General features: G+C 36.6%; 1 protein-coding gene across 1 annotated transcript; it reads right to left on the bottom strand.

Moving 5' to 3' along the window:
* Window positions 1–32538: 32538 nt before the first annotated feature.
* On the bottom strand, window positions 32539–189507 carry Ufd1 (ubiquitin fusion-degradation 1-like). The gene is made up of 12 exons (XM_090391558.1): window positions 189227–189507; window positions 174585–174699; window positions 166281–166313; window positions 151531–151652; window positions 138451–138581; window positions 129174–129246; window positions 123975–124043; window positions 89071–89139; window positions 62285–62344; window positions 52776–52864; window positions 39715–39793; window positions 32539–32806 (listed from the first exon to the last, which is right to left on the bottom strand). The coding sequence occupies exons 1-12, from the start codon at window positions 189227–189229 to the stop codon at window positions 32732–32734; spliced, it is 918 nt and encodes a 305-aa protein (XP_090247684.1). The 5' UTR covers window positions 189230–189507; the 3' UTR covers window positions 32539–32731.
* Window positions 189508–204739: the final 15232 nt, after the last annotated feature.

Below are 204739 nucleotides of genomic sequence, written 5' to 3' on the forward strand. Positions count from 1 at the left end.
CTCTCTCTGATAATTTTAAAAAATATATATAATAACAATGATAAAGAAATATAATTTAAAATATTACAAAACTTTCTTCAAATATGTTTTAGGAAGAATTCACTTTTGATATGAAAGTACTTGTATTCTAACAGCAGGCTGAAACATGTCATTTTACGTGAGTCAATTTGAATCGCTTTGTAAGGGCAGTGAGTCACTTGGAACTATTTGGAGTTTCTACGAATTAGCGCAGTGATTCATGATGCATTTGTAATGCTCCAATTTATTTATTAATCCTCTTATTTTGATGTATTTATGCAAAGCGCTTTCCATAAGCCATTTTGAACGCAAAATGGCTTTTTGCTACAACTACAAACATAGCTAAGAATGTACGAGCTTTGCACTTTGTTCTAAACAGAAATGCCCCTGCGATCCGAAAATGCAAAATTTATTTTAAGTGCTCTGAACATTCAAAAAAGTGTTCAGTTCTAGTTAAAGCGTGATAGCATACATGTTCGTACCGTTTAGTGTAGTAAAAAATATATGTGCAGTTTTAAACCATAAACTAGTCTTCAACTAGCACATCCCTTTGTCGCGTAACAATGTAACGATTTTTCGATTCAGCACAGCATACTCAAGCTATGTTACTTCATCCAAATACTAATTTCTGTCGAAAAACCGAACATTCATATGAATGTTCAGAACTGCTTCTCTGTATTCACTGGAACTAGCACTTTCGGCTGAATGGAAGATATTTCATAGGTGAGTAGGAAAAAGTGTGTGTGTGTGTGTGTGTGTGTGTGTGTGTGTGTGTGTGTGAGTGAGAGAGAGAGAGAGAGAGAACGTTTAATAATAATTAATAATATTAATTAATTTCACGTCTTAAGGGAAATCAAATTCTTTGTCAATCCCCAAATCTGGCTGAAGATTTTGTGTTTGCCTTCATCAATGCAGCAATCGGAGACAAAGGAACAACCTCGAAGATTTCTTCCTATGTAGATATTAATGCAATCTAATGTGATGTACAACAAAGTTGTGCTCCGTAGTTCTGGCAGGAGCAAATAACGGGGAATGCTGTTAAGATGTAATTTCTGAGTTTTTGAGATGATGTCAGTTTGTTTGCAAAGCTTTGCTATAAATAAACCTAAAAGGAAGTCGCAAATTTCGATGAAGGCGAGTTAATATGGGTGATCTTGACACAGTTAAAGTCGGTGAAAAAAAGGGTTAAAAGTTCATCAATAATTCAAGAGATGTTTGCTATGTGATGTGCACATTAAAACTTTAATTTCAATATCAATGCAATCACGATGGTTGGTAGAAAGGATCGGCAAACATTTTTGGCGGAGAATGTCGCCATCGTGTGCATGCTGCTGCTAACTGTACTCGTGATGAGTGTGGTAAATGCCGAAATGGCCGCCGTAACTATATTTACGAAAACGGAATTCATAGATAAAAATACAAATCGCAAGAACAAAATGCAATTCTTCATGCAATATTAGGGAGTCCTACGTGTTCTACCCAAGTGAGAACAGTATTGGCGAGTTTTGCGAGGGGTATGCTACATAAGATAGCTTTCGTAAATATTAGCTATTCGCCACGGTCTAGACTGCTGTATACGATAACCTGTGTTCAGGATCCGTCCCATTTCCAGCATGTAGAGGCTGGTGGAGTTACTGTTGCACAGAGACTGTACACATTGATGTCATACAGGTGATGGTGCTGACAAATTCATATCTTGGAACTGCTCAATGTCGCTGTGCGTTGGGTTCCCAGGCATCCTTCCGAGATGTGGAAGCTGTACTTTTATAGCCAGTGACAACCATGGAGGAACCGTAGTTTTACAGCGATTCGTTCCATGTTTTCTCACCTTACTGCCTTAAGTGTGTGTATGTGCACCACTTGTTCTGCTTTATCAGTGAACAATCTCACAGTGTTAACGGTACTTTACGATCGTCATACATAATGTATAGCCTAAATATTTAACCATCTTGGTTTATTTTAGTAAGTTGCCTTCTCACACCCCGAAAAGTGATCTAAATTCAAATACACACACCATCTATAATAAGAGGGGATTTGAAGCTGTCAGTCGCACAGCTGCTTATTATCAGCTGTGTGACTGACAACACCCGCCAGTGGCTAGCAAAATAAATATCAAAACGTTATAATCTACCTACACAAGTGGGAAATGAATCATGAAAGATGAGATTAGTTTCTTTTAATACACAGGCAAATTACATCATGCTATTACTGAAAAAGTTGGAAGACCTTTACCATAATAGCATATTTAAAGTCTCCGGTGTTGTTCTGCATAAGTCAGAAAATACTGAACTCATCTTGGAGCATCAGCGAGGATCTTTTGAGTTACGAATCGACGAAAGGTGCAAGGTTCGCAGCTGAAAGGACAATCGGAGACCAATGCCTTGGGTATGGATTTTGAACTCTCATGATTCTAATCTCCTGCTGGGAGTTATTTACCCATTATTCCCAGCTAGAGGATTACGCTATTAATGCAAGGAGTTTTCTACAAGGGCATTTTATTATGATTTAGGATGAAATATCAATGGTCGGTTCAAAGGAAGAATAGATCAATCTCAAGTACTGTTTCATCTATTTGTGTGCGTGCGTGCGTGCGTGTGTGTGTGTGTGTGTGTGTGTGTGTGTGTGTGTGTGTGTGTGTGTGTGTGTGTGTGTGTGTGTGTGTGTGTGTGTGTGTGTGTGTGTGTGTGTGTGTGTGTGTGTGTGTGTGTGTGTGTGTGTGTGTGAGAGAGAGAGAGAGAGAGAGAGAGAGATTGCGTTGGATCTACAGTATTGCATGATTTTTTGTTGGTTGTTGGAGTCATCGTCTGCAACGTAAACAAGAATATGATTTCTTGTCAAGTTTAATACAGTAGTAGACTTCTTGTTCATAACCAATGGGAGATGTTGCAGAACTTCGAAAGGCAGTGTAAGGACTGACGCTCACTCAAACAACAAAATTATACGAAGACCCTTTTGTACTTCCCGAAAAATATATTTTGATCAGTGGTTCCAACGTCACCTGAAACGATGGGCAAAATATGCTGTTTTTCAGGACTTCGAAGAAGCAAAAGCAACGAATGGATATGCAAGTCTTTTATTCTTTTCTCAGCCACATCAATCCCGATGGTTTGGCCATACATTACGAGACTACATTATTGACGTAGCCAGTGTGTTACTATGTTAAGGAAGGAAGGGGGGGGGGAATTTGGGCCATACAGTCATTTGCTGGAATTAATACATAGTAGGAAGCTGTCGCCAAAAAATTGTCCTACCACACAGCTTACAGAAGAAATTCCTTCCTTCTCTTTGCTATGCCACAGGAGGACGCAGCAGTTGTTCAGTCATTTGCTGAGGTATACAATCTTATGCTTTTGTTTTGTTTTTTAAAATTAATCTCCTGCATGAAAGATTGCAGAATCTTCAGCACTTTAATTCCGTTGGTGTGCATGTAAATCAAGCAATTGATTTACACTTGGTATCAGAGGCTCACGTTGGAATATTTGCTTTTAATTTATTCTTTTCCTTATACATCCCCCCGCCACTTAATATTTATCAAAACTCATCACGAATTTATGTAGGCTAACCTTGCTGACCACTTCCTCAATCAATTTGGGAAATGAAAAGGATCATGCAATAATATGGAAGTTTCCTATACACCCAGTTTGCTAGGCTGAGTAGACAGTTCAAATGGTTTTGTTTACTCACCCAACAGCTCGTCTGTGAAAAGTTATTGCTGTTACTTTATCAAGTATATTGACTATTAGCTTTATGAAAGAATCAGAAGTAATGGGTTTTATACTCGTAGTAACTATATTTTCGTAAATTCAGAAATATTTGCTACGCTGTTCGATTTTAAAAGCGAGATTTTTCTTTTCAGATTGAATATGATTCGGTTTATTCATAAACTTGCACACGCGAGTCATATCCTTCGGAAATGTTCAGTTTCCAATAATGGCAACACGAAGGGAAGACCTTTCGCCTTTAGCCATGCCCTCAATTGCAGTTACTCAAATCAACATCCTTCTTGTAATGAGGTTTTCGTACTTGGGTGCATTTTGTCGCTCCAATGCTAAGTTTCTTTTCAAAGGTTGACAAGTCGCTCATGGCCACAATATCTGACTATCGCACAAAAATGAACGAAGAAAAAAAAACTTTCTTATTCTAAAGAAAAAAAATATACAAACTATAGTTTGCGTTTGTATTATATATTTGTATACGTTTGTATTTGCCACATTATACAGCTTCATCTATTATGACACTTGCGGGAATTTTTTATACGAAATTGGTTTAATGTAGAGGGCGTTGCTGTTGTGTCTATTAGTGTGTTTTTTTTGTTGCTTCTGGCATGTGGAATGGAAAGATACGTGCTGTTTTTTAAACGACGTAGCTTAGCTAAGGGCAGTCTCTAAATATTGAGTAGGAAAAAAAAACAACCATTTTTTATATCAGGATGCAAAACTTCTGTAATGATAATTAGTTATAATAGTATTATTATTATTATTATTATTATTATTATTATTATAAAATTCTTCTTGTTTAGCCGTATCGGCACTTAGAAACCAAAATTTCAGACTACTTTGTTAAGCCACTACAAAAATGAGCACAGTGAATAACAATACTTGTCCTAGTAGACTTCATGACCCCTTTATGAAGTCTACTAGGATAACTATTGTTATACTTTTTTTTTCCTCTTCAGTTTGTCAGACACTCTTTGATGCGACGGTCTTTTATCCATCTTTAGTTGCGTTTTGGCATCAATCCGTCAGAATTTATTAGAATTATTTACTCATGCAAAATAGTTTTTCCGGTGCTTGTAACGAAAACACACTAAACTGACTGGACAGATTTTGATGAAATTTAGTCCATTCGGGATTTATCTTAAATTTTCTCAGGTCGTTTCTTCTGGACAAGTTTAGACTTATATTATGTGCTGAAGTATTCTGATAGTGAGCATGAAAGGGAAGCGCAATTGAACAGTGATTATGGAATGAAAATTAACATAAGAAAAACGAAGGTAATGAAAATAGCAAGGAAAGAGGCAAATATGGAGATCAGAATAAATGGGGAAAAAGTAAATCAAGTAAAGACATTTAAATATCCGCGTGGTTAGCCGAGTGGTTACGCGCTCCGCAACCATATGCCTGAGAAAGGAGTGTCCTGCGTTCGATTCTCGTCGCTGACGTGAGGAGCTAAGGATCTTTCTCAGACATAGCCAAGTTAGCCGGTCTTGGGAGTGGGCTGCAGGGTTTTTCTGTCCAGTTTATCTGGAATTTTTCCTCCCGCAAAGTAGGTAAACCAGTCTTAAGAACACAACGCTTCACAGACAAGGTTGAGCGTGGGGGTAACGACCCCACCTCGTAGTGAGTTATGAAACCCAAAAATGAGAGGCCAAGGCACTACATGGGGCTGTAGTGCCAAAGAAGAAGAAGAAGAAGAAAAAACGTTTAAATATCTAGGAAGTGTTATTAGCAGTAATGGAAGATGTAAAAACGACATAAAAGCAAGAATAGCGATGGGGAGAGATGTCTTTAATATAAAATGGAATTTATTCAGAAGTAAAATGGACAGAAACCTGAAGAAAAGACTAATAAAATGTTATGTGTGGAGTGTTGTCCTCTATGCAGCTAAACTTGGACATTGAAGAAAGAAGAAATTAACATTTCGGAAAGCTTTGAGATGTAGATTTGGAGAAGGATGAAAAAAATCAAATGGACAGATAAAGTAACTGATGAAGAGGTCTCAAAAAGAGTAGAAGAAGTCTATTAAGGAGGATCTTCTTCTTCTTCTTCTTCTTCGTCTATGATCTCTTATGCTTTTAAGCGTCGAGATTTTTCCAAAGAGATTTCCATGCCGTCCTGTCCAAGGTTTGTTGTTTTGCTTCTTTCCAGTTAATTCCCTTCTTTTCCAATTTTTCTATAATTTCCTTTGCCAACCTTTCCTGGGTCTGCCTATGTATCTTTTTTTCCTATTTTCTGGCTTTCGTATACAGTTTTTGCTATTCTTCCTTCTTCCATTCGATTGAGCTGTCCAAACCATCTCATTTGGGCTTGTGTTATGAATTGATTCAGAGGTGCAACTTGAAGGCTGTCTCTTATGGTTTGATTTCTTATTCGGTCTAGTCTTGTTTTTTGTGTGCCACTTTCCTGAGATATTTCATTTCAATTGTTTGTAGTTTATTTGTGTTTCCTGTTGTTAAACACCAAGACTCACAACTGTATGTTAATGTTGGTAGAAACACTGAACGGTACACTGCCATTTTGGTATTTTGGGTGACTTCTTTCTTATCTAGGAGTGGGCCTTTCATTGCATAGAATAGCTTTGTTCCCCCATCTTATCCTGTTGTTAATTTCTGTGTCTAGTCTACCATCTTCTTGTATATATGATCCCAAGTATTTAAAGGAGCGGACTTGTTCCAGTTGGTGATTCTCTATTTTTATTATGTGTTTCTGTTGGTTTCTAGATATGATCATTGTTTTAGTTTTATTTATATTTATGGTCATATTCCTTTTCTTTGTTTCTTCATACCAAATGTTGATATTGTACTGCAGATCTTCAGCTGTATTTGCTAGAATCACTACATCATCTGCAAAAGCCATATGTGAAATCCTGGTTTCTTTCAGTTTCCTGTATCCTAAGTGGAACTTTTTTGTTTTTGTTTGGCATGCCTTTAAAATTTCATCCATTACTACGATGAAGAGAAGAGGACTGAGGATACAGCCTTGCCTCACTCCTACATTTGTTTCAAATTCTTTTGATCTATTATTACAGGTTCTTACATAATTTCTATTACTTTTGTAGAGGCTTTGTATGCTGCTATTAAGTTATCTTGTATCTGGTTTTTCTTTAATGTTTGCCATATTAAGTGTCTGGGAACTCGGTCAAAGGCCTTTTCAAAATCTATAAAACACGAATGTAGTTCTTTTCCATATTCCAATGTTTTCTCTGATATTTGTCTAAGACTGAAGATAAGATCCTGTGTGCTTCTATTTTTTCGAAAGCCATATTGCATTTCATCCAGTGTGTCCTCTATTTGATTCCTAAGCCTCGCTTCTAAAATGCAGGTGTATAATTTTCCTGGAACGCTTAAAAGGGAAAATCCTCTGGTTTTCACATTTGCGGTTGTCTCCTTTCTTAAATATAGGGATTATTATAGCTACTTCCCAGTCTTTGGGAATAATTTTCTTTTTCCATACAACATTGAATAGGTGTAAAAGAAATTTTATGGCTTTCGTTCCTAAATTCTTTACCAATTCTGATGTTATTTGGTCATGGCCTGCTGATTTTCCCAGTTTTATTTTATTTATTGCTGCTAACAGTTCATTTGCATGAATTTCTTCACTCTGATCTTCTATTTTGCTTGTGTGTCTTGCTCTTAGGGTTCTATTTTTTCCGTGTCCTGCATCTTCCAATAATTCTTGAAAGTACTGTTTCCATCTTTCCATGATGTCTTCGGAATTTGTGAGTAATTTTCCATCCTTATTTTTGATAAACTTTATGGGGCATTCTTTCTCTGACCTCATTCTTCTTAAAACATTATAGAAGAGTTTTTGGTTTCCTTTAAAATTTTGTTCTAAAGTATGTCCGAAATCTTCCCAGCATTTTCTTTTCTCTGCTTTCACTAAGGTTTTAACTTTATTTCTTTGGTTGTTGTATAGTTCTCTATCAACTTGCAGCTTTGATGTTATATATCTCTTCCATAATTGCTTTTTCTTTTTAATTTCTTCTTTTAGTTCTTCAGTCCGCCAGGGTGTTTTATGTTTCTTCTGTTTATTATTTAATGATACACCACAAATTTCTTTGCTTGTTTCTAGAAGTGTTTTGAACCTGTACCATAGGTTTTCTTCATCTTGGTCTTCATATATCTCTTTTTCTACTTCTTTCATCTTCTCTTCTATTTTACTTTTATACTCAATGGCTGTTTCTTCTTTCTTTAGTTTGTAGTTCTTTATCTTAACATTTATTTCCTTGCTACTTTTTCTACATTTTTCAACTTTTATTTTATGGATTGTTTCCAATACTAATAAGTAGTGGTCACTGCCTATTTCAGGACCTCTGTAGACTTTTGCATTTTATGTATACTTCCAGTACGATCTGCTTATGATGGCGTAGTCGATTATAGATTTTTCGTTTCTATTGGGCTCTTCCCTGGTAAACTTATGGATTTCTTTATGCTTGAACATAATATTCGCTGTTACTAAATTATTTGTAAGGCAAAGATTTATTATTCTTTCTCCATTATTATTCCGGGTTATTTCTCCTTGTGATCCCAACACTTGTTTCGTTTCTTCATCTACCTGATTCCCTACCCGGCCATTACGGTCTGATAGTAGTATGATATGCCCTTGAACTTCTTCAGTTGTTTTTTGTAAGAGTTCGAAGAATTCATCTTTAATTTCTTTATTGGCATTATCGTTTTGGCCATAAGCAACAATTACAGTGAATACTTGGTTGTCTGATTTAAAACCACGCTACCGGCCAAGACGTCTATAGACGTTCACGTTATCATGGATGCGAAGTGCTTATTAAAATTATAATACCATTGTTACAACAATGAAATATATGATGGATACGAAGCGTATGCGGATGCGTATTTGATCCATAACGGCCGGTAAGGTGGTTAAAATCTATAGTAACTGTCAACAACCTTTCGTTTATTAGTTGCCATTTAGTAATATATTCTTTGAGATCTGGTTTAATTATGCAAGCTACCCCTTGTTTTCCCCATTCTCTTGGGTTTACCCCTGAATAGAAAAGTATATACCCATCTTTCATTTTCTGGCAACCTTGACCTTTCTTTTTTGTTTCTGTGACTGTTAGCAGATCCAATCTTGATTTTTTAAATTCATCTATTAATTCATTTTCTTTTCTATGTAGACTTTTAACATTCCATATTCCGTATCTCATGTACCTTTTTCCTCTCTTTGTCGTTAACCATTTAGGCAGTTCGGCTATCTCTTTGTTATTTCTTTTAATGGGTGAAATTTTAAGGTGTGCAGGGGATTAGCCTTCAGCACCCGAGTCTGATGGTAGGGCCGCCACCTTCGAGGGCCCCCAGATCGGCCTATGAGGGAAGTGCTATCCTGTTGGTCCGCGGGAGGTATTTTATTTCCCTCCTACCCTTCATAGTAAACTATGACGAGCATTCCCCGATCCGCCACCAGGGGACGCGCCCATGGGGATTACAGGTGTCCCCACACGGAGTTAAGGAGGATAAAAAGAAGAAAGGGAAACTGGATCGGACATATTCTGAGACGGAATGGAATCATCAGAGATGCCATCGAAGGAAAAATAGACGGAAAAAGGAAGAGTAAGGAAAACAATGCTAGATGACATGCTGAATGGAGACAGGTACACAATCTTGGAAGAGAAGGCTCAGAACAGAAGAGAGTGGAAGGAAAGTTTTTTCTACTAAGAGAAGAACCTGCTCAATTGCAGAATACTTAAGAGGAAGAAACCTACCAAGTCACCTAGAGTCGGAAACGACTGAAAGGGAAAAACCACCACCACCTGGTACTGAATCATAGTGAGAATTGCTGCACATTATTATTGTTATGACTGCAATCTCACTGAGGCTACGAGATTCTACGAGAAAGGACAACGAAGTTCCCTCATTCACATACTTCGGGACACTAACAATAATAATGTGCAGTAATTCTCACTATGATTCAGTATCAGGTGGTGGTGGTTTTTCCCTTTCAGTCGTTTCCCACTGTAAGTGACTTCGTAAGCATTGCCGACAAAGTGTTCCTGGTGAGATTTTTACAGGGTAGTTCACCAGTGCTTTCCGCAACCTCCCATTTTATCCGGGCTCGGGACCGGCATAAGGTTAGGACGTCTTCATGACTGTAATCCATGTGTATGTGTTCACGGGGAGGGTTTGCCTGTTCTGGGGGACGAAAAACCCGAGTTTTCGGGTGAAAAAACCCCTACCACGTATGAGACCGGCTAACTCACCTTTAGTCGAAAAAGACCAGATAAAAGATTCCTCACGTCACCAATTGGAATCGAACCCTGTCTTTCAGACCAAAGGGCTTCTTCTATACTAACTGATCTACAGAGGCTCCCTTAGTACCAGGACTTAAATGTTAATCCATAACAAAACAAATCGCATTTTTCTTTATGATTCTTGTGGATCATTTCCTTACTAGCAAATTAAAGTGACATTTAAATTAAAGATACCAAGAAATGTACTTGGTTTAATCCTTTATCCAAGTGTAAGCAAACAATTTTTCGCCTGAACTATTTTGAGGACTGGAACAACTTGTATATATTGAAGCCTATGACTTTTGCTATGAAAGTGACATTTGCTATCTTTCGGTCTGTAGTTTAATGAGCCCCATGATCATGACTAAAGTCTTCAGTGCTTCATCATCTTTGAGTCCTCTTGGGAAGATTCCATTGTTTCTAGATCATTGTTTAATTTCGTATGTTTAATATTAATCAAAATGAAGCAAGCTGCGCTCTCGGGTTGAACTGTTCACCAGCAAATGAGAACAGTGGATGCTCTTCACAAAAAAGAACACAATGTGTCATTGATGCTCGTGGAAAAATTTATTTGCATACAATGAAGAAACAAATGACAGATTTCCGTAAATTTTTGCATATCATGGATGATAACGCCATCTTTCTAGAGGTGTAATCTGAATGAAGTCCATCTTTGACCTTACAAAGTGATTTCAGCCTGAACAAAGGGTACAGGCTGAAATGTTCGAATTCATCTGGGAATAATCACCATAATTCTTATTTGAAAGATTTGTGCTTTGAGTTATTTTGCTTGTAAACGGAAGAATAACTTGGGTGCTTGCAGTAAGGAAACGGCAACAGAATTGAATTTCGGGATAATTCTGTCGAGCGAGTTATCCTTCTGAATGTGTTGGGAAAGATGAGCACAAAATTACTTTCAGGGTTTGTGAGATATCTGTTTTGCATTCAAAATGAATCCCGCTCTCCTCCTTTGGTATTTACTTCCTGTATTATCGTTTTCATAATTTATTGCATATCACTTTACACCAAAATATCTCATCGTTTCAACTTTTCACCACAACGCAACGTTGTCTTGAATTATGGCCGAGCAACTAAGCTACGAAACGAGTGTATTCTATCTGCTAACCTATTTTCCGAGAAGAAGTCTGTTATCTTCGTAACTGGCGAAGGTCACCTGCATTTCGAGAGTCCTTATAAAATTTGCCACGAATTTTAGGTTTGACGCAAACATTTACCAGATATTTTATGTTTAGTCCTTTTCTGCAGTTGCAAAAGCAAGTAATTCGTGCATGTACTTGCGACTTCATTAAAATTTCTTCCTGTTGCATTTTAGAATAATTCTAACTCAATTAGAACAGTTTGTCTTTTGCATATCTCAGACGTGCGCAAAAAAACATCGGAACAGAGTGACATTTGTTTTCACGAGTGAAAGTCGATATATATTTAGTCGATATGAATGATTTCACTATTGCTCCTATTGCAAGACATAAAACAGTCTGATCAAGTTGACCACAAAGACTAAATTTTACCTAAGTTGTGATCAAATATGCTCTAATTTAAATGTCGAGCCAAAATTTTAGAAAAAGTTGACCCACATTTTTTTCTTCCTGCATAAATTTCATTTTCCTGACTTCACACGTTCTTTGATTTCTACATTTAATTCCAAGCATTCCCCTTTAGTTGTTTGCCATTCCAAGTGTGTTTCGTCACGCAATGTTGGGTTGTGAGATTATTGCATCTCATCCTGACTGGTCTTCAAACAACACATCTTTCAAGCAAGACACCAGGGGCGAATTCTCCATGCTTGCTGCGCAAGCTCATTACTTGGAAAGAAGTATTATTCATTTGTTAATAAATGCATGCATTTATAAGCATTCCATTTAGGCTTTTATTTTTGTAGACAGAAGACTCGACTTTTAAGCTTGCGAGGCAATAATTGAGCGTTACGTTGTGTATCGAAGGCCGATGCTTGCTCATCTAGTCAAAGCTACTTTGGCTTGCGCAGTTGTAGGAGCTTCCAGGTCCTCGCTACAGCAGTGTGATTTCATGCGCGCGCATAGCCATTTACGCTCCCTTCAGTCGTCATAAACACAGTCAAAGTAGCTCTAGCCAGTGAGCTTCAGCCAGCCTTTACAAGTGTGCGTGTTGCTTGGGAAAATTAAGTTGCAACCAACTTTTTATGACGATGTTATTGACCAGTTCATAAAGAAGAACCGTAGGGTAGAATTTGTATTCAAGTAGCTAAATTGAAAAAGATAGAATATCATTTGTAAAATAAATGTTGTATTTGTATGATTAAATGTACATACATTTCTAAATATATAGTTTTAAATGGTCAGTAATTCATTATTCCGCTAATCAGACTTCAATCACACCTCTCATTCCCTGAATGATAACAAGAGCAAGCGTGAATTTCAAGACCAGCATTCGCCCTTGCAAGAGACTGAGGTATTCGATTTCTCTTCTGTCTTATACTTCTCCTGAGTATTCCAATTTGTTTGATAGGATTTTGGTCAAGAAATGGGAAACAAACCCACGCTCATGTTTTGTTAACCATTTTTTGACTTGATGCTATCCGTGCAGCATTATGAGTGTCGAAGACTCCATAATGTGCGTGAGAGTGATATCATGAATAACACTCGCACAAACACTTGCGAGAAGAAACGACCACGAAATGACACCGTAATTCAGGTTAAGGAAACACTTTCCGGATGATGGAGAGATCTGCTACTCATTTGAACCGCATAGTTTTAAATGGTCACATAGAGGCAGATGATCAGATTCCAATTGTTATGTAGTTGTTTTCACTCAACGAGTTTACCTCATTGTGGATTACCAGGAATTTCTATTTACAGGTGGTGTCTATTTACAAGGATTTGGTGGTTCAAATCTAGTCGCCGACTAGAGGAAATTTTTCTAAGCCTTTTTTCGGCCGGTTCCCGAGCTAGTCGATCTCTGGCATGGGCTAGCCGGTTTTTTCTCCCGGAAACTCGGGTTTTTCGTCTCGTAAACTCAAGAAAATCGACCGTAGAACCCACACTATTTTCAGACATTAAAAATATTGTGTTAGGGTTAGAGACCACGAGATGGCGGCACTAGCTTGCCGCCTTCTTCACTGCGTACTGATGAATCAGTGATAGCCTTGGGCCAGCTATCTCTCTGATTGGCTACCAGTGGAGATTGAACTGCCCACTCAGTCTCCAAAAGTTAGATAGGATAAACGGCCCCGCCTACTCCCTATACGGGAACAACATAGGCGTTAGCTTATTTTCTTTTTTCTATTTACAGATCAAACCTTTTTATACTGGGCGGCAGTCCAAATTTGTACTCCTGTATTACCCATGGCTTTACGTTAAGAAATTGAGCTTTTCTGAACAGGCAGATAGCTGAAAATACTCAAGTTTAAGGCTGTTCTGGACGTAATCAGTTTGTTGAAACAGACACTTGGCAATCTGTGTTGCATCTTACATATTTACAGAAGCGATTTAACTAAGATGACCATACCACCATGCCTGTCATTTCGGCTCTCAGTCAGAATTTCTTAATTTCAGGGTGTCCAGAAAGATAAGCTTCCTTCATTGGCATTTTCTGGTGTTCTATCAGATACCTTGCATCTGCTGTTCATCTTGCTTTGGCTTTAACCTATAATTTTAATCACCGCGGTGTGCATGGCCGACTTTAAGCCTATTGGAACGACTGGGCTCTGAAGCATGCAATTTAAAGTTTGATAAAATTTTGGAAGGTTTTGGCAAAAAATTAAGAAAAAAATTGGCTTTATTTTTTCAAAAGTATAATCAATAAGCATATTAATTTTTAATATTAATAGCATACATTCCTGATACCCAAATATCTTAAGTATATAGGGATCAAAATCCCAATAGAATTCCACATGTGCTATAGCCGGGAATGCACGAATGCGAAGTCTCCATTAAACATTTGAATACCATTGAAATGTTGATATTCTTCTTCTTATTATGCGACACCTCCAAACTTGATGAGTCCAAAGACTCATCAAGGGAAGGCATCTGTTCTACAATTCTCCGTTTCCACTACAATCCACAAACTGCAACTATGCCAACGCCGTCTGCCACCCACCACTACCACTGGTATTTTCACAGACAATCACAAACATCCATGCCCACGGCGGGATTCGAACCTGCAGCCTTTTGGCTGGAGAGCAGATACGCTAACCACTCGGCCAACCAGGCCGGCAGTTATATAAAGCATAAATTATCTCACATTTTATTCATATGGCCATTTGGATAGTTAATGTGGCTTAACTGTCATTTGGATTTATGGTAGGTGTAAGTAAGGCCATAAGGCAAATATATTATCGTTGTTAATTATGCAGTGGTCCATTTGTCTGTTTTGTGCGATCTTTTCATTTCACAAAACAGGCAAACTCAAGTTTTCTGGAGATAGTAAAACAGTAAGAGTAGCTGTTTACGGGAGGAATGTAATAAATGCAGGCACCATAAACTGCAAGTCTCACGCTGCAGAGCATGTATCGCTCCGTTAATAGAAAAGGAATAGAATTCGCATATAAGATCAGGATCTGCAGGGAAAGACAGTTGAATGAGACGAGCTCTGGAGCATCACTACATCGTTCAAGTCTGAACGGATCTGATGGACGTCTATCTATTTTATTTATTACTTAACAAATCCTGATCAATATTTTTTTAATTTTTTATAAGTTTTACTAAATCTTATTAGGAATTCAACGGTTATAATTAACACATATATATATATATATGTGTTAATTATAACCGTAATATATATATATATATCTTAAATTAGGGTTATATATATATATATAACCGAGCCACTGGGGAGGCAAGTTAGCCCATCTCAGTGCCAGTCCCAAGCCCGGATAAATGGAGAGGGTTGGCGTCAGGAAGGGCATCCGACCGATCCAAAACCAGGAATGAAATGTCGAATAACAGAGAAAGGACAACGGCTAGGGCGTCTCTCGTAAGCGACGCGCAGTTCTGTCGCCCGAGGACTGCGAAAAGTGGACTTGGGCTACCGCACCAAGAACGGATTCGGCTAAAGAAGCGAGTCCAACAGAAAGAGAGAGTGTGTAAAGTAAGAATCGGGTCGCTGAATGTGGGTACGATGAATGAGAAGAGTAGGGAGATAGTAGACAGGCTGAGAAGAAGGAAGCTGAAGATCTTGCGCGTGCAGGAGACAAGGTGAAAGGTCAATAAAACAAAGGAGCTGGCGGAAGGATATAAACTGTTTTACAGCGGGGTGAATGAGAATGGAAGAAACGGAGTTGGAATTATCATCGACAAGGAGCTGAAGGGTGGAGTCTGCGAGGTGTGCCGGAAGAACGAAACGATCGGATTATGAGTGTTAAGCTTGAGATTGGAGGAAGCGTGGCTGTGATAGTGTGTGTGGATACGCTCCACAAGTAAGTTGTGATGAGGAGGAGAAAGAGGCATTCTGGAGAGAACTAGACCAGGCAGTAATGGGAATCGCTGATGGTGAGAGAGTGATCGTCGGAGCAGACCTGAATGGGCATGTAGGAAGGCGACGAAGTGGTGAAGAAAGGGTGCTCGGGGGGTTGGAGTAGTGGTGAAAGAAATGAAGAAGGTAAAAGAATCGTAGAGCATGCTGTGGCCTTCGGCCTGGCTATAGCTAACACGTGGTTTAAGAAGAGAGTTGGACACGTGGTAACTTATAAGAGCGGGGATGGGATGAGTCAGATTGACTATATTATGTGCAGAAGGAAACATCTGAAGGAGGTGAAAAACTGTAAAGTGATTAACGGAGAAAGTGTAGCGGCACAGCACAGGTTGGTCGTAGAAGACTGTGATATAAATGGGGAAAAGAAGAATAGACGGAAGTGGGGGAAAGATAGGAAAATAAAGTGGTGGAAATTGGAAGAGGAAGATCCAAGGAATGAGTTTAAAGAAAAGTTATTGGAAGAAATGGAGTTATCAGAGGATGTGGAAGAATGGTGGGACGTAAATAGTCAGAATATTAGAAAAATTGGAGAAGAGGTGCTCGGTATAACATCAGGAAAGGGGTCGCCCGAGGATAAGGAGGTATGGTAGTGGAATGAGGAAGTGCAGTTAGAGATCAAGGAAAAGAAAGAGGCAAAGAAAAATGGGACATGACTGGAACCAGAGAAGACAAGGAGGCATAGAGATTAGCGAAGAAAAGTGCAAAGAGAACTGTGGCAAGGGCGAAGGCGAGGGCAGTTGAAGAGGTTTATGAAGTACTGGAGAGAAACGGTGGTGAAGCTAAGTTGTTGAGAATAGCGAAGGCTAGAGATAACGCCTCGAAAGACATATCAGTTAAGCAGATAAAGGACGCCACAGATAAAGGACGCCACTGTAGTACTACAAGAGGAGGACAAAATCAAAGGAAGATGGGAAGAATATTTTCGTAATCTACTAAATGAGGAGAATCCAAGAGAGAGGTATAAGGATGGAGAGGCAAACGAAGGATCGGTGCTGGACATAAGCAGAGAGGAAGTGTATTGGGCGCTGAGAAAAACGAAGAATGAAAAGGCTGTGAGGGGAGGACCAGATACCTGGAGAAGTGTGGAGAAGCTTGGGCAGCGAGGGCGTAGACATGTTATGGGATCTGATGAGGAAAATATACCAGAGGAATGGAGGAAAAGCATTCTCGTCCCAATCTACAAGGGAAAAGGAGATGTTCAAGATTGTGGCAACTATAGAGAGATCAAGCTGATGTCACACACGTTGAAGATATGGGAAAGAGTAATTGAAGGAAGGATATGGTGGGAAACAAAAATTGGTGAGGAGCAGTTTGGATTTATGCCAGGAAGAGGGACAACGGATGCAATATTTGCGCTAAGGCGATTGATGGAGAAATATAGGGAGACGCAGGCGGAGCTACATATGGTGTTAATAGACCTGGAAAAGGCGTACAACAGAGTGGCCAGACAGGAGGTATGGAGGTGTATGAGGAAGAAGAGGGTGTCGGAAAATTACGTGAGGTTGGTGAAGGAGATGTATGAGGGAGCGAAACCTCAGGTCAGGTCTAGTGTCGGCATGACAGAGGGGTTCCCCATTGTCGTAGGGCTCCATCAGGGATCAACTCTGAGCCCCTACCTCTTTGATCTGGTCATGGATGTACTAATGGAGGACGTCAAGAAGGAGGAGCCAGGGAGCATGATGTTTGCCAATGATATTGTTCTCTGCGAATCATCCCGAGAGAAGCTTGAAAAGACCCGCGAAGAGTGGAGAATGGTATTGGAGGAGAGAGGCATGAAAATTAAACGGGTAAAGACCGAATATATGTCAATGGGGAGTGACGAGAATATGATCATATGACTCCAGGGTGAAAGGTTAACTTCAGGGAAGAAATTCAAGTACCGCGGGTCGGTCGTCGAGAGGAATGGTGACCTGGATGAGAAAATACAGCACCGAATAACATGCGGGTGGATGAACTGGAGAAAGATGAGCAGGGTCCTGTGCGACAAGAGAGTGAATTGTAAGATTAAAGGAAAGCTGTATAAGATGGTGGTGAGGCCGGCGATGGCACAGGAACAAAGGCACAGGAGAGGAAGATGGAGGTGGCAGAGATTGAGATGGATGAGTGGTGTGACAAAGAAGGTCAGGATAAGGAATGACTACATCAGAGGGACGGTCAAGGTGGGGCCGATCGGTAAGAAGGTACAAGAAAGTAGGCTGAGGTGGTTTGGACATGTTGAGAGAAGGAGTGAGGAGTATGTTGGTAAACGAGTGGAGCGTGTGGAGATGGAGGGAAGGAGGAAAAGAGCAGGCCTAAACTCAGATGGAGGGATGAGGTGGCAGAGGATCTTAGGGAGAAAGGATGGAGTCAGGAAGATGTCCTGGACCGGAGAATCTGGAAGAAGAAGAAGATTAAAGATGGGAACGTCGACCTCGTTTAACACTGGATAAGGCATAGCGAAAGAAGAAGAATTAGCCTATGCTACTCTACTGCAGCTCGTGATAGTATCTGAACTGTTAATTCTGTCATTTTCGTTTCCATCTTCTAGTTCAACCATGCTGAAGTCGGTCGCACATTGAGCGAAAATTCTAACAGAATACAAAATTTTTTTATGTAATTTTTATTATGAGCCTTAGAAGGTTTTTCTTTTGCAGACACAGCGTCAACAAAAGAGCTCCAATAATAGAATAAAAAAAAGGGTTCAAAATATGAGTAATTAAAATGATTTAAGATCTCAGTGTTACAACAAATATGTCTATATTAGCTAGGATATTAATATTAAGGGAAAATGAAACGGCTTTGTTAACTTGACTGTTGTCATCCATACATTGTTTCAATTAAAGCTGAATTTTAATCTATTTTATTTGCAATTCATAAAATTTGATCTTTCAATTTTGTCTCTTAATACACGCGTCCAGCTGGTTTCATTTCATATTATAACTGTATTACTATTACGTCACACCTCATGGCCACCTGTAGGGAGGGTATGCTGCTCTTCTACACGCGACTCACCGTCTCCATTATTTATATAATCTATCAATTACAAACGTCATGTTTCCTTCTCTACTAGTATTGTTGTCTGTAAATGGCGTGTGTTCTCTTGGCCGATTTTCTTGTATGCTCGAATGAAAACCCCGAGTTTCTCGAAGGAAAAACCACACTGCCTCCCTGTATCAATTTCAAAATACATCGCGAAATATGAATGTTAAATTTATCCCACAAAATACGGTGTATACATCTTTATGTATAGGGTGTTTCAAATTAAATCATTCCTATCCAGAGCAATCTCTAGAGCGAACCAATAGAAGAAATATCCTCAAAACTTGGTGGGTACACTAACCAGATCATGGGGAAGAGATTTTATCAATAAAAAAATATTTAAAAAATGACCGATATGGGAAATATGGTGCTGTGAATGGAAGAAAATTACGTTAATGTGAACCGGATGGTATGTGATAGTGAAATGATTCAGAGTCAAGGACAAAAGAAATTATTCGATGATGTTTATTTCGCTCATTTCATAATATGATTAAAAAAAAAAAAAAAAAAAAAAAACGCGGTTTGTCCGGGAAATTCCCCAACCTAAAAGTTTTCTTGTCTGACTTAGCTCTCTGGCCGGCCTTGTCGCCTTCCAAGTACTCTCCTCCACTTTGTACACACCGCTGCCAGCGTTTCTCCCATCCTTTGAAACATGATGGTGTGCAGTTCCGCTAGCGCTTTTTTTTCTTCTTTATCGAGTCAATCGACTCAAAACGTCAATTTCAATTCGAGAAATAAAAAAAAAATAAAAAAGTCTGCTGTGCGAGGTGGCGAATAAGCAGGCTGTAGAACACCGTTGCTTCGTGTTCCGCCAAAAATTGAAGGATTAGTAAGGACACGTGTGCGAGCGCATTATCATGATGAAGCATCCATGGGTTTTTCTCTCCAAGCATCAGGCCTTTTTTGTTTCTTCTGATAGCTCCACGAAGACGTTGCATTACCTCAAGATAATGCTGCTTGTTGATTGTCTTGCCTTCTGGAAGAATTCATGGTGAACAATGTCCTCCGAATCGAAAAAACTGTCATAATCACTTTGACCGCATTTGTCTCGCTTTTTTTGAGTCGTGGCACTCAAAAACATCTACTATGACGATTGAACTTTTGTTTCGTAAACCCACGTCTCATCTCTGGTTATGACGTTTATTTTTTTAAAAAAGTTTTCATTCTCGTAAGCTCGACAAAGAGCTCTTGGCTCACGTCAACGCGAATTTGTGTTTGATTGTCAGTCTATTAAAAGGCGAGGCACAAATTTGGCTGCAATGCGATGCGTGCCTAAACTTGGCATAAAAACTGTCTGTCTCATGATAGACAGTTTTTGAAATGTTTACTTCTTCACAGTTAAACGGCGGTTAGAACGAATGACTTCACGAACTTTCGCAACATTTTTGTCAATTTTCGATGTTGACCGTCTTCCTGAACGGAAGACGGTCAACATCGTCGTCTGAAGTTCGGCCATCTTTGAAACGTTTCTACCACTCGTACGTTTGAAACTGACCTAAAGCCTCATTCCTAAATTCTGTTTTTAACATTTCGAACGTCTTCGTGAAAGATTTTCCCAATTGGACGCAAAATTTCATACAAATTCCTTGATCATGAAAATCGTTCATTTTAAATGCAACAGAAAATCGCCAGACGCACAGAACAAGTTGACACAAACAGAGATGTGCGATTTTGTCTTTCAAATCTGAAAAACTTTGCTCCAATACACCAAGCTTTTCAGGTAATCCCAAGTGAACAGTCACAGGGATTAAGGTATGGTGAACGAAGTGGCCATTTCATAGAAAATGAGCGACTGATTACTTTATCTTCTGTGAAATGTGTTGATGCAATAATTGTTGAACTTCACACCCGATGTGGGGAGGTGCTGCATCTTGAATCAATACCACTGTTCAGGCATCCTCTTCGCTGCAGTTGTGGGAAGACGAATCTACTTAACATGTCCTGATAATGAGCAGCCGTGCCAGGGCAAGTTACAAGTCCTGTTCAATGATTTCTTCGAAGAAAAACGGAGTGATGACGAACTTGACCTTAACCCCTATCCATTGTGACCTTTAGCGAATGTAACGGGACGTTGAAATGGACGGGGATTACCTGTAACCCAGATGCTGCAGTTTATTACACAATCATGAAAAACCGCTTCAACATTCCATAGGATGTTCCAAGTCCAGCGCAAACATTCTTGGACCCCTGCATCTCCTGTTTGCGATGGCTGAGTTTATACGGATAACATTGCTACGGCACGTACGTCTTCAGTCATTTGCGGAATTTCAGATTTACGCCCTCTTCCTGGTAGAACCGTCAAACTGCTTGTCTCTTCAAATTGACGAATCATGCGTCGCACTGCATTTGGTGTCTTTGGACCTTTTCGTCAAATCTTTGGACGACTGTACTCGCGAAGTGATGCTGGAGCATTTTCTCAATTCCTGAACGTCACAATTAAGGGACGTACAGGCAGAGTGAGACTCAGCACCCGCTTTTATACCGCCTTACGGCTCACTTGGAATGCAAAATTCTCTATATTTTGTCGTTCACAGCGTTATATTTCCCATTTTTGAACTTTTTTTTTTTTTGTCAAATCACTTCCCCGAGGGTAGTTCGTTTGCTGGTTCTCTTTATAGGTTGCTCTGAACAAGGGTACTTGAATTCGAAACATCTTACAATGTGACTATTATTTAATTGATGTTTTGTATATTGAGATGGCGGCGACGGGGACTAAACTCGGGTGTGGAACTGGCTTACAGTCAGCTTTGGAAAGGGTTCAAATGCAAAAAATTAAGTTATTAGTCTTTATTGTGATCATGTATAAGCACCTGCAATACATGATCACAATTTGCGCGTTGCGTTGCTTCCGGAAGGTAATATGACATTTCAGTTCAACCCATGTCTGGCTTACTTCAGACATCACTAAGGGTATAGTTTGCCCACCGTTTGTAGGTCCCTGCTTCGCGTCTTTCCAAGAATAGTCGATTCATGCTGAAGGGGAGAAAGAAATGAAGGACGTCCGAACTGGTCGCCAACACGCGAAATCACGTGCTTTATAGGTAACATTTTCCAACTGTTATACAAGCAACATAGTTAACTACAATAATCATAAAAGAGAAGTTAATTTTCCGACCGGTAATAATAAACAACTCATCCCACAATACGGACTGATTACCCTATTATCGGAATGGATTCTCCTTTTTCTGAGATGCGCAGAAGTGTCGAGGGACCTCTAATCGGTGGGCGAACTAATAGTAGCTCTACCGCAACAAACGTAAAGGAATGCACATATTACTTTCAGTCTAACAATCGTTTTGGTTTTACTTTTGCTCTTTATTTTATTTCTAGGCTTACACACACACATACATACCTATATATATATATATATAACAAATGATTGGAGAACATTTTGCTTTTTTTTTTTTCAGAGCTAATAACAGCTTCGGAGGTGTCATGTTAAAAATAGCTCTCACGAGTGTGATGAAGAAAAGAGCCACCAGGTCATTCAACCTTAATCAGAATTACTAATAAAAAAATAAACTTATCGACTCCCAAAGAATTATTTTAAAATAAATAAATAAATATAACGCCTAAGGTTTGTATTTTCATAGGCTCGCTCAATCGCTTTAAAAAATTTTAAACCTCCCGAGAAAAATATTGTTCATCTACTATTATAAGATCCTCCGTAGCTGAGTCAGTATAGCCGAAACCCTTTGGTTAGAAAGACCTGGGTTCGATTCCAGTCGGTGACGTGAGAAACCTTTATCAGGTCTCTTTCGACTAAAGGTGAGTTAGCCGGTCTCATACGGATGTTTTTTTTTTTCACCCGGAAACTCGGGTTTTTTCCGGGTGAAACACGCCGGTTTGCCTGTTCTCCCAGAATAGGCAAACCGGTCATGAATACATCCTAGCCATATGCCAGTCCCGAGCCCGGATAAAATTGAGGGGGAGAGAAAGGGCAATATGGTCACTGCTGATATCAGTGATGGTGCGGCCTACTGCTCGAAGAACATCTTGCACATCACGAAACCACAGATCTACGAGGAGTTCTTTCATTTTGGGTTTGATTAGTAAAATTGCTTTCTTCTGGACAGCATTAAATCTTTAAAGATTTTTTGGTGCACCACTTCAAATGAAAGAACAGTATTATAAAGGTTGGGTGGATTTGGGAATTTTACAGTTTTGCAAATGAAAAGTAATTTAGCAAAATGTATTAATGTATGCCTACTTTCTCCTAACCTATTCAGTATGTATGCTGAGGACATCATGCACGTAGCACTGGATGAGCTTACAACAGGAATTAGGATAGGTGACAAATGGATCAATAATATGAGGTATACTGATGAGACCAGCAAGAACAGAGGACTTATTTCAATCCTCACAAGATGAAGATGTTCTCAAAGAAAATATATACAGGGAAGCCTCTGAGAAACAAATTTACCTTAACAGAGAAAGAACTGAGGAAGTCAGCAAATTTGAGTACCTAGGATACATCATTAATGTAAAGAATTGGTGTTCAGAAGATATAAGATTCGAAATGACTAAAACAACAATCAGACTTGTCTAAAATTTGGAAGGTTGGATCTATCTTTACGGGAACAAACCTGAAAATTATGGATGTGAACCTTGTAAACTAAAGAATTCCGATAGGAAAAGGATAGCAGCATTTGAGATGTGATGTTACAAAAGACTGTTGAGGATTTCATATACTGAAAGGTGGACAAACGGATGGGTTCTAGAAAGGATCGGCAGAACTTTAAGAGTCTATGGGTAATGACAGACGAAAGCTGAAATACAAAATGTATGGAAGGGGTAGACCCTCAATGAGCTGACTGGATGGTGTGTCTGTACTAATTTTCAGAGAATTGAAGCCTCCAAAAAAAAAAAAGCATACAACAGGACCACCTGCAGAGGTCACTGAGGAGTGGAGTGACCATATTGCATCTGTGATGGCCAATGGATCTATGAATGTAAATTAAAGATGCCAAGAAATTATATTCTTGGTTTAATCCTTTATCCAAGTGTAAGCAAATAAATATTTGCACATGACTGGGCTATTGTCTTAGTATCCCATAATGCAATGCATATATCCTTAAGATGGATAATGCTCTGCATTATGGGAAAGCCCAGACCACTACCCAGACCTTTTTTTGACCTTTATTGAGGTCTCATCAGTGGGAGCAAAACCCAGAAGTGACACCAAGGTTGAAGTAATGTAGAAGTCGTATTTCCATATACAAGTAGTCAAAAGGTGTAACACCTTATATCAACCTTGGTTATCATTTCTGGATCTGGCTCCCACTCAATAAAGGTTGAAACCAGTCTGGGTAATTGCAATTAATGTGAAGTAATTAGCCTCTATATATCATACACGTAATCAAATTGTGATGTTACTTCACACGCAAATTTTTATTTGCTTACACTTGAATAAATGATTAAACCGAGAATATAATTTCTTGGCATCTTTAATTTATAATATAACCAAGTGAAAAAAACTTTCAATGGATCTATGGATGATTTAGTATTGAAAAAAATAACTTTGCTTTTTGAACCTTGTTTTTATTTATTTATTTTTTAAATTCTTTTTCTAATTTAACTGAAAATCAGACAGACCTAAGTCTATGTATGCATGTGTGTAGCAAAAAAATGAGTTTTATTTTTATTTTTTAATGTCAAATATTTTGGCAAAGGATTACATACTACTATCCGTAATGAGAGCAACTAAATATTTAAATCATGTTAATTACAGTTAGTCAACCTAGTAGTATTTATTCTGTTTAATCAGTGACAGCTACCATTCAAGACTGCTAGGATATATTTTATTTATTTTGTAACCACTATAAACTTCTGGGTAGATAATTTTTTCCCATTAATTGAATATGTATTTTGTTGTGACGGTCATCTTCTAATGGAGAATAGGTACTCAAGTACCCATATTTGTATATTATTTATCCCATCCCCCCACCCGTCATGGTTTAAGCATGAGTGAGGCATAATAAGCTGGTTTGAATACTACATTATGGAGAAAGAACATGTCTGTTAACTATACCACTGAAAATGAAATCATGCAAATATGTTTATTTTCATGCATTAGAAATTTGGAACTAATTTTATGAAATTAAACAGTAAACAATAGGCTATCATATTAATTCAGTAAAGCTAAATATTTTATTAAACTTTAAACATTATACATTTTTATAGGCTGTAATGTAGAAATAAATGTAACTTTCAGATCAGGATTTTTCAACTTTTGTTGGAAATTTGCTAAAATACCCAATCTATGGAAGCAAACAAAAGTAATGCCTATCCTGAAACTGGGTCAACCTGCTGAAGATCCAAAGAGCTACAGGCCTATAGCTCTCCTATGCTCAATATGAGAGGTTAATCTTGAACAGATTAAGACCACAAATAGAGAAAGCGCTGATAAAAGAACAGGCCGGATTAAGATCAGGAAGATCATGCACTGGACAAGTATTAAACTTAGTACAGCTTATTGAGGATGGCTTCGAAAGGGAGGTTAGCAACAGGAGCTGTATTCATAGATTTGACAGCAGCATATGACACACTAAATCTCAGAAAGCTTATAGTCAAAATTTATAGCATGACAAACAGCTATCAGTTAGTGGAGGTATTTAGGTTGCTGCTGTTTAGCAGGAGATTCTTTGTCCAGTACATGATCTTCCTGATCTAAATCCGGCCTGTTCTTTTATCAGCGCTTTCTCTATTTGTGGTCTTAATCTGCTGAAGATTAACCTCTAATATTGAGCATAGGAGAGCAGGGTAAAAGGACAGATGGCATATCGAGAAAAATGGTCTACTCCAAAGAAGTGTGCTTCCCCCCCTCCTCTTCAATATATATACTGACGACCAACCTATAAACCCACAGTCAAGAACCTTCTTATATTCAGATGAGTGGGCAATAGCTCATCAAGCAAAATCCTTTGATAACATTGAGAAGCAGCTCACACAAGAATTAAAAGCCCTTACAGTTAACTATAAGGGAAAACCAACTGAAACCAAATCCTAGTAAAACCCAAATGGGTCTTTTCCATCTAAATAATAGGGAGGCAAGGATCTCTCCTTGTTGAATACAGAATGGAATGTGTGAAATTGGTCAATTACCCATATTCAACTTACCTAGATGTTACGCTAGATAGGATTTTAAATTATAAGTGACACAGAGAAGACAGCAGCTAATACTCAAACACGTAATAATATTTTGCGCATTAACATCATCTTGGTGGGGTGCAAGTCCACAAGTACTGCACATCTCTGCACTGGCACTTTGCTTTTTGACAGCTGAGTATGCTAGCCCTGTTTGAGAAAGATCATCACATGTCAAAATTATTGACAAGGTTCTTAACAAAAACATGTCGGCACATTGCTGGCTGCCTTAAGTCTACAAAAATTGACCATCTATACTCACTGTCTGGTATTGCACCTCCTCACATTAGAAAGACAACACAGAGCAGATATGAGTGGAAACAACAACTAAATGATGAATGGCATCCTTTGCATGGACATGTTACAGTACATAGAAGGCTAAGATCAAGAAAAAGTTTTACTCACTCGGTGCAACTGTTGGTTGATTCCATAAAAGCAATGTGGCAAGAACAATCTCCAGAGACTCTGAACTTAAACGAATTCTTCTTTCTGGCTTACATCTAGACAGGCAAAGATGGAAGACACTGCATAGACTTCATTCCAGAATGGGCAGATCAAAGCAGAACATGGTCAGATGGAGCTACACAGACAATGATAGCTGCTCATGTAGATGAAACCAACCATGGAACATCTTCTGCAATGCTGCCTAATACACATTAATATGTACCCGAGAAGATTTAATGCAGTGTAACGAAACAGCAGAATAATAATAATAATTATTATTATCATTATTATGCAGCACTTAAATTTAACTGCAGATAGAAAATTATCCGAAAGGAGTTCACAATATCCTGCTCACACCGATACGCTGAAACTGGAAAATTTAAGAGAAATGGCTAATTTATTGAATTAATTTACTTAAATAAAAGAGCCAATAGGCTTCACTTCGGCGATATAACATTATTTAAATTAAGGGGATATTAAATCCCACATTATTTCAAAGCCGAATAAGAAACTCAAAGATCGAAATCAAAGAGTTTCACGCCGAATATAGTAAACTTGTGCTACAATCCGCCGGAATTTTTATAGTTAACTATATTCTACATGAAACTCTTTGATTCCGATCTTAGAGTTTCTTATTCGGCTTTGAAATAATGTGGGATTTAATATCCCCTTAATTTAAATAATGTTACATCACCGAAGTGAAGCCTATTGGCTCTTTTATTATTATTATTATTATTATTATTATTATTATTAAACAAGACCTCGGAGTCAAAGACTCATCTGGGAGGTCCTTTTATCACACACACATCTCATCATACCGTGTCTTAAACACACTCAAACTCTTTGCAGACACCACACTCTCAGGCAAGGCATTCCAATCATTCACAACTCTGCACGAAAAAACCTGCCTCTCACTCCCCTATTCACACCCTCATTATACAATTTCCAGGGATGACCTCTGGTTCTCCCCTGATCTCCCACTATTCTCTGTAGAACTTTTCCACCATTGATCTTATAACAACCCCTTACCAACTTGTAGGTCTCTATCATATCTCCCCTCTTCATTCTCTCCATTAGACTCTGCAAATTACATCTTCTCAATCTTTCCTCATACTCAACATTCCAGAAGTCAGAAACTACCTTAGTCAGTCGCCTTTGGACCCTTTCCAACATCTCTTCATCCTTCTGAAAACCCGGTGACCAAATCTGGGCACAATAGTCCATGTGTGGCCTAATCAAAGCCTTATACAATGGAACAAGAATCTCCCTACTTCTACACGTCAGTGTCCTCTGCATCATTCCCAGAAGTCTCTGTGTTGTCTTCACAATTTTGGCGATGTGTCCCCTAAATTTTAGATCCTTATCCACTATCACCCCAAGATCTCTTATTTCCAACAATATATTCTCACCAAGCATAAATTTTGCATCCCATCTTTGTTTTCCAAATTTTAAAACCTTACATTTTGCAACATTGAACTTACATCCCCATTTGCTTGCCCAATCACTCAATTTATTCAAGTCTTCTTGCAAGGCCACAACATCTTTACTACTCTTTATGGTTCGTCCCAACTTTGCATCATCTGCAAACAACTGAATATCTCCATCCAAATCTTCGCCAATATCATTAATGTACAAGTTAAATAGTAATGGCCCTAAAACAGACCCCCTGAGGCACTCCACTAGTGACTTTCCTTTTCCTGGATATCGCACCCGCAAACACAACTTGTTGATACCTATCAGATAGCCAGTTTCCAATCCAATGCACTAATCTAATATCCAACCCCATCTCCTCTAGTTTGACTGTCAACTTATCATGAGGTACTCTATCAAAAGCTTTTGTAAAATCCAAGTATATTACTGTGTATCCTCCTCTGTCCAAGGAAGCAGTCACTTTATTGTAACAAGTAAGTAGATTACTAAAACATGACCCCCCCCTTTAGCAAATCCATGCTGTCTATCAAAGATTATACCATTGTTGTCAACTCAACTCTGGATCCTAGTTCTCACAAGCTTCTCCAACCACTTAACCACAACACCTGACACAGAGATAGGCCTATAGTTTGATGCTTGAGTTCGATCACCTCCTTTATGAAGTGGCACAATCTTGCCCTCCTTCCACTCTTTAGGAACTTGACCAAGTGCAAGACTCGTATTAAAAAAATATGTCAAGGCAGGTGTCAATTCTCTGGCACATTCCTTCAGAATACGTGGTGATATATTATCAAGTCCCACAGCCTTATTTATATCTAGTTTACTCAACTCCCCAAACACCTCTTGCTCACTTACAGTCTCTCCTCCCCATCATCAACTGCTCTCAATCTCTCCATGAAGTCACATTCACAAGATTTAAAGATCTTTATGAACTGCTCATTAAGTATCTCCACCACACATTCTGCATCAACTGTCTTTATACCTTTTCCTCCAATCAATGTCATCCTTCCATAATCATTCTTTCTTTTGCTGACTACATATCAAAAGAACTCCCTAGGATTCTTTTTGGCTTCATTAGCTAACTGCTGTTCATACCTCTCTTTAGCTACTCTCACCAACCAAGTCACCCTCCTTGCCTGGTCTGTAGAACTCATGAAATTGGTTACTTCCACTTCTCTTATGTTGCCTCCACAATGCCCTTTTTCTGTGTATCGCATGCTTAATCTCTTTATTCATCCCTCTCACACCTACCTTATTTAACTTTCTCACCCGTGGTATACATTTAGACATTGCATCTACTAAATAGTTTTTGAAAATTCCCCAAGCTGCATTGACCTCTTTTCCAGCTAACTCCTCATTCCATGCTACACCTGCAAGCTGTCTCCTGAGCTCTTCATAATCACCCCCCTTGTACTTCCACATATACCCTTTTTTCACAGGGGTTCTTGCACTGCTGGCAACCACCCAGGTAATCACCTCATGGTTACTTTCACCAATTGGTAGATGATTTGACACCTCATTTATAATTACATCCTCTGATGAGATGACCAAATCCAAGACCCTTAATCCTCGTGTGCCCTCTGTTACATACTGTGAGGTAGTTATCCCTCAAAACCTCAAGAAACTCATTTTCTTTACTTCCAGTTGCTATCTCTTCATTCCAGTCTATATTGCCATAATTAAAATCACCCATAATGATCACCCTTTTCTTATTTGCTTGGCTTATTTGACTATATTGAAAGTTTATTGTTCACTTGGTCAGACTATAATAAATTTAGTTTAATCCTTTATCCAAGTGTGAGCAAACAAAGTTTGCACCTGAAAGTATCTTCAGGACTAGGATAAGGTGGTACAACACCAGGCAACTCGTTGCAAAGGTGGAGCAAGATAACATCTTATTTGACTATACATTTCACTATCACCACCATCCACATTACCAGGTCTATAACAACATCCCACCAAGTATTTGATTCTATTCACCTCTATCTCACACCATACTGCCTCAAAATCACTGGCCCCATTTCCCTCTTGCATCTCTACCTTGTATGGACATTACTCTTTCTCTTTCATCAATAGCACTCCCCCTCCCTTTTTACCCCTTCTATCCTCACGAAACACATCATACCTTTCCATCTCTATTCCTATCAGGATGTCGTCTTCATCTAACCATGTCTCACTTATTCCGACAATCTTTGGGTGCACAGATGCAATTAGTGCAACCATTTCATCTGCCTTGTTTTTTTATACTTCTAGCATTGGTATACAAACACAACAGCTCATTTCTTGATCTACAGCTAGTTCCACTGATACCACTCACTCGATGTGATCTCTCTCTATGCTGGACTGGGGCCATTTCCCTTTCTGCTTCTTCATTTCAGAACCCTTTGCAATTCCATCTGTTTCCTCTTGATCCTTGGTCATCCCATTTCTTTCCTGCCTACACATGCTCTCACCTCCTCTTGGAGCATCCACCTTTCTCACGCTGTGTACCCCTGTCCATCCTGAGCCTCCCCATTTCCCTGCTCCTCTTGCACACCCATTCTCTCATTTTCTATACTCATATCACTCACTTCCCCATTCATTTCCACTTCTTCAATCTCTCCTGCTCTTCTAAATCACTCCCTCTCGATCTGATTCATTCTCTCTATTCACTTCTCTACCTTCCAGCAGCAGTCTCTCCAAGCGACTCACACCATAACCACTCAATTGCAGTCCATCACTCCCATACAGCTCACTTCGTTCCTCAAACTCATTCTACACATTAACAAACTGTACTCCCATCTCCTCACATTTCAGCCAGAATATCATTCATAATCCTTGCTCTCCGCCTCATTTCACCACAATCATACCTAGGCAACACACTGACTACCCTTCCTGTCACACTATTCTCTTTCCAAGCAGTCTCCTGACATTCATTTTGACATGCTCTTTGTTCTCTCTCTCAAATCATTTGTACCAATTAATACAATTAACTCTTTTGCTTGCTCCCGCCTCATATCCAATGCCTCAATCACTCTACTCATTTTACCGCCTGGAAAACATACCTTGTGCATTTTATCCTCTAGCACACCTTTAATAATGAAGTCGCCATACAATACCACTCGCTCATCTTTTGTTAACTCTTTCATGCCATCATGATTTTTTTAAATAGTTTTGACCTGAATTCTCTTAATTTCATTCCACATCCATTTTATTTCTTGCCTCATCCAATCCAATTCACCTTCCGAATCTCGCGACACATTCTATCATTAAATCCTTCTAACTCTCGACCCCCTCCTCACTTTCCCCCTCATTCATCCTTCTTTGTTTCCGTACTTTCGGTCCAACATACGTCCAACTTTCACTCTCATTTCTTTGTTCCCATACTTTCGGACTAACATGCGTCAAACTTTCGCTATCATTCTTCTCACTTTTACTGTCATTCATCTTTCTTTGTTTCAGTACTTTCGGTCCAACGTGCGTCCAACTTTCGCCATCATTCATTCTTTTTTCGCTATCATTTATTCTTTCGATTTTTTTCACTTGCGATTTCTGCGTCACGCCATTTCTACTATCATTCGTTCTCTCAATTCCGTTTCTTTCCGCCTCACTTTTGTCCCTTTTAACAGCTGCTACGGTTTTCAAATCGCTTTTTCTTTTTTCCTGATTTTTTAACATTTTTTCGACTCTCTTTCTCACCATCCTTCTCTTTCAAACGTGCACTCACGACACAATCGGCACTAACACTTTCTGTCATCAATTTCATATTTGCATTCATCAGTTCCTCGTTCAGGTCACACTTCACACACACACCCTTCTTCCATCCGCACTAAACATCCACAAATCATTTATGTAATTGAAGGAATACATATAACAGACCTCACACTTAACGAAACGACTGAAATCTAAATTAAAATCATGGAATGACAATGCCGACGCCATTTTTTTTTTTTTTTCCCTCTGCAGGTTACTAGGTCTAATAATAACGATTTCGTAATTTAGTTTAGGCAAGAAAAATCACCCACACTAATAATACCGGTAGCGTACAACGTTTACAGCCGTTCTTACTCAATTACGCATATATACTTAATTATTCCTAGTAATACTTATCTGAATCAGGAGCTCTTCAAATCTCGTCCGCAGCACTTGGCTCACTAGCGCCCTCTAAGTAATTTATGGGTGCACCTTTTTTGAAAACTCATATAGCAAAGTATACAAGTCCTTTTCGCTATAAACTGATGAGACCTCAATAAAGGTCGAAACCGGTCTGGGTAGTGATTATGGTGGGTCTGACCTTCCACCATAATGTATAACATCATACATCTCCTAGATGGGTTTTATATTATGGGTAATACTAAGAATAGTGATCAGAACTTTACCCACCTTTGCAACGAGTTGCCTAGTGTTGAACTATGCTTTAGCTTATGCTATAATCCGCCGGAATTTTTATAGTTTACTATATTCGGCATGAAACTCTTTGATTCCAATCTTTGAGTTTCTTATTCGGCTTTGAAATAATGTGGGATTTAATATCCCCTTAATTTAAATAATTATTGAATTAATTTTATAATACTTGATGTAACTGAAACTAATATAAAAACATGTTGAGCAATTTTACATTTTTGAAAGTGTGGTCTAACTACAGCTTGCTTTAAACATACAGACAAAATTACTTCAATACAAATACAAAACTGACATTGCAGTTCTATATGCTGATCAGAAAATATGATTTCATATGAGTAGAATGAAAGAAAATACCATATATATTCTATACACACACAATGATGTGTGTGTGTGTGTGCATGAACTTTATCTGGTCTCTTTTAACTAAAGGTGAGTTAGCTGGTCTCATACGAGACCAGGTTTTTCACCCCTCAGAACAGGCAAACTGGCCCAATGAACACGCATGGATCTACAGCCATGAATACTTACAAAAATGTGAAGAGATAGGGTCCTCACCACATGTGTCATCTTCATGGAGATGACACATGATAATACAAAGATATATATACAGTCAAGTTCTCAATGAATTTGTCATTCATTCACTTCAGTTATATAATATGAAACAAATCTATTCCATCTCTTTTTATTTAAACAATTTTCAAATCAGCGATACATCATTTCGAAAACACTGTACATATATAGCATTTCTTTTTATTTAAAAAAAAAAAAAATTGATCACATTTCATTGGCAATGCAAATTTTCTTCAAGATAAATGGTGATACTTTTTACAAACAATTCTGCAGTTTTCAAGAATAATTATTATCGTCTCCCTTTTCGTTTTAAAGTCCTTCCTTCTCCAGAAAATGCTTCAAAATGATCATCACTTGATTTTTCCTATAAAAAAAATTTAACAGCATTACCATTAAAGTGCAAGAAAATAATAAAAACCTATGATAATAATGATTAGAAGATGTAAATGTCATGCATTTGGCAGATTAGCACAATGAGTGCAGGCCAAACAATTATTATGGAACAGTTCGACTCTGGGGACATGGCATGATGAAAGTGGAATTTATACAGTTGCTGAGGGATGATTATCTGAAACAACGTGTTATAGAGTGGACAGGGGGTTTGAGAATGCTAGATCTGGTTATACCATCAGAAGATATATCCATAACTAATGTAGATACTCTGCCTCTAATTGGGAAGAGTGACCATGCAGTCTTGTTCTGGGCAGTTTCTAAACACGTGGAATTCTTTGTCAAGAAAAGGTTAAGTTGGACTATACAGTTAATACAGGTAACCCTCGTATAACGCGGTACTTATACAATGCGGTCTACAAATTGTGGTATCCCTTGTTCAACATGGTTTCGATATAACACGGTCTACAATTTCTAGTAACCTTTTATTTTTTTCATATTTTTCACCGCAGGACTTAAAAATCAAATTTTATCTTCGTTAAATTTGTGTCTGCCCGTATCGTGCAAGTAGTTATAAGTATCGAATTTAGTTTTATTGTATCACTGAATAAGGTACTGTACAGAGGCTTTTGAAGTCCGTGTCATTCTCAACAAATAGTGCAATTAGAGACAGATGGAGTAAAAACGGCACTAACTAATAAATCACATGTCCCCTCTCACAGAAACTATGCTCTATAGACTTAAGCAAAACCATATGTTGCACCGAAACACAGTATCTAACTAAAAACTATTGTCCAATTTTTCAATTATGAAATAAGTTTTTTATTGCATTCGAAATTCTCGATGTCATTATGACAGATCACAAAGGCTAACTTAAAATAAAAGACTACCAAGAATTGAAACATGCCATATAATGAATGTGCGAGTTCACCTGCCACCTCAAATGCAAACAAGAAGCCATAACATTCAACCAAAGGTTGAAACGTTTGTGTGAGTTCAGCCAGTCAATAACGAGAAGTTCCATTGGAATGATAAATGACACCCTGTTGTGAATGTGTTAAAACTAACAGTGAATATTGTTATGACAGTTTCAGATGTTATGGAATTCGATTGAAGAGAATTAGCATTTCAACTCAACACTTGTCGGTTGCTTTTGTCTTTGGGTTGCGTGATCTTTTGTTAATACCACACCAGTCATATGCACGTCTTTATAGCTGCTGTCTTGTGTAAAACAAAATTCAGCTTGTACGTATTGTAACAATTAAAAAAAAAACTTGAATAATTTATAAGCGTATAAAAGGATATCACCTGTAAATCGTTGACGTGCCACCTCTGGCACGAGTGCCATCTAGGGTTTACTGTATAAAGTGTTTATTGTTGAAAATTGTCTTAGTTTTCTGCCAGGAAAGCGCATTTAAAATCATAAGTGTGTTATTCTCAAGCAGAGCAATTTATTTTCTGTTGAGTTACATACATATGTAATGCTTTTTTTTTTAATGTAAAAGTTTATTTTTATTCAAGACTAAAACTGCAACGAAAGGGAAAAAAAACAACATTGAAGAGGAAATTCATTTCTCTCAAAGAAAAAAATTAAAATCTTGGATCGGTTGAAAATTGGAGAAAAACCAGGAGTTGTTGCAAGGCCTCTGAATTTAAATGAATCAACAATTCAAACAATCAAACAAATTGAACATAAAATCCAAGAAAGCGTTATTGCTGGGTCAACAGTAAAGCGTTGCTCATGTTTGCGATATTCTAGTTGAAAAAATGGAGAAATCTCTAATGATTTGGATAGAAGATTGCACTCAATTCCTTTGGATGGACACCTTATTAAGCAAAAAAAAGCTCTAAAAGTTTATAAACATTTAAAAGAACTTGATGAAGATTCTTCAGAAGAAATCTCTCAGCATGGATTTTCTGCCAGTAAGGGTTGGTTTGAAAACTTTAAAAAGCGGTTTTCTTTGTATAATCTTAAAATCCAGGAAGAATCAGCATCAGCAGATGTTGAAGCTGCCCAGAAATACCCAGCAGAACTTTTAAAAATCATTAAAGAAGATGGTTGCAGTGCAGACCAGGTGTTCAATGCAGATGAATCTGAGTTATATTGAAAAAATATGCCAAAACGCACCTTATTTTGAAAAATGAAAGATCAGCTCCTGGATTCAAAGTTTCCAAAGATAGAATTACTCTACTGTTTTGTAGTAATGCATCATGTGACTACATGACAAAACCAATATTTATTAACCGATCTGCAAATCCTCGTGCAATGAAAGGGCTCGACAAGTCCATCCTACCTTTATTGGCGGGCCAACAAAAAAACACAAGTTACAGCTAGCATGTTTGAAAATTGGTTTTTCAAGTGTTTTGTACCTGATGTAGAAAGTTACACAAAGAAAAAGAATATGGACTTCAAAATTCTACTAATTTTAGATAAAGCACCAGGCCACCCAACAAATTTAAGCCATCCGAATATTAAAATAACTTTTTTGCCGCCTAAAACTACTTCGCTTATTCAACCACTCGACCAAGGAATAATATCAACATTTAAGTCATATTATATTAGGCGAACATTTCAATTAATTTTGGAAAAAATGGAATCTAATCCAAACATGACACTGCCTCAAGCGTGGAAAGAGTTTTCAATATTGAATTGTGTAAAAATGATTTTTCTGTCCATTAAGGAATTGCAACCCTCTACGCTGAATACTTGCTGGAAAAAAATATGGCCTGAAGCCATAACGGAACAAAATTTCGTCCCTCCAGTGAATGCCGAGCTACGTCGTATAATAAACGTCACACACATTTTTGGTGGAGAGGGCTTTTGCGTTGAAAATGAAATTAGTGAATTAATTGATGGAGAAACAGATTTAAATGAGGAGGAACTGGTACAATTAATAGATGGCGTTGAACCAAATGGCAGGGAAAGTTCTGCCGAAGATTCTGATTGCGATGAATCCGTTAAAGAATTCAGCAGAAGGATTGGACTTGGCAAGAACGTTAGGAAGTTATTTTATGGACAATAGTCCCTCAATGGAGCGCTCGGAAAAATTCACGAGACAATTGGATATTTGTTTAGCGCCATATTATGAACTTAATAAAAAATTGCAACATAGTGGAAAGCAAAGTCTTATTACTGACTTCTTGATGACTAAACCAGCTGAAATATGCAATGAGAATTATACAAACAATGTCCAAGAGATTTCAAGTGGTGACGACCTCCGGCCACTTAAAGAACATCTACGAAATGTTATTTCTGAAGACAGTGATGATGATTAAAATATGCGCTTTATTAAATAAACAAAAGGTGATCAGCATACTCATGAGAAGTGCAAGCGAAAGGTAACTATAAAAAAATATAAAATATATAAAAAGATTTGGCCTGTCTAATGATACATGAGACAGGTCAAATCAGATTATGAGTGAAAATTAGCTAAGCAGGCCAAAGTAAATCCAAGTTTTTTCATCATGTGGTAATTAAGAGGGAAAATGACTATGGAAGGATGACTTTAATCACTGCTAATGGCAGTGAGGTGACAGAGGCAAAAAGAAATAGTAGAGTTGCCGAATGATCATTTGGGTGGAGATTTTGCAGTTGATGTGATAGAGTTGCATGTCAAAATTGAGGTAGAGGAACAGAAGGAGGCATTGGCACGCCCAGGGAGGGGGGCCAAGGGGCCCTGTCCCCCCCAAAAGAAAAAAAAGACTAGAAATTTTCCAAAATCTTTTCCTAATTAAATTTTTTTAATTTATTTTTTATTTATGTTGTGTCATGTCTTCTATTTCTATACTACTTATGAATTAGCGATCACATAAGGTGGGAATACCCTCTGGCTCTCGGGAATCACAGTCGTGAATGCAAGGCGAATGAAGTAGTATTCGGGCGATACCTCGTTTGTCCAAGCCAGGCCAGAGATCACAGGTATCATATATTGGCGATCACTGCAGATGCTCAGTCATTGGTCGTATGCAATGTGTAGTGGGTATTCTTAAATTGTCTACTCAACTCAGCCCCCCCCCCCCCCCCCCCAAGATTAAATCCTGAGTGCGTCACTGGAAGGAATTATTCTTCTGAAAAATATTAATGCAAATAGAGCAATGGGACTGGATGGCATGTCAGGCTGTGTACTATGTGAATGTGCAAGAGAATTGGCATTGCCTCTAATGAAGTTGTTCAATCTAAGTCTCTGCTCTGGTAATGTCCTAAAAGGGGCAGACAGAGGGCAAGATAGTTACTTTACATACACCTGGCTCCAAGACAGAAGTAACAAATTACAGACAAATTTATTATTATTATGGGCTACTCCAAGGAGGCCCTAAATATCATGTCAAGAACTATCCAACATTTGTGCAGTATCTATTATACGTTGTTTTGAACTCATTCGCAATCATGGCACCTACAACAGACTCTGGCAACCTATTCCACTCATTTACTACTCTCCAAGCAAAAAACCTGGTTCTAATACCCTTGCTAACTACACTCTTACTCAGTTTCCATGGATGGTCTCTAGTTCTACCAACAAACTGAAAAAGATTTGGGAAGTTTTTTTAGAGCTGAGGCTGATTCCAAGAACAATCTTTCATATTTATATTTGCAACAGTGTAGTACAGTGGCTTTCTTCCAGCGTATTCTGTGGTGGGTATCTAGTGCATGGTCCGCAAGTCTTGAGTGGCTGTATTGGTGAAACCAGATGTAGTCTTTGTGTTTGGAAATCCTGATATTAGTTGTCCTGCCTGTTTATCTATAAGAATTTGATTTAAAAGCCTGTATATTGTATTCTTTGGGAAAAACACATCAGGTGAAAGACTTCCACAATACAGCAGTAGCAGGGATGATGGAGGAGAAAAGAAACTTGTTCTGTGGGTTTCAAGGTGTACTGTGAAGTACACCTTGGGCAACAGCTGCATGTGTTTCAATGGACTTAGTACTGAGTTGGGGAATTATTGATGCTATTTCAGATGAACAATTGCCATGGAAATATTTATAGAATACACATATTACAGAACCCAAACACCTGTGCGAAAGTGAGAGGAGTGAGTTGGAAAGAGATGGGTTATAAATCAATCTAATTGCCCTCCCCTGTATTGAGTCAAGCATTTTGAGGGAGTTCTTAGGAGCCTCACTCCAAATATGAGAGTGATATTCAATAGCATGGGTGGATTTGTGATTTGTATAAGGTTAAAAACTGTTCAGAGGTGAAGTAATATCTTCAGTGAAAGAGAAATCCTGGTTTTTCAGAAGCTGAGGATGCAATGGTTGTGGTGTGTTTATGCCAACAGAGGCTTGATGTCAGAGTTCCAGGAAGAGAAATCTCATCTTATCTAGGAGAAATAGGACAGAACTGGGTTTTACTACCATTGAAATTCACAACATTATCTGAATACCCATTTAAGGATGGCTTGGAGATCAGAATTGAAGGCAGTGGTGGTTGATGTTCTGTAGGTTGAAGTGAGTTGTGTATCATAAGGTTTATCGAATGAAAGGGAGGAGTGCAAAATGCTGTCATCTGCAAAACCGTATTGGGCTGGAGGTCAACTAAAGTAGGTCATTGATATATAGAAGGAAGAGGGTTGGTGAGAGAACAAGGAACCATCTGCCATCACACATAGTGTGCATCCAGACAGAAAGCTGGCATTGGAAGGTATAAATAGAAGATGATGGCCAAGGCAAGAGTGGGTAAGTGCAAAAGAGTGGTGTGTAAAAAGTTTGCAAGATCTGAGTCACCTGGCAATGGACAGAGAGAAATGGCAAAGAATGGTGAAACAAGCATCAGACACCAATGGGAATTGGCTCCATGGGCCACAATGATATTTAAATATGATGCTCTGTATAATGTCTCATTTACACCATATAATTGTAGTTACTTAAACAGCATTTCTCTGGGCACTGGCTTTTTGTACGCGTTTTAGATCTCCAAAACTCAGATTCTTGTTATATTATCATAATTTTCCAACCATCTGTCTTAGAGTGAAAACAATTTTTACAATTCATATCAGAACTGAACTATGTTCTTCCTCCAAGTTTCTTTTCCACAATTTTTCTTAGCCTCTTCTCAAGAATTCTTACTTAAATCTCACCTGAACATTAAGCTAGAGAAATTCTTCTGTAATTTTCAGATTCAGTTTTATTTCTCTTTTTACAGAGGGGTACTTATGTGCTCAACTTCATTAATCTGAAATTCAACCTTCTGACCAGTCCTGAATTATGGACTGTACTGCATATTTATGCAGTACAGTCACTGTAAAACTTGGAATATTTTCTATCAGTATGCTATCATTGCTTATTTCATTTAATACTTCTTCAAAGTAATGACTCCAGATATCTAGAATAACTTTATGTAGATAAAGTACATAGAAGGGGGCGAAGATATAGGTTGGTATACACAAGAAATGCTATAAAAGATTAGAATATAAGAGTTATTCAAATCAGAGACCTGCAAGACCAGTCTGGCTTTCTAATAATCAATTTTTCTGCACAACTAATGAAATTTTAGTTGTGTTAGATTGTCATTATGGTATGCTGCCTTGAGAATGGCGAATTTTTTTATTAGTATTATTATTTATTTTTTTAAATCTGATGCATCAAAAAGACTGTAAATCTATTTTGCATTTAGCAGAGTGGTGGACTCAGGATTAGATAAACTGGTTCTCCTGTTCTACTTTTTTCAAGTCACTTCAGGTATCCAAAAAACAGAGTGGCTATCTTTCTTTCTCTGACAAAATGCTGTCTATCATCTAAATGTAGAACAGGTATTGAGAAATAATAATGAAATTAGTCTGTTATGATTTTGAAATATTTCAGTAAAATGTGAGATGCAGAATATAAATATAATTATGAGTAGTTATTTATATTAAGTTAACATGTGAAAATGAAATTCAGCATACCTCATTTTCTTCCTGTTCAGGCTTTACAGTCCTAATAAAATTAATTACTCCAATTTCATAGTCATAATCTGGTATTCCCCTAAAAACATTAAGCATACGATCAGTGAAACTGTAAAGTATTATTACTATTATCATCATCTGAGATGCTTCCAGTATCTCAAATTATGCTAGCAGTCTGAAATGATATTTAAATAATATTTATGCAATTTGTACTATGAATAAATTCACTCTGTATTTATAACTATTTAAGATTCAGTCAGGCATGTTTTCATATTCCTATACAAATGCTTTCTTCAACGATTAATTTACAGTCGACTCTCATCATAGTAAATACCACTATAACAAATTCACTCATTAACAGACTACTGAAAAGTCCTAATCAAAGCCCATGGGTATAATGCTATTATAAAAGAAATTCACTACAGCAAACTCACCTACATCTATTTAAAAATAAATAACACAACATGCATTGTTGTGTTATTTATTTTGTTTTTGTATTGTGTTTTTTTATTTATATTGCTGTTCTAATGAGAAATTCCTACAATGTCAATCTGTAAATCTATAACCATTTATGAACACATTAGATACTACCACTTTTATTTCACTTATAGTTTTTTCAATATGTAAGTTAAAATGATGGAGGAAACAGTTTAGAAAAAACAAGGATAGTTAGGGAGGGAGCATCCCTGCTTAACTTATCTTATAGCAATTCAGAATTTTCTTTCATTGCTGCTATGCCCACTATGTATTCTTCTTTTACTTCTCCAACCCAAGATGAGATTCCCTCCCCCCCTTTTAATACCTGTTTTTCATCTAGTCTATCAAGTTGTCTGTAATCTCATATAATTCATCTACTTTCTTTTTCTCTGTAATTGGATGTTGGAATATAGACTTGTAATATTTACTGGTGTTTTAAGAATTTTGACCATGAATATTCTATCAACATATACACAGTGTCAATAGAATTTTGTTAAGTATATGGACTTTCTATCCCCCCCCCACAGAATATATAACACAATATTCATCGCTCCAACAATTTTCATATCCTTCCCATTTTACTTCAGACATGCCTATTATGCCAATGTCCAATCTTCATGCTCAGGATATATACCAAGGGATACCATGAGGTCATAGCATATCTTCTGCAGCTGTGTACTCCACCACTGAACAGATTATTCATTGATAAATTTCTTCAGAACAATTTAGGACATCCCATTTACAAGAGAATTCATATATGGTGAACAAGTGTTGCTGTTACCAACAACAACACTTGTTCAGCATATTTCCATCATTAGGTGGGAATTTATCAAAGTAATTCATGACTCTATCATTTATAAGCTTTATTATATACTGTGTTTCCCCCCCCTTAAAATGCTTAAAATGTGGAAAGGCAGCAGGAGTAGATGATATTCGACCAGAAATGCTGAAGTATGGTGGTATAAAAGTCTTACAGTGGCTGCACTGCATTGTTCAGAAAGCCTGGACAGAGGGACGAATTCCCGATGATTGGAGTAGAGCTCTCATAGTACTCATATATAAAAAGGGAAATAAAACTGAATGTGAGAATTACAGAGGTATTTCCCTACTGAGTGTTCCTGGCAAGATCTATGCAAGTATACTTGAGAAACGGTTGAGAAGAATTGTGGAAGAAAAGCTTGGTGAAGAACAAGCTGGATTCAGGCCAAATAGGGGCTGTCAGGATCAGATCTTCACTTTACGACAAATAGTCGAGAAATCATGGGAATATAACAAAGATCTCTATTTGAGTTTTGTCGATTTGGAAAAGGCATATGACAAGGTGTCAAGAGAGAAGCTATTCAATACACTACAGTTATATGGTGTCAATGGGGCATTATATCAAGCAATACTAAGTCTTTATTTGAGTTGTAAGTAAGTAGTTAGAATTGAAGGAAGTACAGGAAGATGGTTTAATGTTAAATCTGGTGTGAGACAAGGATGTACATTATCCCCTCTGTTATTCATTATCTATATGGATCACATTATGAAGGAAAGTGGTATTAAACATGATATCAAAATTGGAGATGTTAATGTCAGCTCTTTGCTTTATGCAGATGACGTTATACTTCTAAATAAATCCGCTACAAGTCTGCAAGATTCTCTGACTAAATTGAATAACTGTTGTAATAGATATGGTATGAAGGTCACCAATAAGAAGACAAAGACAATGAAAATACGCAGAATCATTGAAAATGGCAACTGTGTTGTGAATGGAGAACCTGTGGAACAAGTAAAACATTTCAGCTACTTAGGCACAATTTTTACTGAAGATGGTAAACTAAATATAGAAATAGACAACAGAATCAGCAAGGCTGGTATCGTGGAAAGTCAACTGAATAAATTCATATGGAATAAGAAAGAAATTAGTCGGAACACTAAATTAGCTGTATACAAGACAGTGTTCAAACCAGTTTTAACTTATGGATCTGAGAGCTGGGTCAGAAGTAAAACACTTGACCAAAGACTAGAGACCGCAGATATGAGAGTCCTGAGAAAGATTAGAGGCGTGAACAGATGGCATCAATTGCAATATCATATTAAAAACGAGGATATTAGGAAAGAACTTGACATTGTCAGCATCCAGGAATGCGTTAGCAGAGCTAATCTCAGGTGGTATGGTCACTTAAATAGAATGGGAGAGGAAAGATTAGCACAACAAGTGTTCTCTGCCAGGTTAGCAGGAAAACGACCCAGAGGAAGACCAAGATATAGGTGGATTGATACGGCTCAAAGTGCCTTAGACGATAGAAATATAAGATCTGATAATGTTGGAGTCTTGACAAGTAACAGACTTATTTGGAGGAAAATTGTAGATAGGAAGTTAGTAATGATGTAATTTTTTCATGTGGTACTATCATATCCTGTACACCCTTTGAGAGTACATGGCAGGAATTTAATGATGGTGATGGATGGTGGTGTTCCCCCCCTCCCATAACTTTCACTAAGAGCCACTGGTGTTCTAATTAATAAACAGAAATATTGCAACTTACTGGTCAGGATTTAATGGGAAACTAAGGCAAGTAATGTGAAGTTATAAGCTTTTATATACTAGTTGCTCCAGTCCTGGAAATAGTTCAGGCGCAAATTTGTTTGCTTACACTTGGATAAAGGATTAAACCATGTATATAATTTCTTGGTATCTTTAATTTGTAGTATAACCCAGTGGAAAAACTTCCAACAACTATCTCTAATGCAGAGTATTTTAATAATAAGCTGTGACACCTTTTGACAACTCGTATAAGAAATTATGACTCCTACATTACCTCAACTCTAGTATCACCTCTGTGTCTGGCTTCCACTGATGAGACTTCGATAAACGTCAAAACTGGTCTGGGTAGTAACCCTTTCCATAATGCATAGCATTATATTATATATATATTATTATTATTATTGTTCTGGGAAACTCCAAGGAGTCCACAGACTCATCGAGGGGGGCCCTAACATCATGTCTGGAACAACTATTCAACATTCACACAGTATCTATCATATCTTGCCTTGAACTCATTCACGGTCGTAGCACTCACAACAGACTCTGGAAGCTTATTCCACTCATTCACCACTCTCCAAGTAACAAACCTGGCTCTAATGCCCTTGTCAACCACGCTCTTGCCCAGCTTCAATGCATGGCCCCTAGTCCTCCCACCACCAGTCATATTTTCAAAAATATCTTCTGGATCAATCTTATAAAAACCCTTCAGTAATTTGAATGTCTCAATCATATCACCCCTCCTTCGCCTATCGTCCAATTTCTGCAACCCACAAATCCTCAACCTATTCTCATAAGGTTCATTCCACAGACCTGCTATCATCTTGGTCACTCGTCTCTGGACCCTCTCCACTTCCTCCCCATCACGAAGAAACCCTGGTGCCCATAACTGGGCACAGAAGTCCAGATGGGGTCTTATCAAGGCTCGATACAGAGGAACAACAACTTGCTTCTCTCTGCATGTTAAAGTATTTTTCATAAGCCAAGTGATTTGGTGAGCTGTTTTAGTTACTTTTGCAATGTGCCCCCTAAACTCCAACTCCCTGGCCTCATCAATCTCCTGGAGTATGGTTCCACCTATGCGATATACTGCTGCTATTCTTTTCACCCCAAAGTGCATAACCTTACACTTTGCCACATTAAACTGACATCCATTTTTCCTAGCCCAGTCCTCCAAACTATCCAAATCATCCTGTAAAATTTTGACATCCTGTGCACTCACAATTGCTCTACCCAACTTTGCATCATCAGCAAACAAGTGAACACTTCCTCTCAAATCCTTTCCAATATCATTGATGAACAAATTGAAAAGCAGTGGTCCAAGAACAGAGCCCTGCAGCACTCCACTAGTCACAAGACGTCTTTTTGACTCCACTCCTGAATAAACCACTCTCTGGTATCTCTCCTTCAACCACCCTCCTATCCATCTTACCAACTCTATATCTATCCCCATCTGCTCAGTTTACTGATTAGGGTTCCATGTGGTATCCTGTCAAAGGCCTTGGCAAGGTCCAGTAGTATCACTGTAAACCCATTACCCCTATCCAGTTCAGCTGTCACTGTGTTATAAAACGTGAGCAAGTTACTGAGGCATGATCTACCCTTCACAAAACCATGTTGTCCCCCATACAATATCCCATTTTCATCTATCCAATCCTGTATTCTTTTCTTGACTAATTTCTCTAAGACCTTGACAATGATTCCTGATATGCTAATCGGTCGGTAATTTACAACAGCGGTCTTGGAACCACCTTTATGCAGTGGAACTATTTTCCCCTCCTTCCACCCGCTCGGGACTAACCCAGACCCGAGACTCAAATTAAACAAAATGGTCAAGGGTACTGACAATTCATTAGCTGCTTCTCGTACTACATGAGCTGGTATACCATCCAACCCCACAGATGTATTGACATTGAGGTTATGCAATAGACTACTCACCTCCACTTCATTCACCACAATTCCCGTATAATCTACTGGTTTATTCGTTTCTGCAATGTCACCACCTGGATGATATATTCTTGCAAAGTGCTCACTCAGTAACTCAGCTATCTCAACTGATTCAGTTACCTCCCTACCATCGGCATTCTTTAAAATCACTCTGCCATGTACATTTTTCCTTTTACTTGCTACATATCTAAAAAACTGTTTAGGATTCTCTTTAGCCCGCATGGCCAATGTTCTTTCGTAATCCTTTTTTGCTTTTCTTACTACACTCGTCACCCTTCTGGCCTGCGCTTTATACCGTTCTTGTGCCTGCCGGTCACCTTTCTCCTTAAATTCCCTCCATAGTTGTTTCTTTTTTTGCAGCTCAAGCTTAATGGTATTATTCATCCATTTAATCCCTACTTGATTTATTATTCGGACTCTAGGTATACAGTCAGCCATTGCTTCATGCAAGCACTTCTTAACCACCTCCCATGCACTATCAACTTCTAGTCCTTGCAGTTGTACATGCCATGGCACTGAGCCAATCAAACTCCTGAGCTTGTCATACTTTCCAGCCCAATAATTCCACATGTACCCTGTCTTAATTGAAAATTCTACACCTTTAGCCACCTCCCAAGTCAAGACCCTATGATCACTCTCACCGATTTGGCAATGTGGTCATCTTTGTTACAGCCAAATCCTCAGATGTAATTACTAGGTCAAGCACTCTCTGACCCCTAGTATTTTCCATTACATGCTGTCGCAGATAATTATCCCTTAATAACCACATAAAATCCAATTCCTTCCGTGTGTGTCCTCTCCTCACTCCAATCAATGCGACCATAGTTGAAATCTCCCATAATAATCACCCTCCTTCCACTCATTTCTTCTATTTGCTTGTGCATACTGTCACCACCATCTTTTCCATCACCTGGTCTATAGCAGCACCCAATTGTATATTTAGTTCTGCTAGCCACAATCTCACACCAAATGGCCTCAAATGTGCTCTTTTCTCTATCCTGCAATTCAACTTCTATTCTCCTTGGCTGTAGCTCATTAGCTATCATCAACAATACTCCTCCCCCCATTTTATTCTCTCTGTCATTCCTGAACACACTATACCCATCACATTCAATCCCACTAGCTATATCATCTACAGTCAGCCATGTTTCACTAATACCTATAACCTGTGGTCTGGAAGTGCCAACCATGGCCAAAAACTCTTCCTTCTTGTTCCTAATACTCCTAGTATTAGTGTACATGAATTTAAGACCCCCATTAGCCCCAACCCTACCTTGATGCCTTATATTAACTATCCCACTCTGGTTTGTTGTCCTTATTTGCTCTAGCATATTATATTCATTCTTACATTCAACTGCCTCCCTAAGGACTGTATATCTACTCCCCCCACTTAACGAATCTAGTTTCCCTGAATTTGCACATCCACTACATTCAGCAACACTTTCTCAAGTCTTCTTACACCATAACCATTCAAATGCAAGCCATCCATCTTATATAGATCCTTTCGCCCATCAAACTCACTCCACACGTCCACAAATTCCACACCACTCGTCATACATAACCCACGCATAAAGTCATTCACAATTATGGCCCTCTTTTTAAACATTTCACTGTCATACCGTGGCAAAAGACTAATCATTCTAACTCTCTCACTCTTTTCTTTTGCTACCTCAAACAATTCATTCAGGTCTTCTATCATTTCCATTTTATCTCCTTTCAAATCATTTGTACCTGCCACAACAATCATTTCTTTCACCCTTTCCTTTTGCTCTCTAATAGACTCAGTTACATCCTTTATGGTCGCACCAGGTTGGTACGATTTTGTCAAATCCTCTACTAACACACCTCGTACTAACGAGTCTCCATACAGCACTCTATCCTTCATTTTGTTCATGTTCACATTCATATTCCTATTTTTCCTGTCATACCTTTTATTATTGGTTGGTTCATTCAGTCGACTTTTGTTCATGCACTCTAGCTGCTGTTTTGCCCTTTCTATCGCACCATTCAACAACGCGATCTCATTCAATGCATCTATCTCATCTTTTTTATTCTCTGAGAAACCATTAATACTATCATTCACACTTTCTACATTCACACTCTCATAATTCTCATGTACAACCTTGCCGTTTCTTGTCATATCGCTATTTTCTTCATTCTGAAGGTTGACAAAAATATCACACTCACGACCCAAAATACACTTCAATTCCTCATTCTCCCTACATTTTCTACACACATTCAATCCTTTATTATCATCTATCCACACTCCATAAAGCGTACATTTCACAGCTAGTACACTGACTCATTTCTTTTATACTACTGTTCTTTGATAAAGATGGCGAACCATCATTACTGGCCGCCATTTTCCTTTGTACAGGTGCCATAATTATTGCAACGTGTTTTATCAAATAATAAGTTATACACACCAAAAACACACAAACAGACGCACTAAAATACGCAAGGCAAACAAAACTACACAATATTAACTAATTTTATCAACGATAACTGAAAATAATACTTATCTTATCAGGAGCTTGCACGAACACTACACACTACGATATAACCTCGAACTCAACTCCAAATATATACACACCCATAAGGATATGTGCTTTGCATTATGGGATACTAAGGCAACTAATGTGAAGTCATAAGCTTCTATATATACAAGTTGTCCCAGTCCTGAAAATAGTTCAGGCGCAAACTTGAATGAAGGATTAAACCAAGTATATAATTTCTTGGTATCTTTAATTTACTGGTCAGGATGTTTTAAGCTTGTGTGTCCATACTGAATATATATACCTGAAGATGTCCTCAACACAGAAACTGAATCAATGAGTGTAATTGTTTATTATTGATAATAAATTTTATTCTACAGATGATAACTGAATCCACATTCATTATAAATAATGAATACTGTAAATAAGGGCAGTAATGTGAAAATTAAAAAATTTTCAGTTTGCTGTACTTCAGATAGGATGGCTAAATGGTTAGATTTATCCTAAGACAATGCTGAGAGTAAAATAATCCCAAGCTATATAAAACAAAAGAACACAGAGCTTGAAAGGCTTCAATTTGGCATAATTAAGTAATAGATGTTGCAGGATATTATAGATTCATCACCTTTTTATAGTTACATAGAACTGAAACAGTTCTAAAATTTAGTAGAGTTTATGAGAATAAGACTTTTTGCATCAGAGATGTTTTGACATGCATGGCTTAAGATATGGATGCTGCCCATGATACCATATATCTGTCGCTTATTATCCTTTGGGTTTCATTGGCTTGACAGTTGTTTTGAAATGTTGATTCTCATCAGAGACCAAGCAGAAACCAGAAGAGGGAAAAAACTCTGTTCAATACAACAGCAATCCATGTCAAAAAGTTACATTCTTCAAGTCAGTTTGTTTATATTCTTAAGTTTCTTCCTGGTTTCTGATGAGGACCAAATGTTTGAAATCGATGCAAGCAAAGACAACCCTGATGCTGAAGGTTATATTCTCAAACTCTTTGGTAAACTTTGAGGTCTTAAGTTTCAGTTCTATTTTGCTATAAAAAGATGATGGATCTATAATATCCTCAAGATTCGTTATTTAATTATGCCAAAATGAAGCCTTTCAGACAATGTTCCCTCTAAGCTGTACGCACACACACATTTTACAACTAGCGCACAAAGTAAAAAGTATGTGCACACTAGATTTTCAAGATGAAATTAAAATTTATTAATTAAAGAAGTTCTACCTAAACATTAACCTATAAATTCTTTAAAAAATACGGTAACTTGGCAACGCTCAAGCCTATAACCTTGCATTTTTTATTACATTCTCGAAGTTGCACAAAACTTATAAATTATTAATAACCCTATTTGAAGCTAGCAATTTGATGCCAAAGTGAAAGGGGTGTGGCTTAAATGTGTAATTTTTAAGTAGCATATAGAATGGCGCGCGGTTTGTTTACATCTCAGACCTGACTCATGGAAAATTCCCAAATGTGATTGGCCGATCAAATTAGTTCAAGATCATGACGAATTAAAACAATGGTTTCATAATTTTAATAAAAATAATTAAATACTTTTAAAAACTTAAATTAGAGTACAATTAAAAATAGTAGACTAAATGATAACATTCGTGTACACGCATTGAGATACAACCAAGTTAATTAAATCTAGCCTCTAGGCATATCTTTTAGCTCTTGTGTTGCCCTCGGCAATGTTTAGTATTGGTTCAGCTTTTGCCTTGCCAAGTTATTCAGTGAATAGTGTACATTTGTAAATTTATAAAAACAATAAAAAACATTCTTCAAATAACAAAATTGCAAAAAACTGATGCACCATGTCAAATTCAAAGGAAGCAAAAGGTATGAAGCGAAAATGAACTGCTAGCTGCTTTAAAAGTGAATGGCTGGATGAAATACTGAAAACTGCTACCCCAAAAGCTCTTGAGTTGATAAACGTTCAGGCTGTATGAACTATTTATGTATGAGGCTACAATTGGTGTTGTTTGTATTTTTTGTCGTGATGCAAAGGTTGCTGGGGATTTTGCTAATGGGAAGAAGTTTGATGTCACTTGGAAGTTGGACTTTTTGAAATACCATTTGACAAGTAAAATACATCTGGATGGTGTACACAAACTTAGACAACAAAATTGTTCATTGCCAACTACAGGAGTACTGCATATGCTACAGATGACCGAGAGAAACAATCAAACCCAGAGCAGATTACAGTTCTTATTGACAGTGTCTTATTAGTTGTTAAGATGAATAACTTTTTACTTTCAGTTCAACATATTAATGAACATATGGAAAAGTATGTTCAACTCCCAGACAGCTGACGAAGCAAAAATTATGGATTTGAATTTCTGGAAACAATCAGTTTAATTGTTGAAAATGACATGTTTGAGCAAATAACATCTGCAAATTTCCACACCTTGACCATTGATGAAAGTACTGATATAACTGTTAACAAATGTCACATTCTCTATTTTAAGTTTAGACCTAAAGATTGTAATGAATATAAAACATATTTTGGCAGAATAATTCAGTTGCAGGCATGTGATGCCTCCTCCATTGTGTTAGTTGTTAAACAGTTTTATCAAGAAAAGAAAATTGATCTCCAAAAAATGGTGATGTTTACCTCTGATGGAGCCGCAGTGATGCTGGGCAAAGTTAATGGTGTCGCTGCAAAACTTAAATTAGAAGTTCCACATCTTGTCCAGCAACACTGTGTAGCCCACCATGAGGATCTGGGGATCTGTGATACGTGGAAGGAAATTAAACTAATCAGAGATACTGATACATTAATGAGAACAGTGTACACACTCTTTTCTCGTTCCACAGTGAAAAGACATGAATTTAAAGAAATTGTCGAGGCATCTGAAAATGAAGCTATTGCCTTCAGACCACTCAATGAAGTGCAGTGGTTATCCAGACATTTTGCATTACAGACAATAATAAGAAACTATGAGGGACTGATCACATATTTTGAAAAAGACAAATCAAATGATCCCATGGTTAATTATTGTCACAATAAATTAACTAATGCGACATTCAAAGTAGCTGCTAATTTTTTTGAAGAAATGGCTTCCCTGTGCAAAATCTTACAACGGAGTAACCTTACACCACTAGACATCGTTTTGCCAGAGGGAAGATTAACAAAATCAGGAATCAGTATTTAGAAGGTGATGCTTGCTGGAGTGACAGAGTAAATGCTTTACTTAAACAAGAAGAGACTGAACCAGTAGATACTAGCCCCCCCCGTTAAATTGTTTATGTGCACATTTAGAGGACAGATTCCCTGAGAATGAGATACAAGAATGGTCAGTGTTTGATATCTCCTCTATTTCACATTGTGATTTCTCATTTGGTAGTGAACATGTTAATGCCCTTTGTCTTAAATTGCACAGACACACCAAGAAACAAAAAGCAAACAATACTACTTAAAATTCTAGTAAAATATCTAATGTTAACACAAAATACTACTAATCTTTTCAGGAGCTCTCGACAAGCCGACGATCTAATCAGTGCGACACCTGATGCCTCCTTCAATTTACATTAATATACATAAATAAAAAAGAAAAAAAAAAAGAAAAAAAAAGTCATTTCAGTAAAATTATGGTGACCACAACCGTGTTAGGAATAATTAATTTCCCGACATTTCAACTCTTGTATTAAGGTCATCATCTGGAGTATATGTGTATACTCCAGATGATGACACAAAGACAAGCTATATTACATTCCAAAGAGTAAGCCAAAGTGACAATGATTTGAACAGTTATTCTACTGGCCTGACCTCTAGTGGAAAAAAATAAACTAAATCAAAGCTATATTCTATTTATAACATCATCAGAGAACAAATTCATATAGATTTTATAGAATTGGAGATTAATACAGCAAAAAGTGGTGGCCTAATCCATAATTTAACAAGAGTGTTGTTATATTAGAGTTAGTATTCTAGATTGCTTGCAGTCCTAATTATAATTAACTCTTAGACTAAACAGTTAAGCGGGCAGAATATGTGCCCTCCATATTCTTGGGATTTTTAGACAATCATTATTGTTAAGATTAGAGTGGTTGATAAAAATTTCACAGGTCTCCTTAAATTTACACTCATACGACGTTTTGGTGTGATGTAAACAACAGGTGTCTTTCCAGTCAGTTCTATGTAGAGTATTTAGAGCATGATCAGAAAGGCCAGATTTACCATAGTTATTAAATTTATGTCATAAACAGCACACTGAATTTAATAACTGTGGTAAATCTGGCCTTTCTGATCATTTCAGATAATTTTGTATTCTTTCCTGAATAATAATAGTTATGAATAACCAATGCATAAGCCTATTCACCTGAAGGAAATATAGGAAGATGGTTTGATGTAAAATCAGGGATAAGACGAGGATGCACATTATCTCCTCTTATTCATCATCCATATAGATCACATTATGAAAGAAAGGCATTAGGGCTGATTTTAGAATTGGAGATGTCAAACTTAGCTCTGTGCTTCATGCAGATGATGTAATAATCTCCAGGATTCTCTACCTGAATAACAGCTATAACAAATTTGACATGAAAATCGGCAATAAAAAGACCCAAACTATGAAAATAGGCAGAACACTGAACATCACTTGCATGCTAAATGCAGTCTATAGAACAAGTAAAATACTTCAGCTATTTTTAGGTACAGTTTTTAGTGAAGATGGCAAGTTAAATCTGGAAATAGATAACAGAATAAGCAATGCTGGTGGGAGATGGGGTAGCCAGCTGAATAAATTTATATGGAATAAGAGGAAATTAGCCAAAACACCAAACTAGCAGTATATAAGACAGTATTCAAACTAGTTTTAAGTTATGGATCTGAGAGTTGGGTTAGAAATAAAGCACTTGATCAAAGACTAGAGACTACAGATATGAGGGTTCAGAGAAAAATTAAGAGAGTGATAGCATCAGTGGCAGAATCATATTAAAAATGAAGATATTTTAATGTGGGTCTAAGCCATGGGCATGGATGTATGCAACTGTCTTTAGGTGGTAGATGAATTTCACTGCCCTACTTACTGGAGGCCTGAAGTGGCTTGAAAAGGTTCCATGTGTGGTCTCTAGAGCAGGGTTTCCAGACCAGGTAAAAAAATGATAAAAATGAAAATAATCCTTAGTCCACTCCCACAGTACATTAGTACTGTGGGTGTGTAATAAGGCTTCCGGCCATTTAGTAATAAATAAAATAAATTTTTAAGAACTAGTAATATAAACATCTAAACAATTGTTAGCTACAGTGGGAAGCAGTCAGCAGATTTCACTTTCAATGTTTAAATATAATTTATAATTTTAGCATCTGCCACAAATGTTTCACTCGAGGTACAACTTCAAAATATACTTTTTGTACATTTTATATGAACTATATAACATACTGTATACTTTTAGATATAGACTTTAACCTCTTGAGTGGTGGAGTATTTACGCTGCAGATGCTAAAATTTAGAAATTATAGTAAATTAATGAATATAGTATTGAAGAAAATATTATTACTATATATCTGTAAAGGTGTATTCATGCACATCATATAAAGACATGTTCATGTTTTTATAATATAACAACTTTTAAAATATATTTTTTTAAATACCTTCTAGGAGGACACCTCATGAGAGCATCAGAAGGAATTTCTGTTCCTTTCTTTTTACCATCTAATCTATTGCCTTTTCCACTAAATGCCTATAAAAATGAATACGATTGTTTATAATTAAAATCATGAGATAAATATATAAAAGCAACAAGTGTTAAAAAAAATATGTACTGTGAGTATATTATAATCAATTTATCTTTCAATTTTAAAATAAATATCCTAAAAATACTTGATGCAATACAGAAGAGAGCACAGACTAATTAACAACTCATCTCTTACCATGATTACCACAGAGAAAGCCAATCTTCTGGTATTAACACTTTTCCTCAAATGCCTGCATAGATGATTTTAGTAAATGTCCCCCAACCAATCCAAACACTCAACACTTAATGCCTCCTCTGACCTTTCACTAGGAAGTGATCAGAAAAATCCTATCCAAATTAGATCCCAAAAAAGTCTCCTGGCCCTGATAGCATGCCTGCAATTGCCCTGAAGATTTCTGCACCAGAGTTAACTCCTACATTATATTGTCTCTTTATACTGTTTTCTTACTCCACAGGCATCTACCCTACACCCTGAAAATGAGCTCGTCCAACCTATTCCCAAGAAGCGTGACAGATTCTTGCCATCAAACTATCGCTCAATCTCTCTCACCTCAGTCCTCTCTAAAGTAATAATGAAGAGAACAATCAGCAGTCAACTTTTATGCTATCTTGAAAACACTCAATTAATAAACAACTGCCAATATGAATTTCTGCCTACTGCTGAACAGGGATTATGCTCACCTATGTCACACACCTCTAGATAAGCACCATGGAAAAGTTTGGCAAATCCCAAGTGGTTATATATCTCCAAGGCTTTCAACCGGGTCTGGCACAAAGGCCTATTAAGTATGCTTCCATCATTTGGTCTGTCCATGATTTCTGCAACTGGGTTGCCAGTTTTTCTCACTGGACACACATTGCATGCGTGAAAGTTCCCTATCTTCTAACTATGCAACTAATGTTGGGGTCTCACAAGGTTCTGTTCTCTCATCCACCCTGTTTCTTCCATACATCAATGACCTGCTCCAGTGTTGACCACCAATCCAATACAGTTTTGCTGATGATAGTTTATTACATTCTTCCTTCTCAATTGACAAACCTTGCACCAAACAAACCAGTGCAACCACAGGTTGTTACTCTATAGTACATTAGGTACTACAGAGTAACAAGCTCTACAAGCTTAAATTCTGATGTCCAAACCATTCTTCAATTGGATAACCTTGGATAACCCTGGGGGCTTGGATAACCTTGTCAATTTCAATGCCTGCAAAACACAGTTCTGCCTTATTTCCCACAAAAAAGAACCACATTATCCCAACCTTACCTTTGACAACACCTGAATCTCAAAGCAAGATAAGGTAGTTATCCTTGGGATTACTTGACATAAACACATTACTACCACTGCCTCCTTGGCACCCAAAAAATTAGGATATCTCTTTCTTTTAAGGCATTCATTAAATGTTCATCAGAACTTCTTCCTATTTATAGTGTTTTATCCTGCTTGGTGCAGGGTCTGCTATGATTATGTGACTGTGGGAAACCCCAACCTGCTTGTTGCAGAATCTGGCATTTGGGGGAGGAACAATTTTTATGACTGTAGATGCATGTGGTTCACGGACTGGTTTGCCTGTTCTGGGGCATGGAAAACCTGAGTTTCTGGGTGGAAAAAAAAAAAAAACCCACCTCCCATATGAAACCAGCTAACTCACCTTTAGTCAAAAGAGATCAGATAAAGGTTTCTCACATCCAAGATGTGAGAAACCTTTATTAGAACTATCCTCAATAATTCCCCTTCTCTCTCTACCAAATCCATTGAAACGTGCAACTATCACCCAACAACCCTTCACAATCTAACTCCATACTCACAAGTTTCTCTTCCTCCTCCAATCCTACTACTGCTGTTTTATTGTGAAACAGCCTTCCCTCCCATGTGTTTCTCCAGAAAAACAATGCAGAGCCCTTCAATTCCAATGTGAACAAGTTCCTCATTTTCCAATTCTCTTTCCATACACAATACCTTACGTACTATAGGCTGACCAAGCAACCTCTTATGTATGGGCCTAACATAAAAAAAAAAAATATATATATATATATATATATATATATCTCTTGATAATACAGTGAACTTGAACTGTTGAAGTCACCATGATAAAACTTATTCACTATAACATCCAACCAAAAAGTCCAAAAAAATCATAACAGCAGGTTATGACTCAGCAATACAAAAAAACAACATTAATGCTTCTCACAATGACTATATATCAATTTGATTAGGAGTTTCAACTAAATAACTCTTGAGAGAAATGCAAAAAAAGTGAGTTTATTTCATCCAGATTTCTAAGTGAAACCATGCATAGCATAGTGATGCCGCCATATACCAGAAAAATAAAGTATATCATATGGGCTTGAAAAAGTTCCATGTTTGGCTTCTTCGGCAGGGTTTCTGGACTATGTAAAAAAATATAAAATAAAAAAAAAAATCCTTAGCTCCCATATGGTATGAATGTAGTAGAGGCTTATAAACCTTTCATGGGTGGGAGCCACACACATACACACATATATATGTTAAAGATACCAAGTTATTTAAAATATAAACCTGGTTTTAATCCATTTCCCAAGTAAGCAAACAGACAAGTCAACTTTGCACCTACAAGTAGTGCAAGTCTTAGGCAACTCGTGGTAAAGGTGAAATAAGCTCTGATCACTATTCTTCATATTTACCCTTAATGCAAAGCACATCTCCTTGAGGAGATGTATGATGCTATGCATTAGAGACAAGAGGCCACTACCCAGACCGGTTTCGACCTTTATTGAGGTCTCATCAGTGGGAGCCAGGCTTAGAAATACCAAGATTTAAGTAATACAGAGCTTATAAGTATTTTACCAAAACAAGTTACCATAAGGTGCTTTGACCTTATTAAATAAAAATCTCTGGATGAGAGATAGATGTAGAAATCTTTTACCTTGGGTATAATATACGTTAAAGATACCAAGCTATTTTAAATATAAAGCTGGTTTTAATCCATTTCCCAAGTAAGCAAACAAGTGAGTCAAGTTTGCGCCTGCAAGTAGTGCAAGTCTTAGGCAACTGCAGGTGCAAACTTGACTTACTTGTCTGTTTGCTTACTTGGAAAATGGATTAAAACCAGGTTTATATTTAAAATAGCTTGGTATCTTTAACATATATTATACTCAAGGTAAAAAACTTTCTACATCTATCTCTCATCATTTTTATTTAATAAGGTCAAAGCACCTTATTAAGGTAACTTGCTTTGATAAAATACTTATAAGCTCTGTATTACTTAAACCTTGGTATTTCTAAGCCAGGCTCCCACTGATGAGACCTCAATAAAGGTTGAAACCAGTCTAGGTAGTGGCCCCTTGCCTTTAATGCATAGCATCATACATCTCCTCAAGGAGATGTGCTTTGCATTAAGGGTAAATATGAAGAATAGTGATCAGAGCTTATTCCACCTTTACCACGAGTTGCACTACTTGCAGGTGCAAACTTTACTTACTTGTCTGTTTGCTTACTTCGGAAATAGATTAAAACCAGGTTTATATTTAAAATAGTGTGGTATCTTTAACGTATATTATACCCAAGGTAAAAAACTTTCTACGTGTGTATATATGTATGTATATATATATATATTCTTTTTTAAAAAAAGTTAACTTGCTCTTTAAAAGTAAAAATGTTCCATTTATCTTTTACAAAAGAGACACTGTTTTTTTATATATACATATATATCATCATAATGTGAAATATGGATATAGACCTTATGATCTGTTCTGATCTCATTTTTAATCTAATACTTTCTTTTGAGGTCCACCTGGTCTACTATTCCCAAATGGTTTTCTGACCAGTTACTTACTCTGTATAAATCCCAAATCGGGCCAACTCTGGAATACTGCTCTCATGTTTGGAGTGGGCGAACCTAAGATCTCACTACAAATTCTTAATGCTGTTCTGAAAAGGGTAGTTCAGTTGATTAATGACATCTCTTACAGATAATCCACTTTCTCACTGAAGATCAGTTTCTGCATTATGTTTCTCATACGGATATTTCCATTATTCAGCAGAACTAGCATCTATTATATATTTCATTTCTGCCAGAACTACAGGAACTCAAGCAAAGTTGCTCAACATCCCCTTACAGTATAACTGCTTACTCGCTGAACCTGCTACTCCCAGTCATCTTTCATTCCATCCACTTTAATTCTGTGGAACAGCTCTCCCCATTGAAGAATTTCCAAAGGACTACACCCAGCAGTTTAAGAAGAATGTCAACAGATTACTCTGCTCCTGATCCCTGGTCCACATATGGCATTTACTTATTATAGGTCCTTCTGACTCTCATGTGTGATAGTGATATATATATATATAAGATGCTGGCATTTGATTTACATGTTCTATTCAGTTTTGTTTATATTCGTTTATTATTTTTTTCTATCGATTTTAATTTTAGTTATCTTTTAAAATATCTTCACTCCATTTTTAATCTAATAATGTGTATTTTTTGAAATACACATAAAATTTTTGATAATATTTGATAAAATTTGAAAATATATGCAAGAAATATGGTATGAAAATTAACGCAAAGAAAACAAGTGATGAGAGTCTCCAGGAAACCAGGAAGTATCAAGGTGATGATGAATGGAGAAAATGTAGAGCAAGTGAGACAATACAAATACCTTGGTAGTATAATACAAGAAAATGGAAAATGTGACATGGAAATAAAAGAAAGAATTAACAAAGGAAAATATGCCTTTTATAGCAAGAAAAATTTGTTTATTAATAAAATGAATAAAAATCTAAAGAAAAGGCTTATTAAGTGCTATATTTGGAGTATGACCATATATGGGTCAGAAACATGGACAATTAGGAAGAAAGAAGCTAAAATGTTGGAGGCATTTGAAATGTGGTTATGGAGAAAATAAAGTGGACTGGAAAAATCACCAATGAAGAAGTATTACAAAGAGTTGAAGAAAGGAATTTACTAAAGACCATAAGAAGAAGAAAGCATAACTGGATAGGACATGTATTAAGAGGAGAGAGCCTACTGAAAAGAATGATAGAAGGGAAAATTGAAGGAAAGCAACCAAGAGGAAGAAGACGACTAATGATGCTTGATGATATAATGGGAACAAGAAGATATCAGGAAATGAAGGAGGAAGCAAGAGACAGAGGAAATTGGGGGAAGAGAATCTGCTGAGTTATACCATTGGACCTGTCAAGAGACAGAACACTAATGATGATGAAGAATGTGTATTTTGTGGTTTTTCTCATGAATCTCATTTCACTTGTTTTTTATTATTTATCTTGTTTATTTATTCCTCAAATTTTACTGCCATATAATAATAATGTAGGTAGGTAGGTACTGCTAAAATATTGTATATTTTTAAGTACTCATCTTCTTATACAAGATTAAGACAGAATTCTACTTATTGGTCTTATAACCTCTAAAAATTTGAGGTTTCTATTTGATATCCATTTCTTCTTCATATGACATGTCACATCCAAGATAATTACAAGAATTTATTTATTATAAATAACTATTTTACTTCTAACTAGAGTTTGTCCAGAAAAAGGCCATTATTTCAGTTTTAGTTGCAATATAAGATTATCAAGCTTGGTCTCAAACTGGTGGTAAATATATAGAACACACTGTAATAAGAAATCCCACAGATAGGTGAATTGTTACTGTGCACATTAATACTGTTTTCAGAGCAGTGTTAATCTGGACATGATGGAAAGCAGTATGATTACAAACAAGGTAGTTCTACACCACCATGAGCAGGATCATCTCCAGTTCTGTCCTTATAAACAACAGTGAAAAGATTCATTAAGGTGGGGAGTTTACTGGATTTTAAATGTTTCCTGCAGACAGAAATAGTAAGGCTTGTGTTTTCGCAGAATGCCGATTTCATCTGGCAAAAATCATGACAATTCCACTGTAAAATTTTCCCTATTGTTTTGGCTTTGTAGACTTATCTGATTTCTGGGAAAGTAAGGCTTACTTTTGTCACGTTTATATTTGTCTAATGATTTTGGGAGGTATGGATGGCCAGTGTCCATCTCCTTCCTCTGGAAAAATGTTCAGTACATTATCTGATGTGTCAGGATCATTTGGTTAAGTTTCATTTACTTTTAGTGGATACCAAAGTATCCATTTTTTCTGTGGGGATGTCTGGTGGTTTATCTTTAAATGATATTCTTGCCATAATTTTTGGAGGTTGTTTCAAGAGTTAGACCATAGGTTCTGTGACTAATGTGCTCCACAGAGAAGCAATCATGATCATGAAGTTCAGGAATGGTAAAATTATCAAATGGTGGAATAGACATATCAGGTTGAGATGCTGTTCATATTTTCTTCCCTGTACCTTCTTTTCAGCATAAGACGATTTCAGGACACATGATGTGGTGGTGGTGCTAATTTCCTGTTGCAGCCTGATATGATATATTCTGTTCTTTAAATCTTTTGTGTTTCTTTTTCATCCTTCCACTTCTGACATGCACAAGGGTAAGCTGGATGATCTCCCTGACAGTTGACACATTTAACTTTCTTTGCAGAGAAAGATTTGTTATCATGCTCTTTACTACCACATCAAATATAGGCAGAACAGCCATGACAGATAGTTTAGGCATGTCCATATTTCTAACATTTAAAGCATTTCATTGGATTAGGGATATAGAGCTTAACAAGGTGGTTCAGATACCCTGCTGTTACAGATGTTGAAAGCTTAGGTGTATGAAAAGTAAGATTATGAATGTTTTGGTCAGAACCAAGTGACCATCACTATGTATCAAGATACACCTCATACCTATCACTCCCTGATCTGAATCCTCATCTGGCAAATCAAGGAGATCTCATTTTGATATTGCTCCTCTAGAAAAGTTTCGTGTTTTATGAGGTGTCACAGTAATTGGTATTCCATTAACTGATGTAGCCTTTAGTAATTTTTCTGAGTGATGCTGACTAGATGTTTCCACAAGAATATCATAAGAATGCAGTTTACTGACTGTTTTGGAAGATCCTGCCAGTCCTAAACTCTTTTGAATAAAGAAGGGTAACATTTTCTCTGTTGGCTTTTCATCTGTTGCATGAATGATCAGAAACACTGATCTGTATCTATATCATTCTGGAACACATCCCGACTCAACACAGTTCAAGATTGGTACTATCAACGTAGAAAGCATCAATGGAACTAGCTGAAGAATTGGATAAGTACCAGATCAACAGCCATGACTGAAACAAAGTATTACACAAATACAAATGAATACAAAATATTATATTCAGGAAATAACAATCAGGGAAAAGAAGGTATAGCTATAGTAATAAACACTAAATATGAGGATAATCTTCTTGAATGGCAGGCAATACCAAGCAGAGTGATGTGGACAAATATTAAAATTAGGAACCAGACAATGAGACAATAGTGCCTATTGTACCACAGAAGGTTCTACTAAGGAAGAAATGGAGGAATTTTTGGGGGCATTACAGAACACCGTTGACACAATGAAAAAGGAAAAGTTGGTCCTTGTTGGAGATCTAAACAGCAGAGTAGGAAATGATTACCAGACAGAAATATTTGGGGAAAATTTTGAAGAAAGCATAAAGCAAATAATAATGGTAAATGCCTGCTGGATTTCTGTTATGAATTATGATTTTTGCTGGATTTCAGAACATGGACTAGTTATTACTAATACCATATTTCAACATAAAAATGTGCACAAATTCAAATGGAGATAAGATGCAAGAAAAAAGAAAATCTCATTGACTATGTTATCGTTGAAAATGATGTTTTCTCACTGGTTCAGGACAGTAATATACAGAGAATTTCAAACAGGAAGTGATCACTATTGTTTTCAGCATGATAAAATTGAATTTCATATTGAAAAGAAGAGTGTGTAACAAAGTTTTAAAATGAAACAAGGTTGAGCAGCTTTCAGAGGTGAACTGTAGATTCAAATACACAAATGCATTTTTGGAAATTATGGAGACAACTACCGTGTTTGAATAAAAACTTTAGTTTACTATTACTAAAATTTTACAATTCGACGTTTCGACCTTTATGTCAAGGTCATCTTCTGGAGCGTACAAATATACACAGGAAACAAGCTATACTACAATCATACTGGTTCGTTAAAGACACTGACTAACCGCTACCACAATTGTTGGCCTGACCTCTGGTGGAAAAAAAAAAAAAATTATACATCAACGCTAGAGTCCTATTATTTGTGTTGTCTACTATATACATATATTAACATCATTCCAGCCAGTTGGAGTGGAATGGTTTCTAATAATAGCAGATTGGCTAGAGTCCTGACTTATGTTGAATCTTTCAAATTAGTTTGGCTGAATGTGTGCCATCCAGATCCTTGGAATTTTCATACCATCTTTATTGTTGATATTTGGGTGGTTTATCAGGATTTCGCAGGATTCTTTAAATTTTCTTTCGTACCATGTTTTTGTGCGGTGTAAGGAGCAGGTGCTTTTCCAGTTGATTTGGTGTAAGGTGTTGAGTGCGTGGTCTGAGAGGCCTGCTTCACCATTATGGTGAAGCAGGCCTCTATTATTATCTATTATTAGAAACCATTCCACTCCAACTGGCTGGAATGATGTTAATATATGTATATAGTAGACAACACAAATAATAGGACTCTAGCGTTGATGTATAATTTTTTTTTTTTTTCCACCAGAGGTCAGGCCAACAATTGTGGTAGCGGTTAGTCAGTGTCTTTAACGAACCAGTATGATTGTAGTATAGCTTGTTTCCTGTGTATATTTGTACGCTCCAGAAGATGACCTTGACATAAAGGTCGAAACGTCGAATTGTAAAATTTTAGTAATAGTAAACTAAAGTTTTTATTCAAACACGGTAGTTGTCTCCATAATTTCCAAAAATGCATTCGGATCACCGTGCAAGCCTAAAAGAAAGGATTCAAATACACAAACATCATTCAAGAAAAAATGCAAGAGTTTGAAAACAAGAACCAAACCTTGGATATCCGGTGGCAAATCCTGAAGAAAACATTGATTAATTCACCCAGAGAGGCATGTGATGTTTGTAAGAACAGAAAAATCAGAACTCCATGGTGGACTCAGGAAGTTCAAGAGGTAGTCAAGGAAAAGAATTATATTTCAAATATAACTTACCACAAATTTTTAAATTTACAGATTATGCTTTTCAAACAGAAAAGTTATAATAGAAATCACTTTTTAATGGTTACAGTTAACTCTTACTATAACAAATTCACTCACTATAACAGATTATTATAAAGTTACAAATGAAGCCCCACAGGTACAATACTGTTATAAAAAAAAATCCAAAGCAAACTTGTAGGAACCACAGAAATAGTCTGATATAGTGGATAACAAACCATTTCTGTGGGTCTCTACAAGTTCGCTATTTTAAAGGTATTAATTTCAACTGCTTATTATACATATTTCAAATATAACTTACCACAAATCCTTGAGAACTATCTGTATGGATATCCTCAATAGGCTGAGAAGATTCCTGAAACTATTTATGGAGAATAAATATCATGCAGTATAAATAATCTGATATATCGTAGATTATAAATCATCTAAAACTAGAAGAGTGATATCATACCATTGGTAATCATACTAAGTTTAGCTCAAACCAAAACTGACTGGCACTGAGTGATGTGTTCTTTGCACAATATTAATTATGACAAAGAATGCATCATAATTAACATCTGATTTCCTTTGCTCATCACAAAAGAACTCTGCTTTGGATGAGTAAATTTTGATGAAACTTAATATTTATCTTCACTAATTGCCAGCAAAGATTGGTCGATTAATAGAGCCTCTGCTACTAATGGCTCATTATGCCCCAAGGAGATCAATCGTTCGCTGTTGGCACACTCTCCCTTGATGAGTCTTTGGACTCCCTGGAGGTGTCATATAATAATAATAAAATAATAATAATTGTACCAAGGCATTTGAAATTTAACTCAGATTTGACAATTTGGAATGCTCAAATCAGACTGAAAGACTCCAAATTATGATTCATTGCTGCAATCTTTGTGTTTCTCAAGTTTTAATATTAAGGGCAATGAAGAAAGCAATAAGTAGCTTTCAATACTAAATTATATTTCATGTTCAAACTGTTATATATAGGAGAAAAGCAAGGAACCCACTAAAAAGATGAAAAGTCCAAAGTCCATAAGTTTCACTTGGGTGAAAGTCCATAAGTCCATAAGTTTCACTTGGGTGAAAGGTGAAAGTCCATAAGTTTCACTGTGGATAGTACGAAATCTCTAAATTATTGCAATTAGTTTTTTCCTTTTTTTTTTTTCTCTCACTGACTTTAAAGATTTTCTCCTCTTTATTATTATTTTTTATTAATTTAAAAAAAAAATTAGTCTGAGTTAGGTATAAAATGTTTTTTTTTCTTTCTTTCTTTTTTTCTTTTTTTTTTTTTTTTGTGATCCTTAAATCCTTTTTTGTTTTGTTTTTATTTTTTTCTGTAAAACAGTTACTCCACTATTTGGCAAAATTTATCAAATGATGTTGTCCAGAAGTGTGGAAATGGCTATTTTTTTTTTTTTTTTTTTTTTTTTAGAAACCGTGAACATTGAAATATAGGACAAATGAAAAATAACAAAAGTCTGTTCTGATATGGCATTAAGTTTTCCCACAAAAGATGTCAATTTGTTCAGTAGTTCACCAGGAACTACTGAATGAAATCAAATAGAATATTCACTGCGTAAGCTCAAATGCAGAACAGAATACACAGAATGTAGAATATTTACCATGGAAGCTCATTATTTAGCAGTTAATGGAATTCATCTACAATGAATAAATTTCAAAAAACTGTAATCATCATCAATTGATTTTTTTTCATTTTTGTGACCACATTTTTATTAAAAAAGACTGTTTTTTAAAACTAAACAAGTACTAAAAAACAAACCCGACAAGTTTCGTTTGTCGTCAGACTAACATCTTCAGGGGTAAAGATAACTAACAGTTTAAAGCACAAACTATAAGAAATTACGAAAAAAACATGTTAATTTGTTGGTATTATGAACATCAAAAAAGTTTGTTAAAAAAATGTATAACAGATCTATACAACCGTTAATACATGTTAGTTGGAAACAATGCTATTTGATGTCACGTTCTGCGGTTCACTTTCACTCTGTCTGAGGTCTGAACTGGGTAAATTTTTGATAAACGCTGACCAAACTTCATTTAAAATCAAACCTTGATTTTTGCTGCATTGCGTAGGAATTTTGATCATATTTGCTACCTCTTTGAATTTTCTTGTGAAACAGTTTTTATCAATGTAGGACATGTTTGTTCTGCCCCAGAGTATATCATGATCAGTAGAAGTTGTGTGAAATGCCAAACCAGACTTATGTTCTCTCTTTTTTTTGTACGTCTTTTTGATGTTTGCTCATGCAGATTTCTCCCAATCTCCCCGTCTGACCTACGTAGCAAATGCCACAGGAACAGTGAATATTGTAAACTCCTGGTTTTTTCATTGGGTGATGTGGAGGTTTCGGAGGATGAACAGATTTTGATATCTTTTCAAGTGGTAGGAAAGTCACTTTTATGTTGTACTTGAAGAGAAGTTTGGCTAATTTATCTGTGACATTCTTGACATAAGGGCGACTGCATTCTTGAAGTCTTGTTTATTTAAATTTCTTGTAAATGCTGTATTGAGAATTTTCTTAATTAATTTAGTTTTGAAACCATTCAGTTGTAGGATCTCTGTTAAGTATTGTATTTCCTCTTTCCACTTTTCTTCTGTACTAGGGATGCTGTATGCTTCATCCCGTACGTTTTTTATGAGGCCTATTTTTTTGCTTAGGGTGGTGGTGGTGGTGGTGAGCCCATATATGAAACTTCCACATCACCCAATATGATCAAAATGATCAAATATTGATCATTTTGATCAAAAGGCAGCAAATATGATCAAAATTCCTACACAATGCAACAAAAATCAAGGTTTCATTTTAAATCAAGTTTGGCCAGTGTTTATCAAAAATTTACCCAGTTCAGACCTCGGACAGAGTGAAAGTGAACCACAGAATGCGACATCAAATAGCATTGTTTCCAGCTAACACATATTAACGGATATATGGATCTGTTGTTCGGTTTTTTAATGAACTTTTTTGATGTTCATAATACCAACAAATTAACTTGTTTTTTTCGTAATTTCTTATAGTTTGTGCTTTAAACTGTTAGTTATCTTTACCCCTGAAGATGTTAGTCTGGCGACTAACGAAACTTGTTGGGTTTGTTTTTTAGTACTTGTTTACTTTTAAAAAACAGGCTTTTTTAATAAAAATCTGGTCACAAAACCGAAATAATTTGATCGAACTTCTTAACCACAGAAACCTCGACATGATTGTAAACATCTTCATCATATATGAAAATACAACATAGGGATCTGAAATAATAACAATGATGCATGTTGTAATGCAATGTTGTACTCTATGGGATACAGTCAAGGGATATTTAAGGAAAGCAGTATCAGAGAACATACCTAGGATTAGGTGTCTTTCTTTCATAATTACATGGTAATCAGCATTTATTATTAAAAATTATGGAAATAACTGCCATGTTATAGTAAAATTTCAGTTTAACATAAACCAAAATAATCACTTGACATTTCAACCATCATATCAAGGTCATCTGGAGTATACACATATATATAAATAAACAAGCTACATTACAATCTACACAGTATGCTAAAGTCAGAGTAATTTGGTGAACCATTAAAACTACTGGCCTACCCTCTGGTAAAAAAACACCCTTACTACATCAAAGCTAGAGTTCTGATTTGGTTACATATCATTATGCTAGAGAGCAACATGCTCTCATATAAATTAGAACAAAATAGTATAGATGATGGTCAATAAGAGCTGAAATGACTGCTTAGCATCCTAAAGTAAGGGTTTGCTGGAAAACTTGAACTTAAGTGAGCTGATTTATTAGTCAGTTTTGACGTTTCTGCCTTTTTCCCAAATGTCCCAATCAGTGACAACAAATTTGCACCAAATATTACAGCTCTCTTTGCCCGCATACTACATTCCGGTTACTTCGTGTGGCAAATTAATTGTTACCTACAAAAATAAGGTACATACATATATGGGCTCACCACTATCCCCTCCAATTACTAACTTTTATATGGAAGTTTTCTGTGCATTATATGGAAGCTTCTAGATTTCTTTACTTCAAAACATACAGTTTCGCTTAGATATGTTGATGTTTTTGTTATCTGGCCACATGACTGCTGAACTTTAAATACCTTCCTAAGCAATCTGAACAAACAAGATGAGCACATACAATTTACTATTGAAACTGAAAATCAAAACTCACTTCCTTTCCTGAATACACTGGTCACATGTCTTCCCTCAGGCAGAATTAGCATGTATATACCAATATATACATAATTCTTATCACCACCCTTCAAAAAACTTACTCTTTAACACCCTCAAAAACAGAGCTATAACAATTTGCTCTAATGAACAAGCTCTTAAACAAGAATTAAAAAGTATTAGCAATATATTTATAAATAATGGCTATAGCAAAAATACCATAAAATAAAATTCTTCGTAAAATTTCATAAAAAAAATGTAAAACCATAGTTCTCCCATACATTAAAGGGTTATCAGATAAAATAAATAGAATTCTACACTATTACAATCTTAATGCTACTTTTTAAACCACCTATAAAATTGAAAAACATTCAACTCCTACAAGATCCCCCCCCCCTCGGCTCACCCTGGGGTATACCGTATCCATTGCACATGTAAAATACCTTACATTGGTGAAACTAGATACACAATTCCTACCCATAAAAAAAGAACACAAACAATACAGTAAATTTAACAATTTTGGTAAAGCAGGCCTCTTAGATCACACACACTCTTAACATCCTACACCAAATTAATTGGAAAGGTACCTGTTCCTTACATCATACAAAAACTTCATATGAACTGAAATTTAAAGAAGCCTATGAAATTTTGATTAACCATCCCAATCTTAGCAAAAATGGTTGCACAAAAATCCTAAGAATTTGGATGGCACACATATATCACATAGTCCTTCAAGTTTTCCACCAAACCCTTACTTGAACAATAATTTCAGCTCTTACAGGCCACCATCTATTATACTGTTTTGTTCTAATTTATATGAGAGCATGTTGCTCTCTAGCTTAACTCTTTAACATACCAATTAAAAATCAGAAAGCAGACATTTTTCTGCCAATTTTTTGGGTGAGGATGATTTGCTAGATCAAATTCATCATTATTTGAAAAATGATGAATTTGTGAAAATGCAAATGAAATAGCCGATACACGCCGTTGGCAACTTTTCTCAGCTGAAAGGAAATAGGCACAAGATTGTCTAGCATCTATATTCGGTTGTATTTATATGTGAAATATTTAAAGTGCAATAAACAAAAGATGTCTTTTATGTTAAGGGGTTAATATATCTCTTAATAATTTATAACCAAATAGACAATAATAACAATAATAGGACTCTAACTTTGATGTAGTAAGAGTTTTTTTTAACAGAGATTAAGCCCAGAAGTTGTAATGGTTGACCAAATTACTATGACTTTAGCATACTATTATTTTGGTTTATATTAAGCAATGGTATTGGAAGTTATGAGTTTTTTCACTTGGTTATAGTATAAATTAAAGATACCAAGAAAGTATATATTTGGTTTAATCCTTTATTCAAGTGTAAGCAAACAAAGTTTGCACCTGAAGTATTTTCAGGACTAGCGTAATTAGTATAAGGATGCTAAGACTTCACATCACTTGCCTTAGTATCCCATAATGCAAGGCACATCTCCTTGTGGACATGTATAATGCTATGCATTATGGGAAGGGTTACTACCAGTTTCGACCTTTACTGAGGTCTCTTCAGTGAGAGCCAGACCCAGAGGTGATACTAAGGTTGAAGTAATGCAGAAGTCATAATTATAAAATAAAATAAATATAAAAAGAGAAATAAAACTAAATGTGAGAATTACAGAGGTATTTCCCTATTGAGTGTTCCTGGTAAGATTTATGCAAGTATACTTGAGAACCGGTTGAGAAGAATTGTGGAAGAAAAGCTTGGTGAAGAACAAGCTGGATTCAGGCCAAATAGAGGCTGTCAGGATCAGATCTTCACTTTACGACAAATAGTCGAGAAAGCATGGGAATATAACAAAGATCTGTATTTAAGTTTTGTCGATTTGGAAAAGGCATATGACAAGGTGCCAAGAGAGAAGCTATTCAATACGCTACAGTTATATGGTGTCAATGGGGCATTATATCAAGCAATACTTAGTCTTTGAGTTGTAAGTAAGCAGTTAGAATTGAAGGAAGTACAGGAAGATGGTTTAATATTAACTCTGGTGTCAGACAAGGATGTACATTATCCTCTCTGTTACTGATTATCTATATGGATAATATTATGAAGGAAAGTGGTATTAAACCTGACATCAAGAGATTGGAGATGTTAATCTCAGCTCTTTACTTTATTCAGATGATGTTATAGTGCTAAATAAATATGCTAAAAGTCTGCAAGATTCCCTGACTAAAGTGAATATGTTGTAATAGATATGGTATGAAGGTCAGCATTAAAAATACAAAAACAATGAAAATAGGCAGAAACATTGAAAAAATCAATGCATTGTGAATGGAGAACCTATAGAACATCCATCTTCTGCACAAAGATATGTCTAAACTATATGCAAAATCGTCATCTTCGTAGCTAGAAAAGTTTCCCTCATCAACATCAGTAGAGTAAGAGTTACTTGAAAGGCGAAGGCTCCAACTTTTCTGCATCTTTGCCTCGACCATAGATTCCATCAGCAGGAAAGGTCATGGCATCAGTGTTTTGGGATGCTAAAGGTATTTTGTTTATTAATTATCTTGAAAAGGGTAAAACAATAACCAGGGAATATTATTCTGGTCTTTTAACCAGACTAGTTTTAACCACACTATTGGCAGATTTTTTTTTTCTAAATTGGTGCATCTGTCATAAGCATCCATGTTAAATTGCAAGTCATTCTATCTAGTAGTTTGTTTTATACAGCTGTCTGAAGCAAAAGTGTTGTTTGTATCCCTTCAAATGGATAAAATTGAGTATTGTGCAGTTATAAAATTCTTTGTAAAAGAAGGTTTAATGCCAAAAGAAATTCATTCGAAGTTCATAAAAGTTTATGTGCACTCTCCTCCTTCATTTCTGACAATTAAGAAATGGACTGCCGAGTTTAAACATGGCCGTACTAGCATTGAAGATGATTCACGTGAAATGCATCCAAAAAGTGTAACAATCCCACAAATCATTGATCAAGTGCACGATATGGTATTGGATGACTGGCGAGTCAAAGTGTGTGAAATTGCCGAGATTATAGGCATTTCAAAAGAATGCGTAGGATATATTTTGTATGAAGAATTGTATATGAAAAAGCTTCGTGCAAGGTGGGTGGCACGCTTGCTCACAGCAGATCAAAAAATGCATTCGCATGAAAATCTCTGAACAGTGCTTGAAGCTTTTTAACAAGAATAAAACTGATTTTGTGCATCGATTTATTACTATGGATGAGATTCACCATTACACACCAGAATCCAAACAGCAGTCAAAACAGTGGACAGAAGCCGGTTGTTCAGCGCAAAGAAGACAAAGGCGGTTCCATCAGCAGGAAAGGTCATGGCATCGGCATTTTGTTTATTAATTATCTTGAAAAGGGTAAAACAATAACCAGGGAATATTATTCTGATCTTTTAACCAGACTAGATGAAAAAAAAAATTCGTGAGCTGGTTTGCAGAAGGAAAAAAATCATCTTTCATCAGGACAATTGATGAAAGATGATTTTTTTGACAACCTGCCCTGCCCACAAAGGTGTTTTGGCAATGGGAAAATTAAGTGATCTGCACTATGAATTGTTGGAACATCCACCCTATTCCCCATATTTGGTTCCCTCCGACTTCTATCTCTTCCCAAAACTAAAACTCTTCCTTGCTGGTCAGCTTCGAATCAATAGGTGATTGCCGATCTTACTTAGAACCACTACAGGGACAGGATAATGATGCTGGAATAAATGTATTAGTCTTAAGGGAGATTATGTTGAAAAATAAAAATAATTTTGAAATTATAAATGCGGTTTTTCATTGTTAGGCCGAGAAATTTTCAGACAACCCTCTTAAGTGCTGTGCTGCACCTTATGACATTCAAAAGCAGATTGAAATGTAAGCAGTATATTCCCAAAAACAATGCAAAGTATGGAGTAAATTAATGGTTTGCAAAGCACAAAGTGGATAACTTTGGGATTTCAAATCTTATAGGGGAAAGCAGACTGTACTCGAACATGATAAATATTTGGATCTTCCCTTGTCGATGGTGTGGTAATGGAATTACTGGACCCCTTACTGGGGAAAGGTTACTGAGTTACAATGGATAACTATTATATGTATCCTGATCTAGCTGATTTATATTTACAGCATCGTACAGATTGTTATTGTACCTAAATGCAAAAAAAAGGTGAGACCACCTACAGATCTGGCATCAGGAAAACTGTTGAAGGTTGAAATCCGAGCTTAGCAGTGAGAGAAAGTTTTTGCACTAAGTTGGAAAGATGTTTTTCTGCTGTCTTCCTGCACAATCCGTCAATGGAATCCATGGAGAAGCATGGTTTCAAGAAAGACGATCCCATTACTGTGTGTGCATATACCGACAACATGGAGGGAGCCTACAGGTGTGATCAGTAGCCATCATTTTTACTCTGTAATGAGGAAACAGTGTAAAAAATATTAGAAAAAGTGTTTGGACATATTGGATTTTATTATTTAGAACAGTTTCCTCCTGTACAAGCAAAGCAATGACTAGCATAACATATCTAAATTACAGAGTAGAAAGCGCCAAAGGATTGCTACAAGTTAATGGTCCTTCTTCAGCAAGTAGGAAAACAGGCAATCCTTCCAGACTTCTGTAGTTGAATGCTGCTAATTCTATTTTTTGGAACCTTTGCCACCCACAAAAAAAAAAAAAAAAAATAAATAAATAAACACAGCACACAAATATGTCTGCTTATAAAATAATCAGCAAGGAGACAATAATCTGGTGTCCAGAATGTAAAACTGTTTTGTACATTAGTCCTTGTTTTAAGTCATTCCATACTGTTCAAAATATATAAATTTTGAACAGTATGAAAACATACTGTTTTCATACTGCCATCAAGACATTCTTTTTCTCAGATTACAAGTATTGATAGAGAGAGAAATGGCTGAGCGTAAAAATTCCAGTTCCTCTTGAAGAGGAATTTGTTTAAGTTGTTTTCATAACACAGAATAATATATTGTTCCTCTCGAAGTGGCTAATGGTACCTTTTTTTGATAAGGATTAAAATAAAAATAGAGAGGTTCATCAGGACACATGCCCTCTGTGAAAAAACTTTTCTTTTTTTATGTCCACAACCACAAAAGTTTGGAAATTTATAACACAATGCTATATGTAATTAACATCAGAAATAAGACTAAACATGTTTTTTTCAAGCCTCCAATAAACTGGCTGATGGCCTTGCACTTGTCTATTTACAGAACCAAATTCATCTACCCACCTAAATATTTTCATAAGCATTTGTGCCAATATTGAAGATTCTAATCTGCAGCCACTTAGTAAATATAAAAACACTGACCCTGTCCAGTTGGGTACCCAAGCTTAGTTGTCTCAATCAGGAAAATGATTGAGTAGACTAAGGCTGTGATCTTATAACATCCCCTTATGGCAAAAGCAACTATGAGGCAAGTAAATGTGTGTTTATTTTCCAGTACTTTGCTTGTTTGCTGAAAACACAACTTCCTGGTAGAGGAAACCATCATTTCAATATGAGATTAACTTATTTTCAGTTGAAAAGCCCTGATGAAGGTTCCATAGTACTAGATAAGTTTCAAACCCAGGTTTTCTAACCGAAGAAAACTGTTGCAGTCTCCTCACATCTACTTTAGGGGCATATACTATGGACGACATATCTCATATCTGGGAAATGGATGCTTGCCAGCAAATTTATTTCTTTTATTATTATTATTATTACCCCAAGACCTCATGGAGTCAAAGACTCATTTGAGAGGTCCTTTTATCACACACACAGCTCATTATACCGTGTCTTAAACACACTCAAACTCCTTGCAGACACCACACTCTCAGGCAAGGCATTCCAATCATTTACAACTCTTCACGAAAAAAAACCTGCTTCTCACTCCCCTACTCGTACCCTCTTTATACAGTTTCTAGGGATGACCTCTGGTTCTCCTCCAATCTCCCACTATTTTCTGTAGAACCTCTCCAGCATTGATCCTATAACATCTCCTTACTAACTTGTAGATATCATCATATCTCCCCCTCTTAAAAAATACGTCAAGGCAGGTGTCAACTCCCTGGCACATTCCTTCGGAATATGTGGTTATATATTATCGAGTCCCACAGCATTATTAACATCTAGTTTGCTCAACTCCCCATCATCAATCTCTCCATGAAGTCACATTCGTAAGATTGAAAGACCTTTATGATCTGCTCATTAAGTATCTCCACCACACATTCTGCAACAGCTGTCTTTATACCATTTTCTCCAATCAATGCCATCCTTCCATAATTATTCTTTCTTTTGCAGGCTACATATTGAAAGAACTCCTTAGGATTCTTTTTGGCTTCATTAGCTAACTGCTGTTCATACCTCACTTTAGCTACCCTCACCAACCAAGTCACCTGTCTTGCCTGGTCTTTGTAAACCTCATGGAATTAGTTATTTCCACTTCTCTTATGCTGCCTCCATAATGTCATTTTTCTCTATATCGCATGCTTAATCTCTTTATTCATCCATCTCACACCTACCTTATTTGACCTTCTCACACTTGGAATACATTTAGACATTGCACCTACTAGATAGTTTTTGAAAATCCCCCAAGCTGCATTGATCTCATTTCCAGCTAACTCCTCATTCCATGCTACACCCGCAAGCTGTCTCCTGAGCTCTTCATAATCACCCCCCCCCCCTTTAGTTTCACATATAACTTTTTCTCCCAGAGGTCCTCACACTGCTGGCAACCATCCAGGTAATCACCTCATGGGCACTCACATCAATCACCACATTTTATCGGGAAGTAACCTAATTTCTAAAAAGGAATGAAACTGGGATAATTTTTCTATTGTTTCAGAAATCTCATGATCACAGTTCTTATAGAGCAAAGTTTTCTGGATGAGCTATGAAATCCTGTTTTCCACAACTAGTAAATGCAAAAATAACACTTGGAAGAGTTTCCACTGTTTGTCTTTATATATAGAACATAGAATATGTTCAGAATATAGAACATAGAAAGTAGTAATAGTAATATTTTACTAAATGTGGGATAAAGGGACTATTTCATGTATCAATTTACCGTATTTTTCGAAAGATAACGTGCGTCATCTATACAAAAAGAGTCTAAATTCGTTAAAAATGAACATGCACAGTCTACATTTGAAAAGTATGAGAGGTAAATCAAATGCAGTAACAAAACTAAGGTAGAAGCATTATTTAATATTTATTGAACATTACACTATTCAAATCCAAAAATCTCTTCATCAGACTCAATATTGAAAGAATCAATTGTGTTAAAAATTTTGTTTGATATTCCTTCAGCTTTATAATGATTGCCACCGGACACCACTGCATTCCCTCGGTGCCAGTTTGGAACCATCATACGCAGAGAACCACAGTAAAGTTAGACCTTTCGTGCCCTGTTGTAGCAACTGAAACCTCTTTTGCTCCCTTCAGATTCACAGTCCTAGAACTAAGCATGTGAAAACTTATGGGAACCTCATCCATATTCCCAAAGTGACAAGCATCAACCTCACACAAGTTTTCTTTTAGAAACAAAAGAAATTTAGCTACTTTCACTTCCTAGTCGCACGGTAAATTCTGTCCAACACTAGTGGAGGAGCGCAGACTTAAATTGTTTCTCTTCATAAATCCAAAAACCCAAGATGGGTAAACCATGAAATCTTTTATATTATCGTTTAAACCTCATAGCATGTTTACTTGTACGTAAACATTTCAGGACTGTTTCAGCCTTTCGCCATTCACAGACACTACTTTCTCCAACACTGAACAATCTACCAGCCTCACGATTCTCTTTTTCCTTTGCTACCTCTACCACTTCAAGCTTGAACTACGCTGTGCAGGATTTTCTCCGAGAAGTACTTCTGTCTTCCATGAGTAATTCAGATCTAATAACAATGCAAATAGTTATAAGAGAACGATTACTAGCAACGCATGCGCTTTTAAAGTATTCCTCCTTCCTCAGACTCTACCGCTAGTTGGCGCATGCACGTTATCTATACATCAAAAGGAGTATGAAAATGTTTGGGGTGCGCATTATACATTAGGTGCACGTTGATAAATACAGTATATCAGAATACTTATTGTGTTATCATAATGTAAACTGCATTCTATAATAACAGCATAGTGATAATAATAATAGTTACATAACAATAATATAATATTCTATTATTCTCATTCACTCAGGAAGAATGAATAAAATAAGATAAAATTTTATAAAAATTTTATGGCAAATATCTGTTGGATTTCTGCTCAGGACATGGACTGGTTATTACTAACACCATGTTCCAACATAAAAATGTGCACAAATTCACATGGAGAGAAGAGGCTAGAGATAAGAAGTCTCATTGACTATGTTATTGTTGATAGTGATGTTTTCTCCCTGGTGCAGGACACTAGAGTGTACAGAGGATTTGAAATTGGAAGTGATCACTATTTAGTCTTAAGCAGGTTAAATTGAATTTAATATTGAAAAGAATAACATGTAAGAAAGTTTTAAAGCGAATAAAAGTTGAGCAGCTCTCAGATGTGAACTGTAGACTAAAATACACAAAGATTATTGAAGAAAAAATGAAAGAGTTTGAGAACAGGAATCAAACCTTGGAGATTCAGTGGCAAACTCTGAAGAAAACATTGATGGATTCTGCCAGAGAAGTATGTGAGGAAGTTGTCTGAAAGGATAAAAAAATCAGAACTCCCTGGTGGACACAGGAAGTTAAAGAGGCAGTGAAGGAAAAGAAGAAAGCATATCAAAAGTTCCTGTCAAATAAGTCAGCTTGTGCTCTTAGAGAATATAAAGACAAATGCAGGAATGCTAAACACTGTGTAAAACTAGCTAAACAAAAGTCATGGGAGGACTTTGGCAAGAATATAGAAAATAAATATCAAGAAGGTGGCAAAATATTCTGGAGGTTGTTGAAGAAGCTTAGGAATGGAGGAAAGAGTGCTGTAAAAGGAATTAGAGATGATAAAGGTGACATGAAAACGGGAGAAAAAGATATCCTTGAAGTATGGAGTAATTACTTTGAAAAATTGCTAAATGAAACAAGCAGTGATGACAGCACAGTGGTAAAAAACACTGACCAGGCATGCAGTCAGGAATACATATCCATACTTGAAGTAGAAGCCATCAAAGGCTTGAAATGTGGAAAGGCAGCAGGAGTAGATGATATTCGACCAGAAATGCTGAAGTATGGTGGTATAAGAGTCTTACAGTGGCTGCACTGCATAGTTCAGAAAGCCTGGACAGAGGGACGAATTCCTGATGATTGGAGTAGAGCTCTCATAGTACCCATATATAAAAAGGGAAATAAAGCTGCATGTGAGAATTACAGAGGTATTTCCCTACTGAGTGTTCCTAGCAAGATCTATGCAAGTATACTTGAGAAACAGTTGAGAATAATTGTGGAAGAAAAGCTTGGTGAAGAACAAGCTGGATTCAGGCCAAATAGAGGCTGTCAGGATCAGATCTTCACTTTACGACAAATAGTCGAGAAAGCATGGGAATATAACAAAGAGCTGTATTTAAGTTTTGTCGATTTGGAAAAGGCATATGACAAGGTGCCAAGAGAGAAGCTATTCAATACGCTGCAGTTATATGGTGTCAATGGGGCATTATATCAAGCAATACTTAGTCTTTATTTGAGTTGTAAGTCAGCAGTTAGAATTGAAGGAAGTACAGGAAGATTGTTTAATGTTAAATCTGGTGTGAGACAAGGATGTACATTATCCTCTCTGTTATTCATTATCTATATGGATCACATTATGAAGGAAAGTGGTACTAAACATGATATCAAAATTGGAGATGTTAATGTCAGCTCTTTGCTTTATGCAGACGATGTTATACCTTCTAAATAAATCTGCTACAAGTCTGCATGATTCTCTGACTAAATTGAATAACTGTTGTAATAGATATGGTATGAAGGTCAGCAATAAAAAGACAAAGACAATGAAAATAGGCAGAATCATTGAAAATATCAACTGTGTTGTGAATGGAGAACCTGTGGAACAAGTAAAACATTTCAACTACTTAGGCACAATTTTTACTGAAGATGGTAAATTAAATATAGAAATAGACAACAGAATCAGCAAAGCTGGTATGGTGGGAAGTCAATTGAATAAATTCATATGGAATAAGAGAGAAATTAGTTGGAACACTAAATTAGCTGTATACAAGACAGTGTTCAAACCAGTTTTAACTTATGGATCTGAGAGGTGGGTCAAAAGTAAAACACTTGACCAAAGACTAGAGACCACAGATATGAGAGTCCTGAGAAAGATTATAGGCGTGAACAGATGGCATCAATGGCAATATCATATTAAAAACGAGGATATTAGGATAGAACTTGACATTGTCAGCATCCAGGAATGTGTTAGCAGAGCTAATCTCAGGTGGTATGGTCACTTAAACAGAATGGGCGAGGAAAGATTAGCAAAACAAGTGTTCTCTGCCAGGCTGGCAGCAAAACGACCCAGAGGTAGACCAAGATATAGGTGGATTGATACGGTACAAAGTGCTTTAGACGATAGAAATATAAGATCTGATAATGTTGGAGTCTTGACAAGTAACAGACTGATTTGGAGGAAAATTGTAGATAGGAAATTAATAATGATGTAATTTTTTTCATGTTATACTATCATATCCTGTATACCCCTTGAGGGTACATGGCAGGAATTTGATGGTGATGAAAATTTTATAATAACAGTAAAAGTTAATTTTGAATGGGAAAGAAAGAAAAACAATTACTATTAGAACATGCAATTTTCTGAATACCTATATGATAATCTTCAACAGAAGATGCTCATGATGGAAGTATTTTCACTTGGCTATGCTATCAATTATATATTTGGTTTAATCCTTTATCCAAGTGTATCCACTACACAGCATTCATGTGATATGGGTTCCAAATTTCTTGTGTGGGAGATTTTTATATATCATATAAAAGGTATATATGATACCTTAATTATATTCCAACCAATTCTGAATAGTAGGCTAAATCATTCTCAGAGATGATTTATTTCATAATTTTTGAAACATTCTGTGTACCACAATCCTGCCTAAAATGCAACTGTTTTTGAAATTTGCCTATTATAAGATTATTTTAGTAAATAAGAATACAGTTTGCTGAAAGTGAAACTGTCTATTAAATTTTCATAGCAGCATGTGCCACAGATTAGAAATTTTCAAAAGAGCACTAATAATATATATATTTTTTAATTACAAAACAGCAAAGTTTTGTAATAAAAAATTTCTGCTGCAAAAAAGTTTGACAGATTCAACAATATTATTGCCTTACTTCTTTTTCTCATGTGGGAGAAAAATGGTAAAATGTCACTCTCATAATTATATCAAATGTTCTTTTGGCAAAAATAGTAAAAAAATAATCATTTTCACTTTCTTTTCAAAACACAAAGAAAGAACATTGCAAATTCACCCAATGAAAAAGAAAATATTACATATCTTTCTTCTGTTATTAACTTTTTTTTTCTTCTTGTAGTACAAAGAAGAAATTACTGCACAGAACATGGGAGAATACAAGAGGGAAAAAAATCTGTAAACTGATTACATTATAACTAATAGAGAAATCATGCAAGAAAAAATTATTTATGTAAGAGTTCTAACATCAGCAGATATGACATTTTCTTCTAGTTCAGACACGTGACATTGTTGAAGTAGCTAAACTTTTGCTCCTACTTTACACTAAAATGCATGAGCATGTTCCCCAAGTGATTTATGTTTGTAACAATTGTCTTGCAAATGATTTTTAAAATAAATTCTCTGAAATATCTGCAGATTGAATAGGTCAATAACCCCCCCCCCCACCCCCCAAAAAAATCATTATATAACACATATGTGCCTTTTCTTTTAAATAATTAAAATCCTTTTTTTTTTCAAGATAATTGTATCAAATAATTTATAATTTTTCGATAATAAAAGTGAAATTAATCATTATAAATTAAGAAATTATTTTGGCATAAATATTGTATCAGCCTGTAAAAGAAATGTCAGTATTTCTGTGTAAGGATGTCTGCTAATCAACAATTGAATACAAAACAAGACATTTTTGATGAATTCTGCACTACAGCTTGAGGCACTTCAGTGCGACTTCTGGGGAAGTATTCTCTCTTTTCTTTCTCAATAGCAGTGAGAGTAATCTAAGCCTTTAGCTTTTCCTCCAGCTGAGAGGATTATTATTGAGTAATTCTAAGATGTAGATTATTTCAGAAATAGCAACCAGCAGCAGTAGAAGTAGTAATATTTAGAATTTTTTTTTAAGAAAAAGAAACAAAAATATCGCTACTAAACTTTATTTTGTGTGGTATGCATATAAACAGTTTTTACATGGTGAAAATATAGCATAATTATTTCTAAAACAGAATAATTTCAGCAGACTTCTAATTCTGTAGAATTAGAAGCTTTGACAGTACAATATTATTGCCTTATTTCTTTTGTCAAAAACGATAAAATGAAGTAATAGATTTCGGATACTGTCTGTAAAAACTTTCAAACCAGTAGAAATTTAGAGTAGTTATGTAATTGAGTTCCAGGAGAGAAGAAGGGGGGGGGGGAAACAGTAGAAAATCTTCAAAATGAGCATAAATTTGAATCACTCCGTATAGGATATCCTCTTATTATATTTTCAACATATCTACATATAGAAGACAAGACCCTCAATAAACTCACAAGTAAAATACTAAAACAAGCAAGAACATACCGATATAATGACATCTTCTCCAAAGAATTTACACTAAGTGAACTAAATTCATCAATCAAGAAAACTGCACCTAATAAATCTCCTGGTAATGATCTTATCTTTGGTCATATGGTCAAACACCTTGGCAAAAATGCCAGAGAACAACTTCTGGACATTCTCAATACCTCTTGGCAAACAGGCAAACTTCCAAAAGAATGGAAAAAATCAGTTATTGTACCCATCCTGAAACCTGACAGAAATGCTGCAGAATGTCAAAGTTATAGACCTATCGCATTAACTAGCATACTTTGTAAAATTACTGAAAGAATCATACACTCCAGGCTTATGCACTGGCTCACAAAAAATAAGAAAATCAACTACTACCAAACTGCCTACAGAACTCTTCATTCGACAACAGATCAATTATTCCACTTCTGCCAAACAATAATAGACTCATTTCAGGAGAAACCAACAAAAAAGACAACTGCCATATTCCTTGATATGACTGCTGCTTTCGATCGTGTTTGGATCAAAAAATTAATACAAATAGTACATGATATTGGAATTAGAGGAAACGCTATAATTTGGATTGCTGATTTCATTAGAGGAAGAAAGATCAAAGTCAGAATCAATGCAGCAATATCAAAAGAGCAGAGAACCTAGGCTGGTGTTCCCCAGGGCTCAGTACCTTACTATTCCTTCTATATGTCAATTACATTCATCCCTACCTTACAGAAGACACAAAAGTAACTTGCTATGCAGATGATATAGCCATCTGGCACACTAGTGCTAAAATCAAAGAATCAGAGGAGATTCTAAGCAAATCCATGAGAGGATTAGAAAAACGGTGAGATGAACTTAAACTCAAAATCAACCCAGACAAAACAAAACTAAGCAACTTTAGTACAGACAAGAAAAACAGACATTCTTACAGTCCCAAAGTCATGATCAACAACAAGCTAATTGAAAAAGTCACAAATTCAAAATACCTTGGTATTACACTTGATCAGGAATTACATTTTGCACAACACATCTCTAACAAAATTAAATATACTAAAAAGGCTCTGTGGAACAAATTGGGGCACAAAGCCAAAAATCCTCAAAACTACTTACACTACACTAATAAGGCCAATAATGGAATATGCAGCACCTATCTGGTCACCTTCGGCCTCATCAGTAAAGAAAAAATTTGACAAAATACAAGCAAAAGCATCCAAGATTATCATTGGTGCAGTCTCATCCACTAACAACATCAGAGCCCAGCAGGAATGTGGGCTTGACCTGCTGGAGGATAGATGAAAATTTGCCATAAAATTCATAAATAATATCGGAAACTACCAAAGTGATCATATCTACCTAAAAACTTATGAACATTGGAACCACAAATGCAGACTTCACAGATCATCAACTTTACAATATGATGACACACTATCAGGAAAGAAATAGGTCTTGATCAGCTAAATGCCGACATAAACAAAGAACCTTTATTTTCCTTTACCTTCAAATACCTCCATAAATCTAAACCTTACCAAACTCTGTAGAAAAAAAAAGAACCAAAAGAAATGCTCAAAGAAAAAGGCCTAAATACTATTAACCTTCTTTCATCCTCCAAACAGGTTATTTGTTATACAGATGGATCGTCAGACACCAATATGATTAATGGAGGCACTGGTGTTCTCCTTCTACTCCCGAAAGGTGAAAAACTTTCAATAAAAGTTGGATCTGGGAGAATCGCTTCCAATTTTACCAGCGAACTCTACACAATAAATAAAGCACTAGAAGCCTACTTAAATCTATCAACATCTCAACAATCTGAAGGAATTATAATTTACAGTGACTCAAGATCAGCTATGGAGACAATCAAAAATGGCAATACCAAGCTCACACAAGACATCCATAAACTCTTAAATCAACTAAAGTGTTTAGGTAAAAGTTGCATTTTACAATAGATTCCTGCTCATGTAGGCATTGATTACAATGAAGCAGCTGATAAATTAGCAAAAGAGGCCACAGAACTCAACCAAGAAACTCATATGATAACTCTTGCTGATGCCACTGCACTAGCAAAAGCTAAACTAATTCCACTGAAATCAGTGATACATCATCAAATTCTCGAAATCAGTGCTGACAGAAGGACCTCCACCACGATAGCAAGACTATGAACAGGACATTATAGAGGAATGAAGATCAATACAGATGATACGAGAACATATAGAAACTGCAACAACTGCGCCAATACTGAACTGACACCCACTCACATCTTTACCTGTCCAGCAATTACAGCAGCCTTGCAAGAAATAGATCCTAATCCTGAACAACAGCTCTATACAAACAAAATCATAGACATAGCCAAAGCAGTACAAGGAGCACACGAAACCATCTAAGACTCTTCAAAGGACAAGACAACAACAAATCTACAGTAAGTATGCACTGGATATTACAGTAATGTGTATCCTACAAAAAAAAAAAAAAAAAAAAAGTTCTCATTTCATGCAAAAGATGAAGCAGAAGTCAAAAAGTCCCTGCTAAAATATCCCTGGATATAAATTTTTGATACTAAAAAAGGCTCACAATCTAAGCAATGCAGTTTAACATCATTTGTTGTTCATAAAAATAAAAAAACAAATTTGTTTTTAAGCCTGAAATGTGACGAAAGAAAGCAAAAGGTCATATTTATTTCAATAAATGTTATTTAAAAAATACAAATATTTGACATAATAATATTATTCGACATAATTTGACATAATAATAATATAACGATTTTTTTGGGGTGCTTAGGGGTCAAAGCTGTATAACTGAGAGGAGACCTCCACATAGCCTTTAAAGGAATGCAGAGAACCGACCAGGGCTTCTGACCTAATGTCCAATCCTCACCTGCTCGTGGTACACCCTGTTAGGTATCTACCTGGATAATGAACGAATGAGGATGGGCTGGCAATTTGGGATTTAGCCGACCAAATTGTATTCTTATTGGTTAAACCAAAATGCCTGCTGGGGCATGATCGGTTAACCAAGGCCCCCGTTGTTTTTGCCAGGAAACCAGGGTGAACAGCGAAAAGTCAGCTACTGGAACAAATCTCAAAGCACACCCCAACTCAACATCACCAGAGTTAAAGATCGGTACTATCAACATAAAAAAGCCTGAATGGCAAAGAAATTGACCTAGCTGTGGAATTAGATAAGTACCAGATTGACATATTGGGGTAACTGAAACAAAAAAGACAAAAACCGGTGAGATCTTTCTGAGCAATAAATACAAAATGTTATATTCAGGTAACGACAATCAAGGAAAAGAAGGAGTAGCCATAGTATTCAACACAAAATATGAGGCTAATCTTCTTAAATGGCAGGCAGTCTCAAGTAGATTGATGTGGATAAATATGATAATGGGGAACTGGACAATGAGACTTATTTGTGCCTATGGTCGAACAGAAGGTTCTACTAAGGTAGAAGTGGAGAAATTTTTTGGGGCTTTAGAAAAAGCAACTGACACAATGAAAAAGGAAAAGTTGGTCCTTGTTGGGGATCTAAATAGCAGAGTAGGAAATGATTGTCAGACATACAAAAATATTTTGGAAAAATATGGAGAAAAGAGCAAAATAATAATGACAAATATCTTTTGGATTCCTGCTCAGAACATGGATTGGTTATTACTAACACCACGTTACAACATAAAAATGTGCACAAATAAGAAAAGTCTCATTGACTAAGTTATTGTTGACAGTGATGTTTTCTCCCTGGTGTAGGACACCAGAGTGTACACAGGATTTGAAATTGGAAGTGATCACTATTTAGTCTTCAGTAAGATAAAATTGAATTTCATATTGAAAAGAATAACATGTAAGAAAGTTTTAAAGCAAATAAAAGTTGGGCAGCTCTCAGATGTGAACTGTAGACTAAAATACACAAAGATTATTGAAGAAAAAATGAGAGAGTTTGAGAACAGGAATCAAACCTTGGAGATTCAGTGACAAGCCTTGAAGAAAACCCTGATTGATTCAGCTACAGAGGCATGTGGTGAAGTTGTCTGTAAGGATAGAAAAATTAGAACTCCATGGTGGACACAGGAAGTTAAAGAGGCAGTGAAAGAAAAGAAGAAAGCATATCAAAAGTTCCTGGTAAAAAAGTCAGCTTGAGCTCTTAGAGAATACAGAGGCAAATGTAAGAAAGCGAAACAGCGTGTAAAACTAGCTAAACAAAAGTCATGGGAGGACATTGGCAAGAATATCATCATCAAATTCCTACCATGTACCCTCAAGGATATGACAGTACTACATGGAAAAAATTACATCGTTACTAACTTCCTATCTACAATTTTCCTCCAAATCAGTCTGTTACTTGTCAAGACTCCAACATTATCAGATCTTATATTTCTATCGTCTAAGGCACTTTATGCCGTATCAATCCACCTATATCTTGGTCTTCCTCTGGGTCGTTTTGCTGCCAACCTGGCAGAGAACACTTGTTGTGCTAATCTTTCCTCGCACATTCTGTTTAAGTGACCATACCACCTGAGATTAGCTCTGCTAACGCATTCCTGGATGCTGACAATGTCAAGTTCTTTCTTAATATCCTCATTTTTAATATGATATTGCCATTGATGCCATCTGTTCATGCCTATAATCTTTCTCAGGACTCTCATATCTGTGGTCTCTAGTCTGTGGTCAAGTGTTTTACTTCTGACCCACCTCTCAGATCCATAAGTTAAAACTGGTTTGAACACTGTCTTGTATACAGCTAATTTAGTGTTCCAACTAATTTCTCTCTTATTCCATATGAATTTATTCAATTGACTTCCCACCATACCAGCTTTGCTGATTCTGTTGTCTATTTCTATATTTAATTTACCATCTTCAGTTAAAATTGTGCCTAAGTAGTTGAAATGTTTTACTTGTTCCACAGGTTCTCCATTCACAACACAGTTGATATTTTCAATGATTCTGCCTATTTTCGTTGTCTTTGTCTTTTTATTGCTGACCTTCATACCATATCTATTACAACAGTTATTCAATTTAGTCAGAGAATCTTGCAGACTTGTAGCAGATTTATTTAGAAGTATAACCTCATCCGCACAAAGCAAAGAGCTGACATTAACATCTCAAATTTTGATATCATGTTTAATACCACTTTCCTTCATAATGTGATCCATATAGATAATGAATAACAGAGGGGGCGTTATGTACATCCTTGTCTCTCACCAGATTTAACATTAAACCATCTTCCTATACTTCCTTCAATTCTAACTGCTGACTTACAACTCAAATAAAGACTAAGTATTGCTCGATATAATTCCCCATTGACACCATATAAGTGCAGCGTATTGAATAGCTTCTCTCTTGGCAATTTGTCATATGCCTTTTCCAAATCGACAAAACTCAAATAGAGATCTTTGTTATATTCCCATGCTTTCTCGACTATTTGTCGTAAAGTGAAGATCTGATCCTGACAGCCTCTATTTGGCCTGAATCCAGCTTGTTCTTCACCAAGCTTTTCTTCCACAATTATTCTCAACCGTTTCTCAAGTATACTTGCATAGATCTTGCTAGGAACACTCAGTAGGGAAATACCTCTGTAATTCTCACATGCAGCTTTATTTCCCTTTTTATATATGGGTACTATGAGAGCTCTACTCCAATCATCGGGAATTGTCCCTCTGTCCAGGCTTTTTGAACTACGCAGTGCAGCCACTGTAAGACTCTTATACCACCATACTTCAGCATTTCTGGTCGAATATCATCTACTCCTGCTGCCTTTCCACATTTCAAGCCTTTGATGGCTTTTTCTACTTCAAGTATGGATATGTATTCCTGACTGCATGCCTGGTCAGTGTTTTTTACCATTGTGCTGTCATCACTGCTTGTTTCATTTAGCAGTTTTTCAAAGTAATTACTCCATACTTCAAGGATATCTTTTTCTCCCGTTTTCATGTCACCTTTATCATCTCTAATTCCTTTTACAGCACTCTTTCCTCCATTCCTAAGCTTCTTCAACAACCTCCAGAACATTTTGCTCACCTTCTTCATATTTATTTTCCATATTCTTACCAAAGTCTTCCCTTGAGTTTTGTTTAGCTAGTTTTACACAGTGTTTAGCATTCCTGCATTTGCCTCTATATTCTCTAAGAGCACAAGCCGACTTGTTTGACAGGAACTTTTGATATGCTTTCTTCTTTTCCTTCACTGCCTCTTTAACTTCCTGTGTCCACCAGGGAGTTCTGATTTTTTTATCCTTGCAGACAACTTCACCACATACTTCTCTGGCAGAATCCATCAATGTTTTCTTCAGAGTTTGCCACTGAATTTCCAAGGTTTGATTCCTGTTCTCAAACTCTTTCATTTTTTCTTCAATAATCTTTGTATATTTTAGTCTACAGTTCACATCTGAGAGCTGCTCAACTTTTATTCGCTTTAAAACTTTCTTACATGTTATTCTTTTCAATATTAAATTCAACTTTATCCTGCTCAAAACTAAATAGTGATCACTTCCAATTTAAAATTCTCTGTACACTCTAGTGTCCTGCACCTGGGAGAAAACATCACTATCAACAATAACATAGTCAATGAGACTTTTCTTATTCCTAGCCTCTTCTCTCCATGTGAATTTGTGCACATTTTTATGTTGGAACATGGTGTTAGTAATAACCAGTCCATGTCCTGAGCAGAAATCCAACAGATATTTGCCATTATTATTAGCCTTGCTCTTTTCTCTAAATTTTCCGGAAATATTTTTGTATATCTCACAATCATTTCCTACTCTGCTATTTAGATCACCAACAAGGACCAACTTTTCCTGTTTCATTGTGTCAGTTGCTTTTTCTAAAGCCTCAAAAAATTCCTCCACTTCTACCTTAGTAGAACCTTCTGTGGGACAATAGGCACAAATAAGTCTCATTGTCCAGTTCCCCATTCTTATATTTGGCCACATTATTCTACTTGAGACTGACTGCCATTCAAGAAGATTAGCCTTGTATTTTGTGTTGAATACTATGGCTACTCCTTTTCCTTGATTGTCATTGCCTGAATATAACATTTTGTATTTATTTCTCAGAAAGATATCACCAATTTTGGTCTTTTTTGTTTCAGTCACCCCTATTATGTCGATCTGGTATTTATCTAATTCCTCAGCTAGCTCCATTTCTTTGCCATTCAGGCTTCTTACGTTGATAGTACCGATCTTTAACTTTGGTGATGTTGAGTTGGGGTTTGTTTTCAGATTTGTTCCAGTAGCTGACTTTTCGCTGTTCGCCCTGGTTCCCTGGCGAAAACAACGGGGGCCTTGTTTAACCTGGCGATGCCCCAGCAGACATGAAATTTTGTCATGTTGTACTATCATTTTTTATTTTGGTTTAACCAATAAGAATACAATTTGGTCGGTTAAATCCCAAATTGCCAGCCCATCCTCGTTCGTTCAGTATCCAAGTAGATACCCAACAGGGTGCACCACGAGACGGTGAGGATTGGACATTAGGTCAGACGCCCTGGTCGGTTCTCTGCATTCCTTTAAAGGCTATGCGGAGGTCTCCTCTCAGTTATACAGCTTTGACCCTTAAGCACCCCTTGGCAAGAATATAGAAAACAAATATCAACAAGGTGGCAAAATATTCTGGAGATTGTTGAAGAAGTTTAGGAATGGAGGAAAGAGTGCTGTAAAAGCAGTTAGAGATGATAAGGGTGACATGAAAACGGGAGAAAAAGATATCCTTGACGTATGGAGTAATTACTTTGAAAAACTGCTAAATGAAACAAGCAGTGATGAAAGCACAGTGATAAAAAACACTGACCAGGCATGCAGTCAGGCATACCTATTGATATTTGAAGTAGAAAATGCCATCAAAGGCTTGAAACGTGGAAAGACAGCAGGAGTAGATGATATTCGACCAGAAATGCTGAAATGTGGTGGTATAAAAGTCTTACAGTGGCTGCAATGCATAGTTCAGAATGCCTGGATACAGAGACGAATTCCCGATGATTGGAGTAGAGCTCTCATAGTACCCATATATAAAAAGGGAAATAAAACTGAATGTGAGAATTACAGAGGTATATCCCTACTGAGTGTTCCTGGTAAGATATATGCAAGTATACTTGAGAAACGGTTGAGAAAAATTGTGGAAAAAAAGCTTGGTGAAGAACAAGCTGGATTCTTGTCAAATGGAGGCTGTGAGGATCAGATCTTCACTTTACGACAAATAGTCGAGAAATCATGGGAATATAACAAAGATCTGTATTTAAGTTTTATCGATTTGGAAAAGATACGACAAGGTGTCAAGTGAGAAGCTATTAAATGCGGTACAGTTATATGGTGTCAATGGGACATTATATCAAGCAATACTTATTCTTTATTTGAGTTGTAAGTCAGCAATTAGAATTGAAGTACAGGAAGATGGTTTAATGTTAAATCTGGTGTGAGACAAGGATGTACATTATCCCCTCTGTTATTCATTATCTATATGGATCACATTATGAAGGAAAGTGGTATTAAACATGATATCAAAATTTGAGATGTTAATGTCAGCTCTTTGCTTTATGCAGACGATGTTATACTGTTAAATAAATCCGCTACAAGTCTGCAAGATTCTCTGACTAAATTGAATAGCTGTTGTAATAGATATGGTATGAAGGTCAGCAATAAAAAGACAAAGACAATGAAAATAGGCAAAATCACTGAAAATGTCAACTGTGTTGAGAATGGAAAACCTGTGGAACAAGTAAAACATTTAAGCTACTTAGGCACGATTTTCAGTGAAGATGGTAAATTAAATATAGAAATAGACAACAGAATCAACAAAGCTGGTATAGTAGGAAGTCAATTGAATAAATTCATATGGAATAAGAGAGAAATTAGTTGGAACACTAAATTAGCTGTATACAAGACAGTTTACCAGTTTTAACTTATGGATCTGAGAGCTGGGTCAGAAGTAAAACACTTGACCAAAGACTAGAGACCGCAGATATGAGAGTCCTGAGAAAGATTATAGGCATGAACAGATGGCATCTATGGCAATATCATATTAAAAATGAGGATATTAGGAAAGAACTTGACATTGTCAGCATCCAGGAATGGGTTAGTAGAGCTAATCTCAGGTGGTATGGTCACTTAAATAGAATGGGTGAGGAAAGATTAGCAAAAGAAGTGTTCTCTGCCAGGTTGTCAGGAAAATGACTCAGAGGAAGACCAAGATATAGGTGGATTGATTTGATACAAAGTGCCTTGGACGATAGAAATATAGGATCTGATAATGTTGGAGTCTTGACAAGTAACAGACTGATTTGAAGGAAAATTGTAGATAGAAAGTTAGTAATGATGTAAATTTTTCATGTAGTACTATCATATCCTGTACAACCTTGAGGGTACATGGCAAGAAATTGATGATGACATAATATTTTCAATGCAAACAAACATTTGAAAATTTGCAGAAAAAAAATTGCAGTAAAGTTAAAGAACAAAGTTGTCTTGTTCGTTGAACTGATTTGAATAAAAGACAGCAAATTTACTACTACTAAACAGATTCATTACAAAGATTGATCTGTGGTCATTTCAGGATTGACTGATTATTTTTGCATTTGTGAAATTTCTTTTTATTTTTAGGAAGAGACACCATAAATAAATTGTGCAGCAAAAAAATGGTCAAATATCAATAGGACAGTAAAAGAAATTCCAAGTAATACAGTGCACATAAAGACAAGTGATACAAAGGTCATTCCACCACAGTTAATCTGATAATGGCTCTAAAATTGCCATTAAGGGATTAACAGTGAAGGCGGGTAATTACATGATAAAAGGTAGAATGCTGATGAAGTTTTGATCCATGAAAAATGCTAGGGTGGTCTTGGCTATTTCATCCAACTTGGCATAGAGAGGTTAAAAGAGAGATTATGTGCATAATTTTCATGATACCCAATAAAAAAAATCCATCAATTAAATAAATATAGGGTAATTATTTTATATTTAAATAAATATAAATTAAATTAAATAAATAATTTGATGATAATAATGCATTTAGACTTTGTCCACAAAGCAAGTCATGAATGTTATCGAAATAAAACTGCATGAGTTACCCATACATCATAAATTTCTTGGTGGAAATTTATGATGTATGGGTGGTTATTTCCTTAACCACTATTTCCTTAGTGGTTTCCTTAACCACTATTTCCTAATTGGTTAAGGAAATAGCTTCTAGCAACTCATATTAACAAAACTTATTCCCATACCTTCTTTAGCTCACTATTAAAATTTTTGGTCTCTGGTTCCTTATACCCTAAAGGAGGAGCAAATTCTACCTGAAAATATAAGACAATGCAATTATAGAAATTAAAAAAATCAAAGCTTTTATAAATTAGTCTAATGATACTTATTAAGAAAGCTATAAAAGGCTTCATTAAATTATCAAATAGATATAGATATTATGTTACAGTTAAATAATCAAAATTAATGTCTGCACCAAGAAACTCAAAAAGAAGTTGAAAAAAGTAACTGCCAATGTATGAAACTCATAATCTCCAGAACGAGTTGTGGTGGAGTACTTTTCAAAGATATTTTCAAAAGAATCTATGTTGTTGCCTTTTATTAATACTTTGATTAAGAGTTTGACTGACACTACATGAACAACTGCAATGTTATTGCTGCACTCTGCAAATTTCATCACCTGAATAAATGTCGATGAGGCCCACTATCTCCATGTCTGTGATGAATGAATAGTAGTTTTCAAGAAGGATCATTGGTGAATCCAACAAATTCTGTTGAATTCAACCAAAGTTACTGTCTGGTGTGGGTTTACAGCTTTGCTAACCTAACCATTTTTCTTTGAGGACATTTGCCAGTCTGGTCCTGTGACCTGTTCAGGTACTGCTGAGAAGTATTGTGATATGAACAATTTTGTTGTGCCACAGCTACAGCAGCACCTGTGCATGGATTCAGTCATTTGCTTGCAGGAGGGTGCCCTTCCACACATCAATCTGTACAGGAAGTTCTTCAAGAACATTTCACAGAAGTTAGAGTGATCAGCCATGCATTTCCCACTGCATAGCCACCTTGTTCACCTGATCCAATCCCCTGTGATGTCTGGTTCTGGGGATTTCTCAAAGACAGGATTTATCAGGATCATCCTGATAACTTGCTAGCGCTGAAAGACAGCATAAAGTAGCATGTGAGCAACATCAGTCCTGACCAGCTGCATTCTGCTATTGCAAAGGATGCAGTTTGTAGTATACTGGGAAGGGCAGCAAGCTGAACAGTACAGCCCATGAATGTATAATAGAAGCGAATAAAAATGTGTTATTAATGCTTGTGTTGTTTTTACACAGACCAAAAAAAAAATTACTACATCTACCTTTGGTACATCATACAGTGTCCACTGGTGGTGAATTTTAAAACTACTGTTGTTCCCCTCAGATATCATTTCCTCATGATGCACAATGTATTCCTGCAAAGTTTCATAGCATTTGGATCACTGTGCATCCCACGAGGCTTTAAACAGGGATACTTTAATTTTAATCATCCTATATATATATATATAATTTTTTTTTTTTTTTTTTATGTTGTGCCCATATACGAGAGGTTATTTGATCAACCTATAGTACATTAGTACCGTATATGGGTAGTGGGTTGGGAAAGGAGGAACTTGTTTACATTTGATATGAAAGATTGCATATTGTATTCCATGAGAAAAACAACAGGGAAAGACTGTTCCACAATACAGTAGTTGCAGGGATGAAGGAAGAGGAAAAGAAACTTGTTCTGTTTGTTTCAAGGTGAACTGTGGAGGGATGTTGAGAAGCAGCTGCACGTGTTCCAATGAGTGTAGTATTAGGTGGGGGAATTACTGATGAGCATTTCCCATGGAAATATTTATAGAATATACATATTGGGAAACCAAATATTTGTGTGAAAGTGGATGGGGGGGGAGTGAGTTAGTAAGAGATTGGTCATTAATAAGTCTAATCGCTCTCCTCTATATTGAGTCAAGCATTTTGAGGGAGCTTTTAGGGATCCCATCCTATACGTGAAAGCAGTATTCAATAACTTGGCAGATTTTTGATTTGTATAATGTTAACAGCTGTTCAGGGCGAAGTAATCTCTTGAGCAAAAGAGAAATCCTAGTTTTTTTGGAAGCTGAGGATGCAATGGTTGTGATGTGTTTATGCCAGGAGAGGTTTGATGTCAGGGTAATTCCAAGAAGAGAAATCTCAAATTGTCCGGAAATTTGGGTATCGTCAAAAAGAATACTGGGAAAAAATGTTTTTTTTTTTTTTTTTTTTTTTTTTTTTTATGAGAAATAGGACAGAACTGGGTTTTATTAGCATTGAAATTGATGAGGTTATCCGAACTCCATTGAGGATGGCTCAGCGATCAGAATTGATCTCTGAGCCATCCTCAATGGGGCTCAGATAACAATGGCAGTGGTGGTTGACATTCTGTAGGTTGAGGTGAGTTACACAACTCACCTAAACTTACGAGTAAGGTTTATCAAATGAAAGGGAGTGCAACTGAAGTAGGTCATTGATATATATCAGGAAGAGGGTTGGTGAGAGGACAGAACCTTGTGGAACCCTGGCATTAGTTCAATGGTGAGAGGATAAGGAACCATCCACACGCTGTGTGGATGGTTCCTTATTTACAAACAGTGTGTCCAGATAGAAAGCTGGTAATCCAACTACAGAAGTTCTGAGACAGACCAAATGATGATAGTTTGCTTAGCTCATTTGCTTAGCATATGAGGCCCATATGCATGAGAGGCATATGAGGACACATATTTTCCCTCATAATAATTATTCATTCAAAATTTAGTGCTACTATATGCATGTAGTCCTCATCTGGGGAGACCAGTGTTCTTAGAAACCACACCAGATGGCAGGAGTTTCAAGAGTTACAGGAATACCAATCCCTCTGCAGTGCATGGTGATATCAAGGAGGAAGTGAAAATCTGCTGTTTTGAGTCTTCTGGAAAGGTTAATATGGTTTTATATATTGTTATACCTTATAGATGAAGTGTGAATATTTAATTTGTTTCATAACCATATTCATAAAACGAACTTGAAAACAACCTGTCCTCACATGAGGACAATATGTTTGTAAGGTAATCTATGTAGCAAATAGTTTGAGGTTAGAAAGTTCTTGTACAATATTTTTATAATTTATTTTATTTTTGCAAACATAAATCGATAGTAAGTGTGTTAATTGTGTAGTAAGTGTGTAGGGGTTAAATGGATGAATTTATTAAGGGGGGGGGGAGTAGATATGCAGACTTTAGGGGGGGCAGTTAAGTGTATGAATGAGTATATTATGCCCGGGCGAGTACGACAGACAACAAATCAGAATGGGATAGTTAGTATAAGGCATCAAAGTAGGGATGGGACAAATGGGCTTCTGCGATTCATGTACACTAATGCCAGGAGTATTAGGAACAGGAAGAGTTTTTGGCCATGGTTAGCACTTCCAGGCCACAGGTTGTCGGTATTAGTGAAACATGGCTGACAGAAGATGATAAAGCTAGTGGGATTGAATGCGATGGGTATAGTGTGTTCAGGAGTGACAGGGTGAATAAAAAGGGGGGAGGAGTGTTATTGATGATAGCTGATGAGCTTCAGACAAGGAGTATAGAAGTTGAACTGCAGGATGGGGAAAAAAGCACATTTGAGGCTGTTTGGTGTGAGATAGAATCTAGCAGAACAAAATATACAATTGGGTGCTGCTATAGACCGGGTGATGGAGTGGATGGTGGGGATAGTATGCATAAGCAAATAGAAGAAATGAGTGGGAGGGTAATTATTATAGGTGATTTCAATTATGGTAACACTGACTGGAAAGAGGAGAGGGCACATGGGAGGAAGGAATTGGATTTTATGCAGTTATTAAGGGACACCTATCTACGGCAATATGTATTGGAAAATACCAGGGGGCAGAGAGTGCTAGACCTAGTAATTGCAACTGAGAATGTAGCTGTAACGAACATGACCATGTTGCCACCAATTGGTGAGAGTGACCATAAGGTCATGACTTGGGAGGTGGCTAAAGGAGTCGAATTTACAATTAAGACAGGGTACATGTGGAATTAACGGGCTGGTAAGTATGACAAGCTTAGGTGTGTGCTTGGCTCAATGCCATGGCATGTAAAACTGCAAGGGCTGGATGTTGATAGTGCATGGGAGGTGGTTAAGAACTGTTTGCAGGAGGCAATGGTTGACTGTATACCAAGAGTCCGAATAATAAATCAGGTAGGGGTTAAATGGATGAATAACACTATTAAGCTTGAGCTGCAAAAAAAGAAACAATTGTGGAGGGAATTTAAGGAGAAGGGTGACCATCAGGTGTATGAACAGTATAAAGCTCAAGCCAGGATGGTAACAAGGGTGGTAAGAAAAGCAAAAGCAGATTACGAAAGGAAATTGGCCATGCAGGCTAAAGAGAATCCCAAACAGTTTTTTCAATATGTTGCAAGTAAAAGGAAAAATGCTCATGGTAGAATGATCTTAAAAAATGCTGAGGGTAGGGAGGTAACCGAATCAGTCGATGTTGTGGAATTACTGAGCGAGCACTTTGCAAGAGTATATCATCCAGGTGGTGACTTTGCGGAAATGGAAGAACCAACAGCTTATACTGGAATTGTGATGAAGTAGAGGTAACTAGTCTATTACAGAACCTCAATGTCAATACATCTGTGGGATTGGATGGTATACCAGCTCGTGTCGTACGTGAAGCAGCCAAAGAATTGTCAGTGCCCTTGACCATTTTGTTTAATTTGAGCCTCAGGACTGGGTCAGTCCCAAGGGGGTGGAAAGAGGGGAAAATAGTTCCACTGCACAAAGGTGGTTCCAAGGCTGCTGTTGAAAATTACCGGCCAATCAGCATAACAGGAATCATTATCAAGGTCTTAGAGAAAATAGTCAAGAGGAAAATACAAGATTGGATAGAAGAAAATGGGATACTGTATCGGGGACAGCATGGTTTTGTGAAGGGTAGGTCATGCCTCAGTAACTTGCTCACGTATTATAACACAGTGACAGCTGAACTGGATAAGGGTAATGGGTTTACAGTGATTCTACTGGACCTTGCTAAGGCCTTTGACAGGATACCACATGGAATTCTAATCAGTAAAGTGCAGCATATGGGAATGGACATAGGGTTGGTGAGATGGATAGGAGGGTGGTTGACGGAGAGATATCAGAGAGTGGTTTACTCAGGAGTAGAGTCCACAAGACGGCCTGTGACTAGTGGTGTACCACAAGGATCTGTTCTTGGACCACTGCTGTTTAATTTGTTCATAAATGATATAGGAAAGGATCTGAGAGGAACAGTTCATTTGTTTGCAGATGATGCGAAGTTGGGTAGGGCAATAGTGAATACAGATGACGTCAAAATTTTGCAGGATGATTTGGATAGATTGGAGGTCTGGACTAGGGAGAATGGATGTCAATTTAATGTGGCAAAATGTAAGGTTATGCATTTTGGGGTGAAAAGATTGGAGGCAGTTTACTGCATTGGTGGAACCGTGCTCCAGGAAATTGATGAGGCACGAGATTTAGGAGTGTTGGTGGATAAGGAATTGAAATTTAGGGGACACATTGCAAAAGTGGCCAAATCAGCTCATCAAATCACTTGGTTGCTGAAGAATACGTTGACAAGCAGAGACAAGCAGGTTATTTTTCCTCTGTATCGAGCCTTGATAAGACCTCATCTCGACTACTGTGCTCAGATTTGGTCACCTAGGTTTCTTCTTGATGGGGAGGAGGTGGAGAGGATCCAGAGGCGAGTGACCAAGATGATAGCAGGTCTGTGGAATGAACCATATGAGAACAGGTTGAGGATTTGTGGGTTGCAAAAATTGGTTGATAGGCGGAGGAGGGGAGATATGATTGAGACATTCAAATTACTGAAGAGTTTCTATAAAATTAATTCAGAAGATATTTTTGAGAACAGGGCTGGTTGTGGGAGGACTAGGGGACATCCATGGAAACTGGGCAAAAGTGTGGTTAGTAAAGGTGTTAGAGCTGGGTTCTTTACTTTTAGAGTAGTGAATGAGTGGAATGCGCTCCCTGAGTCTGTGGTGGATGCTGTGACAGTGAATGAGTTTAAGGCGAGGTATGATAGATACTGTATGAATGTCGAATAGTTGTGATGAAAATGATTTGGGGCCTCCCTCGATGAGTCTAATGACTCCCTGGAGTTGCCTGTAATAATAATAATAATAATAATAATTGGCATTATCATCTTTTTTACAGATGGATAACCAAAAGCTAGGTCCATCAAGCATAAAAAAGGCCTATTACCACAAGAGACTTACTGAAGAGGAGAGTGAAAAGCTGTTAGAGGAATCTGAAGATGGTTCGGAGCTGAATGATTCTGATAATGATCCTACAGAGAGTAACAGTTGAAGTGAAGGCTGATGTTCAGTGTCCTTCCCATGTTGGTCAGACTCACAACATTCAAAGTCCAGCTAGTATGCAAAATAAGCTGTTGCTGGTCATATGCCATTGCACAGACAACCAGTGTGGTTTAGTGAGAAAGATAATCCCTTTGCTGGTACTGAACCACAGTTTATAGAGGAAAATACCAAGTAAATATTCATGGAGAGAGAGAGCCCTGTAGATTATTTTTCACAGCTGTTTCCAGATGAATTGATGGATGAAACTGTGAAACAAACTAATCTCTATGCATGCTGTAAAGGCAAAGATAATTTAGCACTTACTATGACTGAACTCAAAATTTACCTTGGAATTGTACTTGTCATGACATATATAAAATATCCACGTGCAAGGCAGTACTAGTCTTCTGAACATGGACTATGCATGGATGTTATAGCTGATGCTATAACATATCAGTGAACAGATGGAGGACATGAGGCGATATTTGCATTTTGTTGATTCAGACACAATACCTACCAACAATAAAGACAAAGCAATACGTATAAGACCAGTGCTGCAAAAGTTTCATGAAACATTCTATGCTGTTGCCAGCCAAGAAGAATTTCAGAGTGTAGATGAGATGATTCCATTCAAGGGATGTTCACAACTCAAACAATACTTATCTAAGAAACCAAAGAAATGGGGTTTCAAAATGTGGGTGAGGGCAGGCATTTCAGGCTATGTATATTATTTTGATCTTTATGTAGGTGCAGATCCTAGAAGACAAAATTCAGACTCATTCAGTGCAAGTGAAAATGTAGTACTTAACCTTTGTCATGATCTTGCTGGTAAGAACTTCAAGGTATATGCACACAACTTCTTCACGAGCATCCCCCTAATTAAGAAACTAAAGGAAGATGATATTTATTATGTGGGTACATGCAGAAGAAATCGACTTCAAGGTACTGACAAGAAACTGAAAAATGAAAAGGATTTGCACAGAAGATGGGACAAGGAAATATGTCAGTTACCACATCCTCTGATGGCATTACTGTCACTAGATGGGTTGATAACTCAATAGTACATGTGGTATATAGCTACTTAGGAAAGGAGCCTGTCATTGTATGTCAGAGGTTCAGCCGGAAAGAAAAAAGTATGTTGAAATTCCATTACCTCACAGCATAGCTGTTTATAACAAACATAAGGGTGGAGTGAACTTTCGATACAAGCCTCTCTTGTGGCTTTGTATCAAAATGATACCAGGAACAAACGATGGTATATGAGAATTGTTTACCATATCTTGAACATACCTGTTTGTGATGCACTGATCATTTGGAAATGGGATCATCATCAAATTCCTGATATATACCCTCAAGGGGTGTACAGGATATGATAGTACTACATGAAAAATAGTATCATTACTAACTTCCTATCTACTATTTTACTCCAAATAAGTCTGTTACCTGTCAAGACTCCAATATTATTATTATTATTATTACGGGTATCTCCATGGAGTCAGTAGACTCATCGCGGGAGACCCAAACTAGCAAAACAATATCTGTCATATCTCTTCTTGAATTCATTTACAGACGAAGAGCTCACAACTAAGTCAGGCAATGAATTCCACTCATTCACCACCCTCCAGGCAAAAAACCTTGTTCTGACACCTTTGTTAACCACACTCTTCTTTAATTTCCAGAGATGACCTCTTGTTCTTCCATCACTATCACACAGCTGAAACATTTCCCCTGCATCAATCCTATAAAAACCTTTTAGTAATTTGAATGTTTCTATCATATCCCCTCTTCTTTGCCTATCAACCAATCTCTGCAATCCACAAGCTCTCAATCTATCAATGTAGGGAGCATTTTTTATATCACTCACCAACTTGGTCACTCTTCTCTGAACCCTCTCCACAGCCTCCTCATCTCCAAGGAATCCAGGTGACCAGACCTGAGCACAGTAATCCAAATGTGGAAGTATCAATGCTTTGTAAAGGGGAATAATAACCTCTTTATCTCTGGATGTCAGTGTGTTCCTCAACAACCAAGTAATCCTATGTGCAATCTTGGACACCTTAGCAATGTGTCCTCTGAACTTCATCTCCCTATCTACCAATACCCCTAAGTCCCTAGCCTCATCAATCTCTTGGAGTACCTTTCCATCGATGTAGTACACAGCTGGTAATCTTTTAATCCCAAAATGCATGACTTTACACTTTTCCACATTGAACTGACATCCATTTTCTTTTGCCCATTTTACCAGCTTATTTAAATCCTCCTGCAAACTTTCAACATCAGCTTGATTTTTTTATTGCACTACACAACTTTGCATCATCAGCAAACAACTGAATATCTCCCTTTAAGCCGTTTCCTATATCATTTATATACAAATTAAACAACATTGGCCCAGGCACACCACTGGTCACCCGCCTCATTCTGGACTCGGCTCCTCCATACACCACCTTATGGTATCTCTCCCTGAGCCATTCTCCTATCCATATCACCAATTTAATATCCATTCCCATCTGCTCCAATTTGCGTAACAGTGTTCTATGCGGTATCCTGTCAAAAGCCTTAGCAAAATCCAGAAGTACCACTGTGTAGCCAGTTCCTTTGTCCAACTCAGATGTTATTCTATTATGAATAGTTAATAGATTGCTAAGGCAGGATCTACCTTTAACAAAACCATGTTGGCCTCTATAGAGTATCATATCCTGATCCACCCCTTCTTGAATTTTGTCTTTAACCAACTTTTCCAATACTTTTACCACTACTCCTGAGATGGTGATTGGTCTGTAATTCAATACCGCAGTTTTAGAGCCACCCTTATGCAAAGGAACCACTTTGCCTAACTTCCACTCCCTAGGGACCATACCAGAGTTCAAACTTAAGTTAAATATCCAGGTGAGAGGGGTTGACAATTCATTTGCACATTCACGCAACACCCGAGCTGATATTCCATCTAAGCCTACCGCAGTGTTTGCATTTAAGTTTTGCAATATATTTAATACCTCTGATTCTTTAGCTTCAATTCTCACATTTGGTATTGCTGTAGGTATAGAGATATCCTCACTTGGGTGATAGACTTTTGAAAAGTGATCACTCAGTAACTCTACTATTACATCTGATTTTGTCACCTCAATACCATCAGCACCCACTAAGGTTATCCTTCCGAAGTCATTCTTCCTCTTACTTGCCACATAGTGGAAGAACTCTTTGGGATTACCCTTGATCTCTTTGGCTAAGGTCTTCTCATAATCTGATTTAGCTTTTCTTACTATGCTGGTAACCTTCCTAGCTTGAGCCTTGTACTGCTCATGGGTGTCCTGATCGCCTTTCTCCTTGTAAATTCTCCATAACATTTTCTTTTTTTGCAGTTCAAGTTTGATACTACTGCTCATCCATCTAATGCCTGCCTTGTTTGACCTCCTAACCATGGGGACACAATCTGATATTGCTTTCCTCAGATACCCGCTGCTTTTATCCCAAGCACTGCTAACATCTTTCCCTTGCAATACGTTCTGCCATGGGATGGCTGCAAGCTCACTCCGAAGCTTGTTATAATTGCCTAACCTGTAGTTCCGTACATACCCCTTCTTAATAGAAAAATCCACAGATTTTGCAACCTCCCCAGTCAATACCACATGATCGCTTTCACCAACTGGAGGTAACGAGGACACCTTACTTATGCATATAACCTCTGAACCAATAACCAGGTCCAACACTCTCACACCACGTGTCCCTTCAGTTACGTGCTGTTTCAAGTAATTATCTCGTAGAAGATGTATGAATTCCATTTCCTTTTTGCTACGTGATATTTCCTCCTTCCAATTGATATCACCGTAATTAAAATCCCCCATAATAATCACCAAGCCTTCACTCATTGCACTAAGTTGCTGACGCATGAATTCAATATCTCCCCCGTACTCCCTGGCCTATAGCAGCATCCAACTGTATATTTGGTTGCATTGGTCACTATTTCGCACCAGACTGCCTCAAATGAACTCTCATTTACATGTCTATCATCATGATATACTACTTTCTTTGGCTGCAACACATCAGCTATCATCAACAGTACTCATCCTCCTGTTCTATCTTCTCTATCCTCCCTGAAAATACTGTACCCATTATCTTATATTTCTATATTCTAAGGCACTTAATACTGTATCAATCCAACTATATCTTGTTCTTCCTCTGGGTCTTTATCCTGACAACCTGGGAGAGAACACTTGTTTTGCTAATCTTTCCTCTCCCATTCTGTTTAAGTGACCATACCACCTGAGATTAGCTCTGCTAATGCATTACTGGATGCTGACAATGTCAAGTTCTTTCCTAATATCCTTGTTTTTAATATGATATTGCCATTAATGCCATCTGTTCATACCTCTAATCTTTCTCAGGACTCTCATATCTGTGGTCTCTGGTCTTCGGTCAAGTGTTTTACTTCTAAGCCAGCTCTCAGATCCATAAGTTAAAACTGGCTTGAATACTGTCTTGTATACAGCTAATTTCTCTCTTATTTCATATAAATTTATTCAGTTGACTTCCTACCATACCAGCTTTGTTGGTTCTGTTGTCTATTTCCATATTTAATTTACCATCTTCACTAAAAATCGTGCCTAAATAAAGTATCTGAAATGTTTTACTTGTTCTATAGGTTGTCCATTCACAATGCAGTTGATATTTTCGATGTTTCTGCCTATTTTCATTGTTTTTGTCTTTTTTATGCTGACCTTCATACTATATCTATTACAACAGTTATTCACTTTAGTCAGGGAATCTTGTAGACTTGTAGCAGATTTATTTAGAAGTATAACATCATCTGCATAAAGCAAAGAGCTGAGATTAACATTTCCAATTTTGATATCAGGTTTAATACCACTTTCTTTCATAATGTGATCCACATAGATAATGAATAACAGAGGGGATAATGTACATCCTTGTCTGACACCAGATTTAACATTAAACCACCTTCCTGTACATCCTTCAATTCTGACTGCTGACTTACAACTCAAATAAAGACTAAGTATTTATATAGACTTTATATAATTTCTCATTAATACTATATAACTGTAGCGTTTCGAATAGCTTCTCTCTTGGGACCTTGTCATATGCTTTTTCCAGATCTCATATGTTACGCTTTCGCGCAGGCCTACAAATTTTACTGTGCAAGCTTCGCAACCGATAATCACACGGAATAGGTTGGTTGCTCCTTATTCCCAGTAGTATCCCATGTCTATAGAACTGTGTGTTCAACGGGATGGTTAGCCTGCTTTGCAGGAGGAAAAACGCCAGAATAAACTGGGGAAAAAACCCCACTGTCCATACCCAAGACCAGCTAACCTGGATATGGCTGAGGAAGATCCTGAAGCTCCTCACATCGTCAATGGGATTCGAACCTAGAACACTCCTTCCCCAGGCATATGGTTGCAAAGCGCATAGCCACTAGGCTAAATACAGATCTTTGTTATATTCCCATGATTTCTCAACTACCTGTAGTAAAGTGAAAATCTGATCCTGACAGCTTCTCTTTGGCTTGAATCCTGCTTGCTCTTCACCAAGCTTCTCTTCCACAATTCTTCTCAACCGTTTCTCAAATATACTTGCATATATCTTACCAGGAACACTCAGTAGAGAAATACCTCTGCAATTCTCTCATTCAGTTTTATTTCCCTTTTTATATATGAGTACTATGAGAGCTCTACTCCAATCATCTGGAATTTGTCCCTCTGTCCAGGTCTTTTGAACTATGCAGTGCAGCCACTGTAAGACTTTTATACCTCCATACTTGAGCATTTCTGGTCGAATATCATATACTCCTGCTGCCTTTCCACGTCTTTTTCTACTTCAAGAATGAAATGTATTCCTGAGTGCATGCCTGGTCAATGTTTTTTTTTTTTTTTTTTTTTTTTTTTAACACTATGCTGTCATCACCGCTTGTTTCATATAGCAATATTTCGAAGTAATTACTCCATACTTCAAGGATATCTTTTTCTCCTGTTTTCATGTCACCTTTATTATCTCTAATTCCTTTTACAGCACTCTTTCCTCCATTCCTAAGCTTCTTCAACAACCTCCAGAATATATTGCCACCTTCTTGGTATTTATTTCCTATGTTCTTACCAAAGTCCTCCCATGACTTTTGTTAACTAGTTTTACTGTTTAGCTTTCTTACATTTGTCTCTGTATTCTCTAAGAGCACAAGTTGACTTATTTGCCAGGAACTTTTGATAAGCTTTCTTCTTTTCTTTCACTGCCTCTTTAACTTCCTGTGTTCACCATGGAGTTCTGATTTTTCTATCCTTTCAGACAACCTCACCACATGCCTCTCTGCCTGAATCAATCAGTGTTTTCTTCAGGGCTTGTCACTGAATTTCAAAGGTTTGATTCCTGTTCTCAAACTCTTTCATTTTTTCTTCAATAATCTTTGTGTATTTTAGTCTACAGTTCACATCTGAGAGCTGCTCAACTTTTATTCACTTTAAAACTTTCTTACATGTTCTTCTTTTCAATATGAAATTCGATTTTATCCTGCTCAAGACTAAATGGTGATCACTTCCAATTTCAAATCCTCTGTACACTCTGATGCCCTGCACCAGGGAGAAAACATCACTATCAACAATAACATAGTCAATGAGACTTTTCTTATTCCTTATATCTCTATAAGGCACAAATTCTCTCTATGTGAATTTGTGCATATTTTTATGTTGGAACATTGTGTTAGTAATAAACCAGTCCATGTCCTGAGCAGAAATCAAACAGGTATTTGCCATTATTATTAGCTTTGCTCTTTTCTCCAAATATACTTTTGTATGTCTGACAATTATTTCCTACTCTGCTATTTAAATCCCCAACAACTACCAACTTTTCCTTTTTCATTGTGTCGGTTGCTTTCTCTAAAGTCTCAAAAAATTTCTCCACTTCTACCTTAGTAGAACCTTCTGTGGGACCATAGGCACAATCAAGTCTCATTGTCCAGTTTCCCCATTCTGATATTTGCCCACATCACTCTACTTAAGAATGCCTGCCATTTAAGAAGATTAGCCTCGTATTTAGTGTTGAATACTATAGCTACTCCTCCTTTTCCTTGATTGTCATTGCCTGAATATAACATTTTGCATTTATTTCTCAGAAAGATCTCACCAATTTTGGTCTTTTTTGTTTCAGTTACCCCTATTATGTCGATCTGGTACTTATCTAATTCCTCAGCTAGCTCCATTTCTTTGCCATTCAGGCTTCTTATGTTAATAGTACTGATCTTTAATTCTGGTGATGTTGAGTTGGGGTGTGTTTTCAGATTTGTTCCTGTAGCTGACTTTTTGCTGTTCGCCCTGGTTCCCTGGCGAAAACAATGGGAGCCTTGTTTAACTGGGCGGCACGCCAACCGGCACGAAATTTTGTCATATTGTACCATCATTTTGTATTTTGGTTTAAGCCAATAAGAATATAATTAGGTCGGCTGAATCCCAATTTGCCAGCCCATCCTCGTTCATTCAGTATCCAGGTAGATACCAACAGGGTACACCATGAGAAGGTGAACATTAGGTCAGAAGCCCCTGGTCGGTTCTCTGCATTCCTTTAAAGGCTATGTGGAGATCTCCTTTCAGTTATACAGCTTTGATCCTTAAGCACCACTTATATATATATATATATATATATATATATGTGTGTGTGTGTGTGTGTGTGTGTGTGTGTGTGTGTGTAAGCAATAACAAATTAACTAATGCAAATTTAAGAGTGATTGAGATTGAAAAGAAAGTCCCAATCTCAGAAATAATTCCAATCCATTTATAAAAAAGAACACGCACCAAACATAAACACAAATGATGTTCTCCGTGAGACATCTCTGTATAATTTTATTTTTTGTGAAATAAAGAAAAGACAATTTTATTGTTTAGTGTAATTTATTAGCTTTCAATTTCAGGAAAATAAGATACCATTGACTTTGGTAATTAAAGTATGATACAGACTTGAGAATGGAAATTATGTAATATCTACTGGAAAACTGCACTTATAAAAGTAGCACTTCTCATCATTGCTATAGCAGGATCAGTATAATGAGGTTGAACTTCTTTAGAAACTGAAATAAAGTCTTGTGAATTATGATCAGAGAAATCAATGATAAAGTCGACATTTAGAATTATTGCTATCTGATGATAATTTACTTCAACAGCACAACACAGTACTGTCACTGGTACATGGTGGAAGAATGAAATCTATACTATCTTCAATCAAGTGATTTGGAGAAATGTATATGACTGTGCTGAGAATAGTTTATCCATTAGGCAAAAGTCATTAAGTAGCACAAAGATGGCCTGATGCCTACATATATTATCACTGTTTGTCAGTAAATAATATCAATAGAGAATAATAATGCATTTATTACTATTCTTGTTATGGTATATTGCAATTCTACTGGCTTGCATGGCACTATCAAAGTTAGGCATGTTAATATGCTCATGATTTGGCCAAGTTTCAGAGAGCATTAATATCCGGTAATGCTGAGTAACTGCATCTGTGAGATCTATGGACTGAGCTGGAAGACTGACAATTAAGAGAAAGGATGGATAAGTCTTTTCTGTCACTGACAAACTAGTCTTGTATGGTTCTCAATGGATTGCTTGATAACCTTAAACTCCTTTTGGAGAGGCACTGTCAACTGTGCATTTCCCAATCCATGATGAAAGGTCTTGTGACCAGTAAGAGAAATGATGTAGAGTGAGTCTGTTTATATCACTTAAATAAAGAGAACATAGGCTTCAATGTGGGATTTAATATCCCCTTAATTTAAATAATGTTACATTCCCGAAATGAAGCCTACTGGCTCTTTATTTAAGTAATTTAATGGGTGCACCTGTTTGACAACTCGTATAGCAGAGTATATAAGTTCTTTTTGATATACCCTCAGTATTAATTTGGTCTACCTACTCACTGATGAGACCTCAATAAAGGTCGAAACTGGTCTGGGTAGTGACCCTCCACCATAATGCATAAAATCATACATCTCCTAGGAGATGTGTTTTTACATTATGGGAAATACTAAGAATAGTGATCAGAGCTTTACCCACCTTTGCTACGAGTTGCCCTGGTTTTGTACTACATGCTTTAGCTTACGTTAGTATCCGCTGATACTTTTATAGTTTACTATATTCAGCATGAAACTCTTTGATCCCGATCTTAGAGTTTCTTATTCGATTTTGAAACAATGTGGTATCTAATATCCCCTTAATTTAAATAATGTTTATATCCGTTACTCTGAACAAAGCACAGCCTGCTCGTGCTTCTTTTCATATTTGTAAGCAACCATATTGAAAATTTCTCCTTGAGACTTATCAATGGTTATGGCACATGCCAGAAATAGGAGAAAGTGATTGTGTTTAATTGACATTGCTTTATTGTTATTCAAAAACACAGTGGCTGTGCAGTGTCTGATTGGAATAAAGGAATCACCAATGTTATGTGGTCAGGCATACTGAACACCTAGTTTCTTGGTTAGGGAGCCTGTGGAGCATTTGGAAATTTGATCCTAAGTCATTTAATGTTAGATGTCAATTCTTTGCATACCATGCTTTCATGTTGATCCAAAGCTCCATTCACTAATCCATCAGAAATGTCTATATTTGTGGTGATGAGATATGGTTTGCCAACAACCAAAGGAAGTTCAAAGAATAGACCATCAGTGTCTAAACCACACATTTCATGTAGCTTCTGCCTTACGAGAGATTCTTACTCTGCATTTTTGCACCTGATGAATATGTCCTGAGCAACTGAGGCCAAATTGTCTTCTGATGAGTTAGGCATTAAGTTATAGCAATTTACAGAATGATCGTGAACAATCTTATACTGTTGAGGAAAAGTCTATCAGCTTCTTCTTTAGTCATGAAATGCGACTCAATCAGTTCTCTTTCCAAATCTTTGATTTAGAGGCATTTAATCAAACTTTCTAAGCTTTTGGCCTTTCAGCACCAGTTTTTGCCATAGAAGTCTAAATTGATGTTTTATTTTTCACAATTTCAAAACTTTACACTTTTCCCAGATTGATGAAAGAAAATCACTACATTTGGAATTTTTCAAAATAGTCCAGTTTAACACAAAATGACACCAGCTAGTTAAAGCTACTTCCATCACCTGATTTTGTAACATAAATGCTGTAAGTTTACTCAATGTCAAAAATGAGAGGATGCACATAAAGATGTTTCACATAGATCATTATCATGGACCACAAACAGTTTTTTTTCTTTTTTTATATTTCTTTCACGACTTCTCTGAATGGTGGCAATGTTTACTTGTGTTAAACTTCTGCTCATGCAACACTTATATAGTGAACTCAATTGAACAACCTCTTGATTATCTAACATTAGTGCTATGATAGCAAATTATTCAATGTCAGGCTGTATAGAATAAATAGATGAGCTTTTGAATGCATGAAGTGAGTCTGATGATAGAAAAGGCTTGTATAAGAGGGACAGCCTGCACTTGAATGGATTTGGCATGAAGAGCCTTGAGAAATTATTTACTGGAGACCTAGAGAGTCAGGAAAACTAAATCATCATGGAAAGAATGGTGAGGATGTGTGTGAGAGAATTCAGCTATGGCATACAAATGTGATGATGATATGAATATCATTGAGCATGGTCATGTAACTGGTGAAGAGATGGAACCATGCACTTTGGGTTCAGATTTTTGGAGTGTATAAGAGAAAGTTGTCCGACTTGGCCAAGTAGACTGCAGATTTAAGTATGCAAGAAAATGCAAGACGGTAACATTATTGTTATATCTGTACACAAATGCCAGAGGAACAATAGGGTTGAACTTGTTGCTTTGGTGAATATGTTGTGGCCTGAAACTAGCTATCAGAGTCAGATTTTGTGACTGGGATTGAGTGTAAAGAGTATAGTATATTTTTGAAATGACAGAAGAGATAAGAGAGGAGAGGAAGTACTACTAATGATATTGTTAAACCTTGATAAGTGGGAATCCTAAAGAATTCCACATTTATCATCGTTTAACAGATAGAAAAATAAGATACAAAATTTTATGTAGGAAAATGCTTGCTTCTAAGTATGTGCTATATACATGTGATATAATATAAAATTATGTTAGCATAAAGAAAGAGATTGTAAGTTGTTAGAGGAAATAATTTTTTGATTGTGCAAGGCCATTTATAATGTATAAATTGAACAAAGATTTACTAAAATTTGTAATACTTGTCTGAGGAATGACTTGCAGAAAATATTGTGAACAAAGGTTCAAAGGGCAAAGGCACGCCAACAGAAGGAAAGGTGGCCTCAGGCGGTCGCGTGGTCAGAAGAAAATCAGAAACAAATGGTATTAAACGAGACCCACATGGATGAAGTGCTATGCATTGGGTGAGTTACGAAGGTTACAGTGATTACCAATAGGGGAGATAGAAATAAAAGGGTTAGGAACCCCTCCCTCTCTCCAGTAAATTTTTTCTTCACTTGGCTGGTGGTTGGAGGTCGCCTGGCAGATAGAAAGTTGCATGGAGGAGCGGCTCTGTCCTGAAGTGCTCAGACTAAGAACAGCGGTAAGCTATGTTCAGAGTCCGGTGAGCGATAGCAGGAAATGCCGTCCAAGTACTGGCGATGTTATGAGCTCCTAATTGTATGATGAAGGAGTACATCTCCGCTCGTGTATCCGCAGTCCTTGGAAACACTCAGCATCTAGATAGCAGACGTCGTGAAGGAGAAATCGCCCAATGCCACAGTTACGCCTGGAACAAGTCAGTCATGCCAGAATCGTGTGAAATCACAGAATGCTTGGGGAATCCAAGGTACCTCATCGTCTAAGTGAACAAGAAGGAAGGCAGTCGAAATTGAAGGAACAAGTATGAAAAGCCTTAGTGTATGGTAATGTTAAAATTTCCTTTGTCAATGCTATGTGTGTAACTTACTATGGTGTTAAGTGAAATTAAGAGACATTAGGGATCAAGGACTTTGATTTATTTAGAGCAGGACTGTAGCATGTTAACATTAGAAAGTACAGTGAGTTAGCTCATATACAGGTTAATTTAATGCGTATGCTTTAGAGAAAGCTGAGATGAATTAGTCTGAGTAACGAGATATATAATGAATGTTTAATGAAAAAATATTACTTTAGAATAACCATCTTTGTGAATGATTTATTAGGAATGCTGTTTTTGATACTCTTGTTTCATTAAGGATACATGCAATCTTATCTGATTAGTACTGGAATTTAGTATGAATGTTAATTGTATTGTAAATGTGTTAATATGCTTAATAAACCTTTGCTATTTTTAAACCTAAGTGTCTGAATTCTAGAATCCGATGCACCACTTGTAAAAGGTTCGAATCTGAGCAGGGAAGAATAGGTTACATTGTGGGTCAAGACTGCAAAACAATAGTCACTTGTGTACGTCTTGAAATCACTTCTTGGTTAAGATAACTTTACTTAATCTAACTGTTTTAGGTGGCACAGCAAAAAAAATAAATATTCCTAGAGCTCTATGAGAAGATAGATTTCAAGAACTTTGCTACGTTGGTTTTGGCTCGCTCCTAAGGCAATCCCTTTGTGTCTTGGAGGTACCACGTGAACTCTTCAGGGAAGATTGGAAGTACAGAACACAAACTTAACAGTTTAAGAGATTGGGACACAACACAAATGGCGCAGCCTGTAGGATTGTGAATTAAGATAAAATATATATATAAATTTCTTTTCGCAAGCAAGTAGGTTTCGGATTCAAGAAAAAAAAATGTTTGAAAAAAGAAAAGGTTGAATTTTGAGAATTTTGAATTTAGTATTGAAAGATTGTATTAACTTAGATCACAAGTATGCCTACCCCAAATAGTAGTTCAGGCATGAATAACGAAGAATTCTTCGAGTGCATTAACCCCCAACAAGTGTATCTTCAATTCTTGGGGGAGGAAACAGACGATGTAATGTCATTTTTTTATTATATAGAGGAACTAAGAAAGGCTAGGGGATGGTCTGATTTTCAATTACTGGTCCTACTCCGGGGCAAGTTGACAGGAAAGGCCAGGACTTTCCTATACTCCTCACCCATTCTGAAGGAGATTTTGGAGTACTCCAAATTTAAAGAGGTCCTGATTTCTCAGTTCTCAAGATGAGATGTCTAGGACCAAATTTATGGAAGCTCCAAAGATGTTCTCAGAAGGATAGGGAGAGTGTATCTGAGTTTCAAAACCGATTGCTAATGGTGGCCAGTACATTGAGTGTCTCCAGTGAGGAAAAAACCCACTTGGACTGGGCTGTCTTCCAGCAATTTCGACAAGGGATTAGACAAGAACTGAGGGAAGCTGCGTTCAATAAGAAAATATCGAATCTAGACCAGTGATATAATGCGGTCAAGGAACGGGAACTAATGCTTGGGGATATCCGTCCCACAGCTGTTCCTGGTCTTGTCAAATTAGTTGATGATGATCGTAGCCTATTCAGGCAGCATGAACACGAAAGGGAATGCAAGGAAAAGTCAAAGAGTAAGAAGGGGAATGAGGGTGTCTGCAGCGAAGCGATCAATAAACTGACAGAAGCCTCTTCTGAGAAATGTAACATACGATCAGTTGTTAAGCAAGAAGTGGAACTTCTTCAAAAACCAGTCATAGAAAGATTTTACGAAATGATGAGACAAATGGGAACCTTGTCCCTAAAGAACCATAAGACTAGTGGCCTCATGACTAAAGATACCACAAGGATAATCAGAGAGGAGGTAGAAAAATTACAGAGACCCCTCCTTGATAAACTGGATATAGTTATGCAGAAACTAGCAGAGATAACCTCCAACAAGACTGAGGGGTTCCCATCAAATTCTAGACAAAACAGTGAGCGACAGGAGAGAGCCTCACAGATGCTACAATTGTGATAAGATTGGGCACCTTGCCTGCAATTGTTTTAGTGGAAGGAGGAGACGCTCTAATAGAAATCTAAATGAGGACATGTCTCATATGTATATGAATAGGACCTAGAGCAAGGGACAAAGAATGAGAGCACGTTCTTGTGGGATGTTGGTAAAGGGCAGTGTCTGTGGAAGATATTGCACTGCTTTAATAGATACTGGGTCCCAGACCTCCATCATTTCCGAGGACTACTTTAGGAAACTAGAGCCTTATGTGAAGAGTGAGGTCACAAACCTCAAAGAATCAGTGAAAATTTCTGGAGTCTCAGCCTCGATAACTCACGTGACCAAGTCAATATGTCTGAAAGTTTGCTTCCCAGAGTTCAAGCTGTGTGCTTGGCATGAGTTTCTGGTTCTATCCAGGATGTCTCTCCCACACATAAAACTAATTCTGGGCAATGATTTCTTGACAAGATACAACTTTAAATGCGACTATGCACAAAGGGAAGTGTACCTTCTTGGCAGAAAACGAATCACCCAAAAGAATTGTAAGGTACGATTCCACAAGAGTGAAAGGGGTTCACTAAAATTTGGAGGACTGTTAAGGAACTGCCTAGCAAATCATTCAAGGAACCTGTATGCAACAATCTGGATGGGATGGAGCCCCTATTGTCTGGCGAAACAGAACCTCAAGTAAAGATTGATTCACCAAATCAAGGAACATCAGAAAAGAGGGATTCTGATGAGAAAAACCTAAACTTGGATAAAATTCGTCCTGATGTAATGGAAGTAAATTTTGTTGGCATTAGAAATGAGAAGAGGAGGAAGTCAAGACAAATGAGTTGCACTCACAGTAAAACACGTGATAGTGGCAGAAGCCCCAAATACACACGATGTTTCATAAATAGCTCAATGAGCATTGGGGAGGGAAGGAACAGGAAATTATCTCTATCATAGTGCTTTAACTTTCAGGTTCAATACCTTTGGATAAACCCTTGATGTGTTTTTAAAACTTGGGTCTCAGCTCAAGTTATACAAACATTATATAAGTTATACAAATATTCCTGTGGTATCTCTTGATGCCACAGGAATAAAAAGAATGTATGATAGTTTCATTATACAAGGGCAGAGTGAAAACTGATGTGTCTAACTACCAACCTATCAGTATTTCTGGAATGGTGGTGAAGATTTTAGAGAAGTTGGTATGAACTTGCATACAGAAATGTGTTGATGAGTAGAATATGAGACTTGTAACACAAAACTAAGTGAAATATGCAAATGAAGGACAGACGTCCTAACTAGGTGGTGTGCCCTCTGTGGGCACCTATTGACTGCAGGATGTAAACTGAGATCTGAACATATTAGTGTTTAGTGTTTCCCATATTTTGGGAAGTTTAATGCAACCATATTTCTTTAAATTAGGCTAATTTCTGAGAACAGTTGCAGATTCCAAAAAACAGTCCTAAATTTACTGTGATGGAGAATGGTGATCTTTTTCCAATTGATTCTATGAGCCATATCCAAAGCATGGTGTTAGATCCTGAATGGACGATTTTTAGAAATTATTCATTCAGAATCTAACATAAGAATTTGGCTAACTCAGATAATACCTGGTTGACAGCACACAGTTCTGAATTTATGTTGCAAAGGAATTTGTATAATAACATGTAAATTGTATTAAAAAAATCTTGTAGTTGAAAGTTAAACTGAAGGATTACAGGATTAGTGAAAATTTAATAAGGAAATTGTAGTATAATCTTGTCCCATTAAGCTGTCTTAAACTTAATAAGTCGCCAAAGAAGTTAAGAGTACAAGTGCAAAGGTCGAGTTACATACGCATGTATCGGCCATAATGCCGCCAGCTACAACATATGAGGAAGATGATGTAAGTGGGATTCTCGAGAATACAGCACCTAAACGGCAGCTAGGACTTGAGGATCACCTTAAGGGCATGAAAACGAAGGGTCGTATGGGAAAGAAGGGACGAAATATAAGCGGAATGCGGAGCTTTTTTCTGGTTGTTCCTGACTTCACTTTGAGGATTCCTGAATAGCGAACGGAGTAGGGACGAGCGAGAGAGAGAGAGATGTCCCACTCGAGTAGGAGCAGAGAATGCGCTGTATCAAGGCAGTGAGAATTTCGAGTCCGGGAAGAATGTAAAACGAATGGCGTAGTCGTAAGCCCATTGTGGAAGCTACCGACGGAAGGAGGACCCGAAATACATGCGGCCGTTAACAGACCTTCGGAAGAAAAAGATTGGGTAACGTAAAGACCTTTGTTGCATGTTTAAATGAGACAGAATTTAATGTTAGATCATAATAAGTGGACATTTTATAGTGGACTATAATAAGGATTTGAATTTTGAGATAGAGTAATTCTGCTAAACAAAGGAATATCAGGAGTGAAATTTTAGCTGCATGTGACTGAGATTATATGTGAATTTGATATTTTGTAGATGATTTATATTAGAATAGTAACGGGTTGAGAAATGTATTTTAATGTAGCAAGAATTAAGAGTTTGATTTAGAATAACATAGTTAGCTTGTTTTAATGTTGCATAGAGTGTGAGTAATTGCCAAGTTGATCTATGAGTGTTTGCTTAAATTAGTATTGAGTAACTAACTTAGTAAGAGATTTTGTAAAGCTTAATATCCCATTTCAATTATAGTTGTAAAGTGAATTTGTTCCAATAAACATGTTTTATTGTATATGCCTGATTCTTGCTTGATTCGAGAATTCAAATTACCACTTGCAAAAATTTAGAACCATAGCGGGAGGGAATTTAATGAGAGTGTTTGAGTAATAGATTTATTGGTCACGACTGCAATTAGAACCAGTATCTATTTAGTGCATATTAGAATGAATGCCAGTTAACCTAGGAATATTTCCCTGAATTTTGAATAAGCTCATATTATAGGACTATGGCTGGCGCAGCAATAAAAAATAAATTTGCTAGTGTCCGAAAAGGAAGCATTCCTAGGTAGAGTTGAGTAGGGCGTTATTAAGGAAGTAAGTTAGTATATTAAATAACAATAGCAAAAGAAAACAAAGATATAACAATGGTCTACAAGACACGATTGACCACCGTCATGACTGCAGATGTATTTTTTGTGTTCTTCCATTTCTGTCTATAGTAGGACAACTTGCAGGAACAGGACACTATATATCCCTGATCTTTAGTAGAATGGTGGGGCTTGAAAGCCATGCAGATTGTATGGCTTTCAAGATTCTGCCTATTTTTTCTGAAATGCCTTGGACATAGGGGACAATGATAGCAGTGCTAAAATTTTTCTGAAGAAAAAGTCATGGATTGGGAAAAGGCTCGATTTTTTTTTTTTTTGATACTGGGGAACTATAGCCATTAGATAAGAAGGTGTGGTGGATATGATTAAGTTCTGATGCAAAAGTACTCACTATAACAAAGGGTTATAGGCTCTATTGGTTAGTGTTTTAATGATACCATATTGTTAAGGGGGGGGGGAGGGGGGATGATGGGAAAGTTTTTGATTGTATCTGCCTGTGTGAGGTGGCTTCTTTTTCGGTATACATACTAAAAAGGACATGTTACTAAGGTGTTACTAAAGGCTAAAGTATTATTATTAGTTTCCTTTTCCATAGTAACAGGATTCTAGAGTGAAGACTATTGAGGTGAGAGGAAAGAGCTTAGACCAAATAGAGAACACATCATCTGCATATCTTATCCAGATAGAAGGTTTGACACGGGCCGAGTCAAGAGCTTGTTTCTCAAAATATTCCATAAAAAAATTGCAGGGAGGGAGGTAAGAGGGGAAAAGCCATAGAGGTATCTTCTATCTGTTCATAAATTTTGTGCTTTACAGAAATATCCTAATAAGCTATTCAATATGCTACAGTTATATGGTGTCAATGGGGCATTATATCAAGCAATACTTAGTCTTTATTTGAGTTGCAAGTCAGCAGTTAGAACTGAAGGAAGTACAGGAAGATGGTTTAATGTTAAATCTGGTGTGAAACAAGGATGTACATTATCCCTCTGTTATTCATTATCTATATGGATCACATTATAAAGGAAAGTGGTATTAAACATGATATCAAAATTGGAGATGTTAATGTCAGCTCTTTGCTTTATGCGGACGATGTTATACTTCTAAATAAATCCGCTACAAGTTTGAAAGATCCCCTGACTAAATCGAATAACTGTTGCAATAGATATGGTATGAAGGTCAGCAATAAAAAGACAAAGACAATGAAAATAGGTAGAAAATGCCAACTGTGTTTTGAACAGAGAACCTGTGAAACAAGTAAAACATTTCAGCTACTTAGGCACGATTTTTAGGGAAGATGGTAAATTAAATATGGAAATAGACAACAGAATCAACAAAGCTGGTATGGTAGGAAGTCAATTAAATAAATGCATATGGAATAAGAGAGAAATTAGTCAGAACACTAAATTAGCTGTATACAAGACAGTGGTTCAAACCAGTTTTAACTTACGGATCTGAGAGCTGGGTCAGAAGTAAATCACTTGACCAAAGACTAGAGACCGCAGATATGACAGTCCTGAGAAAGATTAGAGGTGTGAACAGATGGCATCAATGGCAATATCATATTAAAAAAGGGGATATTAGGAAAGAACTTGACATTGTCGGCATCCAGGAATGCGTTAGCAGAGCTAATCTCAGGTGTTATGGTCACTTAAACAGAATGGGCGAGGAAAGATTAGCAAAACAAGTGTTCTCTGCCAGGTTGGCAGGAAAACGACTCAGAGGAAGACCAAGATATAGGTGGATTGATACGTACAAAGTGCCATAGACGACAGAAATATAAGATCTGGTAATGTTGGAGTCTTGACAAGTAACAGACTGATTTGGAGGAAAATTGTAGATAGGAAGTTAGTAATGATGTAAATTTTTCATGTAGTTCTATCATATCCTGTACACCCCTTGAGGATACATGTCAAGATTTTTGATGATGAGAAATATCCAGAATGGATAGCAAAGGAAAAAGATCAGTGATATCACGAGGAAAAACTTTTTTTTTTTTATAAGAATAACGTGTCATTTAAGGGAATATTAGTGAACAGTGAGGCATTATCAAAGCTAACCAAATTATCTATTATTTAACATTAAATTCTCACTAGCAGTTTTAAAATGGATAGTTTTTTTATATAGATATATTACCATTAAACTTCCCAAAATTTGGAGCACACTAATACTTCAAGTTCCCAGTTTACATCCTATACAGATAAGTGGGTGCCCCATCTAGTTAGGATCCTAGTCTTTCATCCACATGTTTCACTTAGTTTTGTGTTGTCTTTGTATGTGTGTGTTACAAGTTGTTACAAGTATCCCTGATGATGTCTTAATGACAGACAAAATATTGGAACAGTTAAATCTTATTTTAATCCTTTCTCAGTGCCTCATTAAGTTTCTAACATGAGTCTATTCTATTCACCATCTTTTGAAATGTTGCTAGTAAAGAATTTGAAAAGGTTAAGAATCGACATGTGAAAAAATTTGCAGCTCTTCAACAGTGAAGTTATTCCCAACCAAAAGTATGAAAGAAACAGGAATAGGTGATGAATGTATTGTTGCAGATATTCTCAAAAAATGCACTTAGTCGTGGGCATAATTATACCATCACACCCAAATAAGTACTAGTTTTGGAAATTATGAGTAGAATGTGGTATCTATGAATTTGCATCCACAGTGGTTAACAACATTCGTTTGGATGTGGATAGTATTCTAATGAAATCCAACCCTCACAAGAATAACATTCCACCTAAAGAAATATCAGCATTTAAAAAATTACATAGGAATAAACAAATTATTGCAACAAAAGCAGATCAGGGAAATGCTGCTATTATTAAGAACAAACTGTGTTGTCAGACTGTTGCTGAGTGGATCCCATTGGGGCATGGGTATGTGTGTGTGTTAATGCTCTAGATGAAAAACCACAACTTGGCTGTGGTGCAAGCCTATGCACCTAATCTGGAGCCTGAATACCCTGCCTTCCTAGAGGAAGTGGATGCTGCTTTTGACAGGGTGGGAGACATGGAATCAGTCCTGCTAATGGGTGACTTCAATGCACATGTTGAAACAGATGACCAGACGTGGAGGGGTGTTGTTGGGAGGAACGGAGACCCCGACCTTAACGCGAATGGGTTGAAATTATTGGACTTCTGCTGTGCTAACAGCTTGTCCATAATGAATACCGTCTTCCAGCACTGAGAAGTCCATAAGTATACCTGGTACAGGGATACACTTGGACAAAGGTTTCTGATTGACTTCTTTATAGTCTCAGCAGACCTATTTTCCTCAGTGCTGGATGTTTGTGTGAGGAGAGGGACAGAACTGTCAACTGACCACCACCTTGTTGTCTACACTCTACGGCATCAGAAACCAGATGCTACTATCAACACTGCTAGGCCTAAGCAGTTATACCGCGTGAAATGGGAGGCACTGGAATATGAGGCTGTGAGGAAGAATTTTGCAGATGACATTTCCTCCAGGTTCAAAGAGATTCCCAAGCAAACTGCAGATGTTAAGGACAGCTGTCACTGCCTCTGCACTCTCATGCTGTGGCAGAAAGTGGCTCGGCATGGTGACAGGCAGTGAGAAAAGGACACCTTGGCGTAACTAAGAGGTCCAAAAAGCTGTCTGGGCAAAAGGGGAGGCCTACCTAACATGGCTTAGGGTCAGGTCACCTGAGATGTGTTTCCGGTACGCTGAGGCAGCAAAGACAGCAAAGCAGAAGGCTTGGGAATCTTCTGGAGAAAGATTAGACTCATCCTATGAAAATGCAAACAAAGTATTCTGGAAGACCATCGCCACCTTCAAGGGAGGAAATCGTACACAGCAAGGGCCTCTGATGGTGCACTTTTAACAACCGAGAAGGATATCCTCCACAGATGGAGGGAATACTTTGAGAGTCTTCTTAACCCAGGTGGCCCAGTAGTTGTGGACATTCAAGAGATGCAGATCAAGGAAATGACTAGTCTCACAGCAGAAGAGGTTCATTTAGCAATAAAATCGCTAAAATGTTGCTGGTGACGATGAAATTCGGCACGAAATGTTAAAAGCCTTAAATCGAGACGGTGTTCTCTGGCTGACTTGAGTGTGTCAGGCTGCTTGGATAACTGGGAGAGCACCAAAGCAATGGCAGACAGGCATAATAATACAAGTCTTCAAGAAGGGAGACCAAAGAGATTGCAGCAACTATCACGGCATCTCTCTGCTCAGCCTGCCTGGGAAAGAATATGCTAGGTACTTGGAAAGAAGGTGCAGGAGCATAGTTGAGTCAAAGTTCCAGGAAGAACAATATGGCTTTTGTCCTGGTAGAAGCACAACTGACCAAATCTTCACTTTAAGGCAAGTCTTTGAGAAATCTTGGGAATATGCTAAGAATGTCTATACATGTGGACTTGGAGAAAGCATATGACCAAGTTCCTTGGGATAAGCTTTGGCAAGTAGTACAGGAGTATGGAGTGGATGGCCAACTATTAGCTGCCATCAAGTGCCTGTATGAATGCCCAGAGTTTTGTGTCAGGGTAAACAGCACAAAGTCTGAACCTTTCACAGTCTCCGTTGGCCTCCGCCAAGGGTGTGTTCTGTCACCCCTCCTTTTCATAATATTTATGAACTGGATTGATAGGCATAGCAGAGGCAGTGAGTGTGCCAGAATTGGGAGATGTAGCATTAGACGCCTGCTTTTTGCAGATGACCTGGTTCTGCTTAGCTCTTCCACAGATGACCTCCAGCGGACTCTGGATAGGTTCGTAGCTGTTTGTGCAGAAGCCGGAATGCAGATCAGTGTGGCCAAAACTGAAACATTTCTGGTATCCCAGTGCACTCCACATGTGAATGGAGTCCCACTGAGGCAGGTGGAGAAGTTTAAATATCTTGGGTCCATATTCATGAGTGATGGAAAGTGGATCATAGAGCTAGATATCTGAATTGGCTCAGCAAGCACAATATTGCAGCAGCTTGGCTGTTCGGTAGTATTGAAGCGGGAGTTAAGCCAGAAGGCAAAGCTGGCCGTCTTCAATACAGTCTATGTCCCCATCCTCACCTATGGTCATGAGAGTTGGGCAATGACTGAAAAAATGCAGACACGAATCCAAGCAGCTGAAATGAAGTTCCTTCGAGAGGTTGCAGGGTTGACAAGACTCGACAGAGTCAGAAGTTCTGCAATTCAGGAAACCCTCAATACTCAACTGCTGCTTCTCTGTGTTGAGCAATTACAGTTACATTGGTATGGGCACCTGGTCAGAATGCAACAAGAGAGGCTCCCTCAGCAGGTTCTCTTTGTCAAGCCAGAGAGTGGGAGGCCATGTGGAAGGCCAAGGACTCGCTGGATAGATTATATCCAAAACCTTAGGTGGACACGTTTGGGAGTCCCACCAGAACACCTAAGCTTGGTGGTGGAGGATCGTGACCACTGGAAGTTCCTCTTGCAGCTGCTGCCGCCCCACAACCCAATTAGGAAAGGTAAGCTTGAAGATGAAGAACAAAGCAGATTACAACAGAAAAAAATTAATTGCTTTCTTAAAGTCTACTTATCAGATTATAGACTGGGATCCTACAAAATATTCCAAAAGAAAAAAGTACATAAAGTATTAAAAAAAAATCTTGGCCAAAAGAAATTACCAAAAATCTTAAATCTTATGTTAAATCATCCTAGATATATAGTGTCCCTAAAATTCACAAACCTAATATGCCCCCCCCCCCCCCCCTTTGTCCAATAGCAGACAGTATCATGTACAATCTGACTAAACATTTATTCAAATCACTTTCCTCCCTTACAGGCACTCCCTCATCTAATAAAACCTCCCTACACTTTTAAACATTAATAAAAAATCTAATCTTCAGATTTTGACATCATGTTAAGTTTCGATATTACTTCACCAATCAACTAATGTACCTTTGATAGAGACCTTTTACCTCATTAAGCCACATTTCCCCCTCCTAATATAACTGAATTATTCAGATTCACCATATACGTAAGTCATTTTTTAAGAAAAGGAAAAATATACAAACAACTGGATGGGACTGCTGTTCTAAACTGTTTTGCTTCTAAAGAAACTATCATCTACATTTAGCTCATCTCAGACATGCTTAAGGAATAAATGCAACAATATATCCCAACTTACAATGTTTGCACACAACACTAAGAAAATTATTTCTTAAAATATGGTCCTCTGGGCAGAAATCAGATCTATGATCTGATTTATAAAGACTCAATGCTATAATGTCATACTATCACAATACTACTGTAGTAATCAACATTACTAAGTAGCTTCAATACTGAAGCTTCTTGGTCTAATCGATACTGTTTGTAAATACAGTAGATGCCGCTTATTGTGATCACTTTGGAACAGTTGCTTTTCGATAACAATAACCAGGTAACATTAAGCAAAGGATATAAAAAATTGCATAATTTATTTCAATTTATTGTTATGGATATTATTTAATTTAATTTATTGTCATGAACAACTTTTTGATAATCACCAACATAAAATTTATTTTAAAACCTTATCTGGTATTGTCTGTTTGAATATAGTAGTTCATGAATAAACTGCTTACACTCATAATGCCTTTTGAAGTTTATCGCTGTATGTTGCACACGGCGATGAAGTATTCATAGAGCTTCTTGCATCTGGGCATTGGTTGGAGGAACTTCTAAAATTTGTTCTTCTATACTTGTATTAGGTTCACTTTCTTCTACTAGTTTAAAGTTCTCATCAGAAGCAGCTTAACATATTTCTGACACTGTCATTGTAGCCACCACTTCAACGTTGTTATCAATATCCAACTAATTTTCAAATTCTTCTTTTGACATGTTGTCTGGGGTTTTATCAAAAATTTCATTTGTAAGATATTCAAATTCTTCGGAAGAAGTAGTTTCAGAGTTTGTTTTAAAAAATCCACCTTTTTGGAAGCAGTTTTCAATAGTCTTCTCTGAGACTTGTTTCCATGACATTGCTACCAAATGCAATGCATCAAGTAGGGAAATTTTTTTTTGCAACTGCACTTGCATCAGATTGGTCTTTTATATAATCAAGTTTAGCTATAATTCTCGCACGAACTTCTCTGCGATAAGCTTTAAAAGCTCGTATGATGCTTTGGTCACATGGTTGAATTAACGATGTAGTGTTCGAAGCAAGAAAATTACTTTGATATTCTTTAATTTAAGATTCCACTTAACTAACCAATTGTTGAAAATGTCATTAGTCATCCAAGCACTTGCACTAGAACAGTAGTCAACAGACAAAGCAAAGTTTTGACACCTTTAAAACACCGAGGATTTTTACTTTTTCCAATCACTAGGAGCTCTCATTTCTCACCTTTCATATTATAACAACAAAGAACCGTCACTCACTCTTTTAGAGATTTAAATCCTTTAGTACAGTACTTTCATTTTTAAACAAATAAGTATGCTCAGGCATTGCATGAAAATAGAGTCCTGTTTCGTCTCCATTGTAAATATCCTCAGAAGAATATTCAGCAGTGATTGTTGGCCACTATCTTAATTCATGCATCTGTTGATAAAAAAATCAGCACTTTTTTCTTCACCATGAATACACTTGTACACAATATTCTCTCGCTTTTACCACCTGTTAAACTATCCAACAGTTGCGGTGAAATTTTCTTTGCCCATTGTTTTTGCAAGTTCTGCTTTTTCACGCATCAAAGGCCCATTAATCGAAACATTATTTTCACAAACATTACTAAACCAAATTTTTAATGCTGATTCAACTTGAGTATCCTTACCAGATCGGGCTCTCTTCCGATCCACATTCTCATTAGTAAGAATTGAAATTTCAATGTTTGATGTTTTTTAAGATCTTACACAAGAGTGGTTGTGAAATTTTTAAATGTACAGCCGCACTACACTGACTCATTTTGGGCAACTTATCATAGCACTCCAACATTCTTTGCTTTTCTTGGAAAGATATATCTTTACGTTTATTACTTGCTTCTGCCATAATGCTAAGGGCTGTTTTAACAAGAACTTAAAGTCAAATTTACTTACTGAAAGAGAGCATGAAAATAAACTCGAAAAATCACAATTAGACTGTATTTACCCCCCATCCCCTTCTGGGTTTTACCTAGACGATTTAAAATTTACAGAAGATTAAAATATGATTAAGATTACCCACCTGCATTTGCCGGGGTGCTTAAGGGTCAAAGCTGCATAATATAACTGAGATAAGACCTCCACATAACCTTTAAAGGAATATGGAGAACCGACCAGGGCTTCTGACCTAATGTCCAATCCTCACCTTCTCGTGGTGCACCCTGTTGAGTATCTACTTGGATACTGAACGAACGAGGATGGGATGGCAATTTGGGATTTAGCCGACCAAACTGAATTCTTATTGGTTAAACTAATACAAAAAAATGATGGTACAACATGACAAAATTTCATGCCGGCTGGGGCATTACCCGGTTAAACAAGGCCCCCGTTGTTTTCGCCAGAGAACCAGAGCGAACAGCGAAAAGTCAGCTACTGGAACAAATCTGAAAACAAACCCCAACTCAACATCACCAGAGTTAAAGATCAGTACTATCAACATAAGAAGCCTGAATGGCAAAGAAATGGAGCTAGCTGAGGAATTAGATAAGTACCAGATCGACATAATAGGGGTGACTGAAACAAAAAACACAAAAACTGGTGAGATCTTTCTGAGCAATAAATAAAAAATGTTATATTCAGGCAATAACAATCAAGGAAAAGAAGGAGTAGCCATAGTATTCAACACAAAATACGAGGCTAATCTTCTTGAATGGCAGTCAGTCTCAAGTAGAGTAATGTGGGTAAATATGAGAATGGGGAACTGGACAATGAGACTTATTTGTGCCTATGGTCCCACAGAAGGTTCTATTAAGGTAGAAGTGGAGGAATTTTTTGAGGCTTTAGAAAAAGCAACTGACACAATGAAAAAGGAAAAGTTGGTCCTTGTTGGGAATCTAAATAGCAGAGTAGGAAATGATTGTCAGACATACAAAAATATTTTGGGAAAATTTGGAGAAAAGAGCAAAGCTAATAATAATGGCAAATATCTGTTGGATTTCTGCTCAGGACATGGACTGGTTATTACTAACACCATGTTCCAACATAAAAATGTGCACAAATTCACATGGAGAGAAGAGGCAAGGAATAAGAAAAGTCTCATTGACTATGTTATTGTTGATAGTGATGTTTTCTCCCTGGTGCAGGATACAAGAGTGTACAGAGGATTTGAAATTGGAAGTGATCACTATTTAGTCTTGAGCAGGATAAAATTGAATTTAATATTGAAAAGAATAACATGTAAGAAAGTTTTAAAGTGAATAAAAGTTGAGCATCTCTGAGATGTGAACTGTAGACTAAAATACACAAAGATTATTGAAGAAAAAATGAAAGAGTTTGAGAACAGGAATCAAACCTTGGAGAGTCAGTAGCAAACTCTAAAGCAAACATTGATTGATTCTACCAGAGAGGCATGTGGTGAGGTTTTCTGCAAGGATAAAAAAAATCAGAACTCCCTGGTGGACACAGGAAGTTAAAGAGGCAGTGAAGCAAAAGAAGAAAGCATATCAAAAGTTCCTGTCAAATAAGTCAACTTGTGCTGTTAGAGAATACAGAGACAAATGCAAGAATGCTAAACACTGTGTAAAACTAGCTTAACAAAAGTCATGGGAGGACTTTGGCAAGAACATAGAAAATAAATATCAAGAAGGTGGTAAAATATTCTGGAGGTTGTTGAAGAAGCTTAGGAATGGAGGAAAGAGTGTTGTAAAAGGAGTTAGAGATGATAAAGGTGACATGAAAACAGGAGAAAAAGATATCCTTGAAGTATGGAGTAATTACTTTGAAAATTTGCTAAATGAAACAAGCAGTGCTGACAGCACAGTGATAAAAAACACTGACCAGGCATGCAGTCAGGAATACATATCAATACTTGAAGTAAAAAAGCAATCAAAGGCTTGAAATGTGGAAGGCAGCAGAAGTAGATGATATTCAACCAGAAATGCTGAAGTATGGTGGTATAAGAGTCTTACAGCGGCTGCACTGCATAGTTCAGAGAGCTTGGACAGAGGGACAAATTCCCGATGATTGGAGTAGAGCTCTCATAGTACCCATATATAAAAAAGGGAAATAAAACTGAATGTGAGAATTACAGGGGTATTTCCCTACTGAGTGTTCCTGGCAAAATCTATGTAAGTATACTTGAGAAACGGTTGAAAAGAATTGTGGAAGAAAAGCTTGGTGAAGAACAAGCTGGATTCAGGCCAAATAGAGGCTATCAGGATCAGATCTTCACTTTACGACAAATAGTCGAGAAAGCATGGGAATATAACAAAGATCTGTATTTAAGTTTTGTCGATTTGGAAAAGGCATATGACAAGGTGCCAAGAGAGAAGCTATTCAATACGCTACAGTTATATGGTGTCAACGTGGCATTATATCAAGCAATACTTAGTCTTTATTTGAGTTGTAAGTCAGCAGTTAGAATCGAAGTACAGGAAGATGGTTTAATGTTAAATCTGGTGTGAGACAAGGATGTACATTATCTCCTCTGTTATTCATTATCTATATGGATCACATTATGAAGGAAAGTGGTATTAAAAATGATATCAAAATTGGAGATGTTAATGTCAGCTCTTTGCTTTATGCGGACGATGTTATACTTCTAAATAAATCTGCTACAAGTTTGCAAGATTCTCTGACTAAATTGAATAACTGTTGTAATAGATATAGTATGAAGGTCAGCAATAAAAAGAGAAAGACAACGAAAATAGCCAGAATCATTGAAAATGTCAACTGTGTTGTGAATGGAGAACCTGTGGAACAAGTAAAACATTTCAGGTACTTAGGCACAATTTTTAGTGAAGATGGTAAATTAAATATGGAAATAGACAACAGAATCAGCAAAGCTGGTATGGTAGGAAGTGAATTGAATAAATTCTTATGGAATAAGAGAGAAATTAGTTGGAACACTAAATTAGCTGTATACAAGACAGTTTACCAGTTTTAACTTATGGATCTGAGAGCTGGGTCAGAAGTAAAACACTTGACCAAAGACTAGAGACCGCAGATATGAGAGTCCTGAGAAAGATTATAGGCATGAACAGATGGCATCTATGGCAATATCATATTAAAAATGAGGATATTAGGAAAGAACTTGACATTGTCAGCATCCAGGAATGCATTAGCAGAGCTAATCTCAGATGGTATGGTCACTTAAACAGAATGGGAGAGGAAAGATCAGAAAAACAAGTGTTCTCTGCCAGGTTGGCAGGAAAATGACCCACAGGAAGACCGAGATATAGGTGGATTGATACGGTACAAAGTGCCTTAGACGATAGAAATATAAGATCTGATAATGTTGGAGTCTTGACAAGTAACAGACTGATTTGGAGGAAAATTGTAGATAGGAAGTTAGTAATGATGTAATTTTTTTCATGTAGTACTATCATATCCTGTACACCTCTTGAGGGTACATGGCAGGAATTTGATGATGACCTGCATTTGCCTGGAAGATATAAGATTAAAGGAAGATTAGCAAGAAAGTCAGATTTCGACAAATGTTCTTTGTTAAATTTTCTCCTTATTAACCCTTATTTCTTAGAATTCTGAGAATGCTAAAGGCTAAACAATCGAGGATTTTGATAACAATAACTGGAACTTCGATTATAATAGATTATTTTTAATTCGTTTTAAATGGTGTGTTTTGGGACCAACTGATTTTGATAACTATAGCTGATTGATAATATTATCTGCGATCACAATAAGCGGATTCTACTGTATTTTAATAGTGTCAGTTTTCATTCAGGAAATTAGCTTAAGGACTATATGTAGCTGGCTGGCTATATATTACTGGATACACAACTAATTCAGACTTAAAATAATAACTGCTTGTACAATATTAATGATCAACTATTCTAAATTAATTTTCACTGGAATTTACTTACATTCATATCACATTCAATTATGGATACTGCTGGTTGTGGCCTTGTTTCTAATACACATAACTCATATATCTGAAAAGAAGATATATAAAATATTTTAAATGTGTGTGTAAGAAAGAACGTCAACTTCAACATTAAATCTGACAGAGTAGTGATATTGTAAAGTTAATGAAACCAAAACAGTAATAAAAATGCTAAACAAAGACATTTCAAAAAAGGTACTGTGTTTCATCATTTTAAGAGCACTGACACAGTTAAAGATGTACTGATATTACATGAGGATGCAGCATTAGGAAAAACTACAATATTTTAATATCTGAAATGTTACATTTGTTTCTAGGAGAAGATTGAAGTGTTTTTTAATTTAAGGCATATGTGCTATGGTTGATGTGATAATCTCATGATGTCAGGATAAAAAAATTTAAAAAAAATTATCTACAGAGCAATGTCCAATACTAAACTGTTGAAAGTTTATTTTACACTTGGTTAGAGTATAATAAATTTAGTTTAATCCTTTATCCAAGTGTGAGCAAACAAAGTTTGCACCTGAAAATATCTTCAGGACTGGGGTAAGGTGGTACAACACCAGGGCACTCCTTGCAAAGGTGGAGCAAGACTGGGGTAAGGTGGTACAACACCAGGACACTCCTTGCAAAGGTGGAGCAAGATACCCACACTCCTATCTCAGTATCTCCCATAATGCAAAACACATCTCCTTGCGGATATGTCTAATGTTATGCATTAAGGGAAGGGCCACAACCCAGACTAGTTTCGACCTTTATTGAGGTCTCTTCAGTGGGAGCCACCCAAGTGGAGATAACAGGCAGAAGCATTAGCAGGTCAACTCTACCTATCGGAGTTGCCAAATGGTGTGCCACCCTTTTTTAATAAATTACTCTGGATTTAGAGAAAGATGTTGAAAGTTTATTTTTCACTTGGTTAGAGTATAATAAATTTAGTTTAATCCCTTATCCAAGTCTGAGCAAACAAAGTTTGTGCCTGAAAATATCTTCAGGACTGGGGTACTTCAGGACTTACCCCAGTCCTGAAGATACTGTTTTTGGTTTCCTCAGGGTACAATTCAGAATGGATGTAAACCAAGATTATCTTATCATAAAAAAAGTGGCATTTTGTGTTGCAAAGTGACATAATTCATCATCCTAACCACTGAACCTACAGCTGTTTTTAGTTTATAAGCAAGAGTTTGGTTTACACACATACAATTTGTTATGTGCAATGTGTACTTTTAATATTGTTTTGGATGATTCTGCAACTGAAATATGATTATCACTTACTGAAAATAGAGCCAACAATAATGTGGTACACAATATCTACTTAATTTTGAATGATTTATCATCTGAAAAACTGAGATAGCATGACAAAATTTTAATATAAATTCTAAATTTCATTAAATTCCACTCAGCCTTCAACTTATCTTGAGTGAAATTATTCTTTTATATCATGGAGTCATTTTGTGAAATTTTGCCACTAAAAATAGCTTGAATGAAACCAAAATAGTGGCAGCATAGTAACGATCCCAAATTTGAATATCTGTTCAGCCAGAGTAATATTATTAGAGGTTGGTTGGCTGGTTAGTGGCACAAGGACAGCAAAAGTCATACTGTGCAAGAAGGAAGGTTACAGCAACACACACACAGATAAACAGTCAAAAACGAATTAGTAAATAATATGTATGTACAAAAATTAAGTTAAGCAATGCAGTATTTACATATAAATAAAATTTATAATGAATTCTTGTTTGTATAAATCAATTCTTTGTCAAAAGTTAAAAGCATTAAACATCTCGAGCGTATATGTAAAAATTTCATTTCTCTCTCGTGTGAAGTGATGGGACTCCACCAAAATATGACAAACTGTAACATGCATGTTGCATTTTTCCCACATAGGTGGGTCATCAGCCCTCAATAAATAAGTGTGAGATGACTGTTGATCTATGTGGAGCCCAGCAAGAGCAAACTTCCTCTCTCCTGTTTCTATGTTGACTAGACTGACTGAACTGGACTGCATAATGCTTGATTTCAGTCTTAATATCACGTAATTTGTTTGTCAGTGCTTCCTTCCATGATGACTGCTGCTGAGCAATTAGCTTTGATCATATAAATTGTCTATAGTCCATATATGGTACTGTCAAACAGTATGTGGAAAAATTATGAGCTGATCTAGCAGCTGCATCTGCAGTCTCATTTCCCTTAATTTCAATGCTGCTGAGAATCCAGCACAACCGAACATCAAAATTAAGTCTTTATTTTGTACAACAGGTGTAACACCTCACACAGCACTGGATAAGAGATAGCCTGTAAAGAACTAAATAAGTGTGTATAAATTACACATTTTTGGTAGTAGTTTTCTTTTACATGCACAAGTATAATATACGAGCTGAATGGCAATGCAACTCAGCCATATAATTAATGCAATTAGGTGGGATCAGGCTGGAGATGCTAATGTAAAGTGCATATGGTAATATGATGTGTGTGTGATATTGTCCCAATGCAGAGAAAATAGACTAGTCCATGTAAAATGCTCTGGAAGAAACTTTATTTTTAGGGCATAATTAAGAAACAACTGTTTCTGTCTAAGTGATAGAGCTGGTTCATTTGCTTCAACATAAAGACTTTGACCCTGATGATGGATGGGATCCAACTATTGCAGGTTATTCTGTCTATGCAGGTTATTCTTGATTCCATAGAATCAAGACCCATAATCTGGCGTGGAATGTTTAAGTGCAGAATAAAGAGGATCGAGCAATGAGGATCGATTCGTACCTCATTCAGTAGAGGATAGTGTGCAAAGGAGATTCAAAATGCTCTCTCTGCACTTTTCTCTTAGTTGAAAAATGTGTGCATGGAATGTGAATTTTGTGTCAAAGATGACTGTCCCAAGAACTTGGCTTCTGTTGCTACTGGAATAACAGTTTATTCCAATTTTAGTTCAGGATCTGAGCAAAGAGTGCATTTTCACAGAAATGTACACAGACACTTTTTTTTTTCCTGCTGAAAACTTGAACCTATTACTAGGAGCTTATATATAGAGAGAGAGACACATAATCAACTTACTGAAGTTTTTTTTTCAATTACCCTCATGTTACAAGAGTGACAGTAAATTGTGATGTCATCAACTTAGTGAGTATTGCTTACAGTAGGAGGAAGCTGCTCAGTGATTGAGTTAGCTTTGATAACAAAAAGTGAAAAACTTAAGACAGAGCCTTGAAGAATATCTTCTTCTTGATGATATGGCTGAGATAAGGTGCCTCCCACTCTCACATGGAAAGCTCACCTGGACAGAAAGTTTTTAAGACACAGGAAGGTATTCTCTGAGACCTAGGTTATAGAGGTCTTTTAATATGTCATATCTCCAGGCTGTGTTATGAGCTTTTTCGATGTCAAAGAACACTGAAACTAGATGTTCTTGCTTTAGGAATGCATCTCTTATACAAGTTTCTAAATGGAACAAATGGTCCAAAGTTGAACAATGTCTACAAAGCCACACTGCATATTGAAGAGAAGATCTTAAGTCTGGCATTAACCATTTTGAGTCTATTATTCATTGTCAAGAATTCATTCAATGATATGACTTCCATTCATGTTGGCACTACCCCACAGAGTATCGTGATCATCAAAATCACCTATAAGAAGTATGGGTTTAGGAAGTTAGTAGGTAAGGTAATGAAGATTGATTTCATTTAACTCAGCATCTGGAGGTAAATAAATTGAACATACCATAATAAGAAATTCCACATATAGGCAAATTGCTACTACTTCCAAAACAGTATTAAGCTGGACACAAAGGAAAGGAGTGGTCCTCCACGAGCAAGGCCACTTTAAGTTCTGTCGTTGTGTACAACAGTGAAGGCCCATTGAAGACCCTACCTTAAGGTAGGGTCTTCAATGGGCCTTAGATATGTTCCTACAGACAGAAAGGTTTGTGTTTTTGCTGTAAAATCTTGATATCATCAATGTTCTGGCAAAATATACTCCATTGTAAAAATTTTCCTATTGTTTTGGTTTTGTGGATTTGTGAAGTTTTCGGAAGATTGAGGGCTTACCTTCATCAGGTTTATAATTATCAACTGATTTTGAGAAGTATGTATGGCCAGTATCCATCTCTTCCTCTGGTAAAGTATTCAATACATCTGATGTATCAGGTTCAGTTTGCAAGTTTAATTTACTTTCAGCAGATATCAAAATATTCATTTTTTTTTGAGGATGATTAGTAGTTTATCTTTAAGTAATATCATTGGCATAATTTTTTTTCACCAGTGGATTTTCACCAGTAGCTTCTTTATACGTGTTACCCTAGTCCTGAAAATAGTTCAGGCACAAACTCGTTTGCTTACACTTGGAGAAAGGAAGGATTAAACCAAGTATATAATTTCTTGGTATCTTTAATTTGTAGTATAACCAAGTAGAAAAACTTCCAACAACTGGTAGAAACAAAGTTCAAGAGGAAGAATGGAGTGGGGAATATATAAAGGAAGCTCAGCAGCAAGATCCATTTTGGGGAAGGCTTTATTACCAAGTCAAACAAGGGATTCTTTAAATATGTTACGCTTGTGGGACTTTTTCTCAAATTTGTATATAGAGCTTCTGAAACAAACATTTTACATGCACACTATTAAGGAAATATCACAAAATCTACACTAATATTATTTGCAAATAAATATATTATTGAATTTTTTGTCTCTCACTCAGTCTCTTAATTTATCATAATAATAATAATAATAATATCCTGGATAAGAATCTGTGGTATTAACCACATGTTACACATAATAAAAATAAGTGAGATAAAAATATGTATATAGATTGTATTATACATTTTCCATAAAGACAGGATACAGACCTATATTTATGATCACTACTTCGAGAAAATAAAGGAGAGATCATGGCAAATGGTAATCATAACTACAATTTAACTTATGTTACTTATGTTCTTTATTCAAAAATGCCTTTCAGAATAAAAAAAAAAACACATTTAGTTGCAAGTAGGTAGGTAAGTAGGTAAGAATTTTCCTCCATGGTATGAAAGTACTATTTTGTATCATGTAAAAATAGTTAGTTTAGTTTTAAAATAAAAAAATTATCAAATAACCTGAGAAGATTTAGAAACTGCAAAATATACAGAGCATTAATTAATAACTATTTAGCATTAAGAAAAAATAAAATATAAGTGAAAAAAACATCTTACCTTATTGTTATATTCTATAGCTATAATATCTCCTGTTGTCAAACATGCAAAATTTCTTAATGCATTTTCAAGGCTTGAATTTTGGTTAAGGAATAAAAAATTAGATTAATAAAAACAATATTAGGAAGCAGTTTTGAATATTTAGAAAATATCTCTTAAGAACTGAGATCTCAATTTTTAAGATCTAAATAAACATCGAATTCTTATATCAGTAAAACTACTGTACAAAATGTTGAGAAATAGCATTTTAGTTTGGATAAGAAAAAGTAAATCAATTTTTTTTTCTTTGTCATCCAAGCCTTTAAAAATTTACAATATTCAGATTCAAAAAGTACTTGGAATGCAATTTGTTTTCCTGCTTATTACATAGTTTTAATAATAAAACTGCCAACTTTTCCATAATTTTTTTTAAAGTTATTTAATTTCTTTATCGAGTATTGAAGACTTGTGGCCAATTTAATGAAGAGGATAACATAATTTACATACAATAAAGAACCAAGTTATCTTATTTTGACGTTATTTTTAATATATATACTAGATGTTGTTTAGCTATAACTTTTGAATATCAGTAAGCAGCCATTTTCCAACCTTTGTCATCACAAATCTCTCATTAATTGGAAAATAGAGATGTATCTGTTGAAAGTTTTTCCACTTGGTTATACTGCAAATTATAGATGCCAAGACATTTTATTCTTGGTTTAATCCTTTATCCAAGTGTAAACAAACAAAGTTTGCATGTGAGATAACTTTGCGACTGGACAATTTATATATAGAGGCTAATGACTTCACATTGCTTGCCTTAGTATCCTATAATGCAAAGCACATATCCTTACAGACACGTATAATGCTATGCATTATGGGAAGGGTCACTACCCAGACCAGTTTCGACTTTTATTGCCCAGTCACCCAGAGCTGCCCAGTTGTGAAATTCCCTCATGCACAAACTTTGTTTGTTTACACTTGGATAAAAGATTAAACCAAGAATATAATGTCACGGCATCTTTAATTTAGTGTAACCAAGTGGAAAAACTTTTGACATCTATCTCCAATCCAGAGTATTTTAGTAATAAGGTGCAACACCTTTTGGTTACTTGTATATGGAAATATGACATCTGCATTACTTCGACCTAGGTATCACTTCTGGGTCTGGTTCCCTGATGAGACTTCAATAACGGTTGAAACCAGTCTGGGTAATGACCCTTCCCATAATGCATAGCATTATTCATGTCTGTAAGAATATGTGCTTTGCATTATGGGATACTAAGGCAAGAGATGTGAAGTCATTAATCTCTATATAGGAGTTGCCTAGTCATGAAGTTATGTCACGCACAAGCTTTGTTTGCTTAAACTTGGATAAAGGATTAAATCAAGAATATAATGTCTTGGCATCTTTAATTAACAGAGATGTTATCCTCTAGATCAGCGTTTCCCAGATTTTTCCTACGATGGATGGAACACTTCACAAATCCTGAAATTTTTATGGAACACCTTGGTTATTTTGTAATGTATTAATAATTAATTATGGCATAATCATAAGGAGTATTAGTACACTTATGTATATGGTGTGACATGTTGACAAATATAAAATTACAATTAAATCAGTTATCAATCACTGGACTAATGAAATCATGTAGCATATTGTAGTTTCCTCAGGCCAATATCATTAAATTACCATATTTGCCAGCATATAAGACGCACTTTTTTCTTTGAAAATAGGTCTGAAAAACAGGATGCGTCTTATACGCCGATACTCAATTTTTTATTACTTTCATTTCTGGACATTTTCTCTGTTCTGAGTGAATCATGCAATTTCTTTCTTGCAGTGTATGAGAGCATTCCAGTTACGTAGAGTTCAGTGGATCAAAAGCCTGGATGGATGGAGGAGGAATGAAGTTATGGATAGATAAAATTTGGTCTAGGCATCCTGTTGAAGAAGACTGCCCTGCTAGTATGGGATCAGTTTCGTTCTCCCAGAACAGAAGATGTTAAAAATAAACTCAAGGAATTGAAAACTCAGTTAGCTGTAATTCCAGGAGGTCTAACTAGTTAGCTTCAACCTTTAGATGTCTGTATTAATAAACCATTTAAGGGATTTATGAAGGAGAAGTGGAACAGCTTGATGCAGATTTCATATTTTGAGGTTACGCCATCAGGAAGAAGCCTAGCATTTCACAAGTTTGTGAATGGGTCAAAGCTTCATGGGATGCTGTAAAAACTGAGACGGTGGTTAAATCATTTAAAAAGTGTGGCATTAGTATTGCTCTGGATGATACAGAGGACAATTTGTTGCATGAGGACTCAGATTCTGATTTAGAAGAGATTTCAAGTGGCTCTTCATTTAGCTGTGGAGATGAATTTTTGGGTTTTGACGAAGAAGATTAAAAGGTGAGTACTCTTTCCTAGTTTGATTAGGTATTTGTTGAAAGTAGACCTACTTATTACTTTATATTTGAAATACTGTAAATTCATTATAATATTCAGTGATAAAGTTTTTTTCCTAAAAAATGTGTACAAAAAAGGGGATTCGTCTTATAGGCCAGTGCGTCTTATACGCCAGCAAATACAGTAATTTGCTGATTTTCATTGACATATCCCATTCTGATCACCAAAATTTTATAATATTATAAGACAAGTGAATGCAGACTTTCTCCTGTGTGCTGGTAATTTTTCCCCCCCTCCTTTTGTACATCCTGGAGATCACTTTGTAGGCTGGAGGTGGATGAATCACTATCTGTTGTGTCACAACACCTTCAATAAGAGATTTCTTAACACTAAAATTAAACAAAGTTCCTTGTTTCTTATTCATATTAAAATTTAAATCTGTAGGCCTATTACTTTTAAAAAATCACGGCACTACGGTTTTGAAACAAACGCTTTCCTACAATACGAACTTGCGAAGAAATATTCAGTATTACTAGATTTGAGAACCGGATACAGACTACCTTGATCTTCAATTTCAGTGGAAAAATTTTCTTTATACTTCCTTGCTGATTGGTCACTAACATTTGCAACAAAGATGTTATTTCATTCAGTTTTGAGAACAGAGGATACGCTGCCCATTGTTGTAATCGGCTTGCAGGCAATTTTTATGACCGGTCATAAACAGCAGTACTCCCTTTTCCGAATTACTTCCATGTTTAAAAATACATGGTTTGGTCACTGACATCACGGAACACTTATTCACTTTCCGCAGAACAAATTTGGGAAACCCTGCTCTAGATCAACCTGGATAACATTCAAACATCGGTAATCGGTAAAAATCCTCGATATTTATAATATTATATTCAATTTTTAAAATACCATAATTTTTTTTTTTTTCAAATGATTTAACTTCATTTCTAAACTTCTTCTTTTCCCCAATAAGAAAGAACTTTTTCGCACATGATATTTATTTACTGTATTCCTCCCATTCTTGTTTAGTTATTTTTATGAAACACATAATTTAGCTTTATGCTTTTCATTACATTATTTGATGACACATGACGATTTACAGAATTACAGAATTTTCAAAGTTCTAGAAGAATTAAAGGATGATAATCATTGTTTAAGATTGCTACATGCCTGACTAATATGAATGGAATTACAGTAATTGCAATTGTGTATTAGTGAATGAATTCCAGTTGTGGTGCTTCAGTGACTGAAAGCTGGATTATAACTCCATTATTGAAGCTTAGTAGTGAAATAAATTTAGTGAAGATGCATTTGGTAAGCTACAATTCATATTTGTTCAGAAACCCTAATAATTACTCTAGTACAGTGGTTCCCAACCTCTTTCCACTTGTGTACCCCTTTTAAACCCATGTCTATAAATTGTACCCTTTGTTTTTAAAATAGCAGCGATTCAAACTTAACATTTATTGTTCCATAACTAACGTTTTGTATTTTGCTTACTTTACTTGTTTTTCTGCCATTACTGATTATTTTTTTGTGTACCCCAGAATGGCCCAGCACGTACCCCCCGGGGAATGCGTACCAATGGTTGGGAACAGATGCTCTAATATAACATAAATTCGATCAAGTCTTACTAGAGCAAATTCACAGAGAAAAAGGAATAATTTATAACAGTGAAAGTTTGCCAATGTGAATTTCTTTTAAAAATAAGAGGGAAAGTCAGTTACAAATGCAGAACATGTGAATTGAACATGTTCATGTGAACGGTTTTCATATGCATCAATAAGTAGCAACACCATCTAAGATGATGATAGTACATAATAGTCATGCATGCCAATGTTTTGTAGCTGTTTTCAGCAGTCTAAAATGGCAGCCATGCTTGAGGAGTGTACAACTGTTGAACAGCATGCTGTTGTGCGTTTCTTGTGGGCAAAAGGATTTCTGCAAAAGATATTCATAAAGAAATGTATCCTACTGGTGAGAAGTGTTTGTCACATGTGGCAGTTCACAACTGGGCCCCAAAATTTTCACAGGAGTGCTTGACACTTCATGATGAAAATCACTGTGAGAGGAATGGAACAGATGATCCAAGGTGACAGAATAATGATAGAATAGTGAGTGCAATAGTGAGTGTTCTGATGGTCTAGCCTGCATAATCATTTCAATTTTTGGGATCAGGAGGTTGAAAATGAGGTATAGAGTTGGCTGAAACAAAGACAAAAGAATTCTATCAAATCATTCTGGTTTTGTGACCACATTTTTATTAAAAAAGACTGTTTTTTAAAACTAAACAAGTACTAAAAAACAAACCTGACAAGTTTCGTTAGTTCAGACTAACATCTTCAGGAGTAAAGATAACTAACAGTTTAAAGCACAAACTAGAAGAAATTATGAAAAAACGAGTTCATATATTGGTATTATGAACATCAAAAAAGTTTGTTAAAAAAACCGAATAACAGATCTATACAACTGTTAATACGTGTTAGCTGGAAACAATGTTATTTGATGTCGCGTTCTATGGTTCACTTTCAATCTGTCCGAGAACTGAAGTGGGTAAATTTTTAATAAATGCTGGCCAAACTTGATTTAAAATCAATTCTTGATTTTTATTGTATTGTGTAGGAATTTTAATCATAATTGCTGCCTCTTTGAATTTTCTTGTGAAACAGTTTTTATCAATGTAGGACATGTTTGTTCTGTCCCAGAGTACATCATGACCAGTAGAAGCTGTGTGAAATGCCAAGCCAGACTTATTTTCACTCTTTTTTTGTACGTCCTTTTGATGTTCGCTCATGCGAATTTCTTCTGATTTTAAACTCAGAAGATTATAACGAAAAAATGAAAAGCCTTCTTGAAGATTCCAACACCTACACAGCATTAGACAGAGACCCCACTTGGCAAACTCACAACAAAACCAATGAACTTATCAAGAATATACCAAATTGTTCTGAGGAACTAAAAAGAAATTTACAATCAAAACATCCACTAGTTCCTAGAATATATGGAGTTCCCAAAATTCATAAACGAGATGTACCACTAAGACCGATAGTAGATGGAAGGGACTCTCCTACTTCCAATCTGGCAAAGCACCTTACAAACTTGATTTTACCACATATAGGAAAAACACCATCGTTCATTGAGAACAGCACAGACTTCATAGAGAAAGTAAAAGATACACACATCGATTTTTCAGACATATTAGCGAGTAATATGTCTTTTCACAAAGATTCCAAGAAATGAAACAGTCAACTTCCTAGAAAATCTCTTCCCATCAGACATTGTACACCTCTACGAACATTGCATAAAAAACACGTTCTTCCTTTACCAAGACAAACTCTGGGAACAAAAAGAAGGACAAGCAATGGGTTCACCTTTCTCACCAACTCTAGCAAACCTCTATATGGAAACTTTAGAAAATAATGCTCTACAAAACTGGCATATCAAACCAAAAATTTGGCTCTGCTATGTGGACGATATCTTCATCATTTGGCCAGGAACAGCACTAGAACTGACTGCATATAAAAACTATCTTAATAACTTACATCCTAACATAAAATTTACTTTGGAACTAGAAGAAAATAAAAAACTTCCTTTCCTAGACATCCTTAGAGAAATAAATGAAAGAAAAAACAGATTATCGTTCTCCATTTATAGAAAGCCAACAAACACAGGAAGATTCCTTCATTCTACCTCACACCACCATCCCAAGCAAAAAAATAGGCTTCACAAAAACCTTAAGGGATAAAGCATACAGCATCCCCAGTACAGAAGAAAAGCAGAAAGAAGAAATACAATACTTAACACAGATCCTACAACTGAATGGTTTCAAAACTAAGACAATTAAGAAAATTCTCAATACAGCACCTACAAGAAACTTAAATAAACAAGACTTCAAGGATGCAGTCACCCTTCCTTATATCAAAAATGTAACAGATAAATTAGCAAAACTTCTCTACAAGTACAACATAAAAGTGACTTTCCTGCCACTTGAAAAAATATCAAAATCTCTTCATCCTCCGAAACCTCCACATCACCCAATGAAAAAACCAGGAGTTTATAATATTCACTGTTCCTGTAGCATCTGCTACGTAGGCCAGATGAGGAGATCAGAAGAAATTCGCATGAGCGAACATCAAAAGGACGTACAAAAAAAGAGAGAAAATAAGTCTGGCTTGGCATTTTACTTAGCTTCTACCGGTCATGATGTACTCTGGGACAGAACAAACATGTCCTACATTGATAAAAACTGTTTCACAAGAAAATTCAAAGAGGAGCAAATACAATTAAAATTCCAACACAATGCAATAAAAATCAAGAATTGATTTTAAATCAAATTTGGTCAGCGTTTATTAAAAATTTACCCAGTTCAGATCTCGGACAGAGTGAAAGTGAACCACAGCATGCAACATCAAATAGCATTGTTTCCATCTGCCATGTATTAATGGTTGTATAGATCTGTTATTTGTTTTTTTAACGAACTTTTTTGATGTTCATAATATCAATATATGAACTTGTTTTTTCTTAATTTTTTATAGTTTGTGCTTTAAACTGTTAGTTATCTTTACTCCTGAAGATGTTAGTCTGCCGACTAATGAAACTTGTCGGGTTTGTTTTTTAGTACTTGTTTAGTTTTAAAAAACAGTCTTTTTTAATAAAAATGTGGTCACAAAACCGGAATGATTCGATTGAACTTCTTAACCAAAGAAACCTCTGCATGATTAAAAAAATTCTATGTTGCTAGTTTTGAAAGACCGATAAAATAATAGGACCAGTGTACAAAATCTTGAAGAGAATTATGTAGAGAAATGTTTTTCCGAGGTTTGTATTTTACTTGTTTGAATTTTTATAACCATTTGTAACTTGCTTACTGACTCACTTTCCCTTGTGACATTGTTGATAAGGACTTTGATTGGACTTCTCATATCCAAAGCATCAATTATCTTGCTTATTCTCCCTCCTGGAAAGCTAACCTTATGGACTTTTTCATTATCTTTCTCATTTCAAATGATGAAATCTCCATACACTACTATTCTAGAGTCATTTTTTTATTATTACTATTATTATTATTACGTGACACCTGCAGGGAGTCCAAGGACCCATCAAGGGAGGGCACCTACTCTGCAACTGTCTCCACCAACTGCAACTACACCAACGCCATCTACCACCCATCACCACCACTAATATATCCACAGACAATCACAAAAATCCATGCCCACAGCGGGATTCAAACCCGTAGCCGAGGGGTTAGCGTACCCAGGGCGACATTTATCACCTCTTTTTCTCTAAATTTCCTTTATCCTATCATTTTGTACTCTTTCCACCAAACACCTACTATCACTGTGCATTTTCTTCTCATTCTGAACAACTCTTGCATTCCAGTAATTTCATTCCCTGTCAAGGCTGCAGTCTTGCTCCCTTGTGCTTTGCCATTTCTTTCTTTCATTTCCTAGTTTCTACTTTTTTTTTCACTTCTATAATCTCACTCACCTTTGTTCTTTTATTCATGTAGTCTTTTATTCTGCTCAAAACTAAATGAATTATTTCCTATTTCTGATCTACTGCATACTTTTGTATCCTGAATAATCGGTATTAACAGTAATATAACTGGAAAGACTTTTCTTGCTTTATGTGTATTCTCTAAAAGTGAATTTATGCATATTTTTATGTTGAAGCATGGTGTAAGTAATGACTAGTCCACATCATGAACAGAAATCTTAATTAGACCTATCCTTTTTCTTCAAGTTTCCCAAACATTTCTGTATGTCTGAGATTCATTTCTTATAATGGTGTTCAGGTATCCATTAAGAAGTTTTTAAGTTTATAAACTTATTTTAGTTTAATAGTTATCCTCTCTAGTAACTCAAAATTTCTCTATTCACTGCTACTTTTCTGAGGGATCATACCATTAAATTTTTTTTTTTTTTTTGAAATGTGTCCACATCACTATACTTATCAGAAGCTCCCATTCAAGAAGTTTATTTCCGTGTTTAGTGCAGAATATTATTAAGCTATGACCTTCTTTCCCTGATCCCTAGTGTCTGAGTAAATCATTTTATTTAGAAGTTATCTTGCCAATTTTGATCTGCTTATACCCAGCGACACTAATCACACTGATATGGTACTTCTTTATTCCTATTTTGAAATGCGCCCACATCAGTATACTTATCAGAAGCTCCCATACAAGAAGTTTATACCTCAATGCACTACTCTGCATTAAGATAGCACATGAATTTGCCAGACTGGAAAAGTCTGGCAAATTCATGAAACTGCAGAAACAAGGCTTTGTCCCAACGAATACACGATACTGATTATTTACTTAAACTTGATAGTTTATACTAACTCATTCATTATTAACATGAGTACATCACAGGAAGATGACTGGATATTAGATGTGAAGCTCCAGTAAGTTTTCTGTATTCCTTATAGTAACAGTCTTCTCATACCTATCTGATTACTCCTCCCCACATTAAAAATCCCACACTTCAAAAAGATAATATTTACAAATGGTACATACATATTTTGAAATTAATTTTTTTAATTAATTATTGGCCAGTCTGTGAAGTCTCTGCTTTCTCTTATAAGTTCTGGGATTAAATTCCACAGCAATGTAAATGTCTGAATATTTTTAATTTGTAAATGATTTTCATCACCTGATGTTAGGCTGCTACCACCATGCACTACTCTGCATTTCTTAATTCCCGAGGCAAGAGAAAGTTTTAAAGCAGCGCTCCCAAATTAACACCTCACAAATCAAAAACCTTTAATAATATGAAATATATCTACATAAAATATAGAGTATATATTTAATACAAGGAATAGCTGTATTATTTATTACTTAAGTCACCGTGATGGAAAGAATGACAAAGGGCATAAAAAAAAAGGATACACTGCTTTTGGATTAGTGATATCCAAAAAATCCTCTGATTGTGGTTGAAATTTTGAAAATGTTGCAACAGGTAAAGATGCACTCTCTATTTGTAATATCCCACCTTCTTCCAGAAGTAGATTTCTCATCATCTTTAAAATAATTTCATATAATATATAACTCAATGAACAGAAGCTATAGTATTTTATATATATAAATATATATTGTTATTAGGATTGACTTGGGATGTATACATTTATAAAATTAATATTTAACTGACTAGAACCTGAGAAAGTATAACACAAAAAACTTTAATAAATCACGACTAGTTTCATCGGTGTCCGGACTTCTTCAGGTGAGTAAGAAATAACACAAAACTTATAAAACTAACAAGGTAAAAAACATGGACTTTCAGCATAATAAAAAGAAGAATAGTAACAGTAATAAATAGTAATATATATATATAGACTTATCATTTTTATATTATGAATTAGATGAATTCCAATTTAACCTTGCACAGTCAAGAATGTGATAATGAGCATCATGAAATTATACATTATGAATCATAAGATAGCAAATTTGCTAAGTTCTGACATTACATACATCAAGAACTTTGTTGCAATTTTCTTAATAATGATTTAGTTTGAAGGCCTGGTCGACTGAGTGGACAGTATCACTCCTCTCCAATCAACAGGCAGTAGGTTTGAATCCTACTGTCATACAAATATTTGCGATGGAAGATTACTGAAAAAAAGAGAGCCAAAAGACTTCACTTCGACAATGCAAAATTATTCAAATTAAGTGGATATTGAATCCAACATTATTTCATAGCCAAATATAGAAACTACAAGAATTTCATGCCGAATATAGAGACTATAAAAGTTTCGGTGGATACAAGCATACGTCAACCTTTCATGATGGGCAACTCGTAGTAAAGGTGGAGCAAGCTCCGATCACTGTCCTTAGTATTTTCCCATAATGTGAAACATCTTCCTAGGAGATGTATGATGTTATACATTATGGGGGGAGGTCACTACCCAGACCGGTTTCGACCTTTTTTGAGGTCTCATCAGTGGGAGCTAGACCAAGAATACTCAGGATGAAGTGTTGTATGCTTGTATCAGCCGAAACCCTTGTAGTTTCTATATTCGGCTATGAAATAATGTTGGATTCAATATCCACTTAATTTGAATAATTTTGTATTGCCGAAGTGAAGCCTTTTGGCTCTCTTATTCAGTAATTTTTGGTGCCTTTTGTAATGGGACACCTTTTTTAGCAACTCGTATCGTAAAGTACAAGTTCTGTATCACTTCATCATGAGTATTCTTGGTCTAGCTCCCACTGATGAGACCTCAAAAAACGTCGAAACCGGTATGGTTTATTCCCCCCCCCCCCCCAATGTATAACACCATACATCTTCTAGGAGATGTGTTTTACATTATGGGAAAATACTAAGGACAGTGATCGGAGCTTGCTCCACCTTTACTACAAGTTGCCCGCCATGAAAGGTTGGCATACGCTTGTATCTGCCGAAACTTTTATAGTCTCTATAAAAGTTTCGGCATGAAGCTCTTGTAGTTTCTATATTCGGCTATGAAATAATGTTGGATTCAATATCCACTTAATCTGAATAGTGAAGGAAGATGAGTTCTGTTACCCAATGCAAGACCACCAACCACTTACTGGAGGCATGAAATGGCTTGAAAAAAAATTTCATGTTTAAGTTCTAGAATAGAGTTTTCCAGATTATCTACCCTTAGTTTACACTGTACTAAATGAATTATAGGTTTTCAACTTTTTGTGAGTGCGATTCACATAAAAGAAAGTTCTACAATAGGACTAAGTTTATTAAACACACACATTTATTATTATTATATGGGCACCTCCACGGAGTCCGAAGACTCATCACAGGAGACCCAATCTATACACACAACTATCATACCTCTCCTTTAACCCATTAACAGACACAGCACTCACAACAGACTCTTGTGAGTGCTTCCTATTTCATCCTCCACCCCATGTATTCTTGTTTCATGGACCAACATAAAGATATCACTATTAACAATGTTAGATGAGACTTTTCATATTTTTAGTGTCCTCTTTCCCCATATAAGTTTGTACACATCATCATTCTGGAATATGGTGTTAGCAATGACTATTCCATTCTGAAGCAAAATCCAACAGACCATTATTATTAATTCTGCTCTTTTTCTCCAGATTTTTCCAAAACATTTCTATATGCTCAGTATTCATTTCCTGCTCTGCTGTTTAGATCTCCAACAAGAATGAGCTTTTCCTTTTTCTTACATCAGTCAATCTCTCTCTCTCTCTAATGATTCCAAAAATTCCCCCTACTAACCACACCTTATTCAACTTCCAGTGATAACCCCATTGTTCTGGTCCCTCTATCTTAAAATGCACAACTTTACATTTCTTCACATTAAACTGAAACCCATTATCTTTTGCCCACACTGACAGATTATTTAAATCATCCTCTCCAAGAGTTCTCCACATTGCCTTAATTAACTATTATTCTACCTAATTTCATATTATCATCATCAAACAAGTGAATATTTCCTTTCCGGGTATTTCCTATATTGGAAACTAGTTCGAAGTTATATTGTGAGTGGTTGTGTAATTTAGCGGTCATGTAAAATTAGCGATTTTTAATCTATTTTATTATGTTTTGTGTTATTGTGCAAAACTGAAAAATTACAGAAGCAGCAAGAGTTAAGCAGGGCTGAAAAATAGAAAGAAGCAGGTGATCCGAAGGAATAATAAAGACTGACCGAACAAACAAGAAAAATAAGTTAAGGAGAAAATTATGTATGGAGACTCAATGATCAGGGGAGTACTTAACTAAAGTATGACAAAACTGTGTTTCCCGGGCGCAAAAATTCATGATGTTAGCCATGCAGTCCAGGGGCAAAAAGGTAAGTCAAAGGAAATGATTGTCTTGGTTGGTACAAATGATTTGAGAGGCGAGAAGTATTCTAGAATGTAAAGGAGTTGTTAGAAGAGACAAAACTGAAGAGTGAGAAGGTGAAGATTGCAAGTCTCCTATCATGCTATGATAGAGGTGAACTGAGGAGGAGGAGGGCATTGATAGCCAATCTATACATAGATTGTGCAAAAGGAATGACGTAGAATTTGTGGATCTGTGGTCTCTGTTCGATGGAAAGAAGGATTTGTACAATGCGGATGGACTGCATCTGAATGGTTTTGGTGTTAGGTGTCTGGAGAGAGAGAGAGAGCTTTGTTCACTGAGCATGCTGATGCAAATTCAGAGAAACTTAAGCAATTATGGTGGAAGCAAGTGAATATGTGTGAAGGCACCCATGAAGCGAGTGAATATGAGAATAACCAAGTGAGAAATCTAGTCTCTCAAGAAAAAATATTGAATAGGGTAGTCAATTCAGAAAGTAAATGTGGGTGGGGAACTAAAGGGATGCTGCAGTTTCTATATACTAATGCCAGAATTATCAGGAACAAGAGGGAGGAATTTTTGGCATTGGTTAGTGCAACCTCACCAAACGTTATAGGCATTAGTGAGACTCGGCTAACAGCAGATGATGTAATTACAGGGATTGAATTTGAAGAGTTTAGTATTTTCAGGGAAGATAGAGAATGATAGATAGGAAGATAGGATGGGGGAGGAGAATAGGAGATAGGCAGAAGGGTGGTTGTTCGTTTGAAGCAATCTGGTGTGAGATTAAAGCCGGTAAGATAAAACATACAGTTGATTGTTCATATAGGCCAGGGAGTTCCCACAGATGATTTTGAAGACATACATCGCCAAATTAGTACGAGTACAGGTCGAGTGATTATTATGGAGAACTTCAACTATAGAGATATAGACTGTGAGGAAGAAAGATCACATGGCAGGAAGGAAATCAAATTTATACACCTGCTAAAAGATAGTTTACTTAAGGCAGCATGTGATGTAGGGCACTACGAGTGGGAGAGTATTGGACCTGGTCATAGGATCAGAAGAGCTATCCATAACCAAGGTGACAACACTGCCTTCAATTGGTGAAAGTGACCATGCGGTCTTGACTTGATAGATTGTTGTAAAACGCGAGGATTATTCTATCAAGAAGAGGTTGTGGAACTACAACGCAGGTGATTATGACATGCTTAAGAAGAAGCTTAAATCTATACCATGGCATAAAACACTGCAGGATAAGGATGTTAGCAGTGAATGGAATATAGTTAAGGGGCATCTAGAGGAAGTAGTATTAAATCTTATACCTAGGGTAAGGAGGGTTAATCGGGGAGGAGTTAGATGGAATGAATAATATCATTAAACATGAGCTGCAGAAGAAGAAAATGCAGTGGATGGTATATAAAAAGAAAGGTGACCAGTAAACCTGTGAACATTACAAGGATCAGGCAAGAAAGGTGATCATCATGGAAAGGAAGGCAAAATCAGATAATGAGAAGAATCTAGCTCAGCAGGCCAAAGGAAATCCCGAAGAGTTCTTTTGTTATGTGGCAAGAGGAAGAATGACTATGGAAGATTAACCTCAATGAGTGATAATGGTCATGAGGAGACAGAAGCAGATAAAATAGTTGAATTACTGAGTAACCACTTTGCAAGGGTATATTATCCTAGTGAAGTTACTGCTTTAACCTATGTGATAGATACTAATGTAGGAACAGAGGTGGATGAATTGGAGGTCCTTGAGATATTGCAGAATCTCAATGTAAATACAGCTGTGGGATTAGATAGGATATCAGCTAGAGTTAAGCTAGAATGTGCAAGAGCATTGGCAATGCCTTTGACTAGGCTGATTAGTTTTAGGTCTCAGCTCTGGTAGAGTTCCAAAGGAGTGGAAAGATGGCAAAATAATTCCTTTGCATAAGGGATGTTCTAAGACTACAATAGTAAATTATAGACCAATCAGATTCTCAGGCAAGGTGGTAAAAGTACTAGAAAAATTGATAAAAAAGAAAATTCAAGAATAGGTAGATACAAATATGATTGTGTATGAGGGTCAACCTGGCTTTGTGAAGGGTCGGTCATGGTTTTGTAATTTACTAACCTTTTATAATAGAGTAATAGCTGAGTTGGATAAAGGAAATGGCTACACGATGATTTTGCAAAGGCAATTAACAAAATAAAATAAACGTTTATGCATATAAGTAATAATATACAGATGATAAAGTAAAAAAAAAACTTTTATAGCTGAACTACATTAAACACATCTCTACAATTCTCTTATATTAAGGTTTTTTGTGTTGGGGTTCTGCCATCATGTTCTGGATACTATATAGATTGCAGATGGGCCATCCAGATTCTTGGAATTAATAATCCATTATTCTTGTTTAGATTTAGATGATGTTTCAGTATCTCACAAGCTTCATTGAACTTTCTTTCAAACCAGGTTTTGGTGCAGTGTAGGGACTTGGTGCCTTTCCAGTTGATTCTGTGACATGTTTGAAGTGCATGGTCTGACAGGCCCATTTTACCATAGTGGAGGAATTTAATGTGGCATTTATGTTTGTCTTTTCTTATTGGGATAGTGCACCCTGTTTCCCCTATGTAGGGTAGGCTGAAAGTGCACTAAATTTTGTCAACTCCTGGGTGGGTAAAGTAGGGAAAGGGAATCCATGGATGAGCTGGGTGTATTTTTTAATTTTGCAGGAGGTTTGAAGGTAGCCTTAATGTAGTATTCTATTTTTTTTTTATATTCCCCTAATGTATGGTATGATTATGGCATTCTTGTAATCCTTTTTGCTTTTTATAGTATTATTGTGGAGAATCTTCTGAACTATTTTTTTTTTTTTGTAGCCATTTTTTTATAAATGTTTCGCTAATGATTTCATATTCCTTCTTCAGCATCTGCTCGTTGGAGCAAATTATTAGGGCTGTATGTCTGAGGGTGCTGATGACTCCTAGTTTTTGTGTTGTATGGTGGTATGAATTTTTGTAACGTATTGGCTGTGTGTGCAGGTTTGTGATAGACCATGAAAGAAAGGAAGCTTGAAGGAAGACATGCGACAAGTGTGTCTAGAAAAGGAAGACAGTTATTGTTTTCAATCTTGATGGTAAATTGGATACATTTGTGTTGCTTGTTCAGGTGGCTTAGGAATGTATTTAATGTTTCACATTAATCATTATTATTCAGGCCTCCATGGAGTCAAAAGACTCATCATGAGAGGTCCTTCCTAGAAAACACAGTATCATACCACTCCTTGAACTCATTGACCGTTCTTGTTCTAACCACTCTCTCAGCAATGCATTCCACAGTTCAACCACCCTCCACGAAAAGAAACCACTCCTCACCCTCTTACTCACAGCTTCCTTTTGTAACTTCCAGGAATGGCCCCATGTCATCGCTCCTTCCCCCGTTCCACCAAGTGAAAGAACTCCCCCAATGCCTAACCTGTAACTGCCCCTCAACAGTTTAAAAGTCTCGATCATATCATCTCGCCTTCTTCTATCCACCAAACTCTACAGTCCACATTCCCTCAGTCAATACTCGTAACTGACATTGTACAGCCCTGAAACCATCTTTGTTATCTGCCTCTGTACCCTTTCCACAGTTAATTTATCCCATTCAAATCTGGGGACCAAATTTGATAACAATAATCTAAGTGTGGTCTGATCAGAGTCTTATAGAACGGAATGATAACTCTTTTATCTCTGCAGGTCAGCATCCTTCTCAGTATTGCAGCAATCCTCTGGGTTACCTTCACCACTTTTGCAATATGCTCGCTGAATTTCAGTTTTCTATCAATCATCGCCCCAAAATTTCTTGTCCCCCTACTAGCTCCTTCAATCGAATATGCATCCTCCCATTGATGGATCCCAAACTTTAAGACTTTACATTTTTCTGCATTAACCGATACCCTCATTCATTTGCCCATCTGTCTAGTTTATTCAAATCCTCTTGCAGGGCTGCCACATCTGCACTATTACTGATAACCCTTCCCAGCTTCACATCATCCGCAAACAACTGAATATCCCTTTGTAATCCATTGACAATGTCATTGATATAAAGGTTGAATAATACAGGTCCCAGTACTGAGCCCTATGGAAACACACTTATAATCTTCTGCTTCCTTGATATTTCCCACCATACACAACTCTCTGATACCTCTCAGACAGCCAATCCTGAATCCATTTGACTAGCCCGACATTTAAACCCACATGCTGCGACTTAAATATCAGCTTATCATGTGGCACCCTGTCAAATGCCTTTGCAAAATAAAAAAAAATGGCAGTATATGCTTCTCCCCCCATCAACTGCTCTTGTCATTTTATTATAAAAGGCAATCATATTACTAAAGCAGAGAGCGCCCCTTAACAAATCCATGTTGATTCTCACAGATAACATTATCCTCATCTGCCAAACGCTGTATATAGTCCCTCACTAATTTCTTCAAGACCTTAACTACTGATGACACACAAACTGACCTATAATTAGACACTTCCAGTCTGCAGTGGCATTATCTTACCTTCCTTCCATTCTATGGGTACCTTTCTGGCAGCCAGACTTTTATTGAAGAGCCAGGTCAACGGAGTTCTCAGTTCTTTGGCATATTCTCTCAAAACCCGTGGTGAAATACCATCCAGTCCCACAGCTTTATCGATATGCAGAGTACTCAGTATTTGGAACACGCTCTCCTCTTGCACCTCTAAACCTGCCCTATCTCTCTATTATTAAAACCTTCTTCTCCAGGATGAAATACTCCATTAAAGTGCTCATTGAACAACTCCACTATGTCCTCTGCATCTGTCACTCTACTCCCATTTTTATCCTGCAACGTCATTCTTTCCACAATCATTTCTCCTCCTACTGGCCTAGCTAAAAAAATTCCCTAGGATTTTCTTTGGATCTTAGTCCCAATCTCTTCTCATATTCCAGTTCTGCCTTCCTCACCATACCAGTCTGTCATCCACATTGTCTTTATTGATATTGTCTGTCATCCACATTACACCTAATTGTGTCCGCTTCTTCACTCGTGGAATACAGCTTACTATCGCTGCTAACAAATATTCCTTCACAATTTCCCAAGCACTAATGATATACTGGCCTTCCAATTCTGCCCTCCACGGAACCGCCCCTAGTTGATACCTAAATTATAATCACCCCTTATAATTCCACATACGTTTCCTTTGCTTTGATACACCTGCATGTCAATTCATCTTCATCATCATCATCATCATACGTATCAAGGATTTAGGCCTAGCATGGCCTGTTCCGGCCTTAGAAGTCATCGTTGAATCGTTTAAGAGGACATCCTGGTTTTCTTTTTCCTAATGGCTTGTACTTTAAGGCTTGTTTTGGTAATCTTTCTGTTTTCATTCTTTGAACGTGTTCCATCCATTTATGTTTATATTTTTTAATTTTTTCTATTACTGGTTCTTGGTTTAATTCTTTCATATCATCTCATGATTTCACCAATTCATCTTCTAAGTCAAAACCACATGGTCACTCCTCTCCAACTGGTGGGAGAGATGTCATCTCAGTTATTATCAACTCTTCTGATGCTATAACCAAATCCAAAACTCTTGAACCTCTTGTTCCCTCTATTACATGTTGCCTAAGACATTTATACCTCAAGAATTCTAGAAATTCCATTCCCTTATTGCTACATGCATCTTCCTCTCCTCAGTTTATACTACTGTAGTTAAAATCTCCTATAACAATAATTTTTCTTCACTTGCCAAACTCAACTATCTAAACATTTCCTGGTCCCCACCCTCTGTGCTCCTGGGTCTGTAGCAACACCCCACTAAATATCCTATCTTGGCAACTTCTACCTGTATTCAGGGTGCTGAAAGAGGATGGAGGCTCTGCACAAGGATTTTAATAATATCATATTGTTGGGAAGGGTGGTGTGATGTGTTTGTTTATTTATCTCTGAAATTTGGTATATGTATCTTAGTAAATGAGTATTTAGACTTAGGTACTGGTTTACATTCATGTTACACTTTAATGGAATACTTACAGCACAAAGAGAAATAATTAAACAACAGGTTTAATCATTTCAATATTTCATTGAAATATTGAAATGATTAAATTACAATGTTAAAATTGTAATGGCACATACAAGAAATAATAAATGGAAGAAATGAGATTATAATAAATTAAAAAGAAAGTCTTATGAGGGATACCCTCTATTGGTGCTATTGGCTAGTCTTAGATGTTAGGCAGGAGGCTTAAGAACTAAAGTTTCCAAATTTTGGAAAGTTTAATGCAACTGTAAAATTTTATTATCTATTTTATATGTATGTATGTTTTTCCTATTTGTTACTCCTCTGCTTTACAGTTGGGCTGCACCATATGTAAAATTTTTGCTACTTACTAAGTTTCGCCTATTCTCGTTAATCTCTAACCTTCCCTACTTTCTTTGTTATCTAAGATCTTCTGTCTTAAAATTTTGTCCCCCCCCCTTTTTTTTTTCTTTCTTGCCCTTGCCCCTACTGCACATAAAGCTGACTCTACATCTAACTATCGCCAGCTATACGATTGCAGTATACTTATGTTTTCAGACTCTTCTACCAGACAAATTTATTTTTATTTATGACTGCGCCAGTCTGGAAGAAATAATAGTCTAAGAATAATAAGAACAGGAGCAAAGGTAAGGTCTCAGCTAAAATCCTCCTAACCATAAAGCAAGTTGTGGCTATTCTAAATCAACACATGCACACAGGTACGAAATTTATTTGCGATAGTGCATTGGCAAATGATCAGATCAATTGTTGTTTTCAAACAAAACATTTTATTCTAACTAAACAGTGAAGGTTATAACAAAGTGGGGAGTAACCGACTCTCTCAACATATCTAACTCCAGCAAAATATTATATCATTGAATTATATACATTTTACGTTCGCTCAACATTCACACTCTATTTAGCAGTATAAAAATGCATACTTTACGATTATTATAGAATAACCGTTCCCTCTTACATAACTACCTTCAGGATTTTTCCTTACACCAGTATAACATATACACTTGCTCTACCCCGATATTATACAACACTTTACAAAACTTTAACACCGACCTTTTTAACACTTTCATACAATTCTTACTTATCTATGTTCCAAAGAAAACAACAACAATATCACTTGTTTACTCACAGTTCTTTCTGTAAACGCACAGTTATCTTTCATAAACAAAGCCTCTGTCGGGATATCTTGAATCTTTGCCGTTACACAGGACATGTTCTTGTCTCGGAGATTTCTGTACTCTATTACTCTTGCTCCACTGGTGGCTTATTTGTTGACCTGACATCACACCCTTCATGGGAATCGTGGTCAGCTATGCGGTGGGACATGCTGTCTGACACTTCTTGGAACCTTTCTGGAACATTTTTAGGGGAATCACTGACAACGTAGTTCCGACAATGGGTGCCAAGCCTCCAGTTACATGCTTTGAGCCATCGCCTCTTCTCCTCTCTTCCATTCAGCTGATAAGGGAACAAAAACACCCGCAGTTGCAGTGGTAGTAGTAGTCATCCTCATAATGCTCCTAGTTCCTTGTCCTCTTACCTTTCAGCCCCTTAAATATGCTCCTTGCTCTTTGTTCCCAACTTTGGAATGCCCATGATTACCCGTCAGCACAGTGATGTCACTCTGGTCTTCTCATCGAAAGTCTTTGCTTCAGGCGCTCAATTTGTTTGCAAGTTGTTCCAAACTTTTCTGATACATTATTCTTTTTGCTGACTTACAATGTAAATATCACTTAATCCATTTTCTCTAATTTTAAGTACAATATTCAAACAGGAAATATTTAACATATTTTTCAAGACAGTAATTTATATTCAGACTATTTTTCCTACATTATTTAGGTTTGAAACCCCTGTAAAATCAAACTCGACAAATTAATTATATTAATTTATTGCGCGAGATTTTACACAACCATATTTATTAATATGATTTTGCTTTTTTAAGTCTCTGCTACTGATTCTAAAAAGTCTTTCAAGTTTGTATTTGCCGCAATGGAACGTGGTTATCCTATCTGATTCTATGCAAGGTTTCCAAGCCATGGTTTGCTACACCTGACTGACCATGGTTGTAGTTGCAGATGTATTTTTTGTGTTCTTCTAGGAAGATGTTAGATCTCCCAGTCTGACCGTATAATAATTTGCAAGAAAAGGGACCTTATAAGGGAATAGTAATGGCATTACTGTGGTCTTTCTGTTGAGAGAGATGTGAGAAGATGGAATGGACAGATAATTTGTAGATTTTTTTGGCATTGTAACCATTGGACAAGAAGGTTTGGCAAATAAAGGCAAATTCTGCTATAAAAGAAGCTTGGGTGAAACAGAGGTTGGAGGTTCTGTTAACAAGGGTTTTGATGACTCCATATTGTTGAGGAGGAGGATGGTGGGCAAGTTTATGCCATTAGAGAGATGTGTGATTAAAGTATCTAAAAAAAAGTTACTCTGTTGTTCTTTTCTTTTTCGATAGTGAACTGGATTCTGGGGTGTTGACTGTTGAGGTGGAGAAGGAAACAGTAATGTATCTGAACTATGTTACCAAATAGAGAACACATCTTCAATATATCTTAACCAAATAGAGGATTTCAGATTAACAGTATCAAGAGCATGTTTTTCAAATGCTTCATAAAGAAGCATTTGGGGGGGGGGGGGGAACCATGGAAGTACCGTCTATCTGTTTATATAAAGGCCCTTCCAGGAGAAGTAACCAGTATAGATAGCAAAATTTTATAATCACTGGAATTGAGAATAACAGTAACATCACCTTTGTCAGGTGTAGTAATAATTATGCTCTAGTTTTTACAAAGTTTACATAATGCATGGTGCTGGCTGTTGGAGAGAGAGTCCTTTTTTGGCAGCAATGTTTGCGATAAGATCTTAGCTACGTCAAACCTGTTGGCATGCATAACTTGCCTCCTAATGTTGCCAACAACATCACGTAGATGTCATTCTGCAAATATACAATTTATTGAAACAATCTACTTTTGCCTAAATACAAATTTCAGTGTAGCAATGGAATTGTATACATGACCACTAAAAGAGTTAATATAACTCATTACTTTACATGTTTTCAAGACATGGATAGTTTCTATTATTTGATGATCGCCATCAAGTCTGATGTTATGACTTTGCATTCCTAATGTTTATTAAATGCCTGACTGCAAAGCCAGTAGTTTCTTTTTTTTTTACTTTGTACTTCACATTTCAACTAAAATACTGGATATTTATTCCTTTTACTCAAATGTGAGGCTTCTGTTGTAACAGGGATATGATGCAATTATTGCTTTGCTAGTGGTGGCTTTTAACTCTTGACTTACAGGTCACTATTATCAACCAATAGGTTCCTGCCTACCACTGAAGAGAACCAAACAGTTCAAAACACCATATGGTAGCAGAAACTTAAAAAAAATCATAAAAGAGAATTACACAAGGTGCTTGGAGATCATGTTATAAGTGGTTCAGTATCACACGTTTACACTTCCAGGGTTACCATATTCCTGAGGAGCTAAAGCATCTATTTTTTTTTTAAATTGTGCTTTGCACTCCAAGAAAAGTTGAATGTTTTCACAGAGATCTTCAAATTTCGTATGGAATATAATAACTTGGAAGAAGGAACAAAGATAAACAATTAAACAAATGCCATTGAATAATGGGAATGAGGGTTGTTATTAAAACATAAGTCAATTATAAATAAAGATATATAGCTTAATATAATATAAAAAATAAGGAAAAAATGTAAAGAAAAGCAATTTTACATCAAAAAATACTATTTCATCATAATAATTTCTGAACCACTGATTTCGGAAAATGGTCACACCAAAATATTTTAGAAACAGAAAAGTGACATATGCACTTCAAGATTTTATAACTTCTAATTTGATAGTAAAACTTTTTTTTTTTAAGATGAAAGGGGAAAACATTAAAAGTTTTTCAATCAATAAGCATGTCAATAAACATTTAAAAACACAAGAATGTCATTCCTCATTATAAAAAAAAACCATATTCTTAATATTGTTAACAGAAAGATAATATTCAAATGTTATAAGCACTACTTTAATAGAAAGTATAATTCAGCAAAGCATTGTGAAATAGGCTTTCCAGTTTCAGGAAAAAGAAAACAAAATTATAATGCTAATGGAACATACCCAATATGGAAGATAAACTTTTCCTTCCTCTGCAACAAATTCTAACACACCACAATGTGTAACTCTGTTTGTCTTCCTATTTGTTAACTTGAAGAGCATAGGATATACGATATTAAGGCGTGCTGAGAAAAAGAAAAGAAAATTTAAAAGTACACACATGCACACACAAGTAAGATTACCCACTACTGCTCACTTTCTTAACAAAATTAGTTCTTACTCTCTCTCTTTAATAAACAATTTTTCAACTGAATTGTTTTAAATATTTTTTTCATTTTCAGAGATTTGGTCAAATACAGTCCAAAGTCATTGGCAAATAAGAGGTTACGTAAAATGTTTGAATTGTAGGTACACATTTTTATATTATGAACCAAACAAAAGAAATATCAACAATTTCTTTATGCTTACCAATCTGTAGAAAATGATACCAATGGAATTTGGTCTATCCCTGGTGTATTGTCAGGTTTCATTTGCTTTAGAGCATTCTGCACTTCTGATGACAGGATCATTAAGGCATCATATCTTGAGTTAGTGTGGGACTTTATTAGATAGTTACTGCTTTCATTCTTAAAGGTTTCTTGATAGTGTTCCATCTACTGCTTTTATCGCATTTGGATTTCCTGTTTCCTCACCCTGATGGTTGATAACTGTTAGAGGTAGTGGTGAAAAGTATTTTGTAATTTCTTTAATTGTGTTATGTAATATTTTTGAGTTGTGGTGTTTATATGCCTCATTGCATTTTTCTGCTTTTTTGTCTAGTCAGATTTCTTTAGACCCCCTGCAGTTTAGCAAGTTTGTTTTTGAGATGTTTGTATTTCTTCTTGTTTTCTTCAGAGATATGTCTGTTTATTTTTGGTTTTAGATTTCTTTTTTCTTCACATTTTTCTAAAATTTCAGATGTTATCCATTTATTATTGGGTCTCTTATAAATTCCTAAAATTTCCTTTGCCGAGTTAATATTTCTTTCCCTGTTTTCCAAAGATTTTTGGTTTCATCTGTTTGAGTCCTATTTATTTCTTAAATTTTCCTAATGTAGTCTAATCTCATTTGGTTATTTTTTAACTTTTCCATGTGGAGTTTATCAATTCTATTTCTTTTATAGTTGACTTTGGATTTTATCCTCATCGTTGCAAAGAGGAGTTTATGGTCTATATCCAGCTATAGGCTTTTGAGTGTTCTTATGTTTTTGATTGAGGTTTTCCATTTATTTCTAATTAGGATATATATAATGTATACAATTTCGTATTTCTCTATCTGGTGAGGTCCAGGTGTATTTAAAACTAGGTATATGGTAAAACATTGTATTTGAGATGACAAGGTTGTTTTCTTTGCAGAAATCGAGCATGGTTTCTCTCCTTTCATTTTCGCTGCCAATTCGAAATTTCCCAATTACATCTTTTAGCTCTTCTCCGATCCTAGCATTGAAATCTCCGATTATGAATAAGATGTCTCTGGAGTTAGTATTATCTATTTCTTTTTAAAGATTGTTGTAGAATAGTTTGATGTCTTCTTCATTGTGACTTGGCGTGAATCTGAATTCACTCTGAATAACCTTTGTGTAGTGCTTTTTCTTTGGCTTTTAGTCTAATTCCTATTATTTTGAATGAGATAGGGTTGATATCTGTTATACGTGCAGTAAGATTTTGCTTTATTAGAATTGCAATCCTTCTCTATGTACATTGTCTCTTCTTCCTGGATAGAATAATTTGCCCTCTGGCATGTTTAGGCATCACCCTCCTCCTGTCCGGTGAGTTTCTGAGATTCCTATAATATCCCACTTTATCTTTTTCAGATTTTCTTTAGAATTTGGAGTTTCCCTGCTTTGTATAGAGATCTGATATTTACAGTAGCTATATACTTATGTTTTCCTGACCACGTAGAAGATTTCTCACCAACACTATGTGAGGCTTGTGTTGGCATGTCAGTGCGTAGTATGAGATGTATTCCTGGTAGTGATGTAATCCATGGAAGTTTTTTGCCATTTTAGTGTGGCCGGCTTGCCATTCCTCTGCCACATGCTTTGGTCCATGTCTCCTTATTCTTTATTCGGAGCAACCCGTTGGGCTTCCCTCATCTGTCACCCAAGGGACGCGCCTGGTAGTAGTCTGGTCTCTCCCAGTAAGTAACTTGTAAATTACCTTTTTTATTATTTTTTTAATTTAAAAATTTAACAAAAATTTTGGAAATATGCTCAAAAAAGCAAAATACAATTAAATGCTCTGTCATGATAAGTCATATGAAGACAATGACTAGTTTGTGTGCCTTAGCAACATTTCCCATCAGATTTTGCACTATGAGTTCTTAGTCCTGTGTATAGAGGTTCTGATACAACTTTGCTAATGTTGATGATTTGTTCAAAGATGTCTTAGGAATGACAATGGACAAGATCTGCTCTAAGCCGTGCCACTTCTGTTTCTATTTCTTGTTTGGTGGATTCAAACCATTCGAATTCAGGCAGAATTGGAACCATACATTTTTTCCAAGCCACCACCAATGATTTCTGGAAGATTTCATTCTTCCATGCTTTGTCAATGTTACCCACAGCATCTCTGATGTTATGACTCAAGAATTCTTTTAATGTTGGCTTGCCTTCTTCACTGGTTGCTATAAAACATTGAGTATAATAAACTCATTCAATATGAGCTTATTGTGCTCATCTTGCTTTGTGACGGCATTGGCATGCTATGACCATAGCTGAAACCATAGTCATGGTTTCAGCTATGGTCTTAGACTGAAGATATTTACACTGCTGCTGGCATCCAATATTTATTCATAAGTCAATCTTAAAAAATTCTTCAGATTACCCATGCCCTATACTACTAAAAATCACTGGAAAATCTAAACTTAATCACATTCTTCAGTCAGTTCTTTCAGATACACTATCTGATAAAAAGTATCCGGACACCTACTCAAAACGGTAATCAGACTTTACCTGTGAGACACTTTCCAGTGGTGGACATTAATACAAGGTGGATCCACCCTTTGCTTCTATGACAGCTCTGACTATGCTGAGGAGATTTTCTACCAGGTGTTGGAACATCTCTGAAGGAATGGCAGCCCATTCTTCCTGTAGAGCTGTAGCCAAAGCAGTTCGTGATGTGGGTCATTGGGTTCTGGAGCGAAGTCGGAGTTTTAATTCATCTCAAAGGTGTTCTATGAAATTCAGGTCAGGGCTCTGGGTTCGTCAGTCCATTTCTGGAATGTTACTGTCCACAAACCATTCCCTCACAGACCTTGCTTTATGGCAGGTAGCATTGTCATGTTGATACAGACAATAGTCATCACTGAATTGATCTTCTACAATAAATTAAAGTTACCAAGAAATTATATACTTGGTTTAATCCTTTATCCAAGTGTAAACAAACAAACTTTGCACCTAAAATATATACCATAATGCAAAGTATACCATAGTATACCATAATGCAAAGCACATCTCCTTGTGGATATGTATAATTTTTTTTTTAAGTTGTGCCCATAGACAAGAGGTTGGTTGATCACCTATAGTACATTAGTACCATGTATGGGTGATGGGTTGGGAAAGGAGGAACTTGTTTACATTTGATTTAAATGACTGTAAATTGTATTCCTTGGGAAACACAGTAGATGGGAGACTGTCCCACAGTGCAGCAGTTGCAGGAATGAAGGAGGAGGAAAAGAAATTTGTTCTGTTTGTTTCTAGGTGTACTGTGAAGGGATGTTGAGCAGCAGCTGCATGTCTTCCAATGAGCTTAGTACTGAGTGGAGGAATTAGTGATGTTATTTCAGATGAGCATTTCCCATGGAAATATTTGTAGAATATACATACTGCAGAAATCAAACATCTGTGCGAAAGTGGAGGGGGGGGGGAAGTTGATAAGAGATGGGTCATTAATGTCTAATTGCTCTCCTTTGTATTGAGTCAAGCATTTTGAGAGAGATTTTAGGGGACCCACCCCATATGTGGAAGCAGTATTCAATAGCTGAGCTGATTTGTGATTTGTATAATGTTAACAGCTGTTCAAGTAACGTCTTGAGCAAAAGAGAAATCCTAGTTTTTTTGAAGCTGAGGATGAAATGGCTGTGGTGTGTTTATGCCAGGAAAGGTTTGATGTGAGGGTAATTCCAAGAAGAAAGATCTCAAACTGTCTGGAAATTTGGGTATCGTCAAAAAGGATACTGGGAAAAATTGTTTCATTTTTATGGGAAATAGGACAGAACTGGGTTTTATTAGCACTGAAATTGATGAGGTTATCCAAACCCCATTGTAGTATGGCTTGGAGATCGGAATCGAGGGTGGTGGTTGATGTTCTGTAGATTAAGGTGAGTTGTGTAAGGTAAGGTTTATCAAACGAAAGCGAGGAGTGTAGTGTGCTGTTGTCTGCAAAACTGTGTATTGGGTTGGAGGTCAACTGAAGTAGATTATTGATATATAGCAGGAAGAGGGTTGGTGAGAGGACAGAACCTTGTGGGACCCCAGCATTAATTGAATGGTGAGAGGATAGGGAGCCATCTACCATCACACACAGTGTGCATTCAGACAGAAAGCTGGCAATCCAACTACAAAAGTTCTGGGTCAGACCGAATGATGGTAGTTTGCTTAATAAGCCTTTGTGCCAGACCCGGTCAAAGGCTTTGTATGAAGTGCAACCACTTGAGATTCACTGAACTTCTCAATGGCATTTGTCCAGAGATGGGTGGCATACGTGAGCAGATCTCCTGTTGATTGGCAGTGAAGGTATCCATACTGGCTGTTTATCAGACAGGTAGCTTCAAGGTAGTGTAGGAGTTGGGAATTGATGATTTTTTTCATTACGTTCGACAGGACTGAGGTAAGCGAGATAGGGTGGTAGTGACTTGTCACCCTTCTTGAGAATGGGCTGAATATAGGCCAAGTTCCAGTTTGTGGGAAAGATTCCAGTGGAGTAAGAGAGTATTGTTGTGTCCCAATTTATAATTATTATCCTATCTAGTGAAATTATGCTTATCTATGTTCAACTATTATCTATGCACGAGATATCACCCAAAAATACAAATATTTAAGTTATTTCTCCCCTTAGTGTCCCTAATATTTATATTATGCTGCGCCTTTTGGGACATTTAAGTTTGAGATATTAAATACAAAAACAAGGAGCAATTACTAAAATATGTCTGAATGTGAAACAATATTGCAGTCGTGACACTTTATCTCGTTTCTTAACACATTAATTTCCCACGTGATTAGGTTCGTACGTTTTTCAAGTGGTGCATTGGGCAGCAATTTCAGACAACTGTTTTATCAATGAACAAAAGTTTATTAAACTCATTAGCATGGTACAATTCAATATTAAGAAAACATTTACAAATTAACATTAGCTTATCACAAGTAATTTGGCAATGATCCTATATGGGTATTGCGATCAGGCCGCCATGACAAATTTAACACATCCAATCATGTATAATTCTAGATCTAATTAACACATTAGTTAACCCTATATTATTCTGAATACGCTATATGCTGTAGCACCTCGACATACGTGATCAACTCACTCTATTTAACAAATATACAAATATTTAAGTTATTTCTCCCCTTAGTGTCCCTAATATTTATATTATGCTGCGCCTTTTGGGACATTTAAGTTTGAGATATTAAATACAAAAACAAGGAGCAATTACTAAAATATGTCTGAATGTGAAACAATATTGCAGTCGTGACATTTTATCTCGTTTCTTAACACATTAATTTCCCGCGTGATTAGGTTCGTACGTTTTTCAAGTGGTGCATTGGGCAGCAATTTCAGACAACTGTTTTATCAATGAACAAAAGTTTATTAAACTCATTAGCATGGTACAATTCAATTTCTAATATAATTCAATTCAATATTAAGAAAACATTTACAAATTAACATTAGCTTATCACAAGTAATTTGGCAATGATCCTATATGGGTATTGCGATCAGGCCGCCATGACAAATTTAACACATCCAATCATGTATAATTCTAGATCTAATTAACACATTAGTTAACCCTATATTATTCTGAATACGCTATATGCTGTAGCACCTCGACATACGTGATCAACTCACTCTATTTAACTATTTAAAACTATGTAGATTAAATTATCCTTTCACTGTACTAACACATAACTTTGACATTTAAACTTTCCTATATGTTACAATACACATGTATAATTCTCAGGACACATAATTACTTATATAATATTAATATTAACAAGTATATTTTCATTATAATCAATCATGTACTAAAGTCCTAGTATACATTTCCTTAGTCTCTTCAACAGTTCAGTAATAGAATAATGATTACAATTACAGACGATTTTCAGTTAACATGAGATTTTTACAGTACCTTTTTTCTCTTCAGTTTTCTATATTGGCCTCTACCTTTTTCCAATTGAACTATCCTGGTATGATCTCTCCTATAATCAGTCACTCCTAAGTTCTTCTGGCAATAAACTGTGCTTACACGATCTTAACCTTTTGTACTTGAATTAAGGACACTTTTAGAATCATCTATACAATGGCTATGAAACTCGTCACGTGGACACCGACTTCTTTACAGATTTCCTTTTCACTGGACGATGAAACACATAGATAATACCTTCTTTCCTTTAGCTAAATGGCATTCCTCATTTCTTACCATAGGAAATACAGAATCGAAATCCCCCTCACTTTTGTTTCCTTGTTGTGACAACGCAGATATAACTCCAATCCCACCACTCAGGAAAACCACGTGAAACCTATATGAAGGAGTTCGTGAAGAAACTATCCGGGAAAAAGCCTCTTTGGGGGGGTCCTAACCCTTTTATACCTAGACTCCTAACGGCACCTTCTTTAATTTCTTTTCTCCACCCCTTACTTGATTCGACTTCACCGACCAATTAGGGTGGCGTTTTTCTGCCAAACATCCTTTGGTCGGCGAGCCAGTGACAACGTCTCAATTCGGGAATTGACCCTGAGCGATAGTCTGTTGTTTTTCTTTTGCTAGCCTCTAATTTAATCCCCCTTCCAAAAATTTTTCTATGAATTTACTTAATATTTTAATCTCTAGCCTCTCACCTACAATTTCTTATGACTAATCCTTTTCTGTCTTACTTAGCTAAAATTTTTTCTTTTTTATATCACAACTATAATACATTCCTTCTTTTATTATTTAGTTCAACAAACACCTTTTTTGACATATATTTTACTTGGATGCAAGAATATTTTTCTTTCTTTTAAATAATTCATCTATTAGCTTTTATATAGGGGTTTTATTTTATTTTCTCTTCTTGTTACACCATGATAACAGAGAATTCTACATTCTCAAGGCATCAGGGTGTAACAGTATATATAGGTGACATAGGATAGGAGTCAATTCTGCTTGCAGGACAATTTGAGGAATGCCATCAGGGCCAAGAGGCTTTTTTGTCTAATTTGGACAGTATTTTTCTGATCTCATCATGGCAAAAGGATATAGGGGCATTGTATGTTGGGTCCTGAAATGGTTGGGGGACATTTACCATCATCAGTTATGCATGCATGGAAGCAAAGTGTGAAGCCAGAAGATTGGATTTTTCTGTGGGTGATGATGCAATAGAGCCATCTGAGTATAAGGGTAGGAATAGTGTTGGGCAGAAGTTATGGCCAATTGCTTTGGCGAGCGACCAAAAGGCTCAGCTGCTGTTTGGACAGGCAGCTAATTTCCTGCTTTTTGCTCTTTTGAACTCCGTTTTGGAAGCATTGATTGTTTTTTTGCATCTATTTCAGGCTTCAATATAGGCTCTAAAGGAGGATGAGGTTCTTGATTTCAGCCAGTTGTGGTATGTCTGGTGTTTCATCTGTATAGCCTTGGCACATTTTTTGGAAAACCAGGGTTTAGTTAGGGAATGGCAGTTCAGAGTATTGTGTGGAATGTATTCTGCACAATACTCTGAATACATTCCTAATTAAAAAAAAAAACATTATGGGAAGTGTCACTACCCAGACCAGTTTCGACCTTTATTAAGGTCTCATCAGTGGGAGCCAGACCCACAGGTGATACCAAGGTTGAAGTAATGCAGAAGTCATATTTTTATTATACGAGTTGCCAAAATGTGTCACACCTTATTATTAAAATCATCTGGATTAGATAGTTAGTTGTTGAAAGTTTTTCCACTTGAATATACTATAAATTAAAGATACCAAGAAATTATATACAGGCAGCCCTCAGTTTACGCCTCACTTCCGTTCCTGAAAAAACGGGCGTAAACCGAACCAAATTTTAATGGTAGATACAAAGTTATGTTCTGCGCAGTCAAAAATGTACGTGTAACATTATTATATTTAAAGCTTTGATAATATATGCATATATATTTGTTAAAATAAAATTATTAATAATGAAAACAAAACAAAATTATATACAAAAAATATGAAACTTCGAAAAGATATAACATATTTCTATGTTGAAGTTCCTGGTTTCGTGGTCCATTTCGCAGAGTTCATCAGACAATTTATCTATCCTTGCAAGGATATGCTGTAAATCAGCCATTTTTATATCTCTCAGAGGATATAAAAATGACCTTCTTCGTTTTCTTTCTCCTCCTTTGGATATTGACTTAATTGTTCAACTAATTCTTTTAATTCTTCATTGGAAAGTGGTTTATCATGGCTCTCTATGACTTCTGTCACATCTTCAGCTGTAATATCGTCTAATCCCACCTCTTGCTCTAATTCCTTGAAGTCATGCATAAATGCTAGAAGAAGTTTTCGCCATGCTTCTTTTAAACACTTTGCTGACACTTCATTCTAAGCTGCCTTGATGTTGTTAATGCCCTTCAAAATATCGAATAACTGCCAATAGTCTTTAATAGTTTTTCCTGAAGTGTCCAAGACTCTTATCATTTCCATAAATGTTATACGGAGGTAATAGGCTTTGAAGATAGATATAATCCCCTAATCCATCAGTTTATCATGGCTCTCTATGACTTCTGTCACATCTTCAGCTGTAATATCGTCCAATCCCATCTCTCACACAAGCTTGGTAACTTCTTCAATAACATTCTCCTCTTGCTCTAATTCCTCGAAGTCGTGCATAAATAATGGAAGAAGTTTTCGCCATGCTCCTTTTAAACACTTTGCTGACACTTCGTTCTAAGCTGCCTTGATGTTGTTAATGCCCTTCAAAATATCGAATAACTGCCAATAGTCTTTAATAGTTTTTCCTGAAGTGTCCAAGACTCTTACCATTTCCATAAATATTATATGGAGGAAATAGGCTTTGAAGATTGATATAATCCCCTGATCCATCGGTTGCAAAAGAGATGTTGTGTTTGGGGGCATGTAAACAACCTTGACACATCCAATGGTGTTCTTACTTCAGCAAGATTTTGAGGATGTCCAGGGGCATTATCCAAGAGAAGCAATGCCTTGGCTGGAAAATCATTTTCTTTATAGAAGTGAAGCATGGTAGGACAAAAATAATTTGTGTACCAATCTATAGAAACATCTTGTGTAACCCAATTTTTCTTGAATCATTTCCAATAGACTGGCAGCATGGCTTTTAGACCCTTGAAGGTGCATGGTGTCTGTGAATGGTACACCACTCACAGACACCATTGGTTTAAGCTTCAAAGTTCCAGAGACATTTGCACCCAACAAAAGCGTAAGTCTATCTTTTGCAGCTTTAAAACCTGGAGCAGAACGTTCTTCATAGGAAATGAAGGTGCGTGATGACAATTTTTTCCGGTAAAACCGCCTCATCAACATTAAAAATGAGATCAGGAGGATAACTTCCTTGTTCTACACAGTCTTGAAATTCTTTAAGAAAAGCAGCTGCTGCCGCAACATCTGCACTTGCCGCCTCACTACATAATTTGACACTATGGCACTTATTTTGAGACTTAAATTTCATGAAACAAACTTTGCTTCCTAAAAATGTTTCTTTGCCTCCATCTGTCTTTTTAAGATCCTCAAAAATTGTTTTTGCTTTCTCAGTTATAACACAGCCTGTGTCAGAGGAATGTTTTTCTGATTCAAGTCATCCACCCATAATGATAAATTTTTCCATTTTTTCATGAAGTTTACCCCTGCTATAACTTACGTGTTTTGCATTTAGTACTGCCACAGATTGTTGCGCAGACTGTTTTATTCTATCTGCATTTTTCATAATTGTAGTAACAGTCGATGGAGGTAAGTTCATACTTCTACAGACATTAGCATGCATCTGCCCATCTTCCATTCTTCGAATCACCTCCATCTTCTTTTCAAGTGTGATTGATTTCCGTGCCTTCTTAACACCAAGTTCTGCTAACTTTTCTAAACTTCTTTTATCAGACATGGTATGTAATTACATACTTTATCAATTTAAATACGTATGTATTTGAAAAAAATTAAATAGAACAATTAGGTTGATTCAACAATAAAACTAGGTTTGATACATATATGTCGTAGTAGTTCGGTAAGCATTCAAACATTAGAGTGCCTGCTGGCGTCATTTCTCAGTCAGACCACACTACAGTAAGAAAGCACACACAGGCATCCGCTGTTATTGTGAATATGCGTAAATTGAACCGTCGTAAACCGAGGGCTGCCTGTACTTGGTTTAATCCTTAATCCAAGTGTAAGCAAACAAAGTTTTCTGAAGTGAATGAAAACATGATTTTTACATTACTTCAACATTGGTATCACCTGTGAGTCTGGCTCCCACTAATGAGACCTCAATAAAGGTCAAAACCGGGGAGGTAGTGATCCTTCCCATAATGCATAACATTATACATGTCTGCAAGGAGATGTGCTTTGCATTATGGTTCACTAAGGCAAGTGATGTGAAGTCATATCACCTTTACCACAAGTTGCCCCAGTCCTGAAAATACTTCAGGTGCAAACTTTATTTGCTTACACTTGGATAAAGGATTAAACCCAGTATATAATTTCTTGGTATCTTTAATTTATAGTATAACCAAGCCGAAAAACTTTCAACAACTGATCTTCTACTGTAGACAGTATGCAACTGGTCAAAATGTCCTTGTACCCTTCGGCATTTAGATTTCAGTGTAGTGTTATGAGACGGCCAATTGTCCACTGGCCCTCTCGGCACTGCATAGCATTCACAGTAGAAATGCTTGGTTTATGGGCAGCTGCTCGACTATGGAACCCCATTCCTCTTAACTCTTGATGCATAGTCACGGTGCTGGCTGAACAGTCAGTAGTGCAGAACTCTCAGGTGATTATTTCACTCTATGTCTGGTGATTTCCACGAACCACCTTCTTCAATGCTCGAAAGTCCCTGTCTGTCATTAAACGCGGCCTACCTGACCGTACTTTTCTTGTGGTTGTATCTTCACATTTCCACTTCACAATCATGTCACCATTGTTGACTTGGGTAACTTGAGGAGGGTTGAAATGTCTCCGACAGATTTCTTACTGATGTGGCAACCAATAACTAGTCCACATTTGAAGTCACTGAGCTCCTTTGACCTACCCATTCTGCTCATACTTCTTATCACTGAACAACACACAGCTCTGTGCTTCCTTTTATACCGTTAAGTGAGGTTGTAGTGACATCTAGACATCAGTTTACGAATTACATGGATATATTTGATCAGAAAGTGTAGATAAGAATTAGCTTTCTTTTGAAGTCTCTCAAAGTATGTAATCACTGCATCAATGTTACATCATCTTTTAATATTTTGTGTCCTGGAAGCTTCCATTTATCCTTCATAATGTATGTTCTTTTGAGCATCTTTTACCAGAAGATACCTGTCATTCAAGTCATACAAAAGTATTCAAGATGACTGGCTTTCAAATGGAAAGAAGAACACCAAAATGATATAGTTATGAACCAATATGGACAAAGTGGATTAGCAGACCAATGATACCTCATATGCAATTAGATGGAAAAAAACTGTTATACTAAAAACTTCGCTCCAAAAGTGACAGATTATTCTGGTAATTTGGCCATGCTTTACAGAATGTTGCTAAGCTACACAAATATGGATATAAACTTCCAAATATATGGGAGACTATAACACGACACTTAAATCAACTAAACCGGCTGCCTTTGACTGTGGGGAGAGGATGTAATCAAAATATTTGTTGGCTGCCTGATATGTTCTTATTCAAATGATTTTGTTAGCTTTATACTTGAAAATACCTCAGTTACTATTAGGTAAAATACTGGATTAAAATATTCTCTCTCTCTTTTTTTCTTCTGACAGTGATGCACATACATTTGTGCTTTAATGATGCAACCTCTTGACTGAGCATGTCATGCGCAACATAAGAACATAGAATGTTTTACTGAACCTCTTTTCCACTTTGATGTTACCCACATTGTTATGTTGTATGAGACAAGATGAAAAACTGAAGATACGTTCTTTCTCTATGACTAATTGAGAGAGGAAAAAATCTAACCCCCCCCCCTACACACACACACAAAAAAAGGGTTAAAATTTAGTGATCATAAAAATGGCATGAAAAAAATGGTGTACATTATTTGCATTGTTATTCACCTGTGGATTACATTATGAAGGACAGTGGCATTAAACATGATATCAAAACTGGAGATGTTAACCCCAGCTCTTTACTTTATGCAGATGATGTTATACCTCTAAGAAAATTCAGAAGTTTTCAGGGTTCCTTAACTAAAAAGAATTGCTACTGTTTGGTATGAAAATCAGCAATAAAAAGACTATGAAAATAAGCAGGAACAACTAAAACATCACCTACATCCTGACTAAAATCTATACAAGTAAAATATTTCAGCTATTTAGGCACAATTTCTAATGAAGAGGCAAATTAAATATGGAAATAGACTATAGAATAAGCAAAGGTGATATGGTAGGGAGTGAACAGAATAAATTTATATGGAATAATGGATGAATTAGTCAAAATATTAAAATAGTTATATACAAGAGGATGTTCAAACCAAATTTAACTTAGGAACATGAGAGCTGTTTAAGGCATACTACAGCTGATCAAAGAAAGACTGGAGGCCAGATATGAGTGTTATGAGAAAAATTACATGAGAGTGAATAGATATATCAATGGCAGAATCACATTAAAAATGAAAGTATTAGAAAGGAATTTAGCATTCAAGAACACGTGATTTGAGCTAATCTCAGGCAGTATGATTACTTAAAGAAAATGGGAAAGAAAAGGTTAACAAAACAGGTGTTTGATGCCAAGATGGCAAGAAAAATGACTGGAAGACCAAGATCTAGGTAGACTAATGCAGTTAAAAGTGCCTTAGGAAACTGAAATATAAAATATGACAATAGTGGAGTACTGAGAGATAACACTAATTTGGAGTAAAACTGTTGATAGGAAACTAGTAATAATGCTAACTTTTCACACAGTATTATCATAGAATGCTGTAACTGCTTCCCTTGAGGATGCATATCAGGAACTGAATGATGAGGAAGGTGCTTATCACAAGAGTAGAGCCCATTCCTGCTAGCTTGAGACTAACACTAGTATACTGGTGGGTTTTTGTCTCTTGCTTGCTAAGGTTAGGCATGTGGTGAGTTTTTGACCTCTGCTGCTGTGTATAACTGAGGTTCAGCCAAGTGTCAGGGTATGTCTGTGGCACTGGTGCTTGGCATAGTGCTGTCTTACAAGATCAATGTAGAGACAGCATTCTGAGTACGTCAGGTTTAAGAAGCAAGAAAGTGATCTTTAAATCATAGATTCTTAACAGTTTCTGGAATCCCTGGGACCTTTCTGAACAAAACGCTTCCTCAATAAAGGACATCCAGTGGGTACTTATCTTAAGTAGAACTGGTTGCTACTAGCTTAAGTCCAGCTCCTACATGCTAGTGAGTTTTTTGTCTGCTACCAATAAGAGCCAGAGTTCTGCACATTATGGCTTTTTTGTTTGTTGCTACATAGAGCTGAGGTTTGACATAGTAGTGGTTTTGCCTGTCACTGTACAGTACTAGTGCTGGGACAATACTGCTAGATTCTTGAATATAGAGATCCAGTATCCTAGAGTGATCTTTTTAGATCACTCAGAGTTTGGTCACTGTTTCTGGAAGAACTCCTGGGACATTTTTGAAAACCTGTGCCTTAACTCCAGAGGGTGTGTGTGCAGTGAAGTAGAGTAGTTTCCTGCCTGCATGCTAGAGTTGAGGTGCTATGCTCAACCTAGCAACACTGTGCTAGGTTGAGCACAGTGTTGTCTGGCAGAATACTCTGCTTTAGTTCTGGCAGAACTAAAGCAGAATATCCTGGATTGGTTGAAGTTTAGAATGATCATTTTAGATCACTCAGTTTTTGGTAATCCACAGGTCTGTTTTAAAAAGTTATCCAATCATTAGAGGATGTTACTGTGGAAGGGAACAAGTTTTTGGTTAGCAAAGAGAAATCACGTTCAACATAGTGCTGTCTGGAAGCAGAAGAATCAAAATGGCCAAGCATACTGAAGTAATTTAGAGAGCAATGAGATGCCTTTTCAAATCACTCATGGGTTTTGCAGAACACTCGTAGTTCTATTGAAGTCTAACAATTTTTGAAACTTTGGTGTCATGTTTTTGAGTAAATTGTTCACATCAATTAAGGCTAAAGCAGCTCTGGGTAGTGACTCCTCCCTCCCATAATATGATGCATGTGGCAATTTGATGAATATAAGATGCCTATGGCAATCTGTAGTGCAATCAATCAGATCACAAAGATACCTTGCATGCAATCTTTGTTTGTTTATGCTAGAATAAGGATTAAAACAAAAATTCAGTTTTTTGTGCCAAGTATCATACACCTTATTTTAACCTGCAATATGAAAATCTTAACTTCATACTTAACACACAGTTTTGGTTGCATACTTACTGAGCTGGTCCAGTGCAGATGGGGGCATAATAACTGAAATTATAAAATTCAGATTAATGATTCATTTTATTAATATATTCAATCTAGTATTACACACTAGTCTGACATTATATTAACATTATATTTAAGTTAAAATTCTCAATAAAAACGATGATAATGCAAAATTGGGTATAGTAATAATCAAGATGATATGAAATGCTTGCAGGATGATTTAAATAGGCTGACAGTATGGGGTAAAAGATAATGGATACCAGTTTAATTATGGAAAGTGACAAGTCTTGCATTTTGGGATGAAAATATTGCAAGCTATGTATTACAATAATGGTAATATACTCCAGAAAATCAATAAAGCTAGGGATTTGGGAGTGCTCATTGATTGGAGTTGAAGTTTAGAGGGCATGTTACAAAAGTGGTCAAGTTTAGTTCATAGGATTACTCAAATACTGAAAAACACATGAAGGAAGTTTTCATTTCTTTTTATAATTTTTTTGACATGACCACATCTGGATTACTGTACACAGCTCTGGTCGCCTTCATTTCTTGGAAATAAGGTGTGGAGAGGATCAGAAGCAAATGACCAAGATGGCGAGTAGTCTGTAGAATGCTCCCTATGAGGAGAATAAGAGTTTGTGGATTGTATAAGCTGCTTGCTAGGCAGAACAGAGGGGGATATGATATGTTTAAGTTACTATAGGACTGATGCAGAGAAATTTTTCAACTTGGGTAGAAGGGACACAACAAGGAGTCATCCTTAGAAACTGAGTATGAATGTAGTAAGAAAGGGTGGGAAGACTAGATTTTTTCCCTTAAAGAGTGGTGGATGAGTGGAATAGATTGTCAGAGTCTGGCAATCCATTCCATTCATGAAAACAGTCACTGGCAATTCAGTGACTGTGTTCAAGGAGAGGCATAATAGATATTGTGTGAATAGTGTGGGTGTGTTGCAATTAGTCTGAATGCTATGGGGTTCCTAGTTCCTGAGCAATAATAATCCCATCACTCACCACCACCACCATCATCTACCTTCCTTTCTGTGTTAAGCTCAATGGACTGCCATGGCCAAGTAACTTGGCATCTTAGAAACCTGATTACTGCTTACGAACAAGACAGTTAATCTTATCTGCACTATCTGTTATGTCTGTAATAGGCATGTTTTTTCTCGTTTGCCTGTTTGCAGGATGAAAATTTTGAGTTTCTGAGAGGAGAAACTGACACCTCCAGAAACCAACTTTATTTTATTTTTTATACATTTTTACAATAAGCATGGGATTCAGCCCACGCAATCTAAATTATGTAGTGACCACTGCAAGGCTTTTAAATCATAGTAAGGTTAAATATGTAGTTGAAGCAACACAACAAATACAAGTGATGGATTTAATAATATTGTCTCATGCAGTGATGACAGAAGATGTCACCATGATGCCACTCGAGAGAGTAATCATGGGGGAAGTAGCCAGGCCGGGCAGGAACGTATTTCCCTGAACAAAAGAGATATGTAGAATTACAGAGCAGGAGGCTATGATAAATTAAGGAAATAAATTAGTGACCTGCCATGGCTTGATCAAGTGAAAGGAAGAGAATGCAGTGACCAGGACTTATAACAATGACATTCCTAAGGTTAAAAGAGTGAAATGAATGAAACAGAGAATTATGAAGAAAATGAGAATGTTATGGATGAGATATAAAGAACAGGATACTCTTCAGAAGCACAAGTAGTGAGAAAGGAGAAAATGGCACATTCAAAGAGACTGCCTGAGTCAGAAAAGCAAAATCAGAGTATTCTATAGTTGTGCGACTAGTAGAAAAAAAAATGAATATGGAAGATTGATTAGTTACTGAAGATAGAACATGGATCACATACATAGAAGATACAGTGGAAATGTCCAGTGAGTATTTTGTTAAGTGTATTTCAGTGTGTTGAGTAACAACAAGTAATAGGACAGAAGATTGACAGTTCAGGAATGTATAGGTTTCAAATTTTAAAACAGCTGGTGTACACTGATGATTATTCTTTTTGGAAGGGCAATGATGTTTAATGTTAATAAGGCTATATAACTGGATGGAATATTATATCACTAAGTACATTAAAGGAATATGTAAAGGTGCCCTTGACTTGGTGTTTCAATAAGAGTTGGTAAAAGAAACAGCCATAAGAGTGGAAAGAAGGAAAAATAATGCCACTGCACAAGGAAGAATCCAAGTCGGTGTAGGCTTGTGTGTATATGAGGTGTAGTGGTAAAAGTGTTTACAGAAGCTTGTTAGAGATAGAATAAAAATCTGGATTGATTAAAATGGAAATCCTTTGTGACAACATGGATTTATTAAGGAGGGCAGGGAATGTTTCCACAGTAACCAGTTACATTTTATAACAGGATGAAATGTGTAGTAGATAGCGATTTTTCTGGAGTTTGTTCAAGAATGTATGATCAAGTGAAAGGAAGAGAATGCAGTGACCAGGACTTATAACAATGACATTCCTAAGGTTAAAAGAGTGAAATGAATGAAACAGAGAATTATGAAGAAAATGAGAATGTTATGGATGAGATATAAAGAACAGGATACTCTTCAGAAGCACAAGTAGTGAGAAAGGAGAAAATGGCACATTCAAAGAGACTGCCTGAGTCAGAAAAGCAAAATCAGAGTATTCTATAGTTGTGCGACTAGTAGAAAAAAAAATGAATATGGAAGATTGATTAGTTACTGAAGATAGAATATGTTTGATGTTTGATGTTTAATGGAATACTACCTAATAAACTATTGTTGAAACTGGTCAGGATGGGGATGGATAGTCAGTAGCCTGGTTACAGAAATAGTTGGCTGACAAGAGACAGCAAGTTGTGTATAGAGGTGCAGTGTCCCAAAAGTGACATGTGGAGTACCACAGGTTTCTAATCTGGGACCACTGTTGTTTATTTATATATCAGTAATATAGTTCAAGATTGGAAGGGCAATGTCAGGAAGTTCTGATATGATGTTGTTACAAGAGAATTTGAATAAGCTGATACTTCAGATGAAGAATGAGGAAGTCACGTCAGTATTGTTGTGCTTTGGCCAGAGAACATGCACTGAAGTTTATTATAATGGAGAAACTTTGCTTCAGAAGGTGCAGAAGGCAAGGATTCTAGTGATCTTCATAAATACAACTGAAGTTCAGGGGACATGGTGCAAAAGTTGTCAAGGTTACCCAGAAAATTGCTGCTATAATGCAAATGACCCTGACAAAGTAGGTAACAGTTCCAATGTATAAGACACTGACTGCATTGGATTTCTATACACAGATCTGGTCACCTGGTTATATGTGATTTGGGATTAGAAAGGGTGCAGCAACAAGTGACTAAAACTATCTCAGGACTTTGAAATGCTGAAAATGAGGACAGATTAAGGGAGTAAGAGGTGATATAAAAGACAAGTATGAGAGGAACCTATCAGACAGACATAAAAGAATTATTGCACAGGGTAACTGGTTATGGAAGAATGAAAGAATCATCCCCAGTAACTGTATCAAGATCATAAGAGTAAGGAAGTGAAAAAGAGTTTTTTTTTTTTTGCATGGAAGGTAGTGAACGAATAGAGTGTATGACTAGAGTAGGTGATAACTGCTGAAACGCTGAATGTTTCAGGCAAGGTATGACAGATCTGCGAGTGTTTGTGGTTTCCCAAAATGAGTTTTCTGACTTCATATAGAAATGGAAAATCATATTAATACTATAATACTAACATGATCTATTCCAGATGTTTTTGCAGATTTCAGAAATCTGCAAAAACAGCTGGTGTGCACGGATGATTATTATTTTTTACATCCAATACTGATATAAGAGTATATTCCTGACTGCATTCCTCCTGAATATTTTCTACCACTGTTCTGTCATTTGTTCCATTATTTAATAATATTGAAATTAATTACTCTAGACATGGAGATTTACCTTTCTCTTCAGTTTTTATAACACTTTCATGATCTTTGATTCCTTTGTATACCCTTTCAATTTCAAAAAGAAATTTCTTAGTAGTCTTACAAACATTTTGCTATCTTCTTTATATTTATTTTCTATATTCTTTTCAAAATCATTCTATCATTTTTATTTAGCTGCTTTTACATATAGTTTTTTCTACATTTTTCTCTATATCCAGCATGCCAACTTACCCTCAGCATGCACTTCATAGAGAATTTTTCATGCAGAACTTTCTTTTTTTATATGATTTTGTTTTTTTCACAGATTTCTTTAACTTCTTGTGACCACCACAGAATTCTTATATTTTATATCTTTGCAGACAATTTCACTGTATTGTTTCAAGCATTGCATTTTAGATAAAGAACAATGCAAATAGAATATTATATTAATGGAAATTTGCTGCAAGGTTTTGGATGAATCTGAAGCCAGAGACCAGAGGATGATCGTTGACAGAGTTGAAGTTTCAAGACCCCACTGCTAAGAATTAGTATGCACAATTCCATAGGCTTTGTAACATTGCACCTGGACCACCATACTTAAATGTGGTCACATGCTACAGCAGAAGATAAAAAAGATATCTTGCCTGTGGAATTATGCAGAAGAAATATGGTCTTCAAAGTTTGAGAAAACAAGTGGGTAAAGGGATTTTACAATGACATTCTGCAGTTTGCTGCAGGTGGAGGAACTTGAGAGTCATCCCTAGTGTGCAGGCACTAAATAACATAGAAAGGTCTTCTCCTGATGAGTCATCAGATTCATGGCAGGCACCTGCATACTACTACTAATAATAATATACTTTCCCCATTCAGTCAACTTTTTCTTCATATTTTGCTACTTAGTCTCTAACATTTGGTTCTTGTTTTAAAATGTCTTCACTTTTTCCATGATATTTGTATATTTGAGTGCACAGTTTACATTTCAGAGCAGTTTGACTAATTTCAATTGCATTCTTATCCTACTCACCACTAGATGATGGTGACATATTATTTCATATTCTCTGTAAACTCAATTTGGATGAATCTGAAGACATCAACAGCCAAAAGAATATAGCTGATAAGACCTGGTCTGAGTATGATCTTTTCATGCACACATTAAGCAATTTTTTTTAAAGCTGGAATATATAAATGTAATGATGTCTCTGTCCTGTCCTGAGTAGAAATAGATCTGGGAGGTGCTTTCCTTTATTATTAGCCTAACCGTTTTCTCTAAATTTTCCTTCAAAACATTTTTTATAATGTCTTGGATTTCTACTGTTTAGGTCTCCAACATAAATCAGATTTTCATAGTCCTCTTCAGATGATCCTAGCTTATAGGATTTAAATCTAGGGCCTACCTCTCTACAAATGATGCTACTAAGTAAAACTAGCTAGCTACAGAGACATTATCATCATAACAAACCTACCAAAAACTCAGAACGAAAGATCTAACTCAACTCACAATGGATTGTGACAACACATTCATTCTCCTCATCCTCCTACTCTCCATATAAAAGATATATTCCTCACTTCTCTCTTCACATCTATGAACAACCTCTATGAATGGTCTCTCATTCTTCCTCTCTCACTCTACTCCTGTATTAATCCATTAAATCCCTTACCAACTTAAATGTCTTTATTATATCACATCATTTCCATCTATGCCCACCTAGAATCTGCAATTTACATTTCTTCAACCTCTAACCAACACATTTCCTTAGTTACTCATCTCTGAAGACTGAACGTATAACTTTTTCAGACCACATTTGGGACAGAAGTCTTACACTAGGTGATAAAATACACCTCCCACCTAAAAAAACAACCATAATGTCCATGCTCGTGGAAGAATTAAAATAACAGCCTGTTGGTTGGAGAGCAAATACGCTAACTACTCCTTATCATAGCAACAATGTGCAACATTGTTTTCACAAACACTTGCCACATGCCCTTGAAACTTCAAATTTCTGTTCAAAATCACCTGTAAAACCCCCAAATCTCATCCCCTCTCCTGAAACACACTGTCACCAGCAGTACACAGCCATACATCTCTAAACTCCCAAGTACAACACATGAATTACAACAACACTATTCATTCAAACTAAATGTCTAAATCTTAATGAAGGAACTTAATATCAGCATCACTTCTTATAACTACTCAACTTTCCATTATCAGCCTGCAAACTGAATCATCCTATCATTCCACAGGAAATCTTATTAACTAAGTTAATTACTAAAGGGCTCAAAGAACAAAACCTAGTACACACCACTAAATTACTTTCTGAGATGCTCACTCTCACCCCTTTCCCTCAGTCTATCCTCCTCATCAACATGCCATAGTCCTGATATTTCTGTCATCTTTCTTTATATCTTCTCCGTTTCTTCATCTCCCCACCCTTCAAATCCCAGTGACCAGATGAGTATAATAATTTAGATGTGGTCTGATCGGGGCTTTATACAATGGAGCAATCACTTTCATATCTCTGTTGGTTCATGTCCTAGATATTGCAGCAATCTGGATTGTTTTCACTATATTTGCAATATCTTCTCTGAACTTTTTATCAACCATCAGTACAAAATCCTTTATCTCCTCACTTCCTCCAGTATGGCTCTATCAACAGAGTATGCAGGCTCCCATTTGAAGATCCTAGATTTCAAGACTTGACATTTATTTGCATTAAACTGACATCTCTTATTCATTTGTCCACCCTTCCAGCTTATTCAAATCTTCTTTCATTGGCACTATTACCAATAACTCTACTCAGATTCAACATCATCTGGAAACATTGAATATCTTCCTGCAATCTAGCACAAATATCACTGGCAAACACTATGACCTTCTACCTCCCTGATACTATTTCTCTCTTCACACAATTTGATATCTAACAAACAATCAATTCACTAACCTGATATCTAAACTCATGTTGAAAATTAAATATTAGCTTATCATGTAGCACTCTGTCAAATCCAGTAAAAAGCAGTAAAGTACAGTACTTTCTCACTTATCTGACTTTTAAATAACAATGCACTGAATAAGTTCAATGTATTAACTGACTTCAGATACAACAACACAACTATTTTCAGCTAAGTGACCCTTCAATTATCTGACTGGCAAATGGATTTTCTGCTGAAGTGAGATAACTGAGGGATTACTATATATACACTGCTTGGAAAGAAGTCAATGGACACCATGGTGTGAGGAACAAACAGCCATGGCACACAACTTAAGATATAAGACTTCCTTTCACTGCGATGCCTGCAGCAATCCTATGAGGCATACTTGCCACATGCTTACAATCAATGGGAATTTTTGACCATTTTTCCTGTAGGCATATAATGAGGTCATGGACTGTTGTGGGATAGATGTTCCTTGACCTCACCAGAAGTGCCAGTTCATTCCACAGATATTCGATAAGGTTGAGATCAGGACTCCATGAAGGCCAGTCAAGCATTGTGACATTCATGTTCACAAACCATGCAGTTATAGCAGCAGCCATGGTGCATCGTCTTGCTGATAGATAATGGTCAGTTCCATAAAAATGCCACAAAGTAAGAAGCATTGCATTGTCCAAAATGTTCAGATACCTCTTGAAGTTCAATGTTTATGGCACCAAAGAGGTCCAAAGCCAAAACAGGAAAAACAGGACCATACCATCACACTGCCACCTCTGAATTTCATAACTGGGGTTAAGCACTCTGGTAATAGATGTTCACTGGGAATCTGCCATACCCTTCTGCTCAGTAGAGGGTGTAGTGGATGTGATTTGTTGCTCCATAACACAGCTTTCCAAGCTTCCATATCCCATTGTTCATGATCTTCGCACCAATGAAGATGTTGTTGCATGTTGGTTAGGGTAATGTGGGGACTGCATATTGCAGTCCTACCATGGAAATCCATGTTTTGAGCTTCAGTTCTTAATGTTTTTGTGCAGATTCACATTCAAGTCGATGCCCAGAACTCCACATTCAACATGTCAACCATTAAATGGCAGTTTTTACATCTTATTTTTTGTAGCACCCTACGGTCACATTCTGTGAGTATGGTGGGTTGTCCACTGAAATTTGCTGAACAGATAGGCCTACAACATGGCATCTTATCACAATGAATCTTTCCAACTCAGTCAGTTTCTGTCTCACAGCCATTTCATTTGGACACAGTTGCACTGACTTGGGAACATCATATTCCTCTGATTTATATTGGCTATAAACATGTGACTCATTACATGGCACGATGCACCTTGCCCATGGGATGTCTGTTAAATTCTTTCCAAGTAGTGTATGTGTCTCAGCCTGTACTGTAAAATGGAAAGTAATACATTTTAATAATAAAATGTATTACTTTAAAATCAATTTTGAAATTATATAAAAAATGTTCTACATACTCTTTCCTCCTTTTTCAACATCATGTCTTTCATTTCCTGGAAGCATTGACACTGAATAGCATCTATACTGTGTGTTAAATGACCTCATTGACTCATGAAACATATTAAATGAGAACTAGAAAACAAACCAAAGTACAATTACAAAACAGAATTTAATGTTTTATAATCTTTTAATTTTAAAGTAATTTTAATAGCATAGATGAGTGGTTAAAAATATATCTCCACTCCAAAATATAGGCATCACTTATATTTGTTTGTTCGTTTATGGAAAGCAAGATAACATGGTTCTACTCTTTAGAGACACTTGTGACATTATGATCAAGAATTATAGACAAGTAAACACAAGATTATTTTAATATTTGTCAAATATATCAGTCTGAAAATAACAGACTATCTTCAGTAGCTACATAGGAACAGTTTTTAACAAGGTGGAATACCAACAATTGATCATTCAAAAGTAGAACGAGCCGCGTGATGTTACATTGCTAAGTATTAAAGAGAAGAAAAATTTCATCAGAGTGATGATTAAACTATAGGTATTAATTCACAATTTCATGTAATAATCTTAATTTATAAATAACATTAGACTAATGTAGGAATTACAAGTATCAATTAAAAAAAAAAAATTAATGTGTTATCCTGATTAAACTTTCCCATATTTTTGATAAGGAAATACAGTCATTTCGATTCAAGTTAGGGCGTTGAAGTAAGGCCCCAGCACTTTCTCTATCCCGTGCTAAGCCAATCCAGACTTATCGGATTTGTTGTGCTGAATATATGATTGATGTTCTTGAATTCTTTTTTCTATAGAACATCCTGTTTTGTCCAAAGTAGGACAGATTGCAGTCTCTGCCTGGTGTGTATCAAAGAACTTGATACACACCAGGCAGAGACATAGTTGAGCATTTATCTTTAGAAGAGGGGAAATAGGTGGATATTTTGTTAATAGATATATAAGTGGTTGTTAAATCATATTTCTTCAGAATTCTTGAAATTGGTTCTGAAATCCTAGAAATATATGGAATTGGAACTTGACGTATTGAATCTTTGTTGTTCTGGATTGGATTGTAGGAATCGAAAAGATGTGTACTTTTTTCAGAAAAGCCATTTAATTTCATGTGATGTTTGATAGTTGAAAGTTCTTTCTGTAATTCATGAGAAGTTGAACGAATTAGTATATATTAATGTACCTCTCAAAGAGACTTTACAATTACTTGCTGACATCTTCCCACAAGACATTATAAAATTATTTGATTTCGTGATGCACTCTGGATATTTCTTATGTCAAAACACATTCTACAACCAACCCCTAGACCTACCTGGTGTTTACCAGGTCCCCTGCAGTTGTAAACTGTCTTATTTTGGCCAAACAGGCAGGATGGCGAATATCAGAATTTTGGAACACAAGGACTACATCCGTTTTCACAAATACAGTCATTCTGGGCTTGCGGACCATGCTCTGGATACACGCCACAGAATATGATGGAAGAAAGCTACAGTGATACACCGTAGCAAATACAAATTTGAAAGACTCTTTATGGAATCAGCCTCAGCCCTAAGAAATTCTCCAAACCTCAACAAATTTGGTTGTATGCGACTGCCCCAAATTTGGGAGGCCTACATCAGCAGACCTTCAGCCCAACGGCCAAGAACACCTACTTAGCCCGCTAGAGGGCACCATCAGGACTGTTAGGAGAACAATAGCTTCATCTCTTCATTCCCAATTTCTGTGTTGTAGTGCCTACGTGCACGTAACCTTTTTTGTAAGTTCCTTTAGAAGATGGCAACGTGACGTTGCCGAAATATTGGCAAATATTTATTAAAGTTTAATTTAATTTATATCCTTAACTACGATGTTCAATTCCTTAACTGTTTTAATAATAACTACAACCAAGTTGAAGGAACAACCACGGGAAGTCCACTTTCACCTGCTCTAGCCAACTTTTGAACATCTAGAAGATGCCCTGTTTTCATCTATATTCCCTCAACCATCCTTTTGGGTAAGATATATAGATGACATCTTTTCAGTGTGGCCTCAAAACAAAGATTCCTTACCTTCCTTTTTAGCCAGAATCAATTCCTTACATCCTCGTATTAAGTTTACCATAGAGATTGAAAAAGACAACAAGTTATCCTTTTTAGACATCCTCCTCATCCGTTCACCTTCAGATATTCTAACAACAAAAGTTTACAGAAAACCCACTTTCACTAAACGTTATATTCTCAAACAATCTGCTCATCATCCTTATCAAAAAACAGGAATCATAAAATGCTTAATCCGACGAGCTAGAACTAATTGTTCAACTTCTCATGAGTTACAGAAAGAACTTTCAACTATCAAACATCACATGAAATTGTGAATTAATACCTATAGTTTAATCATCAATGATGAAAATTTTCCTCTCTTTAATACTCAGCAATGTAACATCATGTGGCTCGTTCTACTTTTGAATGATCAATTGTTGGTATTCCACCTTGTTAAAAACTGTTCCTATGTAGCCACTGAAGATGGTCTGTTTTTTCAGACTGAAATATTTGGCAAATATTAAAACAATCTTGTGTTTACGTGTCTATAATTCTTAAGATAACATGATACACTACAGATATTGACTATTATCATTATTATTGCAAAATTCATATTCATGCAGAACATTATCTGAAAGCAATGAATCCAACCAAGTCTATCCTTCAACAAACACTGAATCAGCTATCACTTCCTATTTTGCTTTTTTACTTTTAAACAGAAAGCTCTCACTTCCTGCTTAAAAATAATAGTTATGCTATACATCTGACTGAAAAGGTAACAGGCATCCATCATATACCTCTCATCATGTACCAGCATGTACATTTCTGATTTAAGATAACAGAGTACAATTTGATTGGCTAAGTCCCAAACTGTGAGGTCATCTTCATTCGTTCACTGCTCAGTGGGTACCTATTACGGGGCACACCACGTGAAGGCAGGGACTGGATATTAGGCCAAAAGCCTGTCGGTTCTCTGCATTCCTTAAGAGTGATGTGGAGATCTACTCCGTTATTTAGCTTTGACTCTTAAGTGGCCTTATTTTATAACTAGTAAATAAAAAATATTTGCCTTCAAAAGCAACCGACTGCTTAAGAGAATACAAAGCTTATTTGTCCAAGCTAAAAAAAAAGTCTTAAAATCTTCCTAGGAATTAACACCAGCAAAACTCCTTAAAATTCTATCTAACTCTGCATCAGGAAAAAATTGATCAAGTATTCACAAATAAGTTAAACAGCTGGGAGTTCAAGAACAGAATTCTGGGGTGGGGGGGAAGCACACCACTGGATTACCTTCCATTTTTAAGATACTACCCCATCATATACAACTTGCTGTTATTGTTCAAAGAGCCAATCTCCAATCCGTCTAGCCTATATCATCTATTCACATTTCCGGCAGCTGGTACACCAACCTATCATGTAGTAATTATCAAATGACTTTGCAAAGTCCAAAAATATTGCCATGAATGAATTTCCCATATCTAATAGATTTGTGAAAAACCTTACAATCACAGGAGACCCACTCTATTCATTAACACAATACCTATCACACATCTCTGTAAACCTATTCACTACTGAGGTGCTCACCACCACCTTTGGTTGTGAGTGCCATTCATTCACCACTCTCCAAGAAAAGAGCCTAGTCTGTCCACCCTTAGTCATCTTCCAAGTGTAACCCCTTGTTTTTTCCCTACTCCCCGTGCATTGAAAATTTCTTCTGTGTCCCTCTTATAGTATCCCTTTAGTAACTTATAAGTTTCTGTCATATCCCCCTCTTCTCTACCTGTCAGCTAAACTCTAACACCCACACACCCTCAATCTATTCTCATACAGAACATTCCACAGACCTGTCACCAGCTTGGTCACTCGTCTCTGAATCCTCTTCACAACCTCTTGACCCCCTGGAAACACAGGTGACCAAATCTGTGCACAGTAGTCAACATGTGGCCAAATCATAGCCTTATAAAGAGGAATAATAACCGCTCTATCCTTTTGGAAGTTTTTCCACTTGGTTATATTATAAATTAAAGATACCAAAAAATTATATAGTGTAAGCAAACAAAGGCAAGTGATGTGAAGTCATTAGCTTCTATATATGAATTGCCCCAGTCCTGAAAATACTTATTATTATTATTATTCAGGCCTCCATGGAGTCAAAAGACTCACTGTGGGAGGTCCTTCCTAGGAAACAGTCTATCATACCACTCCTTGAACTCATTGACCGTTCTAGCTCTCACCACTCTTAGGCAATGCATTCCACGGTTCAACCCCTCCATGCAAAGAAACCACTCCTCACCCTCTTGCTCACAGCTTCCTTTCGTAACTTCCAGGAATGGCCCCCTTGTCATCACTCCTTCTCGCTGTTCAACCAAGCAAAAGACCTCCCCAGTGTCAACCCTGTAACCACCTCTCAATGGTTCTCAATCATATTACCTCTCCTTCTTCTATCTACCAAACTCTGCAGTCCACATTCCCTCAGCCGATCCTCATAACTAACATTGTACAATCCTAAAACCATTTTTGTTATCTGCCCCTATACCCTTTCCACAGTTAATTTATCTCCCCTTCAAATTCTGCAAACTAAATTTGAGAACAATAGTCTAAGTGTGGTCTGATCAGGGTCTTATACAACAGAATGATAACTCTTATCTCTGCATGTCAGCATCATTCTCAGTATTGCAGCAATCCTCTGTGTTACCTTCACCATCTTTGTAATATGTCCCAGGAATTTCAGGTTTCTATCAATCATCAACCCCAGATCTCTTATCTCCCCCTACTCCAGTACGACTCCTCCAACAGAGTATGAAGTGTCCCATCAATGTGTCCCAACTTCAGGAGCAAACTTTGTTTGCATAAACTTGGATAAAGGCTTAAACCAAGTAAATAATTTATTGGTATCTTTAACTCCCTATCTTTACTTGTCAATATGCTCTTTAGCATCCAAGTAATCTTCTGAGCCATTTTGCCAACTCTTGCATTATGTCGTCTGAATTTCAAATCTCTATCCACCATCAGTCCCAGATCCTTAGCCTCCTCAGTTTCCTGTAAAATAGTACTATCAATATGATTCGAAGTGTGTAATCTTTTCATCCTGAAGTTCACTACCTTACATTTTACAACCATTGTCCTTTGCCCATGCTTCAAATTTATTTAAATCATCTTGTAAGATATCTACATTACCTTTATCAACTATTGCCTTCCCTAGTTTTGCATCATCAGCAAACAACTGAATGGCCCCCTTCAAATCTTCTCCTATATCATTAATATACAACTTAAATAGTGGTCTTAGTATAGAGTCCTGAGGGACTCCACTAAGTCAACCTCATCTGCCTTGATTCCACTCCACCATACACCACACTCTGATGTCTATCAGCCATCTCCTATCCATGCCACCAGTCTCGCATCCATTCCCATTTGCTCCAACTAAATAGTTTTCCACACAGCATTCTGTCAAATGCCTTTGCAAAGTCCAGTAGTATAATGGTGTAGTCATTTCCTTTATCCAAGTCTGCTGTTACCTTATTATAAAATGTGAATAAATTACTGAGGCAGGACCTACCTTTTACAAAGCCATGCTGCGCCTATAAAGTGTTGTATTCCTATTCACCCATTCCTGAATTTTACTTTTAACCAACTTTTCCAACACTTTAACCACCACTCCATAGATGCTAACTGGTCTGTAATTTGCTACTTCTGTCTTGGAGCCATCTTACCCTCTTTCCACTCTCTTGGAACCTTGCCAGTTATGACTTAGATTAAACAACTTCGTCAGAGACACTGCCAGTTCACATGCACATTCTCATAGCGCACATACTGCATGACAGTATGTGTGCACGTATGACAGCAGACATACTGTCAAGGCACATTACTGTATTTGCATTGATATTTTTCAATACATGATACTAAATGTACTAATTGTATACTAAATACCTCCAGTTCATCCACTTCACTGCTCACATCTGTCTCTGTCACCTTGGGTGGTGACTTTAAAGTTACTAAGGTGACAGAGACAGGTTGTAGGAAAGTAATAGAAACAAAAGAAACAGTCCAGATCACTAATTATAATGAAGAGCCAAAGGCTTCAATTCGGCGACATGAACTTATTTAAGTTAAGGGATATTATATCCCATATTGTTTCTTAGCCGAATAAGAAACTCAAAGAGTTTCATGCCGAATATAGAAACTATATAAAATACAGCTCCTAGGAGTTAAGTTCACATTATGGGTAAATATCAAGAACAGTGATTGGAGCTTGCTCCACCCTTTCTATGAGTTGCCTCAGCTTGTACTACCTTCAAAGGTCAGTTGCTGCTCTATCCAGGTATTTGCTTACGCTTGGAATCGCTGACTTTATATAGTTTCTATATTCGGCATGAAACTCTTTGAGTTTCTTATTCGGCTAAAAAACAATATGGGATATAATATCCCTTAACTTAAAAAAAAAAAATAGTCCAGATCACTTTCCTACCATCAGCACCGAATAAAGTTATCTTTCCATAATCATTCTTCCTCTTACTTGTTATGTAGCAAAACTCTTTTGATTTACTTTGGCCTGCTTAGCTAACTTTCTTTCAAAATCTGATTTCGCCTTCCTTACCATACTACTTACCCTTCTTGCTTGTGCTTTATACTGCTCATGGGCATGCTGATCACCTTGTTTATATTCATAATTAGAAGAAACACACGTATAAACCACAGTGAAAATTATTTAATTGTAAACATTTCATCCTAAGTATCTTAGGACATCATCAGTACAGTATTTAAACAAAAATTAGGAATAACATACAGTTAGGGCGCATGATTACAATAGAATCTCATGAAAACGTGCATAAAGTGCTAAAGTAGTACAAAAAAAACTGTTAATTATTTAACACAGTTTTGTATGATAATTTCCCATACTTTAGGAATAGTAAGAACGTCGTTGCGGTTTAGGTTTGGTCTGTGTAGTAGGGCTTCAGAACTTTCTTTGTATAAACGTTCATGTTTAAATAAAGATCTATGTAAAAGTTTAGCCTTTTCCCAATGGATCCTATGGTTTGGATTTTCAATTCCGTGTTGAGAGAGGCCAGATTTCTGCGGTTTAAGAAGACGAATGTGGTCTTGATGTTCCGAGATGCGTTTCTGAACAGACCTACCTGTATGTCCAAAGTAAGATAATTTGCATGAGCATGGAATCTCATAAACACCAGGTAACATCAAGGGTGAGAATTTGTCCTTAGGAGAAGGTAATAAGTTGTAAATTTGGTTGATAGGTTTGTAAGTAGTGGCAAAATTGTATTTCTTCATAATTTTAAAAAGACGTTCTGAAATGCCTTTAACGTAAGGTATGGGAATCCTATGCACTTCTTCCTGTCTGGTTTGATGTATGCAGAAGTGACTGATGATTTTTTGAGTTGTTTTGGGATTATATCCATTTAGGATGGCTGTATTTTTGATAACTTCTAATTCCTGGTTTAAAGATTCTTCAGAGGAACAGAATTTGTGTGCTCTGGAAACTAGTGATTTAATAATGCCAGATTTCTGAGATGGATGATGAGCAGAAGAATTGTGAATGTAGCAACCTGAGAATGTAGGCTTGCGAAAGACGGAAGTGGCAATGGAACCGTCTTCTTTTCTTTTGATGTGTAAATCCAAAAAAAGAGATACCCTGTGGAGATTCTTTTTCTAACGTAAAGTTGATGCGATGATGAAGAAGGTTAATTTTATCTAGAAACAGTTGTAATTCAGGTTCGGGATGATTCCATACTGCAAATACGTCATCGACATATCTTAGCCAAATTTTTGGTTTGGGTTCAAAAGTGAATATTTTTTCCTCAAGGAGTTCTAGAAACAAATTTGCTAGGTTTGGTGATAAAGGAGATCCCATTGCTGTTCCTTCCTCTTGCTTGTAAATTTGACCTTTCCAGGTGAAGTAACCTGATGCAATAACAACTTGAACAATTCAACTATATCAGACGGAATTTTTGGGTTAGTAATTCTATTGTTTCTTTATATGTTAGTGAAGAGGGAGACAATGTCAAAGCTGATTAACAAGTCAGTTTTTGATAGTTGAATGTCTTTAATTTTTGTGTGAAACTCAGTAGAATTTTTGATTGAAGAGACTGAGTGGCCTATGTGAGGGCGGAGAAGGTTAGATAAGAATCTTGATAACTTGTACGTTGGACAGCCGATACAGTCTACGACAGGTCTAAGTGGAACATTAATTTTGTGTAGCTTAGGTAAGCCATAAATTCTAGGAGGTCTTGCATGGTATGTCTTAAGTTTTTTGATTGTTTCTTCATCTAAGGAGGAAGTTTCATTAAGTAGCTTATTTAATTTTCTGAGTTGACAATTCGTAGGATCAAAATCCAATTTGGAGTAAGTATTACGATCTCGAAGAAGTAAATTAATTTTTCGGTCATATGAATTGGTATCAAGAACCACAGTGGTATTTCCTTTATAGCTCTAGTAATGATTAAATTTTTGTTACGTTTTAAGGAAATAATAGCTTTCAATTCCGACGGTGGGATATTTAATTCTGAAGGTTTGGCATTGTAGATCACTTTAGCTACTTCGAAACGAAGTTTGTTGGCTTCAATACTGGAGAGATGCTTGATGTTTCTTTCTATATTATGTATAAAGTCTAAATATGGGAGACACTTTGGTGAAATCGCAAATGTATGGCCTCTTGCTAGAACATTTAATTCATCTTTTGTTAGTTGACGGTTAGATAAATTGACTACCCATTTTTCCGTTGGTAATTTGTTAGTGAACTTTTTTTGATCGATTTAATAGATTAAGGTATTTAATATGTAGAGCACTATTGTTTTTATCAAAAGCTTTTTTTTCCGAATTCTTTGAGACAGTTATAATTGTAGCAATTCTTGATTTAACATATCTGTTTCTAGTTCTGTAATATTTAAATTGTTTGTTGCTAGTTCATGCTTAGACATTCCTTACTACTTGATTGAGTAGTAAGGAATGACTTGCTTTTTGATAGATTTTATGGGCGCCTGGAGATTTGATGGTTTCTTTCAGTTATGCAAAGGTTGGAATAAGATTATCACGTCTGCACTTTTTTAAAAAAAGATATTCTAGCTCGTAGCTTACCCTGTTTTAGTTGCAGTTTTCCTAGTAAGTTTGTCTTCTGCACTGTCATCTCCCCGTGAAGGAATAAAACTTTTTTAAATAACGAAACCTGTGGTTGCGTTCATAATTAGAAGAAACACACGTATAAACCACAGTGAAAATTATTTAATTGTAAATATTTCATCCTAAGTATCTTAGGACATCATCAGTACAGTATTTAAACAAAAATTAGGAATAACATACAGTTAGGGCGCATGATTACATTAGAATCTCATGAAAACGTGCATAATCATCAGTCACTTCTGCATACATCAAACCAGACAGGAAGAAGTGCATAGGATTCCCATACCTTACGTTAAAGGCATCTCAGAACGTCTTTCTAAAATTATGAAGAAATACAATTTTGCCACTACTTACAAACCTATCAACCAAATTTACAACTTATTACCTTCTCCTAAGGACAAATTCTCACCCTTGATGTTACCTGGTGTTTATGAGATTCCATGCTCATGCAAATTATCTTACTTTGGACAGACAGGTAGGTCTGTTCAGAAACGCATCTTGGAACATCAAGACCACATTCGTCTTCTTAAACCGCAGAAATCTGGCCTCTCTCAACACGGAATTGAAAATCCAAACCATAGGATCCATTGGGAAAAGGCTAAACTTTTACATAGATCTTTATTTAAACATGAACGTTTATACAAAGAAAGTTCTGAAGCCCTACTACACAGACCAAACCTAAACCGCAACGACGCTCTTACTATTCCTAAAGTATGGGAAATTATCACACAAAACTGTGTTAAATAATTAAAGTTTTTTTTTTTTTTTTTTTTGTACTACTTTAGCACGTTATCATGAGATTCTATTGTAATCATGCGTCCTAACTGTATGTTATTCCTAATTTTTGTTTAAATACTGTACTGATGATGTCCTAAAATACTTAGGATGAAATATTTACAATTAAATAATTTTCACTGTGGTTTATATGTGTGTTTCTTTTAATTATGAACGCACCACAGGTTTCGTTATTTAAAAAAAAAAAAAAAAAAATTGTTTATATTCCTTCCACAATGCTTTCTCTTTTTGCAGCTCCTGCTTTATATTGCAAGTCATCCACTTAATCCGTACCGTGTTTATCCTCCTGATGCTGGGTATGCACTATGATTACTGCCTCACTCAAACAATCCTTGACCACTTCCCATGCACTAATGACATTCATACATTCATTCCATGCCATGGCACTGCTCCAAGTTGCCTACTAAGTTTGTCATAATTGCCAGCTTTGTGGTTCTGCATAAACTATTTCTTGACTGAAATTTCCACATGTTACTTCTGCAGTTATAGAGAGATCTTCTGATACTATTACCAGATCCACCACTCAAACCCCTGGTCCCTTTCATCACGTGCTGTTTCAGGAAATTATTCCTTAGTATGAAATGCACATAAATTCCATTTCCATTTTGTTATGTGCCCTTTCCTCCTTCCAATCTATATCACCATAGTAGTTGAAGTCTCCCATGATAATTGCTCAGCTTGCACTCGGGCTAATCTGCTGATGCATGTCATTCACATTTTCTTCTAGATCCCCAGGTCTATAGCAGCAATCAATTTATTTTGTGTTATTGGCTTCTATCTCACACCAGACAGCCTCAAATGAACAATTTCCCTCAGATCTACAATCTTCCTTAACTTCTATTTTTGTTGGTTGAAGTTCTTCAGCTATCATTAATAATACCCCCTCCTCATGACCCATTTCCTCTATCTTCTCTGAAAATACAATATCCATTACATTATATCTCTGTAACTACATCATTCTCTGATAATCAGGTCTCGCCGATGCCAATAATTTTTGGCCAAGTTGAGATGGCGAACACTAAAAACTCCTCTCCTTTATTTCTGATACATCAGGCATTCATGTGCATTTCATCATCCTTTTGTTTCCACAGTTACCATTACATAATGTCATTACCTGCAATTCAGATTCGAAACTTGGGAAAACTGCACTCAGCCCTTTATGATCATTCCTGCACTCATCTATCCCAAGGGTGGCTAGACACATGCTTGATTGCTTCCCCCCTAATATTTCTAGTTTATCCGGTTTTGCACTTCCAAACTCTCGCAGAACAACACCTTCTCCAAGCACCAAACTCTAAAACCATTAAAGTGCAGTCCATCAGGCATATACAGATCCTTACATCGATAAAATTCACTTCACACATCTATAAACTGCACACATTCCTTCTGCACAGTCTTTTCATTGACAATTATGGCCCTTCTCAATTCTATCCTATCATACCGAGGCAGCAGACTCACAATCTTTACTTTCTAACTCTTCATAAATTTAGTTTAATCCTTTATCCAAGTGTGAGCAAACAAAGTTTGCACCTGAAAATATCTTCAGGACTGAGCTAAGGTGGTGCAACACCACCTTAGCTCAGTATCTCCCATAATGCAAAGCACTCAGTATCTCCCATAGTGCACAGCAGCATACACGTTCTTGCGGACATGTATGCTGCTATGCATTAGGGTAATGGCCACTACTCACACCAGTTTCGACCTTTATTGAGGTCTCGTTAGTGGGAGCCAGGCCCAGAAGTGGAGATACCAAAGTAGAAGCAATGGAGATCATCCTTACCTATAGGAGTTGCCAAGAGGTGTCCCACCTTATTATTAAATTACTCTGGATTCAGAGAAAGATGTTGGAAGTTTATTTTTCACTTGGTTAGACTGTAATAAATTTAGTTTAATCCTTTATCCAAGTGTGAGCAAACAAAGTTTGCACCTGAAAATATCTTCAGGACTGCACAATCGTGAAGTTACTTCAGGCGCAAACTTTGTTTGCTCACACTTGGATATAGGATTAAACTAAATTTATTATAGTCTAACCGAGTGAAAAATAAACTTTCAACTTCTTACTCTTCATTTTTGCTTCTTCTAACAACTCTTTCATATTTTCTCTCATTGCATATTTCTCACTTTTCAAATCATTTGTCATGCCAAAACAATTTATTCATTTGCTTCTTCCTCCTGCAAACTTAAAATTTTACTGTTTATTTTAAAATTAAAACATATCATCAAATCCCCATACAATACTATCTCTTTTCTCCCAGTTTCTCACACTTTTATGCTTATTTCATTTTCTCTTTCTTTCTTTCATTCTCTGTCCTGTACCACATGCCAATCATTTCTCTAGTAGCTTGAGCTCACGTTTTGTCCTGTGAAGGAGTCTGCGTAAACATGCAATTTCTTTCCAAGCCAGCATCTCATCATCCACATTATTTCTTTCAACTACTTTTTTCAAACTCTCATTCGCATTTCGTGCACTATCATTCACAATTATCTCAATGCAAGAAAATTATATATCTCATCTAAAATGGTGTGGAAATACATGAAAAAAAAAAAAAATCAGAAAACTGGTAAGAGATTGAAGCACTTCCATGCATAAACTCAAGCAGACAATATGGCTTCAATAGAGTAGCTAAAATTTGATAAATGTATATATATCCCAATACTGTTTTTGAGATAGAAGCATGATCATGAATATATACTGTTTTAATGTTTTCAAAGAGTTCAATAACTAAGTCATTACCATCATTATCATCCATTATCATCACTTCTAATATACCTGATACTTTCACCTCTAATTCCCCTATTAATTGCCTCCTCCTACATGTTGTGCAGTATCATTTACACCAGCATGATATATCTAATAAAATACTTATTATATAACTCCGCCACACCCCAACTATCTACCAGTATCACTGTTTTCTTGAATTATCTTTGGCCTGGCCAATATCTCATACTGTGGATTTTTTTTTTTCTTTGCTGCTTATCACCTTTCTACCCTGCACTTTATATTCCTCATGCATCTGATCACTATCAACTGTCTTGTACTAACATTTTTTCCCACACTGTTTGCCTAATTTTGCCTACTCTATTTGTGCTTAACTCTTGGTATGCAGTTCTGCATTGCTTGTGTCAGTGCTTCCTAATCAATTCCTATGTCTGTCAACCTCTTCAAACAACTCATCAAACCATGGAATCAATGCTAGTTGGCTAGCATTAATAGAAAACTAAAAACTCATGTTGCTTCTATTATTTTATAATCACTCTTACCAACTGGCATCAGTGCTAATAATTCGTTAACAATCATCGGTGAGGATACCATTTATTTGGCATCATTTTGACTAGTATGCACAGATTTGATCACCTGGGTTTCTTGGAGATCAGAGATGATACTGGTCATTGGTTTGCAGAATGCTCCCTACAAGGATAAGTTGAAGGTGTGTGGGTTGTAAAGTTTAGCTGATAATGAAAAAGAAGGTACATGATAGAAACTTAACTTATTAAAACAGTTCTATAGGACTAACACAAAAGAAAATTTTCAATACATCACAAATAGAGAGAGAGAACTAAGGGGTCACCTCTGGAAGTTGTATAAAAGTGTGGTTAGTTAAAATGTGAGGACTAGATTTTTATTTATTATTTATTTTTTTTTTTTTGAGAGTGATACGAATGAGTAGAACAGACTGCCAGAATTAATTGTGAGTGCTCTGATCGTGAATAAGTTTAAAGAGAGACGTGATAAGTATTGTGTATATGAAGGTTAGTGTAGATCTCCTGTAATGTCTTCAGCTTCCATGGAGATACCCTTAAAATAATAATAATGTCACCAAATCTACTAAAATCTCATGTTGCTTCTATTATATGCTGCTTAGGACTGCTTAAAAAATTCATTAAATTTCTTAGGAATAAGAAATTCAATGAATTCACCTTCCAATCCATATTACTACGATTGAAATCTTCAATTAGGATCACCTTTTTACATGCTCAAACAATTTGTCCAAACATTTCACAATCAGCACTCTCTACATTTCCTGGCCTATAATAACATCTTATTTCATACACTATTCTTTTAATTTCAACCTTCAACCAAACAGCTTCAAAATCTTAAATACTTTCTCAATGTACAATCATTTTAACTTCCTCTTTCTTGTAGTGGACACAATTCCTCTGCTATCATTAACAGCACTCTCCTCCTCTTTTCATTTTCCTATTATTCTGGAAAATTTTGTCTCCTAGTTTCTATTTCTATAGTATATCAGACAACCAATCATCTTTGGACAAACTAATTAAATCAATTAAATCAATGCAAAAAACTCAGCTCCCTTATTTCTGATACTCCTTACATTAGCAGACAAACATAACAATCTCATTCTTTGAGGCCAATCCACCAATACCTCTAAGTTGCTCTATAGCACACCTCTTTCTCCACTCTCTAACCTCTCCTGTTTTCCTGTTCCTGACTCTAATTTTCACATTTATGCATTTTCCATCACCATTCAAATTCAGTGTTATATTTCATTAAATATTAAGCTATTTTAAAATATCAAGAATATTATAGATTTTGGGCAAATGTACTTCCCAAAATGGATTTTACAAAGCAACAGAAAACATAAAATGCTACGTGTAAAATTATCCGCTTAAGTAGAAAATGTGTTTCATGAAAAACAACAAGATGAAAATTATTGCTCAAAATTAATTCTTACCATGGTTGGATATTGGATAATTAACTGGACGTCTATTTAAATTTTGCAAATCAACACTTTTACAAAATCTTGAAATATTACGAAACAAATCCGATCAACAAAGATGCAAAAATAATAAATAACATAAAGTTCAATAATTTACAAATTTCTATATCGAATTATACATGCAGCTGTTTAAACAACTTACTACAAACACATGCAACAACTCATTTTAAAAAAAAAGCTAACAAAAATACACAAGTCATTGCAAACTGACAGCACCATCGCGTTTAGGTAACATGTGAAAAAAGGCGGATTACGTATTTGAGTGGTTTCTCCAGGTGCATGTATAATAAATAAATACATCATTGAGAAGCATTTCTCTTTTCTTCCAATTATTTATTTTTAAAAGCTGATTTAGAAGAAAATGTTCAGAATTTAGAAAAATCTAATGATAATCAGGATATTTAATTATATTAATTATTACAAAGCACTTCCAACAACAATTGATTTCTGACACAGCAGTTAGTATCCACAACAAACTTGCGTTAACTGTTCCTTGAACTTTCGAGTATTTTCCTCTCCCCAGTCTCCGTAAAGAATTTTGTTGTAGCCATTCTTGTTCATAATTCTAATTAGCAATGGCGGCTCCTCCATAAGGACTGCATTGAATGCATCCCTTATGAACGAGCCGCAACTGCTAATTAGTATTATATATGCATGTTTGTTATCTAATGTGTGCTCCCCAGGGCCGTACTTATGAATAGGCGCATGAGGCTCTAGCTGGGAACCCCCGAAAAATTGTGATCTATTTGATGGCCCCAAACAATGAGACGGCGGGGGGGAGTTTCGGAGCACACTGGCGTCTCGGGCTCCTACCGCCTCGGGAAAAGTGTAAATACGGCCCTGGTGTTCCTCGATTACTTTTTATGATTTGCGGGATTGAAAAAATGAAAATTTCTTCCAATACAATAAGAAAAACCTACTGGAGATTGAACTTCCTACTCAGTCTCTGAAACATAGATAAGGCCAAAACGGCCTCGCTATTCCCTATAAGGAAATAAAAACAGTTAGCTGGTTTTGTTTATTATAAAAAAAAATCAGCTAACACCTTTTTATTCCCGTATATATAGGGAGTAGGCGAGGCCGTTTTTAGCCCTATCTAACTTTTGGAGACCGAGTGGGCAGTTCAATCTCCATTGGTACCCAATCAGAGATAGCTTGCCCAAGGCTATCACTAATTAAGCAGCACGCAGTGAAGAGAGGCTCAACAAGTGCCGCGATCTCGTATTTAATGTTTGAAATAATGTGGGTTCGACGGTCGATTTTCTTTTTCTTGAGTTTATGGAACGAAAAACCGGAGTTTCCAGGAGAAAAAGCCCGCTTGCCCTTGCCAAAGATAGACTAACTCGGGATCCGGTCGAAAAAAGGTTTAGAAAAATTTCTTCTAGTTGCCGCCTAGATTTGAAACCAAGAAGTCTTCCTTCGTGCGGTTAAGTGCCATGGTGTGCAAACGCCACATCCACTGAGCTACCAATATTTATTAATTCAAAGCATCTATATACATTTAGAATAAATATATATACAATATGTACATAGCATGCTTTTCAAAGGAAACGTTTTACATTGATATTTCATTTTCATGTACAACACTATAACATTTCATTTTCATGTACAACACTATAACATTTCATTTTCATGTACAACACTATAACATGCTCAGAGGATATTTCCGCCTAAAGTCCTTTACAATACTTTGAGCAGTCATTTCTCTTTATACAGCATAAGTTACATATTGATTTGATGCAATGCTATTGCTTATCTTTAGAAGTAAGTTGCTATTTACATATATATATGCGATGTTTGTTTCCATATACAATTGTTTTGTATTGGTATTTCGTTTTCATGTACAACATTATGACAAGCTCAGAGTCTATTTCCACCTAAAGTCCTTTTCATTTCTTTGAGCAGTCATTTTTTGTCATATAGCATAAATTACATATTGATTTGATACAATACTATTATCTTATCTTAAGAAATAAGTTGCTATCTACATACATACGATGTTTGCTTCCCTATACAATTTTTACATTGGTATTTAAATTTCATGTACAACATTATAACATGCGCAGGGTCTATTTCCACCTAAAGTCCTTTTCATTTCTTTGAGCGGTCATTTCTTTTTATACAGCATAAGTTACATATTGATTTGATACAATGCTATTATCTTATCTAAGGAAATAAATTGCTATTTACATACATACGATGTTTTTTCTATATACAATGATTTTATATTCATATTTTATCTTCATATACAACGCTATAACATGCTCAGTATCTATTTCCACCTAGACTAATTCACCATTCTTTGGATAATTACTTTACATATCATACATATTCTTTACATATAATTACTTTAAATTTTGTTTTTACATTACATCATTGCATGGTTTATTCCGCCATTATTATCTCTTTTGGATTGCAAGTCTGTATATACACATGCAGTGTTACTTTAATATAAAACAGAGGGTTACATTTTGGCAGAGAGTTGAGATTACCCAGCGGATCAGTAGAGTGTCGTCATCACACTCTTCCACTATATAGACTGTCATTGATATTTTTGATACATAAAACTACAACCTCTATAGTTGACCAATATTATGCACAAAAATACAACTAATTATAGTATAAAGCAATCAATGTACAATTGGTTATACAGATTAATGAAAAAGTGTACAATATGTTTTTCATTCGCTTATGTATATATATTTTATCCTTTCGCGTTCTACAAAAGGTCGTATATGGGTTTGTTTATGTATTTATTTATGGTGGGTCCTTTATTTCTATGATTTGCAGTTGTTCTTCGAATTCTGAGATGAGACCTATTTTCTGCCATTGGTGTTTTGTTATTTTGTTTCTGTTTATGGCATCGGTGATTGTTTCTTTTAATATGTTGTTTATTTTCCTGAGTATATCTGGTCCTGTTTCGCTTCCGTAGATTTTGTCGCATCTGTATGTCCAAATCGAGTACGTTGTTATTATGATGATGATTGCTTTAGTTGTGTTAATGTTACCTTCGTTTAACCAGTATAATATGTATTCTGTTAAGAATTCTTTGTGTTTTATGAATATTTGAACCATGTTCCATATTTGAGAGGTGTGAGGGCAGTACATCATTAAGTGGTAAAGTGTTTCTGCTTGGGGGCATAAATGACATCTAGCGGTGCCTTGAAGTGGGATCTCTTTCGCTGCACACCATATTTTGGTTGGCAAACAAGCATGGTGTACTTTGTAGTAGAAAGTTTTTAATTTTGGATTTATGGGCAGATTGAAAGCTTTTTTTTTAGTGCGTTTGATAGTCTTAATGTCCCTCTTTCAATCTCCCGGTGTTGTAGTGGTGGTATAACTGTGCTCGTGAGTTTGATGTGTGCTGCTTTAGGTCTCATCTTCAAGAATTCGTTTATTCCTATGTATTTATTGATAAAGTTGTAGCCTTCCGAAATCTCGTGGAACATTCTTGGTGTTTTGCCACTCAAATGCGGAAGGGAACATATTACTTTGTCGGGCATTATCTTCTGCATATAATATATTATGTATGAGCTCCACGCTTTTTCCTCTGTGCAAGCACTCTCTATGATTTTTGCTCTCGCACTTAGAGTTTTTAGGTGTACGTTTTTTTAATCCGAGTCCTCCCGCCTTAATGTTATGGAATATTAGGGATCTTCTGATGGGTTCGTATTTGGAACCCCAGATGAATTTTGCGCACTCTCTGTGTATTCTGTCTAATTCTTGACCGTTGTAGTTAGTATTGTTCATATCTTAGACACTAAGTATGGATTGCATATTTTAGCTTTACTTGTTAGTCATAGTTGTCTGTGTCTCATCTGTGTAATTTTCTTGGTTATTTTTGTATGTGCAAGCTCCCATTGTGTGTTGGATTTGTTCCCCTATGACAATCCCCAGAAGTGGTAGGTGTTTGTTTATTTTTATGTCGTTCGGCATGGTAGGCCTTTTTACCCACCTGCCGACGAACATCGCATGGCACTTGTTAAGGTTTACTTTGAGTACTGACGCTTTTTCAAATTTTGTATGTTGTATGCGAGTGTGAAGGACTCGGCAGTAGTTACAGTTAATGTTACATCGTCGGCATATGCGAGCACTTTGGTTTTTCCTTCACCTCCTGTGTGAGTGCCCGCTATGCCGGGATGTTTTGATATTTCTCGTATCACCGGCTCTAAGGCGAGAGCAAAGAAGATCATAGAGATGCTGTCTCCCTGTCTGACTGAGCATTTAATTTTGAGAGGTGCAGACAGTTTCTTGTTTATGATTAGGCGCGACTCTGCTGTGGTGTAAATATTTGAAATCAGATTCTGAAATGTTTCCCCGAAACCTGCTGCTTTGATGACTTCATTTAGGTAACGATGATTCACTGAGTCAAAGGCCTTTTCGATGTCGAGACCTACCAGTAAGCATGGTTGTTGTATTGTCTGGTAGTGCTCGTATATACATCGAACTTGCATGATATTGTCCTCTATTTATTGGCCTTTTATTCCGCAGGTTTGGGATTTGGATATGATCTGGGTTATGTGTTTCTGTACTCTTTCAGAAATAATTTTAGTTAAAATTTTTTGGTCTGTATTGAGGAGTGTGATTCCTCTCCATTGTGTCTCTTCGTTTTTTGTTGTATCTTTCTTTTTTGGTATTAATGCTGTGTAGCCGAGGTTGAAATGTTCTGGGATGCTCTCTGAATTGTGTATTTCGGATAGCATTTTCACAAATAGTGTCTCAAACAGGGGGTAGTACGCTTTCTAAAACTCCGCAGTGAGGCCGTCGGGTCCTAGGGTTTTGTGTTGTGATAGAGATTTTATGATTTTCTTGCATTCGTTTGGTGTGATTGGTGAGCCAATGTCTTCCGCTTCCTTGTCTGTGAGTGTTGACAGTTGTTTCAAGAAGTTATTTTGTTTCTGTTTCGTCATTTTCTTTTTCAGAGAACGTATTTGTGTATTGTAAATGAAAGAATCGGAGGATATTTGCATCGCCCTCGATTTCTGTCCCCTTGTGTTTTATTTTATTAAACGTCGCGTTCTGTTTTTTTACGTTGTTCAAAGAGCCACGCTGTTTTGGTCTTTCCTTCATCTTGTTCCATTGTTTTGATTTTAACGCGAACCCCAGGCCCCTTCAGCTTCTTTTATTTCAATTTGTGTTAGTTTTGCTTTGAGTGCGTTGATGGCTATTTTATTTTCTATTTTATTTTATTTCCTGATATTTCTGTCTGTGTTGTACTTCTGTATTAATTCTTTAATTATGTTTAGTTTATCTTTGTTTGTGTTGTAGTTTTAGTGTTTCCCTATTCTGATGGCGGCTTTTTTTACTTGTATTTTAAACTTGTTCCATGCTCGATTGCGTTTGTTATTATTATTTTTTTTATATCGTATAGTATTTGTTTAATTTCTCATGTAAATTGGTCTGTGTTAATAATGTTGTTATTTAGTTTCCATAGTGGGTAGTTTCTGTTAGTGTATGCGTTGCTGTCTAAGGTCTCAAGGGACAATTTAGCCTTGATCAAATGATGGCCACTAAAGGTTAAGGGGTATGACAAACTTCCTTAACAGTGGAATAACGAATAACCTTTGTGGCTGGATGGACCTCAATCCCTTCATCTCTATGAAAAATGGTTTAAATTAATGAGAATGTATCGAGCACCTGGCTCACCCATTTTAGGGCAGTGTGGGAGCGTCTGTACCGATGAGCAGAGCCGCCTTCGGACGCTTGTGTTTCCGCCTATCGTTTTCATCGTAGTTAGATGACTCTCGAATGAGTTGATTGGGATGATTAGCTGCTTTGGTGAAATGTGTAATCGCAGTATCACGGAGAAACATGTAAATATCAGGAATGTCAGCGTCTCGGTGGAGAATATTCCTGACAAACCACGGAGCATTGAATATCATACGGAGACATTTGTTCTGGATGACCTATAGCTTTTTAATGTTGCTAGGGGAGGTGTGACCCCAAGATGGTGATCCATAAGTCAATGTGGGTCTAATGATTGCTTTATAGATTTTTTTCAGTGCTGACACGTCTTTTTCAGTTGGGAAGAGACTAAAGTTTCATAATTGCGGAGTTTGACTTGCTGCAGGCATAAACGATGTGAGAATTAAAGTTGAGACGGTTGTCTAGTTGAATACCTAAATATTTGGTGCTGGATTTCCATGGAATAGCTGTGTTGAAAAGTTTGACTTCACCGTAGTGGGATGCCTTCCATCTTTTGAAGAGAATGGCAGTACTTTTGTCGGCATTCACAGCTATTCTCTATCTCCTGAGCCATTTTTCTAGGTTTGCTGCTGTGGTTTGTAAGCGCTGTGTAGCTAAGTTCGGCCTGAGAGATCTACTCAAAATTGCAATGTCGTCCGCATAGCAAGCTGTGGTGGTTGATGTCGTGCTAGGGACGTCAGCAACAAACAAAGATGTTAAAAAGCAGTGGAGAGAGCCGCGAGCCTTGAGGAACACCTACAGTGATTCTTTTCGAATAGGATTTGAGTCCTCTCAACTTGACCTGATATTTCCAGTTTTTTAGAAAGGAGTCAATAAGTTTGGTAAGGTAGAACGGAACGTTGGTCAAAAACAATTTATAGATGAGGCCTTTGTGCCAAACCTTATCAAAGGCTTTTGCTACAATCAGAAAAATGGCTCCTGTGTGTAGTTGCTAATTGAATCCAGTTGTGATGAATTCGATTAGTCTGTGAACTTGTTGTGTAGTACTATGCCTGGTTCGAAACCCAAATTGCTCCTTGGGAATTGTGTTATTTTTGTTCACCACATCTTGAAGTCGATTGAGGATGATTTTTTCCGCAACCTTCCCCAAGCATGAAAGGAGACTGATGGGTCTGCAACTTTGCAGTAACTGAGGCACGTTTCCTGGCTTATGAATGAGGATTATGTCTGCCTGTTTCCATCGGGATGGAAAATAATTTAATCTGAGTATTGCATTTATGATGGCAGCTACCAAATACATGACAGCTTTGTGTGGAAGGGCCTTGATTGTTTTGTTGTTAATTTCATCTGGGCCAGGGGCTTTTTTTGTTGTTAAGCTTCCTAATGATTGAGTAGACCTCTTTAGGCGAGGTGCGACAGATATTTTCACGGCTGCAAGGCTGCCGGAACGCAGTACCGACTCGACGGTGAATTTTCTCTATGAAGACCAAATTCGCATGCGTATAATTAGGACTGCACTGAAGTTGAAGAGCTTCAGCGAATGCTTCTGCCTTTTCGTCGTCCTTATATACTATACCTCTTTCTCCGTGAATGGGCTGGATATTGAAACGATCTGTACGGAGAGTTTTTGCCAGTTTCCATAAGGAGTTATCTTCAATTTTCAGGGAACAAAGTTTTCTTTCCCATTGCTGATTTCTGTGATTTTATAGTGCATAACAAAGTAAGTTTGATGCTCTGTTCAGCTCTTGGCGGTCTTCAGGAGATAGCGTGTAATGAAAGTGGTGTCTGATTTTATTTTTTTTCTGATTAGAGCAAGGATTTCTTCTGCAATTAGGTTTACTTGAGCTGGAGTGGAAACAGAAGAGGCTGCGGCTAAGCCAGTTTAAATTTTTGCTTTCCAGGTTATTGACTGCCGCTTCAATTTCTTCGCTGGAGGAGATATTTGGTACTGAATCTATGATACTGTTGATTGTAGCTTTGAATTTTGTGAAATTAGTAAATGACCGACTGGGAATAAGTTCCGGATTCTCTCTCAGTTTTAGAAGTACTGGGTTGTGGTCCGAACTGAGGTCGTTAACCACTTGCAGCTGGAATTGATGAGATATGTGTTTGAATATGGCTATATCTAATACATCGGGCCTTCCGTGTGTTCCATAGTGTGTTGGTTCAATCGGACCTGCAATGATAATATTTCTCAGCTTAGCAAAATTGTGAAGGATTTTTCTGTTATAATTGGCACACCTGCTATTCCATAAGGGATGCTTTGAATTTAGATCTCCTACTACTATTGTTGCTTCCGTAGTGTCAAGCAGCTGAAAAAGATCAGAGGATAGCAGAGCTCTGCCTTTAGGGTTATAAACGAAATATATTTTTAAAATATCTGCATTAATGGTGTAAATTTCTATGCCAGTTTTTTCCAAATTAGTTGTAGGGATCTTTTTTATTTCATTGTAATGGATGTTTTTCTTGATAAAGATTGCAGTACCTCCACCTCTGGCATTAATTAAAGAGAAATTCCTCAGCTTGGGATTATTACAGGGCCGTAGATGAGTCTCGCTGATTAATAGGATATCAATTTTGAAATGATTAGCAAATTCTTAAAGTTTCATAATGAGGTTAGTGAGCCCATTAGCATTCCAAAATGCGACCTGTGTGGAATATATTGTGATTGCCGGATTATCCATTAATGATTGTGAATATGACTTGGGTATTTTTAAGAAATCTGTTTGTATCAGCGTGGTTGAGATTTGATTTGCTAAAATCTGTTAACATTTTTCCTAAAGTGGCGACAAGCATCGCAGCGGAATTTTGACTACTTGGTATAGTTTCTGCTGATTTGGTGTGTAAGGAAACCACTGAGGCGTACGATCTATTACTTGTAGAAGCTCGCAAGTTTTCTGGTGTAAGAGGTGTAACATGCTTCTGAGTTGATGGGACTCTTGTTTCTCTATCTTTAGACATATTAGATGGATGGGATGAGCAGCCTTTGTAATTCGCCGGATGCGACTCACCACAATTTGCGCATTTGGCAGGAGTAGTGCGTGGTTTAGAACATGTATGAGAGGGGTGATTGCCTCCACATTTAACGCACTTGTACTCTGCCCTACAAAGCTTCTGCGCATGCTCATACTTCTGGCAGCGGTGGAATTGACCTGAAGATGTCTTCATTCTGAGAGGCTCTGTCATAATCACTAGGTTGCAGATAATTTTTGGGTCATATATTTCTCTCTGATCTTTATTAATTTCAACTAAAACCAGGGGCATGGGACGTTTGTCTGCACGGTACATGCGCGGAACTTTCATAAGTTTTAAGCCTTGTGACTTTAAGTCAGCGGCTATTTCTTCTGATGATATTGTTTTCACTAGACCTCTAATTACCACCTTTAAATTTTTTTCGCTTTTTAGCTGGAATGTATGATATGGAATTTTCAGCTCGTCCATAAATATAGTGAGTCGACGGTAGTCCGATGCTCATTCTGGTTGAATGCGGACACCTTCATCTGAATTTTTTTAGCAGAGGTGAACTTGATTTCGGTGTTCTTCATCACCTCCACTACTGTCGACCATTTGTCTTTAGATCTTAGAATCACTGGTGGAATTCTTTCTTTGGACTGAGCCGCTGTGTTCCCTGAAGCTGCTCTTACAACGGGCTGTACCGATGAGTCCATCTGTGCTATCCTATCTTTGGGCTGAGCCTCTGCTTCCACTGTTGTTTCAGGTTGTGAAGCTGGAGATTCCGTCTTACGCTTTTTCCTACTGAACCACCTAATAGTCTGTGGAGTCATCTGAGTCCACTAGGGGTTGGCCGATAGATGGCAACATAATCTCCCTAGTGTTATCTTGAGAAGTGCTGGGGAGAGGGTCAGGGGATTGGTAGTCCTCTTATTCAACCTCTGTTATTTTGTGTATTGCTATCTTTCCTGGCCTTTTGCTTTGCAACAGACCACCTACATGTTTGAAGACTGCCAATAGCTGTTTGAAGTCTAGCTAATCATATGGAGTGTCCATGATTTGGCTTAATTTGTTATTAGAAGAGAGAACAGAGGTTGCTCAGGTGTCCCGAGCAACTTGCAAGTAATCCTGTGGACTTCAGGTTCCACTAACAAATCCCGTAGACACTCTCTGGTGTCTACCAGCAATAAAATACAACTAGCTGTCTTACAGTACGGAAAAGAAGTGTCACAAATTCACTTGGCCACAGTTTGAAATCCTACCTCCCTAAATGAAACTATAAGTCCACCACTGTCCACATTGCAGGTGGGGCATGCCGGCCATTAGACCTCTTACATGTTTCATGCAGAGGGGGAAACAGTAGGAAACAAACTGTGTCTGCGCCAGTGCAATGTGCGTTTCGTGAAAAACCTTGTAAACAAAACAAATTAATCAGGCTCAGTCTAAAATAAAACGTCCGTTCACATCAAAAGCTCCAAAGCATATCCCTTAACGGTGGACTGACTTTAGATACTTGCTTATGTATATTCTGTCTAGCCGTGAGGCATTGGTGTGGGAAAATTGTGTGTATTCTCTCCGTGTAGGCTATAGTATGCGAAATGTGTGTCCTTTATATGATATCGCTGTATTATGTGGTGAAGTTGTTCTTTATTGAAATGTTTTTAATTTCCCTGTGTATACAGCTGTTTTCAATAAAATTCATATCCCCAGCTGCTATGATATTTTTTGTTTAGCATTCTATTTTCAAGTGTTTCCAAGAAGTGTGTTTTGTTGTTGTGATCAGCAGGGCCGTAGATGTTGATTAACGACACTATTTGATCTCCCCAGACCACTTCAACCTCGAGCCCTCTGTGTTCTATTATGGAGCTGTGGGATATTATTTGTATGTTGCTTATTTTTCTTATGAGTGTTAATAAACCTACAATGCCATTATCTTGGGCTAGGTCGCCAACGATGTGGTAATGACATTGCAGCTTCTGTGAATTTTTTCCCTGTTTCTGAGTCTGTGTGCATTCTTATGTCTTGTAGCATTACAATGTCTGTGTGGTTCTGATGTATCGTGTTTCTTAATCATTTCTGTGACTGCTCGCTGTTTAACCCATTGCAATTAATGTTCATTATATTAATTGATTTCTTCATAATTTTTGGAATTAGCAGTTCTTTCCTCTCTGAGTTTTTACATTATCTTTATCTCTTTTTGCTTTTACATTAGGTGTAATTTTAATTTTGTTCCTTCTTACTAGGGTGAATGCATTTGGGCTTTTTTTTCTTGTTTTCCCCCGGTGTTTCAGGACTTGTATGCTTTTCTTCATCATTCTTCCTGACATATTCTTTTTTTTTTTTCAGCATTGTCCGCTCTACAGTTTTGTTCTTGAGAGGTTATGCAGAGTGTTTCCTCTTCTTGCAGTTTATCGTCATCCTTTCCAGCATTTTCCTTTTCTTCCTCTCTACATCTATCTTCTTCAGAGGTAACAGAGGGTGTTCCCTCTTCTTGCATCTTATTTGATTTTGGTGGTATTTTTGGCTAATATTTTCGGGTGTATTTTCTTCGTTCAGTTGCATTTCTTCTAAGTTGTTATCTTGAACATCGTCTGCTTTTTCTAGCTCATTGGTACTTGGCTGGTCTACTGCCGTTTGTTTGACTAGCATAGATGCGTATGTCTTCCCAGGACATCCTTTCATGTTGTGACCGATTCGATTACACTGGTCACATTTCGGTGCAGTGCAATCTTCTCTTAAATGGACAATCTTCCTGCATTGAATGCATGTAGGGGGAGGTCCTGGGATGATGACTAATCGAGTCATTTTTTGTACTTTTATAACATACGGCATTTCTTCAGTTTTGGTCCCTTTATTCAACGTAATGGTTACTTTTCTTTTGTTAGAAAGGACATGTGCTTAATCTTTGTCCCTCATGTTACCGGTGACATGTTCAATGCATTCTATCTTTCCAAATTTTTCGAAGAGCATTGACATAAGTTTGGGCTTTAGGGGGGAGTAACCAGTGTATAATAATATCAAGTTTATGATTTTTGGATATGGGTAAAATTTTGCATTTTAGTTTACATACATCTAATTCTTTAAAATTTACAAATGATTCTTTCACAGCAAGTGTCTTAAAGCTAATAAGGAAAATATAATTATATTTGAGGACACCGAGGTGCCAGAACCTCTTACCATAGATTTGAGGCTTTCTATTATGTCTTCCTCGGTGTATGGGGCACCATCTGCGTCACACTGTAGAATGCAGACTTTAGTCCAGTCCAGTTCCTCAGGCAGGTTTATTGATGACATGATATCTACGTTGGTTTCCGTGGAAGAACTTTTAGTTTTTTCCAATAATTTTTTTACAGCCGTTTATTTTGCTGGAATTCTCCTTAGCAACAGCCATACTATACGGTGGAATTAGTTGCTGATGTTCCCGCGACAGTAAGAATCTTTACGGGAAGGGAGCAATTAGCGATCGCGGGCGTCAGCACATATAATCTATACATATTATACGTCTGAACTGGTCAGAGTCCAAACCACTAACTTCACATACACTGAGCTACACAGGCTCTTATTATTATATAAGATATTATGATATGTATAATATAATATGTGTAATATTGTAATATATAATAAAAAATTAGCTAAAGTCTTTTATTCCCGTATAGTGAGTAGGCAAGGTCGTTTTAGCCCTATCTAACTTTTGGAGATTGAGTGGGCAGTTCAATCTCCACTGGTAGCCAATCAGAGATAGCCGGCCCAAGTGGGTGGGTTGTAGTTAATATGTAGTTAACCTGAATTTTAAAAATAAAATAGAGAAAAACAACAATCAAAAGTCCGCATCGATAATTTTCGGGTTGGGGGAGAGAGGAATTAGTCATGAAAAAATATTAGTCTTGAAAAGAAACATTGAGTTTTACGTTCATCTAAACATATCACTATAGTCTAAAGTTTTAAATGTTTGGAAGTTTGTACAAAGTATACTACAGAGCTAAAATTCATTTTAAATAATTAGAAATAACTATTTATTTGTGCTGGCAAAAGAATTTTCTAAAAAGAAATCGCTAAAGGAGAGTTCCAAACCCAAACACCGGACGTCACACATACCCACGACAAAAACGCGTTTCCAATTCAACTCTATGTGTCACTGGACAGAACCGTGAAAAAAACATAGCCATGAGTTTTGTGTGTGTGTGTGTGTGTGTGTGTGTTGTGCTGTGAATATATGGTTATAATTTATCTATTTTGGAATATCTATTTGCATTCAGAAGAACCATTCTGGAGAGAAAGTAAGTTAATCTAAATTATCATTAGAATTTTTCTAGACTACATAAAAATGTTCTTGTAATCCATTTAAATCTCAGTTTATTTTTTTAAAAATGCCATTTGGTTTTTTATTAAAAAATAACTTATTTTTATTTCTAAAGACTGATGCCATCTCTTGACTTTAAACTAAAAATTCCAATAGCCAAAAACTTTTGTAATAAAGATAACATTAATTAGAAAAAGTAATGAACTCTAAGATCTTAAAATCTTAGACAAATCAAAATATTCGGATGAGTTATATATATGGGGAAAAGGTCTGTGCGCTTTAGAGAGGGAGGGGACACCAGTGATAGCCAGTAATTAATTATTTTAGAAATGTGAACATGAAAGAAAAAAATGTGTGTGTGTGTGTGTTGTTTGAGGGACAGCCATGATAGCCTGTAATTAAGTATTCAGGAAGGCCTAAAAGCTGCCGCGATCTCTTGACTCTAAGCTAAAAATCCCCATACTCAATAACAGGAATGAAATACCAGAAATCTATATTGGAAAATTCGTGCTTCCACCTATAGACAAATATTCCCCAACACTTCCACAATCTAATCAAAGATCCCAAAATGTGACCAAATATCCCCAGAATTACATACTCTAACCAATACTCGAACCAAACACAAAACGTGATGCAAATAACAGATCGGTGTCACCCTGGGAAATTCCAAGGATTACATACTCGATCTTATCTCTAACCATCACCCACATTTCAATATGCGAACAAAAACACACTACGTGATGTCACTGATACATATGTTCTCCAGAAATATTCCGAACTCATAACGTCACGATTCCTTATCTCTAACCAATCACCCACAATTCCATACGTGAACAAAATGATGTCACTGACACATATGTTCCCCAGAAAATTCCAAACATTCCAAACTCATGACATCACGATTCCTTATCTCTAACCATCACCCACAATTCCATATGCGAACAAAAACACACGAAGTAACGTCAATGACATGTTCCCCCAGGGAAATTCCAAACATTCCACACTCATTACGTCACACAGCGAATCACACACAATGACGTCACTGATCTTATAAGCCAATCACGTCAAGATTCCTTATCTTATTTTGATCTTGTTCAGAGTACCTACCTTACTACTTACTTGAAACTCGCTTATTATCAAAAGAAACGAATTTCAAGTAGATGCTAGCAGTTTAAACAACTTAAAATAAGGGAAAACATAAAAATGAATAGATCAAGAGTAGTTTCATGAAAAGATTCAATCCTTAAACAAAATTGCTCATGAAGTATCAGCAGAGTTTAAACGAACAAACAAAAAAAATTTATCGCTACAGCCAAGAAGATCATTAACTAGGAAGCAAAATAAGTCAGTACATTCAGTTCAAGACTAATAAAATTAGTTTTTTTCGAAATATTCACCAGAAATTTTCAGACAGTGTTGACGCACAAGAAACTATGAACTTTTGGAAGCAGCAATAGGATTATACCAAAGAGCATGATAAACAAAACAAACTGGATAAAAGACTTGAAAAACTGTTGAGCTAATCGGATGTAGGACCTTATCTTAATAATAACCGAAATTATTAAAAAATAAGCATATGAAGCATATAACTGAAGAGCACCTTTGTTGGCACTCAAATACTTAACGCGTATTCAATGTCGATTTTTAAAGCAATTTTAGAGCCTATTTTGCAAAAAGTAAAGAAAGTAGCTTGAATGCCAACGTTAAGCACATTTCTGACTTAGAAAAACCAGAGAGAGAGAGAGAGAGAGAGAGAGAGAGAGAGCTTTTCCAAGATTACTTCCCAATCAGTGGCGCACCTGGGCCTTGTTCCCCCCCCCCCCAATAAAAATACACTAGAAATTTTCCAAAAATCTTTTCCTAATTAAAATTCATTTTTTATTTATATTGTGTCGTGTCTTCGGTTTCTATACTACTTATGAATTAGCGGTCACATAAGGTGGGAATACCCTAGAGCACATATGGGCAACCCCTAGCTCACGGGCCGGATCCGGTCCTCTACTTTGTTTGATCCGATCCTAATCTATTTCAGCGAAGTTTGTCTGATTCATGGTGGGAGAAAACATGGTGTGTTCTACTAACTCACATTAAGCAGACGTCATATTACTTGCGCAAAACACACTATGTTTTCTCCAACCAAGGTCGCTTGTCCAGCGGCTTGTGTGAATGTGTTACAACGTGATGTTATGTTCTGTGCCTGCATTGATGTTGTGTTGTGTTCAGTGCATGCGGTGTAGAAGACAGTTTTATTTGACAGTTCTGAATATCAGTTATAAATTTGGGACAATATCAGGGGTTATTGCAAAAAAAAAAGAAAAGTAGATGCAGAGAATCGTCAATTTCAAGACACCTGGACGGAGGATTATTATTTTATTCTGAATAAAGGTTTGCCTGTATGTTTGTTGTGCAACGAATCCGTATCCGTCAACAAAGAATACAACTTGAAGAGAGACTTTGACTTCGAGACATGCGGATCACTCAAAAATTGATGGACAACTACGAAAAGATGAAATACAGAAGTTGAAGAAGAACTTGGATACCCAGCAGCAAATGTTCAACAAGCAAAGAAC

The sequence above is a fragment of the Typopeltis vanoorti genome, chromosome 4 (genome assembly GCF_054136105.1).
Source record: "Typopeltis vanoorti isolate ZY-2024b chromosome 4, IOZ_Tvanoo_1.0, whole genome shotgun sequence".
Classification (NCBI taxonomy): domain Eukaryota; kingdom Metazoa; phylum Arthropoda; class Arachnida; order Uropygi; family Thelyphonidae; genus Typopeltis; species Typopeltis vanoorti.

Bases quoted from the DNA above. Each gene is read 5' to 3' on its own strand.
- Ufd1 (XM_090391558.1), bottom strand. The intron at 39,794-52,775 runs GTATTTAAAAAA...TAATGTTTTTAG, and splicing joins ATGAGGTGTCCTCCTAGAAG to GGGAATACCAGATTATGACT. The intron at 32,807-39,714 runs GTATGCTGAATT...TTTTTTTTATAG, and splicing joins CTGAACAGGAAGAAAATGAG to GAAAAATCAAGTGATGATCA.